This window comes from Rhamphochromis longiceps, linkage group LG23 (assembly GCF_057381845.1).
Source record: "Rhamphochromis longiceps isolate RC_006_pf linkage group LG23, R_longiceps_female_GT1.1, whole genome shotgun sequence".
NCBI lineage: Eukaryota > Metazoa > Chordata > Actinopteri > Cichliformes > Cichlidae > Rhamphochromis > Rhamphochromis longiceps.
Window position 1 is genome coordinate 24970011 of NC_140578.1, and position 255588 is coordinate 25225598.

The 255588-nt window shown below is 40.8% G+C and overlaps 10 protein-coding genes and 1 long non-coding RNA gene across 17 annotated transcripts; 4 read left to right on the forward strand and 7 right to left on the reverse strand.

The window, feature by feature from the left end:
- Window positions 1-44758: 44758 nt before the first annotated feature.
- On the forward strand, window positions 44759-51228 carry LOC146642036 (uncharacterized). The gene is made up of 8 exons (XM_085399156.1): window positions 44759-45093; window positions 45639-45699; window positions 46215-46310; window positions 46833-46958; window positions 47084-47238; window positions 47634-47668; window positions 48756-48790; window positions 50545-51228. Exons 1-8 carry the CDS (start codon window positions 44891-44893, stop codon window positions 50557-50559), a joined length of 726 nt encoding a protein of 241 aa, XP_085255282.1. The 5' UTR covers window positions 44759-44890; the 3' UTR covers window positions 50560-51228.
- A 1724-nt stretch (window positions 51229-52952) lies between these two features.
- Window positions 52953-92705, reverse strand: tmem198ab (transmembrane protein 198ab). Its single transcript, XM_085398245.1, has 5 exons — window positions 92283-92705; window positions 60462-60740; window positions 59779-60360; window positions 56439-56641; window positions 52953-55531 (listed from the first exon to the last, which is right to left on the reverse strand). Exons 2-5 carry the CDS (start codon window positions 60616-60618, stop codon window positions 55379-55381), a joined length of 1095 nt encoding a protein of 364 aa, XP_085254371.1. The 5' UTR covers window positions 60619-60740; window positions 92283-92705; the 3' UTR covers window positions 52953-55378.
- Window positions 92706-94808: 2103 nt separating this feature from the next.
- On the reverse strand, window positions 94809-113324 carry cyp27a2 (cytochrome P450 family 27 subfamily A member 2). The gene is made up of 9 exons (XM_085399050.1): window positions 112994-113324; window positions 112199-112389; window positions 111172-111371; window positions 110885-111082; window positions 110629-110792; window positions 103755-103921; window positions 97886-97967; window positions 97575-97811; window positions 94809-96017 (listed from the first exon to the last, which is right to left on the reverse strand). Exons 1-9 carry the CDS (start codon window positions 113243-113245, stop codon window positions 95901-95903), a joined length of 1608 nt encoding a protein of 535 aa, XP_085255176.1. The 5' UTR covers window positions 113246-113324; the 3' UTR covers window positions 94809-95900.
- Window positions 113325-115306: 1982 nt separating this feature from the next.
- On the reverse strand, window positions 115307-136691 carry map3k2 (mitogen-activated protein kinase kinase kinase 2). Its single transcript, XM_085398490.1, has 17 exons — window positions 136354-136691; window positions 133207-133279; window positions 132776-132894; window positions 132653-132693; window positions 132456-132555; window positions 130134-130247; window positions 129430-129526; window positions 129007-129137; window positions 128133-128212; window positions 127978-128042; window positions 126440-126532; window positions 126104-126343; window positions 125874-126022; window positions 123747-123878; window positions 123403-123532; window positions 123132-123309; window positions 115307-119976 (listed from the first exon to the last, which is right to left on the reverse strand). Exons 2-17 carry the CDS (start codon window positions 133259-133261, stop codon window positions 119757-119759), a joined length of 1944 nt encoding a protein of 647 aa, XP_085254616.1. The 5' UTR covers window positions 133262-133279; window positions 136354-136691; the 3' UTR covers window positions 115307-119756.
- A 3281-nt stretch (window positions 136692-139972) lies between these two features.
- On the forward strand, window positions 139973-155796 carry sumo1 (small ubiquitin like modifier 1). Its single transcript, XM_085397982.1, has 5 exons — window positions 139973-140080; window positions 140478-140552; window positions 149779-149856; window positions 150002-150073; window positions 152906-155796. Exons 1-5 carry the CDS (start codon window positions 140069-140071, stop codon window positions 152972-152974), a joined length of 306 nt encoding a protein of 101 aa, XP_085254108.1. The 5' UTR covers window positions 139973-140068; the 3' UTR covers window positions 152975-155796.
- A 1238-nt stretch (window positions 155797-157034) lies between these two features.
- Window positions 157035-158679, reverse strand: LOC146642041 (claudin-34-like). The gene has a single exon (XM_085399176.1). The coding sequence runs from the start codon at window positions 158281-158283 to the stop codon at window positions 157582-157584; it is 702 nt and encodes a 233-aa protein (XP_085255302.1). The 5' UTR covers window positions 158284-158679; the 3' UTR covers window positions 157035-157581.
- A 5071-nt stretch (window positions 158680-163750) lies between these two features.
- On the reverse strand, window positions 163751-200699 carry LOC146642042 (protein Shroom2-like). 4 transcript variants are annotated; one of them, XM_085397763.1, is made up of 10 exons: window positions 189080-189189; window positions 188765-188782; window positions 187074-187190; window positions 184705-187000; window positions 184343-184398; window positions 180768-181394; window positions 174488-174979; window positions 170039-170213; window positions 169669-169941; window positions 163751-168408 (listed from the first exon to the last, which is right to left on the reverse strand). In XM_085397763.1, the coding sequence occupies exons 1-10, from the start codon at window positions 189172-189174 to the stop codon at window positions 168136-168138; spliced, it is 4422 nt and encodes a 1473-aa protein (XP_085253889.1). In that variant the 5' UTR covers window positions 189175-189189; the 3' UTR covers window positions 163751-168135. The 4 variants fall into 4 exon arrangements, with proteins under 4 accessions (XP_085253889.1, XP_085253885.1, XP_085253887.1 ...); XM_085397759.1 differs by lacking the exon at window positions 189080-189189 and adding an exon at window positions 194372-194911 and having other exon boundaries at window positions 163754-168408; XM_085397761.1 differs by lacking the exons at window positions 188765-188782; window positions 189080-189189 and adding an exon at window positions 200484-200699 and having other exon boundaries at window positions 163756-168408.
- A 12978-nt stretch (window positions 200700-213677) lies between these two features.
- LOC146642043 (growth/differentiation factor 8-like) lies at window positions 213678-217052 on the reverse strand. The gene is made up of 3 exons (XM_085397483.1): window positions 216711-217052; window positions 215496-215863; window positions 213678-215231 (listed from the first exon to the last, which is right to left on the reverse strand). Exons 1-3 carry the CDS (start codon window positions 217048-217050, stop codon window positions 214851-214853), a joined length of 1089 nt encoding a protein of 362 aa, XP_085253609.1. The 5' UTR covers window positions 217051-217052; the 3' UTR covers window positions 213678-214850.
- A 1544-nt stretch (window positions 217053-218596) lies between these two features.
- Window positions 218597-220399, forward strand: LOC146642044 (uncharacterized). The gene is made up of 3 exons (XR_014909670.1): window positions 218597-218721; window positions 218919-218977; window positions 219084-220399. It is a non-coding gene; the product is annotated as an uncharacterized LOC146642044 (long non-coding RNA).
- A 2673-nt stretch (window positions 220400-223072) lies between these two features.
- LOC146642045 (uncharacterized) lies at window positions 223073-225570 on the reverse strand. Its single transcript, XM_085398517.1, has 4 exons — window positions 225478-225570; window positions 224993-225058; window positions 224408-224798; window positions 223073-223326 (listed from the first exon to the last, which is right to left on the reverse strand). Exons 3-4 carry the CDS (start codon window positions 224715-224717, stop codon window positions 223274-223276), a joined length of 363 nt encoding a protein of 120 aa, XP_085254643.1. The 5' UTR covers window positions 224718-224798; window positions 224993-225058; window positions 225478-225570; the 3' UTR covers window positions 223073-223273.
- An 11221-nt stretch (window positions 225571-236791) lies between these two features.
- LOC146642046 (signal transducer and activator of transcription 1-alpha/beta-like) lies at window positions 236792-254664 on the forward strand. 4 transcript variants are annotated; one of them, XM_085397251.1, is made up of 25 exons: window positions 236792-236906; window positions 240101-240231; window positions 240982-241126; window positions 241212-241307; window positions 242901-242987; window positions 243074-243152; window positions 243530-243621; window positions 243800-243951; window positions 244400-244558; window positions 244664-244756; window positions 245171-245230; window positions 245320-245340; window positions 245437-245527; window positions 245655-245696; window positions 246362-246451; window positions 246548-246646; window positions 246739-246874; window positions 247184-247239; window positions 250039-250136; window positions 250225-250364; window positions 250610-250798; window positions 250884-250959; window positions 251040-251136; window positions 253327-253377; window positions 254314-254664. In XM_085397251.1, the coding sequence occupies exons 2-25, from the start codon at window positions 240104-240106 to the stop codon at window positions 254344-254346; spliced, it is 2310 nt and encodes a 769-aa protein (XP_085253377.1). In that variant the 5' UTR covers window positions 236792-236906; window positions 240101-240103; the 3' UTR covers window positions 254347-254664. The 4 variants fall into 4 exon arrangements, with proteins under 4 accessions (XP_085253377.1, XP_085253379.1, XP_085253380.1 ...); XM_085397253.1 differs by having other exon boundaries at window positions 250042-250136; XM_085397252.1 differs by having other exon boundaries at window positions 236802-236906; window positions 240104-240231.
- Window positions 254665-255588: the final 924 nt, after the last annotated feature.

Here is a 255588-nt window from a genome sequence, read left to right on the forward strand (position 1 = left end):
CAAAATAAAGCTGTGGGAGAATTGGGGAGTGATGGGAGTGTCATCTGTAACTGCTGTTATGGTTGTAAATCTAACTTTGCTTGCATCTGAACTGCGTGAACACAGAGGTCATCCCACATATGGTCCACCCGTTAAAGGGGGACAGAGGGCCTCAGGACCAAGAAGAACTGGACCTTGCAAATGCTGGAGTGCATGTTATAAGTGATCTCTTTGAAGAAAAGAGATCAAAGGGGGAATTGTGATATTATTCTGTTATTATATGTTACCTTATATATGTAATCAAAGTAGTTGAATTAGAATACTGCTGTAGATCATATTATACCCTTTAATATAGAGTGTGTGAGCTGTATGTAGTTTAGTTCTCGTTATACTTTTGAGTTAAAAGAACATATTCACGTATTAGTTTATTAGACAAGTGTGCATCACTCTGTATCCTTGATCTGCTGGGAATGTGTTACACTGTTTTCTTGACATGCTTAATTGTTGAATCATGAAGAGAAGATTGTAAGCAGGAGACTCTGTGTCTAAGACAGGGGAGATAGACAGACCACATTCCATACCCCCACCTTACAGAAAGCAGAGAAACAACTGCCGAGGTCATAACTTAGGTGCTGTAACAGAGAAAGAATGTGATGTTTTGGCTTTTATGACTAGATGGGGGCCACTAGAGACTATAAAAAGCTGAGCAACCCATCACCATTTTGAGACTTGCTGTGACCCTCTTCAGGCAGCTCTCCCCATCATGATGGTCCTTATGCTCTTAAGTGTTGAATTGTATGGAAATAAATGATTGTTGATTGAGCATAAATACACCGAGTATTGTCCCTCCTTCAGCCCAAAGATTCAAAGAATTGGGAGATTTCAACAGCGGCGTGGCTGATGTGGAGTGAAGCCACGTTAATGACAACGTGCACAACCAATGGAGATGTGAGCAGGACAGACGAAACAATTGACAGAAAATGTGTGGACTTTATACCAGTTTTTAAATTGTGTTGATAGGACACAATTACAGCGGGAAGAAACGGTAAAAACAGCGTTTTATAAGGAAAGCGCTAAAAAGTACTCTCCGCCTGTGAGCAAAACCCCCCATCGTTTCCTATTGGTGGAAAAATCAAATCAAATCAAAATTTATTTATATAGCACATATTAAAAACAACAGTGTTGACCATAGTGCTTCACAGTCAATAAAAACATGAGACAGTTAAAACAAACAATAGAAGAGGACAACAAACAATAGGTAACAACGCAACAAGCTAAAACAGCCAACTAGACAGAATCAAAAGCCAAAGTAAAAAAATAAGTTTTAAGACGTAATTTAAAAGACTGGATAGACTCGGCAGTGCGAATATGAACGGGGAGGTTATTCCAGAGTCTGGGTGCCACGGATGCAAAGGCCCGGTCGCCTCTCGACTTCATTCGAGTCCTAGGTTGTGCTAGGAGCCTATGGTTGGATGATCTAAGTGCCCTGTTGGGATTGTATGAATGGAGTAAATCAGAAAGATAACTGGGCGCTAAATTATTCAAAATATTAAAAGTGAACAAAAGAATTTTAAAATCTATACGATATTTAACAGGGAGCCAATGTAATTTGGCTAAAATTGGAGTTATGTGTTCATGAATTCTCGTACCTGTTAAAAGACGCGCCGCTGCATTTTGAATTAACTGGAGCCGGCAAAGAGAGGAGTGTTGGAGGCCCGAGTAGAGGGAGTTACAGTAGTCCAATCTGGATGTAATAAATGCGTGGATAAGCTTTTCAAGATCTTTTAAAGGAAGGAACGGCTTTGCTTTGGAAATCTGACGCAACTGGTAAAAGCTGTTTTTTACCACAGTGGACACCTGTTTCTCGAGTTTAAAAGAGCCATCCAGGAACACTCCGAGGTTTCTTACAGTGGACGAAAGATGGCTAGCGAGAGGGCCTAGGGCGTCAGCTAACTGGTCTAGCGGAGTGTGACTACCAAAGACTATGATTTCGGTCTTATTCTCGTTCAATGTAAGAAAATTATGTGATAACCAAATTTTAACTTCATGCAAACAGTTGAACAGAGGTTGCAAAGAAGCAGTCACATCGGTAAATAAATCTGGATATCATCGGCATAACAGTGAAAGGAGATGTTGTGTTTTCTAAAAATTAATCCCAACGGCAACATGTACAAAGAGAAAAGAGCAGGACCGAGCACGGACCCTTGAGGCACACCACAATAAATAGGGGCAGAAGCCGAGGAGTGTTGCCCCATAGCAACAGAGAACGACCTCTCTGAGAGATAGGATTTAAACCAAGATAAAACCGTACCTTTGAGACCAACAACATGTTCCAATCTTGATAGAAGAATGTTGTGATTAACCGTGTCAAAAGCAGCAGACAAGTCAAGTAAAACTAAGACCACAGAATATCCAGAATCAACAGTTAAAAGAAGATCATTAAAAACTCTAAGTAAGGCTGTCTCTGTGCTGTGGCGAGGTTTAAAACCAGACTGAAACTTTTCATTAATACCATTTGCATCTAAAAAGGCCTGAAGTTGTTTTAGAACTACCTTTTCCAATATTTTGGAAATAAAAGGGAGTTTAGAGATCGGCCTGTAGTTAGTGAGAGCATTAGGGTCAAGATTTTTCTTTTTCATAATAGGTTGCACAACAGCATGCTTAAAGACAGACGGTACACAACCTGATGACAATGATGCATTCAGCAGAGATAAGATACAAGGACCAATAACATGTAAAGCTTCCTTAAAGAAACGAGAAGGAAGAATATCATGCGGGGAACCAGAGATTTTGAGATGATCAATTATATCTTTTAAAGCAGAATAAGACACTGGCTCAAACTGTTGAAAAATTTACTATGTGGACCAATAAAAAAATGATATGGCAACATTTAGTTGTTTAGGAAGGGGGAAGTTTTAGGAGTGACGGTGTTGTTTTGAGATGTGACGTTTAGCGCAAATCTTGTGTAGTTAGTGTGTAGTGTAGTCAAGGGTCATTATATACTGTATTTTGTAGACAGAGAGCTACAGGACTCTCCCAGACCACAGACTCATAATACAAGTCAGAGCTTTATATAAAAAAAAAAGAAAGGAAAGAAAGAAAGTTGTGTTTTCAAAATTGGAGTTCAAGTTATTTTTACTTCCAATAGTGTTCACATACTACACAGGTCATGAACAAGATTTTTTTTAAATTTTCATTGTAAGTGGGCTAAAGCAGTTAATTAAAAGTAGTCTAACATAAATGTAAATGCTGTAATTTGATTATTTTAATGAACCATGTAACTTGGATGGATTCGATGCTGGCATGACCACAGTGCACACGTCTACTGTTGCTCATAGTGGTCCAAGGGATCGCTCAGGGAGTTTGTGTGTTCACTAAGACACATGAAAAATTAGAGGGAACATTGGTTCCAACTGATCCACGGCAATCCAAGAATGTGACGTCAACAGACTGTATGCAGCCGATCAACGGCATCACGCAGTCAATCATGACAGTGTCTCATGAGTTCATGAAAATCAAAACCGCCATTTCTGAAACCTGGCAATGAGGGTTTTTCATGTTTTCCATGAGTCTGACAAAAACCCACAGACTAGCAGGTATATCGTCGCCTTGATATTCACCTTTGTTGTAGCGTTAGTGTCACATGCTAATTACATCACAGGACACTCAGCCCCATTACTATAATGATGGCCACGCAAGTACATTAGGTGTAAAAGAAAACTAGTTGAAGTGAGTCGTACCAACAGGTTAGGGACTGAAAGATTCAGACTGTGGTGGTGAGTTTAATTACCAGGTGAAGAGATGAGCTGTGCTGTCAACTGGTCACCACCTGGTAGCGATTTTGTTCAGAATGTGTGGGAGGACGCTAGAAAGTCACAACAGGCCCAACAATGAAAGCCAGGCTGCCTATTTACAGGTTAATCTACATTCTAACCTACATGTACAGCACTTTGTCCTTTTCATGATTTTTTTTCTTACATATTTGTCACACTTACATGTTTCGGATCATAACAAACAAGAACTAAAACATAGACAAAAATACCCACATAAATACAAAATGCAGTTTTTAAAAGATTTTTATTTATTATTGAGAAAAAGTTATCCAAACGTGGATCGATTCCTCCACATTAAAAGGATCCAATTGAGGGGGTTTGGACATGTCAAACTGGCAGACCAGGGGCACGTGGAAAAGATTATATTCCTCCCCTGACTTGGGAAAGCCTCATTACCCCCAAGAAGGTGGATTATAGCCAGAAGAGATGGATTTCGCACATAGTGAAGTTTGAACATTCTCATCATCATTGCGTGGGTTTTTTCTGGCTATTCCAGCTTCCTCTCACAGTCCAAAGAGTCCAAAGGGTGTGGTGCTTGCCCTTAATTGCACTCACCTGTCACCGGTTATATAAGGACTGCACTCACCTACAGCTCACTCTTTCTTCACTCCCACATTGGGCGGCAGCTGAGGTGAGTTTCTGTTTGAGTCTCCTGAGTTCATTATTTTGAGTTACTGAGTTACTCAAATCACACTTTATTTCCTTTCAGAGATAGCAGTCCATTTGTGTCTTTCCTTTGTTCATTATTCAATAAAACGCAAAACCTGCAAGTGATTACTGACTGTTCATTCTCATCCTGACCGGATGAGCCCATGATGGTAACAATCTCCAACCTCCTCTGAAACCTCCTCAAAAACAGTGGCCCCTTGAAGTGATTCAAGGCAGAAGAGATATAAGGCATATATCTCTTTTAATGTGAAAAAGTTTATTTAAATAAACCCTTGTAACCTATACAGGGACACAGTGTCTTATCTTTATTGGCCACAAAAAAAGAAAACTGCATTACCTATGCACCTAGAGGAGGGACAGATGATGCGCGCTGCCAATGATCCACAAATATGTTTTTCCATAGCCCACCTCTCGGGTCACGACAGGTTATAGAGATGGCACGAAGGCAGCAGAGCTCTGGAAATGTCTATAGCACAGTTATAGGTTCTGTGCAGGGGAAGTGACCTATCCTTAGTGAAAACTTCCTGAAGATCATGATATTCCTCTGGGACAGAAGAAAGATGCCTGGGTTGCGAGAGTGGAGGAGGTGGACTTTGTGAACCTGTAGTTCGTGCAGATTTCAGGAATTTAGCAAGACAGAACTGGCTCCAAATCCTGATCCCAGCACAGTTGATATGCAGATTGTGTTTCTCCAACCAGGGATAGTTGAGAATTAAAGGGGAGGGAAAAAAGAAGAAGGAAATGGTATCTCAGTGATTTTCGGAAGAGATTAAACGGACAGGTTTGGCTTGGTGAGTAATGTGGACAAAAACTAGACTGTTTAATGTGGTAGCTGGCATGGAAGGACCTAGAAGAATTAGCAGGAGAGTTAATTGCTTGGCTGAATCAATGTCGAAGAGATTTTGTTCAGCTCCCAAATCCATAAGCGCATACGTACTGTATTGTCGGTTGCAGAGGTAGATCACATAGGGAAGGCAAGAAGCTGGAAAATGGGCTCTCTTTTCATCGTTTCCCTTCCTGGAGGCAACGGGAAGGATCTCATGTATCCGATAATACTAAACGAGGACGTCAGGCTTGGATTGCAGCGGTCAGACGAGCGGATATCGAGTTCTCTGCCATCCCCAAATGAGAGCAATTGCCCACCTGAGAATTCATGTTCAGCGAGTAATAGGTAGTTTGCGTAACAAATTCAAAATGCTGCACACTACAATGCCAATCCGATTACTCATATCATGTGAGGGTGAAGACACAACACTGCTTGATAAGATTGTTAAGGTGTGCTGTGTTTTGGTGAATATGTGCCCCAGAGTGGTTGTCAAACCAGGGCCAAATGAAACTTGCTCTTGTTGAATATTCATAAAACTGCTGTGTTGCATGTACAGTTCATTGTAAATAATTGCACTTTCTGTAAAGTGGTTCCAATAAAACAGAAAAAAGTATGTTTATTTTTTTTATTCAAGATCTGTTCACATGTACTTAGCAAGTACATACACATGAAATGAAAACTATTTACATGGCAACGCACAGCTGGCATCAATCGTGAACCGTTCATCTAGAGCAAATTTTGGGGCAAGTGCTGAGGAGAAGTCAATGTTATGTGCAACCTCTGGCTGTATCTTGGTCATATGGTCAACGTACTCACAACGTGGAGGCTTAAAAACGGCCAAATCTTGTACCCAACTGTTTGTGAATCAGACGTGCGCCTCCAGGGATTTATAATTACGAAAATGATTTCCCCTATGTGCTGACTCCTGTAGGAGTGTTTAGCTTATTTTAGAGTTTAGAAATGTGCTAACATAGAATGTAGAACTATTGTAGAGACACTGCCCTTAATATAATAAAGGGCTCATTGTGTTGTGAACTTAGGAGTAGATTGTAGGAGACCTCTCCCCCACAGAGTGGAATTTCCCCAGAGGATGTTTGGGTGGGGGTCTCAACATTTGTAACTGGATAACTGTGATCTGGAAGGGAGATGGGTTTTATGACCTAGGGAGTCACCTACACCCACAGTGTTTTAACTGTCACGCACACACATCCACACGCACACTCACTCATGTGCACTCACACATACACACAGGTATGCATACACAGTCACACACGAGCACTCAACATAGACACGTGGAAACGCTCACATGTAGGCATTCATGTGCTCGTGCACATAGACACAGACACAGAGTTTGCAGCACACCGTGGGGGGGTTTATGATGGGGTCGCTTCTATAAAGGAGAGGGACTGTCACGGGTAATGGGGAAATACGGACTCAGTCGCGGAGCTCTGGATGTGAAGCAAACAGTGCGTTTATTTACAGTGCTCAAAAACAGTCTCAAAACACAAAGCGAAGTGCAAAAATTCAACGGTGATCATCTCCAAATTTCCAGTGGTGTGCAGGTGAGTCTCCCAAGTGATTATCCGAGTGTGTTTCTCCTCCGAGAGCTTAATCCAGCGGGCTCCTTCTCTCCAACCTTCTGCTCCGTATCACTTCCTCCTACAAACGAGTGACGACAACAACAGGTGAGAAGGGTAGCCGGCTAAAGCTATGTTACAAGTAACAAACACTCTTTACTACCGAGCTTCCAGTACAATCCAGCGTCAACTGCCATCCGGACACACAGTTAAATACCTCAGCCCACAACGAAGGATGATCAGTGACAGCTGGGTGGCAAATTAGTTGCAGGTGTGTCAGCCACTGGGTGGAGGAGGAGAGACAGAGAGAAGCACACACATACACACACAGGCAGGTCGCCCCGGGAAGGACCGTCCGACCATGACAGCACCCCCCCTCTACAGGGAGTGCAGAATTATTAGGCAAGTTGTATTTTTGAGGAATAAATTTATTATTGAACAACAACCATTTTTCTCAATGAACCCAAAAAACTCATTAATATCAAAGCTGAATGTTTTTGGAAGTAGTTTTTAGTTTGTTTTTAGTTTTAGCTATTTTAGGGGGATATCTGTGTGTGCAGGTGACTATTACTGTGCATAATTATTAGGCAACTTAACAAAAAACAAATATATACCCATTTCAATTATTTATTTTTACCAGTGACACCAGTATAACATCTCCACATTCACAAATACACATTTCTGACATGCAAAAACAAAACAAAAACAAATCAGCGACCAATATAGCCACCTTTCTTTGCAAGGACACTCAAAAGCCTGCCATCCATGGATTCTGTCAGTGTTTTGATCTGTTCACCATCAACATTGCGTGCAGCAGCAACCACAGCCTCCCAGACACTGTTCAGAGAGGTGTACTGTTTTCGCTCCTTGTAAATCTCACATTTGATGATGGACCACAGGGGTTCAGATCAGGTGAACAAGGAGGCCATGTCATTAGTTTTTCTTCTTTTATACCCTTTCTTGCCAGCCACGCTGTGGAGTACTTGGACGCGTGTGATGGAGCATTGTCCTGCATGAAAATCATGTTTTTCTTGAAGGATGCAGACTTCTTCCTGTACCACTGCTTGCAGAAGGTGTCTTCCAGAAACTGGCAGTAGGACTGGGAGTTGAGCTTGACTCCATCCTCAAACCGAAAAGGCCCCACAAGCTCATCTTTGATGATACCAGCCCAAACCAGTACTCCACCTCCACCTTGCTGGCGTCTGAGTCGGACTGGAGCTCTCTGCCCTTTACCAATCCAGCCACGGGCCCATCCATCTGGCCCATCAAGACTCACTCTCATTTCATCAGTCCATAAAACCTTAGAAAAACCAGTCTTGAGATATTTCTTGGCCCAGTCTTGACGTTTCAGCTTGTGTGTCTTGTTCAGTGGTGGTCGTCTTTCAGCCTTTCTTACCTTGGCCATGTCTCTGAGTATTGCACACCTTGTGCTTTTGGGCACTCCACTGATGTTGCATCTCTGAAATATGGCCAAACTGGTGGCAAGTGGCATCTTGGCGGCTGGACGCTTGACTTTTCTCAGTTCATGGGCAGTTATTTTGCGACCCTGTTGACTATTTTGAATGAAACAACGGGCTGGTCCGGACCGGCCTAATTTGAGAAACATGAAACACGTTGTGTACCTTCATGTTGCGCGGGAGGGCCAGTCGGACAGTCACTGGATTCAGGATGGCTTGCACAGAAAAGGGTCCAAGGAACCGGGGAGCCAGCTTCTTGGACTCAGTCCGCAGAGTGATGTTCCTAGAGGAAAGCCATACCTGCTGGCCCACCCAATAGGCCGGTGTAGGGACGCGGCGGCGGTCAGACAGTCTCTTGTTTTGAGCGCTCGTACGCAGTAGGGCCGCTCGAGTTGCCCGCCAGATCCGTCGACAGCGCCTCATGTGATGTTGCACGGAAGGCACGGCCACCTCTCCCTCCGTGATGGAGAGGAGTGGGGGTTGATACCCCAGGGATGCTTCGAAGGGAGAGACACCCGTAGCGGCCGACGTGCTAGAGTTATGGGCGTATTCGGCCCACGCCAACTGCTCACTCCATGACGACTGGTTGGAGGAAACTACGCAGCGCAGCATGGCCTCCAGCTCCTGGTTCGCTCGCTCAGTCTGCCCATTAGTCTGCGGGTGGAAACCAGAAGACAGGCTGACCTGGACCCCCAGCTCGGTACAAAACATCTTCCATACCCGAGAGGTGAACTGGGGCCCACGGTCAGAAACAATGTCCAGAGGAATGCCGTGAAGGCGGAAAACATGCTGAGTCAAGAGCGGGGCAGTCTCTAGAGCGGTGGGAAGTTTGGTAAGGGCAACAAAATGGGCAGCCTTAGAAAAACGGTCAACGATGGTGAGTATAACAGTTTTACCAGAGGACGGAGGGAGGCCAGTGATGAAGTCCAGAGCGACGTAAGACCACGGCCGGCTGGGGACAGGCAGTGGTCTGAGGAGTCCCGATGGAGGGGAGTTGGACGTCTTATTTCGGGCGCACACAGGACATGCGGCCACATACTCCCGGACGTCCTGAGAGAGAGAGGGCCACCAAAACATTCTTTGTAAAAAGGTGACAGTTCGGTTCCTGCCCGGATGGCAGGTAAACCGTGCGGTGTGTGCCCAGTGGATGACCTTACCCCTGACCGCTGAGGGAACGTACAATCTACCTGCTGGACCGGTGCCTGGTTCGGGTTCTTGTCGCTGAGAATCTCGGACCACCCTTTCTATCTCCCAGGTGAGGGTCCCCACAATGCATGAGGCTGGCAGAATGGGCCTCTCCTTCTCCTCAGGGTCCGTGTCTGGCGCGAACTGGCGTGACAAGGCGTCTGGTTTCGTATTCTGGGACCCGGGCCTGTAGGTAATGGTTAGGTTAAACTGTGCAAAAAACAATGCCCACCTGGCCTGTCGGGCGTTCAGGCGCTTAGCCGCTTGGAGGTAGGCGAGGTTCTTGTGGTCCGTCCACACGATAACAGGATGTTCGCTCCCCTCCAACCAGTGCCGCCACTCCTCCAGCGCCAACTTGATGGCAAGAAGCTCCCGGTCGCCCACGTCATAATTCCTTTCAGCCTGAGTGAGCCGACGGGAGAAACAGGCACACGGGTGTAATTTACCTGCCTTGCGCTGAGAGAGAACTGCCCCAACTCCCGAATCAGAAGCGTCCACTTCCACCACGAACGGCAGGGCGAGGTCAGCCTGGGCCAGGATGGGGGCCGAGGCAAACAGGCTCTTGAGACGGTCGAATGCTTGCTGAGCTGCTGGAGACCACAGGTACGGCTGTTTGGGCGATGTGAGTTGAGTAAGAGGCAATGCCACCTTACTGAAGTCCCGGATGAAATGTCTGTAGAAGTTGCTGAATCCCAGAAAACTTTGCAACTTCTTCCGGGTGCCGGGCACAGGCCACTCCAACACAGCTTTGACCTTAGCCGGGTCCGCTCGCAACCGGCCCTGTTCAATGACGAAACCCAGAAAAGAGACAGTTGAGGCATGAAACTCACATTTTTCCGCTTTACAAAACAGCCGATTCTCCAGCAGGCGGTGCAACACCAGTCTCACATGCTTAACATGCTCAGCTCTGGACCTGGAGAAAATCAGAATGTCGTCAAGGTAAACGAACACGAAGTGGTTCAAAAAATCTCGTAGGACGTCATTTACCAGGGCTTGGAAAATGGCAGGGGCGTTAGTGAGTCCGAACGGCATTACCAGGTACTCAAAGTGGCCCAGATGGGTGTTGAAGGCCGTCTTCCACTCGTCCCCCTCGCGGATGCGGACCAGGTGATAAGCATTGCGGAGATCAAGTTTGGTGAAATGGGTGGCTCTTTGAAGGAGTTCAAGAGCTGAGACGAGCAGAGGTAGAGGATATTTGTTTTTGATAGTGATCTTGTTCAGTCCCCGATAGTCAATGCAGGGGCGTAGGGACGCATCTTTCTTTTCAACAAAAAAGAAGCCTGCACCCAAGGGAGAGGTGGAGGGACGGATGATGCCTGCTGCCAGGGAGTCTGTAATGTAGCGCTCCATAGACTCGCGCTCATGTTTCGAGATACTGTAGAGTCGGCTAGTGGGCAAGGGGGCGCCTGGGAGCAAATCAATCCCGCAGTCGTACGGACGATGGGGGGACAGCGATTGGGCCCCGTCTTTGCTAAAGACTCGACCTAGATCATGATATTCGGCTGGCACGGTTGACAAGTCGAGGCGAGTGGGCGGCCCCGCAGGATCGTCTGACATGCAACCCGGCACAGCAGAGCGTAAACACTGCTCATGGCAATGGGTGCTCCACCCTACGATGCATCCCTTGGCCCAATCAATCTGTGGATGTGGATTGTGTCGCTGGAACCAGGGGAATCCCAAAACTAAGGGTGTGTCAGGTGCCTTGAAGAGAAACAGGAACATCTGTTCAGTGTGATTGCCGGAGAGAGTGAGTGTGATTTCTTGAGTGCAGTGAGTGACAGCGGCTAAAGGCCTGCCATTAAGCGCTGACACCTGGAGCGTTTCAGGGAGAGGAACAACAGGCAAACCCATCTTGTGGGCCAAAGCCTCATCCAAAAAACTTTGTTCAGCTCCCGAGTCTATTAGTGCATCACAAGAATGGGTGCGGGAAAGAAACCGTAATTTAGCGGGGCAGCTGAGGTGGAGGAATGTATTCACCGGCGCACCCGTCAGTATCCCCACCTTTACTGACGGGCTGAGTCTTTTAGCCATGAGGGACAGGAGTCCGCGAAATGCCCCTTCTTCCCGCACACAAAACACTCACCCACCAGTTGTCTTCTGCTCCGGGTGAATTTAGTCCGTCCCAGCTGCATGGGTTGCTCCTTGTCAGCAAGGCAAGGCAAGGCAAGTTTATTTGTATAGCACAATTCAACAACAAGGTGATTCAAAGTGCTTTACAGAGACATTAGAAACAAGAACAAATAAAAAGCATGATTTAAAATTGAATAAAACAAGCAAATAAACTAACTAACTAATTAACAAACAAACAAACAAACAAACAACAGTATATAAAATCAAAACAGATAAAATCAGAACAGTAGATAAAATCAGTAGTTAAATGTAAGTTTTGAAATTTAAGCTTAAAGTGTGGATTTGGTGCTTTATTCAAATGCAGCTGAGAACAGGTGAGTCTTCAACCTGGATTTAAATAAACTGAGTGTTTCAGCTGATCTGAGGCTTTCTGGGAGTTTGTTCCAGATATAAGGAGCATAAAAGCTGAATGCAGCTTCTCCGTGTCTGGTTCTGACTCTGGGAACTGATAAAAGACCGGATCCAGATGACCTGAGGGATCTGGAAGGTTCATACTGGGTCAGGAGGTCATTGATGTATTTTGGTCCTAAACCATTCAGAGCTTTATAGGCCAGCATCAGAACTTTAAAGTCTATCCTCTGACGGACAGGCAGCCAGTGTAAGGACCTCAGAGCTGGACTGATGTGGTCCACTTTTTTGGTCTTAGTGAGGACTCGAGCAGCAGAGTTCTGAATGAGCTGTAGTTGTCTGACTGATTTTTTAGGTAGACCTGTAAAGATGCTGTTACAGTAATCAAGCCTACTAAAGATGAATGCATGGACTAGTTTTTCCAGGTCCTGTTGAGACATCAGATCTTTTATCCTTGATATATTCTTGAGGTGATAGTAAGCTGACTTTGTTATTGTCTTAATGTGTTTTTCTAAGTTTAGGTCTGCATCCATCACTACACCCAAATTTCTCGCCTGGTTTGTGGTTTTTAGATGTATAGATTGAAGTTCTCTGGTGACCTGTAATCGTTTTTCTTTGGCGCCAAAGACTATTACCTCAGTTTTGTTTTTGTTTAGCTGGAGAAAATTGTGGCACAACCAGTCATTGATTTCCTCAATGCATTTACCAAGAGCCTGTACAGGGCCTCGGTCTCCTGGTGACATTGTGATATATATTTGTGTGTCATCTGCATAGCTGTGATAGTTTATTTTGTTGTTGTTTATAATCTGTGCCAGTGGGAGCATGTAGATGTTAAACAGAAGGGGTCCCAAGATGGAACCTTGGGGAACTCCACATGTGATACTTGTCTGCTCAGATGTGAAGTTACCTATTGATACAAAGTATTTCCTGTTTTCTACGTATGTTTTGAACCAGTTTAGTACAGTTCCTGAAAGACCTGTCCAGTTCTCCAGTCGTTTGAGTAATATGTTGTGGTCAACTGGATCTGCTGTTGATGTACCAATTGCTTGTCTAATTTTTTGGATTTTTTCAGTGAAGAATTTGGCAAAGTCATTGCAGGCCATGGTCGAATGAAGTTCAGCTGCCACTGACACAGGAGGGTTTGTTAGCCTGTCAACTGTAGAAAATAAGACCCGAGCATTATGGCTGTTTTTAGTGATGATGTCAGAGAAGTAGGACCTCCTTGCATTCCTCAGTTGTAAATTATAATTGTGAAGTTTCTCTTTATAAATGTCATAATGAACCTGGAGGTTTGTTTTTCTCCATCTGCGCTCAGCTTTCCTACACTCTCTTTTTTCATTTTTCACCAGTGTGGAGTTTCTCCATGGAGACTTTTTCCTTCCAGAGATAACCTTCACCTTAATGGGAGCAATAGTGTCCATTACATTTAACATGTTAGCATTGAAGCTATTGACGAGCTCATTGACTGACCCTCTGGGCAGGTCAGGTGAGTCCGTTCCCTCCTCTCTCCACTCGAGAGAGGGGAGTCCAGTCGGAACTCCTATGCCCCCTACTGACCGTCGCCCATCTCCAGTCCGCCTGCCAAACTCCCGCATATGGTCGTCTAGACTGATACACATGTTAACCAGGGCACTTAACGATTTAGGAAGCTCTTTAGTGGCCAACTCACGTTTGACATTCTCGTTTAAGCTGTTTAGGAATGCTCCTCGGAGCGCCTTTTCCTCCCAACCCGTCTCCTCGGCCAGGATCCAAAAGTCCACGGAGAAGTCTGCCAGGCTCCGCCGGCCCTGCTTTAAAGTAAACATGCGATGAGCAGCACTGTCAGGGTTAGAGCCTTTGTCAAACACACACCGAAATTTGCTCAAAAAATCACTATATGAGATGGAGGGTTGGGCGCTCAGGACTGCTTGAGCCCAGAGTAGTGCTCGTCCGGTCATGAGCTCCACCATGAGGGTGATCTTGGCGATATCAGAGGCATAAGCTCGAGTCTGCTGCCTAAAAATCAGAGAGCATTGAGTCAAAAATCCCCGGCTTTTGTCCAACTCTCCACTGAATTTTTCAGGTATAGGTAACGTGTGTTCTCGCTGAGGCGGAGATGGAGGAAGGGGACAGGCCACTGCTACATTTAGAAGCTCCACTGGTGGTTGTGGTGGTGTAGTGGGCTCTGGTGGTTGAACGGGTGCTCTAGGGGTAGCAAGCAACATACCTTTCAGTTCAGATACCACCTGTAATAGCGTGGACTGCTCCTCGGCCACATGCTGCAGCATCTTTTCATGCCGCTCCAACCGTTCAGCTTGAAGCGCGAGCTCGCGCTGGACGGGGGTTGAGTCCACTGAGTCCATTGCTGGCTGGATTGTTCTGTCACGGGTAATGGGGAAATACGGACTCAGTCGCGGAGCTCTGGATGTGAAGCAAACAGTGCGTTTATTTACAGTGCTCAAAAACAGTCTCAAAACACAAAGCGAAGTGCAAAAATTCAACGGTGATCATCTCCAAATTCCCAGTGGTGTGCAGGTGAGTCTCCCAAGTGATTATCCGAGTGTGTTTCTTCTCCGAGAGCTTAATCCAGCGGGCTCCTTCTCTCCAACCTTCTGCTCTGTATCACTTCCTCCTACAAACGAGTGACGACAACAACAGGTGAGAAGGGTAGCCGGCTAAAGCTATGTTACAAGTAACAAACACTCTTTACTACCGAGCTTCCAGTACAATCCAGCGTCAACTGCCATCTGGACACACAGTTAAATACCTCAGCCCACAACGAAGGATGATCAGTGACAGCTGGGTGGCAAATTAGGTGCAGGTGTGTCAGCCACTGGGTGGAGGAGGAGAGAGAGAGAAACACACACATACACACACAGGCAGGTCGCCCCGGGAAGGACCGTCCGACCATGACAGGGACACCGGCCTCGTCTTCCCTTCTAGAAGTGCATGCTTAAATGAAGATGAGTAAAAGATGAGTAAATGAAGATGAGTAAAGATGAATAAAGATTTTGTGAAAATGACTACTGAGTCCGGTGCCATCTCTGGATGCTCGAGGAATAAAAAGAACCGGGGTAAAACTGATTTCGCAACACTCCACAGGCAAGGTACGCAAAGATATCGGGATAGGACAACAGCGGTAGGCTGTCTGGGTTTCCACTCCACTGCCTTATTTCATACAGGTCCACATTACCGATGCACGCTATTTTTTCCAAGTACCGTCTCTTGGCTTCTGGGCGCAATCGGTCGCGATACAGCCCTTTGTCTTTTGCGCTGATTTTAAGCATGGTTCTGGCAGTCCCGCTTCCAACACAGTGTGTTTGTTTTGATTTTTTGCCTTCTGACATGGCGCCGCGATCCCACAGTGCACTGACGTCAACTCCAAAGCCCTATTACTTTTGAACATGGCATCCCCTGAACGCAACACAACATGGAGGCAGACGACTGCAAATGTTTCACCAACTAACAGCTTTCCCCTTAACACATGTACTCAGTACTGCTTGGCTAACACTAAAACAAACACTACAACACATTTTCTGAAGCCCAGGTTGCCACTGTCAGAGCATATACTTATAGTGCTATATAATGTAATAGCGTTAACTGATAAACTAATACTCATTACAACAAAATACCACAAAACAACTATGGGTGCAACGATACACAAAATTGACAGTTCGGTTCGATACTTTGGTGTCACGGTTCGATATTTTTTCGATACAAAAAAAAATGTTCATGCCTTTTTAATTTGTCATTTATTAAATTTTCACGGCACATTCCGCACCACATCTCTGTGCGTTCATCATTTGTTTGAAGCCAGCTCACCTCCTGCAACTACTTTTCCGAGAATACGTGCTTCTTTTGTGGTTCGGACTCCTGACATTTCTTTGGAGGTGGAGGAACATCACAGTAATTGCTTAAAGGAGCTTGCTTCTTCAACATCTTTAAGAATTCTAAACAAATGTCTGTCCTCCTCCTGAAAATCTTATGTACGCAAAGACGCATTGCAACTTCTTATCTTGTGCGCGTTTTTTATTTTGACAGCGAATGCGCACCTGCGGACCACTTATGTGCAGCCCCGGTTATTTAGCTCGTCATATTGCAGCCACAGAAATTCTTTTGTCCATGAAACCATAAAGCTGCACTTTCTTTTTGCCTTATAGTCTGATTTGTCATAACTTTTCCGTTTTGTGGTAAGCTTTTCTTTGGCTGTCACCCTTCACCCTTCACCCTGACCTGTCTTATTTGGCTCAGCAGAACTAAAATATAAATCCTGCTGCTTTTACACGCGCACTCACATAAGCTCAGCAATTCTCTGCGCGATCAACCTCTCACATGTTTAAGCTTGCTGCGGGAGAGTTCACTTGTCATGTTTGCGTAGTAAGCTAACGATTGATAAGACGATGTCAGAGGAATTGGTGCACAAATTATCATCACTCACAGATCAGTGCTGTCGCTCTCTATACACAGTTCGCGCGATTGCAAAGTGAAAGCAAAAAACAAGCGCAAATTCAAACGCGATTTCAATATGTCACATATTGACAGTGGCTCACCGATGCCAATGACATAATTACCCAGCTACATTTCCGAAAGAATGCAAAAGCATTGACATATATTTTTCCTTCCTACAATAGCCCGATGGGCAGGGCAGAGATAGATTTTGGTAGCCCGACTGGAAAAATCGCTAGCCCCGGGATGTCGGGCTAGCGATTTTGCGAGCCCTGTATCTGATTGAGGAATCACTCATCTTTGGAAAAGAGAGTTTATTACAGAGAAATGGCTCTTTCCGAAATAAAAGCTATACTATACACTTCTTCTGGGCTATATTCTCAGCAGCATAATAAACATATCAGGTCCCCATAAGGAGAATCATGTGCTAACGGCTCTCTAAATGACTTGTGTAAAGTTTGTAGCATGCGTGCTTGTTGTTTTTGTCTGCTTCCACTTGTCTTTGCACTAGGATGATGTCAGCATAAATGTGCAGTCATATTCGTTGTGTTCCCACTAGTGCTGTCAGCGTAAATCTCGATGAAATGACGTTAACGCCACAACACGGCAAATCTCCGTTAACGAGCTACCCCGGATCGCCCCGTTAATGGGGCTGGACGGCCAACACGTTAACGAGCTAACTGCGCTAACACACTAGTTCCCACCCATGTAATTGAGCATTGCGTGGCACATCCAACATACTGTTTTACTTTAGTCCCTGACGCGCTTACCTTCAGGGTCATACGTCACATGAAAACCAAAATAGTTCCAAACGCCAGATCTGAATGAGGGGCGGGTTCAATTTGCCATGTTGCAAGGAGAGCTTAACTTCTGTCTCGCTAGCTTGCCCTGCGCTCAGTGAATCTGCGTTCGACTACTCCGCCTAGGCTGCACTGTCGAGCGCAGATCCACTGAGCGCTCAACACAGACAGCATCGTCAGAAGGAAAGTTGATAAAATAAATTAAAAATTTTGTATTGTTCGATACATATGCGTACCGAACCGAAAGCACTGTATCGAACGGTTCAATATCGATACGAGTATCGTTGCACCCCTAAAAACAACATCATCACAATCATCTCAAAATATGGCCGAACAGTTGTTACTCAACTTACATGACATTCAGAACCAGTTCGGTAACATAAAAGTTTGTTTGTCAGCACCTGTGGATTAATAGAGAGGACACCAAAGTTAGCGTCTTGCTAAGGCCGGAGCTCATTTATTTCTAAGCTGCGCATGCGCAGAGCCTATAGCTAGAGTCTCTCTGGTAGTTCTACAGCAGTGCAAGAGCACCATCTACTAGCATAATAGAATAGAAGAATAGAATTCAACTTTATTGTCATTGCACATGCACAGGTACAGGGCAACGAAATGCAGTTTGCATCCATCCAGAAGTGCTTTAGTGATATAGATATATTACAATATATATTAGCAATAATATAGATATGTGAGTATATTACAGAAATGGGTCTATTATGGTATGTTATAATGTACACGGTATGAAGTATGTTGTGAATATTCTATAACTATAAGTATGTACAGGCTGTAGTGAGTACAAGCTATGTACAGGATATGAACAGGATATAAATATGAAAAACTATACAGAATATGAAATAAATAACTTTACAGAATCTGGGATATACAGCTATACAGAAATGGGAACTATGCAAGTTGTAAACAGTTGTAGGATTAAAGATTATCGAATGTACAGAATGATTATTTACACAGAGCTATACAGTAGTGCAGTTAAGATAAGTGAGGGTGTAGATAGTTTCTACAGAGGCTATATAAAGTGCTAGTGGTTGTGAGTGGTGGTTCAGTCCATGTTATTATTGTGTTTGAGGGTACAGTTGTCCATTGTGGGTGTGTGTATGTTCAGTCCATGAGTTTAACGTGGGTCAGATGTCAGGAGGCAGAGTTCAGGAGTTTGACAGCTGTGGGGAAGAAGCTGTTCCGGTACCTGGTGGTCTTAGTCCGGAGGCTCCTGTGGCGCCTCCCAGAGGGCAGGAGGGTGAAGAGTCCATGTGATGGGTGACTGGGGTCTTTGATGATTTTCCCAGCCCTTTTCAGACACCGCTTCCTGTAGATGTCTTTTATGGCAGGAAGTGGTGCTCCGGCGATGCGCTGGGCAGTTTTCACGACCCTCTGCAACGCCTTCCGGTCCGAGGCAGAGCAGTTCCCGTACCAGACTGTTATACAGTTGGTCAGGATGCTCTCGATGGTGCAGCGATAGAAGTTCACCAGGATGTCTGAGGACAGGTGGTTCTTCCTCAGAGTCCTCAAGAAGAAGAGGCGCTGGTGAGCCTTCTTGACCAGCTTGGAGCAGTTGGTCGTCCAGGTGAGATCCTCGGAGATGTGGACTCCCAGGAACTTGAAGCTGCTCACACGCTCCACAGCCATCCCCTTAATGTGGATGGGTGGATGTGGGTCAGCATTCCTCCTGTAGTCCACGATGAGCTCCTTGGTCTTCTCGGTGTTAAGCAGCAGGTTGTTTCTGTCGCACCACTCAGCCAGACGATCCACCTCCTCCCTGTAGGCGGCCTCATCGTTGTCACTGATGAGGCCAATCACCGTGGTGTCATCTGCAAACTTAATGATGGTGTTGGAACCATCAGCAGGTCTGCAGTCGTGGGTGAAGAGGGAGTAGAGGAAAGGGCTCATCACACAGCCTTGTGGTACACCGGTGTTCATTGTGATGGTAGATGAGCAGCGGTTATCCAGCCGGACATGTTGGGGGCGGTTGGTCAGGAAGTCCAGTAACCATTTGCAGGTGAGGGAACTGATACCCAGGTCTGTCAGTTTCCTGATGAGTTGTGAGGGGTGGATTGTATTGAATGCTGAACTGAAGTCTATAAACAGCATTCTGGCGTAGGTGTTGTTGTTGTCCAGGTGTGAGAGGACAGAGTGCATTGCGATGGAGACTGCATCCTCTGTGCTCCTGTTCCGGCGGTATGCGAATTGGTGGGGGTCCAGGGTGGGGGGGAGACAGGATTTGAAGTGTGCTAGGACCAGTCGCTCTAAGCACTTAGTGATGATGGGGGTGAGTGCTACTGGGCGGTAATCATTGAGGCAAGATGGGTTGGAGTTTTTGGGTATCGGGACGATGGAGGTGGATTTGAAGCAGGCCGGTACCACAGCGTGGGCCAAGGACAGATTGAATATGTCTGTGAGCACTCCTGCAAGCTCCCCAGAACACGCTCTGAGAACACGCCCGGGGATGCCATCAGGGCCTGCAGCCTTGTGGACATTGATCCTGCTCAGCACCGCTCCTACATCGGTGGGGGAGAGAGTCATAGGTTGGTGGTCTGGCGTCATGTCTGCTTTGGTTGTGGTTGTGGGGTTCCCTCGCTCAAAACGAGCATAAAAGTTGTTGAGCTCGTTGAGGAAGGAGACATCAGAGGATGCGGGGGAGGGTTTGGTGGTCCTGTAGTCTGTGATGGTCTGGAATGAGATATAACTTTGGTCTGGCAATGCATAACAATGTCAAAATAATTCACAATAATAAACAAAAAAATGAGGGGGTATTTGGTTTCCTTACAAAAATAAACATGTAGCCTTTTCCAACCTGCTACACTAGGAAGCGGCATGAGGGTCTGCAATAAAAACACTTACAAGCACAGAAACTTCTCTCACTCACTTAAGTGAGTCGAAACTCACAGCAGGAGGCAATAAAACCAAAAGTGAAATAAGCTTCGACCGAATGCTCTTCCTCTCAGCAAATTCACTGGGTAAGAGAGCTTATGTAGTCTGCTACAACCACGGGGTAGCAGATTATCTGGCAGAAAGTGGAAGTTTGTTAAAATGAAGTTTCTGAAGTGCCTTATCACTGTGCTATATTAACCAAAATGTCATATAGTATTGAGTGGACATGGCCCTGATAATAAAGGCATTAGACTACATGTCCTTTAGTAGTAGAATGATGGAGACCTTTACCCACGCTTGAGTGTACAAGTAGACAACAGGGAACCATCTTTTAGGGGAGATTTACTGAAATGCTGTTGTTTAGACTAGAATGGGACAGCCGTTTCAAGGTCCGCGGCAGCGTGTCACGCAGGACGCATCTCCCTCCTAGAAGTGTTTTGTGAGAGAATAAAAGTGTTAAATGATCTACTGAGCAGTGTGTTTTCTTCCATCAGATGCCTTTGAGGAATCAAAAGAATTCGGTGAAGTGTTGATATTTAACACTTTCAAGGAAGTAAACACGATATTTTTGACTTGAAATCTGTGTTAGGCTTGTTTGAAAATGAAAACTACCACTCCTCATGTCTGTTTTTCTTTTTCCAGTCATGTAAAATAACCCTGCAAGATAACTTTGTGGCATAACGCTCCAGACTAAATGACTGAACCTTTACAAATGACTGAACCTCTATTAGCAAGTGTTTCATAAACCAGACTGCTTGTGCAGCTTTCCAGCTGTCCATTTCACCTCTACACCACACCTCTCATCAGGTCTCGACATCCTACTGAAATAGGTAAGGCATGATCACATGATAGAGAGCACCTGTGTGGTTCAGCGTCCCCAAACACCACACCCTGAACACTTTAGATCAAGGAACCGGCTCTAATTTTCATTTGCACTGCTGGGTGAATGACAGTTGTATGCAACTTATTGGCATTGTCACAAGAAAAACAATGGTGTGCTTGGTTTCAATGTAACTTTATTCTTTCATGAGTTATTTACAGGTTTCTCTTTGTTCACAGAATGAATAATATGACAACAAAGTGGAAGTAAACATGATATCTTGTACTTTAATTCAGTGAAAGTCACTTTAGTTAGCACCCCTCCTCATTTTCTTTTTCCAGCCTTGTAAAAAACTTATAGTTTATCTTTTACAAAGATAAGGAGTGTTGCCAACAGAAACTACGTGCAGAAGCTACGTGCAGTTACTAGTTTTTCTTGGTTCGCGCTCATAAATTCCTCAAGTCTGTCTTGCCTTGTCGGTATGTTTGGGTTTTTCCCTGAGGGATGAGTTAATTACTTCTCCGTGTCTTTGGGATGGACAACAGGTCTTGACTGTCACTGGGTGTGACCCAAAAGTGAAATCCAGACTACCTATTTACTAGTTGATCTACATTCTAACCCACATGTACAGCACTGTGAAAAAGTATTTGTCCTTTTCCTGATTCCTTTTTCTTTGTCAGATCATAAAAAAAAATAGACAAAAATACCCAGGTAAATAAAAAATGCAGTTTTTTGATGATGATTTAATTCACTGATAAGAAAAAATTATCCAAAATTGAATCTGTTCCTCCACATTAAAATGATCCAATTGAGGGGTTTGGACATGTCAGATTGGCAGACCAGGGGTACGCTGAAAAGATTATATTCCTCCCCTGATTTGGGAAAGCCTTATTACCATTGAGGATGTGAGTGAAGTTGCCCCCCCCCCACCTTCTTGAAGTCCAACAAAAGTGGTATCAAATGTTTGTGCTACGTTTGTGCTGGTTTGTGCTGCTAAAATTTTTGTTTGTGCTGCTAAGATTGTTGTTTGTGCTGCTTCTTTTTTAAAGGTATTAATGAAAATGTAAAGGTCAAAAGGTCAACCAGAAATTTTCGTTTGTGCTGCTATCACTTGTTACACCCCGGCCTAGGCAACCGGGGTGCAACGTAGAAAAACAAAGATAAGAAAAATAAAACCACGAAGGCTCTCCACCAAAATCCCAAAACAAACATATCCCATAACGAAAGTATTTACAACAGACTATTTATTCAAAACAAAACACCAAACTATTTACAACACGGGGGAGATCGCGACCATGACACACTGAAACACAAGGCTTAAATACATAGAAGGGGCAATCAGGGAATGGACCACAGGAGGGAAACACAGCTGGGGCAAATTAGAACTGACGAGACAGGGAAACGTAAACTGAAAACACTAAGATAACACAGACTTTCAAAGTAAAACAGGAAACACATAACAGTCACGCCAAAAACAACACACCGACAACACCGAAACGTAACAGTTCCCCCCACCCAAAAATCAAACATGTAACCCCAAGTGAAATGTTTGATCCAGACAGATGAAGCCGATGAAGGCTGGAGCGGTCCCACTGACCCTCCAGCAGACGACGAAGGCTGGAGCAGTCCCACGGACCCTCCAGCGAAGGCGGATGAAGGCTGGAGCGGTCCCTCGGACGCTCCAGCGAAGGCGGATGAGCAGCCCACCAGCTGCACACACGGACACGCAGCCCACCAGCTGCAGAAGGCTGGAGCGGTCCCTCGGATCCTCCAGCGAAGGCGGATGAAGGCTGGAGCGGTCCCTCGGACGCTCCAGCGAAGGCGGATGAGCAGCCCACCAGCTGCACACACGGACACGCAGCCCACCAGCTGCAGAAGGCTGGAGCGGTCCCTCGGATCCTCCAGCGAAGGCGGATGAAGGCTGGAGCGGTCCCCGGACCCTCCAGCGAAGACAGAAGGCCGAAGCTGTCCCTCCTTCGGACCCTCCAGCGATCCCGGACGAGCCCCCATATGTTACACCCCGGCCTAGGCAACCGGGGTGCAACGTAGAAAAACAAAGATAAGAAAAATAAAACCACGAAGGCTCTCCACCAAAATCCCAAAACAAACATATCCCATAACGAAAGTATTTACAACAGACTATTTATTCAAAACAAAACACCAAACTATTTACAACACGGGGGAGATCGCGACCATGACACACTGAAACACAAGGCTTAAATACATAGAAGGGGCAATCAGGGAATGGACCACAGGAGGGAAACACAGCTGGGGCAAATTAGAACTGACGAGACAGGGAAACGTAAACTGAAAACACTAAGATAACACAGACTTTCAAAGTAAAACAGGAAACACATAACAGTCACGCCAAAAACAACACACCGACAACACCGAAACGTAACACACTTTAAAAATATTAATAAAATAACATCTTGATGCGCGCGCTTAATCATCCAGGTAAGTAAATCCCAAATGGTTGATTCTGTTCATCTGGACATTTTCACTGGGAGAAATGTTTCGTCACTCATCCAAGTGACTTCTCCAGTCTCAGCTGACTGCATGTTTCCCCAACCTTATAAACACATGTGAGTGAAGTTGGCCTCCCCACCTTCTTCAAATCAAACAAAATTGATGTCAAACATTTGTGCTGGTTTGTGCTGCAAAATATTTTGTTTGTGCAGGTTTCCCCAATCTTATAAACAGTACATGTACAGTGAGAGAAAGATGTTACATCTGTCTTCACTTGCATCCCAGTCACGGAAGCGTTGGAGGTAGTTCATAAGAGATTACAGGATCATCCCAACCTCAGCAACAGGACCACTCTCAGCACTGATCAGTTGTGTTTGCTTTTGGAACTGTGTCTTAATTCCACCTATTTTGCATAAGGGTCAGTACAGGCAGAAACCTAGGTGTGCCATGGGTTCCCCCAGGCCCCTGGTCAAAGTCACCAAACCAGTTCGTAAGCAGTACCTGCTTACGAACTGGTTTGTGTGGCCAGAAGGGTCGTCAGAGGCACCGCAAGACTGCTTTTCCACCACAGGCTGCCACACACGACAACACCACAGACTTTCAGGAATATACAGAAACTGTCATTGCCTACATCCCAAAACGCATCGATGATGTCACAGAGACCAGGACTATCACTGTCCGGGGCAATCAGAAACCATGGCTCACAGGTCCGGTTTAAAGGCTCCTAAGGTTGAGAAATGCAAGCCTTCAGAGCCGGGAATTAGGTGAGCCTAAGAACAGCAAGGGCAAACCTGTCACGTGGCATCAGCTACAGCTACAGCTACAGCAAAGCTTCAGCGACAGCAGAAATACTTGGAGGCAGTGGCAAGGAATACAAACCATCACAGAGTCAAAGGAGCTTGCAAGGAAAAGCGTCTGGACTTCTTTAAGTTACTTGAAGCCGTTGAAGACACCAACTCTCTGCCATCTATAATCCAGTTTTGAGATCCCTTCCCAGACGCCTTAACGCCCACTCACATCCTGGGCCATCTGATCTCAGGAATTCGCATGATAAGGTGGGGCCAGGTTTCACAATGAACTCACCCGAAACTCTGGCTGATTGGGACCCACACCCAGTTTCACACCTTGGCTCAGGCGATTAGAGGATCATCAGGGGGTCCTTTTGTCCCTCTGTGGGGGGATACTCCCACTAGGTTTATATCTGGGACTCTCCACCATTTGAACTTAGAACTGAAGAAGATTCTCGGATGAGAGGTGAAACGTCTTCAAGTAACTTAAAGAAGTCCAGACGCTTTTCTTTGCAAGCTCCTTTGACTACGATGACCTGGATGACTGAGAACCTTCACAGACAAACCATCACAGACTACAAGCCCACTCTGCAGACCGTGGTGACACAATCAACAGACAGTGTGTGGAGATCCCTTGCCAAAATCAATACACGCAAAGCTCCGGGTCCTGATAACATCCTTGGACGAGCACTGACGGACTATGCTGTGGAACTCACAAATGTCTTCACAGACATCTTTAACACATCACTAGGGTCAGGCCGTCGTTCCCACATGCCTCAAAGCCTCCACCATCATTACTGTACCCAAGAAGTCATCTGCCTCCTGCTTTAAGGACTACCGTCCTGTCAAACTCACCTCCATCATTATGAAGTGCTTTGAATGGTTAGTCATGCATCAAATCAAATTATCTCTTTCCCCCAACCTGGATCCATTTGAGTTTGCATACACGTCAAAACGCTCAACCGATGATGGAATTTCAACTGCCCCTCATTCAGCCCTCACACATCTGAACACTAGAGACTCATATGTCAGAGTGCTGTTCATAGACTTCAATTCAATTCAATTTTATTTATATAGCGCCAAATCACAACATAAGTCGCCTCAAGGCGCTTCATAGATACAGAGAAAAACCCAACAATCATATGAGCCCCTATGAGCAAGCACTTTGGCAACAGTGGGAAGGAAAAACTCCCTTTTAACAGGAAGAAACCTCCGGCAGAACCAGGCTCAGGGAGGGGCGGCCATCTGCTGCGACCGGTTGGGGTGAGAGAAGGAAGACAGGATAAAGACATGCTGTGGAAGAGAGACAGAGGTTAATAACAGATATGATTCAATGCAGAGAGGTCTGTTAATACATAGTGAGCGAGAAAGGTGACTGGAAAGGAAAAACTCAATGCATCATGGGAATCCCCCGGCAGCCTATGTCTATTGCAGCATAACTAAGGGAGGATTCAGGGTCACCTGGTCCAGCCCTAACTATATGCTTTAGCAAAAAGGAAAGTTTTAAGCCTAATCTTAAAAGTAGAGATAGTGTCTGTCTCCCGAATCCAAACTGGAAGCTGGTTCCACAGAAGAGGGGCCTGAAAACTGAAGGCTCTCCCTCCCATTCTACTTTCAAGTATTCTAGGAACAACAAGTAGGCCTGCAGAGCGAGAGCGAAGTGCTCTAATAGGGTGATATGGTACTACAAGGTCATTAAGATAAGATGGGGCCTGATTATTTAAGACCTTGTATGTGAGGAGCAGGATTTTGAATTCAATTCTGGATTTAACAGGAAGCTAATGAAGGGAAGCCAAAACAGGAGAAATATGCTCTCTCTTTCTAGTCCCTGTCAGTACTCTTGCTGCAGCATTTTGGATTAGCTGAAGGCTTTTCAGTGAGTTTTTTTGGACATCCTGATAATAATGAATTACAGTAGTCCAGCCTGGAAGTAATAAATGCATGAACTAGTTTTTCAGCGTCACTCTGAGACAGGATATTTCTAATTTTAGAGATGTTGCGCAAATGGAAGAACGCAGTTTTACATATTTGTTTAATATGTGCATTGAAGGACATGTCCTGGTCAAAAATGACTCCAAGGTTCCTCACAGCGTTACTGGAGGCCAAGGTAATGCCATCCAGAGTAATAATTTGGTTAGATACCATATTTCTAGGCTTTTCAGGGCCGAGTACAATAACCTCAGTTTTATCTGAATTAAGAAGCAGAAAGTTAGCGGCCATCCAGGTCTTTATGTCTTTAAGACATTCCTGCAGTTTAACTAATTGGTGTGTGTTATCTGGCTTCATGGACAGATAGAGCTGGGTGTCATCTGCATAGCAGTGAAAATGTATGCTATGTCTTCTAATGATACTGCCTAAGGGAAGCATGTATAATGTAAACAGAATTGGTCCTAGCACTGAACCCTGTGGAACTCCATAATTAACCTCAGTGTGTGAAGAGGACTCTCCATTTACATGCACAAACTGGAGTCTATTAGATAGATATGATACAAACCACTGCAGTGCAGTACCTGTAATACCTACAGCATGTTCTAATCGCTCTAATAGGATATTATGGTCGACAGTGTCGAATGCTGCACTAAGGTCTAGCAGGACAAGCACAGAGATGAGTCCACTGTCAGAGGCCATAAGAAGATCATTTGTAACCTTCACTAAAGCTGTTTCTGTGCTGTGATGAGCTCTGAAACCTGACTGAAACTCTTCAAATAAACCATTCCTCTGCAGATGATCTGTTAGCTGTTTGACAACTACTCTTTCAAGGATTTTTGATATGAAAGGAAGGTTGGAGATTGGCCTATAATTAGCTAAGACTGCTGGGTCTAGAGATGGCTTTTTGAGTAAAGGTTTAACTACAGCTAGCTTGAAGGCCTGTGGTACATAGCCGATTATTAGAGATAGGTTGATCATATTTAAGATCGAAGAATTAATTAATGGCAGGACTTCTTTGAGCAGTTTTGTAGGAATGGGGTCTAAAAGACACGTTGATGGTTTGGAGGAAGTAATTATTGAAGTTAACTCAGAAAGATCAATTACAGAAAAAGAGTCTAACTTAACATCAATGGTAAGAGTAGCTGTAGATAATATTACATCTGTGGGATGATTACTGGTAATTTTTTCTCTAATGATAAAAATTTTATTTGTGAAGAAGTTCATGAAGTCATTACTAGTTAACGTTAAAGGGATTGTTGGCTCAAAAGAGCTCTGACTTTTTGTCAGCCTGGCTACAGTGCTGAAGAGAAACCTGGGGTTGTTCTTATTTTCTTCAATCAGTGATGAATAGTAAGATGTTCTGGCTTTGCGGAGGGCTTTCTTATAAAGCAGCAAACTATTTCTCTAGGCTAAATGATGATCCTCTAAATTTGTGACACGCCATTTCCTCTCCAGATTACGAGTCATCTGCTTTAGGGTACATGTTTGAGAATTATACCACGGAGTCAGGTACTTCTGATTAGAGACCTTAGTTTTCACAGGAGCTACAGTATCCAGAGTCGTACGTAGTGAGGAGGTGAAATTATTAACAAGATAATCGACCTCTGTTGGGGTAGCGTTCAGATAGCTGCTCTGCTCTATGTTGGTACAGGGCATTGAAGATGATAACAGTGGGTGGATTATATTCTTAAACTTAGTTACAGCGCTTTCAGAAAGACATCTACTGTGATAGAGTCTGCTCTCCACTGCTGTGTAATCAATTATTGTAAATGTAAATGTTATCAGGAAATGATCAGACAGGAGAGGGTTTTCAGGAAACACTGTTAAATGTTCAGTTTCTATGCCATATGTTAAAACAAGATCTAGAGTGTGATTAAAGTGGTGGGTGGGTTCTTTTACATTTTGAGAGAAACCAATTGAGTCTAATAACAGACTAAATGCCATGTTTAGACTGTCATTTTTAGCATCTACATGGATGTTAAAATTACCCACAATAATTATTTTATCTGAGCTCAGAACTAAATTAGATATAAAGTCTGAGAAATCAGACAGAAACTCTGTGTAAGGCCCAGGTGGACGATAGATGATAACAAGTAAGACTGGTTTCTGAGTTTCACAGCTGGGGTGGACAATGTTAAGCATCAGGCTTTCAAATGAATTAAAAGTCTGTCTTGGTCTTTCATTAATTAATAGGCTGGTGTGAAAAATTGCTGCCACACCGCCCCCGGCCTGTGCTTCGAGATTTCTGGTAGTTAGAATGACTCGGGGGTGTTGATTCATTTAAACTAACATAATCATCCTGCTGCAACCAGGTTTCTGTAAGGCAGAGTAAATCAATTTGTTGATCAATTATTAAGTCATGTACTAACAGAGACTTGGAGGAGAGAGACCTAATATTTAATAATCCACATTTCACTGTTTTACTCTTTGGTTCAGATGTGGATACTGTATTGTTCTTTCTTTGTAATTGTTTATGTTTAAGTTGTTTGTTACGGTGGCCCCTAGAGACAAAGCATGTACAAACTCCAAGACACTTACAAATTCCAAATAGCACGCACAAACTCCAAAACACGTACAAAATCCAAAACACATGCAAACTCCAAAACACGTACAAACTCCAAAACACGTACAAAATCCAAAACACATGCAAAATCCAAAACACGTGCAAAATCCAAAACACGTGCAAAATACAAAACACGTACAAAATTCAAAACACGTGCAAACTCCAAAACACATGCAAAATCCAAAACACGTACAAAATCCAAAACACATGCAAACTCCAAAACACGTACAAAATCCAAAACACATGCAAAATCCAAAACACGTACAAACTCCAAAACACATACAAAATCCAAAACACATGCAAAATCCAAAACACGTACAAACTCCAAAACACATACAAAATCCAAAACACATGCAAAATCCAAAACACGTACAAAATCCAAAACACATGCAAACTCCAAAACACGTACAAAATACAAAACACATGCAAAATCCAAAACACGTACAAAATCCAAAACACATGCAAACTCCAAAACACATGCAAACTCCAAAACACATGCAAACTCCAAATCACAACGGAAGTGCTCCAGGACGCTAGGGGCAGTGTTGAGCTCGATTTGCAAAATAAACGGCAAATTTGTTGCAAACACATGGGCTCTAGTCTCCGTCGCGCTTCCCAGGTTGCCTAGCAACCATGATACTAACAGCTGGAAACGTGTCATACAACTTTGTTTGACAGAAATGAAGGAGAACATATTTTTTTCATTTGTTTGTTTGTTTCTACAAGAGCTTTGTGTGATTTGATAAGTATCTGAGGCTGAGACCACAGGACAGTAAAACATGATTGTTGGGCTTCATTTCTGTACTGAACAGTCATTTAAGATTAGCTAGTAAATAACAATTAGCTAATGTTGTTCATGAGACTAAAGTCATATCACTTTGGTAATGTAAATATAATATGGCCAATATTATGGTTATTATATTAGTCATTATTAGCTATTACAGCAGTGAACATGAACTCTGTGTCAAATACTGAGCTTCAGTACAGATTCAAGTTGCAGTTATTTACATGTCTTACCACCTTAAATCTTCACTCAAAGACAAGTATATAGGAATGACTGCCAAATTTATTTGCCACTGAAGCAGAAGGATGGCATCTGAATAAAACCTCTCTTGACATGCCTATGACATTAAAGCTTGGTTGGCTCTAAACTTTTTAAATTTGAATGAAAAAAAAAAACAGATTTGTTGGTGTTTGGACCCAGTGGCTCCTGTGAGTCCTCTTCTTTTCATTTGGAACCCCTGGAAGTTTATTTTAAACCTGTTGTTACTGCCTTTGGTTTTAAGTTGAACCAGTCCATATTTATCATTTAAGGCGACTGGCAAGAGTGAAATATTTTCTTCCTAGGCAGCACTTTGAAACCGTGATCCATGCTTTTATTTCTTCCCCTGTGGACTACTGTAACGCACTTTATGTGGGGGTCAGTCAGTTGTTACTCTGACATCTGCAGCTGGTTCAAAATGTATATTGACAGTGCATATATAGGTGTATCATATATAAGAGACAAATGTTGTTCCTTCAGTATGTTGGCATTACTAAATTTGGCTCAATGCTTACATACATGTGTAAAAAGAAAATGTACAAGCTGTGATAACTGTTTCTGATAGAATGAAGGGTAGACTGATATATTAAACATTCCTTTATTGGGTTAGAAAATCAGACCATGTCATAACTGCTTTAAGTCATACAGAATAGATATCAGATGGTTTGGATGCTAACAGATGAAGCACAGAGGTGGAGCCTTCTGGCAGGACTGTCTCTAATTGGTGACGGTAAGTGACGGAAGTGATGTTGTAGGTGACGTCAGACGCCGGAGATTTTGGCGGAGAAAAAGCAAATGGTAGCATAGAGTTTAACAAAGGTTTTCCAAGCTTCAGTATTACCAAATATACTAATCAATTGTCATATAACTAACAACATCTATTTTATCATCTCTAACACCCTGGAGGACAACGGGGAGAGTTTAGACGCTCTCCAAGATTACATCGACCGCTGTTTTCAAGATTTAGTAATGCATAAGGCCCAGAGTGCATCTTCCCCGGCCAAAATCGAGACGCCGTCATCGAAGAGAAGTCGCCAGGCAGACTCCCCCGGTACAACATCGCCTGCCGGCAAAGACATCGCAGAAATCCTGGAGTCCATCGACAAGCGATTGTCCAGTTTCGATGCGAGGCTGTCCCTGGTGGAGATCTTACACCGGGAATTTAAATCTCTGAGAGAATCCCTGGAATTCAGCCAGCGGCAGGTGGAAACGCTTGCCGCTGAAAATGCCACGCTACGGGAGTCGGTTAAATCTCTCACCGATAACGTGACCCAGCTAAACATTGAAAATAAAAAAATAAAAGAGTCCGTTATCGATTTACAAGCCCGTAGCATGAGAGATAATCTTGTGTTTTCTGGTATTCCAGAAACTGCCGGAGAGGACGCAGAGGCAACGGTGAAAAGCTTCATTAAAATCCACCTGAAGCTGCCGGAGGACACCGTAAAGAACATCGACTTCGATAGAGTACATCGCTTGGGGGGCGCGCGGTCGCGGACCGGGAGACCACGGCCTATTGTGGCCAAATTCAGCCAATTCAAACAAAAGGAACAGGTGAAGAGTCGCGGCAGAGAGCTGAAAGGAACGGACTTCAGCGTGAACGACCAGTTCCCCAAAGAGATCCTGGAACGACGCAAGGTCCTGTTCCCAGTTCGACGTAGCTTTATCCAGAAAGGCTCCCGTGCTGTCATCGCTGTGGACCGGCTCTACGTGGACGGACAGCTGTACCGCGACCCCGGCACCACACCGTGGTTATACTGACTGCACTCCAGATAAGAACCCGCTACACTCTTTTCTTATTCATTCACACTTTCTCCTTTAAAATGTGTTTAACCTAGTAATATCAGTAGGATGTCATAGCAGATATAACACCGTCACCCTCCGTCATTGCTTTAATTGGAATGTTTCCGTTTCGTCTCTTTTTTTTTGTTGTCGCTCACAGTTCATGTGGTTTCTTTCTTTCTCTTGTCTTTCACTGCTGTGGTCACCTACTTCCCCACTCACCTACAAACAACACCCTCTATTTCTACATATTTTCACAACACGATCACGCAAACACATCAGCTCAACGGCAGCACATTCACAACAGCCTCACAGCACGCACAGACTTGCAGGACACATAAGCAAGCCACGCTTGTTCATATTAGTGAATATTCACACACATAGTCAGACTTATGGAGTCTCTCACCACACTTCTTTTTCTCTTTCTATTTACAAACAAGGGATGTTTCCATATTCTCTCCACCTGTCTAAACGAAACACCCAGCATACATCATTAAACATACACGCACAATTAAGGGCATGCTGAGGTTTGTCACATGGAATGTAAATGGAGCTGGCACCAGAGGAAAGAGGTTAAAAATATTTAACCAGCTTAAAAAACTACAGGCAGATGTTGTTTTATTACAAGAAACTCACAAACCTGTCACAGGTTTAAATGAACTTAAAACACCTGAGTTTCCTAACGTGTTTGCAGCCGGTTATAATTCTAGACAACGGGGAGTAGCAATTTTAATACATAAAAATGTTAATTTTACAGTACTCGATACAGTTATAGATCCAGAGGGTAGATTTCTAATTATTAAACTATCAATATTGAACAAAAAACTATGTATTGTTAGTATATATGGTCCAAATGTTGATGAACCCTCATTCTTCCACGGTTTTTTTAGTGCACTCTCTGAACACCTTGATTGCACACTCATTCTTGGCGGTGACCTCAACCTTGGACTAAATGAAGAAATGGATAGGCTCAACACAACAGGAACTCAGCGTAATTGGCAGTCCACAAATATAATCAAACAGTATATGAACGACTTTGGTCTTTGCGATGCATGGCGCTCTCTTCACCCCACCAGTAAGGAATATACTTTTTTCTCGCATGTTCATCACTCTTACTCTCGTCTGGATTATTTTTTGGTCAGCAGCTCACTGCTGTGTGACATTTCAGACACTGAGATTCATCCTATAGCTGTCAGCGATCATGCTCCTGTATCTTTAACACTAATGCACAAGAATAATACTACGCCAAGTAAAAACTGGAGATTTAATATATCACTACTTAAAGATGAAGACTTTATTAAATACTTTAAAAAGGAATGGACTTCATATTTAGACTTTAATGACACTCCCGGAATATCTGCTTCTGTTCTATGGGAAGCAGGGAAAGCTGTGATGAGAGGTAAAATAATTTCTTTCTCATCACACAAAAAGAAAGAAGAAAACAAAAATATTCAGGAATTAGAAAAAAACATCAAATCACTAGAAGAAGCCTACGCGTCCCACCAAGATCAGGAAACATTGAACAAAATATGCAAAACAAAACTAGAATTAAATGAAACTATTAATAAAAAAACACAATTCCTTATACAAAGACTTCGCTTGCAGAATTTTGAACACAGTAACAAATCAGGTCGATTTCTAGCTAACCAGCTAAAAATAAATAAAGAAAAAACAACTATATGTGCTGCTAAAGATTTATCGGGGAACACAATATATGATCCTGGAAGAATAAACAACATTTTTAGGGATTTCTATGAAACTTTATACTCACCACAAATAAACCCATCTAAAAATGAAATTGATCTGTTTCTTGACAACGTAACTCTTCCAAAATTACTAGACAGTCAAGCAATGGAATTGGATTCGCCACTGACGCCAAGTGAACTCCAGGAAGCCCTGATAAGTATGCCCAATAATAAGGCTCCAGGTCCAGACGGCTTCCCTGCAGAATTCTACAAAGAATTCTGGACAATTTTGGCACCAGTATTCCACAGCATGTTGCAGGAAATCGAGGAAAAGGGCAGACTACCACCAAATATGAATTCTGCCAACATTAGTCTCCTGCTAAAACCAGGCAAAGACCCTTTATTTCCCTCAAGCTATCGTCCAATTTCTCTTTTAAATGTAGACCTTAAAATAATCTGCAAAGCTCTCTCAAAGAGATTAGAGAAAATGACCCCCCTCTTAATTCATCCTGACCAAACTGGTTTCATAAAAGGTCGGCACTCCTCAACAAACACTCGTAGATTACTTAATTTAATAGACTACTCATACGATAAAAACATCGAAGCCATAATATTATCTCTAGATGCAGAAAAAGCATTTGACAGAGTTAATTGGAAATTTTTATTCGCAACTTTACACAAATTTGGTTTTGGAAACTCTTTCATAAACTGGATAAGAATATTATACAATTCCCCAACGGCTCGTATCAGAACAAATGACCAGACATCCTCCAGCTTCTGTCTCCTGAGGGGCACCAGACAGGGATGCCCACTCTCCCCCTCACTTTTTGCAATTTTTATCGAACCTCTAGCAGCAGCATTTAGACAGGCTACAACAATTAAGGGCATAAAATGTAAGAACATAGAACATAAAATCAGTCTCTATGCGGATGATGTGTTGCTTTTTCTGCAAAACACACAAACCAACCTCTCTGAGGTAATTACTTTAATAAACTGGTTTTCAAGAGTTTCAGATTATTCAATTAACTGGCCAAAATCTACAGTTCTCCCCATTAACTGCTCCTTCCATAATTCTTCCTCTGCCCCACTGCAATCCGGAAACATTAAATATTTAGGTATTAATATCTCTCCTAAGCTTTCAGACTTAACTAAACTAAACCACATCCCACTTCTAAAGAAAGTAGAAGGCGATCTGACTAGATGGAAATCTTTACCCATATCACTCATGGGAAGGGTCGCCACTATAAAAATGATGATCTTGCCAAAAATAAATTACTTATTTTTGATGATCCCTAACAAACCATCACAAGATTGGTTCAGATCTCTGGATTCATATATTTCCAAATTCCTTTGGAAAGATAAACCCCCGCGTATTAGCTTAAAAACGCTACAAAGAACCAAGGATAGAGGAGGATTAGATCTGCCTAATTTTCACCAATACTTCTTAGCCAACAGGCTTCAGTTCATCTCAGAATGGTTAAAACATACCTTCTTAGTTGAGCCCTGGCTAGATGTTGAACAGGCACTATGCAAGGATCTAGAGATTTCAGACCTACCATTTATTAGCTCAAACATCAAAAGACATGAATGCTTTAAAAGTATCAACATCAGCTTTTCTCTAACAGCATGGTGGGAGTTTCTAAAAATAACGGAGTCTTCATTAATCCCATGCAAACGTACACCTATCTGGAATAACCCTGACATATTACAAAACAATAATATGATTAATTTCCCAGAATGGAGTTGTAAAGGAATTAAATACTTAGAACATATATTAGAGGGAACAGAATTTATTCCATTTGACAGACTAGTTGAACAATATGGGATCAACAAGACAAGGTTTTTAGAATATCAACAAATTAAATCCATAGTAAAAAAGAAATTTAACCTCAGTCAAGTTGAATTACAAACACCACTAAGTGCGGCACATTTTCTTACTCTTAAATCCCCCAAATTATTATCTAAAATATACAGAACACTTTCTAAATTAGATGAATCAATATCCCTTCCTACTGCAAAGTGGGAAGCAGATTTATCAGTCAACCTAGACCAAAACTTCTGGTCTCAGATTTGCTTAAAAACTTTTAAATTAATTAAAAATCCCAGTCTGCAATTAATACAATACAAAATACTTCATAGAGTGCACTATACAGGTCATCGGATGTTCAAGATGGGCTTTACATCTTCCAACAACTGCTCACACTGTCAAGGCAATACACCAGACAATTACATCCACGCTCTTTGGTTCTGTCCACCAGTGCAAAAGTTTTGGCGCGAGATATGTGAAGACTTATCAAAATGTCTGAAATGTAACATTCCAACCTCCCCCTTAGTGTGTTTGTTGGGCAGCTTAGATAATGTCACTTCAGAAAAGAATATAGCCCATATGATCTTCACTGCCCTATGCATAGCCAAGAAAACAGTCCTCATGAACTGGAAAAATAAAAATAATCTTAATTCTAACCAATATAGAAATTATCTATTAGATTACATTAGTCTTGACACAGCCTCTGCCACCACATCAGATCAATTGCTCTGGGCCCCTTTTATCAGCTCCATCACCTAGTGGGGGTGGGGGGTCATAGTTTGGTCCCGCCTTCACTGTTGTGATTGGTGAGGGGGTAGGGACAGGCTTAGGGCGTCGGGGGGTTCCCCGGAGGCATCTTCCTTGGGGGGCTCAACCCGGGGTAGCGGTCACGTCCGGTTGAGGGCTCTGTTGGCTCTCAGGTGACTGTTTCCTCGCGGCTGCGTGCAGCGGGGCTAGGGGAGGGTCTGTGCTGACGGACGTGGGTTACTGACCTGGCAACCTGGCTGCCCCTGGGTGGGTCCGGGATGGGCGTGAGGTTCTGGGGGTGCTCCGTCTCTGGGCGGGGGCCCGGGCCGGGCCTCGGGGGCTCGGGTCCTGGTTGGTGTGTTGCCGGGGTTGTGGGCGGGTGGGTGCATGGGGGCCCGGCCCTGGAGCAGGGTGCCGCCGGTGCATCGAGCCGCCTGGGGGGCTCTTCAACTGGTGGGGGGGATGGTCACATCTGGCAGGAGCTTTCTTCTCTCAGGAACTCTCTGCAGGAGGGGGAGATACAGGAGAGGTGGAGGAAGATCTCAGCCTGGGCGTTTACCGTCTTATGTAGTCTGGAAGATGTGTGGTTGGTGGGGTGGGTGCAGTTTTCTCTGTGGTGGGGTTGGGTGGACTGTCCAGGGCTCTGTGGAGCCGGGGGGCGCTACTGCACTGGGCCCCGGTCTGATGGGCCTGGGCCCCCCTTCCCTGGCGGGTCGCGGAGGGTGGGAGTGCCTACTGGGGTCAGCGGGGGAGCTGGCCCCAGGGAGGGGTCACTTGCCCCTCCCTTCCTTCCCTCCCCATCTCCAGCTGCCTCCCTCTTCCCGCTCCTCCACAACCACCCACACATGCAGGGCCTTGGAGTGGGGGTACGTCACCAGGGTGCAGAGGAGGCTACCCCCCCCCCTGTCCCCTTCTGGCTGCCTCTGCCTCAATTTTATCCCACATCTTAGACATTCACATTATTCACACTCTCATTACACATACATATAGGATCTTGGGGGTGGGCACAATCACGGAGTCCAAATCACCATCAGGGTGTATACCTCACCCCTGACGTCGTTGCCCACCTCTCAATTTTAAATACACTTAGTCATTGAGGGTTAGCAGGAGGGACTATGCGCTTACCTGCTGCTCCTTGGCAGGTAGCTCCATGCCCTCCTGGGTTTTAATTGCACCTTAGAACACATATGCATCAACACTACAATGAGCGGGTGGAGGGAGGTTTGGAGTCTTCTCCCACCCCCATTCTCTGCGGCCTGCTGGAGCGGGAGGGCTAGTAGGAGGAGTTGGCCGTCCGACTGCGGTCTGGGGTGTGGGGCCTCCCTGCTGCTGCGGAGTCGGGATGGTCTGCCTCTCCCCACCGCAGGGAAAAGGGTAACACCACCTGGGTCTGGGTGCAATTCCCCCCTCCAGGGGCAAGGGTACCTAGACCCGGATTGTAGAGTACGCTTGGGGAGTGTGATTGTGTGTACAGCGTCTCTTTATGTCTGTCTCCACGTTGGTTGAGTGTGGAGTGAGTGCATATGAGAGCATGAGGGTGGGAATGGATGTTTGTGTCTGTGTGTGCCTGTATGTCTGTGTCTATATGTCAGGTTGGGTATCAGACGCCACCTCTCTGGGGACACCTCAGGCCCTCCAAGGTTTGGAGGCCTATCTCCACCCACCACCACTTCCCCTGCCGGTGGCGGACTCCCTCAGGTGTCGGTGTGTTGGTGGTTCTTTGTGTCTGGGGGTGGGCGTCCGGGTACACACCGGCTCACTCCTTGGCGGCCGCTTGTCGGGGCCTGGGGCCTGGGGCTCGCTCGGGCCCCCTTTGGAGGTGGGGTGCCCCCGGCCTCTCGGCCTAGGGCTCGGTCACTCAGGCGCAGCTGAGGGCCGGCGGAGCTCACGGGCGCGTCACTGCAACCCCCCCTGGCTTCTGCTCCGCGGCTGCTGAGTGAGCCCTCATCTGGGACTCTCCTCAGCTCTTACTGGAACAGTGGCGCGGCTGCCCCTCTGTTGGTCTTCCATGGTCTTTTGTGTTCTGGGGGCCTCTGGATGTCTGGAGTTTTGATCTCCTCCATACCCGCTTCACACCCTGGAGGACGGGGCTAAGGCCCCCCCACACTCCCTAGCAGATCATTACATGGAGAAACCTTTGGAATGCAAGCATGCTGATCCACACAGGTATGCACACATGGGTATTCACAGACGCGGACTAAAGCTTTCTTGGCTGCTGCCTCAAAGCACACTGTGCGCTGTCTATCTTGCGTGCTGCACAATATTGTTTATTACTTAGTAAATACTGATATCTATGACTAGCTAGTTTATTGTGATGGTGCTTTGTTTTCTCTATTATTATGTTGCTCTTTGTTGTTTGCTGTCTCCTCTGTTTGTTTGTTTGTTTGTTTGTTTTTTTTTCTCCATACAGGTGACCCAGGAGTTTTTTTTTTTTTTTTTTTTGTCTCTCTTCCCCCCCCCTTCTCACCGTCTCTTCTCCACTTTGGTTTTCTTTCTTTCTCTCCCCCTCTCTCTCTCATTCATTCCCCCTGTCCTATTTATTTAAAAAAAAAAAAAAAAAAAATGACAAAGGATGAACTGAAGCTCTGCCATCACGTAATGTCGCATACTGCTGTTTCTGATGTCATTTAGGAAAAAAAAAAAAAAAAAAAAAAAAAAGAATAGATATCAGAGCCTTAAACAGGCTGAATTCTGCTAAATGGGTCAAACTGGGCAGAAAGTATACAAACACATAACATCCTTATAGAATATGATGTGACACTATAGATCAACTTACCTCAGAATATATAAAGCATATAAACAATTACAGCAATATGATGCAACAAACACAGCAGTCCTACTAATCCAAAATACTCAAAGCTTCATAGAACTGAAACAAACATTTATTTTTAGCTCCATTCTGCTGCTGATACATACTTTATTTTTCTGAACATTAAACTTGTTGGTTCCTTTCATAGTGTGTAACCTGAATGCCCTGGGTACTTTCTCCCACACTGGAAACACTGGAATGATCAAATTATTTGAACATTACCTAATAAGACTGATTCAGGACAGACAATTAGTTATGTTAAACTTTCTTAGCAGTCCTTCACAAACAGGGAACAGTCTGTCTATTCTCTCCATCTGTCAGCTGCTGCTGGCTCTTCCTCCTCCTCTTCCTCACATACTGCTGAGTTTGTCCTGGTGGATCATCAGGGGTGCAAAGCCTCACAGATGATGTGCAGCAGTGGGTCCCTCAGTCTGTCCTCACTCTGGACACTTGCAGGTGTCACACATAGAAATCAAATGTGTGATAAGCTGCAGGATTCAAACACAAGTGTAACTTATAAACACATGTTCATACTTTTATTCCACAATCAGAGAGAAAGAAAAAGAGAGAGCAGCCTTTGAATTGGGACAGTCTTCGTCGTGTCGCTGTGACGTAATCGGCCTTAAAATGCGGCCTTTAAGGCTGCAGACCCCAAATCCGGTCATTGGTACTTCCTGGCTTGTGTAGTTACTAGGTAACAAAAGCTCAACACTGCCCCTAGCGTCCTGGAGCACTTCCGTTGTGTTTTGGAATTTGCATGTGTTTTGGGGTATGCATGTGTTTTGGGTTTTGCAAGTGTTTTGTATTTTGTACGTGTTTTGTATTTTGCACGTGTTTTGTATTTTGTACGTGTTTTGGAGTTTTTGCGTGTTTTGTATTTTGTACGTGTTTTGTATTTTGCATGTGTTTTGTATTTTGTAAGTGTTTTGTATTTTGCACGTGTTTTGTATTTTGCACGTGTTTTGTATTTTGTACGTGTTTTGGATTTTGCATGTGTTTTATATTTTGTACGTGTTTTGGATTTTGCATGTGTTTTGTATTTTGTAAGTGTTTTGGAGCTTGCATGTGTTTTGGAGTTTGTAAGTGTTTTGTATTTTGTAAGTGTTTTGGAGCTTGCACATGTTTTGGAGTTTGCATGTGTTTTGGATTTTGTACATGTTTTGGAGTTTGTACGTGTTTTGGAGTTTGCATGTGTTTTGGAGTTTGTGCGTGCTATTTGGAATTTGTAAGTGTTTTGGAGTTTGTACGTGCTTTGTCTCTAGGGGCCACCGTAGTTTGTTGCTGGTTTTTAGTTTGTTTTTTGTCTGTTTGGGAGCTGACACAGTCTCTATGGAGATGGGTTTTTGGGGGGGTAGCAGGAGGAGAGAAGCTGCAGAGAGGCGTGTAAGACTGCAACTCTGCTTCCTGGTCCCAACTCTGGATAGTCATATTTTGGGGGTTTAATAAATTTGTCCATATTTCTAGAAATGAGAGCTGCTCCATCCAAAGTGGGATGGATGCCATCTCTCCTAACATGACCAGGTTTCCTCCAGAAGGTTTGCCAATTATCTATGAAGCCCACATCGTTTCTGGGACACCACTCAGACAGCCAGCAATTTAAGGAGAACATGTGGCTAAACATGTCACTCCTGGTCTGATTGGGGAGGGGACCAGAGAAAACTACAGAGTCCGACATTGTTTTGGCAAAGTTGCACACCAATTCAATATTGATTTTAGTGACCTCCGATTGGCGTAACCGGGTGTCATTACTGCCGACGTGAATTATGATCTTACTGAATTTACGTTTACCCTTAGCCAGCAGTTTTAAATTTCCTTCAATGTCGCCTGCTCTGGCCCCTGGAAGACAATTGACTATGGTTGCCAGTGTCTCTAGCTTCACATGTCTGAGAACAGAATCACCAATTACCAGAGTTTGACCCCCAGCGGGTGTGTCGCCGAGTGGGGAAAAACGGTTAGACACATGAACGGGTTGGTGGTGTACCTGGGGCTTCTGTTTAGGACTATGCTTCCTCCTCACCGTCACCCAGCCGCCCTCTTTCTCCAGCTGCTTGGGGTCTGCCGGGGAACAGCTAGCGGGGCCTACGCTATCTTCGGCTGCACCAGCTACAGGGGCCTGGCTAGCTATGGGTGAATGAAGGGTGCGAAGCCAAGTCTCCAATTCAGTAATCCTGGCCTCCAGAGCTGCAAATATGCTACATTTGTTACAGATATCATTAATGCTAAAGGAGGCCGAGGAGTAACTAAACATCTGACACAATGAGCAAGAAAGTGCAGGAGGGACAGGTGAAGTAGCCATGGTGCTAACGAGTCGGCTACGAGCTAAGCTAAGCTAGCGAAACAGTACAGAGACAGTGAGTGAATACTTTGGCTATAAATTAGGTAGTGAGTACACAGAAAGTGTGCTTCGGATGAAGCACGTGAAGATTATACTATGATTATACTGGATCTGCTGTGGATCAGCACATCGCTATGTAACTGGCTGCTAGATTTCTTGACAGGAAGACAGCAGACAGTACGGGTCAGCAGCAACACCTCCAGCCCAAGAACACTGAATACGGGGGCTCCTCAAGCATGTGTGTTCAGCCCCCTTCTCTTCACTCTGCTGACCCACGACTGCACACCATCACACAGCTCCAGTCACACACAACTGTGGTAGGTCACATCAGCAACAATGATGAGATCTACTACAGGGGTGAAGTTAACCATCTGGCAGAGTGGTACAGCAGCAACAACCTGTCCCTGAATGTGGAGAAGACCAACAGCGACTCCACTTCCTCTGCAAACTGAGAAGCACAACAGATTCAACCCCCATTATGAGCACCTTCTACAGAGGCACCATTGAGAGGATCCTCACCAGCTGCATCACTGTGTGGTATGACTCCTGCACTGTGTTCTGCAGGAAAAATGACAACGGGTAGTGAGAGCAGCCGAGAGCATTGTGGGGACCTCTCTTGCCTCCCTCCCCAGGAGATCTACTGCACCTGCCTCATCTGGAAGGTCCTCTCCATTACAGGTGACTCCACTCATCCCTCCAACAGCTTCTTCAGTTTGCTGCCATCAGGAAGGATACTGAAGAGCCTCCGGGCCAGAACACGCAGACTGAGAGACAGCTTCGTCCATCGGGTTGTCAGAATGCTGACCATCTCTGAATCGAGAAGGGGGGACCAAGGGTACATCTTTCACCATCTTACAATGCTGTGATTGTAGCCATTCCCCAACTCTCTGTGAATGGTACTCATGGCCATTGATCAGTAGGCTTTGATTAGTTGTCATTGATCAATGGTCATAAGAATTTGCATACTAACAATCATGGAACTAACCCCCCAGCACATTGTTCATTCAGTGGTGCTAGTTTCCTTCACTATGTACTGTTTATAAGGTTGGGGAAACATGCAGTCAGCTGAGACTGAAGAAGTCACTTGGATGAGTGACGAAACGTTTCTCCCACTGAAAATGTCCAGATGAACAGAATCAACCTTTTGGGATTTACTTGCCTGGATGATTAAGCACGCATCAAGACGTTATTGTATTAATATTATTAAAATGATAGCAGCACAAACAAAAATGTTTGCAGCACAAACGTAGCACAAATATTTGACATCAATTTTGTTTGATTCCATTAATGTGGGGGGGCTGGTTGACCTCTGATGACCTCTAGAAATTTTTAATAATATCTTTAAAATGATAGCGGTACAAACGAAAATTTTAGCAGCACAAACCAGCACAAACGTAGCACAAACGTTTGATACCACTTTTGTTGGATTTGAAGAAGGTGGGGGGGCCAACTTCACTCACATGAATAAGAACTGTTGACAGAAACTATGCTATGTGCACTTACTAGTTTTTCCAGTTGTCGGAAATCTCTGAACTGAGTGGCTGTTCAACTACCAAAAAAAAGCAAAAAGGAAACACTCCTCATTTTCATTTTCAAATTGCTCAACTACTGTTGCCTTGTCGGTATGTTCGGGTGTTTTACCTGAAGGATGAGTTAATTACTTCCCTGTGTCTTTGGGACAACAGGTCCTCACTGTCACTAGGTGTGATGCAGACTCATCCATGTTAGGAACTCAAACAAGCAAGTGCAGGGGTGGGGTGGGGTGGAGGGGCCTTGAGCACCTGCCCCTTTCCTGATGGGTGTCCTTAGTGCCCTTTTTGATGAGGCAATTTAAAAAAAATTGTGTGTGCATGTGGAGTCCTTCCTGTGCAACAATCTAAGGAGCTTGGAAAGAAACGCTTCAGGACTTCTTTAGGTTTCTTGAAGACGTTTCACCTCTTATCCGAGAAGATTCTTCAGTTCTAAGAGCAACTGGTGCAGAGTCCCAGATTTTAAGCCCTATGGGAGTGTCCCCAAGAGGGTCATGCGAGTGCTGTCACTGATCTTCGCATTTTATTATCTCATAACACTTATTTAATCAGATACCATCTGTCCTGTGGACGTGATAGTATGATGTGATTCCATATTAGATTCTTGATGAATGTGGGGAGTTGCTATTCTGCCTGGTTCTGTGTGTCCCTTTTTAACTTTGAGCACCCGCCCCTTCAAACATCTCTGCATGGCCCTGAACTCAAATAAATCAGACCGTGGACAAGACTATCAGGTAAAGAGAGAAGCTGAGCTGTCAGCTGGTCACCAACTAGAAGTGATTTGGTTCAGGATATGTGGGAGGATGCTGTACAGGCACAACAGGCCTAAAAGTCAGGCTGCCTATTTATTGGTTGATCTACATTCTAACCCACATTTGTTTTTTACATATTTGTCACATGTACATGTTTCAGATCATTAAAAAATAGACAAAGATAACTCAAGTAAATACAAAATGCAGTTTTTTTTCAATGATGATTTCATCAAGAGAAAAAGTTAGTATATTCATAGTCTATTCCTCCACATTGCAAGGATCCAATTGAAGTGGTTTAAGCAAGTCAAACTGCCAGACCAGGGGTACACTGGACAGATTACATTCCTGCCCTGACTTGGGAAAGCATCATTATCCCTGAGGTGGTGGATTATAGCCAGAAAAGATGGATATTGCACATAGTGGAGTTTGGATATTCTCATCATCTCTTTTGTGGGTCCAAACTTTGGGTGGTATGTGTGATTGTGAATTGTTGTCTGTCACTCTGTGGTAGCCCTGTGACAGACTGATGACCTGTCCAGGGTTTATCTCGCCTCTTGCCCTATGGTAGCTGAGATAGGCCCAAGGTGTGGGAGGAGTTCAGTGAGGCCATGGAACAAGACTGTTGTTAACCTGGAAGCGTGGGGATGACTTCAACTGAGGATACAACTATAAGGAATATTTCAAAGAGCTCGTCAATCCCTCTGGTATGGTTCCTGTAGACGAAGCAGAATGTGGAAACGAGAGGGCAAGTCATCCATTACTGGTAGCGAGGTAGTGAAACCTCAGTGTGAAGGTTTACTCTAAGCCATTGTTCAGCTTTGCTTCCAGATCCTTAACTCCTTAACTTAGGAGACACACCCTAACCCTAACCCTAACTTAGGATCCTTAACTTAGGAGATTTGCCAACTTGGTCCCACTCCCAAGTCACTGCTTACTGACTCTTGCATACCCTTCCTTCCCTCCCTTTAGCATAAATTTTATACATGCAGTTCACTTTTATTTTATTTTCAATGTGGAACCAACTACCCAAAATCACCAAAAATATATTTTTTGTGTTTTTATCAATTGACAATAAATGTTTGCATTGATGGACTTATATTTTGAAGCACATATCACGAAAGGCTACAATGCTTGTTGTTAGTTACAACTAATGGTGTACCTGTGTGAGTAGTGTCTCTGTGCACTTCTTGTGAACACGCTTATTGTTGTTTTGCCTTATTTGGTCCACAATTTGTCTTGTTTTCCTCCAGTATCCAACTATAATCCAAAAAAATAGTAGTTGCAAGAAAATTAACCCTCTTAGGTAGTTAAGAAAAAGAGCACAATAACTGGAGAATGGGGGAGTGTAACAGAGGGAGAAAAAGGAAGGGGTAGAAATAGGGTGAAAAGGGAAGTTGAAGAAAATACTAGAAGAGGAAGAGAGAATTGAAAGGTGATGTAAAAAGATGACACAAAGAAAAAATGTTAAAGAATTTAAAATGATAAGCTAAAGGAGGAAGAAAGAGAGAGGGAGGATCAGGAAGGACATTTCTCAGGGAGGAGGGGGTAAAAAGCGAAGGGGGAGGTACCTACAAATAGATCGACAAGCAGGTTCTGCTTCAGTTGCAGCTCTCACCAGGCTTTCTGCGAGCTCCAGCATTTCCTCCTAGAGTTCTTCAGCACACACTGCATCCTCTTACTGCCCAGGCTTTGCTTCCCACAAAGTCACTGAGTGCTCTTCTGCAAACATGGCGATGGAGAAGAAAGAGCTGCAGTTACTGAATAGCCTCTTTGCCACCTACATCAAGAAGGTCAATAATCAGGTGAATTATCAGGAGCACAATGAGTCCATCCATGGCATAGTTGAGGAGAAGATGAAGGAGCTGTTGAGCATGGCGCATGAAGAAGACAACGAGGAAATAATCAGGGAGCAGAAAACCTTAACATTGAGGTGGGAAGGGGCAAAAGGGGGCATTTGTGAGTCTTTATATTGATAATGTGATTATTATTATGTATACTGTTATTTTTTCACTGATAAATTCAAAACCTGTTTTGGATCCATAAACAGTCAACATCTTGCTGGAGATTAACTAGTATAGGCCTATTCTTACTTAACACTCACATGTAAAATAGTAAATGTAGAACTGTTTTTGACTTAAATAACTAAAACCGCAAATTATTTCCTGAGTTCTGTCTCGTGATATATCTCTCTCTCCTAACATGCCTTCCACCTCTCCTCTTCTTTTGTCTTTGGCCAAGAGCAGAATAGTTTCCACTGGCACTCTGTTGGCACACTGGAGGCCAGATCAGCAGTTCAATACAAAAATCACATTCTTGCTGTTTGATTTCACAAATATTTTGTGCCAGTGCCCTTCCTTATGCAACCCTTCCCATTTATCCAGAACCAGCACTAAGAGTACACTGGCTTGAATGAAACCAGTTGCTCATCAAAGGTTTTCTGTCTAAAACTCATCTGTGTATCTTACTGGCGTCCAGGTTGGAAGCTGAGAAAAAAAGAAGAGAAATTGCAGAAGACCAGTTAGATAGGATTATAAAGGTAATTTGTAATCTCCAATAATTTTATCTTTTTATTGTTATTAGCAGGGATGGACCCACTCAAACATTTTTTTTAAATATTAATTGGTTCATCTATAGTTTTCTGTTGTTTGATGGAATACTAAAACTGAAAAAGAAAAAAAATTGATAAATAATATAAAGCTGATCTTTGGTTCTGTTTAATCCTTTAATTACTTTGGTGTTGTATGGCAAACTATGGGTGATGTCTTTGTCAGCAAAAAGGCTGTAAACAGCCAAAAAACAGGACAAAGCTCAAAATTCATACCCTCTTTGTTTGTAATTTAATGCCACATTTTTCAAAGCCATCCTATGGACTTCATTTGTTTGGCCTGTAATTTGGTCCCTGGGTCATATTCTTGACACCACAGTTTTACAGGAATTGGAGTAGCAAAATGGAGAGTTGTTTAAAATATGTATGCTTTTTTTAAACTATTATAATGTTAGACTGCATGATGTAATGATATTTCATTAAAATAAATGCTTTTAATTTTGCAGGAGAAGGTTAAAGCTGAGCTGGACTGTGAGTTTCAGAAGAAACGCACTGGACTGCTGGAGCAGGAGATTCAGTTCTTGAAGGAGATCTATGAAGAGGTTCACTCCTCTTCTTCTTATTTTTTATGCTATATTCAGGATGATGTGTGTTTTTATACAATCTCTTCACAGATAAAAGACTGAAGTTCTCAGTTACAGCACTGTGCTGGTTCACTCCCATGGCTTACTAGGACAGAACAGAACATTAGCTATTATTAAGTGTATTAAACCCATCACATCTATGAATTGTAGGTAGATTTGTTCTAGCCTTCATCAAGAGCTGCCAAAGAGAACCATGAGAGGGTTTATTCTACTCTAAGGCTGGATATTAAGATGGCAAATTTATGTATTTTTGTAATTTAGCGCACTTAGAAATATCATTTTAAAGAACCTGACACAGTGATTAAAATTTGTTCTAAGTATGGTTTCAGTAATGGTTCTGATGCATTTAGTTGTTACCAGCTGTTAACAATGTTAACAGAGGTTAATCAATTAATGTGATGTGTACAGACAACAGCTCATATAGATAAATCCTAACTCTAAGCCTCTGTTTATCTTCACCTGTCTCCTCTTCTCCTGTAGAAGATCAATGAGCTGCAGAGTCAGAACCAGACTGAGACCGATAATAACAATTCAGACCTGATGGAAACACTGGAAAAGATCAGGGAGCGTGTTAAGAGGATCAGTCTTGAAAAACACCAGTCAAAGGTTGGAGATATGTTATCATTATTAACTGCTGTGGTAAAGATAAATTCTGCTACCCAAGAGCCTGAATTGAACTGTTTTTTATATAAATAAAAACATTAACCTTTGAACCTGGCATGATAAAACAGATGCAGAATATAGAGTCAGAGTTTGGGAGAATGAAAGAGAATATGACGAAACTGATGAACAACCTAAAAGGATATGAGCAAAGACTCAACAACAGCACGGACCTGGAGGCTGATATTGAACATTACGCAAAGTTGCTGGAAAAAATGAAAGAAAGGTGATGTTTTCAATTGTATTCAATAAGTTGACAGATTTTATTATCTGCTACATTGCTTCATCTTATAATTGTTGTTAAATTCAAGTGCTGTAATCATGGCTGGAGTACCTACCATTAAAGTTGTTGCTTTTAATCATTTACCTGGATGAAATCCAATCATTCTGGTTAAAGATTTTATATCTATGGATAGATAGAGCTGTGGCTACAATGTAGCTTGCCATCACCAGTGTGTGAATGTGTGTGTGAATGGGTGGATGACTGGATGTGTAAAGCGCTTTGGGGTCCTTAGGGACTAGAAAAGCGCTATACAAATACAGGCCATTTACCATTTTACCATCACATTATTATATTATTTATTAAATTATTTTTCAACGTTTTTCTTTTTGTCTTCACAGGATTAATACAGGGAAAAATGTGGATTCAGATGAAGGTAAGAACAAAGGTGTGAAGACTCTTTAACCAGCATACAAACCTCAATTTGTGTGAAATCACACTGTATTCACACTGAGTCAAATACACATAACTTACTGTTTAAATATAGATTTTTGTCCATCAAAAATCAAGTCCATCTGGAGATAAGCATAAACATACCAAAATAAAACATTAAGAAGGGCTGACTGAGCATACGATCAGATAATTGTGAAACTCTCAAACTCTGTACTGTCTGCTTAATAACAAGTATGATTCAGTGCAGAGAGGTCTATTAACGCATAGTGAGTGAGAAAGGTGACTGAAGAAGAATAGTCAATACATCATGGGAATCCGCCAATCATTAACATACATATCTAATTGCCATCACATCAGACGAAAATGTAGCTGTATAAACTTCAAGTATCTGCTTAATTTATCAAGACATCACATATTTGCAAAAGTGCTCCTCTGTGAAGAGGTAGTAGTTTATTTCATTGCAACCTGTAATACAAAAGGTTTGAAGTGTGAAATAAACTGCAATGGAGTTTGGTTGGGGGGGGGGTGGTTCTTTTAAAACAAAGAGGGGCTAGCTCGTTAACTCCAGCCAATAAGACCATTTCCCACACCCATAAACATAAACTACTCTACACTCTTTTTATACTGCTGGCACTTTACTCGCTTACAGTTATTTACTCACCTTTCAGTGACTTTAATTTTAAAACTGTGTATATACTGTATATTCAGTGTATTTATTATCTCACTCTTACTGCCTGTTTATGCCCTGTCCGTATCTTCAACGTCATGGTGCTCTGTTGTATGTTAGTTGGCCCTTGGGGATAAATAAAGACTTTCTGATTCTGAAAACAAAGTTTGGGAACTACTGATGTAACTGAAAATAACAAGAACATGAAGGAAGCTGTGGTGTTTATAGCAGTGATTGAAAGGACTGTTGCATTGTTGAGCAGAAATGACGTTCCATCTTGTATTCACCTCCACCCTCCATCCTGTATTCACCCTGTTTACAACTGGCTCACAAGTACTGTTTGCAGCTACCACTAGATGGTGCTAGGGTGCATGCAAAGTTAAACACTCCGATTCCATTGCAGACTCAAATCCGGACAGTGGTTCCAGTGACAATGGGGTAAAATACTATTAATTTTATCTATTCATGTTTTTATTTCTTTGTGAAGTTTCGTGCGTGTGTGTGTGTGTGTGTGTGTGTGTGTGTGTGTGTGTGTGTGTGTGTGTGTGTGTGTGTTGTTTATGTTTTGAAATTTTCTTTCTTAAGAATCCTGACAGGTCGTTTTGTTTTAGAAAATGTAGGAAAAGAAATTCATCATCAAACAAATGGTACAGTTCTTAGGTCTTCGTTTCAAAGTGAATTATAAGAAGAGGAAGAATTAAAGCAGCTTTTTTCATGGCTCAGTGACACCAGACTATGAAAAATAAGTAGTTGTCTGGTGATTATGTTGAAAAGTGCTTTTTGCATTCAGCTACTGATTGCAAGTAGTTATAGCAACCAGGCAACCTGTCTCCAAAAACCTGCAGCCAGCCTCTGACTGCACTCTCAGACAAGACTGCAACATGCTGATATCAGTCTGAATCAGTCCACACTGATGAACACAAAAGAGGACTCAACTCAGCTGGTTGTATACGGGTTATATTCCTACATAAAAGCAAGGCTGCAGAGCGAGCAACTTTGTCATTTTGCAGTTAAATCACTGTCCAACAGCAACTATTAACATTATTTTCTGTGTTTCTGTTTGAAATCTGTGATATTGTGAATTGACTCTAAATCTAAATAGTTAATGTGAACATCTGTGTTTGCAGACAAAAACAGATTGTAGGTAATTATTACCTTAACCTGGTCAAATTACAGACTGACTCAGTCTTACTGCCCTTTTATGTTAGTTGATCTAACCGACAGTGAGTGGTTGCACACCTGCTCCCCATCTTTAAAGCAACCAATTCAAAGCCCACAAGATTACAAGTTCATTGCACATGCTAACAATAATTTTGCTCTATAGCCACTGTTTTTATTTTATTTTATTGTGACTATAGTATCAAACAGAGTATGAACTGATGGGCAGCAAAAGTTCCCAAACAAGATAAAAAAGGATTATTTTGATCCGTGAATTAGGTAAAGCTAGTCTGTGGAGCTGGATTTGAAAATAAAAATTATGAGCAAATGGCAAAAATTGTGTATGCATGACCAGATACAGCCGATCGATCCTTCCACCCCATTGGCCCATATTTATCATCTGTGTGACAATTTTCAAGATTATCTCAACCTGTTCAAAATATTTTGATATTAATGATGATTCAGTTTTAGTCACTTCAGTGTTTCTCACAATTCACTCATTTTTTTAAAGGCTCAGAAATTGAAGTCTTTAAGTTTAAGCTTGGACCACTTTTTTTTTAGTGATTTTTGATGGCCCCCAGTGGCAAAATGAAACAGCAAATTTCTTTCAGAAGCAGCCCTTTTTTCTTATTTTTGAAAATGTTGCCAAAATAAGTGGCAGAATGCCCCCAGCCCTTTACCTGATTTCAGTCACCTTTAGAGGTAGATGGTAGTTTGACCTCTGACCTCAGTTGTCAGCCTTTAAAATTACAACTTCACTCGCCTCTGTGATGCCTTGTGATCCACACGTAGCGACCATTGGGAACACGCTACACCAGCAGCTTTAAAGTTTTGTTACAAGATAAAATTTCTATTTTTTTCTGGATAAATATAAAAACTACTTTAATCTTTCTGTCAGTGCTGTTGTAGTTTCTATGTGTTTAGGGCAGAGCCTTTACTCGCTTTCAGATAGCTAACAAGCATTCAGACAGAGAAGCCATCTGATAAAAATCTGATATAGTCGGTGTAATCTTTCTAATGTTTTTCTCCTACAGGACGAATCAGAGTAAATCCAGTCATCAATATAACAGCAGAAAATATGACAACTGGCAGGAGAGAAGAAGAATAATTTAAAAAACAAAACAAAACACTAATCTGTCTTTTCTTGGTGGTATAATTGTAAAGCTGTGCTTCTAAACTTATTTGATCATTGAGTGGTGGGATTTTTTCAGTAGGCCAACCATGCACTAACATGAACTTGTGTTAACTTTTAATTGATTGATAGAAGAACATTTTATGGGATAGGACAGTTTGGGTCACTCTGTCAGTGAAGAAGTCGATGAGAGTGACAGTGATGACCCCAAAATTTGATCTGAGCAGCAGTTAGGGGGTCAGGGGTCAGTTAAGGGTCAGACATATGTGCTGTGTGTGGAAAAGCAATAGCTGTTTATTGTTAATGTGAATGATAGCGTATATGTGCGTGTGTGTGTCAAGAGCTCGGAGAGGACTTCATGATAACCTCATGTAAAGTATCAGCATGCAAAGGTCCTTCGAGAATCAAATGACAGAAATGTAGCATCCACTTCTGATTCAATGTCAGACATACAGAGACATACAATCTCACACGCAGACTCACCTATGTATGTATGAGCACACACATTTGTTTGGTTGTTGGATTAAAAGCTTATATGAAGATTAAATTGGTGTTTTTTCCAATTAAAATAAAATGTTTCAAATAATTTGTTCGCCTAAATCTCCATGAGCATTCACACTGGAAAATGTTGTATTCCCTGACTGGTTGACAAGTGGTTGCTGATAGTTGCTGGCTGGAATTGGGCTAAACTGGTCATGAAGAAAATGCTACACCAACAATTCCATGTAATTGCTTTGATTACTAGCAGACTGCTGCGGTCAGCTCTCGTTTGCATGGATCATTGTGACTTGTCTGCAGACACTCGCTCTGTAGTTTTCACTCTGTAGTGAAACCTGAAGTGTTTGCAGACAGGTTACAGTCTTCCACACAAACGCCTGGCAACCTGCTAGCAATCCAAGCAATCAGGAGGACTTCAGTGCAATCAGAAGTGCTGGTCTGTTACCATTTTATACTACTAACTAACTGCCAGGAACTTGCCCCAACAAATTACCAAATGGTCTTGGAATACCAGTTGGAATTTTCCTAGCAAGTGGTCACTGACCAGGTGACTGGCTTTAGCAACTGATTTCACAGCAACTGGCACAAGATGAAATTGGTCACAAAATTACTATGCACCAAAAACATTCCTAGCACTGCTTTGATGGCTAGCAGATTTCTACAGCTGCCCAGAATTTGTGTGGAAGTCACCCACTTGTACCCAAATACTTACCTGCTTACCAAGTAGCAGTGAAACTTGCCGCAACCATACACAAAATACATATTTTTCCATGGCAAACGGCGAGTTTCTCGTACAAAAAGAAAAAGACCCTCAGAGATTGGGTGAAATTCTCTTAAATAAACATTAACAAAAGGAAAGATCAGACATGTTTCTGCTAAAAGCAAACTATGGCACAAAATTCTGCCCATAGCAAACCACCAGCTCTGAAACCAAAGGAAAGTTCACGACCCTGATCACAGATGTACTGAGTGTGCCCGTTCAGGCTGCTCAACAGTCTGTAAAGGAGCATCCACACAGTGAGCAATTCACTCATATCTTAGGCTCCAGTTGCCTAGGTAACCCTTTAACGTATTTGCCACCCAGTCATATGTCGATCAACTGTATCTATTTTTCTTATTGGTGAGTCAGGACCTGGTTATTTTGTGTCACCAGCAGTTATTCCAACCAAGGTAGCTGTTATAGTCCCTAGTTGACAAGTTGACAAACCACTTCCTTCTGGATGCCCCCTAAGTGTTCAGATGTACGTACATTAATACAGTTGTATAGCGGCCAAAAGACATTCCTGAGGCACCAATTATAGGCCACCTTTACACATGTTAATATGACAAAAACAGAGGAGGATTGCATGATGGAGGTTGATGACAAAGACAATAGTTTGATCCACAACCTCTGATTACAGGAAGCTCCTTACAACAGATGTTCGCCCTCTTGGTCAGCGTAGAGAAACAGATCTTTCTCCTCAATTTAAATTTAAAAGGTCGAACACACCATTTTCCATAAGCATTTACCACAGTAATAGTGCAAATAGTATAGTATATAAAGGATGAGCTAAATTGTATGTGTATGCGTATCGGCACTAAAATGTACAGATGAGGAGGAGGAGAAGAATAAAAGGTGTCTGGAGATGAAGTTAAAGATCAGAAGAGCGATATGAGAGATGTTAAGGAAAAGGGCAGAAAGAAAGAAATGAGGGAGCCAACAATAGACTATGTTTCATGCCTACATGGCATTGCTTTAAAAGACCAATCATTTTACATTTTATTGTACACAGGCCCATTGGAACACATGCTTTAATGATCATAGTCATAATTCAGTTTAATAAAAGCATGGAGTTACTGGCCTACAGTGATGATTGCACTCTCCTTACAGAAAATAATTAAATAAAACAAATAAATACATCCCACTCGAAAGAAACCACTAAATGTGACTTTTAAGAAAAGAAAGTGTTTAAATATAACAATCAAATGGTAAAAAAAAGGGGAAAAAAATCCCACTTCCACCCAAAAAAGGTAGTAAGTGTTGTGTTTTTTTTATGTACAAATTTCACATCGATGTACATGAAAGGGTGCAGGGTGTTCAGTGCCACACAGGATTGGGTGGACGGAGGGGTGAGATCATGCATGTCAGGTGAGAAATAGAAACACCCCCCCTCCGCACTCACGTGTCTGCTTTTCCTTTAAAAAGGCGGCAACAATAACAAAGTATTCACATTTTCACTGGTGACAAAAATGTTATGTTTTCCCAAATAAAGAAGGTCAATCCACATGATGGAAAGAGTTGCTCTAAATACAAGTTTCTATGGCCATTAGTCCATTTTGTCACTCAGACCTGTGAGCTTTGTTTACACTAGCACCTCAGCTGGGTCTGTCTACGGTGCAAACAGGCACATTTCTGAGATTTCGTTTGACAGATACCTAAACCATCACTGAGAAAACCTTTTAATTTATTATACTGGAAAATAACCAATACCTGAAACACAATCTCTCAATCAGCTCAGGTTAAATTAGGTTAAATAAAAAAAAACAAACAAACAGCTATAATAACCCTGAAATATTATGTAAATGTTAAAGGAACATTAGAAAACAAAAAACCCTCAAATTTACTTATTAAATCTTTATCTGCTCTCTTTTCAAAAGTTGGTTACAGGGCAGATAAACTGTTATTTGAATCAAAAAGTCAATGCTAGCAAGCTAGGCTAATTTCCTTCCATAGTAAAGCAGGCTAACTAGTTTTTACTTAAAAAGTTGACATTAGTTAGCCTATCATGCTAACATCAATGATAATTCCCGCCATGTTTTTATTAGTGTCGTTATTTGTAATCGAGCTTTTACTTTCTTAACACTATTGTATCAGTAAATAATGACTACAGCTATGTGAGAACTGGAATAAACAAATTCTTTTTAAATTATTCATATTTAAGAAACTAAAAATGTAACATTGGCATTAATTTCTGCCACTCTTCAGTTATGTTACCTCCATTATCATACAGCTATTAAATGAAAATAAATGATTATTTTATCTGATAACATTAGTTTTCTTGATCCTGTTTCAATTATGGTAAATGAGTTGTCTAACAAATGAAATTTCATTTATGTTCACTTTTATGGCATAACAAACAAAAAAATTCAGCTATTCTGTCATTGACCATCCTCTGCCAAGTTCTACACAAAGGTAAATGGTAGAGTGAAAAAGAAATCTGTTTTACACGTGAAACTGATCTCTTAGAGAATAAGTTCAGGACACAAAATGAGCAAGATTTATATTTTCCAGCACTGAGAATCCGCAAAATCAGATCTTCTGAGGTGCCAGTGTAAATAAAACCACATTTATCCACACATCTGTGAAAACAACAAGCTCACCTCTAAAAAGTCTTTTAACCCTGCTTTTTGTAGCTCCCTGGCTACCACCCCTCACTGAATTTTTTTTTTTCCACTTTTAATGCAAGAAGAAGCCACTGGTGGGATATCTGCCAGTAACCGCTCTCCTGATGCTAAACTTTACAGTCCAAGGAGGGGCAAGGCACCCGTTTAAACAGATTCCCTGGCCTTCAGAGCAGTTGGCCGCTTGAAGTAGTGTGTCGTCCAGCACCAAGGGTGGCAAAGGGTTTTCCCCTCTTTAAATGTGACAGTTACGAAATCTTTCCTCATTTCAAAGAGGATGTATGTAGTCCGGATGGCACAGAGAGCAAATAGAGTATCTCAGTTTGCTGTGAAGGGTCATTACCTCCCCTTAAAGACAATGTTGACTGGACCTTTAATTCGACTTCCACTTGCTTCTGTAACATCAGTGGTAGAAACTATTAACAACGAATCTTCATTATTTTTGTTAGAACCTGAGGAGGGTTTGCACTGAAGCTCCAATCCCTGGTTTGAGTTGAGATGGTGGCAGACAGGTTGGGGATGAGTCCAGCAGGTTGTTTTGGGCTTCCACATCAATCTTTAAAATTGTAGCTGCGGTTTTTGTGATGTTAAGTACATGCATGCATTTGTGCGTTTGGACGATGAAAAGAGGTCAGCTAACCTCGGCACCACACTGGTGGCTCCAGCAAGAGGTTTATAATCCAAAATTTATTTAGGGAAACAGTCAAATGTGTTTGCATTTCAGGTAAATCCAGCCCTACATATTTTTTCCATCCTCTTAGGTGTGTAATGGTTTGTTCTAGCACAGGTGTGATTATAGAGACGTACATCTCTCTGGGTAAGTGGTATGTTCAGGCATCTGGGAGGTTCTGGAGTGGTTAGACCCGTAGCGAAGGTCCTGCTGCTCCAGTGAGTGGCGTTGTGGATCCACAGTCATAGCCCATCTCCACTACGGCATGGGAGCCCCCGACTAGCCGGCCTGGAAAGGGCTGTGCCTGTACCTGCCGATCTCTAAAACTCTGGATGTAGCTCTAGAAAGAACAAAAAGTTTATAAAGTTAGTCTGGTTCCTTCTTTTTATTGCCAGTCTTAGCAAATGGCAGGATAACTTCAAAATCACTACTTGCCCAATTGGTTGTCTCTAAGCTATTGAAATGTGTTGGAAATTTGATCATCTGGTTAAAACAATGTTTGACTGTGGTCACATAACCTACTGTTACCTATTTATTCTACACAATGCCTGGTTTCAGGGTCCTTGGCTGAAAAACAATCAAAATCATCTCCCTGCTTCACTATTGGTATGAGTTGTTTGCACTGATGGTGCTGTGCATTATGGCCAAAAATCTTCACTTTAGTCTGTCTAACGGACATAATACAGAAATCTTTTGGTTTGTTCAGATACTGGATCAGATTATTATTATCATGATATGTAAAGCCTCAGAATTCAAAGAGACTTTCTTTTCAGCAAAGGGTGAGCCGAGTGGAAATTCTAGTTTGCTAGCTTGCTATATTGGTTCACTAGGTAATACATGACACTTGTGTATATTTTAAAACAGAATAAATTTTAGCCATCAGTAAATCATGTAATGGACCAACAAAAAAAATATATACAACTGATGTTTACGTTTTTCAGTGACAGCTCACAAGGGGACAGTTCGCCAGCTAGCTATAAAGTAACTTAATTAAATGGTAGATATCTGACAATGGTACTTGATCAGTCTTGTTTTTAGGATATTGATAAGCATTTAGTATATATGAATTAGGACAGTCTTGTCTACATCTTATTATTGTATAATGACCTTGAGTATAGTTATATAAGGTTTCACACTGATTTCTATTTTTTTCTAGAATTCAGTGACAGACTATTTCCTTTAAATAACTGTGCTATTTGTTTCAAGGCCAAAAATTTTCATTCAACAGTATGATTACTGGTCCTCACAGGAGAGAGGACGTCGGTATCGTAGCGGCGGATAGGGTTGGGTTTGCGGCGGTAGGCGGGCTCCGTGTGCAGTTGTTTGGATTGGTGTTGATGGTGTGAAGAGGAGCCATGTTGCTGCTTCTTCTTCTTCTTGTTGCGGTAGCGGTCATCCCGCTGGCGAATGCGCATCACCTGCATCCTCCGCTGCTGGCGGCTGATGATTACTGAGGAGAACAAAGGGAGGCTAATAAGGAAAGATGATTTTTTGTTTTTCAAAGCTAAAAACAGAGGCAATGTTGATATCTATCTATATTCTATATACTTTTCTATGTGAAAATTAGGTTCATCTTATTAAAAACTTAGGGGACCTTTACGGGTGCTCTTGAGGAACTCAGATCAGATCAGATTTGAGTTTTGAAGAGATTCTCACTTAGATGTACAACAACTTAAAAATATTCAACCCTCAAATAATTTTTTTTAAATTAATGCATTTTGTCAGAAGTGAATATAACATATACTTCTGCTGAAAACTGCTGAAGTCTAGTCAGGACATTACAAGCTGATACAGGAGTTCCATTAAAGAGCAACAAAAATCAGGCTTTTATTGTATTTGTAAATGCTGCATTTAGAACCAAATCACTGCAGAAAAGCTCCAGAGCTGCTCTAATATTTTGTGTGTAACCAGCGGATATCCAGGTTAAGACTTCCTGTTGTGTTCACCTGTCTTGGTTTATCAATTTTAAAAAGCTAAGAAAAAGTGTAACCATCCTCAGATCATTGATGTTTAAATTTCAGCATGCGTTTTCCTTTTTCCCTCTTAATAAGAGAGTTTTTACAAGCAAACAAGCAAAGCCTGCTTAAACTTGATTGGTCAGTAATACTTGGCCAGGGTTAAAGTAAAATTTGACAGGTGGGGAAATCCCAAACTCTGGCATAGCTGTCATGGACCTCGAAATAACTTATTGTTGGTTTAGCTAATTAAATTCTATATTTTACATGTCCCAAACACATTTAGTTTAGACTTCAGATGTAATAAATGAACATTAAATCATTTGTTTTGGTGTGAGATAATTCTCACATTTTAGAGTTAGCTTTATCTAATGTACAGGGTGGGCCATTTATATGAATACACCGTAATAACATGGGAATGGTTGGTGATATTAAAGTCCTGTTTGTAGCACATTAGTATATGTGAGGGGGCAAACTCCTCAAGATGGGTGGTAGGGCTGGGCCATATCATACCGTTCACCGTAATACCGGTATAATGTTGGGCAACGACAAGAAAATGAAATATGGCGATAGAATATGGGTAAAACGCGCATGCACAGTGCCTTTGTTTTCATACACACATGGCGGAAAAAGCATGGCAGCGAATGAGAAGAGCGAAAGTGGATCGTTGAATGAAACGGATGAACCAGAACTGGTTTGTAAAAATGCTGCAACTTCAGTGGTGTGGAACTGGTTTAGCTTTCATCCGTCAGATACACAACAAAGCACTATTTTTGTTAGAGCATGCTAGCAGGCCGTCGTTATTACCGTGTTGTTTGGAAAAAAATACGGCACACTTAAAATCAATCCTTTGATTTTTCTGAAAATCGACAGTGCCCCTTATAATCCTGTGTGTATATATATATATATATTAGGGGTGCAACGATATTCGTATCGATATTGAACCGTTCGATACAGTACTTTCGGTTCGGTACGCATATGTATCGAACAATACAACATTTGCAATTTATTTTATCAACTTTCCTTCTGACGATGCTGTCTGTGTTGAGCGCTCAGTGAATCTGCGTTCGACTACTCCGCCTAGGCTGCACTGTCGAGCGCAGATCCACTGAGCGCTCAACACAGACAGCATCGTCAGAAGGAAGAGCGCAGGGCACCGCCCCCACCCTCATTCAGATCTGGCGTTTGGAATTATTTTGGTTTTCATGTGACGTATGACCCTGAAGGTAAGCGAGTCATGGACTAAAGTAAAACAGTATGTTGGATGTGCCGTGCAATGCTCAATTACATGGGTGGGAACTAGTGTGTTAGCGCAGTTAGCTCGTTAACGTGTTGGCCGTCTAGCCCCATGCACGGGGCGATCGGCGGTAGCTCGTTAACGGAGATTTGCTGTGTTGTGGCGTTAAGGTCATTTCAACGAGATTAACCTGAAAGCACTAGTGGGAACACAACGAATATGACTGCACATTTACGCCGACATCATCCTAGTGCAAAGACAAAAACAACAAGCATGCTACTAACTTTAGCCGAGTCATTTAGACAGCTGTTAGCACATGATTCTCCTTATGCTGCTGAGAATATAGCCCAGAAGAAGCGGATAGTATAGCTTTTATTTTGGAAAGAGCCATTTCTCTGTAATAAACTCTCTTTTCCAAAGATGAGTGATTCCTCAATCAGATACAGGGCTTGCAATATCGCTAGCCCGACGTCCCGGAGCTAGCGATTTTTTCAGTCGGGCTACCAAAATCTATCTCTTCCCTGCCCGTCGGGCTATTGTAGGAAGGAAAAATATATGTCAATGCTTTTGCATTCTTTCAGAAATGTAGCTGGGTAATTATGTCATTGGCATCGGTGAGCCACTGTCAATATGTGACATATTGAAATCGCGTTTGAATTTGCGCTTGTTTTTTTGCTTTCACTTTGCAATCATGCGAACTGTGTATAGAGAGCGACAGCACTGATCTGTGAGTGATGATAATTTGTGCACCAATTCCTCTGACATCGTCTTATTAATCGTTAGCTTACTATGCAAACATGACAAGTGAAATCTCCCGCAGCAAGCTTAAACATATGAGAGGTTGATCGCGCAGAGAATCGCTGAGCTTATGTGAGTGCGTGTGTAAAAGCATTTCAGTTAGGGTTAAATTTAAAAACTGTACTTTTGAGTTAAAATATATATTTATAATTTTAATAAATGACAAATTAAAAAGGCATGAACATTTTTTTTGTATCGAAAAAATATCGAACCGTGACACCAAAGTATCAAACCGAACCGAACCGTGAATTTTGTGTATCGTTGCACCCCTAATATATATATATATATATATATAAAATGTATAATATACATTGCAAACCCACAACAAAAGATACATTATTGTATTTATTGCCACCATAATCTATAAGATTATATCATAATTTAAAGGTAAGATTTATATTTTGCTTTATAAATCTATATGTGCTAAATAATTAGTATATAAATCTTTTAAATAAATATACTGGAATGAACCCCCTGCTCTCCTTTAGACTCATTCCTACAGGTATGTCTTCTAGGAAGAAAAATGGTGAACTGCTACAGTCAGCAGCAAACCAGAGCCAAGCACCACAAATATACACTGGAACCAGCTTTCCTCACCCTTGGTATGGGAGTATCCTTCAGCGGTCACCTTCCACTGGACCACGACACCCAGCAGGGTGAGGGCAGGCCACACTCCGAGGACCACCCATGTCATCCAGCACACAGGCTTTCCAGACTCTGCTTTAATCCGTTCATACATGTACAGCACAAGGGCAAAGAGCTCCACGAAGTAGTCCAAAGCCACCGTGATGACGGCTGCCCCGAACACCGCTGTAGACAGCGTTGTAAACAGACGTTGCCACTGCAGGGTGAGCACAGCAAACAGCATGCCCAGGCCAAGCAGCACGCCCAGGGGCACCCAGACAGAGCGCGGCGGGCTGTCAGAAAGCTCCTCCATGCCGATCAGGGTAGCCACGGCCACCAGCAGGCCAAGCAGCAGGCCCACCATGAAGAGGCCCACGCTCCGAACCAGCATGGTGACCAGGCCGCAGAGCGTCCCGATGCCCAGGCCAATGCCCACTGAGGCCTCCACGCTCAGCTGGGTGTCCAGCACGCGCTCCTTGTAGCAGAGCATAAAGATAACGACGGAGCCGAACATCAGGCCCGTAAGGAACATAACCGCCTTGAAGCAGCGATATCCTGAAAAAAAAAGAGCCAGAAACACATGACCTCAACAACAGGTCTTAAATAGAACAAAGAACAACTGCTGCTGCTGCATTAACATCACCTGTTCAACTCACCAAAGAAACAGTAAATGATGCCAAAGAGACAACACATCGAGCAGACAACGGAGGGAACCACTTTGTAATGCCCACGAGCGGCCTCGCAGCCATCCATCCGATCAGGGCCCAGCTCCAGGTCAGGCTGTGCCAGCATCGTCTCCAGTGTGGTTGTCATCGTGAACAGGTAGTAGAGAAAAGGAAGGGGAAGGAGGACAAATTGAGGAGGAGAAAAGGTGATCAGGAGGGAGGTGAGGGGCAAGCGAGGTTATGGAGCACTGTCCAGGTCCATGGTTTTACCTGCGGATAGAGAAGGACAAAAGGGATAAGGCAACAATATAAGAGTTGAAGTTAAGCACTGTAGAGCCCACCAAATGGAGGTCTGCACTAGCTGTGAAACCACCCTTAAAGGTTTTAAAACTGATATGATGCATAAATGCATTATTGAAAACAGTAATACAAACCCAAGAGGGTATGAAGATGCACAATATGCTGTGAAACTTAGCCAACACGTTTTTTTTAATGGTTGTTTTCCAGCGAGTCAGTCTCAAATAGTCCTATTTTTAACAGCGTGATTTCCCAGTCTGACATATAAGTTCCATTTCTAATAGGTGTTCAAAACCCACATTGTTCACCCGAATGTCTACAACTCTGTGCTCTGTGTTGATGGCCGCTAATTCTGCATGACCCAAATCTTTCATCTGTTGGTTTACGCGTTTTGTTACCTGGAATTTTGAGTATCCTTACTTGACTTCAATCCATTTGATGTTTGTTCGGTTTCCTTTTACGACAGCCTTTTACAATCTGCTGTAGCAGGCTGCCAACTTAACTGAACAAGCTATATTTATTTATTCATGCAGCACTCTTCAGAGGCACCACAGTCTCTAAGACAGACAAAAATGTAAGCAAAGAACAGGACAGGAGATCCCTTCAGTTGAGCAAGTAACGCTGTGAGCTTGTGTTTGACAAATTTGTCATTAACCTACTTCTCTTGCAATTTCTAGTAGCTGTTTAAAGAAACTGGTTCACTGGCATGGCAAGAATTAAAAAAAAAAGCAAAAAGCTGTGTGATATAAACACTCACCAGCTTCTTCACCGGGCAGACCTATTTAAATAGCTAATCAGCTTCCAGCTCAGATCATCTCAAACTCAAATGGCCTCCACAGTCACTAGATCTCAGTCCAAGACAGGATTTTAGGATGTGGGGGAGAGGGAGATTATCATCTTGAATGAGCACCAACTATATGATGCCATCATTTCAACATGGAGCAAAATCTCTGAGCAATGGTTCCAGCACCTTGTTGAATCCATCCGATGAAGAATTAGAGAATCTCTGAAGATAAAAGGGAGTCCAAACCCAGAACTACTGATGTTTTCTGCCCAAACTACTTGAATTGACTGAGCTGATACAATATACATGTGCTGCAAGCAGGCTGGATCTAAGCATTCTTATCCATTCAAGCGACCTCAGCTCTGCCTGTACAACCTCTATAAGCATCCTCATACATTATCGGTTTATATTTGTTTATCTGTAACAATGCAGTGATTCATTGCGTTTCATTAAGTGATCAATCTTCCCAAAGGCTTCACCAGCCACTGCTTTGTTTACTTTCCTCGTCTGCATTCCAGTGCAGGCCTCTGTTTGAAGCTCAGGTAAATAAATTCGCCTTGCCTTTGTCCTTCTTCGCGCCCGTCCTCGTTTGTTCTTTATTGTTTTCCTCTGCGTCTGACTGTGCACACCTGTCAGCAACCACCAGCCTCGACTTCCTTCTAAATCACTCTCACCTCGTCTTTCACCTCATTTCCTGCTGCCTCCATTATTCAAATCTCTGTCTGTCCTTGCCTGCTCCCTCCACGTCCCGTCTAACCTTTCATTCATGTGTTTTAGTCAATATAACTCTCACGCTAATAAAATGCTTCATAGTAGTGTTGCTAATCTAAAAGCATGCACCTATGCACAAGTCACAAACTATTTAATTCACAATACATATACAGCTGCTGTAAAAGGATGTACACATCCGTTAAACAAATCCCCTCCTCTTTCACCTCCTTCCCACGCCTCCTCTCTCCTCCGGCTGTTTTCGTCCTCTCCATCTCAGGGCAAGTTCAGTCCGGTTGTGGAAGGTTTCTGGGTCAGAGGTGCTTATGTAACTCCTGTCTGGGGAACTTTACTCTCCTATTCATGAGCTCTCCTCTCCTTTTCCTCTTGCCTGCTTTGTTTCCCTTCTCGCCTTCAGTACCTCTAGCTCCCGTCCGCTCCCTCTCGATCACCTGGTTTGGGTGCCACTCCTTTTCCCAGCCTTCCCCCACTTGCGTCATTCACTTTCCTCCCTCAGGATTTGATTAATTACCTCCCTGAGGTTATGAAGGGGTTGATAAAAAAATAAAAATTAAAAAAACATAACTGGAAGTGAAAACTGCTTTGGCATGGAGCCAAGTACTAAAACATTATTATCTCTGGCTCCTGTTGCTCTGCATTTGACCTTTGATCTCTCTCCTCGAACGGCAAAGTAATTTTGTAAAGTGTCAGAACTTTTCTGCATAACGTGGAAGCACTTTCACATTTAAGGAAATTAACTCTTGTCCTAAAAGTTTTTGCTGCAGTGCTTGGATTAGAATAAAGTTAACAAGTACAAAAAGTACAACGTATTTACAATGCAAGATGGGGAAATTACCATGAAACTGAACAAGTTACTTCAAAGTACTCACATTATAATTTATGTTCCCATTCTTGTAAAATACAAGAAGTTGTGCAATACCTAAATTTAATTACACAGGTTGTTGATCAATGGTCATGACAATTTGCATATTAATGATCAAGGAACTGACCTCACAGCCCATTGTTCATTCAGTGGGCAAGGTTTAGTTATTGTGCAAATGTACTGTTTCTGAGGTCGGAGAAACCTGCAGTCAGCTGAGACTGAAGAAGTCACTTGGATGAGTGATGAAACGTTTCTCCCACTGAAAACGTTACGTCCAAATGAACAGAATCAACTTTTGGGGTTAATTACACAGTACTTTAATATATTTACAGTATAATTATTTCTTCGTTTCTTGTCAAATAAAACTGGATTTGTTATCATCATAATTTAGTGCGAGTCACCTACACAATATTTGTATGTAAATACAATTACATTGTGATTTTAAAATAAAGTTGAATTCTATTGAATTACAAGAAAATTATACCCTTAGCCTAATTATATAGTGTCACCTACAATTATTAATTATATACTACAGTATACCCCCGTGAAGTCGCGGTTCAAAGTTCACTGCCTCAGTCTCTTGTGGATTGTTCTTGTTTGTAGAAACGCTCGCAAATTTGCAGAAACCGCAAATATCCTCCATAAATTTTTTATGGCAATATCTATTTTTCCATGCATTTTAATGCTAAATTATTGAGAATTAATTTACTAAATAAATAATACATTTAAATCAAGTAAATTCGGTTAAATGTTCTGTTCTGTCAAAAACACAGCTTGGAAAAAATGCCTTTGAGAGGCGGTAGGTTTCAAAGTAGCCTATCCTATTGCATCAGATGCAGTCCACCATTCCCACATCATAAAAGTTTACCGCGTGTAGCTATCTTGAGTGTTTCGCTTTATGTTTTCATGTTTTTTATATGCATTTAAAGCCCTGAGATGCCACATATTTAGGGTTTAAACTATAACAATAGTTCACTCTGGGATTTTTTTACTCTTTGCTTTATTAAGATGTTTTATGTTTGAGATTTGGTTCTTCTAATGTTGTTGAGTTTAAGGTTTCCCCAGTTATGTCTGCATTTGCTTTCCCTCTGTGTGTCTTGCTCCCCCTCCCTCTGTGTCTTGTCTTAGCCGTGTGTTAGTTGTTTCCATGTTTTCCTCCTTGTGTCTCATCCTTGGCTCCCCTGTCTGTCATGTGCATCCATGTGTGTTCTCACCAGCCCGTGACGTCTCTCGTCCTCTCTGTGTCGCTTGCTATCACCCCAGTTTCTCCCCAGGTCCCAGTGTCAAGCCCATGTGTCTTAGTCTGCGTCTGAGTGTGTTTCCTGTTTTATTTTGACAGTCTCTCATCTCATCGGTTCAGTGTGTTCAGTTTCGCTTCACCTGTAATATCAATTCTATTTTCCCCATATTCACAATTGCATGTGTTCAGTATCTTAGTTTTCCCAGTTTAATTCTAGGCTACGTCCATACGTACCCGGGTATTTTTGAAAATGCAGGTTTTTCTATGCGTTTGCGCTTTTCGTCCACACGTAAACGGCGTTTTCGATCACTGAAAAATGAGATTTTTAAAAACTCCTGCCAGGGTGAATATTTTCAAAAACTCAGTTTTTGCGTTTACGCGTGGACGAGGTAAACGGAGAAAACGCAGTGTCAAAGGTGTGCGCATTTTTTGACGTCACACTGTGCGCCACGTTACTGTTTCGGTGAAATGAATTTCTACAATGGCGAACTTAGACAAAATACTGTTAATTTTACTCTCTGCAGTGTTTAAATGCTTACATATACACACACAGTTACTGTCCCTCCACACATGCGACTCAGTTCTGCTTCTATGCGCCATCTTTGTTTACGCTTTCCCACCCAGACTTATTGACTTCTGATTGGCCAACATTTCTACACAGATAGTAATATAGCGCCACCTGCTGCTTTGGCATGTTCCTAGCAGCGTTTTCCTTCGTTTTTGGCTTTTATGTGTGGACGGGATTTTTTTTTCTAAACGAAAACGGAAAATCTTCGTTTTCAAAAATACCCGTGTACGTGTGGACGTAGCCCTAGTCAGTTTCCTCTGAGTTGCCTTCTGTTTTTCATTCTTCTTCGGCCTCAAATAAACTGCAAATTTTTCTTTAAGAATCCGGTTTGACTTCCTGCTTCTGCTTTGGTGTTCTCACTATTCCGAACTCCACTCCAATTTATAGGAACACATACATAAAAACCAACAACCAGAACTCCTCCTAGTCCATCACATTGCAGTGCTTTAAGTGATTCTGCCTTCAAACGCTGAGCAGGTAAACATGCTGTCCTACTCACTTTCCCGCAGGGAAGGTGTTTAAAAAAAAAAAAATGATAAAAGAAAAGGAATGGAAAGGCTGGACAAACACAGTCCACAACGCTCTCTCACCGAGCAGCTCACAGCAAAAAGCTGTAAATTAGGAGGCAGAAAAGGACAAAAAGCAAATTAGAAGAAGTAAAAAAAAACATGAGAACTGTTCCCACCTGACCACCTTATAGTCACCTGATTTTTTTATGCACAATAACTTTAGTAGGGGAGACCGGGGATAGTTGTAACGTGGATCAGTTGTAACACTTCCAATTTCTCCAATCAGGGCTAAGTTTAAAATGATGTGACTCATCCTGTGCATGCCCAATTCAGTTCTGCTATCAAATGTGAAAAATCAGCACATTTTGTCAAAAACAGACAATTTAACACCAAAAAAAGTCATTTGTATGCCAAAAAGTAAGTTTTTCTACTTTATTTCAATTTCTAATAGCGTTATTTGCTTTGCAGTTAAACTCATCAAACTTAAATTATGTTATTTGTATGTCTATGGGGATATATTCTGTGTAGGTCTTTAATGCTAATGTTTTAGCCGTTGGCTGTAATGTTAGCTAGTTCATGGCTATAGGAGTCTGGGTCAGTTGTAACAGCAACAGTCTGGGTTAGTTGTAACAATAATGCAGATGTTACAACTTACCACACTATTACTTTAACTTATATTAAACAAGTTGGGGCAACGACATCAGCAGAGAGAGGTTCACTGGTCACATTTGTATATGCGGTTAATGCCATTGGCAACACAATTCCTCCACTGTTTGTGTTCCCACACATACATTATGCAGACCTCTGTGTCAGAGATGGACCAGTAGGAAGTACTGGTAGTGGAAATAAATCAGGATGGGTGCAAGAAACAGATTTCCTCATCTTTCTGAAGCACTTTGCAAACCACACCAAGGTAAGCCATGATAAAAAGTAATGGAATTGCGATGCTGGTGAACAACTACATTTTTTCAGCTTCATTGTTATGTTCAAAATTGGTGCAAGAGTTGTAGGTTATAATGCCCACTGAGCCAATGAGGCCAAACTCAAGGAAGACCAACCAAAATTAATGAAATATTCAGTTGCAGAAAATTCCAGAATTTGTCTTTTTTGGGGGGGTTGGAATATGCTCAAAAGCTAGATTTCTGCATTCTGTCACACACACACAAAGCTACATAAATGGATGTAAGTGCATTCATGTGTTGAATAAACAAAGATTACATGTTAATATTTTGTCAGTACCCTTATTTCATTGTGTTACATTTCACCCCAGGATATGTTACAACTAACCCAGACTATGGGGTTAATTGTAACATTTCACTCTTTGTGTTTGAGGCCATACCATGCAATGGGTAATTGTGCTGCAGAGAAAATAGCTGCACTATTTAATAGCAGAGACATGTAAATACTTTGCATTACATTTTGAATCCACTACCTTAAAAGAGCTTCAATTTACAGACAGAAATGTCAAAAATGTTACAACTATCCCCGGTCTCCCCTACATTTAATGAAGCCATGCAAACTTTAACCTTCATACTATCAATATATTCAGACTTACTTCTTTCCTATCATTCTCAAGTCCTTATACCTTCATACGAAATTATCAGGGCAACCGCATCATCAATTTTACATCCAGTCCAAGCATCAAAACCTAAAGCCAAAATCTCATAAACTCTCAGAGCTCTTCATGTGGGAGAGGAGGCCATATCTGCCCCCCAGGCTGACCGTCTTTTCTCTCTCATTACTCACTAATATGAAAATATCGTATCAATTTTCAAAGCACAGTCTAAGGCCAGCAAACTGAGTAGCACTGCCTCATGACAGCATTAAACCCTTAATTTTATAGCAGGCATAATAATGACAGTATGTTTTCAGGTTAATGAATGATAGATGGCTAAATAAACAAGTTCAGCCTTGCTAAAAGCGAATGCTGTTTTATTTTTGTTTTTTTGGGGGGGATTCCAGATGGGCATTTGCATTTTAATAGAACCGTAATGAAGCAGTTGCAAGGAAGAAGATGATGAATAAATGTGCAGTACAGTCCCACAAAAAAAAGGGGGGGAAAAAAGGATTTCAGGCACTCATACACGCTCACGCACACACACTCCCTATGATTTTATTTTATCCCCTATTCATCCAAGCATGTCATATTAATAATAATCTTTTGGCAGAGCATTAGGGGGTCATTGCCCAGTGACCCTGCAGCCTGTGTGTGTGTGTGTGTGTGTGTGTGTGTGTGTGTGTGTGTGTGTGTGTGTGTGTGTGTGTGTGTGTGTGTGTGTGTGTGTGGAAACAGATAAAGAAAATGTTTCTTTTTTTTTTTAATGTGCATCATTAAATGTGATCCTCCTCTAGGAAATGGAAGAAACAAAAGGCACAACAGACCACAGACAGAGGAATTCTTCTGCTTTTGCGGGATTCAACAAAAACAACAACAACCACACCGTTCTCCTCCTCCCACCCTGCTTCCTGTGTGTCGCTATGACAACGGTGGGATGCTGACAGACAGCCGACACGGGTCCTGGTCCGAAGCCTGACCAATAGAAGAGCAGCTTAAACTGCCATAGCAACAGCAAGAGAGCCAATCAATGGCCTAGTCTATTCCCCCGAATGTGTTGCTACACATTAGTGTGTGTGTGTGTCTCCTTGTTGTGAGGATATAAATCCATTCATGCAACTACTATGAGGATTGGACTTCTGTGCTCATAATGTAAATAATTAATAGCTCTCTTAATGAGATCTGAGTATAATCTGAGTATTCGGGATATAAGTGTGCATCAGTGTAACATCCTCTGAATTATAAATAATTATAAATACAATACTCCAGGATGAGCAGCCTCAGTGAACCCAAATGGATTTTTTTGTGTTTTGTCTGTGAAAAATACACAGACAGGTGAAATTGTAGGATTAAAAATGGATGCATCTCGCCAATCTTCAGATATTAGTTTACTTGGGCCCTTGGTGGACAACACAGCCTCAGTTGCCTCAGTTAAAGTCAGAGTTCATGATTCGGGTGCCAAAAAAAATAATGTAAAATAATAATAATAATAATAATTTATCAACAGTAAGAAGGAGACTGGGCAAAAGTGTCCTCCATGGGAGAGTTCAACGCTGTTGTTTCTGTCTTGGATGCAGGTTGCCCTCGTGCTCCTTTCCTTTCATGCAATGAAAGTAAAGGTGAGCCATCTCAGTAGGACATTACATTACCGTGTTACCAAAAAATGTAATGTGATTACACTAATATGTTACTCTGGAACACGTCACATCTAACACTGGTGCTAGGTGAAGAGTGAAGTGCTTTATAAACTCCAATGTATTTACCTTGGCCTAAAGTAGGAGAGGGTAGGAACAGCAGACTAACCTTAAACTTCATCGTGTAGTTTTGGTTAGTTGCATGAGTTACCCGGCATAACAAACATATTTTTAGATAATAAATGTGACTTACATGTAGTCAAAATCAAAACCTGAAAGAAAACTGCCGTTTCTTAAGATTAAAAAAAAATGAAAATTGTGAAATTTAGAGAGATCTAACAGTTACTGGGAGTAACAAATGTGCAAACGTTGGCGCTCGTATCCACTTTTAGAAAGACTGTTTCAGTTATCTGCTGCACTAAATATGCGCATAGGTGATGCCTACAGTCTCATAGTTCGTGATGTTTTCAAACCTAGATTTTTCTGGGTATGTGATGTGAGTGTGCATGTTTTTTTTTTGTTTTGTTTTTTAAACATAAGTAAAAATAATTATATAACACCCTCCACACTGCACCGGTCCCCGTGCTTCTCCATTGTTTTTTAAATGCGGCTCAAGTAGGGCTGATGTTATTCTCTCGCTCTCTGAAGCCTGATGTGAATTCACTGTTCACTGTTCAGTGAATTCACACTGAACATATGGCCTGCTCAGGCCCTACTCGTCTGCATTTAATGAAAAACTTCTGTAACCTTTTGTTGCGCAGCGAGCGGGTCGATCCATTAGCCGTGTTAGGAGGACAAAAAGAAACACGTAAAAGTCCCCAAACAGAGAAATCAATCCCTGCTTTAAACAAGCTGGGGTTTTTTTTTTTTTTTAAAAAAACAACCAAACAAAAAAAATAACAAAGCTGTTTGTTAATCAGTGAGTTAGAGGCTCGATTCGTTCCCTACGCTGACATCATCAGTCTGAACTCGAAGCCTCCTCATGAATAAAGAAACCATGGCTATTAATAAACAGCCTGGCTGAGAAATGCTTGCTGCAAGCACTTATGCTACAGCTCAGCTTCTTTTCTTTCTACATTTAAAAGAAAGGAAAAAAAAAAGATTCTGGGTCATTACCTGCCGCTTTTCCTGCAAGAATAATGTGACCAAACTGATGTTTTTCAGTGTTTTAGACACGGCACACTGACCGTTTCACAGCAGGCTTATGCAAAAGCCATCAGGTGAAATTCTATAAAGCGCGAGACATCGTTTTGGTCTTGGTGGAGGATGAATGCTTCTGGGTGCGCATACAGTCAGGTCTCAAGTATTTGGACGATGACACGTGTTTATAGTTTTACTTCTGATCACCACCACAGAGGATTTTAAACCAGACGATCAAGAACGATTGCTGGGACAGTTTCACTGCACTGAGAGCTCCTTAAATGAAAATAACTAAAAGGTAGCCATGATCTGCAAATATCTGAGCTTTGTTTGAGAGAATTATATTAATAACTACAAGTTTCTTCCCAGCACTTGGTACTGAGACTGAAACTCAAAAACTGGTTGTTTGTTGGTAACGCGCCTCCAAACTGTTTGCTGTAGAAAATAGGCCTGTACTACAAAGCAGGACTTTGGCTTATCCAGGTAAGTACAAGGTTAACTCTGGGCTTTCTGTACTACAAAGGTGCATCACTTCTCACTGCTGTACAAAGCCATGGTAATCTAACCTGCTCCTGAGCAGATCATGCTTGAGATTAGAGATCAGCAGGTATAAAATCACCACCTACTGACCAATCAGCTCTCTGGAAAATAATGGCACCATTCCTGAAAGGTCCCTCAGACTCCTGTGTTTGGATACTAGGAGGGTTTAAAGTTTTCGTCTTTCCTGGTCTCTCTGTTGCACCATCCTTTTTCCCTGCTGCTACTCCTTTGCTCATCTTTCTAACTGCTAGCTTAATTTCCTTCATGCTATTAACTTAAGAAGGGACGTTCTGTGTACTGTAGCCAATTGAGCTGCTAGCCTAGTCTCTTTCACATTTCTGGTGCTTTGTCTATTTTGTTTAAGTTTGTTTAGAATGAAGGTTAGCAACTTCAAACTCAGGTGTGGCATCCTCTTTATATGTTGCAGTTATCAAGATTATCTATTGCCTGTTTAGGTAACTTCCTTGACCTCACCAATCCTTTAATATCCCAGCTGGAGAAGAAGAGTCAGATGAAGAGTCAAAGCTTTATTACCAATGCGCATTGAGAGATCTCATTACATGCAGCTACAGCAAGCATCAGGTGGCTCTATGTCAGCCTATGTTTGAAGGACATTGCAGCTGAGAATAAAGAATCAAAACTAAAACTGTCTTTTAAACATTAATTTAATTACATACTGAATTATAGACCATCAGACTCTCTCTAGTCTTAATGATGGAACTGTGATCTTGATCGTCTGTCAACTCACGCAGATGGCAATTATTCCGGATTTCTTTCCTGACTACAAATCGGGTAAACTTTATTAACATAGCAACTCTTTCAGTCCTACTGAAAAAGCTCACACTTTTAATAATGCATTACTCTACAGTCCTTTTCCTCTCACACACAGGGCAGTGTTGCTTTCAGTCTATATAGCATGTTCAACATTTTTATATATTTTTCTCACATTATAATTTCACCTTCTTTTTCAGTTTAAAAAAAAGGGGGGGGGGGGGGGGGGGTTGGTGAGGATCCTAAATGCAGGACGCAAAGGCAGAGTTCAAAAGCAACCACTAAAAGTTCACACATGAATACAAATCAGAGGAAAAACAGAGTCCAATATATCAAGAAACAAAATCCAGGCAGCACAGGAAAAATGGCTATGATGTAACAAGGAGCAACAAGAGACCGAGGAAATGCATATACAGCGAGACACGCAAGGCAATCAGGGGGAAGTGGAAACACCTGGGGAACCAGACACAGCTGAAGAAATCAAAGACACAGGAAGTAAAGCTCAAAGCAAGGACTCAAAAAAATAAGACAGAGAGACTCCTAACACAGAGGCCTCGACATAACCGCAAGATACGAGAAGACACCAGGGAGGCTAGGCCAAACCAAAGAATCAAATATTAATAACCAATTTACCATCCAGAATACCACGTAACAAGATCACCAGCTGAGGATCTTAAAGAGTAACAAGGAAACTCAAAGTAAAATTCAGAAAACTTCAAACATAACAAGACCCACAGACAGTAAAAGCGGCACGCCGAGATTAGATGCTACCGCACCAACGGGAGAAACGTCGCGCGCCTGGTCGGACCTGTTGTTATTGATGCCTGCTCTGTTCTGTGAGGGGATGTCCTGCAACAGAGCCTTCACAAATATAAACGTCTGCAGATGGAAATAAAAATGCTCTTGATTGGAACATTTAAGCAGGAGATGTTATTTATGACGCCAAAACCTCAACCTCAGATCCAGTTAGCAGGCTGCACGCTATTGTGACACTGACTAAAGTTAAACTAGCCTAACCTGGATTCACTGACCTAAGTTCAGCTGTTTACAGATTTTTCTTTTCTTTTCTTTTTAAAGGGAGTCTGTTGTCAGAAGATTAAAGAGGAGGAGACGGGATTCATGCTGTACTCATGCATCTTAATGAACTCTGAGACAGAAAAGTCTGCAGGGATGAACCTTAAGAAGAAATAAAGCTTTTTAGCTTTTAGCCGATTGATTCATTAGAACCATTTGGTTGTAAGTGGGGGGAAAAAAAACATCCAGTACTTTGTCTGACATTGAAGGATTTCAAAGAATCTAACACACTTGACATTGATTTTATGTGATTTTATGTCTTCCTCGCCTCATTTTCCTGTCGGTTTTCTCTCACTACCTCAGTACACAGAGGGTTGTGTAGGTTTCATAACTCTGACTCATAAAATCTGCTCATGTTGTGCTGATTTAAAAATACTTCTGTTGTTTTCCCACCTCTGACTATCTGTGCCCGCTTCATTGTTACTGGTTCATACCTGGATGTCAGCAGCGCGTTCACGTACGTGTGTTTGTTTGCACTCATTGACACACTCGGCTTTGTTAATCCCCTCGGGCGAGGTCTCCAAGCCTGTCAGAAGGCTGGGCTTCACCCAATACGAAACCAGAAACCCAGATGACCTCAGCAGTGCCTGCTTAGCCATATGTTTACAGCGTGCAGCTATAGTGGCCTTACTGCATTAATCCAGTGTTTTAAAGAGCTGGACTGCTGGAGTGAGAGATCACTATGCTTTCAGTGACAGTGAGATACAGATAAGTCCTGATAATGAGGCTTTTTCTTTTAAATCTCACATTATTAGCTGCGGTTTTCAGCTGGATGAACTAAGTATTTATTTGTTTATTTTAAACAGAAACTCACTTCATCACTTGATCCAGACTAGAAAGACTTAAGGGCCTAAAGTTTAATATATTAATGTTATCATTAAAAATTAGATGTTTTATTTTTTACTGAGGCTTCACACGTGACGTCATGCTAACAAATTATTTTGGTTGCCTGTAGTTTTCATGTTTGTCTGCAAATACTCACTAACTACTAGCCAAGTGGTGGCAAAACTCATTATAGTGCAATGAAAACTGAAAATGGAGATGGTTCACCTCCAAAATAAAAGTTGTGCCCCCGCACTGCGAGTTTCAAAAGGTGCAACTTTTATTCTGAAGGTGAACCGTCTCAATTTCCAGTTTGTTTTTCACAGTTTCACTACAGCTCAGAAAGTAGCTGGGCAGTATTTACAGTTAAGTCCACCACTTCTAGTCAAACTACAGCTACAAAATTATGCTAGCAACCAATGGAGTCGCCCTACAACTGCCATCAAGGCCCTAGAGTCTGGTCTGTAACCATCACTTCATCACCATGACCTCGCCTGATTCTATAGTGTCACATTAATTCAGTTCAATTCAGTTAAGTTCTACTTAAATAGCACCAAATCATAGCAACAGTCGCCTCAATAATACAGAGAAAACCGAAACTATAAGACAACCCTCTTATGGGGCAAGCACTTGGCAAGAGTGGGAAAGAAAAACTCAGTTTAAAAAGGAAGAAACCTCCTGTACAACCTGGCTCAGGGTAGGGAGGTCATCTGCTACGACTGGTTGGAGGGCAGAGAGACAGGAGGAAAAGACACGCTGTGGAAGGCAGTCAGAGATGATTAATAGCTAATGATTAACCGCAGATTGGTGTATAAACACTAAGTTAACATCATGTTTTCATCATCACCCTCTATGCACTTCCCGTGATTTTCTGCTAGAGGTCAGCATGTGGCTCAAACTATGTTTTGTTTTGTTTTTTTAATCCATTTACTAATATGGTTTGACTATGATCCATAATTAGCAGCTGGAGAACATGAGATTGAACTGAGCTTATCGTTGCTTCCCTCGTGATCAGAGTCAGGGCTTTTCAGAGCAGACAGTTTAGTGCCCAGGGGGAGAGGGTCTGATATTTTCAACTTTAAAGTTTCTTAAAGAGATTTTCACTCGATATCCGAGAGTGTTCTGGCTCGCCGTGGGAGAATAATGCAGAGTATTCAAGTTCTTCTAGGGACTAAATAAGTCCTTGAAATCTTGGAGAATCCAGATGGGGATGTTTTGGAAGTCATCTTTGTCCACAAGTATTTTTCCTGTGTGAAGTTGTAAAGACTAATCTCACTTCCCTGGTTTCGTTTCAGTTGGAAATTACAACTAAAAGCAGCTCAAAGTGGTCTGTGCAACAAGACTAAAACGTCTAAAACAAAGATTTCATGTGTTTTTAACAACGTGCTTTAGTAGGAGAGGACGTTTAGAGGGTGTAAATGTCTACGAGCTCAAACAGCCGAGGTCAAACATCTAGCTTCTGTGATTTGTTTCTCAAACTTATGTCTAGAAATAGAAAGTTTCAAATGAATGTTACAAATTTTCCACTAATTTGGTGCAAAGTGGCATCAGCAGAAGAAAATGGCCTCGACATGCAAACCTTAAATGACTCCACTACATACAAATCGAATGCTTTCTTACCGCTTTATGACACAGTAAAAATCAAAGAAAAGGAACTTTTTTGTCATGTTTTCCTTCGCATTTAAGATTTTCCAATTTTCCTCCACTACTCAGATTGATCTTTAACTCCACGGGTTCATGATGACATGAGATCCTTTATTCTTTTAAATATTTTAACCTTAAATATCTGGATATGAGGGAGAGAAAATTGGAATATTTTGGTGATTAGGGTCACAATAAAGGGAAATATTTACAGAGAATATCCTGGAAGATTTTGAATAACAGCAGTGTTATGTACCCATGAGACTACTGTACCTACTGGACTTGAAAATTTTCATTGTAATTCACACTCAGGTGCTCTAATGTGGCTCCAGACAAGCTAAAGAAGCTAAAAATCATTGATTCTCTGGGATAACTCTAGTGAGATGTCGCTTACAGCACGAAGACTTTCCACTGTGAACATACGGCTGCGTTAAAGTGCGACAGCAATTTTCGCACTTGAGGAACTTTACACACAAACTGCGAAAAATGACAAAATAAAAAATCTGAGTTGTTGCTGTGTCACCCAACAGCTTCCACCAACACAAAAATGACAACACACAACGTGACCGCCTGTGTCACGGTCGTGACTGACGCCAAAGCTTCAGCAATGGTGAGAAATATCACAACAACTGTTCATAGATCTGCTGCACCGGCTGGGCTTAAAATACCACGATCCAACTTCCTGTTAGCAGGAAGTGAACACACTAATGTCCAAGACAAAAGATGTTAATGTTAAAGAGAAAAGATGGTTTCTATAGCCACCATTAACCATCGACATCATAGTTTCAATAAAAGTGTGCCAGCTGTGACGTAAAGGGATGGACACAGGTGTTAATGCTCTGGATGTTTGATCCATTTCCAGATTATTCAGTGAAGAAACCTTCAAAAAGGTAAATTTTGAAGTGTCATATCACCATGTGCGGTCAGTATCTGCTCAAAATAAGTTATAGCTTATGAAATGTCTCATTTTTACCTACATTTTAACACCAGGATCCTCATCAACCCATGGTTCCTTCTGGATCAAAAAACAATTGTCTATTACAGTCAGAATGTAGCTTACGGCTGTAAAAATGGAGAAACAACATTGGTATTTCACATGTTCTATTCAACAGTTGGGACCCAAGATTTTCGACCCACCACTCTCTACCTCAATGCCTTCAACTCTGAAAATATTTATAATATCAAGTGAAGTCATGTCCTCAACTTTTTGTTTCAGTGGGTGTTTGTGTTTGTTGGTGAAGAAGGCTCCGAGAAGAGTGAGGAACCATGTGCAGAAACAGACTGAACAAGTGGAATTGCATAACACTGAATAACTAATAAAATATAATGTTTAAAGACAGTTTAAAACCCTCTAAAAGTCCACAAAATAGTTTACAGAAGTTGAAGAAATTACTTTAAAGACGTCCATGTGTTGTGTGGGTGAGATATCAACTCATGTTGAACTAGATATAAGCTGTACCTTCATGCAGTATCAATTGCTACCACAAGATGGTGCAGTAAAGTTTTTCTAACCCATATTAACCCGGGCACTACAAATAATAATAATAATAATAATAATAATAATAACAATAATAATAATAAAGAAAACACTGAACCTGGAGGTGAACATTTAAATTTATAGAGGGAAATTACAAAAAGTATAGAAAACTATAAATATTGTTTGAAAAACATGGATTTTTATGGTAGCAATTTATTATGAATGCAACATCAAAATGTGATTGTTTTTGTCACATTTCAGACTTGAAAAGATTTATCACCTCTAGTTATTAATCAACAATTGACTTGGATAAGAGATTTTACAGGTCTTGGATGTGGTGATTTGTTTAAGGTCTGAAAGGAAAACACTAAAATGGGAGAGTGAAAACAAAAAGAAAGGAGAAAGAGTATAAAAGGGGGGGAAGAAAAAAAAAACACAGCCGTTGCCTTCCCACCATGCTGTGTTACATAAGAGCTTCATAATGTATTACTCACTGCACTCCAACTCGTTTTAAGATCTCTTTGCATTGGTAACCATTCCTATGATTCAAAACAAGAAAACACACACACACACACACACACACACGTACATACACATGTACATACATATATATATGTATGTACGTGTGTGTGTGTGTGTGTGTGTGTGTGTCTTTTCTCCTTCATATTGCTTACCCTGTTTCCTGTTTCTTTTTTAGTCTATTTATATATTCATTCATAAATTTTGTTAGTTTTTTAATATTTAAAATATGGAAGACCAAAACAGAAACTCAGACATAAAGAAATAAAGGACTCCATAGAAATTTTATATATCATGAAATACACCAAAACTGATATTAAAAATGTATATATTATAGGCATGAATCTGTTTCTAGTATTTTCTATTTATATTTCTCCTGTATTAATTTTCCTTTTTATTTAGTTTTCAATTTATTTAGTTTAGTTAGTTACTCAGTGGTGGACCAAAACACCCAACATTTTACACTCTCAGCCTTTTGTAATAAGCACATCATCACATGACAACAGAAATTAAAGCACTGTTCATATTCAATACATCCCAAGTTTAACAACATCACTGACCTGAGGAAAATTGTCCCATCTCACGCTCTCTAGAAAACTTCTCTTCCCTCTTCGTCTGAATGCCGGTGGTTTATTGAGAAAATGAGCCTATGAAGCAGACAGACCTCTCTCTGTCTCTCGGTGTTATTCATCAGCCATCCAAGGTAACAGGCTGATGGGTGAGCTGCCAAGAACAGGCCTGTTCATGATGAGCTCAGAACGAGCTGCCAGCTTCCCGCCGCTCACAGCGGAGGACCGAGTGTGTCACCGGTTTACATGTCAGCTTCCGGGAGAGACAGAAGAGACGGAAAAGAGAGGGCGCCACTGTCAATCGTCCCACTGATAACCTAGCACTGCAGCTGCCACATGTTAATCAATACCGGCTGGGGTTTGCTGTGGAAATGTGACCGTGCGCAGAGGAGGATGTGGCCAGTGGCAGCAGAATCATGGGGATCACAGACATACACATGGGTGACAGGCAGGTCAGATTATTAGGACCAAACAGTGCCAAGAGCAGCAGGGTGGCAAAACTCTACTTTCCAAGGGATGCCAGTCATTCCTGAGAAAAAAGCTGGAATACTAAAAATTTAAAAAAAAAAAAAAAAAAACGAGAAAAATCTAAATTAAGTTTTAATCTGGGCTATCCCAAAATAGACAACATGGACAGGACTTATAACAACATTTTACTGTAACTCTCATAACTGTAAATACTGCTCATGGGAACCAATCTTACTTTTTGAGCATTCAATTTAAGATTGAAATGTTCTCAGGATGTAGTCTAACTCCATCTTCTACTCCAAAAGATCAAACCTAAAGAAGACAGGCCTAGATTAATTTCACCATGATAATAGTTCACCATAAGCTAACTGGCAAACTCTATTTACCAGTTACTCAACCTCTTTAAGCTTTTACTTGAGCCAGCATTCATGCCAGCATTTCAATGAGAGAATAGAAGCTAGCAAGCTAGGATAAACATCTTTTTTTAAAAAGATATGTTAGATAGCTTACACCAAGAATGAATGCGCTAGTTAGCCTAGCAAGCTAACATTAGAGCCGATTACCACCACTTTTAATTTTTGTTTCACCCGTTGTCATAAAGTCACTTTAACCCAGTTGAATAGATCAAGTGTCAGGTTCACAATATATCAATGTGTGCTCGACATACACTTATCCAATTTAAGATAGTTCATCGGGGGCATTGGTCCAGGGATAGACTGGCACACAAATCAAATCAAATCACTTTTATTGTCACATCACATGTGCAGGTACATTGGTACAGCACATGTGAGTGAAATTCTTGTGTGCGAGCTTCACAAGCAACAGAGTTGTGCAAAATACAATAATGTAAACAAGCAAAATACAAGAATGGCTACATCTGAAACTAATAAATATATGTACAATATATAATAGTATATGCATATATAATAGTATACATATACCCAGGGGTGGACCCAGCCTGTATAAGGTGTGGGGGTGCTCCTGGTACATTGTTTCATATGTACTGGTCCTGCCCTTCTCTGTACACCTTTTGGAAATCTCTTTACCATACCATGTCTGAAGTCCTGCGAACATTAAACTTTTCATTACTGCTGGCCAGGCGAGCTATACTGCTGAAGTGGAAAGACTCTCTTCCCCCCCCTCCTCCCTCACACACACAATGGCTAAAAGATATAATGTCTTGTATGGATTTAGAAAAAATTAGATATACAGTTCGTGGGTCTAAAAATACATTTTATAAACTGTGGACCCCCTTTCTGGACTTCTTTGAAAGGCCCAAAACTACTGTTTCTGAGTAGTCCATGGAACCCCCTCTTGTTTTTTTCTTTTCTTTTATGAGTCTGTTTGTTGTTTTTTGCTTTTGTTTTTTGTTTATTTCTGTTTGTTTTTTGGTTTGTTTTTTGGTTTAGTTGGGCATCAGCCTGCCAATTATTTGTTGTTTTAAGGTTTAGGGTGGGAACAAGATTGAAATTTTGGAATATTCTGAAGCATTTTGTGTTATTGTATACATTGTATTAGAACCTTTGTCTAATAAAAAGACCTTTGAAAGAAAATGAATAGATCAAGTGTTTGAGATCAGGTTGTGAAATACAAAAACAAAAAATTGTCTTTTGGTAAAAAAAGGAGGAAAAAGGGAAGAAGAAAGCTATTACTCTCTCAGACTTAAAGACATGCAGGTAATGGTGTTAGGTTAATGGGTCATTCTGAATTGCCCATAGGTGTGAATCTGAGTGTGAACGGTTGTTGTTTCTATGTGTTAGCCCTACGACAGACTGGCAACCTGGTATGGTAGCTAGGATAGGCTCCAGCCCCCCTGAAAAGAATAAGCAGAGGAGAATGGATAGATTTAAAAAACAAAACAAAAAACTACTTGATAATCAAGGTTTTAGACAACTAAATATACTTTGAACTACTAGATACAAATTGGCATTTTCCTTCTGATCTTCACTTTGAACTGTTTTTACATCCAGAGTGCCACCTTTAAAGTGGCATTGTATCGTTATCTCAGCAGGTTAAAATCAAAATTCAAAAATGCCCATCTAATGTCTGCTGTGCTCTGAATGATACTGAGACAGGACATAAAGCTCACTTAAACTTCACTGGTGGAGGTGACTCACATTCCACATGACAACATTACGTGACTCGGTCAGATGAATATTATTTTCAGATTGCACATCGGCTCTCGCCCACAAACACCGGCACGACTCTGCGAGGATGAGGCACGACCGACGGCGCCAAGAGGCCGAGGCGTTCTCACACCTCCTCAGACACACACTGAGCGGGTTACATAAGGCTGAGACTGAATGGGCTGATCCACTTATAAAAAGCACGTGTCGCTCCTGTCATTTCCTCTGATTGGGCAAAATGGGGAGAATCTGCTGATAAGGGATCAGTAAAGAAGGAGGAGTTTTTTCCTAACACACTGCTGAGAGTCATTTTAGTCATAGATAGACAGACAAATAGATGTTGTTCATAAATAAAATGAAAAAAAAAACAATAATAATAATAATGAGAAGGATTAAGAATGGTCCAAATTACCATCTTTAATTCAGGTTCAACATGTTGCGCCTTCAGTGATGCTTGTCTGCATACCTCGTTGTAACAAGTGTTTATTTGCATTAGCAGTTCCTTCCTAGCAGGTCAAAACAGTCCGGTCATTCTCCATTAACATTAACAAGATGTTTTCTCCCAGCGCACTGCTGCTCACTGGATATATTCTAATTTTTTGGACCAGTCTCTATAAACCCCAGAGATGGATGGAAAATCCCAGTGTAAAAGAACCACGGCAGACCTAACAACATGTACAGGCTTTTCAGCATATTGTTTTCAACACTGTTCTCTGTTGCCGTACACACACAGGCGGCTGCAAAAAAATGTGTATATGTTTATCTCAAGATGACTAAACCTCTTTTTTTTTTTTTCAAATTAAAGATTAAAAATCTTGTCAAACACCAGATTAATGTCAGTTGTTAGACTGGTCCCACGGTGAGTGATCAATTAGTCTGAAAATTGTTTTCAGCTGCAGTTGATGAGAAATAACAAGTTCAAGTGAGGTGAGGAATATGAAAAACTTGTTTTTAACATCTTTAAACTTTTAAAGCGATTTACACTGAACTAAAGCCTGTCACTAATTTAATCCTGTAAAATAATCTAAAGCAAGTTCAGTTTTACATCGAAAAACTCAAATTACTGGAGAAACTGGCAGCATAAAACCTAAAGACATTTGGGATTAAGACGCCTCTCAGGTACTCTCAGATCTACAGCAGCACGTGTTGAAGAAATACCCCCGTTATCTTTCTTATGCAAGTGCCACCCTCCCACAACAAAGGCTTCCTCTCTTTTTCACACTGTCCTAATCCTGCTGCACAGCATGTCTGAACACCCCCCTCCCCAGCTGATCCAGTTGCCTCACTGTTTCGCATCCAACAGTGCACTGAGGGAGACGACCAGAAACACCACTGATCTGTTCCCAAGGAGGAGAAACTAAACATAGAGGCACAGCCACACTGGGGATACTAGTATTAGCAGATCAACAGAGAAAGAAGAAAAAGCGCTGGAACAAATAACTTTTGTTATGAGGGTGTAACGTCAACAAATCTGTGAAGTATAACACAAAACTTACAATAGAGGAAGGCTGACAGTAGTTGTGAACATGGCTGTATGTTCCATGAGTGGAAAGTAAACCTGTGAGGGAGCTGTTCTTCAACTCGAGTTGTCATTATTGAATTTTAAGTTGTTGGCTGCATGAACACAACTTTGAGATAACCTTTGGTCAATTAAAAGTTTCTCATTTCAATTTGATTTAGCTGGATGGAAACTTTGCTGTTATCTTAGAAAATATTTATGATAATATTTATTCGGTTCTTAAATATGTCCTGTATGTTCATATACTTAAAATGTTGGTATTCAGTTTAATCAATACCTCATGTAAAACAATAAAGAAAAATACTATAAATGATCACGGTAATCACATGGACATTTCCTTTAAAAATAAGCAAAAAATAAAAAATATTCAAATAAAAAAAGTTTATTATCCTACGTAAACGAAATGCTCACGTATTACTCCTCACATCTGGTGTGAGCGTTAAGCTGTCACTGACGGCTGTGACTGGACACAAACACTCGTCTGATATAATTACAGTGAAATCAAATTTGACATTTGTAAGAGTGCCATCTGTTGGCCAGAAAGTGGCATTGCAGATAAGCTAGCTGTTAGCCAGCTAGCTGTTACGCTGGGTATCAAGCAATTCTCCACATTAGACAAAAAATTTAACTTCAGATTACCCAGAAAAAAAGACAGTTTCATCTCATGAAGCCTGCTTGATCAAACTGTGAATTAACCTTCAGGGTAAAACTACAGTCAACAGGACATTTCTTGGAAGGATAGTTGTGTGTTTAGGATCAATCCTGACACACACACGCGCACATTCACAATATAGCATAAGCATAGCATTTGTCATGACATGTCAAGGTTATGCAAAGATTCTTTAAACCTTAGGAAAATCAACTAATCTACTATGAAAACCATAAATTACCTACAAGGATCCAACACTGTTCTGATAATCGCTTTGTATGTACAATGATTGTAGCTCTGACTTTGGATGCCCATGTAAAATCTTTGGTTCACTCCTGTTTTTATCATTTGAGAAACATTGCTAAGCTGAGTCCCATTGTATCGCGCTCCGAATTAGAAATTGTCATTCATGCATTTGTTTCATCTCGTCTGGACTACTGTAATTCTTTGTTTACTTGTTTATGTAAAGCCTCTTTGGATCGTCTGCAAGTTGTTCAGAACGCCGCTGCAAAGCTTCTGACCAAGTCCTCCAAGTTTTCCCATGTCACACCCCTGCTGATTCAGCTGCACTGGCTCCCCGTTAAATTCAGAATCCAGTTTAAGGTTTTGACCTTGACTTTCAGGGCTCTGCATGGACAAGCACCAACATATATAAGTGAACTTTTGCATCCATACATTCCCAGCAGGTCCCTGAGGTCATGTGACCAGGGCTTGCTTGCTGTCCAGCACACGAGGCTGAAAACAAAAGGCGACAAAGCTTTTGGGACTGTGGCCCCCAGATTGTGGAACTCTCTCCCTTTGAGCCTGAGATCTGTGGACTCAGTGGTCGCTTTTAAAAAACAGCTAAAAACCCATCTTTTTAAACTTGCTTTTAGTTGATTTTTATTTTTAGGTTTTAGCTTCTGTGAAGCACTTTGTGATTTTTATCTTGAAAGGTGCTATATAAATAAAGTTTTACTTACTTACTTACTTACTCGAGTCAGTGTCTCCAACAACTTTAATTAGACATAGAATAACTTTCTGTAGTATATAGAACTTCATCCTAAATATTAATCTCTGTGAAATTAAGGGGAAAAGACACGCTGCTGTTCCAGTTGAAGAATGGCCGCGCTGCCTCCTCCCATATGTGGAAGTCTCCTGAGTAAACATCTCAAATAAGAACTTGGCGTACTTGCTATTTAGCAACAGCCACGTTCTTGTTCACGTGCAGAAATAGTCCATGCTCTTCTTTGCTCACCCGAGCTTCAATAACACTGGGATCGTGGCACAGATCAATAGGAGGGTTGATTGCGTTTTGCAGGGTTTGAAACGAGATGGACCGTGGCCATCAGCTATGATCAACGCAATTATTCCAGCTCCACTGCTTCACATAGTGGGATGAATCAGAACTGTGTTGTTCATTTTTCCAGTTAAAGCTGTGTTTTCCCAACCTGCTGATGCTGTAAGGAGAACTAGAGCGCCATTAACAAGCTTGCATAATTTCGGAAACCTGATGGACCGATACTGAAACACAGTCAGTTCGTCACAAGTATTGATCTCTAAGAGCCAAGGTTGTTTAGATGATGGAGCGCGTTCCAGCAGCTGAACAATCCTGACTGGAGGGACGAGACAGATTTGAAAATGCTGTTTCGGTCATCGATAACAAGGTCGACATCGGCTTGGAGTCTCACATATGTAGGATTGATGATTGTGTTTGACTTTGGCTACACAGAGTAAAGGATTATGGGTATCTGTCCTCTACATAGGATCAAGGCACTACCATACTGGAAACCTTAACTGCCTTACAAAAACTAGAGGACTATGTTGCATTAATTATTTGTTATTCGAATGGGTTTAAACAATCACCTAGACTGAAGGGCAGCAGTGAATTATTATTATTCCATATTCTGAACAATTAAAGTTAAATCAAGTTAATTTTTACAAATTAATTTTAATTAAATAATTGTTTGATTAATGAAAGACTCCTCCTCCAGATGTCATCCAACCCAGTGGGAAGTTTTTTTTTTTAATTCTTTGTGAATGTTAGGACTATCAAGATCATCTTCTTCATCCTCATCTAGCTTCCACATGCACTGTGCTTTCTGTGGACTTCAAACTTACAGAGAGCAAACATCCTTTTTCAAAGTTACCCGAATGCCATGTGGAGGATATTCGCTGGTGATCAGAGCTGGTACTCCGGCTACAAATTAGCAGTTTAATCAGTTGAGGAGTCCAAAGGCAAAGCGTCAAGTGAGGACGCTCTGGGTTGCACAGCTTGAAAACGTTCCTGAGCAGAAGAGAGTCAACGTGGACTCCTGCTTTAACCTTCTGAAACATCCAATGAAGAATTGTTGTGCCAAATGAAAACACAGTTCAAGTTCAAAACCAGCTGGACTATCACTCCCTATGACATCCCACTTTGTAAAAATGAAAGTCGAGTTGAAGGATGACTGTTTTACCTTTGCCTTTAATCCACATAAACATCAGTGTAAATGTGCTTTGCTTGGTTTACCCAACAGTCAAAAATAATTATTACAAAAAATATTCACATTAACAGCAACAAGACAGAGGTTTCATGTTGCTGTTTGCTAGTTTTGCTTGATTATGATTTAGATTACAGCTGACTGACTTGGGCACGAATCTCAGGTTTGAGTGCAAGCAGGGGGCTTTTCTCTACATATTTCTTGTCTTTAACCTTAAACAATAAGGCAGTAAAAACAAATAGTACTTTCTTTCTTTTTTTTAAATGTTCAGTTGAATTAATTCCCAGTTGAGAGTTGCTTGTTTTAAGCTCAAAGGAGCAGGAACGAGCTGTAGCCTTTACTCAGACTGCCCAGCCGCACCGGTCAGCTCCAACAACAAGCCGCAGCCTTCTGAACAAACATCTGGCTCTCAGCACCCCGCAGGTCTCAGCTCTCTGTTTGAGTCTGTACACTAATTAGTTTGACTTGGTGCGCTTATCATCTCTGCTGGACCCTGAAACACTGCACAGGAAGCTCTGACACAAACACCACAATTCCCACAGCTCCTTGGACGTCTGCTCCTCGAGCAGGTACAAAAAGCAGCAAATAGAACAGGAGAGCTCAACATGATGAACCTGTTTGTGAAGAGAACCCAATGACCTCCAAACAACACCAAACTAAGACTACAGTGGACCTTAAAGAGATGAACATGGCCTAAAACCCTGAAGTTACTATGAAGAGAGTCAAAATGTGTAAATTTTCCTAGTTTTTTGTTTTGTTTTTTAAAGATAAAACTGTAGGATTAAAGTGCATCCTATAACGAATAATAACCCTTTCCTGTAGGGACTGTTTTCCAGGTCTGCACAAAAGATGCTTAACTTGCATCTCCTCAACTAGTAGGCACATAGATGTCTCTATAAAGTCTCACGCTCACAGAGAGATGACGAGATTTAAATTACTCATATCTAAGCTGTGCTGCAAATAATTGCAGAAAAACAGCAGGAAGTACTTGAGCACTTGTAGATTTTTTTTCTCTTAATACAGATTTGTAGTATGGTGGCCCTGAGGTCCAAAACACACCAACAACAAGCACTGACTTGACTTTGAATGAAGTTCTGAACCTGATAAAGAAAAGACACGCATAGAGATATCACTCAGATCAACCACAGACAAAGGCAGCTGTAGACGGCAGTTAAAAGTTCTTCCAAAAGCGCACCTACAGAAACCTCGAGAGATTGACTTGTTCTGGTCTTCTCCTTTAGTCGTCCTGACCCGAGGTGAACTACACACAGAGTGAATTTACATTTTAGGGAAGGGAGAAAACATGTCAGTGTAGGACAAAGGGGTGCAACTAAGAAAAGGTCATTGTTTGATCCTGGTGATGTTGCTTCTTTGATCAAACTCGACTGTGTATCACTATGCACATAATGCTTCTTTCACTGCTTGTGCTGCCACTTCTAAAGCATTTTTGTTCTTTCAAAGTACCAATGTTTTCTTAATGTCCTTGTGTTTATCAGTTTAGGTTTTCTTCCAGGACCTGCATCGCTGCTTGTGACTCGATGCTCCAGACAAGAACAAACTCAGCTACATCAGACAGACAGGAGGGGAGGGTGGGGGCCAGGAGGACGTGAGCAGCACCATGCCGGAGACGTTGACCCACTAGTGAATCTGTAGTGACGTGTTGTGGCATTTTCATTCCCCTGGCGGGCTGCAGAGCTCGAGTCGTGCCGCCTGACTGCACCGATAAGACGGCGGCCTGACACACAGTGAATACACAAAGAGCCGGCTCGAGGTCTGCAGGGTTTTTATCAGGCAGCTGCTCTGAGTGGCTCGCATCCTCACACTGTTTCATAACTCAAGTCTGGAAAACTCAAAACATATCAGGAGTTATTTTCATCACAAAATGCTGCCTTTTACTTTCTGTTAACCTGCTTCAGTTAGAAAAAACCTTCACTGCCCAGAATGGCTTTCAAAGGACCCTAAAGGTTTCACGAGCCAATTGTAAGTGAAGGTGAACTGAGCTTTTCAGTCAGGTATGATGATGAAGGATGAGCTCCACTCATTAAAACCCAACTTGACTTGGAGCCTGCAATGCATTCTGGGTCATTCTTTGCTCCTGTGGGTGCAGAAAAGGCTCATTTTGCTCTCCTCTGGTGGATTTATCTCTGTACCAATGCTGAGAGCAATTTCCAAATGGCTTCTCGTGAAAGAAAGCAGGTCTGTCTGAGGGGCTAATGCTACCTTTAAAACGAGCAAGCAAAACTTGATTGATATGGTAGATTTAATTTTTCTTTAATGGCAAAGACAAAACATAAAAAGAAGACAACAGCTAAGGTTAAATCCATAAAATAAACAGAAATTCAATATGATAATAATAGAACCCAACAACAGACCAGTAACCTGAAATTGATAAAGCAGCTAGAAATGAGGTAACATGATTACTGGGACCAGGAAGTAGACTGCTGAAAGGCTACTGTTTTTATTTTTAAACACTAATAATATTGCAGCAAATGAAAAATTGTTGGTAGACACAGGCCGCAGACAGCATGTCACAGAGGTACTAAGGTACCAAACCCTTCAAGGTCTTAAATCAACTCCCAAGCTAACCACAAACCAATGCAATGACTTCAGTAACTAAACCTTTTGATATTTCTGTGAGCAGATGACTAGATATAAAAAGCATGGGCAACTTTTCCAACTTCCTCCTGGGATTAATGGCTATGTAAATTCTCAGTCATCCAGATAGTCTTAAGAGCTTGAAAAAGAAAAGTGACTGGAAGATGTTTCATTTCTCAAGTGGCTTCTACAATTCTTAAACCAAGAGGTGGAAAGTTTCATGTTTTTAAACTCTAGTGAAGACTGACCGTCAGGGGGACAATCAGATGTCAACCACCAACAATGGAGGGTTGAGTAAAAAAAAGTACTTGCCCCATTGGTAAATCATGAACAAACTGTCAGCTGAGGGACTGACAAGGTGAATCACGTTAAAAGCTTTCAAAAAGCAACACAACAAAAAAATTCTTGATGATCCCAAAGACTTTTGGGGAAATATTCTGTGGCCTGATGAGACAAAAATGGAACTTTATGGAAGGTTTGAGTCCCGTTACATCTCACATAGAAAAAACACAGTACTTCATAAAAAGAACATCACACCATGGTGGTGGCAGTGTGACGGCCTGGGGCTGCTTTGCTGCTTTAGGATGACTTGCTGTAACTGATGGAACCATGAATTCTGCTTTCTACAAGAGCCTGATATCCACTTACGAGGATATTATGCTGCCACTGGATCTCATTTTTCTCAGAAACAGAAATCAGGTTTAAAAGAAAATCATGTAATTCTTTGTTTTTACATTCATCAGGTCCCAATCAGCCCAAATAGCAAAGAGAAATGAAAAATGCATGCCGTGAAAGAGTTCTTAGGAGGTTAAAGCAATTCTACAAAGAAGAATGTCCCAAAATTCAGAGATGTGAAAGACTCATCGCCAGTTATCACAAATACTTGATTGCAGTTCTTGGTGCGAAGCCTTTCATCTCCACTGCTGCAATAAATGGTTAAAGTTTGATACATGAAAAGGCAGAATTATCCAGAGTTTCAGCTTGATGTGTGGGGAGGACAGCTGGGTGTCTCCAGCTTCTGCAGCTTCTTACACAGCTACACGAGCCTAAAATAGAAACACATTAAAAGCCTTCAACGCTCACCCACTGCCTCCAGTAACGAGTGCAGCTACAGACTAGGTGCCTTCTTGATTAATGTTTGTTTAATATTTTAGACTTAAAGTGTTCATTAAGTGCTGAAAATTATCTAGCAGCCAGCTTGAGCTGATTGTTTTTAGCTGCAGCAATTAGTTAGGCAACTATTATGTTGCTTGAATAACCACTTCGTTTTTCCCCCAAACAAAACTGGCAAACATGTGCTTGTTACAGATTCTCTAAGGTGAGAACTTGCTGCTTTACTTTATCATATTCTGACAATATGAATATTTTAAACACATCCTTTAAAGATAACACCTTTGTTGTAGGCAATATATGTGTTATGAAGTAAGTTATGGAATAAAAATAGATGTAGCAGCTATGTTTGCCTTGCAATTGTCAAATTGTTAGTACACAAGTACACCCTGGGAAGCCCTATTTTCTGATTCATCATCATCATCATCATCATCATCATCATCATCATCATCATCACCTTTATTTATAAAGCATTTTAAAACAACCACAGCTGACACAAAGTGCTGTACATTGGAACTGTAAAATAAAATTACCTGAGATATAAATAAAAACCAAATAAAAGAAGAGTGAAATCATTAATTAACTACTTCATTAAAAGAGAAACTAAGTCTCACTGAGGTCATTCTAATAGTGACCAAAATCTACAAAAATAACTACATGTTTTGTTTTTTCAGTGAGACTTGAGAATAGTGATGGGGCCATAAACACACCAGAAAGCCATCTGCTGAGCTCATAGAGAACCAGTTTCTCCATAGACTTCTATTAAACCAGAGGAGTCGCCCCCTGCTGGCCATTAAAAAGAACACACATCGACATTAGGTTCATTTTTATGACCTGGAAGCTACATCCATCTTTTCTACAGTCTATGGTTTCACCTATGTGTACGAGGTTTGTCAGCTTCATGTAACATGCCAAGATGTACAAAAAAAAAAAAAAAAAAAAGCTTCTTGGAGCCATACCCTAAACCCAACAGGAAGTCCGCCATTTTAACATCAGTATGAAATGTTTGACACAGCTAGCCATTTCCAGGTTTTATGCAGTGGTGTACTCCACCAAGACAATTAGTCAAATCTGCTTCACCCTTGGTTAGTTCAATCTAAAGATGTTTGCAGTGCTAATTTATAAAGCATTTGGATTTTCGTGCAACATCTTGGCGAATTTCGATGTTTCGCCACAGCACAAGAAGCAGCTAAACTCATAAATTGTTCAATCTTCCCCAAACTTTGTGGTGTTTGAAGCTTGTGGCAGAAAACATCTATAACCTAATATTAAGTCACGGTCATTGTACAAAAGGCCAGCCAGTTCGCAGAACTCACGAACGGAGCCACATCTGCTGAGTAAGATATCATTTGTTGATACTGCCTTATTTGGTTGAATGATCCACTATCCAGTATTGTTTGTATTGTTGTATTACACATTTAATACACTCTGTTCACATAATTATAGAAGACTTTTATGTTCTTTCCACCAGAAACCACACCATCACTCACCACACGGCATATAGCATTTTACAGCCTGTTAAATCCCCTCACTCACATTATGGATGTGTGCTTCGGATTCTTGTTAATTAAATGAGTGAACAACAGATACCTGAGTGGCAGTGGATTTTGTGGATACGCCATCTGTTCTTATCGGACAACCCTGTTGAGATTGTGGATTCATAGAGTCAGCACCTTATCATCTACATCATTCATAGTCAGGAGGTCAAGTCCATCCCTCTTAAAGTGACCTCCTCCATTACAGTCATAGCACACAGTGTGCCACAGTCATAGCAGCAACAGGAAGTCTAAATTACTGTGTGATTAAAAAAAATGTTTAAAAATCATACGTAAGTGATATTTGTAAGGTTTGTTCTGAAGGTTCGTTCTGAAAAATATTGACTTCAGAGATCAATCAGTTGTTTGTGTCACACTTCTCTGCAACCCATGCTTTGCACTGCAGTACTGACGTGTAGCCTGGATTTAATTTCCGATTGTCTACACCTGACCAGGTGTGTATAAATTATAAAACTTTCCCCTCAGAACTTGGATGTCAGAGCTCAGAGTGACAACACAGCCACGTTTCCATTGGCAGTCGCCAGAAAAACAGGCTTTGTTTTGCTCTCTAGCGAGGTAGGGCCACTCAATGATCAACAGCAATACCTGAGCCCTGTACTAAAAAACGGAACTTTATCTTATCCAGGTATCTTTAAGGTTGGCTCTGAGTTTACTGTACTCCTAAGGTCTTTCACTTCCAACGAAAGATTTATTGAACCTCTGCAGGGAGAACAGTTTTTCAGTGTCTTTGTGTTTCTCTGATGGGGATCAGTAATAAATATAATTCTTAAATGCAACTTTATTCCTTTTTTGTGTTGGCAGAAAATAATTTTGCACAGTTTTATGGGTACATGTCTTAAGTTCTTTATTAATTTTTATTTGGCAACCATTTGATAATGTCTCAAAAAAATATTATGTTAATAAAAGCACTCCTAAAGTAGGTGATGCTCATAGGTATAATTTTCTGTGGAATAAAAGTCAAATGCTCTGCAAAACGCCCCTTTTAGATTGGTCAGATGCTGGAAACACCGCGTATTTCATGTGAATAATCAGCATAAATGCTGCGTTAACTTAGCAAGTTTATAACTAGCTTTGTGTGACCATTTATCCTGATTGCAAGCATTTGGGTAAGTGAAACCAGATACGTGAAAGATACACTACGCTGAACCCTTTATAGTATATAGTATTTGTTTTTTGGGGGGAGGGGCTTATATCTACAAAAATGTTCATGTGCACAGTCTGGTCTGTATACAGCTTAGTTAGCAAAACACAAATACTCAAAAACGGTGGTTCAGATTACAGGTTCTACGGTTTACAACACTCTGCTGCCATCTTGAATCACAAAGTCTGACTTTACGGAGGTCGTCACAGCTGAAAACTCCAACTGAGAACTTTGGATTTACTGCTTCCCACTGCAGACATAGGCATGCCTGAGGTTGGATTGGGAGAGACAAGACTTCTTTCTCTCTTGACTGCAGTTGTGAACTCTGTTAAATTTAACTTGGATTACTTAGTGCTACTTTCAACTTCTTCTGTAGGTATTTCTTCATATCTAATTTGACAGATTTTTGACAGATTTTTATGCTGGACGCCCTTCCTGATCCAACTCTAAGGGATTTATGTATCCTCCTGTTCTCAAATCAATGGACCTCTACACTATGGAACCACAACTGATAAAACCCATTGTCCTAAAAAAAAATGACAGAAAATTAATCACTCTATATGACAAATTGATCACCTAAATCTTTTTTTAAAGCTGAATTTCAACCTTTCTCTGCTTCCAGCCTCTCAAACACAATGATACTTGGGTTTCTCTTAATGCCATGATTGTACACCAAAGATCTGGACTAAAAATAGTATTTAGGAGGATTTCCAGGATAGTGTGATGCAGTTTTTCCAACATTTCCCAACATTTTACGGACTAGATGATTACTCTTCTAATTGCAAACGTAATTCTGGGATGGTGTTAAACCTTTAAATAACTGTTATTGGCAAAGATCTACGTTAAACACCTGAGAGGTGGAACCAAAACATGCTGCTAGTTAGCTTTATATATCAATGAATCCACTCACGTTTCAGTACCAAAGAATCTGAATGCCAATTTTAGCTCCAATTTCCCAAATTTAACCCCAGCTTATGAGTGAAACTAGCGACTGCTTTAACTATGATGTTTATTTTCTAAAATTAATCATCCTAGTCCTAAAATTCTAAATCAGGAGGTTAAACCAGGCTTAAAACCAATCCGGAGTTTGTTTCAGATCACTTCAGGGACCTCTGGGAATGCTCAAACTCAGACAGACATGCTCTCAGCCCTCTCTAAAAATACTCCATCCATCCATTATCCATCCATCCATCTGCTATAATGAGAAGCAACTGACTCCAACCAAAGATCGACCCCGATGCGGCCATCCGGGTCAGACATCACCGGAGCTCAGCATCCATCACAGGAAGCCAGCTGGCCTCAGTTAAATCCCAAAGAGTCTGCATTTTAGTGCGTAAAAACACGTCCTCTCCAGCTAAAAGCATCAGTTAAAATAAAGATGCGCTCCTTCCTGATGTTTGACAGCAAGTGTTTGAGACAAATAAAGCGCGCCGTGCGCGTTAATCTGCCACTCACCATCATCCCCGACAGGTTGACGCGCCTCGTCCGCATCACAGCCAAAGGAGCCTCCCGAGCCCGAAACACCGACCATTTCCACCGTTTTGACCCCGGACGGCGTGCTCAGTGTTCCCCGGCAGCCTGCAGGGCGGTGGATCCCCGGCCGCTCGGACTAGTCATCCATCGGGGAGAAAGTCTTACAGCAAACGATTAGTAAAATAACCGTTACATGCCGGATATAAAGCAGAGCTGTGTGTGAGCAAACAAAAAGAGCTGCTGGATGATCCGGGTTGTGGGCTGGTTGGATGGCCGGCTGGATGGATAGTTGGAGGATACTGAGCCCCTCGCATTAAGCGGGTAGAGGATGGCCTCTGCAAAAAATAAAAAATAAAAAATAAATGACGAGGGCTCACTTGTCAGAGCCTGCACGGCTTTACTGATTATGAAGGAGGGACATTTAAATTCTAGCAGCGGCTCCTAGAGGCTGAGCTCTTAAATGCAACCACAGGATGAAGCTTCCTTTTATACTGTTTATTTAATATTAATTCAGTATTGCTCTGATATCGAAGGCTACAGGCACTACCTGCTGGTAAAGGCCTTGGAGCACACTCCCCGAGTATTTCAAATGGAATTACAAGTCATGGGGTCCCTTAAATAGAGGGATCTTCTAAATACCAGTTAAACAGAACCAGAAGGAACTTTTAGCATTTGACAACAAGAGTGAAGAAGTCACAGAAGTATAGCAGCAGCGTTTAAAGGCCGAGAGGTCATATTTACACCTGTCACTAATTATAGGAGTATTTTACTGACTGATTTCTGCCTCCAGTCTTATGTACCTGCTGAGATTTCTCCTCCCACATTTAATCAGAAATAAACCCCAATGACCTTCAGTAACACTTGGTCTGTCATCGGTTGGCCAGAACATTGACCACATGATCATACACCCCCCCCATTTGTGTCTTTGTAGCTTTATCTAAACTACACAGAAAAATCTCCCCCACATGTCATAAAACTCAGATCATCTCAAACTGGAATGTTGCCATCACATTTTTCAAGGAAAAAGGTGGTCCAACCTGGTACTAGCAAGGTGTACCTAATAAAGGGGCCAAAGAGTGTAGGTAATTGTTCAATATGTTATGAAAGTTTCTCTCTTATTGCATGTCAGATTCAGTTACTTGTGATATTTGATTGTGCGTACTGTCACTCGTAAAAAAGAAAAAAAAAAAAGATAAAATTGCTCTGGAAAAACTCATCTCAAATCTCACTTATCTGTCCTTAGAAAAGAGACTTTGTCCTCCTGTCTCCTTAAATAAAAATCAGACTGTTGTGTGTAATCTCTTTAATATCACATCAGTGCATCGTTCAAACTGGGAAACCTCACAGGACTCACGCAACACTGTGTAGATGTCCCTGATTTTCCTCGTGCATGTACAGTCATGCTTTCTCTTTGTATTCTTTAACAATGGCTTAAAGAGCCAAAACTGATGTTTGGATAGAGACATCTTGTTTTGTTTTGAGTTTATAAACACACTCTCAAATACCAGCGGCATAAACAAAAACATACCTGAATTTAAAAAACAAACAAACACACACAACACAGTGGAGCACTATTACTCATGGATCGGCCTCCCCAGAGCTCGGACCTCAGCATTACTGAAGCAGTGTGGGATCATGTGGACAGAGAACAGAACAAAAGGCAGAAACATCCAAAGAAGAGCTTTGAATGTCCTTCAAGAAGCCTGGAAAACTATTCCTGAAGACGACTTAAAGACATGACAAGAAAGCTGCCTAAGAGAGTTCAGACTGTGGTGAAGAATAAAGGTGGTCACAACAAATATTGACTTTCAAGCTTGTTAGAGTTGTGCAAAACACTGTTTTTTACCTTATGTATCTTATTTTCATGCATGCTTCATGTTTCAGTAGCTGCACCTATTTCTCATTTTAATAGGAAGATATAAAGAACTGAGGGGTGACTTAAGACTTTTGCACAATACTGTACACTTACCTACATCTGTTAAGCTACCTGTTAACACAAATATCCACTAAGTCAAGCCAAAGTCTTGTGATGTCAGAGGTTAAAGGGGAATGGCCAGACTGCAGTGAATGTGAATTAAAAAGTCAAAAATAAAGAAAATACTTGATTTATTTAGAAAAAAACACAAACATTTCATCTTTACTGGGATCACAATCACCACGTCTACATGTGATATTGTAATTGTTCAAAAATTCCTTTTCCTTCAGTAAATTCACACACTCTCTCCAACTTTATTCCTCTGTGTGGTTGATGCTGAGCTTACAGCAAAACAAACAGCGATCGGTGTAAAATATTTTATTAACCTCAACTTTAAATATGTATACAGCCTGCCGTTCCTCCTTATTGTCACAAGGGGGCAGTGTGCACTACCCATCTGCATAAGTATTTTCACACTTCCAACATCTGAGCTTTGAGCCCCACCTGCTCCAGCTTTACATGCACCAAAGAGATTAATAAAAACAGGTATGCAAAGCAAAGTGCTTGGAGTTAGACTGGCATTTTCTCACACACACACACACACACACACACACACACACACACACACACACACACACACACACACACACACACACACACACACACAGAGTGATATTAGGACTCATAGTTATACAATTACAGTGATTATATAATGCAGAAGGCAAGATTTGGGCATTAGGTTCAATTTTGTGTGAACATCTAAACTCTGCAGAGAAGTCCTTTTTCTCTCTTTCTGGCTTCTCTGAAAGAGGAAGAAAAATATGAAATTACTTCCTGCACAAATATGTTTATGAAAGATAAAACAGCTCTTTTGTGTGTAAATACATGCACAAATAAAATCTTTAAAAACTTTAAAGGGAGAATTTCACTTCACTGGTTCATCATCAAAGACTTCAGAGATTCACTTTAGCCAAAGTCAATGTCAAACTCAAAGTCAGTGTAAAAGTTAATGAAAGTAAATAAAGTCATGTGTTTAAACGGCTTTAACAGCCAGTGTACTCTCAGATCTGACAGTGCAAAGAAGTTATACTTGAGTAGTAACTAAAAACTAATAACATCTGTTTTGCAAATTCTGTTATGGGTTAATAAATTGAGGAGCCACATGCACAAACCTAAAGGAGGTTTAAAAAACAAAAAACATGCCTTTACTTGCTGAAAAATCCAGAACTATACCAGAGGGCTAAAACTAAACAGAATGACAACAACTATGAAATAATAAAGGAAGACCATAACAGACGTTAGCTAAGGAAATATAAAGAAATACATATAAAGATAAATTATGAGCTTATTTCTTTAAAATGATAAATGTGCCCATTAAATGTGTTCCTAAAGAGAAATCCCTGCATGTGTCAACCTGGCTTGAGGATTTACTCACTACCATCATTGCTGAAATTTGTTAAATGCAGCTGCTGACAGGAATCTGCACCATTAAGGCTCAGATGCGTAACTGCACCACACCCAGACTGGCAAACACCAGAAATGGCCTTAAATTTTTATCTAATTACTCATTTGTACCTCTGTGCAGTTTTAGCCTGTTGCTCAAACTAAAGTTACACTGAGAAAGAAACTTCTGGGAGCACTTTTATTGTGAATGTACGAGCTGCTTGCCATCACTGGCACCATCTTCAGACTCTGGGGAGGAAGCGCAGATTGATGGGCTTAGCGGGAATGAGCAGCGTCCGAGTTTTGGCCTCCACTGTCGGTGCACCATCTTCAGGCTGGATCTCGTAATGCTGCATCAGCTGCAGAGCAATAGCAGGACTGTGTTAAAAAAATTTACCCATAAATCGGCTGCTTCCGATTGTAGCTAAATGTTTGATTACCTAAGTTATTTACTCTGTTGATTTGCAGAACATAACATATATGCTAAAAGTGCATTAAACTGCACTTCTCCTTTCTTTATAAATTCACTTTGTAAACAATTGAACCTATTGGGTTAAAACTGTTTTTAACATGAAAACAGAACAACGCTGACCACAGCCACCAAGACTGATGTTTGCATTAAAACGCTAATTAGGCAACCTGGCTTTTGAAAATGTCAAAACACACAAACCACAGGGAGACTCATCTCTGAAAGCAGCCCAAACATTCTTCAGCATATCTGTTTTCATATGCTCATATCTATGACATGACTTGAATACAGATATAACAGGTCATAGTTGTAGAAATTCCAACAAGCTGAGACAGATTATTTAAGATTAGGCAATCTGTCGATGAAAAGAATAATGCCCTAAAGCGCAACAAGGTTGCATCAGTGTGTAGAAAGGAAGGAAGAACTCCCTTTTAAAAGGAAGAAACATCCAGCAGAACCCAGCTCAGGGAGGGGCAGCCATCTGCCGTGACCGTCCGCCGTTTAAATATGAACGAAAAGGTTAAAAATATAAAATCTGTGGCGCTCTAAAGGCGCTGACCTTTAACAGCAGCCTGAAATGCCACTTTAAGCCAGCCGGCTTTTTCAGAAGTATTCAACAGCCTGTACACGTCCTTAGTGATAAAGATGAGACAGAGGAAGTGATACATGTCTCAGTGCATTCAAGTGCTGGAGCGCCAAAAGAAGGAGCTTTTCTATTTTGTTTGGCATTTTTGCAGAAATTCCTTCTTTCTTCTGTTTATTTCCCTCTAAGGACTCGCTAATCATTTTATTACTGTTTTTATTTCCAGTTTATCAGTTTCTTGCTGCTCAGCCAGCATCTGTAGACTGCAGGAAGATAAAGTACTGCAGCTGTCTTCACTTGGAGAGAACATCTAGTGTCATTTTCAGCATTTAGTCCTGGGTTTAAAAATATTTATAAATATTTCAGTTCAATTCAATTCAGATGCTTTATATTGTAAGTTAAAACCTACAATAATGAGTGAGTATAGGGGTGGGATTTAATAAGTTTTCTTCGTCCCACTCCTTTTTCAGGCAAGTTTTGTTTTTTGTTTTGTGTATTTTATGTTCAATATAGGTATTTGTTGTGCCTGAAAATGAATAAATAAATGAAATGAAATAAATGAAATAATACAAAAAAAACCCAGAGAAAAAGCCAACAATCTTTCAAAATTACCTAATACTATCAACAGAAAGTGAAGAAACTACAACAGTGTTCTGGGTTAAAGGGATGTTAACTCAAGTCAAACTAGCTGGGCTGTACTTTCATGCAATGCCAGTTTCTACCACATGGTGCTTTCTATAAGCAGGCGAGGGAGGCTGGAAAAGGGCAATCCTCACAAGGAACGCAGCTGCCCCCCCGTGTGCACAGATTGTGCAGAGGGTACAAAAGGTACCCTTAAAAAAGCACTAGCTCTGCATCACTCACCCTGGACAGAGCAAAGTGCATCTCCATCTCTGCCACCCTCTTCCCCACACAGGCTCGCACCCCGACGCCGAACGGGATGAAGCTGTAAGGGTTATGCTGGTAGAAGCCGGGCCTGGCTCTGTCACTGCGGCTATTCGGCGTGTCACTGCGAAACCACCGCTCTGGGAGGAAGTGCTCAGCATTTGTGAACTCGGACTCATCGTGGCAGGCTTCATAATGGCACAGATGGAACTGAGTCTGGAAAAAGACGGCTTATTTTAGAGAGATGCTTAAAGACATACGAGTGTATGTGTGTAACCGTGTCTTCCTACCTTCTTCGGGAACCAGTAGTTATCCAGAATCACCTCGTTCTCCGAAACAAAGCGTCCGTTTCCAGGAACCACTGGATACAGGCTGGTTGAGGAAGAAAGAAACAAATCAGCCTCCAATAAGACATGAGAGATGTTTCCAGCTTTGTAATCGATCGCAGCTGACATGTTGGTTTTTGCGTAAACTGCATCAGAAGACAGAGAAAATACGTGAGGCCAAAAAGGGCAGATGTTTACTGAAAGACGGCTGATTCAGCTCACTTCCAACTAGGTGTTTTCATTCTTGCTCTACTATAGGAGCTTTGCATGACTTTGATTCTTCTGATTGGCTGCCCCTCATGGTTGGGGGTTCTGCTTCTTCTTCTGCTCTTTATTGTTAAATAGAGACAGTCTTAGAAACCATTAACTATTTCAGAATTCACAAAAACCTGGAAGAAACATTCAACTGAGGAAGTTCTTTAGACCATCACGGTGTATTCAGAGCAGTGACAGCATCCCTTTAAAAAAAGAATTCCCCCAGAACCAAACAATCAGTGTTTCTTATGTACAAGAGCTCTAAAAAATGAGACTTGGCAGTTAAATTCTAACATATGTGGTAATTTAAGTGTACTCCACAGACCCTGGACAGACCCTGGACAGACCCTCGGTACACTTTGCTCTGCTATGGAGCGTCATCAAAGTCTAATCAGACTCAAACTCTTTATTTCAGTAAATGAATTAATTAGGAAGTCACTTCCTTGAAATGATCTCTTCTTATTGCTTTCTTTTAACTGAAATAACTTTTTTTATAAAGCACCTTCTAAAGTGCTTTGACCGACAAAAAAAATATAAAATAAATTCAAACAGAAGGCAAGAGAGAAATAAGGAGGAACCAAATGCAAGGAGAGTGGAAAAAATACTGTGTAGACCAGTCTGAATGCATTTACCCTGACCTGAGAGTACAACTGTTTAATGCTAGGGCCAAATTTATTAGTGTTCCAAGGACATAAATATGAAGAACCCACATGAATAACAAATTACAAACAACTCTGACACCAACTGACGATCAGTTCAGGATGTACCCCAGCTCTCACCCCGTGCCAACTTGAATGGGCTCCAACATGCCTGCAACCCTAAAATGGATACGTGTAAGAGGACAGATGGATCAATTATAAGCATCTCAGAGAAAAGCATGGACACAGGAGTCATATGATCCATTTTGTTTGTAACAGTTAGAAGTGTAGGAGCTGTAAATAGAAAGTGTGGAAGTGGAAAACTATTCTCATAATCACATGCAGTCCAGCATTACTGCTTCCACTGGGACCTGTTTCCACAGAAGAGGGGCCTGAAAGCTGAAGGCTCTGCCTCCCATTCTACTTTTAAATGCTCTATAAACCACAAGTGAATATTAAAATATTAATAGTAACAACAACAATATTGATACCTTTTGCTTGTGACCATAGGTGAGAGTGAAAATGGAGATATACTCAGCTCTTTCTGCTGCACTCTATTATTGAATTTTCTACAGTCGTCAGACTTTTTTCTTCCTCTTACAACGTTGTCACTGCTTTCTCCATACATGGCACAATACGTGGAGGTACATGGTTCATTATATAGCCTTTTATCAGGTACCAGAATGTATGATCATTTTACTCTTTTACTCACTTATAAAATTTTAAATAATACGGCACCTAGCTGTTTAATAGGACTTCTCCATTTGTATAACCCCCCCCCCAAAAAAAGCACTAAGATCTTCTAACCAGATGCTCTCAATGCAGCCCAGGTCTAGGCTTAAAACCAGAGGCGCTCGTGCCTTTGCCATCGCAGCACCTAGAGTATGGAACAATCTCCCTATTACCATTCACACTTCCGAGTCTATTCAGTCTTTTAAATCTTGCTTAAAGACTCACCTTTTTACTTTGGCTTTGACTTAAGTTAGTTGACTAAATTTTGGCTGGTTTCTATAGGTTGTTTTGTGTTGCTGTTGGTAAATTATTTTCTTCGCTCCTAATTTGTGAAGCACTTTGATCGACATTGTTGTTTTTAAACATGCTATATAAATAAATTTTGATAAATGCGGGTGGAGTAATCTGCAGATGATATGCAAATTGCATGGAGGTTGCACAATATGGAACGCCAGGACTGCCATAATGAATTAACTACACCATTAAATAATTAATTAAATGTGTCGTAAATATTTATTTTATTAATTATTTTCAATTGCAATTAATTATTGCCACATTTAATTATTTAATAGTGTATTTAATTAATTCATTACGGCAGTCCTAGCATTCCATAGCACAAGGCTGATTCTAAATGATTCTGACTTGATTGACTGATAACATAAGCACAGTTTTAAGAAGAAAATAGGCCAGTACACGTTTCATAAATCTGACGATAATTTAGTGTAGGAACTAATTTTTTCCACAGGGTGAGAACAGACGAGACCAAAGTAGAGACATTTGGCCAAAATGCACAAAACCTAACACAGCATATCAGCACAAAACACCTCACACGAGCTGTCAGCACGATGGTGGAGGGGTGATGATTTAGGTTTGTTTTACAGTAAATGAGTCAACCATGAAGTCCTCTGTATACCAAAATATTCTAGAGTCAAACCTGAGGAAATCTGTCTGACACTTCAAGCTTGGCTGAAACTGGGTCACGCAACAGGACAATTATCCCAAGCACAGCAGTGGTCCTGTCAAACTCCAGACCCGAATCTGACTGATGCTGTTGACCTTAAGAGAACTGTGCATAAGCAAATGACCTCAAATCTCAATGAACTAAAGAAGACTGGGCCTCCACAACGATGTGAGAGACTGATAAAGTCATAAAGAAAACCATTAATGCAAGTTATTGCTCCTAAAAGCTACTGAATGATGGCAGGTACTTCGCTTTCCACATGGCTGCACAGAGTCCTGTGAAAACATTGTGTATGCATGGAGGTATTGTGTTACAGATGGGAGAACTGGATGGGTCAGAGCAGACTACTGGAACAGTTTGTCCTTTACAGATAAAACCAGCTTTAATTTACCGATGGTTCTCACTGAGCCTGTCCTTCATAACACTACCAATCTGGCTGGAACAGCTTAACTATAAACACAGAAAATAAAGAAAACACCACCACCACCACACAACTGCTTTTAAACTAGAAGGGCAGTCAGACTGAGCTCCACCGAGGCCAAAAAAAACTGTATGCAACTAAGTACACAGGTAGCTTTCCGGGCAGATTTGGACTCGTTTTTTTCTGAACGCTCGAGCCACGGCTGCTTCTCCACAGAGCAGTTCATCAAGTGTGGAACATGAAGTTGTTGGGGATGGGTCACAAGAGGTCATTCGCAATAAATCAATTAGTACAAGACCTTCAAAGTGCAAAAACACTGAAATATGTAACTTTAACCTTGTGAACCTTTACCCCTCCTAGTGATACAGGCTGAATCAAATCACCGCCCCTGTGGGATAAAACCTGTTGGGATGGGTGCAAAATGCAAATAATCCCGAAGGATTTTTTGACTCTGGCATTGTCACTGTCATGATTGATTTAAATTTTTAAAAAAGGAAAGAAATAATGACACAGGTATGTGGCTTAAGAATTGCTTACTTAGTATTATTCTTCATTTTCTGACCCATGTTTGACCCTGAACTCACTGTTAGTTAGAAAGAACTTAATCCACTGATTGAGAATTAAGTTCAACTTAAGGACAAAGTTAATCAGTGAAAACTCAAAAGAAAAGCTTCATTTTCCTGTTGTGTCATGATCAGAGTCGCCAGTAAATGTTTGAGGTCACAGTTTGACCAAATCGTGTTGAAAATGCACCCTTACTCCACCACAGATTACTATTACTGCCACAGAGGATGTGAGGATTTCTCAGGAACTAGAGCACACATTTTCTTGTAATATGCTACCAGAGGTGGACTTGGTCCAAGTTAGAAGTGACTGGAGAAACTGGATCCGTCACCAGGGGTTTGTGGCAGAAGTCTTGCAAGGCAGAACAGAATTAAATGTGCTGTGTCGTGGCTCAAGAGTTAGGAGTTCGCCTTGTAATCGGAAGGTTGCCGATTCGAGCCCTGGCTTGGACAGTCTCGGTTGTTGTGTCCTTGGGCAAGACACTTCACCCGTTGCCTACTGGTGGTGGTCAGAGGGCCCGGTGGCACCAGTGTCCGGCAGCCTCGCCTCTGTCAGTGCGCCCCAGGGTGGCTGTGGCTACACTGTAGCTGCCATCACCAGTGTGTGAATGTGTGTGTGAATGGGTGGATGACTGGACGTGTAAAGCGCTTTGGGGTCCTTAGGGACTAGAAAAGCACTATACAAATACAGGCCATCTTTAAAAGTACATACCAAAATGTATTTATTTATTTTTTAAGGATGGTATTGCCTTTAATTGCTCAAGAAAATGCCACCAGTATTCTGAGTTTGGCATGGAGGGAGTTTTCAGCCTTGGCAGAGGTGTATTTTGCTCTTATTCTTACTGTGATGTGATTTGCTGACTGAGGGTTTTTGAGAGGTGTCTGTCACAGAGACGACAGAGACGCGGGAACACAGCAAACGCCATCAGTAATCCTCGAGATTGTTACGTTTTTTTCCTTCATAAAAACACACCTCTCTGAAATTTAGTCATCTAAGGTGTGTGGCAGTGTGAGAACAACACAGCAATTTTTGAGTTTCAAAGGTGATGACACACACTGAGCAAACCATTTTGTACACAAGCAGCCACTTGAATATTTGCAAATACCACACAGGTTTCCATTCTGCACCCACAGAAGCAGGAAACCGTCCAAAACAACATATTCAGCATGAGAACTTCCTGTGTGTGCTTCATTTAATCAGATTTTCAAAGAAAGCCAGCATGCATATGTAGCTGAAGGTTTTCACAGACTTGAACTTTTACCTCTAAATATCCTGACGCTTTTAAACTGTGGAATTGAGGCATAGGGCTGCAAAAGCACGATTTTATTAAGACTAAAACTTGATTTAACCACATGTTGCTTTTAATGCAGCTCTGACTTGTCTAAGTAAGTGATCTTAAAACAGTTTGACATTGCTGGGTTGGGCCGTTCTCATAAAATACTCTATCAAAGTCCTGAGCCAACCCTCATTTCTCTATAATTTGCTTCCAAAGGGCTTTTAAAGTGCTGGAAAGCATCGGATTAAGAACAGCTTTATTTTCAAGCATGTGAATGATCCCAAACACACTGCCAATGCAGTAAAATCATACCTGGATAGAAAAACAAACAGTGGAACACCATCAGTCATGGATCGGCCTCCCCAGAGCTCGGACGTCAACATTATTAAAGCAGTGTGGGATCATGTTGACAGAGAACAGAACAAAAGGCAGAAACATCCAAAGAAGAGCTTTGAATGTCCTTCAAGAAGCCTGCAGAACTATTCCTTCTATCATGTCCAAACTCAACTCTGCTGTCTAGCAGAAGGTTTCAGAGCACTTTATCATTCTGTTGGCAACCTTCATGAAGTTGCCAGTTCAGTCTTCCAGCAGGATTTAGCACCTGTGTGTGAAAACCTACATGAGGAGCTTTGGCACTCACTGGAATTTCTCATCCGAGAAGTAAACGAGAGGCATCCAAAAAAATCCCAGCTTTCACAAAATCTTGTTACTGCTTGTCTCAAACTCAAACTGTTCCCTGTCACGAATGACTTCACATCACTAACTTGTGTAGTTTGGATGAGTGGACAGCAAAGTTTTGAAAAGATTCAGTGCAAAACACCAACTTGATGATTTCCAGCATGCAGATGCAAAATACATCACGTGTTTGTAGATCATTTATGAATTACAGACTTGTTTTTAAAACCATCAGGTCTTCGGTTAAAATGCTTACGGTTAAGAAAAACTTGACTCCTTTGAGAGACAGACGCAAATAGCTGTCAGCTCACCGTAATGTCTCCTTTATGACGGCCTTCAGGAAGGGCATCCTGCTCAGGTCATCCATGGTTGGCTCCCGCTTGTCTGGGCAAACCGAATTCACCTCGCTGTAAAGTCGATCCTGAGCCCTGCTGTCTCTCGCTAAGTGATACAAAGCCCACGACAAGGTGTTGGACGTCTGGAGTCAGGTGGGAGAAAAATGGAAGAGGTTGAGTAGATACGTAGGTAAAAATTAGAGGTAAAAACATCACAAAAAACTTAAAACGATTATTACCGTGCAAGTTATTGATGTACATCAATGCTTACAACACAAAAAACACTATAGTGTCTCTTTGTGATGTTTACTCAGCATTTGCAGGGATCAATTTTCTTTCCCATCCTGCTAAAATAATTCCTTTTGACTCTGTGTGCACCTCCTTCACACTCCTGAGCTCAGCAGCTGGGTGGCACAAACTATCTGAACTGAACTAAAAAGAAAACTCCAGTCTAAACACACAGCATGAGGTTAGCTTCTAATACCCGAAAGTGTAAACAGGGAGGCATTATGAGAAACTACTGCACTATAAGACCTGAAATCTGTGAATGTTTGTGTAGGTTCTCAGTTCACAGTAGTCTTAAGGGCCTGAAATATACACAGGAGAAACCAAAAAACCAAACCACATACCCACGGCACAACACAGCACGAGACTTGGCCATACATCTGCACTTACAGGAGAAAGGATATTCCGGTCTTCAAATCCCTTCTCAGGCGATTTAAACGCCACTCATGCCTTAACCCGTGTAACCTAATAGCTCACATAATGACGGGATAGGGCAATTTTCACAGAGGATCCACACCTTGACCCCTGTGATGGTAATGTCCCATGTCATGGACCACACCTTGGCTCATGTGACCCAAAGTAACTCTCTTGACTTGAAGGCTCAACTCTCAGTACCACCTACATTAAATTACTCTCCATAAGATTTTATTACCCTCTTAGGTGAGGGGTGAAACATTTGTGTTCTGAGAAAGGACACGCAGAGGCTTTTCTGCTATTGGCAGGTTTTCTTATGGCCTGATCTCTTTAGAAATGTTACTAAAACAATGAATAAGCTCACTATAAATGTAATATTCTAACATCCTTGTATTGAGACTCTCCCCTCTATGCACTGCTTTGCATTAGCTTCAGTTCAATAAACATCTGCTCTGTTACATTCAAATAATAGTATACTTTAAATATTTCTGGCTTGCCTTTGTTACATTCACATACATGCTGGGTCAGACTACATCTCTCTCAAATTCAACTCAGTATGACATAAGATTAATGGGATTCAACACGACACTCCCCAATAATCATTGTCTGGCACATTCATACACCCTAAAGGCACGTCCTTGCAACACACACTCACACACCCCAATAAACAGGCTCCCTCCCTTATCATTGTTGTTACCATTGTAGACACTATACTGAAGCCAACTCAAACTCAACTCAAAGGACTTTTTGGCCTCTATTGGTGCACTCCTGAATAAGTCTGAAGTTGGAATTGCCAAATTCCCAGTAATCATTTGAATCAGCAGTCTGCTCAACTCCGATTTCCCACTCACAAAGTTGGACCACCCAAGAAACTGCATTCTAAAAAGTACTCATGTTTTGGGGGGCTCTTTAGCCTTTACTTCACTAGAACGGTGAAGATAAGAAAGAAGTGCAAACAGAGAAAGGCACACAGTAAAAACCAGAAAAACAATTATTTCTAGTCTTCTGGAATTTTCTTTCCCATCTGTGAGCACACACAATCAATGTTTCAGGAACAGACACATCTTATCTGAAAACCCAAAGTCACTATCTCCTCACCACATTTTCATCTCGTTCACCATCCCTTTTATCTTAAAAAGAAGATGGCTTGATTGAAAGCTATCTTCTTCACTTGATTTAAAAATAGAAAAGACTATTTTAAAGGATGAATCATGAAATTTGCTGTATGTGAAAAGGAAACTTCTTAAAATAATGGACCCTATCTTCCTTCCTTTTAAGTTAACCTTAAGCCTGTTACTTTTCCTCTATCACGAGCACAGCGTACAAATACTGACTAAACATTGTGAGCTTTATCTTTGCCCACCTTGGATAACCAAGATGTCCAGATTACGCAAACTTCCAACTTGTAGCTTGTGGCAAAGGATGGGGACAAGCCTGAACCTCACCAGGGAATGCCGCCAAACGGGCTCTGTGACAGCTTGCTGTACGTGCCGTACCAGATGTGATCCCTACTGGGCTTGTGTTTGTGTTGAATACCAGAGGTTTTGATTCCCTCAGGCAAAACTGAAACAATTTTGCTGTAAGTAATGTGTGTTCGCTTCTCACATAAAAACATTGCTGGGTAAAACAATAACAAATCACTGCTGCTGGTTTTCTCACCATTAAATCTAACTGACTGATTGCAGTCAGTCCAGGCCGCCGGTTTCTGTCGACCCGTGTCAAGAGGACACAGAGATGGAAATCTAGTGTTTTTGCTATTGTGAATCAAAGCTTACATGGTTGTGGTGAAGGTGGAGGTTGAGTGAGAGGCTGAAAAGCTTGAGTCAGACTGAAGTCAAGACAAACAAGTCCACACCTTGAATTTTGTGTGCTAAATGAGCTATGGCAGTCTTTTAGGTTCTCTACATGAGCAACACAGAGCTTATCTGTAACTTCTTTGTTGTTCGTTGCACATAAGATGCCAACATGTTTGGAAAAGGTTTGTTTATTTTGCAATGTAACGTAATATGGATGAATAGCTATCCCTGGGGCAGGGATAGCTCAGTAGGTAAAGTGTTCGCCCCATGATCGGAAGGTCGGCGGTTCGAATCCACTTAACGGCTACCCTGAGGTACCCCTGAGCAAGGTACCGTCCCTACACACTGCTCCCCGGGCGCCTGCTTAGTGGGCTGCCCACTGCTTCACTGAGTGAATGGGTCAAATGCAGAGAAAAACAAGTAATTTCCCCATGGGGATCAATAAAGTATCCATTATTATTATTATTATTATTATTAATAACCGCTTTCCTCACTCAACTGCCTAGAGACAGTTTAACAATGAGTCCACACAGGAAAATAAAATAAAGGTTCAGCTAGCAGATTCAGTGTCGAATAAGGCACCAATAATTGTGTTGCTGAGGTTTGTAGGTCACATGTCGCAGACCCTGTTTCTTAAAGAGTTTGCACACTGGCAACAAACACCTCTTAGAGCTAATGACGTTAAAAGTGGTCAGTAACATGATCTTTTAAAAAAGGAGAATCAGAGGGGCCGAGTCATTTTAGAAGTAAAGGTAGGAAGAGGATTATCACTCTAAGAAACCTTCCACAGCATAAGAGTGTTAAAAAAGGATGGAATTTATCATCTAAGTCCATAATCTTATTAAAAAATGAATAAAATCCAGACACATTTGTTTATTAATAATAATAATAACTTAAGGTTTGTACTGGACAAGATGAGCTTTGAATATCTTTGCCATCATTGCCTGTCAAGGAGTAAAATTCCAGTCTTCTAGAATACAGCCTTGGGGGGGGGGGGGGGGGGGGGGAGGGGGGGGGTCGCAATTAGGAGATCTATTTCATTACTTTGAGCTTGAGTAAATTAGATAACATCCTTGTTTAAATTTCAGACAGCTGACAAGTGACTATGGAGTGTGATAGGTTTGGTACTGATAAAGTTTAGGGTCATCAGCATAGGAACAGAAACAGAGACCACGGTGACAAATGATCTAGCCAAAGGGGATCATGTAAATGAAGAGAAATGGTCCAAGCACAGAACCTTGAGGCACACCTTGGTTAACCAGGGCAGCGGCAGAGCAAGGGCCTTCCATTGTGTTTGGTGAGCCAGTATGAACCTTCCAGATCCCTCAGGTCATCTGGATCCGGTTTTTTCTCAGTTCCCAGAGTCAGAACCAGACACGGAGAAGCTGCATTCAGCTTTTATGCTCCTTATATCTGGAACAAACTCCCAGAAAGCCTCAGATCAGCTGAAACACTCAGTTTATTTAAATCCAGGTTGAAGACTCACCTATTCTCAGCTGCATTTGAATAAAGCACCAAATCCACACTTTAAGCTTAAATTTCAAAACTTACATTTAACTACTGATTTTATCTACTGTTCTGATTTTATCTGTTTTGATTTTATATACTGTTTTGTTTGTTTGTTTGTTAATTAGTTAGTTTGTTTGTTTGCTTGTTTTAATCAATTTTAAATCATGCTTTTTATTTGTTTTTGTTTCTAATGTCTCTGTAAAGCACTTTGAATCACCTTGTTGTTGAATTGTGCTATACAAATAAACTTGCCTTGCCTTGCCTAGTAGCAGAGGTCAGGGGCACCTGAAGGATGAGGTAGATCAAGGGGGTGAAGTAGCCAGTCCAGCAGTCTGGAATGGCTTTGCTGATGACAAATGAGGGAAGAGTAATAATAAGTCTTGGCCTGAGAGAGAGAGAGTTTCTTTACAGGACCTCACATGATGTCTATAAGGCTATAGATCCTCTAAAATCAGCAGGAGGTGGTCTTTAGGGCACGGACGTCCATAGTGAACAATAGGCCACAGCAGGTAAAAGAGACTGTTTTGAGCGGGTCAAGGGAGTTGAGGCTGCTGGATATGCTGTTATAAAGTTGGACTACTCAGCTCAACTAGACCACTCAGTTTTTAGGGTTTTCCATTAGATAGTAGTACTTGGTACCAGGTGCTTTTTTAGGACTTCCAAGTCAGTTGAGTTGAGCCAGAAATGTGACATCAAAAGACTGCATGCCACTGATTGGTGGGGGAGTGAAGTCACTGGATGAGTCATGAGAATAAATCCTTCACAAGAAGCAAATTCACCATATTTAAACCCGGCAACAGGGAAATGGCTGCAAACACACAAGTCCACTGTTTCTGTCAATAATTGTATTTCAGATAAGTGGTGCTTTATTGTTGAGTTACCGGGCATTCAACAGCATGCACTGCTGATGTTGGGACAGGTCTAGAGGGAGTGGTGCTGTCAGTACAAGCCAGTGGTCTTGGATTGCTCAGAGCACTACCAGAGGGATACTCTGTGAAAAAATTACGTATTTGCAATCAACGAATCTGGTTAAAAAGTAAAACGCATTTCATGGATGAGAGCCAATAAACCAAACTGCATTTTCATGACTGTCAAACTGATATTTAGAACTTTTATGCTTTTTGGAGTCTTTTTTCATTTACAGAGTGCAAAATCTTGGGAGGATAATATTTAAATGAATCACATAAATGTTTTTGGCACAATTTGCTGCAAACTGTACTAAGTCTAAGCCTGAAAAACATGTCCCATGTGTCTGTGTCTGTGATGACTGTCATTAAGAGTGTTTATTTTAGAACTGGAAGGTGAGACATTATGAGATTGGGTGTGCAAGAGCAGATGGCTTAAAACTGAGCACGGTGTCGAAACTTTGCTTCCATCCTCTGACTCTTCAGAGTCCTCACCCTGCATGTTTAGAGAACGTCCCACACATTCTGGCCTTTACTTATACTGGTGTCTTGATTAAGCTTACCCAAGGTCCATACCAAGCATTGGAGGGAAAAGGGGGGCCAGTATGGGGTTATTTTTGTGCCACTATTCTGAGCGCATGTAAAAAAAAATTGCAGGTGCAAGTATTGTATTTTGAGGAGAAATTTATTTTGAGCAAAGAAAAGCTAAATTTGAGTGAACAAAATTCATTGCTGTGTGCAAAAAATGTATTTCAGTGTTTGCTATTATCCACACACACACACACACACACACACACACACACTAGCAGCCCTTCTCGCTCAGTTTTTGCACTTGCGCTCGCAATGTGTTGCTCGCGCTCTCAACATTTCTGCCCGTGCGCGTTCAACTCTTTCTGTACACAGTTATATTTGTGCCACAAAACCGGCCAATCACAGACTTGGATGCAAAAAAATCTGATTGGCTGTTCTGGTCTCCAATCAGCTCGAAATGACGAAATGCAATATCCCAGAATCCATTTCGTCCAAAACTCAAACGAGGCAGTGGCGGAGGAACACAGAGTGGCGGAGTTTGAAATATTTCTCTTTCTGGGTCACAAAATAAACTTTTAAGATATTTTCATGCGAGAATGTAGCTGTGTAAACTTCTAATATCTGCTCGATTCATCAAGACATCACATATTTGCAAAAGTGCTCTAACGTTTTCAGAGGTGTGTGTGTGTGTGTGTGTGTGTGTGTGTGTGTGTGTGTGTGTGTGTGTGTGTGTGTGTGTGTGTGTGTGTGTGGATAATAGCAAACACTGAAATACATTTTTTGCACGCAGCAATGAATTTTGTTCACTCAAATTTAGCTTTTCTTCGCTCAAAATAAATTTCTTCTTAAAATGCGACACTTGCACCTGCAATTTTTTTTTTTGCATGCGTTCAGAATAGTGGCACAAAAATAACGCCATAGGGCCAGCACAAGTCATGTAAGATAGTCATTTCAGGCAACCAAGTTCATTTTTATAGCAAGCTCATGATCTCTACTCAGAGATTAGTCCACAGTGTAAACTAAATCTCTGGCTTCTCTGGATGAATGAGCTCCACCTGTCTCACTGCTGTCTGCCAGCACCACCACACAGCCCTCATCAATTTCTAACAGAGAAGATCACTCAATCAAAATATATTGATTCTCCATTCGATACCTCTCAAACAAGTTTAATCACGTGCTTACACTGTATTAATTTATGTTAGCAGACACACACTCCCCAATTCTGCTCATTTTTTGACCCACTAATCTTAAAAGATGTCAGTAACTGCTGGTTTACAGAATAAAAAGGAAAAATAAAAGGCATTTTGGAGCAGCTCAAACTGTGACAGTTAACCAAAATTTTCTTTCTACCAATAGTGAACAAATGGATGAAGAACAGACGCATGATGCTACAGCATTTTGTTTCCTCACCGTGTCGACTCCTCCCAGAATCAGCTCTGTAACGCTTATGTAGACTTCCGCTTTGGTCAGTTTGCCAGAAGACAGCAGGTAGGTCAGGTACATGGCCTCTATAGGCTCACCCCTGCTCACCTGAGCTTCAACTTCAGCCATTCTTCTGTCGATGAGCATCTGAGCTGCCGTGCAAACACATAAAAGATACAAATGAACTTAAAGCAAACCCAAAACAGCAGAAATCTTCCCTTTTGTGTTTTTTTCTGTTACATACCTACTTCATAGAGGTCATCCCAGGCCTGAACAAAGCGTTTCCAGAAGGGGAGGATGTTGCGGGTCCATCGTGGGAAGAGAAGCACCATGTCAGCAAATGTCATCATGTCGTTAAGAGCCTTGATGAAGCGAAGAGTCTCATGGGGAATCTCCTCCTGCAGGCACCCCAGTCTGGTCTCAAACAGGATGGAGGATATACCTGTAAATAAAATATGAATAAATACATAAATAAAAGAGTTGCAAACCCTAACCTACACCCCCTTTAGGATTAGTTGCTGTCCCTCTCACCTTCAAAGCCAAACTTGTAGAGCTCAGCTGCCACGTCCAAAACTGTGGCTTGGTCCTGACTGCGAGCTCGTAAGAGCTCAATGCGTTGCAGCAGATCTCCAGTCACCTGCTGGATGGTGGAGGCATAAACCGATACCTCCTGTAGCTTCAGCATCTTGGGGTTCAGGGCACTGCGGATGCGATACCACTCTGGTCCTGTTCTGTAAAATTAAAAGGGAAAAAACTTAAAAGGACAAGTAACAAAACTCTGCGGAACTCCAGTAGCAGGTTTTGCCAAAATCAAAGGACAATTTATAATTTTTGGCTTTATAAACTCTATGTTATAGTCAGTATCAATCAGCAGAGACGAGAAAGGATAATAACAACAACCAGAAGAAGAACAGGATGCTACCCCCACGACACAGAAAAAAAGTCGATGGATGAAGTTTATTAGAGAATTATGGCTGTTAAAAAAAACTTTTGGCCAGTTTCTGTTTCAGTTTCAGCACTCCTTTACTACTCCGCAGAAGATATTTGTACATTTTCTCTTGCTAAATGTTCTTATATACGTACCTGTACTATGAAAGACCCCTGAGGAACGCCAGTATTCTTTTATGAAATCAGATTTTTTTTTTTAGCTTAAAGAGATTCTTCACAAGCACCCAATGGATGCCTCCACAATCCACCAGGTTGTTACATGGGCTTAACTTTACCAATTTTCTTTTCCAAAAATTTAAGAATTACTTATAGCTTATAAGATAAGATAAGCCTTTATTAGTCCCACACATGGGACAGCAGAAAGTGGACAGTGCAAAATTACAGCAGCAAAACTGGAACAGGATAAGGTAATAATAATAAGATACTATATATAATAGAATGAAATACTATATACAAATACTATGTTGTCAGAGAAAAATGTATATTTGAAATTATCATTTGATTATTATAAGTCAGAGGATCTCCTCTGGGTTCCTTTCTGGGTCCCTGGCTGTTTGTAAGGAATTTCGGACACATGAATGAAAGTTTTTTTGACATCATCTACACTCACTCTACGTGGAGTCCGTAGGCCTGGCCCCTCAGCTCCCTGTACTCCTTCCAGTGGGGCATCTCAACTCGGACTGGGTAGCGGCCTTCCTGCTGGATCACCTGACCAATGAGGTCAGGAGTCGCCACATTGACGATGTCAAAAGGGCCAAACTTGGAGCGCCAGATGGGCCCATACTGACGCTTCTGTAAGCCCTACAAAATTGAATTATTTAAAAGTCTATTTTACAATAACAAAGACAATGAGGACATGAATATCTGTTTAATTACAATCACTAATTTCATTACTTTTTAGATTTTGGTTTTTATTCACACTACTTTTAAATAGATTGATCTAAATAATAATTAATATGATTAACACTTTGAAAAGCTTTTTTAGGAGTTTGGGAAGCTGTTTTCAGATTATACTGTATAATTACTATTCTATAGCTAAAAACTTAATACCAAACCTGTTTAATTTTAGGTCATACATCTAAACTAATTAAAATGTTTAAATGAAACCACTTAAAAGTCATTCTCTCTGTCCCACATTTAGTTCACATTTCATTCTGGCTGGACTTCATACAAAATCGAGCCAATAGAAATAAAAGTGAACAAAAAAGCCAAAATGTTTGTTCAAAAGTTTGAAAGAAAGTAACATCCCTGAATGCGTTTTCTCGAAACACTAGCAGCAGCCGTGGAAACAGTTTTTGTTGTCGGCTGAAGGTCATCTCATACTTGTTCTACTCTTTAGCGCAAATGTACAAACAGTTAAAAAGTTGCTGTTGTTGTTTTAAGCCACTAAATTCTCTTCCAGTACCTGCAGTAAGTGCATCTTTTCCGCGTATCCTTTGACCAACAACCAGTACATACTGGTGGACCGGCTGGGCCCCGGTAAGTCATCAATGCTCTTCAGCCTAACCGCCTCAGTTGCTGTCTGCACGTTCAGGTTTCTTCTGCCCGGGATGGAAGCGAAGGGTGCGGGTCTGAGCACCGGAGCGACCCGAAGCGCTGTCCCGGAGCAGAGCGCTGGGAGGCAGCGGTACCAGGTTGCAGCAGCCCGGAAGCCCATAGTGAAAGCGCTGTGTGAAAGAGTCGATTGTGTGTGTGCAACAGAGCATGTGCGTATTTATATGCTTGGAGCGTAGTTTGATTACAAACCTTTCATTGTACAGATCCACCCCTTCAGGCAATGCAGGTCAGGTTTCATGAACCATGGCTGTGACGCCTGTGGGGTTCACATGTCACAACGTTTTTCATCAACACAACTTATCAGAGCCTCTGGCATTAAAGAAATAACACATACCCAAGAAAATGATGAACTTGTAATTACGTATCATCACTGTAATACTTGCAAATAAAAGGCGCAAAAGTAAAGCTGTACCTGTGGTGTAACATTGACATCTAGTGGGCCCTACAGAGGTTGCACATCAATACATGCCATTGCCAGAAAACAAACCAACATACTGGTCTAAAGAGCTTGGAAAGAAAAGCGTCTGGACTTCTTTAAGTTACTTCAAGACGTTTCACCTCTCATCCGAGAAGCTTCTTCAATTCTAAGGTCAAATGGTGGAGTGGAGTATCCCAAAGACAAAAACTCCTAAACACAAATTTAGCAACGTAGTATATACTGTACAGTGTAGCGAGGAATGCTCAGACCTCTACATTGGAGAGACCAAACAGCCACTTCATAAACACATGGCACAACACAGAAGAGCCACCTCGATGGGACAAGACTCAACGGTCCATCTGCATTAAAAGGACAAAGGTCACTCTTTTGAGGATGCCAATGTTCACATTTTGGACAGAGAAGACAGATGGTTTGAAAGAGGAGTGAAAGAAGCCATCTATGTCCACTGTGAGTGACCATCTTTGAACAGAGGCGGGGGTTTACGACACCAACTGTCTGCCATCTATAATCCAGTTTTGAGATCCCTTCCCAGACGCCTTAACGCCCACTCACATCCTGGGCCATCTGATCTCAGGAAATCACATAAGGTGGGGCCAGGTTTCACAATAAGCTCCCCCGAAACCTTGGCTGATTGTGACCTACATCTGTTTTCACACCTTGGCTCATGTGATTAGGTCGGGGATTATTAGGTGGTCCATTGTCCCTCTTTGGGGGGGGAACTCCCACTGGGTTTAAATCTGGGACTCTCTGCCATTTGACCTTAGAACTGAAGAAGCGTCTCAGATGAGAGGTGAAACGTCTTCAAGCAACTTAAAGAAATCCAGACGCTTTTTTCCCCCCCCCAAGCTCCTTAGACTACAATGACCTGGAGGACTGAGAACCTTCACAGACATAAACCAACATGATAAATATTATCTATTTTTTAATCAGTCTTACACCATTAAAGTGATTCTAAAACAATACTACTTGAAAACTCATGACGGGCAGGGATAGCTCAGTAGGTAAAGTGGTCGCCCCATGATCGGAAGGTCGGCGGTTCGAATCCACTTAACGGCTACCCTGAGGTACCCCTGAGCAAGGTACCGTCCCTACATACTGCTCCCCGGGCGCCTGCTTAGTGGGCTGCCCACTGCTTCACTGAGTGAATGGGTCAAATGCAGAGAAAAACAAGTAATTTCCCCATGGGGATCAATAAAGTATCCATTATTATTATTATTATTATGTGCAGTGTGTCCTTAATTGGAAGAAACAAATCCAAACACACTGCCAAAGCAATAAAATCATACCTGGATAGAAAAAACACAGTGGAGCACTATCAGTCATGGATTGGCCTCCCAACAGCCCGGACCTCTACATTACTGAAGCAGTGTGGGATCATGTTGACAAAGAACAGAACAAAAGGCAGAAACATCCAAAGAAGAGCTTTGAATGTCCTTCAAGAAGCCTGGAGAACTATTCCTGAAGACGACTTGAAGAAATGACAAGAAAGCTGCCTATGAGAGTTCAGACTTGCTGAAGAATAAAAGCGGTCACACCAAATGTTGACTTTCAAGCTCGCTAGAATTGTACTTTCGATGCTGTATTTACATGTATGTTGCCACATTTCAGTAAGTAACTTTTCCTATTTTACGTTTTCCTAACATATAAAGGAATTAAGGATGACTCGAGAGTTTTGCGCAGTGCCAACTAACAAAAAACTCCAGCAAAGCCCCGATGTGAAATAAATATCTTTTATTGGTGTCATCGTCATAATTGTTGTAATTATGAACACCGAGCTGTTGCAATACTCCAGAAATTTTGCCAAAAAACAGCAACCATTCAACGGCACCGCTGCGTCTCTCAGGACCCAACTATGCATACAATCTCCCATTTAGAAGAAAAAAAAAAAAGGAAAAATAAAAAATATATTAAAAAATTATGCGTACCACTGATATACAGATCTGATACAAACAGGCATATTGGTCACAAACCAATTAGAATTATAAACATGGCTTCTTTTACAATACACAGACCAAACATGTGGGATACAAGTTTCTTTTAAAAAAAAAAAAAAAAAAAAAAAAAGAACAAAAAAAAAAAAGTAGTACAATTTCATTTTTATACATTTGTACATGATTTTCTTTTTTTTTTTTTTTTTTTTTTAAACGCTCTCACCCCCTACAGTCAGAATGCTCAAGGCATTTCAGGTGCAGTGTCCAATGAGCAACATCTGCAGTAAATGCACATTAACACACACACTCACACGTTTATTCATTCACTCATTCATTCAGGAGTGGCAGCAGTGGCTTTAAACGAGAACTACAGGTGTATCTTGGCGCTCCACAGGTGACAAATACTGGTACCGAAGAGTTAATCCACTGTGGTGAACGAGGCCAAGAATGAGACGTTACATTCATGTCAAGGTTAACTGAACCACCATCATAAATCTCTCGCACTCATACACAAAGTGATTTAAAAAAAAATGAAAAGAAAGAAAAACAGTCTTTAAAAATGTGCAAAGAAAAAGTCGCTGAGCCGAGCTGCACGAGCGCAAGGAACCGTTAAGGGGGAGTGGGAGGGCATCAGTGAAGAACCAATAGTGCATAATGGTAGTGCGTATCTATGACGACCAGTGTTGGCGATCTCCATCAGTACCAGACGGCTTGCCGTGAGCCACCTGAAGAGCCAAAGGAACGTACCACTGAGAAGATGCATAATGTGAGTGTAAAACTGAGTTTCCACAGAGCAAGAAAGGCGTAAAAGTGTCTTCAGAGGAAGTCGGGGCAACAGAGGTCAAAGAAACTGTTCCCTGTCTTTTTTTACAAAGGTGCAGTCAGAAAAATCAGACTCTGTAGTAATACCCAAACGAGACATTAGAAGTGCATAATTATTTGTATTTTTTTTTTTTTAAACTACTCTGATAAAAATCAATCTTCTGCAGGGGTTCAGGGTCGGGCCTAAGAAGCTGATCTGAGTCTTTGAAGCTTCAGCAAGAATTATTTGTAATTATTTAGAGCTTTTCTTTAGCTACGGTGTTTAAAAGAGCCATCATACTGCATAAATGAGAAGGCCAAGTAAACAATGTGATATTAGTTAACTTCACCAATCAGATTTAAAGAAATGCGAGTGGCCACACACAGGCAGCTGTAAGCTAAACATCTCAACTGCTGTTTGTGCTGTTGGAGCATTTTTAATGTGGTTATTTAATAAATAAAACAATCTGAGCTACAGCTCGTCTGAGAAGTTTACAGTTCATTCTAATTAGCATTCTGCAACAACAAGTCACGAACGCAGCTTGCTAACATGTTGCCACCCGTAATCGTGCTACACGATACCACGTCACAGAGACTATTTAACGTCCCAATTTATGAACAGCTATTAATATTGGGTGTAATCAAAACAAGTGGAAAACCATTTAACAGTTTTTGGATTTGCATATATAACAGAAAATATGAACTTCACAATCAAATATTTGGACAACGAAGCTTCAAAGGCCTCCAAGTGCTACAAACAATGTTTGGATCATTTAATTCATTAACAAGTGCCAGAAACACACAAGTGTGACTCTCTAAGCTAAAATCTAAGTTTATTTACCATCACAGACCCAATAATCTATCCACCACAAAAAGCTTGTCCTGGTAATGGCTCATTCAGCAGCAAAGACGATGAGGAGAGGTGCTGTAGATGTGTGTAGGAGAGCCAAAGGTGGGGATCTGAGCAGGAGTTTAATTTTAGAGAGTCACCATTACTTTCCTCTGCTGGTCAAATGTTGCTGATTGCACCAGAAACACTTCCTCCCTTGCTCTGCAGAAACCGGCTCTGATGATAATATAAGTTTTGCATATCGTCTCTTTGAACCTAGAAACATTTCAATCTTAGCAGCACAACAGTAACTCCCACCAGGACTCTGATTCACGTTATTGTTTAAACATTTAGAAGCTTTCTACATGGGCTGTTTGATAATCCACCTGCTGCAAACAGCCAAAATTTAAGGCATAATTTGAGCCCTAAATAACCATTTGATTGGCTGCTGGCAGAGCTGCTCAGAAACCTCACCATTACTAACCAAAAAGTGAATTAGTAGAAGTAGAAGAAGAAGTAGAAGAAGTAGAAGTAGAAGTAGAAGAAGAAGAAGAAGAAGTAGTGATCAGCACAAGCTGAGGTGTCACCTGCTATCTGGCGTGTGCATAGTAAATGCTTCCAAATCAGATGAGCGTTTGTGTATAAAGTGACGAGTCCGCTTTGATGCATTTGATTCGGTGGTGACAGTGACTGCAGTACCAAGCAATAAACACGAGAATGAAGCTCTGCGAGTCTGTCTGAAAACGGTGATGAACGTACCAACTCCAGCAGCGGAGCTCCAGGAGAGGCGGCGTGTACCCTTCAGTTAAATGATGAGCAGCTAAAAACGTTTAGTTTGAAATGAAACGGACAACAGAGCAAGATCTTCAAGTTTCCCCCCACTGCTTCTCCGATCTGATGGCAGAGACTCACTGTGAACACATGAAAGCACCAAATTAGCAGCTTCTGTCTCATCCAAATACTCAGGCTGGCTTCATCTGAACATTTAAAAGGTGCAAATTTAGATGTTAGATGAGAGTTAAACTGCTCTCCATGGAAGTTCATGCTGAGGAAGAAGAGACCAGAAATGTAAAAACTTCTACGATCCATCCACAACACGAGGTTAGTCCTGAATATACTGCACGGTTTGAAACCCTTGCCATGAGATAGTTGGAAGCTTAAAACAAGCTGGAAAAGCCAGCTGCATTTTTGGGGGGCTTTAAGACAAAGCACTGCAGCACAGCACAAACATGGTTGAGTCATCATTAAACTAGTTCTTTCCCTCTCTCTGACACGGACGTGTTAACCAGAAAAGATGAACTGCTGGTGAAGCTACACGACCGCGGCTCCCTGCGAGGACCTGACCTGTCCATGGGATGGTGTAAGCTCTGTCAGCAAAACAAACCCTGTCCGGCCACCTTTCGCTTACCAACAGCTTCAGTTTCATTTATCGACTTGCTCTCCTTAAACTAGACATCCAAATCACCTTCCAGAATTAGCTATGGTGGTCTGAAGAGGATACGAGTGTGTTTTAGTTGACTTTTTAAATGTTTTAAATCAACAATTCTGCACGCTGCACCTTTCAAGTCTGGTCATGAGAGTGCTCCCTATTGCTTTCTGTGGCTGAACAGACCGAGTTTCTAAAAGCCAATGTTTACCAGCAGTAAATTCATGAATCTGCCATGCTAAGAGACATCCAATCAGATCAGAGAATCAGAGGAGGAAAGAGAGCACAGGTACCGATGTGGCGCTTCACTTCTACACCAGCATGACGACTTTTCTAAACAGAGGGTATTTGGTTTCCAGCCGGCGGTGCTGGTACAGCAGGCGAACGAACAAACCGAAATGATCAGCACAGCGAGTCCCCGTCGCAGAAAGGCAGAAACGGCTGAACTGGGATCAGCTGGTGTGAAGGCAGTTTATCCAGGAGGCAAAAATCAAAACAAACAAACAAAAAAAAAAAAAAAAACTGAGAACAAAAAGCTGAGACTCATTCTCAAACATAAAAAGGCACAGAGACGGGGACGACGAATCAGAACGTTTCATCTGCACTTTGTTCAGAAAACGGAGCGGACTTCGGCGAGGGATGAGGGCAGGTGGGTGGAAAATTCTCGGGGGAGTGTTCTCTGGATCTGGGATTCAGGTTTGTCTATAGCAGCGCGCCCGTCACTCTGGGTTTTGGCAGGAGACTACATTCTGGGGTCGGGTCAGCGAGACATTGGAGGAGGATGAGAAGGAGGCAGGGCAGGGTTTACTCCAGAGTCAGGCATCAGCTCCTGTTAGGGCAACAACACCGACGCCATCCCGCTTCAAAACGCTCAGAGCGAGAAACCGTACAAACATTTAAAAAAAACAAAACAGTTTTTTTTAGAGAGGAGGAAGTGCTCAACCTCCTCCGCGTTGGAGACGTTAAGGTGCAACTTGCGGAGAAAAATAAAATAAGAATTTGTGTCCTTTATGGCAGTCTCATACAAACAGAGACAGGAGGAGCGCCCCCACCTTCTCCCAGCCAGTCTTTACTGGTCCAACGTGGTCTCAGCGTAAAGGTGGAGGGGGCGGGATCAGATAAGGCCGTATTTGGCAGTTCGGCAGGCAGGCAGGGGTTCAAGATTCGAGGAGGGGGCGGGAGGGGTTAATGTACAAAGATGTGCCTGAGCAGCTCTTCTGCAGACGGCCGCTGCTTGGTCTCCACGAAGATCCGTTTGAGGAACTCCCGGCAGTGGTCCGACACGTGGGCGGGCAGGACGGGGTTAGTGGGCTGCGTGGCGATCTTAAAGATGGCCGCCATGGCCTCGAACTCTGCCCACGGAGGTCGCTGAGTCAGCATCTCCACAACGGTGCAGCCGACACTCCTGAAGACGACAAAACAAACATTAAGCCCATAAAAGAAAGGAAGGTCAATTTATTAGCTTTATTTGGTTTTCACTAGATCCAACATGGCCTCACAGCACAGGAAATGCTCTCAGCTACAGCTTCCACCTTTCTGTGGCACAATAACATCAAAAGGCAACCCAGTCTTTACTTTCCTACCCGTTTCATTCGACAGTTAAAGTCATGATTTTATAAAAAGCCATCCAACAACATCGTCTTTAATCTTTGAAGCCACGTGTGGCCAAAGCTTCCTGTTAGTGGCTACAATGAAGCGTCTTCAGAGGTTTGCGCTGGTTACATACGTGACCAACATGGTCTTGTTTGCAGATTCTCTAACAAACAGAACATTTCACACAGAATAGAAGGAGCTCTAGATAACCAACACTGAACTCCCTAAATTATTAAATCGTATTAAGAGGGGTAAGCATGTGTGAACTTCATCCTACTCCTTTAGGAGCATCTAAACTAATGGTATAGAGAGATATTCGTGACAACTTTTTCTCTTCACAATGCGTTCTGTTATTTTATTTAAATTTACCCATTGGACTGATTGATGGTTGATTTCAGTCTTAAAAAACAAAATAAAAGACACCACCATTGTTCATGTTTTATCATTTAAACTCAATGGAAAGACCCACTTCAGACTCATTGTGTGTTACCACCATAAAAACTACCAAAAGACCCTCAATGTCTTTTCTTTTTTGCCAGTCATATCTGTTAGACCTGTGGATGTTCAGTGTTATTTTGTAACATGAAGAAAAAAAAAAAAAAAAACTGAGGTGATTTGTTGAGGACATCCCCAACTTTTCTGTTAGGAAGTGCTGCTATTTTTGACAGTGTTAGCTACTATTAGCCTCTGTTAGCTGGTGTTAGTGATACTTTCAGGTCATACTTGAAGTGCATCTAACATTGCTGGACTGAGTCTTTAGCAAACAAACTCTTGTACAAAGTGAGCATGTAATCAGAATGTTTGAGTCCAGCATTACTCAGCATAACTAACAGCTGTTGCTGTTTAGCTGGCTTGTGGCCAGTTGTCCCGAGATAGGAGGGTCACATGTCTAATCTGCTGACAATATTAAAGTGTCTCCTGATCTGAGCCCCGACTGCAGATCAGGAGATGAGGCTTAAGATGAAGCGGAGGACATTTTATTAAGATGTCATCTCTCATTATCCCTTTCCTTCACATTTTCCTTTCTTTGGTGACGGCGACCAACGAGTTCTCTTCTCCTCCACCTTTGGTGCACGGTGCATGTGGCCGGTCTCACAAACCAGTATCATTCCCATGAACTTTTAAAGGTTTATTTTTAAGTTCATGAAAACCTTTTAATTTCTCTGAAGACGTAATTAAACACTGATGTACATATATGAGCAGAATATTCCTTTATATTAAATAACCTCACAAGGTTACATTTTTACAACCTTGGGTGTCCACATTGCCCGCCCAACCGGCCGCCCACGTACTTGGCGGGTAACGACAATACCTCAATCAAGAATGCATACCAGAAGCAACTCAATAGAAAGAAGAAGAAGAAGAAAAAAAAAAAAAAAAAAAAAAAAAAAAAAAAATCACAGATTTTCCTTAGTTAAATGAGGCTTTTGAGGTTAAATGCACACATAAGCAGGATTGGTCTAAAGACTTAAAGGAAAAGAGTTAGTGTTACCTGACTTTTCCTGATATTTCTGACCCTTTAACCCTCTGGAGTCCAGGGTATAATTGGCCGTTTTTGACTACTTTTGATTTTACCTCTATATTTCACCTTTTTAAAAAAAACTGTTTATCTTGCCTTGTTTGGTATCATTATTTTCAGCACAACCTCAAATATCTGAAATTTGAGTTATTTTTTCATTTTGGTATACTATATTAGCACAGTTGATCTAAATCCAGACCAAAAAAAAAAAAAAAAATTCAAAATCCGAGTAGAAAAACGTTCCATTTTTTACTGTAAAACCCACAAACAATGAAATGCAAATAGAAATTGTACATTTCTAAAAATTATGCACAAGTTTTGCAAACAACAAAGTTATATGGTACTGTTTACCTAAAAATGCAGCCAAGGCCTCAGGCATTTTTTATATAACCATTTAAATCTATTTACAGAACAATCAGGTGTGCTGCATCAAATAAGAAGGTACACAAATTATTTGTGCCAGTCCAAAAAAAATAGTTTGTGTCCAGTATAAGACAGAGGAGAACACCACAGGCCTAAACCCTGCAGGTCTGACAGCAGGAGGTGCATCAGTCCTGTTTTCCATGTGGGAACAGCGTTTACACTGGAATCTGAATTTGGTGGCTTTTTTGGAGCAACTGTGAAATTCAGCAGTATAACTGACACACAAAACAAAACAATGACTACAGTACACACTAACTACAGCCTCCAAACACGCTAAACGTCTCTAATGTCTCACATATGAAAACTCGCTCTCTCTTTCTTTCGCTTACCTGCTTTCTCTCGCCAGTGTTGCTCCTAAAACGTCCCCCTCTCCCTAAACAACCAAGTGCCACATCATTTTTTGATTGGCTGACATGGTAAACTTTAACACCAATAGGAAAGGGGTGTTTTTCTTTTTTCTTTTTTCACTCGCAAGCGGAGAGTGTTTGCTAGCGCTGTCCATAGAAAGCGCCGTTTTTACCGTTCTTCCCGTTCTTCCCGCTCTAGACACCACGGTTTTAGTCAGAAAAATACATCGCGTGTATTTTCTAATCATAACTCTGGTTTTACGTGGCCCATCGACACAATTCAAAAACTGGTATGTAGTTTGAAGTCCTCACTTTCGACCCAAGTTGAAACTGAGACTCTGAGTCGCTGCATCTTGTAGCTGTGTTGTGATTTTGACGCGCCGGTGCGTCCGACGACCCCAGAGGGTTAATAAATAAAAGTGCGTTTTATATTTGGCCAAAACATCTTTGGTTGGTGTCCTGGTTTTTGGGACTAAAACCCCTAAACTGGAAGCAACACTAATGGATGTTTGTGTTGATGAAGGAAGCTGTTGGGATGTGGAAGTTCACTGCTGCATCACTTTCTAAAGTCAGTTTGTAAAAATTCATCTACATTGGTACCACTTAAATTACTTTTTACATCACTTTCATGCTGCATCCTCTGAATAATGTAGTAAAGACTTTTGAGGTTGGTCTTACCAGATGTCTGCCTTCCTGCCGTAACCCTCTCCGCTGATCACCTCTGGGCTCATCCAGTACGGGGTACCGGTCACCGACTTCATGCCTGTTCCTGACAGACAGATGGTCTGCAGCCGCCTGCTGGCCCCGAAGTCTCCCAGCTTCACGTTACCCACCGAGTCTCTGAGGATGTTTGCACCTGAAAGACGATTGCACAGTTTCATGCTCTACTTTTCAAAGACGACGTTTGGTCCCAAGTATTTCCCCAGCAGGAGCGAAAACATCAGCTCACCTTTGATGTCCCTGTGGACGATCATGTTGCTATGCAGATAAGAAACCCCCTCCAGGATCTGCCTGGTGTAGCGGCGCGTCACATTTTCCGTGAGCGCCCCGTACGACTTCAGCTGGTCTTTAATGGATCCCTGAGGGTCACCAGAAAGGAAGGAATCATCAGAAATATCCCTGCTGTTCCTCACATTAAAATTTAGCGTCTCTTAAGAGAAACAGCTGTCATTTCCACTCGAACAAAAGGAACTTTGTTTGCAAGTGTTGATGGATTTCCACTCGAATAGAGCATGAGATTTTTAGCTTCACACACACATAACTGGAAACAGTGAACAGTTTGTGTGCACTCACTCCAGGCATGTACTCCATAAAGATGGAGAGCGTTCGCTCCATCGTGTCTCGCAGACAGCCATAATATTGGACGATCCGCTCATGGCACAAGTTCTTCAGGAGCTGGATTTCACATTCCAGTGCGCTCACCTCCTGCAGCAGAAACAGAAGGGCACATATTCAAGCAGAACATATTTAAACCGATTTCACCTCTACATACAACAAATTAGAGGCTCTAACAGCAGATACACGAGAGGACTGGAAAGATCTTTCTCAAGTGGGAGCGAAGTGTCTCTAGTTTGAATTTACTGAGTTGTATCCTTATTTACAGCCCTGTTTTTCAAATTAACATTGTATGATTTTCCTTTTTTCCCCCTCCCTGGCTTTTTTATAAATCAACAAGGCATTTTAAAAATAAAACTAGAAAAATTTGCATTTCCTGCGAAAATGCTGTGTGGATGCCTTAACGCTGAAGATGTATGCTGAAAAAAGCTGAAAAAGGTGAGAGAGAAAAAAACAAAAACAAAAAAACATTGCCCTGAGCAGGATCGAACCTGGCCCTTCTGGTCTCAAGGCAGCTACTCATCTCACTGCGCCAAAGTAATTCTCACAAAATAAAAGAGGTGGAGAGACGGACAATTTTGCTGAAATGACCAGAAACAGCTGAGAATTGTGCTGATAAGAGGTGAAAAGGCTGAAAACTTTGCAGAAAAGAGGTGAATCAGCAGAATTTCTGCAGAAAAGAGGTGAATCAGCAGAATTTCTGCAGAAAAGAGGTGAATCAGCAGAATTTCTGCAGAAAAGAGGTGAATCAGCAGAATTTCTGCAGAAAAGAGATGAATCAGCAGAATTTCTGCTGAAAAGAGATGAATCAGCAGAATTTCTGCTGAAAAGAGTTCAATCAGCAGAATTTCTGCTGAAAAGAGTTTTTTCTGAAAAAGCTGGTATTTGTGCTGAAAAGGGGTGAAAAAGCTTAAATTTGTGTTGAAAAGAGTTAAAAAAGTTTAACTGTTGACTGAAAGAAATGTTGCCATAAGCGGGATTTGAACCCGGGCCTCCCAGTCCGGCACAAAAGTTAGGCGCACTCAAATTTTTCAACCACAGCACTTTCTTCTTCTTTTTTTCGGGGGGGGGGGGGGGGGGGGGGGTAAGTCCATACAGACAATATTCATTTCTAAATTATTAACTAACAAACTTGTGCTTAAAGTGCTTTGTCAATATTGTAGAAAATGTTAAACTTAATCATCATCTCGGCCTCCTCTGACGACCTGTTTGCTGCTGAAAGGCAGCGGGGAGAGGGGTCACTTGGGCAGTGCATTTATTGCAGCATATAATGTGTTTCCTGGATACACTGTGCTTTTTCAGCATTCAAAGATTGATGGCACCGTGTCAGAGCACTGGCTATGGATTTCAGACTGATCAGGCCTTAACTTTTCATCTTTTCTTATTACCCACAGCTACATCCACTTCTCACAGGCCTAGGCTGCTCACTAGGGCTGGGTATCATCACTGATTTCCATAATCCATTCGATTCTGGTTCTCAAAGTCCTGATTCGATTCAATTTAGCCTCAGACAGTCAGAAATATTATAATTCTAATCATTTATCAGTACTGATACACATGAGACTTCATCAGAATTGTGAACATCACAGCAGATGCCTTTGTGTGAAAGTAACTGAGAATAAAACACAGAAAAACATGAAGGAGATTTTCCTGGTCTGGCTTTTTATAGCAGATAACCTTAAAAATATTCTACAATGTTCTGCATATAAAGTTTAAATTTCTTCAGTATTGAACAGAAAAAAATAGGCTTTCTTGTCCGAGGTCATTTAAGTGAAAAAAGAAAAAGACAGTTAGACTCTTTTTTTTTTTTTGTTACCCGAACAGTTCGACCAAATTTTTTTTTTTTTTTTTTTTTTTTTTTTAAAGTCGCACCACTGACAAATTTGGTCGCATTTGCGACCAAATTGGTCGCACTCTAGAGCCCTGATAAGCTTCATAAAACAATGACATAGCATCTAGATCTACACTTCCACCCAAAGCAATGATTCAGGGAATTATTTAAGGTCTTTTTTTTTTTCCTTTTTGCCTTGTCTTTCCATTTTCCTACCACTATATTTAATATATTCTATGCTGCTGTGTACGTACCTTGCTCGTCTCGGGACTCTCTGGATCAAACTGAACTTGTTTAACTGCCAGTTCCCGTCCAGTATCGGCATCATAACACAGGAAGACCCGCCCGAAAGCTCCCTGACCTAGAAGCTTCCCCAGCCGCCAGTTGGTTGGCGCTCGCGGGGCTGTGCACAAAGACACATCAGGTTTGCTAAAAACGCAGAAAAACAAACATCTGGAGGACGTGTCGTGTTGCGAGGACTCACAGCGGCTGGGTGGACTGACGTCCATGACGGAGAGCGTCGGAGCCACGGCTGGATTGGGGTTTGGCTCGATGTCACTCCCCCTCCGCGGCCTCCTGGCGGGGCCGGGGACCTCCTCCAGGTCAGGCGTGAAGACGCTGCTGCCACTGCTGGTGCTGGGCGACTGCTCGGTTGAGCTGAAGCTGATTGGAGAGCGGAAACCGTGAACTTGCGTCCGCCGAGCCCGAGGGAAAGTCTTCCTCCCTGTTCAGAGGATGAAGGAGAGCGATCATTTTTAAATCCCTGTTTAAAGTCAATTTGCTTTCAGCATCAGTAGGAATAAATAAATGAATTACCCACCATCACTGTAATCCTGAAGGCCAAAAGGAATGCCGTACCGGCGAGGATACGTCCCTCCTTTCCCTGACTTCTCAAACACCGGAATATCGTACTCTGCAGAGGAAGGAGGATACAAAAGATGAAATTTACAGGCCATGGCCTCAAAACAGCTTTCAAAGATGGCAACCTCGACATGAGAATGTTTTGGGCCTTTTAACTGTAATCTGTAAATCGTGAGTGCTCGCTTTCCTTGAAAAATCCCATTTTTACCATTTCTTCCTGCCCTCAACGTGACAAGCAAAGCATGGTGTAGGTTAGTGATCATAAGTCTAGTTCTACTTGGTCCAGCAATACGATTTAATACCTGATATATAGTTTAAAGTCTTAACTTTCAACACAAGTAGAAACAGAGATTCAGCAAGGCTGCGTCTTGCAGTTACATCATCTTAAAATCAGTCGTGTGATTTGGACATGCTAGTACATCAACTATAGAGGGTTAAAGGTTTGGCTCTTAGTCTGGTTTAAGTTTTAGCCTGTTAAACTCTTCACTGCCTGGTAGATCAGATTGTTGTTGTTTTTATTTTTTAAACCCTTAAACAGTCTAACACCCGTGAACTAGGGCTGGGCTATATCATACCGTTCACGGTAATACCGGTGTAATTTTGGGCAACAATAGGAAAATGAAATATCGTGATAGAATATGGGTAAAACGCACATGCGCAGTGCCTTTGTTTACATACGCACATGGCGGCGACGCAGAATGAGAAGTGCGAAAGTGGATCGTTAAATGAAACTGATGAACCAGAATTGGTTTGTAAAAATGCTGCAACTTCAGTGGTGTGGAACTGGTTTAGCTTTCGTCCGTCAGATACACAACAAAGCACTATTTTAGGTAGCGCATGCTAGCGGGCCATCGTTATTACCGTGTTGTTTGGAAAATACGGCACACTTAAAATCAATCCTTTGATTTTTCTGAAAATCGACAGTGCCCCTTATAATCCCGTGTGCCTTATATATATGAACTCTGGTTGTGTTTACTGACCTCGAAACGATTTTATGGCGTACACGGCGCTCGAAAATCTGTCAAATGTTTCAGTACAACTTTGCTAAGCTACAAAACCGCACGATGGATTGTCGGAGCATTACGGCTATCGTAGGCAGGCGCCTCACGGAGTGATACCTACTGTGCTTCAACATAATATTACCGCGTTGTGTGTATAAGCTCTTTTTAAGTTTTGTGGATATTATACATGGTTATGCTGAAGATATGTCGGCCAATTTCCACTGGAAATGCCTTTTGGTTAAACTGTCAGCAAGGAATTTGCAATTGTACTGTTACATTTGTTATATAACTTTAATGCACATAAAAAACAGCTAGCTGCTTGTTTAAGTGAAAATACATTGATGGGGTTTTATAAAGTTGTGGAGTTGTAAAGTATTTTGTCTAGTGTCAATTATATCGTCAGTTATATCGTTATCGCAAATTTTCAAATGTATATCGTGATAAATATTTTTGGTCATATTGCCCTGCTCTACCGTGAACTAAGATGTGCTCTCACCTGGAAAGTCCTGGTGGTTGTCTGGGTAGCTCTGAGCCCTGGGCATCCTGGACTTTGGGTAATCACTGCACAACACAAAGACAACAGCAACAAATCAGAGGGATTTCTTCCACGGCAGTTTTTTGTGGTTTCCTGTTTTATTCTGTGACGCACACCTGTCCAGTGGGCTGTCTAGGGAGGGACAACTTCCAGAAGCCGAGTTCTCCGGACTGCTCATGGACAATGGATCCAACATCTGAAGTAAAACAAGAGAAATGAGAGAGAGACAAACTCACATCCTCTCAAAACCAATCAAATTGTATCTCATTAGCCAACAGGTGAATTTAATTTGACATAAAATGATGCTAAGAGCAACTTCAGAAAACTCAATAATAAATACATTACATTTAAGCTTTTTACAACCTCCAAAACAGAAAAATAAATCCTTCCCTCATCTCTCCAGACCTGCAGTAGTCACAAGTTATGCCACTTACACTGAATCACGTGACACTTTAACGAAGGCTGTTTGTGACGTAACACAAACTGCCCATGCCTGCGAAGGAGCCTGCTGACCTCCACTATTCACGTCTGTACGACCTCACCTACAAGTGTGCAAAACACGTCTATGTACCCAGACACTCAATGTGCTATGAAAAGAACCCAGATACGCATCCACCATCTTCCCTGCTGTGTGCGCCCAGGTCCGTTTGGGAGTATATCAGGGACTTAACCCGTCCTCCACAGTGGCAGGTACACCACAGAACTCAGTAGTCACAGCAGGGAGAAGAGGAAGAAAAGATCAACTTTAATAAAATACTAAAAGGCCAGAAGGTTTTGCTTTAATGGCTACTGTAAAGTCCAGCATGGCAACTTTAAAAAGAACTCTTTAAATATCGGCTTTATGATAAAGAAGCTGGTGAAAATTAATTTTACATTTAAAATGTCCTAGAGTTTACACTTAAATACTAGATTTGCGCTCCGCTTTGTTACATCAGAGCAGCTCCTTTTCAAGTAGCAAACACTAAAGTGGACTCTCCTGAGCATCAGCACCTGGTCCATGCTCTCAGGGATGAACTCCCCCTCGCTGTTGATGCTGGTGAAGGAGCCGTTCCTCGCCACCTGCTGCAGAGCGTCGGGAATGTATCCTGGAGGAGGAGAGCTGCGGTCCGTTGAGTGGGAACCTGACAGGACGGCGGTTATAGAGAGTGAGAAAATTGTCCTGTGTGCGCCACAGTCACAGCTAAACCATGTGATGCTTATTTTCGCACAAAAGAGTCCGAGTTTCATGCATTCATGTATTTTTCTTAACACTGGAACCACTGAGACAGTCAATTTAAAATTTCCACACACACACACACACACACACACACACACACACACGCTCCTGACCCTTACCCACTACCAGGCTGTGGTGGGCACTAGTGCCCGTCCCTGCAAGCTTTGAGTCTGCATCACTGTTTAGCAAACATTTACCTATCAACGCCAGCATGCTCTTCTTGTCTGTGACCCGGAACCCCGTGTTGTCCAGTTCCTCGTGGGACGGCAGAAGGTCCATGTTGGATGACGAGTTCTGCAGACACAAAACAAACTAAACATTAAAAAGAAACTCTGGACAAGTTTAACATCTCCTTTGTTTTCCAGCTAACCCTTCTATGTTAACACTGCTATAACATAAAGATTGCACATGTCTCACTCTGTATATTTTATTTTATATATTTTATTTATTGTTTACTCTATTTAATTTGTAAAATATGTGTACACACACACACACACACACACAAATATTTAGTATACACATCCAGAAATGCATATACTATTATATATTGTACATATATTTATTAGTTTCAGATGTAGCCATTCTTGTATTTTGCTTGTTTACATTATTGTATTTTGTACAACTCTGTTGCTTGTGAAGCTCGCACACAAGAATTTCACTCACATGTGCTGTACCAATGTACCTGCACATGTGATGTGACAATAAAAGTGATTTGATTTGATGATTAAAAATACCAACGCTGGTATAAAAAACACCCCAATCAGCCTTTTACAGCTGAGAGGTAAAAACTGTCGAGGGGTTACAGCACAGAAAAAGCAGCAGGTGTGTCGGCCGCCACACAACGTACATACTGTGCACAAGTATCAGAAACTACCATTAAAGTCATTGCAGTATGGCCCACCTCAGAGGAGACCTGCAGCACAAGGAGAATCTTCAGACTCTTCATGTGAACACTGCGATCCAGCAGCTCTACAGCTTTGTCCAGGTCGTCCTGAGTGGTCAATGGAATCACCAACTGCAAGGGGGGGGGGGGGAGAAAAAAAAAAGAGAAAAAAAATTTGAAATACAGTGACTTGAATAACCTTTTAAAAATTGGGTGATTCTTTTTGATCATTTGTGGAAGTGCACACAACAACAAAAACATAATCCACACACAGGTGCTTCATTGATCCAATCAGCTGTTCACAGCACTTCCTACACTCCAGTGTCTGTCATGCTGTACATTCACGGGGTTTCATGGATTCCACTAGATGCAACAGGAAGTGACATCATTTTCTCAGGAACACAGCTCCACTGGTGCTATTAGAAAGTGATGTTTCACTTTGTGCCTTTCTGTATAAGTTCCTGAGACACGTAAAACTGTGACTGCACCATTTCAAACACTTCATGATTTTCAATTCAATTGTGGTTCATCATTTATCTATTATGTATAGGAAGAAAAAGCTAAAGCATGCAAACCTGTAGAGCTAAGCCCTGGTGGGCCTGTTCTACGGTAGATAAAACAGAGTTACAGGTTGCTGTCATGCACAGCTCTGCAGCTAACACTGCGTACACAGTGTCATGTTAGTTTGCAGAGTGTGTCCAACCTTGTGGAGCAGCTGCAGCAGGTTAACATCCACACGCCTGTGCAGGATGTGGTCACACGCTCACACCTTCACTTCTGGTTTTTTTTTTCCTAATGCAGCTTTCGTACAATCGTTCATTTTCTACATCAAAGGCTGGCAGGATGGCACTGGTAGCACAACTGTGGTCTGCTTTCTTGAAACAGGCCGCAGACCACGATCCCACTCGCCCCTGCCAACAGTCATCTTAGAGCCAACAGGTAGCTGGTGGTGTACATTACTAAAATATTCATTTAACCTACTAGTACTTCTGTTGCAGACTAGCGAGGCAGCAACTAAACATCTAGCTGATGAATCACAATGATGCAGATCCACCACCAGACCCAGAGGTGGATTTTTGCGTCAAAATGACCAAAGAAAACAGCAGAAAAAAGTTGTGTCAGTCTGCAAAGAGTGAGACACACTGCCGCTGAAACACACTGGGTGTTCTTAAAAACTGCACAGAGGGAAGAACAACATCAGAGGGGCACCGAGGGCAGTTGAAAGGACAGGTTTAGGATGACAGGAGGGGGATCATAGCACAGCTAGATTCTCCACATGAAAGGGATCTAGTCTGTGTGGTTTGTGAAACTGACCGAATCTGATGTGACGTGCTTTACATCGAAACAGGAGACGCTGCAGAGATTTTGTCTCTTGGCTCAGAACACCTCAGCCCCCCCACCCATGCATCCATGACTGTGTGTGAATGTTAGATAGGAAGCACTTCAGCATAGGGCTGCTCAATTAATCGAATTTTAATCACGATTACGATCTGGGCTTTCAGCGATCATTAAAAATGACTGAGCCCATTATTAGCCCCTCCCTCGTGCTTTACTCTCGCGCTGCTCCGTGTGGCAAATCGAGCGCACCTCGCTGCATTTCGAACGCATGTCACAACAATTGAGAGCAGCGGTCTCCAACCTTTTTTGCGCCACGGACCGGTTTATGCCCGACAATATCTTCAACTCTCGCGGCCCGGTACCAAACGACTCACGGACCGGTACCGGTCCGAGGCCTGGGGGTTGGGGACCATTGATTAAGAGGACCCGAGGGAAGCTCGGAAAGCTAAGCAGAAGTTATTTGGAGAGGAGAGTGACTGCCGTTGGTTGAAAAGTGAGGTAAAAAAAACTTCAGTGGTGTGGAAACATTATGGGTTCGCGGAGTCAGACGTGGATCAAGTAGACATAGTGCGTAAACTTTGCTACAGTGTCGTAGCTGCACCACAGAGCAACACTGCAACGTTCACTAAACATAGATGTTTACATTTTTCATTTATTTTTTATATTGCAAACATTTGCACTGTTATCAGTATTTGCACACTATTTTATATTATTTTTTGACAATTTTTAAAGTCATTATTCAATACATTGTTATTGTTAAATAAATATCGTCAAATAATCAAGATCTCAATTTCAGTGAAAATAATCGTGATTAGCATTTTTGCCATAATCGAGCAGCCCTACTTCAGCATAGAAAAAAGTCCCTGTATGAGTGTGTGTGTGAATGGATGACTGAGGCATGTTGTAAAGTGCTTTCTACTCAGGTAGAGTAGAAAGGTGCTATATAAGAACCAGTCCATTTACTACAGGAAGCAGAGGAAAATTACATTTCAAGTTTCGTACCTCGTTGTTTGTGTAGTGGAGGCCCATCGTCTGACCAAAAGCCACTTTAGCTTTGGACCTCAGATCCTCCAGCTTGATAGGTCGAGGGAACTGCAGAATCCTGCAAAGAAGAAGACAGGTGAGAGGTCAGAGACGGGCACTGCTGCTGGTCTGCACTGACAGCACCGGAGGGAGAAACACAGCAGTGGAAACCTCACCTCTTCTCCCCTTTGAACTCAAACTTCACTCTCACATCGTTCTGTTGGAGACAGAGCACAGAGTTAAAGACAGCCAGAGCAAAGATGAGCCAGACTGAGCCTTCGTGCTTTCACTTGGGTTACCTGGTTCTTGGGCGACGAGGCTTTGGGTTTGCACAGGTCTGACAGGAACGCGGCAGGACGGCTGGAGCGGTGCAGTTCGGCCAAGTCCTGCATGATGGAGTTCAGCGCCTCCTGCTCATCTGTGAGACAGCATGACTTCTGCTTATTCAACAGGTTTTATCATTGAAAAACTCAACTTGCTAAAGACTCCTCTAACAACCTGTCTTGCGGTATGAACATATGAACACAAAAAATGAAGTTGCCTTGCTGCATTTATCTCTTCAGATAAGCCGCTTCCACTTAGCCGCACAACACAAGGGACTTATTGTCAGGCAAAGATGTCAAAGAGCCATTGTTCGGGGAGGAAAAAAAATTCCTCAAATTATAGGTCTGTCAAAAGATGAAGCTGACTCGCTGCCAAGCAGTAACACCATCTCACAGCATGTACGTACCCATCTTAATGGCACGGCGATTGACCCAGGAGGCCAGGAAAGAGGATTCTCCCATCAAAGGGATTCCTTTCTCCTGAAACACAAAAACATCATCATAAATCCTTACATGCAATTAAAAGGGATCATTAAACATAATGTGCGAATAAAAACAATCTGTTAAACTGAAATTGTCTCATATATACACATTTACATTTAATTTGTGATGTATACTGTACATTTTTCTTCTATTGTTTTTGTGCAGTATTATTGTTATAACATTGTGCTGCATCTATTCATTTTTGTTCTGGCCATTCTGCTGTTGTAATAATGCAAATTTGTAGTAACTCGTCTTTATTTATTTTTTTTATGTCAAAACGAGCATCTGGAGGCTTTATACATATTTTAAGAGTGTTATGTCTACATGATAGTTCTATTGTTGTATTTCCCGAAGCACCAATCCAGCATTTGGATCAGATATAAGTTATCTATGCTGTTCTATGTCTACTATGTTACGTATTAGCAGCAGTTGCTCCAACATAGCCTGGAGGACACCAGCAGCAATGAGGGTCAGGGGTTTGGGCCTGAGCACTGCTACACCAGCAGCTTTTCTCTGTACGTTTGCAGACATTTTTGACTTAACTGTGAGCTTCCCCGTCAGCTTCTCACTCTCGGTATGTGTAAGGTGTAAAACTTGTTAGGAAGCATTTATTGCATTTTTATGGTAACATAATGTGGCGTCATCAATATTTCTTCACTTCACACCCCACACGACGTGCATGTGTGAGTCAGGAGCACTCACAGAGAGCTGAAAGGAGAATAGTGCCAATAAACTAGGTGAGGAATTCAGACACATTAGATTCATTTTACTTGTGCTGGACAATAAGTTTATATTCTTGGATGTATTCATCACGTTTCTTAAAATAAGTAAAATAATGTTTGAGTCAAGCATGATGTTTTGATCATCATCCAAAAAAAAAAAAAAAAAAAAAAAAAAAAAAAAAAAGAAGATTCACAGTATCTTCCTTCCAGTGAGGAGCACATACGATTAAATTAACACTGAAACCCAAACCCGGTACTTGGTATCACTATACAGTGCTGTGCAAAAGTCTTGAGTCACCCCTTGTTTCTTTACATTTTGCTTCCAAGAAGCCACACTGTCATTTTTAAAAGTGGCCTTGAGTAAAGAACCGATTTGTTAATAGGAGCCTGTCACAAATCATTTGTTTTTGTATTTCAGCCGGTGGTGTCGGAGATTAAAATCAATGAATAATGAACTCAGAAAAGTACCATGTAATCCACCATGCAATACCATCTGGAAGACATCTAATTACCAACGCCTTATTTTTTTCAGCATGACAATAATCCCAAACACACTGCCAATGCAATTAAAAACAATTATTCTTTTTGTGCTGATTACTCTGCACACTACAGACTTAAACCATAAGAATATCGAGCTCAACTGTGAGGTTGCTGAAGTAAAACTCCCACAAGTATTCTGAATATCAGCCATAATGTAAACACCTTAAGCAGGCTTACTAAATACTATTTACATATAACCCTGGTTTAACAAAAACCCGTTTTACTTATGACACTGCTTACAAGAACTACTCTACCCACAATCCTGAACCGAAACAGCAATGCCTCCAATCGGTGGAGGTCGCTGTTACTGTTGAAATTCTGTAAATGTAGGAACATCAGCACAAAACAAGAGAGCAATGATTGCAGCGAGGCAACACTACAACAATGCAAAGGATTACATTGAAGGAGGCTGGAAGTCATTCACTGTGAAATCTAGGATTTGCAGTGCATTATGGGGATGAGCAGTTCCTGTACACAGCCTCGTACCTTTGCCTTCTTCTTCTTTTTTTTTTTTATCCAAATCAAATCTTTTTAATAGCCATGATTCACCTCGTAGCTGGTTGGTTTGGTCTGAGGATTAAAACTCTTTATATAAGGATTTTTTGAAACATCAATGGAGAGAATGAACAAGGAACTCACTTCTGGAATGGGAGCCCTTAAATTGCTGCGTTCCCTAGCAAAGATAAATAGTATATTTGTGATTTGATAACATAAAAAACAGAAAACAGCTGCAACAAAATCTTTAATACAAGTGTAGTGGAGTAAATGCTGACCCTACTTTAAATGTGAAGAAAAGGGCTCTTAAACTACCCCCACTGATGGATATTTTATTGCCATTTTAATGTGACAATGTTTGTTAATGTGGGTCTATTCAGATGAGTCAGTTTCCAGACCATACCTTTCTACTGATCACTGATTATGTTTAACTGGGCTCCGGATGCCCACACTATAGGAGGTCAAGCATTCAGCTTTTTAATTTGTCACTAAGCTGTATATTATACTATTGCATTGTCATGTATAGTGAAATATGCAATGACTGTAGCTATGAGTGTCCAATAAAGGGGCTTTAAAGGTTGCAGCACAAGCTTTTGTGTGGAATCAAAGTAGTTTATTGCTCAGCTATCAATTAATACTATTGAACATAACCTCCAGAATGTAATCTGTACAAACATAATTAGCCTTCATGTTATTGTTGTTGCAAAAGAGTGGAAATTTAAGTCAAGATGGCCTCTGCTGACGAGGAGTTGATTGGAAATTGTTGATGATAGTCTGTGATCATCACTGATTGATGAGAGAGCTGCAGCATTGGTGCTAGCCTTAGCTTAGCGTTTATTCTTCTCTCTTTTATCCTTACATACATCATCCTCCTCATGAACATCATCTTCTGTACCGACTCTTGCTCAGTGCTCACAACAAAGTTGATATCAACAGCAAAATTATGGCCTCCTTTGGTAGATAATTAGCTCGCTTTAGATTCTCCTGCTAGCGTTAGCCGAGTAGCAACATAGCAACTGTTGCTAGCACATTTTTAGCAATTACAGCCGTTTTTATGAATAATTATAAGACACTATTGACACTTACGCCCAAAATACTATTTGTTATCTAAACAGAGAGCCGATATGTGAAGCTAAGCTAGACGTGTGCAACTAGCTGTCAGGCCAGGGAAGTTGTCAAGCTGAGCTAATGCTAACAGCCAGCCGCACAGCTAAACAGCGTTCACCTGCGCTGCATGACTATAAGAAAAACAAACAGCCCTTAAAGGAATAAATAAACCCTTCAAATGGATCAAATACTTCTTTAGTACCGTACCTGGGCGCTAATTAGATGTGTAGTCACTTCCTCATCCACAGGGCCGGTGACAGGAGCCCCGGGCCCCGCGGAGAGCCGCTGGAGGAAGCAGAAGTTTGGCAGTCCGCTCCCAACTTCACTCGAGTGCTGCCGGACCACGACGACGACGAGGCCTGACGGCTGTCAAAGGGACCAGCTGAAGCTTTTCGACCACAAGACGACAAAACGGCGGCTCATCCAACTAAGTAGCTCCTTGTCTGTGCAGTGGTTAAAAGGCTAACTTCATCAGAGGCGCTCTTTTAGCTGTACTTTACACCCTGGTTAACGGTAGCTCCGCTCGCTGCTGACCCCACGACGCCATCAAGCTATCACGTATTAAAAATAATTTAACCGGAAGTAGACACAGAAAATAAAAGAAGATACATTCAAGTAACTATTATGTGTTTTATTTTGATAACCAGTGCCAGGATATTATATTTCATTTACGGAAACTTGAAAGGTGTTGACCCCAACCTTGTCGGAAGAGTCCAATAAAAACACGACCTGTCACATCAGAGAAACTTATGAGTTTCCTGTCAAAGAATAAATACATTTGATTGGTGTTTAATCACTTTATTGTAGTTTTTTTAATAGTTTTATAGATTTTTATTATAATTTAATATAATTGTTCTACATATTTAGAGATTTAAGAGTGTCTTTTGATTAAATTAATTATTATTAATTATGCAAGCACAAAATTATAGCTACACTCTCTCAGGGGGTGCATAAAATTAAAATATGCATATATATGTATATACATACACACAGTCATGCCTACAAATGCATAAAAAATATATCAACATATGTAGTTTTGAGGGAAGTAAATAATGAGACTCGACATAAAAATTTTGCACATTAGAATTGAACTTGAATGAATTGAGTTATTTACAGCTGGTATATATCTATATACACTTTGTAAGGTAATGGTGGTATTTACTGCTATTATTACAATTAACACCTGAGGCTGACGTGTTGATGAAACTGGACTAAACTGAAAAAGAGTCAATTTAAAGTGATTTCCTTAATATTTTAATTCTGTTTAAGTTAGTTTTGCGAATGCATAATATGATTTGTATTATTTTTTGTTTCTTTCCTATATAGCCCCATGTTGTTTAATTTTTTGAAATACAATTTAACAAAATGTTTAATGTATTATAAAAGTATTTTGTTATATATCCACATCACCAGCATTTAAAAGGCCAATAACTTGATGTCACTATTGGACTGATCAATATGTATTATATTGATCTGTATTTTTAATTAAAAATGTGTATTTTTAATTTTAATTAAAGGCCAAACTCTTTAATCAACTTGTCTGGGCGCTTAAAAATAATGTGACATATATGGGGACAGTTTAGACCAAGCACAAATGGAAATTCTGATATCACTCAGGTGAGACAAAACTGATTTTAAAAACTCAAGCTCCAAATAAGCCAATGTTTATCTAGTTTATATTCTTATTAGCCAGACAAAATTAATTTGTTAATTTAAAAATAAAGTCACTATGTCACAATTTAGAATGAAATGAATCAGTGGTTACTGTTGGGTCGACATTATTATATATTTAACAGCTTTAAAATGATCCTGAAATAACACACAGCGAGTCATTGTGTGTGTGTGTGTGTGTGTGTGTGTGTGTGTGTGTGTGTGTGTGTGTGTGTGTGTGTGTGTGTGTGTGTGTCACATCCTGACATTACCAAAATGTAAAAAACAAAAACAGCCCTATGTTTTCTGCAATGTGCCTACAACTAGTATGATATGGAAAAGACCCTTTACAATACATTTCTCCATCTAACAGTTTCTAAATTATATTTTAGTGTCAGTTTTGTTCATGTTGTCTAAGTTTATTATTGCATTTAGACCCAGTGTTATCTAGATTGTGGTTTATGGTTTTGGTCTTTGGATTGTTACACCCAAAGTCAAATACAGAGACTGCAAGCATTCATTCAATAAAAATATAAACATTGTTCTTTAAAAAACATAAAACATCTGTATGCTGTGCTGCGTATTCACCATGTTATTAGCCAGTTTAAAAAAAAAAAGGTTTTCTGTGCTATAACAGTACACTGGAAAGGGGTCCATAAAATACACTACCAATAAAGGAATGTTCCATTTAAATGTTTTATAAATATTTTTCCATACTTTTTAAATAAATATTGGGTTTAATTGTTTACTGTGCCCATAAACTTGCATTTACTATCCAGCAAAGATTTATATCACACCCTAATGGTCAAACATTAGATTATGCATATATTATATCGTAAAATGGTCTGCCTTGGTGACCAGTCGGGGCAGATGGCCGACCCTCCCTCATTCTGCGTGTGTTGGAAGTTCATTTCCTATTAAAAGGGAGTTCTTCTTCCTCACTGTCACCGAGTGCTTGCTCATAGGGGGCTGTCTGATATTGGGGGTTTCACTCAGTGTTGTAACAATTTGTAGATTTAGAATAATCAAAAGATTTTTGAAACAACACTTTTGGCTGTGCCCAAGCGTGTGCCACAGCCGATAGATGTGCAAAAGTTGTTGCCATGGCACAGAGTTCACACCAGATGTCTTTACTGACACAACCCTCCCATTTTTCCAGGCTTGGGACCAGCACATATCCTGAGTACACTGACTGGAGACTGAGTTTGTGTTTCCACCCTCTCAAATTTTTTAACCACTACACCACGGAGCCACTTGTTGTAAAAATAACCTGTTATGGGGAAATTCACATTTATGAAGTTACATACATTTATATAGTTCTTCGTGTGATATGTTATAATACAGCTGTCCAATATGTGGACCTTTGCTGTTTTTATCTTGGTCAGCCTTCTTGGACAGACAAACCGTAGCCTGGCCTCATAACAACAGGCCACAGTTTCAGGGTCACAAATCTGCGCTACATGTGGCTTTTTTTTTTTTTTTTTACCCATCTCCAATGGCTTCCTCTTCCTTTAAAAACACTATATAAATGTGATCAGTGGATATTTATTTTTGGAACTTTATTCAGCACTAGTGTAAGGAACCCTTCATATTCTATGACTGTAAAAATGTGCAGCCTGTTTGCTGAATTCTCAAGCCTTGGGTCTTCTCAGCTAACAATTCTAACTAAGTATGTGGACAAATTTGGTTTCTTTCACTTCCAACAAGGTTAATCTACATCTGTACTTTAGTCAAAATTACATCAAAACTGGCAATTAAAAAAAAAAAAAAAATTCTGTTGTAAAAGTAGCTTATGTCAAAAATTTCTGTATTTGTAAAATCACAAGTAGGGCTCAAAGCGGTCGGCAGAGCATATTACTGGTTATTTTGTACCAAAATTATTCAGTTTATTTGGTAATAAAGAAGATAGGAATACATTTTAATCATTTACACCTATTAGTAACATGGATACAGGGTAATTTATATGTAATAGGCTTTATTATAGGGCTCAAGTGTGTTTTTGTTGTTGTTTTGTTTTTGGGTTTGTTTGTTTTTTACAAACAAAATAGGGTAAAATTTGCTCTTTTGAGAGTAAAGCTTATCGACCCCAACTATATTTTTCAAAATTAAACGATCATGTCTGTGCTTCACTTTGGAGAGACTCTTATTTTTGAAAGAAGCAACCCCATGCGTCAATTCCGGCTGTCGAATAACATCAACCAGGAGCTGCGCCTGTGAGCTAACGCTTCATCTATTGTCAGTGTATTTTCCTGGGCACACACAGAGAAAAAGCATGTCAGATACGGTAAGAAATGCGCTCCTAAGGCTCTGTGTTGTTTTGTCACCAGCAGAAAACGGGGAAAGGCTGCTTGGTCTTTATTTATGCCCGCTGGCTCGTATCGATTTATCTAATATGCTAGCTCTTAGCTCGTGTAGCTTCGGGCCTGAATTCACAGCTTTTTTAGCAGCTAGCGGCTAGCGGCTAGCTCTGGTTTCTTATTTAAAGTTCTGCTGTGGAGCAACGGTTGTTGGCAGTAATACGAAACAGAAACTGTTACAAAACAGAGTGACATGGTTTTCCAAAGCAGTGACACTCGGGTGTCGAGTCGCGCTGGAATTAAATAAATATTTATATATATGAGTGTGTGTGTGTCGTGCTTGGAGGTGTTTTGTTTATTTACGGTTTGTTTGTTTATTTTTAGGAGACAAAACCATCCAGCCAAGACGGAGGGGATAAAAAAGACGGAGAGTACATCAAATTAAAAGTGATTGGTCAGGTGTGTATATGTTAGATGATATTAATGATGCTTTCTTACATATTTTTAGCGTTATTTTGTTACATTTTATTTTTGTACCAGTGTCATTGTAGAGTTAGCTCCAGGGAAGAGTTAGAGACTGTTAGAGTAAAGGCTGTCACTTTACACTGTCTTATCAGACATAACCAGTTTGTTTTGTTATGAAAAACATTGACCAAACATTTGCATATTTGCATTTGTAGGATTCTTGGGGTGTATATTTATACTTTAATAGTAAATAAAGTGTACATAAACTGAAACTACAGATCCACAACCATAAATCTACTCAGTGGCTCTTTTAACAAAAATATAATATTTGGCTTTATCTTGATTGATGCTGCAATATCTCAAAGGTGGTGGTCCTTTAAGTTGGTTCCTTTACTACGAAGCAAGTTTGACACGCATGACTTTCTGTTTTATTCACTTACACTTAGAGCCTGACTGATTTATCAGCAAATTGAGGTTATCGGCTATTATTGGCTATTTATTATCTTTTGGCATTGGCGTGTTTAACGAGTGACTCACATTAATATTAGTGTTTATTCTGAATAGTAAACCGCTTCCACCTAACGTTAGGTAGTTAATCTGTGGTTTTGACCATATCAGTAATTAATTATGTATATAGTCAAACAGTTTAACATTGAGCACGTATAGAAGAGCTTTTTTTATATGAACTAGGGCTGCCACGATTAGTCGACTAGTCACGATTACGTCGACTATCAAAATCGTTGACGACTAATTTAATAGTCGACGCGTCGTTTGAAGCTTTGTAAGATCCCGAATAGGGCTGCCACGATTTGTCGACTAGTCACGATTACGTCGACTATCAAAATCGTCGACGACTGATTTAATAGTCGACGTGTCGTTTGAAGCTTTGTAAGATCGCAAAAGACGCAGGAATAATAGCAGGATTTAAGAGTGTAATAACGGACTGAAACAGAAGATGGCAGCACAGCATGTACAAGGATGCCAGCTGCCGTTAAACCCCGAAGAAGAAGAAGCAGCTGTGTCCCAGAATTCATAGCGCGGCCCAGCTTAGTTTCCAACAATGGCGGTAGCTAGTTAGTTTTAATATTACTCTTATTATTCTTTCTGGGTCACAAAATAAACGTTTAACATATTTTCAGGCGAGAATATAGCTGTGTAAACCTCAAATATCTGCTCAGTTTATCAGGACACCACATATTTTCAAAAGCGCTCCGACGTTTTCGGAGACGTCTGTTACCCACTAGCGCGATAGCTAGCCGGGGGCTAGGTCACTAGCGCCGTGAGAACACCGGACTCCCGGCAAATTGTTTTCAAACCCACCGCCGTCTTTCGCGACTCAGGTTAAATATATATGAGTCACTTAGATAAATTAAAAATGTTATTGTTTGGCTTTTTTTTAGTATTTTATTTGTTCCTGAGTAAATCGGTTTGGCTGAGATTAAAGTTATAGTTTTTACACAGCTGAATAAACGTCAAGCAGACAGCTGATTATCAGAAGTGTGAGATGCTGGAGAATATACTCCGGTGTCCTGTTATATTTTAGATAGCAAGGAGTTTATTAAACTTTACCGAAACAATCTGCAAATTTCATTAAAATTGAATAAACTATCATCTTGTCTTTATTTTTAGTTAGCACCTTAAAAGCTTAAAGCTGTAAGCTAATGATAGTTATATAAGAGCAGATGCTGCTGGTGCAATAAGCTGTAGTTTTACGTCCAGTGGATGATGATCTGATTAGTCGACTAATCGCATAAATAATCGGTGACTAGTCGACTATCAAAATAATCGTTTGTGGCAGCCCTAATCCCGAAAGACGCAAGAATAAGTAGTAGAATTTAAAAGTGTAATAAGGGACTGAAACAGAAGATGACAGCACTGCATGCACAAGGATGCCAGCTGCCGTTAAACCCCGAAGAAGAAGAAGCAGTGTCCGGTATCGTAGCTGTGTCCAAATTCAGGAACCGCATCCTCCTGAGGCTGCATTTCTAGGCCGATTACGTTACAGCGACACAAATTCGAAGACTCCGACATATGCGGCCGATAAATGCGCCCTGCTTTTCCTCAGATTTGAAGGATGGGTCGCTTCGTGGCCCAGCCTATCCCAGAATTCATAGCGCGGCCCTGCTCAGTTTCCAAAAATGGCTAGTTAGTTTTAATCTTACTCTTATTATTCTTTCTGGGTCACAAAATAAACGTTTAACATATTTTCAGGCGAGAATGTAGCTGTGTAAACTTCAAATATCTGCTCAGTTTATCAAGACACCACATATTTTTAAAAGCACTCCAACGTTTTCGGAGACGTCTGTTACCCACTAGCTCGATAGCTAGCTGGGGTTCAAGGCTCACTAGAGCCGTGAGAACACCGGACTCTCGGCAAATCGTTTTCAAACCCACCGCCGTCTTTCGCTACTCCGGTTAAACATATATAAGTGACTTAGATAACTTAAAAATGTTATTGTTTGGCTTTTTTAGTATTTTATTTGTTCCTGAGTGAATCGGTTTGGCTCAGATTAAAGTTATTGTTTTCACACAGCTGAATAAGCGTCAAGCAGAAAACTGATTATCGGAAGTGTGAGATGCTTGAGAATTTACTCCGGTGTCCTGTTATATTTTAGATAGCAAGGAGCAGACGGCTGAGTTTATTAAACTTCACCTAAACAATCTGCAAATTTCATTAAAATGTAATAAACTATCATCTTGTCTTTATTTTTAGTTAGCACATACCTTAAACACTTAAAGCTGTAAGCTAATGATAGTTATATAAGAGCAGATGCTGCTGGTGCAATAAGCTGTATGTTTTACGTCCAGTGGATGCAGAATCTGAGTAGTCGACTAATCGCAAAAATAATCGGTGACTAGTCAACTATCAAAATAATCTTTTGTGGCAGCCCTAATATGAACAAATATTTCCTGGGTCATTATTTTAATTTGCTGTGGGACAAGACAGCAGGGTGATATTCACAGGTGGGCAGGCTTGAGCAGGTGAAGTACTGGAGCCTAGAACAGGAGGTTTGCCCAAGTTATTAAAATAGCCGTTGACCAACTAACTAATCAAAGAAAAATTTGTAGATTAGTCATCTACCAAAATAGTCCTTTAGTTGCAGCCCTACGATATACAATTGTATGTCACAAACGTCAGGGAAATCTGTTTATGTGTTGTGTTTCTGAAGGGGAAAACAGACTTTGAGTTGATAAAACCAGAGCTGTGATAAATAATTGAAGCTATGCTTTTTCTTAGATAGTCAGCGCTTGCACACAGAAAGTGCTTGAGATGAGAACAAAACAAAACGTGACTTTCCTGAAAAAGTTATATGGTAACACATGGCATTTGGTTGCTGAGGAAGTTGTGGGAGTGATGGTGCTGAAAAAGAAAACGGCAAGTTGAGAGATTTGAGACATTTAGCGTGTGTGTAGTGAACCGTTAGTGTGTAGTGTCGTCGTTTTTGTTTGTTTTGCTTTGTGTGGCATTAACAAAACAAAAAAGACCACTGAATGTCACAGATGCTGGCCACAAAGCCACCAAAGACGGTCTGCCATGCACCTTCAGATATGACCCCTCACAGTAACCCCTCCCCTGCTCCATATATGCATGAGGCAAACTTCTGAAATTGACCATATATGTAGGACAGTCCAGTATGTCTGGAATGGTGAGTGTGCGCTGCTTTGTTTGGCTGCTGTATTGCTGTGCAGTATATTTTTAAGATCCTATTCAGTTTGGGTTTTTTTTTTTTTACTGTGAATGTTTATATAGACAGATTTTTCCTCTATTCTTACATGTAAATATCCTTCTTTTTTAAATGCTTTATACCTTACAGTCTCATGGTGAGTAAATGCCCCTAAATTTCATTCTGATGTGTGCAAACTGGTCTATGTTCTGAATGACAAGAAAGTAGCTATTCTGTTCTGTGAAGCCTTCATAAAAGGTTACAGCCGTGCAAACTGTGCGTCGCTTTAATTCTGAAATTTAAAGGAATTCAGTCGGAGACGCAGAGAATCTGTAGATGTCTTTGTTAGGTCGTAATGCTGCTAAATCTGCTCTACACTGGTGGATTTGCAGTTAATGGCATGGATTAGAAAACTGAGCGGTTATATTGGGAGGTTGCTGCTCACCAAGTTCTGTTCAATCAGTACAGATAATTTAACTTTGGCCTGGCAACAAAGCAGAGATTTCCTCCTTTATTATGTTACTGGAGACAGTCAGATGTGAACATACTCAGTAGTCTTGAGTATCAGAGCTCTAATGTGTAGCTAATAAGCTGACTTAAAGCACACTGGGTGGGAAAATGGATATATTTATTCATAAAGTAACTCATGAACTCACTAATTAAAGAAAAGATCTCAGTGATAAAGTCTCTGATTGGAGTGGACGGTGCTCAGTTGATCCATTTTGTGAGGAGGAAGCGTGAAATGACACAATGAACAGTCCCTTTCATGTTAACATGCGAGGAGGGTGAAGCAGAAAGCCTGAGTTAATGGAGAAAGATGATAAGTGCCTTGACACCCATTATCTCTGGAAGAGCTTTTAGGCTTTGTCAAGCCGGCTAACACAAAGAAAGCTTGGATATGTATCCTCGTAATTTCACTTCATTGGATTCGCATCTCTGCTGTCAACCGTGATGTTTTCTGGGTGGAAAGAGCCGCACGTATAGGTGCGTTTAACTCACCCTGAGGAAGGTCATCCTCTTCTCTTTCACAGTGGATTTTAATAACCACACAGTTTCCTACAGCAGCTAATCATCTGTTTGTTTTAGCTCAGATTTTTTCCAGGCTTGATAAATCCCATGAATCCTCCTCACAAAAATGTTTAGCCACTCAGTGAGCACATCATTTTCCACATTTGTATTTTTTGCTTTGAAATTAGTTTCAATTGGTTTCCATAGTGTGTTTTATTTTTTGCTGCTTAGTTTTGTCTGACAATGTTCAGTTATTTTAGTTATTTTTTTAAGTTTCACTACTAGCTCTAACAACTATAAAGTAGGAATGATTGGCACTTAATGGATTACAACATAAACAACCACAGTGAGTCATCTTTCCTTCTCAGTCCTTTGACCCTAATGGCTAAAGACATTTCCTCTATATTTTTACACTCTGTCTCTGTTTGTAAAAGTGTGGTTTTTTTTTTAGCTTTCAGCATATTGAAAACTTTGTGTTCAGGCTGCTGAGATCTGATCAGTCTATTTAAGGGCTAGGCTTGATGCTGTACACCATAATGACAGTAACTGTGAAATCGAACATCTTAAATAATGATGGAATTATTCTTTTTCTATAGTTTTAAACTTCCTCCACCTTGCCTTTAATGTATTATGAGTATAATGTATTTGCCAAAATGAGACAAAATGCACAATAAGACAAAGTGGGGTTTTTTTCCCAACAGTGTCTTTATTTATTTTCGAACATAACACCTGTACACAACCACTAAAACATAACAAAACAAGTAGCTAAACCAGGGCTCGCAAAATCGCTAGCCCGACGTCCCGGGGCTAGCGATTTTTCCAGTCGGGCTACCAAAATCTAACTCAGCCCTGCTCGTTGGGCTATCATAGGAAGGAAAATAAATGTCTATGCTTTTGCATTCTTTCGCCAATGTAGCTGAGTAATTATGTCATTGGCATCGATGAGCCACTGTCAATATGTGACATATTGAAATTGCGTCTGAATTTGCGCTTGTTTTTTGCTTTCAATTTCATTTTGCAATCGCGCGAACGGTGTGTAGAGAGCAGCAGCACTGATTGGTGAGTGGCGATTAATTGTGCACCAATTCCTCTGACATCGTCTTATCACTCATTAGCTTACTATTCAAACATGACAAGTGAAATCTCCCGCAGCAAGCTTAAACATGTGAGAGGTTGAGTGCACAAAGAATCGCTGATCGTTATGTAAGTACGTGTGTAAAAGCAGCAGGATTTACGCTTTTATTTTAGTTCTGCTCAGCCAAATAAGACAGGTCAGGGTGAAGAAGGGGCAGCCAAAGAAAAGCCTACCGCAAAACGGAAAAGTTATGACAAATCAGACTGAGGCAAAAAGAAAGCGCAGCTTTTTTGGTTTCATGGACAAAAGAATTTCTGTGGCTGGAATATGACAAGCTAAATAACATGATGTTCTGCCAGGTGTGTTGTGAGTTTCATTTGATTTCTGAGTCGACAAGCGCCTTTGTTACTGGGACCAGTAATTTTAAGAAAGACCTCATCAGAACCCATGAGAAATGCAAGAAATGCATTATTTCCCAGTCTGCAGTATCTTTCCCAGAACAAACAGCAATTGTAAAAAAACATACTAAAAATAAACCAAGCACAACAAGAACTCCTGAAAAAGCTGTTTAGAACAGCGTGCTATGTTGCAAAGAGTGAACTACCACTGGCAAAATTTAGCAGTCTTTGCAAACTTCAAAAAGCAAATGGCCTAGATCTTGGTTCCACTTGTCTCTTACCCGTGACTTCAGTGGAAATTTCAAATTCAGGATCTGACACAGACTGATTCATGTTCTACACAGTTCTTACAAGTTCATAGAAATTTCTGTTCAATGAGAACCAAGTATTTGAGTTGATGGTTGTAATTTTTATACAGTTGTTGTGATTTGTATTTTAACAATTTTTTTGATTAATTTTTGTTTCCGTTTCAATATTATACATTAAAGTATAATATTGTAACGGAAACAAAACATAAAAAAATTGCTGTCTTTTTTTTTTCGAGCTACTTAAATTTATTTTGGGCTACCAAAAACTGAAGAATGCCTGCCCGAAGGGCTACCAGAGATTTTGAAATTTTGCGAGCCTTGTAAACTTACATACACAACTTACATATACTGCAATGGTACATATAACACCATGAAAGGGAAAAAAAAGGTGGGGGGGATAACTGTGTGGGACTCCCACCATACATTACTCACACTCGCAGGTATACGTTACACGTAAATTACAAAGTAGTCGTTCAATGCCAAGCAGTAAACATAATCCCAAATGGACTGCAGAGGGCCACTTATGAGTCATCCCCAAAGGCTCCCACCAAACGGGAAAGTCTTTATTTGCAAGAAAGTTTTTTTTGAAGATGCTGTCAAAGCTTCGTTGTTTACCCCTGATTGCGTAGGTGATCTTTTCTAAGGGCAGAGTTGATGTTAATTCTGAAATCCATTTACCCATCCTTGGTCTATCCACCTCTTTCCAAGCAATTGCAGGCATTCTCTTGGCCATCAGCAGCCTTATGTCTAAAAATAGCTGATGCTTCCTTGTTATGTTACAATTAGCTGGGTAAATACCCAGCAGAAAAAGTTTTGGTTCTAAATGTATTTTTATTTCTAATATTTCTTCAGTGCATTGTTTTACTTCTTCACAGAATTTTTCAAATTTCAGGACACTGCCACAAACATGGGAAAATCGTTCACTTTTCCTTGTCACATTTTATGCAAACATCTGGGATGGTACTGTAGAAAGCGTAAAGTATGCTTTAACCAGTTGTACTGCAAGAAATTTAAATGAGTGTTCACTGTTTGTGATTGTGCCTTGGCACAAGTCCTCTCACACTCTTCAATAGAGATGTTCTCCTGTAGGTCCTCTCTCCAGGACTCAAGCTTCTTTACTGACGTTTCTGGCGAGTTCATTATACACTTTAGAAGTCAAGCCCCTTCACCATCATTTCTTCGAGTGTTGATACGCCTGGAATGGACAAGGACTGGTTTGCTGTGTTCTAATAAAATCAGTTGTGAATATCTAAAGAACTGGCTGTGGGCTAAGTCATGCTCGGCAACAATTTCATCAAAGGACACAATAGACAAAGTTAAAGATAAATATTACTGTCACTGTCATGACCCAGGTCCTACGCCACACCAAAAACGGAAAGGACAATAGCGGGTGATTAATATGCGTGTTTAATTAAACCAGTTTCCAGACAAACGAATACAAGCTGATGCTTGTAAGAATAGTATGACTGCAAGGGGCTTAGAAGCTAGAAGCTAACTACACGAGTGGTTCAGGGAAACTCGGATAGTTTTTATTCCTATCTCTCCACAGACTCTGTTTGGCAGCGTTGGCACATCACCTTTCAAGTGAGCGAGTGCTGTACATTTCTATGTGATGTTGTGATATTTTTAGTCATAAAAATGTTTCCTGCCACAAATAGTTCAAATATGCCTCCCCTACTGCTGCCCAATGGATGGAAAAATGTATGTAAGTCTGTGTTTTTAAAACTTTGACTTGAGGCGTTGACTTGTGATTTCTGATGTTTCAGTATTCTAAATAGGTTGGGTGTCTTTGCACAAAATTAAAATAAGTCAAATATGTTACGAACCAGATTTTTCTTCAGATTGAATTTGTTCCTTCCTGTTAAAAGGGAGTTTTTCCTTCCCACTGTCGCCAAGTGCTTGTTGATTGTTGAGGTTTTTCTCTGTATTATTGTAGGGTGTTTACCTTACAATATAAAATGCCTTGAGACGACTGTTGTTGTGATTTGGTGCTACATAAATATGAATTGTAACAGAAACATCTGCTTTTAGGATTATTTGGGTAATTTTGGAATATCTGTCTTAGATAAAAGACACGACATCTTTCCAAACTGTTGCAACGTGACTCTCTGAGCTTCTGTACTGATATAATGAGGTTATCAGTGGTAAAAACTAACACGACTGCACAATTGTGGCTTCAACCCGGCTGTGGTGGAAACAGCACAACATCAAGAGGTGTGTGCCTGGCCCAAAGGAGCCCGGGGAGATGTTCCAGTCATGTCCTACCAGGAGGAGGCCCAAACCCAGGAGTCGCTGAAACGATTCTATCTCTCGACTGACCTGGTAACACCTCGGTGTTCCCTCTGATAAACTGGAGAAGGTGGCTGGGGAGAGGGACGGCTGTGGAATATTTTAAACTGTTTCAGACTCTCAAAACATTTTGATTTCTGAAATAACTGAAAAAAGAGATGAAAAATTTAACCCCGTATTAATTAGAAGTGGGAAATATTAATAAAGTCTCTTATCTTTGACACACCAGTGAACCAAGTCCTCTAAAACCTTTGAGACATTGTAGCAGAATTCATGCTAGGAAACGCTTTTACAATGAACAACACAAAGAAGTGTATGACACGGAGTCAAGCTATTAAGTGTTACAGTCCGCCTGCGCTGTGGAATCTGACTTGACACAATATAAAGTGAAGGTTATTGTCAGGCAAGCGGCGGTTCATAAACACAATAAAGTTCCTGGGATTGTGTTTCTTATCACTGCCTTGCTTGCCTCCACAGGACAGCAGTGAAATCCACTTTAAGGTGAAAATGACAACACATCTAAAGAAGCTGAAGGAGTCATACAGCCAGAGACAGGTAAATCAGTCACTCCCAGTTACTCAGTGACACAAGTTTGACTGCAGGCCACACACAGAGAGGGCTGAGAGCTCAGGAGTAAGTCACTTTAAAAAAAGAAACAAACATAAAAACCAACCTCTGTATGTTTGTGTTTTCCCTCCAGGGCGTCCCAGCGAGCACGCTAAGGTTTCTGTTTGAAGGACAGAGAATCGCAGACAACCAGACTCCCAAAGAGGTAACCTTTCATCTTCAGGCTTTACTGTCCTCTTAAGCTCTTCCCCACATTTATCCAGAGTCCCTCCTTTCTTTTTCTTTCTTTCTTTTTTTTACTAGTCAGTCTTGAGTGGCCATAAGAGAAACTGCAGTTTTTATCAATATGTGTTGCACTGATTATCTCGTCCTTATTTCCTTTTTGTTATTTCGTGCTTTTGTTTTGTATTGGGTCAAGAAGGGCATCCAACATAACGTTCTGCCAAATCAAACAAGCGGGGGTACCCAGTGTGATGACACCTTCTGGAAAGGGAGTAGTAACTATTTATAAAGTGCTGTTAATCTCAAACGACCAAGATATTTCAGCAAATAAAATACAGTTTGTCGCTGTGAGTGCATGGCCCTCATATCATCCTCATGAAGTCTGTTTCTGATTGTTGGTCAGAAACAAGGCTGGACTGGGTCAAAAAATCGGCCCGGGCATTTTGACTAGAGACCGGCCCACCAGGATAAAGATTGAAAATGTGACGTCATTCAGGGGTAAAACCGCAAAGGATTCTGGGAACTTGTGGCAAGAGGTACTAGCGCACGCAGGCTTTCAATTGAACTCAGTTACACAGCGATAAAAAGAAACACAAAAAATGGCAAGAAGCTGTTGTATTATTAACTGCAATAGCCGGTCGCATGACAGCCACGGGAAGCCAACGGGTAAAGAGATCGTTTTTTTTTGTTTTGTTTTTTTTGTTTGTTTTTTTATCGGATTACGTCGTTGAAGAGAATTTTTTTTTTTAAGCCATGTTTCCGAAGTAAGAGCCGACGGATGGTCTGGATATACCAAATATAACGTCTCAGAACACTCCAGCTCACAGGTTAGTCTGCTCCAAGCATTTCCACAAAGGTCAGAGTTTTGTAGTAGTTAATACGTCATTTTTCTTAACATAATTGGTGATATAGGTTACAAGCAAGTCTGGCGCTGAACAGAAATTGTCGCTCCTTTATTTATTGTGCATAAATAGTGAATTGTCCTGACACAATATTGTGTTTCGCTTCTGTTATTATGGTACATTGACAAAAACATATACTTTTATTCACAGGATAAAACAGGTTTTTTGTATCACTAATTGCCCAGTACGATTACAGCATACAGTATTATTGTCACTGCTACATTTCTGTAATGCTACCAGAAATTATTTCCACTAATTAATTACCGTTGAGCTCAAAGGTTATATTAATAAACGGTTAACGAATGTGTATTTATGACAACGATTTGTGAGACTGGTAAACTTACCTTTGTTCGTACGATGGTCTTTCGTTCTACACGGTGCGTTTCAAGGTCCTGTACCCATCCGTCGGTAAACTGTACCTGGGCTTGTTGCAGTGACCTGAAGTTACTGAACTTCATGAGTGTATGCACTCACTCCAAGAACCGTATAATTATAAATCTGAGCGTGGTGAAAGTTGGGCAGCACACTAACGTCTTTTGTCCACTCTGTGTGCTCGTAAGGGTCTGACCCTTTCACTCCTTTGATTTTTTCCTCGTATCTTTTCTTTGTCTTTCTTAGTCGAGTCTGTCTTTGTACGGACCGGCATTGTTCTCCTTTTGTTTTGTACATTCCTTTTTTGTGCGGCAAAGAAAAAACAAGAAGGTATTGGAACCGGAGAATGAACGTTTTGCGTTGCTGCAAATGCTTGCATTTGATGCGGTACTTGGATTGTTTTGCCACGAGTTCCCGGCATGCAATGCGCAAAAATCACGTGATTGCTAAACAAGGGGGAGGCCCGATGGCCAGTCCAGCTATGGTCAGAAACATGCTCACTAACAGCTCGCTGGAGGTTGTCTTGCTGCTGGACCTTTGCTTGTGTGACAGCCCATCCCCTGATTATCTCCTCCACTCTTGAAAATGTGCTGTAAGGCATAACAAGCTGTTTTGTCTTGTCCTGGAAGAGCTGGATTACCTGATCATTCTGAATGGTCTGCAGGGCTCCAGCACTGCAGCAGTGACAAGGACACTAACACAAAGCTAAACTAGAGAGAAATCAGTCTGCTAAACAGTTCAATTAAATTAAAGCGGCTGAAATGGATTCTGGGTGGTTTCTGCTTCCTAACTGGACACACTGATATCCCTGAAGTTTAACTGACTTTGTGTTACACTGTGGAAAGTGTTTAAATTTGCAACCCTGTGAACGCTCCAGTTTTTTCCAGGTTCCTCTCATATCTTAAATCCATCTCATTATTTCCTATTTTTGTTTTTATTTGTTTTTTCCCTTGGAAACTTGTATAAAACTTGTTTGCATGGCCCTTAAACTTTATTATGAATACTTTAAGCACCTGTATGAATGATTTTTTTTTTTATGTTAGTCAAACATTCTGATGTATTAATGCAGCTATGCATTTATCCACTGCACTAACAGATTACATCAAGTAGAATAACATCAGGCATTAGCTCTGATAACCATGTTTGTAGGGTTGATGGACGTGTTGACAGATGAGGTCAGTTTGTTTGCAAATGACACTGTGACCTGTAGTGAGAGTAGGGAGCAGGTGGAAGAGAGCCCAGACAGGTGGAGGTGTGCTCTGGAAAGATGAGGGATTAAAATCAGTACAAGCAAGATAGAATATGTGTGTGTGAATTAGAGAAAGGGCCAAGTGGAAAAGTGAAGGTAGATGAGTTTAAATACCTGGGGTCTATCATCTAAATCAAAGGAGTGGGTGGGGCGAGTCTCAGGGAGAGGGTTCATGGACGTAGTGACGAAGGGGTTGGGGTTGGATGTGAGGCAGGATTTGGTGAGCTGCAAATAACAGGAAGTGAATTACTGTTGTACTAAAACGTGTCTCTGTGCTGTGTGTTAATGCCAGCTGGGAATGGAGGACGAGGACGTCATCGAGGTGTATCAAGAACAGACTGGCGGACTTTGGAACAATTAAACCTCCCACATTTCTAAAGCCTTTTATTTCTTCCTCCTCTTTTACTTATTTTGTATTTTATTTTGTATGTATGTACGTATTTTTGTTCAGTTTCAAACCATCTGGATCAAAACGGACTCAATTAGGGCTTCCATGTGTGTGTGGGCAGGCAGGCGAACAGGCCGAGGACATGGACCACCGGTTCTCTGAAGTGCAGGGATGAATTCAGCCCACATTTACCAAGAAAAACGTTCTTTTTCCTGCCTGTTTTTAATCATCCATGTAGTTATTTCAGAAGAAATAAATGATCCTATAATAAGCAGCTGCAGTAAAAGGATTAGTTCACCCAGAATAAAAAGGTTTGCTCTGTTTCAGTTCAACCCTCGAGTTTCAGGTTTCCTTGTTAATCTCTATTTTCAGTACCCGCTGTTTTTTGTTCTGGGCCGATGACTGTATGGGATTTGATAGTTTGAAAGTTTGAGTTGATCTTCTTCTTTTGAATGTGCCCCACCTCTTTACCAAGATAGATTAAATATAACTCCTCCTGACAATAAAAGGTTGGAGCAAGCTGTCAAGTTTAGCAGGTCGGTTTGTTTCTGATCGTGCTAAAAATGCCCAATTTGAGGTCTTCTGCTATTTGCCTTCTATAACCCTGTAAACATGGATCTTTGGAGTAAAAAATTTGCCTATATATTTTATATTTGTACACTACACAGTACATACACAAGCAGTTTATTTGGGTTATATTGGAAAGGAAACTAAATATTAGGGTTGTAGCCACCATGGGATCACCTGTTTTTTGGAGTTTCAACATTTCATCTGCTGTTATGTTTTTCTTTTTGAGCCAGAAGTGGCCGTATTTGGTCGATGGGGTGGAGTACCATATCCTCAGTTTGGTTAGGAAGCTGAAACAGATATGCTGTATTAACACCTGGCATTAACATGCGACCCACATCTGGTTGCTGTCACTCACAACAGCTCAAGTTATGATTGAACTATAATCATGATCATTTAATACAGTATCTCATCTATTTGTTTAACTTTTAAGACAAATCTTACCGGTATCTATTTTTTTGTTAAAACAGTCAAATTCAAAAAATGCAGAATTTGGTTTTCATCAGCAGGGGCAGCGTTTTATTTCTTTTTAGTCCTATCACCATTTCCTCAGGGGCTTTCTCTGTTAAGAAAAATGTTTTCTTAATAATTTGTCTGACTAAACAAAGGCCACACTGACTCACTGCACCCATATTGTGGTAGAAACTGGTATAACGTCAAAGTACAGCTCAGCCCTAGTTCAGCCTGAGTTGACATCTCATAAACACAACACGTAGGACTTGTTTCTTTACATTCTGAGGGAGCTTGTGGGTAATTTTAAACACAATAATTTCACTTAACCACCTTTAAAGGGAAATTATGAGGCTTATGAAGCAGGCCACATGTTTTGGGGATCTTTCACTGTATGGAAAACAGACATGATGTTCAGCATCTGTTGGATGATTCTGTACGTGTGAAGCACCTGAGAAACCCACAAAAACCCTATTTTGGAGAAACAGGTGGTTGCTTAAAAAGAATTTCTTTTACATTCTTTTGATCCTGGTCGTCATGTTTATTAGAAGCCATAATTCTGGATTAATTTGACAGCTGTACAGACCTCCCATTTGTGGCGCTATACTTTCGTAGCACCCCTTGTATTAAAATGATTTATATTTTATGTCCAGTACATACAAATTAATGAGGCTGGGACAGCCATCTTTTCGTCAGCTTGCTTGAGCTGCGGTAGAGCCATTAAATATTTGTCCTTTTCGATTGTAGCTGAGATTAAAAGTGAGCTCACCTGTCGATGCCCGGTGTAAGCGTGGTGATAGTCAGGGATTTCTGGATGAACTCTTCCTTTTAAGCTTTCATTTTCATGTTTGGGGAGAAAAGAAACAGGTTAGACGTTTCATTCCACCTGTTTTGTGTGACATTCAGGGCTCATAAACAGCTGGATTAGTGGACAGTCCATCATAAGAAGTGGACAACATAAGAGTTTATGTTGATCATCCTCCGTGTGCCATGTTTCTTAAACTGCACCATATTGTAAGATGATAATAACCAACCTGAAATGAAACTACTTCAGATTTGAACCCATTTTTAAAGGACTTGCTCTTTACGTGTATATGTTGTATTCAGTATTAGTGTGTGTGAATGATATGCCATGTATATCTCCAGTGTCTTTATTTTAATATGTTTGAGGGTTTCATTCCGTAATTATGTATGAAAATATAAACCTGTTATAGACACGTTTCAATCGCTGACAGTCACAGAGATTTTTGAAGTCCTCTGGCAGTTTTGTGCAAAGAAAGGTCTTCTGCTGTGGTGTTGGCGCGTGTTTTTAAAGCTTTGCTTTCCTGGTTTTGGAGTGAAACTCTTAATCTGTGTACTGTATGAAGTTCCTCCAGAAGGTAAACGCAGCCCCAGAGCTCTGGCTCACATTTAAATCAGGTTAAAGCAGCACCTCAGAGTTCATAGCAGGAAAAACAACGTTAAATAAAGTAATGATCAGTGGCTGTCATTTCCCAGAGGTGTGTGCATAAAAAAAAAAAAAAAAAAAAAAAAAAAAAATAGGTAGATAAGATTTTCTCAACCTGGCCGGCTGTTTGAAATTTGTCCTTTTTGTGCATTGGTGATATATCTGCTCCACCCAAACTCCACCCAGACGTACAGGGCTGTTATTTGAGCCATAACGCCGATCTCGGTGAGGTGAAGGGACTGTCCGCCACTCGAGGAACATTGATACAGATGGTTTGAAATTCTGGAGATGAGCTTTTGGCTTTTTTTGAATAAAATATTTAAAAACAAAACTTAGGTGTGTTGCATGTTTTTGTGTGTGTGTGTGCGTGCGTGCCTGCTTTATGCACTTGTTGTAGTCCAATAATTTAAAGTGGTCCTGTTATGCTTTTCGTATAATATTTGTCCTGTTCCAGATGTTCATACTGAGCAGTGGATCACTGAACTCACTACATCCTTTAAGAGCCAGACACAAATTGAGCGAGCCCATTAGGAAACCCATTATGTCACAAATAGGCTGTGTGACTGGGTGCTTGATTTTATGGCAACAGTTCTTAATAACAAATAGGTGAATCTCAATACTTTTGTCCAGAAAACACATTTGTTTTCATCAGTTTGTGCAGCTACACTATCAAATTAAATGTAAAACTTACCACAATTAATAAGTAATTTTGCATTTTTCTTAATTTTATATTTCATTGTAATAATGAGGTTAAAATTTAATATTTTTATTTATACGCTTGAATTTTATTTTTATACTTTTACATTTTATAATTAAAAGATATAGTTTTTAGTTTAGAATTTTTGGTTGTATGAATATCTTTTTTAAAATAATTGAGTTTTGTAAACTTGGATTTTTTTTTTTTTTAATTTTCTTTTATATTTATAATTTACACTTTTAAAATAGTTTGCATTTTGCATCATGCTTACATGATATTTGTATTTATTGTAATTTAGCATTTTGTTTTTAGACTTTTTAATTTTAGGAATTTTTAAATTTTATTTTCTGCTTTAAATTTTTATAATTGCCATTTTCTTTATATCTTTAGTAAAAATATCTAAAATAGTATGCCATATTTTTTTTATATTCTTGCATTTCATTTTTTTTTATAGTTTTCTATTTTAGTTTTTTACTTATTTATTATTTATAAAAAAAAATATTGCATTTTATCATGTACTTTATCATTTCCCAATTTTTTAAAAACATTTTATATTGTTTATTGTTGTAATTTACCATGTACTGTACCAATGTTCTTTGTTTTAAGAATAAAATTAGGAACAAAAGCTTACATGACGAAAGCATGAAGGGAAGTAGAAAAGGTCAGATACTGACTGAGCAGAAGGAAACCAGTAAAAATCATTTGTATTTACAGTCAAGAATAAAATATTAAGAGGGTTAAATAGCAAACAGTTTTAGACCTTTGAAGAGCAGTGGTGGGAATTTTCCCGTTTGAGACAAAACAACCACATTCATCCACAGCACAGCTTACAGATGGGACACTTAGTGCCTTTCTTGTGACTCATGTTTGTGTTTAATTTATTGAGCTGTTTTCAGAAATCTGCAGATTAAAGGTATCGCTGTACACACAGACCCCCGTCACAGTATTCTCACTTTCACATTTACTTCAGTCGAGGTGCAATAAAACATTGAAAATGTGACGTAATCTGAAAAGGAAGTGTAATAAAATAATTTCAGCACACAATAATTTATTCAGTACACTGTGTAACATTTACATTCAGCTATTTAGCAGATGAGCGTTATTAACGCATCAATGCAGTTTTTAAAGTAGCTTAACAGCTTTTGTCTATAAGGGGGATTTTTTGGCTCCAATTTTAAACCATAAGTTAAAGAGTTGTCTGTTTTGTAAGAAACATGTTATCTTCATTTTCCTGCTTCTCAGGCATATGAAGGTGAGGGTGTTATGGGTGTTTGCTGTCAGCAGATGAGTCATCCTCCTTGAGATTATAAAACTAGATGAGTCACTGTAAACATTTGAGGAGTTAAAAGGAAGAAACGAGTGTAAAGTCTGTGCAAAAACCTTTTTTTTTTTTTGTCCATTTTATCACACACAAACTCCTCACAAGTGTTCCTGAAACTCAAATGTGGGGTTATCTTCCCCCCGGGTGTCATTTTCCTGGTGCACCTGCTCTCTCAAAGGCCTCTTTGGTAATCGGTATGTGCAGAAAATAATCCCAGAGACAATCATCAGGACCGATCCTGCCATCCCGACACCAATGCCGCCTCCCACGTGCTGAGATTCAGGTGCTGGGGGGAGTTTAAACTCGGGCGGGAACTCGATGGTCTGATTGGTCACCACAGCGCTCAGATTCCAGAGGAGAGGCACGAGCGATATCGCAGCAGCGAGGAGGCACAGCACTCCCGTGAGGATGAAGCCGCGGCGGACCGTAGAGTTCTTACCTATCCCAAAGTAGACGATCCTCATGGAGTAAACACCACTAGCGTTCCCACAAACCCCCACCAGCAGAGACAGGAGCATGAGGACCTGACCTGCAGCAATCTCAGGTGGCGTGAAGGAATCGGTGAGCATGATGTACCTGCAGTACATAACCTTGAAGCCCTCGCTCACCACGGTGTGGCTGGCGAAGCAGACCCTCCAGAGTCCGATCCATGCCACACCGGAGGTGATCACCGCCCTGTCCGATACCTGCCACACCCTCCACTGGATCAGTCCAAGAGCCACGCCGGTGAGCATCCATCCCAAACAGGCCAGCCCGAGAGCACCAAACTGGGCGTGGCCTGTGTGAGCCAGGTAGGTCATAGCAGTGGATTTCCTGATCCTACTGAAGGTGTCAACAGGAGACCGAACACAGGTGGAAGGTGGGCGATGTCACCTCTGTCATGTTTTACTCTTCGGTGCTCCAGCACAGTCTTGCTGTTGTTCTGTTCTCGTCTCACAAGTTGTCAGTTTTTTCCCTCCTTCGTCTCCTGGGTTACCTCCTAAACAAGCACCTGCAGCTCCCTCTGAGAGGAAAGAAACACAGACACAGCTGTTAGTGAGCAGCAACAAAGCACCATCAACAAAGACTACAGGGCAGCATTTCAATTGGACTGTCTTCCTCTTCACCATCTCAGTGCAGACATACTTCCTATAAATACCATATGTACTTCCTTTTTAAGTAGCCTGTAGGTATTTTTATTTAGTATCTCTGTGAAAATTCTTCAAAGTTCTTAATATATTAGACTGTTAGTTTTGTATCCTTCACTTTTATTTTAAGAAAGATTTCCTGAAGTGTTAAATTGCCTGGACATATGTTGTTAGAAAAATGGGAAATGGACACAGAGATTTACCGAAACGTGCCCATGAATGCTTGTAAATACAGTATATAAGTTAAAAACAGAGTTTGTACAATTCTAACAAGCTTAAAAGTCATTATTTGGTGTGACCACCTTTATTCTTCAGCACAGTCTGTCTCTCTTAGGCAGCTTTCTTGCTATTTCTTTAAGTCGTCTTCAGGAATAGTTCTCCAGGCTTCTTGAAGGACATTCAAAGCTCTTCTTTGGATGTTTCTGCCTTTTGTTCTGTTCTCTGTCAACATGATGCCACACTGCTTCAATAATGTTGAGGTCCGGACTCTGGGGAGGCCGATCCATGACTGATGGTGCTCCACTCTGTTTTTTGTCTATCCAGGTATGATTTTACTGCATTAGCAGTGTGTTTGCGATCATTGTCGCGTCATGAACAAGATCTCCAACACCACTGAAATGCAGCTCAAACCATGAAAGAGCCTCCACCATTTTTTGTAGATGCCATTGTAATTTTAATTTGGCATAGCTCAGCCTTTTCTGTTTCTCTTCTCTTTCTAAGAATGGCTTCTTGACAGCCATTGATCCACTAGGACTGTTTCCTGTTTCTAAAGACGTCACTTTCAGATACTGTCCATCTGCTGTAGATACATAAAATCATAGCTGTTCTTTTGGTAACTTTAGTTAATTTATAAACTACAGACACCGATAAGTACCTTTGAATTTCACTGGGCCCCATTTAAGCCCACTGTTAACGTATGCAAATATGCAGTCTTATGAGCATACATGGTGAGAAACAGCTTTACAGTGTCCAGGTGCTGTTTTATGATTATTCACAGAGTTGTTTGACTTCCATAAATGAATTTGACAATGAAGCTAAACACACAGTTAAATGTACATAATGACCTATGTCATCTCTGTCTGGTTTCTGACACCAACTAAACTGCTATAATTTCTTTGTTTAGCTTCCACTTTTTAAAGGAATTAACTGTGTTTCTGTTTCTCCTCTAACAACTAAACGAGTTTTAGATAATGCTTAAAGGCTTTAAATACAACACCACAGACATTATGTGTATCTCGCTTTTTGTAATATTAAACTAAAACTAAAGGAACTTTCTACATGCTGGAAAAGAAAGAAAACACACACCATTTTCTCTCAGTATTGATGAAATGAACATTCAGCCCTGCAGATTACCCTCACTCATGTTACCGACACTTGTTCCTCATATCTATTATACACAGCATGTGATGAAAGCAAGTTTTGAAGACATCAGGTCATTGAAATCCATTAAAAAACTGCAGCGTTTAAAGAGAAACTCTTGGTTTTGTTACGTACCTGAGTGGTGCTTTCGTGGAACACCTCCCAAGTCACCTTCAGAGAAAGAAAACCAGACTAAAACTGCCAAACAGGAAGGCTTTTTTCATTCACAGGTACCCTGCAGCACTTCCTCATCGTGCACCGGTAACCTGGATACAGCTTCTGGTCATGATTGCGAAGCTGTAAATGATTGACAGAATAAAAGTTTAGATGTAGCCGCTGTTACTGGTCAAGTCGTTTTAGTCTTTATGTCCTTTCAGATCACTTCACAGCTCTTTGTTGGGGCTTTTTTGTTATTTTTGAAATGTCCTGTCTTATTTAGGATGACTTGCAGATTTATACATACAGGGAAATTCATAAAGGTTTGTGCTGAAGTGTTTCAGTTCAGCTGTTTAAATGAGAACAATTCAGAGTAAAAATGTTTGCTAAATGAGTCTTTTAGAAGTTTAAATATGCAGCAAAGGTCTTGAGTCACAACAGTGAGTGTCTACAGCCATCTGTAAAACAAGGTGGAGGCTCTGTCATGGTTTGAGCTGCATTTCAGTCAGTGGTGTTGGAGATCTTTTCCAAAACGGATGAATTATGACTCAGAAAAGTCCCATTAGAATTTGACCCACCATGAAAAACCATCTGGACAGAATCTGATTGGTCACAGCTTCATTTTCCAGCATGACAATGTGTCACAGTTCTTGTCATTTGCCTAGTGTTTTTAAATTATAGACTTTAATATTTTCTGTTGATTCCAAGTTTATGTTGTTATTTGCTTTATGTTTTGGGGTTATTTTTTTGTTTTTGTTTTGTTTTTTGCTTCCTGCTTATAGTTGTGATTATATTTTCATGTAGTTTCCATTCTCTTGTGTCACTTTCTTTGTATTAAGTTCATTTGTATCTGCATTTCCCCGTTTTACTCTCTCTTCTCACTTCCTGCTTTGTAAGATAAGATAAGATAAGATACCTTTATTAGTCCCACGAGTGGGAAATTTCTTTATTTTGATAGTTACTTCATGTTAGCTTCAGTTTGAACTTATTCTTTGTCAGCACGTTTGGTTTTCCTCCCCATGATATTCTTAGCTATTTTTGTATCTGGTTCCCACTCTTGTGGTTTTTCTTGACTCCTTGGATTTTGCCACTTTTTCATACATGTTTTTCTTTTGGACTGTTTCCTCGGTTGTTTATCAAAGGTATGCTTAAAGTTTTTCATTTGACCTACCAGTAATTTCAGTCTGCATTTAGGTGTCCTCTACTCACACACATCAAGAGACTTGGATTGGCCTCCCCAGAGCCCGGACCTCAACATCATTGAAGCAGTGTGGGATCATGTTGACAGAGAACAGAACAAAAAGCAGAAACATCCAAAGAAGAGCTTTGAAGCTCAGACTTTGCTGAAAAATAAAGGTCAGCATACCAAATATTGACTTTCAAGCTCAGTAGAATTGTACAAACGTTTTTTTTTTACCCATATACTGTATTTACATGTATGTTTGCACATTTCAATAAATCCTGCACTTATTTCCCATTTTCCTTGCAACATATAAAGAAATGAGGGATGGTTCAAGAATTTTGCGCATTACTGTATCTCCTAAGCATAACACTTGAACATTATTATTCTCTTCTCTTCCCTTTAAATATATTTTAATGACACGGAAACGTGATGAAGACGATGATTTTTTCTGTTTACTGGAGGGGAGGTTTAATCCAGAGCCTTTCTCTTTCTTATCTCTTTCCCAATAAGAAGAGAGAGATCAGAGCAACAGCAGGGAGGACTTACAGTAAAGTCGAATCTCTGGGCTTGGCTATAGCAGTGACTCATTCACAGCAACATTACTGACCTTGAACCATCCCCTGGCTGTGCTGTCTTACACTCAGGCTGACTTCCCATGATGCACTGAGATATTTTCCTCCACTCCTTTACTGCAGGTCGTTAACTCTAGCCGACTCTCTCCTGAGTGCTTTGTTTTTTGTTGGTGATCTCTCAGATGGCCGTCCCTCCCTGTGACTGCTTCTGTTCTGTTAAAAAGGAGTTCTTACTCCCTGCTGTCACCAGGTGCTGCTGATTATTGAGGTTTCTTTCTCATATGTACCTTACAATATGAAGCTTGTGCAATGTGCTATAAATAAAAGTGAACTAAGGTGAAGGGTTCTGGGAAGGAGAAAAAAGCTCTGATCCCTTAGAGACAATAAAAGACAGGAGTGGCTGTGAAACGTCACGGTGCAAAGTTATAAAAATGGATAATATATAATATTTGAAACACTGAGTAAACAACAGATAAAGACACCTTCTTTTTTTGCCTGGTTATGGTTTCTGAATGACAAACTTCTCTTCACCTCTGCTTTACCTCAGCCCAACCAAAACAAACAGAAACAACATGTGACTGTTTCAAAGGTCAAAACCAAATATCTTTGTTATTTAAATATTATCGGTGCCTTACTAATCTTTTTATTCACAGGTAATCTGACACAGCTATCAGATGCTGCTTTAAAACCTGTAACAGGAGCCCAAAATGCTGCTTTAAGTGAGTCACTTGTTTTTTTCCTGTACGCAGGAGTGTGCAGACATCATTACTCATGCACACAGCCGATGATAAAACATGCCTTTCCTCTAGTGCCACCAAACAAGTTCAGTTTAAGGTATGTTTAAGTACAAGGTGTAATTGTCAATTGATTGCTACAGTAATAGTTAAATCCAGTTATTTTAATTTACATTTTTCCCTATTTTCATGCCCATCGATCTTCTAAGTGCTTACATTTAATGATTATGTTCATATTTGTGCACATATGTGATGAGCGTTCAGATCTTTACATAGGAAAGGCTGAACAACCATTCTTAACATGCTGTGCTGTGAAAAAGTTTCCCATTCCTCATTTCTGATTTCCTCCTGTTTTTTGTGCATATTTGTCACAATTACATGTTTCAGATCATCAGACAAATGTAATATTAAACAAAGGTACCCCGAGTAAACACAAAATGCAGCTGTCAAATGATGTTTTCATTTCTTAAGGGAAAAAAATGTATTTAAATCTGGCCCTGTGGGAAAATCTTGAATTTAATGGTGATTAACCAAAACTGAGTTCAGTCTCACTAAACACACTCAGGCCTGATTACTGTCAAACCTGCTTAAGTTAGAAATCACTTAAACAGAACCTGTCTGACCCACCGACCACAATTTAAAGAAACAAAGTCAGTGGCATCTATCACTCTGGAACAGGTTACAAAACCATTTCTAAGGTTTTGGGTCTCCAGTGAAACACAGTGAGAAACATTATCCACACATGGAGAAGACTTGGAACAGTGGTGAATCTTCCCAGCAGTGACCGACCTTCCAAAATTACTTAAGGAGGTCACATAAGAACCAGAACAACATTGAAAGAACTGCAGGCCTCACTTGTGTCACACATTCAACAATAAGACAGAGACTGGACAAAAATGGGGGAGAGTTCAAGGAGAAAACCACTGCTGACTAAAAAGATCACAAAGGCTCGTCTCACATTTACCAAAAACATCTTGATGATTCTGGAACAATTGAGTTCTGTTACATCTGACATAAAACCAACAGCGTTTCAAACAAAGATCATCACAGCAACAGTCAAACATGGTGGTGGTAGTGTGATGGGGCTGCTTTGCTGCTTCAGGACGACTTGCTGTAACTGATGGAATAATGAATTCTGCTCTGAAGGAGGATGTCTGACCATCAGTTCAAGACATGAAGGTTTTTGGAGTGACCGAGTCAAACTCTGGACTTAAATCAGATTAAGATGCTTTGGTATGGTGTTAAAAAGGCCGTTCAGATGGAAAACCCTCCGATGTGAGTGAAGAGGACAGGGCCAAAATTCCTCTGCAGTGATGTCAAAGGTTTATTGACAGGGATCACAAACACTGGATTGCAGTTCTTGCTGCCAATGTGGCACAACCAGTTATTAGGTTTATGACACACTTACTTTTCCCACACAAGTAGGTTAGGCTTTTTTCCCCTTATTAATAAATGAAATGATCATTTAAAAACTGCATTTTTCATTTATTCTGGTTATCTTTGTCTGATATTAAAATTTGAGAGAGGCATTAAGGAGGCCATCTGCAAATAGCAAACATGAAGTGTGGGCTGTACATGAGGCTACCGCAGGCACATCTTCACATGCTTACTTCTTACATCGGCCTCCACAGAAACACCAGCAGTGTCTCAGTCCTTTTACTCGGGAGAGCAGAAAATCAGTCACTATTTACGCACTGCTGTATCGAAAACAAGCAGGAGGAACATTAGCACTGTGTCATGAGAAGATAGTCCAGTTTTTATCAAATTCACCCTTTATTCTGGCATAAATAAAATAGCTTCACTCTAAAATGAGATGTGCATCACATGTAAAAATAACATCTGGACAGCAACAGTTTGTAATAGAAGAATATTTTCCTCAACAGATCGTAACTCTTTTTACCATTTTGGATTCAAACATGTTCTTTCTAGTCTTATTAGACAACAAAAAACTATGTCATGAAAATTTTTTTAATTAAACAACTTGCCTTCTTTCTTTTTTTAAGAAATGATTTTCACTGGGTAATCCAAGTTGAAATGTTTGCTGAGCAGTTATGTGTTTCTTTACATACATTTCCAGACAAAGCTTTACAATAAATTACTACGAAATATTACCTTAAAAACATAAAACATACGTGACCCAGTCACTTTCAGCAAGTTAAATAAAAAGAACATTAGAGGGGACTGGAAACACTGCAGGGTGAGCAAAGTAACAGCGTAATTCGGTTTTATGAGCTTTGGTTTTACGAGGTGCAAAAGAAACGCAGCTTTCATACGGGGAATGAGGAAAATATCATAATTCACGTGTGGTAGCGGTTCTATGTATTAAACTTCACAAGGGTCTAGATAAAGGCTCAGTTTCATAGCTTAGAAAGGCTTCACACAGCGAGCAGCACTATCAGCATTTAACACTCAGTGTAGAAATATGTATGTATTAAAACTCACCCTTACTGTGATATTACTTGATAAATATATTGACCTTGGCTAATAGGTGTTTAAATAGTGTGATAAAATCATAGAGTTGGTTCACTTTGTGCTGGTTTGCTTTACTCCACAAAACAGACAGGGGGCGCAGCTCTTCCACAAAAAGCTGTACTTTGAGTTCCTTGCATAGACTGTATATAAAAGTTGGAACAGGAAGCCGTCACTGCAGTACCTTAAACTTGCATTTTTTTTTAAATAAAGGCCACCAGGGGGCGATACCTTTAGTTTAAAAAGACTTCCAGTTGTATAGGGGGCTAATAGTAAAGAGATCTTTGTGACCAAAGTAAACACTTACTTAATTATTCAGTTACTGTTTTCAAGTCTTTTTGAATGAAACGTGACACACATGGCAACCAATCAGATCAATCACCAAAGACCTATTCACATGAAGCCGCAAAGTTTTCTGTGCAGCTTGATAAAAATATTCCACGATATCAGTATTTCACTCTGGGTCACAAAGCCTGTCTATTAAGAGGACAGTCTACTGACACCAATGACAATCAGAAGAAGACATGCTTGCGGTCACCATTTTGTGGGCCACTGGGGCTCCTATTTTAATATAAAGAAGTGTGGGCTTAATATAAAGACAGAAAAAAAGGGAGGGCTGGGGAAAAACTGAAATCATACAAATTCATGTTAAATTCTGCAACCATGTCTCTGTAACTTGGGCCCAGTTATTGATTGCACTCCTCTTCCTCTCTGTAGTCACATGAGTTTAGTGTGAGCATACCATTGGCTAACAACTTGTCAATCATGAGTCATTAGCCAATGGGTGTACAGTGTCTTTGATTTCTCTGTCAAGTCCAACCCTCTGTCAACACGTCTGCTTTTGAAGCACAAAGACTATGGGCTCAAAATGTGGTCATAAATATTTTGTACTTGTAAATCAGGATTTGTATGTGTAAAAAGAATTTGCGTGTGTAAAAAAGATTTGTGTGTGTAAAAAAGATTTGTGTGTGGACTTAGCCAAAAAAAACCTGCAAGTTACAACTACGAATTTTGACCCTATTTTTCTTCCTTTCATCTGATTGGTGAATGTCATGTCAATCACAAATGTAACAATCCAATCAGAGAACAGATGGGTTTGGCTGTCGGAGGGGCGCTTTTTTGAACTGCAGGTCTTTGAAGGGAATAAATGCCCTTTAACATGCCAACCCAGCGTTTTCCTTCATCACCACGAAGGAAAACAGTCTGTGGTCGTCCGAGTTTGGTGATTTTTGTGTCACAGGTCTACGTGTTTAATACAGGGACTTCCACAGCCTTTTCAACAGCGCTGCGGACGCAGGGGGGGCAGTGTTTTGGAAATGACAGTCTTCATTACAAAGCTTTCTTCGTTATGAATTAGCATATATGTTTTTATTGAACATTTGAAGAACTAGCAAAAAAACCCCACAAACTCTTGTAGTTCACATAAAGTCAGAGATAAAAACAACAAGGAGCAGGTGCATCTAGTACAGGTAGAACTGCTGCAAAAACCCACAGAGCCCAGCAGCCAGCAACAAATTCTGGATCCTTTGCTTTTAGTTAGCAATTAGCATTAGCAGCACATCCTGTGTCTGATGTGAAAGGACTTTTATGCTGCGCACTGTGACTCACAGCAATGGTCCCGGGTCAGCCCTGACGTTGTGTTAAACTAATCCTAAAGTAATAATGTTATTTCTAACCACTGATATACCACAACTTTATCCTTTCAACAGCTGCTGAAAGTAAGGGGACCTAGCTGCTATCAGATATTTATATAGAGATTACCCTTCAAGGACTTGCAGTTCAAAAAAGCGCCCCTCCGACAGCCAAACCCATCTGTTCTCTGATTGGATTGTTTAATTTGTGATTGACATGACATTGACCAATCAGCTTAAAGGAAGAAAACTAGGGTCAAAATTCGTAGTTGTAACTTGCAGGGGTTTTTTGGGCTAAGTCCACGCACAAATCTTTTTTACGCATACAAATCTTTTTTACACATACAAATCTTTTTTACGCATACAAATCTTTTTTACGCATACAAATCTTTTTTACACATACAAATCTTTTTTACACATACAAATCTTTTTTACACATACAAATCTTTTTTACAAGTACAAAACCGATTTACAAGTACAAAATATTTATGACCACATTTTGAGCCCATAAAAGACACCAAAAAATCTCAAGCTAAGGCTTCATAAGCGAAATTCGCTAACCAAATGGTGACGTTGTGGTCCCCCATCTTTTATATACAGTCTATGGTTTCTGGTTTCATCTGTATTTGTCAGCCTCTGCTTGGGTAACGAGTAATGTTCTGACACTCTGAGCCCATTTTGCCAAAAGGGGAGTTCTGATACAGCACCTGCACGCAATAATGGTTTTATCTATTACTGACTTTAATTAAGTCTGTTAAGCAGCAAAATAATGTGAGAAATAGACCAAAGCAGAGAGGTATCTTGCCGCCCTGTATGTCCAAGACAAACATGCCTGGCATGATTCCACTAATCAAATGACAACACATTTGTGTTCTTGTCGAATCCTTCTGAGTAAAAACTGACCATCAAAAACACCCCACAGTTTTAAAGTGGACCTGTTATATGTGCTCTATGTTTATGTTCATACTACGTATGGCCATCCCTGTGGCCCAAAAGATCCAAACACTCGGTTTTGGACAGTTTTTTTCTAGTCTTTGCTTTAAATTATGTCGTGGAGAAGTCCCACCCACTGTTTACGAGGGGCAACCAGTCAGACATATAGAAGGTAAAACAGCTGTTGTCGTGCTGCACCAGGGCCCAGAAAAAAGGAACAATTTTAACCTGTGAGTCATGTGAAGCTACTCTATTAGAGTCCAAGAATCACAATTTGAGCTGGAAATGAGCAGTGGTGGTCCACTCTAAGCTGTTTAAGGTGTAACTGACTAATCCTGGTGTCTGATTTGGTTTCTGAGGCTCCTCAGTTTGGTTTTAACAAACAACAGCAACTCCACCAGCATCAAATCTAGGCTGAGGTCATAAACTCACACGCAATTCAAAGATGTTCATATAAAACTGCTACATGGTTCATCCTCTTGTCTGATTCAGAGCAGTGGCCTCTGCTCTAGTGGCAGACTGTCCATCAGGCACTTCAGCTGCTCCTCGCCCAGCTTGATCTTATCTTCCAGCTTGCGTTGCTCGATGATGAGCGCAGACTTCATCTTCACGAAGTGCCTGTAGTCGTCCAGGCTCTCCATGTCCAGGTGGGCCTCCATGATGCTGGACACCAGTCGTTCCCGACGGTCCAGGTTCTCCTTCAGCTCCTTGGCGTCTTCGTGCTGCCGCATCAGCAGCTTTCGCTTCTCAGTCAGGGTTTGCTGATGGAGGACAGATATGAGTTATTAATCTAGAACATCATCTATGGATCATGTAACCACATTAAACCTGCTTAGTGCAGCAAAAACAGTAAAACAGAAAACTTCTTAGGAAGCAGTTACGTATTCACACAATCCAGCATTCATTAAGCTAGATTATTCTTCATTTAGAGTCCTAGAGGTAAATTGGTGGAGACAAACACAGTTAAAGCCAGCTCCTGAGGGAACTATGTGCCATATCTGCTGCACTGTAGATTCATTACCTGAATTTAATTCCAGTTATGATTTAAGCTGCCAACAACAATAATGTCATATGATTATTCTTTTGCATTTGTTTTTTACTGCAGAGAGCTCATTTCATAACAGCAGAGAGGTACAGTACTGTGCAATTTCTTTACATTTGTTAGAAAAATAGGAAATATATGCAGTGATTTATTGAAACATGCAAACATACATGTAAATACAGCAGATAAGGCAAAAACAGAGTCTTTGTGCAATACTAAGAGCTTGAAAGTCAATATTTGGTGTGACCACCTTTATTCTTCAGCACAGTCTACTTTCTTGTCATTTCTTTAAGTAGTCTTAAGTAATCTTCAGGAATAGTTCTCCAGGCTTCTTGAAGGATTCAAAGCTTAGGATGTTTCTGCCTTTTGTTCTGTTTTTTTGTTTGTTTTTGTTTTAGTTTTTTTTTTTTTTACGTCAGGTCAGGTACAAGGACTAAAGTAAAGGACTAAGTAAAAATGAATGAAGCCAATATCCAGAATGACCTTCAGAAAGCCTGCTAAACCCTTCAGAGAAAGTCTGGATCCATGGAAACAAAATGTAAAGAAATGTGGGTTGGCTCAAGACTTTTGCACAGTACTGTGAACTAAAATGTTCATACATTATTAAGGTACACATAGATACATTATTAAACTACACGTTTGGCATCCATGGACAAATACAGTGTTTTGTATGTTAAGTGAATTCAATTAGCATTTTTTATGAACATAAACAGAAGGTAAAGATTGTTTTACTGTACTGTTGTTATTGCAGCTGCTGTTCTGTCACTGGGCTTCAGGAGGGATGATTAAATAGATTAGCTCAAAGCTTTTCATCTTTTTCAGACGTGTTCATATTTGTAAACTACAAACAATAAATGTGCTGTGAAATACACATAAACAAAACTATAAAATTAAGAGCTAAACAAAGTCCTAAAACTTAGTGTAAACTTCCATAAAGCTGAGGGAAGCAGTCGATTTGGTGGACAGTGTCTGGGGTTACCTTCTCTTCTGGTGGTGCTTCATCCTCCAGGCTGTTGAGGGCGTTCTCCACCCGGGCAAGCCGGCCCGACAGTGACAGCAGCAGGCTCACCACCTTGTCCAGGTCTCCCACGAACATGCGGAACTTGTCGAGCTGGTTGGGCTGACAGACGCGCTGCACGATGGCCTCCACCTCACGGCCCAGAGCCTCATTGTCCTCCACATCCTCCTGCAGGCTCTGCCTTGCCTCCCGGAGCACCTCCAGCTTTTTCGCAAGGCTGGAGATCAGCTCTTGCTGAAGTTGATGAAGTAGACACATAAAAACAATCCATTTACTACTTTAGGATGGCAGAATGGCATGCATAATAAAACATAAAGTGGGCATATTTTACCTTTTTATTGACCAGATCAACATCCAGCTCATCCTCTGAGTCTTGCCCCTCCAGCTGCTCCTGCATGTCCTTCATCTTGATGAGGAGCTCAGCTTTAGGAGCGGACGTGTTATAGTAGGAGGAGCTGGGGACTAGTGAGGCGGCTGCTGACACAGACACTTCCTCCTCCTCCCTTCTGAAATGCACAAGGACAAACACAAACACTCTGACACAACTTTTACTGACACTGCACGTCTGCACCCAAAATCTTCGAAGTCCTCAACTGGAACTCTTCTGGTCATGACACCAAAATATAAAAACATTCGGTATGTTCAAGCGATCATCAGTTCAAACAATTGAACTTAAGAAAAGTTATTTAGATATGTCACAACTTTGTAAAAGTGTGGATAAAGACACAAGCTGTCATCCTCAGATGAGAGGAAATCGGTTAGGATATTCAGGAACAACCCAGAAACCACCAAGGCTCAATCCTACCATGAACTGGAAACTGATGAAACACCAGCATTACTGTCCACAATACAGCCAGTTTTACATCGTCATGGATTGAGATTCAAGATTCAAGAGGGTGCTGACCAGGAAATCTGACAAATTAACACCTTTAAGCTCGAATGAAATCTTCCCAACCCAAATGTCTTCTAGAGAAATGTTTTGTAGTCAAACAAGACAAAGTTTGAGCTGTTTGTCCACAAATACAAAAGGTATGTTTGGAGGAATAAAGCTGAGGCTTTCAAACCTAAGAGCACTGTACCAGCTGTCAAGCATGGTGGTGGTAGCATCATGCTCTGGTGCTGTGTTGGTGCTGTGTTGGTGCCAGTGGTGCGTTGCACAGAGTGGATGGAATAATGAAGGAGGAGGAGGACTACCTCCACATTCTTCGACTTTATCTCAGATCAACAGCTAGATGGTTGAAACTTGGACACAGTTGTTTCAACAGGACAATGATCCCAAACACATCAAAACTGGTTTTGGATGGATAAAGTAGGCTAACATTAAGCTACTGGAACAGCCTTCACAAAGCCCCGACCCCAAACCAATTTCTGGACTACATTTAAAAGCTTGATCTGTGCTGGAAATAAACCAATTTAAATTAACTCTACAAATTCTGACAAGAAGAGTGATCGAATATCAGCCAGAATTATACTAGAACCTTACTGATGGCTACCTAAAGCATTTGATCCAGGGACAACTTGTTAAGGGATATTTTACCAAAAATGATTGGAAGTGTAGGTTTATGTTTGAGCTTTAATGTATTTTTTGTTGAGTTGTTGTTTTTAAAGTCATTAAAGATATATGCTGTACAATGATTCCATCCCTGAAAGGAACAGTTCAAAGAAATCCTTTAAAGCACCAAATTACCATGACATTCACACCCATGATGAGTGGATAGAAACTCCTGACCATAACTGCATTTTATTAGTATAGGAAAGGCCTTTTGCCACAAATAGCTTTAAAAAGTAGCCAGCAACAGTCTAGACAAATATGTTTTTGTTTACTAAATGTGATTTTGTACAACATCCTTCAATAATGTTGGCTGACTCTGTTATTTGTTTTAAGTGAATGCTAAAAACTCATTTTTATAGGTTAGTGTTTTCTTAATCTGTTCTCCTTCATTTGTTGTTATAGTTTGAAACATGCATGTACAGTGGGGCAAAAAAGTATTTAGTCAGCCACCGATTGTGCAAGTTCCCCCACTTAAAATGATGACAGAGGTCAGTAATTTACACCAGAGGTACACTTCAACTGTGAGAGACAGAATGTGAAAAAAAAATCCATGAATCCACATGGTAGGATTTGTAAAGAATTTATTCGTAAATCAGGGTGGAAAATAAGTATTTGGTCAATAACAAAAATACAACTCAATACTTTGTAACATAACCTTTGTTGGCAATAACAGAGGTCAAACGTTTACTATAGGTCTTTACCAGGTTTGCACACACAGTAGCTGGTATTTTGGCCCATTCCTCCATGCAGATCTTCTCGAGAGCAGTGATGTTTTGGGGCTGTCGCCGAGCAACACGGACTTTCAACTCCCGCCACAGATTTTCTATAGGGGTTGAGGTCTGGAGACTGGCTAGGCCACTCCAGGACTTTCAAATGCTTCTTACGGAGCCACTCCTTTGTTGCCCGGGCGGTGTGTTTTGGATCATTGTCATGTTGGAAGACCCAGCCTCGTTTCATCTTCAAAGTTCTCACTGATGGAAGGAGGTTTTGGCTCAAAATCTCACGATACATGGCCCCATTCATTCTGTCCTTAACACGGATCAGTCGTCCTGTCCCCTTGGCAGAAAAACAGCCCCATAGCATGATGTTTCCACCCCCATGCTTCACAGTAGGTATGGTGCTCTTGGGATGCAACTCAGTATTCTTCTTCCTCCAAACACGACGAGTTGAGTTTATACCAAAAAGTTCTACTTTGGTTTCATCTGACCACATGACATTCTCCCAATCCTCTGCTGTATCATCCATGTGCTCTCTGGCAAACTTCAGACGGGCCTGGACATGCACTGGCTTCAGCAGCGGAACACGTCTGGCACTGCGGGATTTGATTCCCTGCCGTTGTAGTGTGTTACTGATGGTGACCTTTGTTACTTTGGTCCCAGCTCTCTGCAGGTCATTCACCAGGTCCCCCCGTGTGGTTCTGGGATCTTTGCTCACCATTCTCATGATCATTTTGACCCCACGGGATGAGATCTTGCGTGGAGCCCCAGATCGAGGGAGATTATCAGTGGTCTTGTATGTCTTCCATTTTCTGATGATTGCTCCCACAGTTGATTTTTTCACACCAAGCTGCTTGCCTATTGTAGATTCACTCTTCCCAGTCTGGTGCAGGTCTACAATACTTTTCCTGGTGTCCTTCGAAAGCTCTTTGGTCTTGGCCATGGCGGAGTTTGGAGTCTGACTGTTTGAGGCTGTGGACAGGTGTCTTTTATACAGATGATGAGTTCAAACAGGTGCCATTCATACAGGTAACGAGTGGGGGACAGAAAAGCTTCTTACAGAAGACGTTACAGGTCTGTGAGAGCCAGAGATTTTCCTTGTTTGAGGTGACCAAATACTTATTTTCCACCCAGATTTACGAATAAATTCTTTACAAATCCTACCATGTGGATTCATGGATTTTTTTTTCACATTCTGTCTCTCACAGTTGAAGTGTACCTCTGGTGCAAATTACTGACCTCTGTCATCATTTTAAGTGGGGGAACTTGCACAATCGGTGGCTGACTAAATACTTTTTTGCCCCACTGTATAGGGCTGTTCGATATAACGATATATATCGGATGACGATATAAAAACGTCTATCGTTTCATTTTATGCTATCGTTTGTTTCGTGGTGTCGCAAAATAAGCTGTTTACGGCAATATTTTTTCGTTTTGATGGTTTGATTCGTTTGATTAGTGGCTATGTTAATTTCTTAAACTTCTCTCTTTTTCTTATATTTAATATAACCACACTACTGACGGACAAGCGCCTGTCTTTATGCTTTGTGGTTACAGCATCGCGTGTCCGCTTGTTTATGTTCCACATAAACCTTTCACAATAAAGCCCAAGATCCTGTTTAGACTTTTCAAAATAAACTGAATCACTTGAAAGAGTATGCAGAGTATTTACGGATGAGAAGCAAAAAAGAGCCGCCAGGTGTTAAAAAATAAACCTTAGACTCAAACGTTAGAACAGACTTTTCCCCGCAGCACGCCGTGTAATAAATACTCACAAAGAAAACAGCGGCCGTTACAACTTGTGTCTAAAAATGTATAGTTTCATGCATCGGTTAAAACACTCGACTGCAGGTACACGACGCGCAGCTGGAAACACTTCACGAAAGTCGAGCTGCCCGAGATTCACAGAATTTACAGAAAATGTTACATTTTTGTGATTTATATCGTTATCGGGATGATAGAATTCTTATATCGGGGTATGAGATTTTGGCCATATCGCACAGCCCTATGCATGTATGTATGCATGTGTCTGTATGTTTTAACATGTACACTTATCTACAATGTCCAGCTTTTATTTTAACTGTGAAGCTCTTTGTAACTCTGTTTTGAAGAGTGCTGTAATAATAAAGTTATTATTATTATGATTTCGAGGAAAGTGGAGAAATCGAAATTGCAACACTTGTCCAACAGAGGGCAGGCTAGTCTGGCAAATGGAAAATCAGCCTTGCAGTGGCCGCTTCATTCTCCAGCAGTTCACTTTTATACCTGGACTCTACTAGGGTAGCTTTGCATGATTACAGTTAGGAATAATTGTAATTTATCTCAAAGTTGGACTCAGATTATCCTCTGTCTGAAACACACTGTTTAATCTCCTCAATAAGCTTGTTGAAACAGCTGTTATCTTGTGTGTAAAATCAGCCTTTCTAGATCCACTTACTGTTACTCCAATCACAAAATGCACATTTTGAATAGAAAGGTTTCATTTTAAATGTTTCCTGCTGCAGTGTCCCACCTGTCTGTGCTCCTGGGGGACGATGTGAGCAGTCTGGATCCAGTTGAGGCCTTCCTGCGCTGCTGGGCCCCCTCCAGGATCTCCTCCTCTGGTGGGAAGAGCCCCTCCATCAGGTCCATGGTGGTCTTCCTGCCACTCTGGTCCAGTATGTCCACCAGAGACTTGTCTTTACCCATAATGTCCCTCACCAGCTCCTCTCTCTTGGCGTCCTCCTCTGAATGTTGGGGCCCAGGTGAACTGGTCTCGGGGGCTGACTCCTGTGCCGCCTGGCGGTTGTAGGTGCTGAACCGAGATGAGGACAAGCGCTCCGCGGCGCCCAGGGAAGGGATGCGTGGTGGCAGCTCGGACAGGCTGCAGGACCCGCTGTTCTGAGGCAGGTAGGCTCGACCCTCGCGTCCTGTGCTGGTCTCAGCGTGAATGATCCTCACAGGGACTTTCCTCACCTGACCGCTAACGTCCATCACTGCGGGGCGCTTTGATTCGCTATCTGACCTGAAAAAGAATCACAATAGGATCAACGCTGGAAAATGTACGTCTCCTCATCCTTTTTTAAATTTTTAGTTTGATAATGTTTTAAGCACTAAATCACCCACATCATTCACCCACCAGTCTTAATATTAACATTAGTATACCTGTAATCATTAAAATTGACTGTCACGACCTTTATTTAGAGATTCTTGTGTGACACAGTGTGGTATGTAGTTTTCTTTATCGTTCCTGTCACTTTTACTTCATCCCTTTGCTCTGTTCCTCCTCTTGAACCTGTGCCCAAGTGGCCAGTAACCAAATTTACATGCACAGATCAGGTCAGTCTGGAGGGGCCTTAAAACTGCATGTTTTCTAACAGCCAGCAGGTGGCGACTCCTCTGGTTGCAAAAAGTACTCTGGTTGTATCGCAGTCTGTGTGCCTCTGATGTCACCAAACACTTTACTGGAGACTTTTTGGGCTCAGTTCCTGGTTTCAGGTAATATAGACACAGAGTTTATTTTGTAAACCATTATTACTGTTGTGATAAAATAGAGCATGCTCAGTCGTTAGCTGGTGACAGTCAAACGGTCAAGCGCTGAGCTCAAGGCCTGTACAGACAAAAGGGTTTGGGTGGCTACTTCCATCTTTCACATACAGTCCTTGTATCTGTTTCCCCTGTGTGCCCCCCCCCCCCCCACCCCCAATTACTGGATCCTTTATTACGCTTCTTTATATTTAGCTTTCCAGGCATTTTACTACCAAATTCGAAATTGTTTACTGACTCTACCTTTTTGTTTGGTTTCCTCTCTGGCACCTTTAAATTAGTTTGACTTTTATTCTCAAAGACTAAAAAGAAATCTGATGTTACAAATCTTCCATGTGAGAAGACATGGCTCCAGGGTAGACTGAAACAATATTTCAGGCCAGAAATTTGATTCCATCCCAGGCCTCAGAGACTGATTTCCTGGTGGCCTGGTGGTGGTTTTGGTCTGCAGTGAATGCTCGACTATAGCAAACACGAGCGAGCTGACAGACCTCTGAGAAACCATACATCGAGTATGATTGTCAAACAGTGGTGAAGGAGACCAAACGAAATCTCCTGTGGAAAGAAGCACAGCAGCCATCTACGAGCAGGACTGGGATGAGGAAGAAAAAGGTGGTGCCTGGTGTTTCTTCTTTTTCCACCTCCTTTGATCAGCTTAAATGTGTCTGATCTGCGAGATTACTTTTAAGTATTTCAAAATAAAGTTCACAGAGGCGGAGATACAAACTTAAAACACCAGGTGAGGCGAACAAACCAAAAGACAGAGCCCGTAAACAAAACAGAAAGTCATACACGAGGTGGTCAACCATCAAGAAACTAACACAACAACAACACACACAGAAGTTCAAGTCTGAAGGTACAGCACTGTGCAAACCTCAATATTTGGTGTGACCACCTTTATTCTTCAGCACAGTCTGAACTCATTTCTTTAAGTTGTCTTCAGGAATAGTTCTCCAGGCTTCCTGAAGGTTCCAGGCCTTTGCTTGATTTTTTCCTGTTTCTTACAGACACGACTTTCAGATACTGTTCATCTGCTGTAGATAGTTTTTAGGCCTGACGCTTCTTAATTTTGTCCTCCATTTGTCCAGTTTCCTCATTTTGTTCAAGGACTCACTGCACATCATGCTGAGACATGCCAATTTTGTGCTAATATTTCTTTGGGAATCAAATAAAATACTATTTTAAATCTGTCAAACTGTCTTATGTTTAAAATTTTTCATAAATTGAATAAAGAAATTATTTTTAGGTCCGCTTTAAATAGCTTGACCAATATAACTCTGAAAATGGTCAGGTACAAGAACCAGACTGAAAATGAGTGAAAAAAACAGCCATTTACTTTCAGAAAGCCTTGAGAACTATTACTCAAAACCACTTTAAAAAAATAACAGGAAAGTCTGGCTGTTTGGAAGCAAAATATAAAGAAATGAGGGGGCGCAGTGCTTTATAACAAGAAAGTGTGAGTCTGTTTATGAGTCTGTTGTGGTCAGTGCCGTCCTCTATGCTGCTGCATGTTGTGGCAGCAGGTTGAGGGTCGCAGATGCAAGGCCAGTAATGTTGTGGGGATGGAGCTCGGTTCCCTTAAGATGGTGTTGGAGAGGCGGATGTTGTCCAAGATAAGGACAATACCTCTCAACCCCTCCATGACATGCTGGCCAGTCACATGCTCACGCTCAGTACAAGACTGAGATTACCCATAATTCACCACTGAACGACACAGGATCTCTTTAATATTCTGGATATTTATAACTGAGCTATTTGTATATATATTAGAGCTATTTCTTATATTTTGTAAACTTTGTAATATATTTATTTATTTAATTTAGTTCAGTCTGTTAATGTTGTTGTCTTGGAGCAACTGTAGCCACATAATTTTCTTTAAGGATTAATAAAGTATTCTGATTCAGATTGATCGCCTGCAAAGCTAAAAACAAATTACAAAGACAATCTGGAAATATCTATTCAGACGAAGACCAGCTGTAAAAGCAAAATGGCAAAAGGTTTGATCTGCTGAATAATACGCATAATAATTGTTTTTTTCCCACTATTTTCGTTTCAAATATTTTTATTGAGAGCAAGTATCATGATTGTAGTTTTTACAAATTGACATAACATAGCTTATGCTCCTTTTTTTCTCTAAACTAATAAGGCAAATAATTAAACAACACCAACAACAACAAAAAAAAAAAAAAAAAAAAAAAAAAAAAAAAAAAACCCGCAGTCACCCATAAGGGGTCCCAATACCCCGGCTGTCGGCAAAAGGGAAGAGAAACAAGTAAACAAAATTTTATGTTTTCCCAAGGTATATAAGTAAAGGGTGCCAGATTAATTCAAAATCTTTTACATTGTCATTCATACTATATCTTATTTTTTCAAGGTGAAGAGTGTTTATAAGTTCAGTAAGCCACATTTTTAATACAGGAGTTTCATTGCCTTTCCAAAGCTGCAGGATCAATTTCTTTGCAATAATCAAAGCATATGCCATAAACCTTTTTTGAGAGTGTTGTAAATTTTGTGTTTCGTTGGAAATCCCAAAGATGATTACTGTCGGATTTGGTTCAATCTTACTTTTAAAAATATTAGACATATAAGTAAAAATATCATACCAAAAACCCTGAAGCCTTGGACATAGTGCAAAACAATGTAACAGATTTCCATAGTGTATCTTGCATTTTTCACAGAGGGGGGAACACTCTGGATACATTTTGTGAAGTTTTTCCCTTGAATAGTGTAGTCTGTGTATAATTTTGTACTGAATTAAACAGTGACGGGAATTAATAAAAGGCGTATTTATGTTGTGTAAGGCCTCCTGCCAGAAATCTTCTGATAGGAGAGTCCCAAAATCTTTTTCCCACTCCTCTTTGATTGAAGTAGTTGAAGGTATACTCATCTCCTGTATTGAATTATAAAATAATGAAATTCTCTGTTCAAACCCCCTTCCATCACTAAGACATCTGTCCAAAGGATCGGACGATATGTTTTCAAATTGTGGCAGGTATGTACGGATATAGTCTCTTAGTTGAAGATATCTAAAAAAATGACTGTGAGGCAATCCAAATCTATCTTTTAAATGTTGGAATGACATAAAAGTATCATTTAGGTATAAATCCTTTAATTTACAAATTCCCAATTCCTGCCATATATTGAAAGCTCCGTCTACACATGATGGAAGGAAAGAGGGGTTAGCTGTAATGGGTGTACACATTGATAGTTTTTTCAATTTGAAGTGCTTAATTATTTGTCTCCAAATTTGTACGGTATTATAAATCACTGGATTCGAATTGTAATATGAGTTTGTCAAAAGAATAGGAGAGAGTAGTATTCCACCAACACAGTAAGGAAGGCAATCCTCCCGCTCCATCTGTAAGCCGTTAGGGAGTATTGCTGTGTCATCCAATAGAAGGGAAATTATTCTTAAATTTGATGCCCAGTAGTAGTACATAAAGTTAGGTAGTGTAAGTCCACCAAGGGATCTATGTTTGCATAGGTGGTCTTTTTTTATTCTATGTGTTTTATAATTCCATATAAATGGCATAATGATGGCGTCCATCTTTTTAAAAAAAGATTTGGGCAAGAAAATTGGGATGTTTTGAACCAGATACAAATACTGCGGGAGAAATACCATTCTTATTGAATTCACTCTCCCTATTAAAGAAATAGGAAGTGTCCTCCAGTACTGAATGTTATTTTTAAGTTTCTCCAGTAAGGGAAGAAAATTCTCTTTCATTAGGGAGCTGTGTTTTTTTGGTATTGTAATGCCCAAGTAAGTGATTTTTTCATAGGTTATTTTAAATGGGAGAGATGTAAGCCATTGTTTATTCTCTAATTTAATGGGCAGTATTTCGCTTTTTCCCCAGTTAATCTTGTAGCCTGCGAAAGTACTGAATTTATCAATCACGGAGAGAATTGCTGGGAGGGATATTAATGGTTTTGTTATGTATAATAATATGTCGTCAGCATAGAGCGATATAGAATTAGAAGTGTATGTTGTATCATAACCGTGTATATCCATATGGGTTCGAATTGTCTGTGCTAAGGGTTCCAAAGCCAGGGCAAATAATAATGGACTAAGAGCGCATCCTTGTCTTGTACCTCTGCTGAGTTTAAACTGAGTTGATAATGTCTGATTTGTAAGAATTCTGGCTGTGGGATTATTATAAAGTAGTTTTATCCAAGAGATGAAATCTTGTCCCAGTTGAAATTTTTCTAGGACTGCAAAGAGGTAGGACCACTCCACATGATCGAATGCCTTTTCGGCATCCAAGCTAAGTATAAGTAGGTCCTGTTGTACCTTGGGGGAATAGATTATATTAAATAGACGTCGAAGATTATTAAAAGAACTCCTGTTTGGAATGAAACCTGTTTGGTCTGGATGCACCAATTTATCTATTACTGTATTAAGTCTACTCGCTAGTATTTTAGCCAGAATTTTTTGATCAGAATTTAATAGAGAAATAGGTCTATATGATCCCACTTCCTCCAGTGCTTTGCCTTTTTTTGGAAGTACTATAATAGTTGCTTCATTCAATGTTGGAGGTAGGGTGCTCATTTTGTATGCATGGTTATATAATTTAAATAGATATGGACTTAATTTGTTTTTCCCACTATTTTCAGGTTCCTGTTTCAAAAGTGCATCCTCAGTCCTACAATTATTATGGGACATGTAGTTCAATAATTACAGCTCTCAGAGCAGTTTCTGGTATTAATCCTAAGACTGGTCTTTAACAGCATCATTTAAAGAGAACAAATGATGTGGGGGATACAGCCCTTAAACCATTATGAGGGTAATAAACAAAGGTACAGGTAACTACATCATGACACAATTTGCAACAACATGATGACATTTGTCATTACAAGGTAAATTTTCTAGATAAGATGGATGACAACAAATAATATTAAACTTCAACTGATTAAAAGAAGCTGAAACATGAGGGAGAGATTTATATAAAGCGAGTTTCTAACTGGAGGAAGAATCGCTCAGCTGAACTTGAGTGGAAATCAAAGGTCAGAGCTTTCATGTGGCATTGAGAAAATTACAGCCTCCGGTCTGATTCTGTGAGCACTTTTTTGCATCCGCAGCTGCTGGCAGAGCGGCTACGTCACCGCTTCGGTCGTTATTTATCTTTTGTTTGTGCGCTGTTGTCGTGTTTTCAATCTCACGTTCCCTCCTGGACTTGTTTACCTAAAGCTGCTCCTCAAAGCCTCTTCCTCTGGGAACAGGGAAGGAGGAACTTTACGTAACAAGGAGGCAGAGAGGTTAAGCTGCTTACCTGAGCAGTGAGTCATTCTGCACAGACGCGGCGGGCGGTCTGTCGGTCAGCCTCAGTGGCGCAAAATGTGGCGAGGGGGACCGTGCTCCATCGGGCACGGGAAGAGGCAGAGGGGCCGTGCAGGAGGTGGAGGAGGAGAGAGGGGATGAGGAAGGAGAAGGTGAAGCCGGCTGTTCCTTCACTTCATGTCCTTGAGCTGCTTTGCTCTCGTCTGCACAGGACATCTCTCTGAGGCGAGGGGAGCTGGCCGAGGCGGGGCCAGCAGAGGAGACCTGATCAGCAGCGGCAGTGGAGGTGGCAGCATGGTGCTGGGTGTCAGAGGCAGCGCTGGACAGAGGCTGGACTCCAGCCGGGTCTGCCTGGGCGCCAGCGAGGAATTCCTGGGAGGAGGATGTGGTTTCTAGGCCTAAATGGGGCCTGGGTGGCGGCAGGAGGCACTGGGTTTGTGGCGGCTGGGCTGGGTGCTTGGAACCAGGGCTGGGGCTGAGGCTGCGAGGGCCGGAGGACAGTGTGGTGTGGGCGGGAATGGCAGCGGGATTTGTCCTTTGGTCAGGGAACCCTGGGGAGGGGCCCTCGACCAGCTGTGGGCTGTTGTCAGGCTCATAACTCCGACTCTCCGACTTCACTCTAGGGGTCAAAATAAAGACAAACCTCATCATAAGCACCTGAGGAATATCAAACATCACATGGCTTAAAAATACATCAATTCATTTCATCTCCAACACGATGATTCAGACATTTTCAGTTCACATCTCTCAGGAATGTTAAAATATGTGCTGCCTCCTTTTGGTCAGTTCTGGGAAGAAACTGGGCATCAATATGAGGTTTATCATCAGGATGATTGAACCACATGTCTGAGCAAAAAAACAACTCTGCAACAATATTAAAAAAAAATAGAGTTAATACAGTTTATTCTCCTATTTTTAGTTGGACAGATAGATAAATGCCTAAAACAGCTCATTTTCTAAATTAATAATCATGAAGGTCTCCCCCCTGTCTTGTTATGAGCAGACACCTCTCCCACATGGTGATATGAGCCTTGAAAGTTTAACCAAAACACACCTTCTGAAGTTTTCTCCACTGAATTATGAGAAAACAAGTAAAAAAGGGGAACAAACGCTTCACAGACATTAAACTGCTGCAGTTGTGCTGATGAAACTATATATGGAGCTATGGAAAAAACAGATTTTATCTTTAGATTGTGACACTTGGAGTGGGTGTAAAATTGCCTTCACAATTTCATATGGATTTCTCCTGTACTTATGAAAGTATGCAGGAAAACATCATGTCAATTTTGTATGTAAAGGGCTGATCACTGGGAAAGTATTCACAATATTTCTTAATTAAATAGTCTAAAGTTCTCAGCTGGTTAAACAATTCATCAGATCTTATATGGAGCAACTTGTGCAAAATTCATCCCTCTTGGGTGAGGTGTTTCTGGCATATCTGACTGGGACGAGACCCTGGGGCAGGTTTACATCAGGTTACATGGATACAAAGTTCAGAAGAACCTGTTCACCTGGTGCATTTGAGTAATATTACTGATGACTTTGAGGTTCACAGGTGTGGTTTGAGTGAGTCTATTACAGTTCACGACACCCGAACCACGAGTGTGAAAACCAAACACAGAGCTTGGATTACAAGGGAGCTAGTCCACAGTTAGGGGCAGGGAATAATTACAATAACCACTGAAATGTTTCCAGGGCTCCAGCACCAAATCTTAAAGCTTTTATAGGACTCGGACCCTCCAAAACCTGTTCTTCCCATCTTTCACGTATCAAAAACCAGCATCCTGCAGCTCATCACTGAGCTTAAAAAGAGCTCTGATGCATATGCTGTTAGATTGCAGTGCATGCTTTTTATATTTGCAGATATATTTTCAGGGATTGACAGTTTTAAGGAACATTATTCACATAACAGGCTAAAATATCTAAACATGTTTAGAAGAATATGGTATTATTAGATATCTAACACGTTAATTTTAAAAATGTAGGATGTTTTGTTGCTTTTTCCATTTAATATACACAGTTCGATGGGATAAATAAAAGAGTAAATGTGGAAAAATCCAATACAACAAAAGAAAAAAGTGCATATTGTAACACTAGAAAGAAAGAATTTGAGCATCACTTTGGCTTACACCTCTGAGTCAATATTACGCTGAAAGATGAGTTTGAATTTCCCTTTTTTCTTAAAGGTGTTTATATCCCACCTTGCATACCAGGCAGCACATCAACAAAAGGAGTGAATGCGGAGGATTACTGATCATGTATGCAGCAGATAAGTGTTCTTTGTCAGCAGCAGCTTACGGATAAACTGATACCCTCTCCACCCACTGTAAATCCACAGTAGCTTCAGACACGTTTTGTAAATAAGGGTGTAGTTGACGACTGGAGTCTGAGGAGAATCTATTCACCCAAACCTGAGCTTCAATAGCAAAAGATAAAGTTAAAAAAAAAGGTTCTAGTTTGACTGAAAGTGATCACTTCAGCTCAGGAAGCCTGAGAGGAGAAACTGAGAGCAGTTCTTTCTGCACTGAAATGTCACAGACTGGATAAATTCCACATTTATATGAAACTAAACAGATATTTCTTCCTGTCAAATGTCCCACTGCAAAGTAATGAGTATTCCTCTAAACACATTATAGGAGTTGGTGAACATAGAAGAAATGTTTAGAAAAGTCTGCAGCCACCCCTTATTCATTTGCATTTGGATTTAAATAAGCCAGGCTTTTTGTAAATTTTAAAAGTGGTCTTCTTGTGGTCTGAAGGTCAGTCAAAGTTTTTCTTTGGACATTGGCTTTCAAGAAGCCATTCTCAAAGAAACGAAACAGGGAGAAAAAGCTGAGGTATGCACAATTGCTCAAGAACTGCACTGAAAATCAGTCGGAACAGGTCTAATGGAGTGATGAATCCAAATTGGACATGTTTTGGTCCAAATGTCGTCAGTGTGACACAACAGTGTCTACTCACTATTGTTGGAGAACTTGGCAAAATTGATGAATTATGAACACAGAAAAGTATCATCAGATTTTGATCCACCATGCAATACCATCTGGAAAACATCTGATTAACAACAGCTTTATTTTCAAGCATGTGAATGATCCCAAACACACTGCTAATGCAGTAAAAGCATACGTGGATAGAAAAACACACAGTGGAGCACCATCAGTCATGGATCGGCCTCCCTAGAGCCCAGACCTCAGCATTACTGAAGCAGTGTGGGATCATGTTGACAGAGAACAGAACAAAAGGCAGAAACATCCAAAGAAGAGCTTTGAATGTCCTTCAAGAAGCCTGGAGAACTATTCCTGAAGACGACTTAAAGACATGAAAATAATATTTTGTTTTGGCTTAATATACTGCAGTTCACACATGCTTCACTAAATTGCTGTACATAGCTTCCATTTTTCTAGCAAAATATAAAGAAATGAGAGGTGTCTCAAGACCTGCACAGTACTCTAACTGTAGACGCAGTGAATGATTCGTGAATCAAAACCCAGTGCTGTTTTTTGTATATTAGTGGTACATTAGTATATTAATCTGTAAATTAGTAGTCCAATCAAAAGTTAATCTTACCTGGTAGCTAAACTGCCCTTTTGGGCCTGAGTGTCTCTCCAAGAAGAAGGAATTTTCTGCAATAAGAAGGTGAAGTTTAGTGTGCCATTCATTGAAAACATCAGCATCAGTTTGCTCATTTAAATACTTAGTACACTTTAGGGTATTTGTTGTGCATATTTTTACTTCTCAAGAGTAGTGTCATAAAGGCTTCTTATAACTGTGACTCCATTTTTCCCTTATCTTAAATAGGACTTTTTAGTTGCCCAAACCTAACCAACAACCAAATATGCTTTACAACTTAAGGTTATCTTCCAACCTACTTTTATACTTTTTTGTTGTTTGGTGGTCTAGAATATAAAAACCATCCTAATCTTGTTCACCTGTGTATAGAAGTCTGCAGAAGGCGAAGATCTGGATCTCTCATGGATGCAGATGGCCTTCTCTTCTGCACCTGCATCTAAGATATTCTCCGCTGAGTGATACCGCCCTTGCGTCTTGCCTTCCGATGACTTCTTCTGCTTGTTCCATGTGGCCTGATACTCAGCAAATGTTCCGAGCCTCTGCTGCTCTAGTAAGACTTCGTTATGTCCAGGGTTGAGGTGGTTGGGGTCTGTGGATGGAGGAGGCTCAACAGACCCTATAGAAGGTGCTCTCTCTTGGGGTTTGCCCGACTCATCCAGGTCTGTGTTCGAGTTTGCACTCTGACTTGACTTCAGTACAGGCCTGGAAAAGGCTGGTTTCGCCTCAAAGAACTTCCTCCGCTCACCAAATGAGCCTGCTTGGGATTCTCCTTCCACTCCCACTTTGTCTATTTTGTCAGGCTCTGAAAACGAGTGCGTCCTCTTTGCCAGTTGACATCGCTTACGTCCTCTAGTGCGCCCATTTGAGGTTTTAAGCACAGAGGCCTCTGGTCCCTGGGGTTCTAGGTCTCGTCTCTGGAAGGAAGTGGCCTGGAGGACCCTGGCCTGCGCCTCTTTCAGGTGGTCCTTGTAAGTATTTGAATAGGAAGCAGCAGAAGATGCAGAAGCTTCCATAGATCTCCATTCCTCTGCATCCTCATCCTCTGCATCACAAGTCAGAGTTGCAGCACTGCGGCTCTTTTGCAGCTGGGCTCGCTTCTGCTGGATCTCTTTCCGAAGGGTGGTGGCATAACGGTCACTGCGGCGATTTGCTTTTCCACTGCTAGCAGCCATGGTGTCACTGGTGTCCTGGGTGGACAAGACAGTTGTGGTTGTTGCTGCCAGAGTCTTGTTTTCCAGAGTCAGGGAGTGGAGGAGTGGAGTTTTCAGGGCGGTTATTCGTTGGTCTTCTTGAGGGACCCATGGGTCTTGATGTCTTGGAAGATTAGCCTTGTGATCTTTGACTTGATGTACTGGAAACTGTATTTTCATGTCATTAGTGTGACCTTCACCTCTCTTTGCAGTATCCTCTGGACTACGTCTTTGAACAGAAATTTCAGAGGTCTGGTGGTTGTAGTGAAGTCCATTCCCAAAGTGGGAATGGGTATGGCATTCCTTATTTTCAATATAAGGTATTTGGGACTGAGGCAGTGAGTACTTTGCCTTAGTGTTAGTCTTCAGAGAACTTGGGTACCCTGTTTCATTGCTGTTCACCCAGTGGTGTTTCTCTGTTTCTGTCATCCGGCTTTCAGTTTTGCCCTGCCTAGCCTTGTACTGCGCAGTCTTACTTGCAAGACCGTAGTATCTCTTATGCCCTCCACTCTCCAGGTTTGGGTTTGTAGCAGTGCTTACCATGGATGCTGCAGAGTGCGGCATCTGCCTGCGGCTGAAAGCATTTGTGGGCAGATCCTGGAGGCTGCGGTAGTAGCTTCCTACACTTTGAGTCTTGGTGGGAGGAGCCTTTCCAGTCTGCAGGAAGTAGAAGGGACTTTCATCACTGAACTGCCTCTGGTGGGCAGGTGGTTGGGTGTAATGAAACTGTCTGACATCACTGCTGGACAAAGAGAAGTGTTTGTTGGGGTTGAGCTGGTTGTGGTTGTAATCAGCCGGCATGTTTGGATGGAGGAAGTCTTTGGCAGGTATTGGGTTGAAGCTACGTCTGGTTTCTGAGGATTTCTCCTGATGGGATCTGATGCCATTGTGGTGGTTACTTTCTGGCAGTTTTTCAAATGATGTGACGTGGCTTTTTGCTGGACCTTCAGAGTATGGAAACACCTTTGTAGCTGCAAAACTGTCACTACGCAGGGGAGGAGGTGGCGGAGGAGGAGACTGAGACTTTTTCCTGTCTGGTACCTGCCACACTGGGCCTACGTTGGGTCTCCCTGCAATGGAAACACGAGATGCTGGCTGCTCCTTCCAGCCTCCGTTCCCCAGTGTTGGCTGCAGATATCTGGGCCGCTCATTCTGCTGAGGTCCTTCATTGTGAACACCCTTGAAGAAAATGCTTTCAGTGCTTGTTCCCTTTCTACCAGATGCATTAAGGTCATGAACAGGGGGGCTGGAGCCACTTGAGAAGCAGCTAAACCCAGAGTCCCTCTTGCCTGGTCCCAGTCCACAGATTGGCTCAGCACTGCTGGTGTATTTATTTGGGGAAAGACGACCTGCTGGGTAGGGATGTGAGGGACGCTCAAGTTTCTCCATGTTTTTCACTGAACTGATCTGACTGGTTTGCTGATGCTGAATGTTCTGATCTCCTTGAGTGGACGACTCTTTGGGCCTGGAGGGGATGATAAGAAAAAAATATTGTGATCTGTCTACTAAAGACAAGGTAAACCACCAAAAAAGCTCACCTTGCTTCATGCTTTGGCTGCCAGACTGGGGCTTGGGTAGCCTCTCTCTCAGGAGGCTCCTCCTCTGTCAGCTTCGAGGCATACCAGGAATGAGGACGTGAGCCTGGGTCATTCTTCCTGCAAAGCAGAAGCACAGCAAACAATTTCTCAATACTCTTTCTCAAATTCTTTCATAGAAGACAAGAGTTCACTGAGTTCTACAGGTTAACATTTCTTCATGGGCTTTGCAGGCCACCATCATCCAAATCCTTCCCCCTGATACCACTGTGTATTCAATCGTTTCAGGACAATAGAGTATTTTAAACAGTGTAAATAGTCTTATTACTCCAATCCACAGAAATGCAAGGAAAAACAAACAAAACAACCCATGATCATTAGATAAAATTTATGGCACCATTACACAAATATTTACAAAGAACTGGTAAGAATTATATAGCTACACTGTCCAAAAACACTAAAATTAATAACTGTAGTTGTAGCAGACTTGTGACCTGGCAGCGTTTGCTCTGCACCCACGTTTTAATCATTTTTTTGAATGAGTTCCTCTTTCAGTGACACTTTTTGACAGCTAAAATCGTCAGCAGAATCTAATCTCACAGCACCATATATGATTTAGCGGTCGGATGCCTGATAGCGAGTAGTGGGATGTTATTCAATGATGGCTGGCAACCAGTTTTGTTGGTTGTAGTTGCACTCTCTGGAAGTACTAGCATTTTACATCTTAACAGGCGATAGCAAAACCAGGGGAAAATATATATTTCTAGAGAAAATATACTTACATATTGTTTAATATTTGCTATAACTTAACACTGAAGTGACCAAGCTATTGTGTTGACTATAATGACTGAGTGGGGTCTTAATATTTTAATAGCTCTGTTGTCTTTCTCATATCTCTATGAGAGATATTCAAAAATGTAATGTTATTAACTATACTTTTAAATGAAAACTGGCAGCTTGCACATCTGGAAAGCCACCAGCAGTGCTAAAAGGTATCTACAAGTTTTAGAGCAACATATGCCTGACGTCTTTTTCAGGGAAGGCCTTGCATATCAAGGACAGAAGTCCAGAAGTAGGTCTCCTCAATTCCCAGATGTTTGTAGACTTGTTAAAAAAAGAGAGGATGCTACACAGTGGTAAACATGACCCCGTCCTATGTTTGTTGAAACGTGTCGCTGCCATCAGATTCAGTACGAGCTAATATTTTTCTTAAAATACATTTTCTACAATAAAATAAAAAAAACCTGCTATGTTTCATTTCTATTGTCCATACTAATTAATAGGAAAAGCTATGAAAAGTAGAAGCAGATTGACAAACACATGATAGGAAACATTTTCATAGTTAACAATATCACAACAACACCTAGAATGACAGGGCACTCAGTGACTTGAAGTTTAATGAATATTTGAATAATTAAAAATCATGATCATTCCTAATATTCAGATATGCTGTTTGTTTAAACTGCAAAGAGCAACTTTTGCAGATGAATTTTTTTTTTATTTTTTAGTAACACATTTGTGATCTCGAATAACAACTAATTATTTGTTGGGGGGGGGGGGGGGGGGTGCTCACTGTGTGCCTCAGGCCTGCAAACCCTATTTTAAACATCATCAGTACCTTGATAGGTAAGACTCCACAAAGGTAAATCGACAGCTTCACAGTGTAATTTTGCTCACATCAAACATGCACGTACCCCTTGAAGCGGTTCTTCCTGGAGAGCATGTTGAAAAAGGATCATAGACATTAATTTTTCCACAACATATCAAACCACAAGAAAACCATGCAAGCAAGTCATGTTAATGCGCTGTACGTGTAAAATCTGGTAATTCCCACATCACAGAACTGATGACAGACACAAATGTGCAAGTAAACTAAAGATACTTGGACAGCTAGCACCATACACATTAAACTACTACAAAAGAACACAAAGCACAATGATCTGACGCCATGTAGGTCCACCAAGAAACTACCAGTAAACACAGCCAGACACAAGCTAACTGGATGGTACCTCATAGAGCTTCGCAAAATCTTGGTGAGAAAGCTCCTCGCCACATGCACCTCAGTTTCTGATGGCATTGTACTTGGTGACACAACATCTACCATTTTAACCCTGATGGGCAGTGGGCGAAGAAGAGAAGCAGGAAGAAGAAAAGGTGGAGGAAAAGTCAAGCGTTAGAATAAAAGATGTCAATCAAATGTAGTTTTTTACTTATTAATTTCCAGATGCTCTGGTTTTTCCCCACAGGGACACGTACACCTCCTTTCCTTTTTCAGTCTACACGTGACCTTGATTTACAAAATAAGCCTCACTTTTCCCCCCAGAATGATCTGATATTAGCAGTTGAGCTCATGAAGTCATCTGGAAAGTGTTTACTGAGGTGACAGAGTGAGGCTGCTGAGGACGGTTTTCCCATAAACCTCTAAATGGTTCTGGATAGTTATGCTTAAATCTATTTCCTGTTTTATTTGGTAATCATTGGTTCTCATGGATTCCTTTTATTTCTTCACTGTGACTACCCTGCTCTCATCAGTTTCTAGCCGGCTAATAACTAAGCTCAGCATATAAGGATAATATTAGTTATACAGCAGCTTTTAACCAGAATGTCAGTGACTCTGATCCGGCACACGATTCTTCATAATTCACAGGTTATGTGCAACTTCCACCAACATCTGAACAATACTCTAGGACAGCGGTCCCCAACCCCCGGCCACAGACCAGTACCGGTCCGTGAGTCGTTTGGTACCGGGCTGCGAGAGTTGAGGCTCGGGTGTGAAATTTATGTTTTTCAGGGATTTTATTGTTAACTCTGTTTCCCTGGGTGTTTTCCCGTGTTGTAGTTGTGTGTCTTATTTTGAAAGAAATATTTACGCGTTACCATAGCGACCAGAGAGAGCATTAAGGGGCAGAGAGGAGGATGTTACTCTCAATGTTGTTGGCAGATTTCAGGAGGACGCTGCTAATAAAGTTACACAATTACACAGTGAATTCATGTTTATTATTATTATATTTACAAAATACCATAGTTTTTGTCTTGGTCGTATCATTTTATTTTGTTGTATTTATCCACGACACCTTAAAGGCCAGTCCGTGAAAATATTGTCTGACATTAAACCGGTCCGTGGCGCAGTAGAGGTTGGGGACCGCTGCTCTAGGACACAGGTGTCAAATATGATGCCTGGAGGCCAGAATTGGCCTGGCAGAGACTCCAATCTTCTACAACTTTGGAAAATGTGAAGGACAGCATAAACGGTATTTTCATAACTTTTACAGAGTGAAACCTGACTTGCAGTCATTCATGCTACACCTGGTGAAAAAAGTTTTTTCTGCTATCTGCTTTAGATATTTGTTTTGTTTTTTTAAATTGGTTCATACCAATTTACACAAAATACACAAAAGGATTAAGAAAATTTGGGGGGTTTTGGGCACTTTTATATTTTACTTGTCTAGCTCGCAGTTGGCCCCTGCTGGTCCTTAAAAATAATGCAAGTTTAAAGCTACAGTTGTCGTTTAATTGCAGTCTTTGTGAGAAACAAGTTGGACCGTGATGTGTGACATTTAACTGAGCCGTCTTGTCATTGTTTTCAAGTGTAAGCTGTTAACTTGTGAGGAACATTTAATCCAGAATGATGTCTAAAGGTCAAGCGAGCAGGTTTACTGGCTCCTGGACTTGATCCGTCTCTTACTGTGAAGGACTTTCAAATTAAAAGACGGATCTGTCAGAGACATATGGTCCCGATGGAGCTTAGCAGCTTAGAAAAATTAGATCTGAGTTGGACACCCCCAAACCTCTCTTTGATACCACTCCTTGATATCAAACTAGCTTTCTTTTTCATCTTAGCTGGTGCTTTAAAACACACACTGCTGTTTATTAGTCCAGGAACGAAATATCTGGACCAGATGAGACTTTTACCTGCCCTGAGCCAAACATTAATCCTGCCAGGCCGCGATGGCGACGCCACATTCTTTCAGCAAAGGAATGCAGGGAGGTATTTTCCCTCGCTTCAAGCGGGACAGCGATACTGGCCGCCTTCCATGATTCGCTGTGATGGAACAAATTTTCAAGCATTATCTAAATATTTATACTTATTATTTTCTCAGAAGTTTAGTAAGTCAAACTTTTTCAGATAATAATGAGATTTTTTTTTCAAATTGTATTTTTTTTTTTTTAAATTGTATGTATTTATAAGCATCCAAAGGTTTGATTGATTCAATAAATGTTTTGGTTTTTGGTCTTTGGTGCCCTTTGCTGTGTTGTTTTGTGATCTGGAGGTTCAAAACTCTTTCCTACTACAAATCTGGTAAACTTTATTTATTGTACAGTTTGGTAAAAATGGAGCGTTTGGAGTTTATAAGCAGCTTTCTTAATTTGGGATCTGAGGAGTGCACTATGAAGCCAAATTAATGGGATAGCGAGGTATTTTGTTGCCTGGCTATATTAACATTATAACTTGTTTTAAGTCTTGCTCTCTGTCTTAACTTCACTGGTATCTAATCAACATTCGACACTTTCCCTGTTTGCTTCACATCATTTCCTGAAGATCAGCATCAAACATTTTGGGTCTGGCAACACTAAGTGCGATATTCTCTGCACAAGGTTTCATACTTTCAACCTGAGCTGAGCCTGTAGTGCAGTAAAGTAGAGCCATGGAGCACCGTGATGGGAATGCAGAAAGTCTGCTTTTACACTGTAACAGAACATACATTAGAAAACAGAGGATCAAAACAAATACAGCTGAGATATGAGTGACTAGTGTTGGGCCTGGGTGAATTTATTTTAACATTAGCCTCCCATATTTCTTTACGTTTTTCCACATCTGCACAATCATTTGCTGTTTCTACAGAGTCGATATCTGTATTTAATCACCAACACTGCCTCCCCTCCATGCGACACAAAAAGTGAGAGCTCCAAACAAGCTGCAGCACAAAGAAAATGCAAATGTCCCCTCTTTCTAAAGCGCTGAGGGTCTATTGTCAGGGGGGCGCAGCTGTGCTGTCACAGATATTGCTTCCAGGAAATACGAGCCGCACCGCGTTCATTCAGGAAGAACTGAACCTGAACCTGAAACTGAAACGTGGCTGACCCACATGGCTGTGAGAGCGATACAGTCAGCTTCCAGTTGGGCCTATTGCTGAAGCAGAACAGAAGCAGCAGGCTCCCAGTCACTTGCAGTGGATGGCTGATATTAAGCATTTTTGTAAAAGGGGCTCAGGAGGAACAGCAGGTGTTCTACTGCTCGGGAGGTTGGTGGGACGATCCCTGGCTGCTCCAGTCTGCATGCTAAAGTGTTCTTGGGCAAGATACTGGACTTGAAGTTGCTTCCCATGCATTCATGTTCATCAGAGGGCAAATGCTAAAAAAAAATGCTTGCCTTAAATGAGGCATGTTGTGTAAAGTAAAGCTGTAAAGCTCCAAGAGGACAATTAGAATGGAAAAGTAAATACAGTAAGAACCAGCCCGATTACCAAACGATTAATAATAAAATGATTTGGCTCTCCGACCCAGCTACAGTCCAGATGTACCCTGGGATGCAAGCAAGCATTATTGCTTGAACCACGTGAAAAGTAACAAATGATCTTTAGAAGCTACTCGTCTTGATTTCTTAGTGAATATTTGACTACTGTAAATAAAATCTGGATCTGAAAAAAACAGCGAGAGCTTTGTTGGACCGTGTGAAACAGATGGAGGTTACAGTCAAAGGAAGAACTGATAATATTCCCACCTGATTGGTTACTGAGTTAAAGCCAATCCGTGCCAATCATGGAGCAGAATCTTCTAATGTAAATCTTTGGTAAAAAAATAAATAAATAAGAAAATGCAGAGTTTGCGTAGTGTTTGAGTATTGAGGCTACACTATCTGCAAAAGTTAGCAGAAACAGAACAGCTGATGCTTTAAGATAAGATTTTTACAGGGTGCAATAAAGGTGCTACAACAGTTACACAAACAAAGAGTTCAGTCCCTTAGTAACCAGCTGTGACGCTCTGATACTGTCACTTCTATTGCAAATAATAGAGTCCCGACGATAACCACGAGTCCACATTATGACCACATGTTAATCATTAGAGACCGTGCCGTGCATATGTCTCGAACCAGCCTTCATTTCTTTATATTTGCTAGGAAAAGCAAGATCCATGAATGCTAGTGTTCCACTGTGTGTTTTTCTATCCGAGCATTGACGCGTGTCTGTGATCATTGTCGTGTTGATTCATAGGTCAGAGTTAAGTGGCTTTACAAACAAAAAATATTCCTATGAAAATGGTCAGGTGTGAGGACTGGACTGAAAATGAGTGAAAAAGCAGCCAATGTCCCAAGAAACACTCCTCAAGGGAACTTTAAAAAAAAGAAGAAAGTCTGGCTCCTTGGAAGCAAAATATAAAGAAAAGATGAGTGGCTCAAGACTTTTGCACAGCACTGTGTAATAGATCGTTAGGAATGAAGTGGGATAGTTCTGAATGAAAGCTTTCCTGTAATAACATGTTGTTAATTAATTAAAAATGACTGAAACAGATTCAGCAATTTATTTCTGATCTCTTCAATTATTAATAACGTGTATCTGCTGTTAACTCTGAACTTTACCATTACCTTTATCCTAGTATGGAGCACGCTTCAGCTGATCTCAGTGCCAGTACTTGTCATCTTCTTTATATTCAGTTGGTATATCTCATAGTTTTAAGTTGCTTCAGTGTGAAAACCATTTCTGCTGCCCCTGCCAGCTGCTTTGCAACCCACTATGGTCATAATTTATACCCTTTCTCTGATTGCTCAAAATTGTCCCCACCACTAATTCAGTGCTAATTCTACTACTCTGCTTACACTTGTAACCCGTATTTGAATCCTCTCTCCAGCACCTTTCAGAGCCGAGCGGCATTTCATCGAGTTTCAGTAATAATCTCTGCATCATCACATGATGTTCAGAGGAAGCAGAGGGTTGGTTGCTTAGTTGGAGCCAGGGGAGGACACCGTGTGACGACATCAGGAAGCAAGCGCAGGTATCTCTGTCACTGTTTCCAAAAGTCTGTGTACCCTGGAGGGATTTTATTTGCGTTTTTTTTTTTTTTTGCAGGCGGTCAGCTTTCAATGACCTAAAAGAGAGCTTGCATCTGAAAGAAATGCTCAAACTTACAATAAAATCCCCAAGTATCTGTCGAAAAAGGCTTAGAAGGTCAAAAACGTATAAATATCTAAGACACACCTGCTCTAGACAGCAGCAAGTCTTCAGATCTATCTGACACCGTGCAGAAATCAGGACTATTATTTTAACTAAACAATGATATTAATGAAGGACTAAACATTAACTTACCAGCTACATGAAACAAGTTGTTTCATGTGTACGTGTAAGCTGATAGTTTTGGTTCACAGTGCACACTTTCCCTCCATTTCTCCACACCCGCTTCTTTTTAAAAAACACTTGAGGACAAAAAAAGACGCACTTAAACATGAGTACTCCCACCAGCCTGATGGAGACGAGCACCCAGAGGAATCTGACAACCCCATGACTCAAGAGCTACTGCCTCCTCCTCCTCCTCCTCCTTCTCCTGCTGCTCCCAGTCTGAACACACACACACAAACACACTCCTCCTCAGGGGAGGAGATTTCCTTGAGGAAGTGGGGGATTTGAGAAAATGGAGGGGAGGAGGAGTTATTGTCCTGTCCAGCGTCCTTGCTGTAATCTAGTGTTTGGTCTGGGAGTTGCTGCCTCTGCAGAGAGCCACTGAGGCTGCTGGGAAAGTAAATGAAGACAGAGCAAGCACGATCATGGGAATGTGGGATTAAGCCATTCATGTCATAAAATGTGACACTACCTGGATGATGTGCTTTGAAAACATGCCACTAAATTTTAGCTGAGAGTAAAAACTTCAGAGGGCCAAAATCCGCAGTTCCTCTAGTGGCCACTTGAGGCCGTCTTTAAAAAGGACTCAATCCCTGTAGTATCTGAAGCTAAAATGCCCAACTGGACAGGAGCCAGTGATCATTCAAAAATGTACACTTCTGGCTCAGAAAAATCAAACACGGTGGTCAAAAAGTCTAGAAATCAGTGGCTCATGTCAACCTCTCAAAAACATTCTTGGTTTTAACCTCTAAAACTAACACATTTTTCTATGAAAGGTTTTTCTCACACAACCCTTGTTTTTTCCCACTGCTGACATCTCCTTCTGTGTCCTTCCCAGGAACTGCTGCACAGACAGGAATGTTTGGCCCAGGTCCACGTCTGTTTTCAGAGATACCAGCAAATGTCAGACTGAGGGGGCAGAGGCTGAGTGACTGCCTCACCCTGAGATAACTCCTCCAAAGAGGGGGAGGAGACGGTGACAGCTCTGCAGCAGTTTAAAAACTGTGTGTGAAGGCATGTTACTGTTCAAATCCCCCACCTTATCACGTTCACTTAAATATGCGGCTGCTCTAAAAATGAGACAAATAAGCTTCTTTACTGTGTTGTAAACATTCACACAAGTCAACAGTTTTGATACGCCAACTTTAAAACACCACAGGAACCACACAAAGGTCTGAGGCTGCTTCGCTATAGCCATACAGTGAGTACATGCTTTTATTCCAAGAGCCAATCTTTCCTCCAATTCTTGCTGTTTTAGGCCAACAAGGCAAAACAGTAAAGATGGGTTTCAGGTTTTTATGGGAGCTTTTGATGAATGCACCATTAATTTAATTTGCTAGGTTGACCAATACTGATGTATGTGTCCAGTTAGTTTAACTTTAAACAATTTCACAGCTAATTCAGACCCAGACGATCTACTATTGTCCAACTTGTGATTTAAAAAGTCAGAAAAGCAGAGCCACGTCTGATCTTTATATTTGATTCACAACATGTGTTATACTGCATTGCATGTAAAACTGGCAAAAGCACATGTGAGCCTTCAATTATAGCAGTGTTTGAACCCACAAATACCAGACATGCATGGATGTTGTTTGGAGGTAAATCCGAGGTGCACATTAGGAAGATCAGCCAGGCTGTTTTGGCAAATCCTAAAACCACAGTTGGAGATAACAGGTATCATGAAGGTGGTTATCAACTTTTTCTGTTAAGCCACACTTTCTACGTCAGGCTCTGTGCACGCTCACATAACAACGGGGATTTCACGTGTCATGTGACTCTTCTTCTGCATAAATGATCCCTATGAGCACCACCTACTCCAATCAGAGACATTATTATGTAAAATGGTGATAAAACTCTATAAAGAACGTAAAAATACAACACTGTTGCAAAGGTAAGATTAATGCTCCAGAAAATCATGAGTCTTGGGATTTAGTGCACAGAGTGGTAAAATAAACATTTAAATTCCACTTAATTATTTTATGGGCGAGTGTGCTCTCAGTACTGTTGTTAATTAATTAGTTATAATAAAATTCACCTTGCTCAGAGATTTTATGAAAGGGGAAACTTAGAGATTAAAATCTTTTTTGTAGTAGGATGGAAACACGTTTACTTTTGCTGTAAAGATGGACGTCTCAACTATGGGGACTCTAGCGGCCACTTGAGTCTTGAATCAAGCCCCAAGTGGCCACTAGAGGAACTGCAGTTTCTTCTATTTTCGAAACGTCAGTTTCTGCTTTTTAGCACTGTTTCATAATAATCTTGTCCTCAGGGAATAAAAAGACAGAAGATTTTTTTCACATGTTTTTCCCTGATGCATCATACCCAGAAGTGTCAGTATTTGCACAGGGAACCTTCTGCATAGCTTCTTTAAAAAGCTCAACTTTGTAACTGAGACAGCTCAGTACCCAATTTATTTTTGTTTTCCCAACAAGACGAGCAAACTTTTCTATTTGTAATTAATTAGCTGACCCACAGCAGGATACTGACATATGCAAGAAATGTTTGATTATTTATCACTCATATGACATCACCACTCCCTGTGTCACTCCATTCCTCCCTCACCCTTTCACATGCTGCTGATTCACCATCTTGCTGACACTGGAACCCAAACAAGCGGCCGTCTGCGGGGCTGATCTCGCCCCCGTTGAGCTGTGAACGCTGCCTACACAAAAGAAAGTGCCAGCGTCATCACAGCTGGGCTTATCGATGTGTCACTGCCCGCCATGGGAAACAAAGAAATAGCTTTTTAAAAAAAAGAACAACAAAGAGGAGAGAAGAGGAATCGAATGCAGTGCCGAGAAACGTGCAAAAACTTTGTTCAAATACGTGATCACCAAACATCTGGAACATCTTCAATTTTGACTAATTCAGAGTCACAGTCTCAAGTATCTTTACAAAAACCCCAGCAACCTAATTTTAGTCTTAACCTGATCAAATTTAGGCATTAGTAAGTATGAAATCACCTCCTGCTGATCTATCAAATCTCCAGAAAACAGCAGATCAGATAAACTCTTTACTCTTTACAATGAGCTTTAACAATAAATATACAATTTAATTCTACTACTATATGTCCATGCTACAGCTTTTTTTAAATTTGTTTTCAGGCTGTTGGCAAACTGATATACTTAAAGCAGTGACAAAATGTGATTCAGTATAATAATTAGCCAGTTTTTTGATGGGTCCTGTGCAATGTTGAGGTTCTGCTGTTACTTCTGTTAGGTGATTGCCAGGCTGTGGCACATTATCTAAGTTTTGTGGGTCTAAATGAGATCTTTTTGTTATGCCGTAAAGTCAAAATGTGGCTACAAATGTAGCAGTTTTGTGGGTGGTTGCTAAGCAACATCATAGAAACTACATAGATGAGAACCTTCAGGGGTTTTAAGATGTACATGTCTGATTGGTCAACCCTTTTTTTGGTGTAGAAGAATGGAGCTTTGTGGATGGAGCTGAACGTCTTAATGGAACTACTGCCAGACTCTACTGCGCCTTCATGACAGAGGTGTGATACTGAGAAGCATCACACACTTTTCTAACACCGTGGTTCTACCTTCCTTTGTAAAATCAGCCTCTCTGCTCCTAGCAGACCTGAACTTAACACTTTCATGTGAACACAATCATTGAGCTGATAATAATCTTCATGTGACCGCTGAGCCTGATTATCAATGTTAGGATAAGGGAAACCAGATAAAGGCAAGATAGTCTGAATATGTTGAACAGGATCCAGTTATCAGTTATCCTAAGGGACACAGAATGCTGCTATCAGGCTTTTAAACACGTAGCACAACCACACCACACCAGTCCTTGGAGCCTTCGCTTCCTATCTGTTAGTTTGAGCTTGAGCCCGGCTGCTGCTTGAGACCTTCTGGCTTGACTTTGGACCAATCCCAAAGGCTCTTCCATCCATCCATCCATCCATCCATCCATCCATCCATTCGCTTCCGCTTATCCTTTTCAGGGTCGCGGGGGGCGCTAGAGCCTATCCCAGCTGTCATAGGGCGAAAGGCGGGGTACACCCTGGACAGGTCGCCAGTCTGTCGCAGGGCTAACACACAGGGACAGACAACCATTCGCACTCACATTCACTCGCACATTCACACCTAGTGGCAATTTGGATTATCCAATCAACCTATCCCCACAAGTTGCATGTCTTTGGACGGTGGGAGGAAGCCGGAGTACCCGGAGAGAACCCACGCAAACACGGGGAGAACATGCAAACTCCACACAGAAAGACCCCGGCCTGATGGTGGAATTTAACTCAGGACCTTCTTGCTGTGAGGCACCAGTGCTAACCACCGTGCCACCGTGCTGCCCAAAGGCTCTTCTAGTCACTAAAGGTGATTGAGCCTTTGTTGTCTGGGCCCTACAACTGTTGGGAAATCTCTTCATTCACAGGCTAAGAATTTGCTAGTGTTCCTCGTACACAATTAAAGACTGGAGAAGACAGTGCCTTTCAGTGTGTGGAACCCGGGCTAGCACTACCATTAGCTACTACTATTTAGCTGACTTTCTGCACTCCTGTTTTGTTTAAACAGGGTTTCTATTGGGCATTTAAAACTAATAATCATAATAATAATAATAATGCCAGGTCTCTCTTGGAAATGAGATTTTTAATCTCAATGAGATTTTTTACCTGGATAAATAATAATAATAATAATAATAATAATAATAATAATTCTTATTATTCTTATTATTCTTATTCTTATTATTATTATTATTATTAGTAGTAGTAGTAGTAGTAGTAGTAGTAGTAGTAGAAGTAGTAGTAGTATCATTATCATCATAATTTATTTATTTATTTATTTACTTTTAACGATCTGTTTATTTTATTGTGTCTTACTGTCTCTGTACATTAGCTACTATGGCACTCTCATTTGTTTTACTCTTTTTTTGTGTGTACTGCGCTTTGTGGCTGTCTGTGAAACACACTTAATAAATAATCTTTACTTAACATAGTAATTATTATTATTTTGGTTGATTTTATATACTTGCTACTATACTTGTGTCTGAATCTGAAATTGCTCTTAATTCCATTTTACTATTTTAAGTTTTCATGTTTGTTGCCTTTATTATTGCTCAGCACTTTGTTGCTCAGCACTTTGTTGCTTTGTTTTAAAGTCTGATGTGAATACAGATGAAAAAGCGAAGCAAAAGAGTCCAGGAGGCTGAAATGACAACAGCAAACTGCAGACAACAAAGTCCACAAAGATGTTTGTATTATGTTTGTATCCAGGACACTGCTGTGATCCTGTGCTCACTAACACTACTTCAGTCTCAAGAAACACAAAGCAATAATTCTGATTAATATAACTTTATACAATTTAATATATAACATTAAAAGGATATTTATTAAAAAATGAATCATTAAGGAACATGTGCTTGTTATAAACTGACCAATCAAGTAAATTTCATCTGACCAGTTTCCATTAAATGTAACATTTCACACTATATGTAATGAAATTACTAAAAGTCAGCACTTTACACTAAAACAATATTTATGCCTAAAGTGAGGAAAATGTTCTGAAACCTGAAGCTTTCCCCAGGAAATTAACATATAGATTCAGAGGGAATTGAAGTTGTTTTCAGAAGCTTTCATTCAACTCCAGCTGTTAAGCAGCAAACCAGTCTCCTAAAAATTATGTTTATGTACTATTTATTTCCAACAGCATCTAAGAAACAATCCCTGAAGACGCGCTTGATTTCATTCTCTTTTTATGGGTGTCTTTTTTTAGCACTTTGTATCATTGCAGCTTTTAAAATCTAAGAACTGTGTAACAGGCTCTCAAATCTGTGAACATTTTAAGCTAACGATAAGCCTTTAAAACACCACATCAGTCTCACTTTGAATTATATAAATGTCAGGAGATGGGGTTTTTGGAAAGTCCCTGTAAAATCAAAAATGTCCTTTTCCCTCTAAAATCCTGCCAACAAACGTGAACGCAGGCTCGAAAAAAACAGCTTACTTATCTTTGTGGTAACACAGAGCAACAGGTTTAAGACTCCACACACATTACTTGCCTCTTAAATCCACACCGAGCATATCCGCTAAATCGGAGAATCAGTTACCCACACAGATATGGTTTACCTGCATTAATGCCATCCACCTTCTTTCCACCTCAGTGTGAATCCGCAGGAAATGAAGGAAAACAGAAAAAATTCCCCTCAAGCTATTTGTTAGGCTTTGGTAAAATGTGCCTCAGCTTCTCAACCTTTATATATCATCTAGGCAGAGAAAAGCTGCCGTTATCTCAAAGTTATTCACCGCTTTCTGATTTAATCCCACTTGAGAGGAAACCAACTGATTGAATCAGAGGAGATGATGAAGTAAAAAAGACAGAATAAAAAAGACAGAAACAGAGAGAGAGGAAAAGAGGAAGTACCTGGGAGTGGAAATCTTCTCTTTATTCTAAAAACCACACATGTCCAGAGAGTGGAAACATGCACACACATAGGAGTCTGAGTAGCCAAAGCCCCTGAAAACAATGGGCTCTGCTGATACGGCCTATCCCACTAAGCAGTGTCAACTCACCTAGGCAACATGGACTATACCACTCCTCCTGCAAACAGGGGAGGACGCCTGCACTGAAGGAGCTCCCACGGCAATTCAGCGGTGTCTCAGAGAGCTTTAAAGGTCGTCTTGTTGTTCTGAGCCCGTCGTTTGCTCTCTAAACCCACTCAGATTAAAGGTCTTCCCAGCAGCAGCTTGTTGAAACACCACCAGTCCACCTTTCCCTCCTGTTGACTCAACCCACTCTGCAAAGCTGGGTCCACGCTGTGGCTTTGCAGGGAGTAATTGGATTCAAGCTCTAAGACTCTGTTGCCATTTGCAAGCAAGAAGACGAGCATGTTCTTCTGACAGGACAGGACATGGTGACACATGTAATCAAGAAGGTTATCTGTACGGGTGCATAGCGCTGTGAGAATGAATTTGTATTCCTGATTTCTTATAGTTTTTTTTTTTTTCATATTTATACACCTACATGTTTTAAGTCATGAAACAAATGTTAATATTTGGCAAATTAGTTCATTTATTAGGAAAAAAAATCCTAAAAAATGTACCTGGGCCTGTGTAAAAAAGAAATTGCCCCCTATAGCTAATAACATGCAAATGTGACAAATATGGAAAAACTAAGAAATCAAGAAGGTGCAAATACTTTTACTCAAAACTGTACAAAGCTCTTCTTATGAGTCCTCATTTTTATATCTACAGGCATATCACATCTTTATTACAGTTTAGATGCTCATCAAAAAATTAAGCAGCAACCACCAGGGTGAAAACCTGCAGTTCCTCTGATGTCCACTAGAGGCTGTCCCCAAAGTGAACCAGTCCCTATAGACTCCCATGTTAAAAAGTCCAACTTTACAGCAGAAATAAACATGTTTACAACCTGGTACAACAAGCATTCCTCGTCTTTATGGATATTTTCCACCTTCATACAAACTGTACATCATGTAGATCATTTTTAAAAAAACAAATTTGGGGGGATTTTGTTGAGGCTTTAAGTTGGCATGACTGGTTTGATTGACAGCTGTGACAAGCAGTCGTCACTAATAAGACTTGCTGAGCTGGACCTCTGGACTTTGTCTGTGCTGATATATTTATGCTGATATGATCATTTATTATATTATTATTCTGCTTTGCTTCACTCTTCCTCTTGTGGCAGAGCCTCTCACAACACTTTTCAACCTCACACTGGATATGAATGAAATTCCCTCAGTATGGAAATCAGCTTTTGTTGCTCCTCTATTAAAAGGGGTCGACTCAGCAGTGTTAACTAATTACAGACCAATATCTAATCTATCTGTGCTGGACAACGTTCTTGAAGCTCTTGTGTGTGAGCAGTTAAAGGAGTTTTTACACACCAATGCCATTTTATCTGAATATCAATCAGGCTTTAGGAAAAATCACATTACTATCACAGCTGCAATGAGAGTGGTAAATTATATTACTATTGTACTTGATAAGAAACAACACTGTGCATCAGTTTTTATTGATTTGTCAAAAGCATTTGACACTGTTGATCGTTGTATTTAGAGTCTTCCAGTCGGGACTCTCTGACAGAGCAGTGGCATGGTTCTCAAACTACCTCAATAATAGGTATCAGTGCATAAAATCTGATGGTCTATGTTCTGACTTTGTTACAGTGCACAACGGAGTGCCACAGGACTCTGTATTAGGTCCTCTTCTATTTATCTTCGTCTGCATGGTTACTTGTTGCTTTCTGTTCCATTTGCCCGAACTGAATTTGGTAAAAGAGCTTTTGTTCATTTAGCACCCTCGGCTTGGAACAAATTGCAGAACGAATGGAAAATGACTGAATTCATTTCATTATGTGCTTTTAAATCTAAACTACGAATCCTTGAGGACAAGTCCATAACATGCAACTGTTTCAATTAGATGTTGCCTGTGTTTAATTGGGTAATTTCTGTAACTGTGAGACACTTGCTGCTGCCTATCTTGGCCAGGTGTCCCTTGAAGAGGTTTTTAATCTCAATGGGATCTTCCTGGTTAAATAAAGGTTAATAATAATAATTAACATTTTTCTTTATTGTTAGGTCGAGTTTTTGATTTATAATTTCAGCATCTTGAGCATGAGTTCTTGTTATGTTTGAGTTTGTGTTATTGTTTGGAAGCCTGTTACGCTGATTCACTCTTTTAGTGTTGCTTTTGGATCATTGGATTTTTCATTCAGACAATTTTCATTTCTGACATGTCTGCATTTTACTGTTAGCAACATTTACAGACTTTTCAAAAGTTAGAAATCTGATGAGCTGCTGACCTGCAGGTTAAACTGGTCTCTTACCATCTCCCAGTTGAGCTGGCTTGACAGAAGTTTGGAGGGAGGGGTGTTTGGTGGTCCTCTCGGTGTAATTTACAAGTGGTTATCTGTGCTCTGGAATAACAGCACTGGCCGGAGCCCTGCTGCCTCCACAATACCAGCTTTTGTTTAAGCCTCGGGAGCAAACAAACAGCGAGAGGCACACGTAAGAGACTGTCAGGCTGCAGCCGACCTTCCTCTCCATCCCACAAGCTCGTGTTTGTAGAAGAAACACTGCAGGGCTTTAGCATTTTCAGGGGACAACTTGTGCTTCTGAACCACATATTACTTGTGTCTGCATTTTCTTTCTGATATATACCGTCAGACTCCGGCACTGTGGTTTTGACCTCTGACCTCCTGCTGAACTCCTGCTGACCGGCTGGCTGATGCTCAGCCCCAACAAGCTACACATGAGCCAAGAAAGCAGTCAAACATAGCAAAAACTGGTATAAAACCCCCCAAACCCTAAGAAAGTTCCTCTTTTGTTCCATAAAAAAATATAAAATATATATATATATATAAAAATATAAAGAAGTAGCTGCCATTTTTGCTGTAACGGTACCTTCGGACCACCAAGGTCAGGGTCTTGTGGGAGCTCTTCACCAGGCATATGGCCTCCTGCCGAGAGCCACTAAGGGGAACTGAGTTCACACTCACAATCTCATCGCCGGCCTGAAGACGGACCGCCGCAGCCACGCTGCCATCCTCCACCTGGGCAACACGAGGGTAACACACATGGAAGTTACTGCATAACAGGCCACTCTGTGACTCAAACTTGTGTGTGTTTTTAGGGCTCCACAGAATCACAATATCACTAAATGCATCACTTGGTAAGCAAGAAAATCTCTTTTAGTTTTCACCATTATTACATTTGGCAAAGGTTGCAGTCACTTGGGTGAAACTAGTCACAACTAAATATACCTCTTTGGTTGCTGGTAGGTCGCTTCAGTCAGCTGTAGCTTCCATGGAAGACGCTGACTCAGTGGTAGTAAAATTGTGAAATGTATAAACCAGACTGGAAACTGTTTGCCTTCAAAATAAAAGTTGCACCTTTTGTCATGTATTGGTTGCAACAGACTACCTTTACTCTGAAAGTGAACAATCTCTGTTTTTGGTCTGTGTTAAACTTATTCAATTTTCAAACTATGTAAACGCTGGGTGGCAGTGGCAACCTGCTAGCAACCAAACCAAACAACTCTCTATGTTACCAATTTCACTTGGCAACAGTCAGCAACCACTCAACAATCACTCAGCCAATACATGTTGGCTCAGTGGCCAATACACTGACCAGTCTCTACACCTCAGCGCTGAAATTTTCAACATGTTATCTTCAGTATGTTAAGGTTAAAAGAAAATCCTGCAGGAATACACCAATCAGAGCATCAACACAAAACCTGACACACAAAGCTGTCTAAACAGAGAGTGTGACAAACTGAGCTCAAACTTTGTCTAAAAAGAACATCTGTGTATCTGACGACTGCTCCACCTTCACTTTCTCCATTACAACGAACAACGTCCATCTTTTACACACATCTATGGTTTGGTTGAACATTGCTGCACCTTTGGCACCATCCCCTGGATAAAGTTTACCATTATAGTACAGACTTATTATTATACATTCATACATTCTTATATAGTTCTATATTGTGTATTGTGTATTTTGTTGTACAGTTATTTTATTTTCAACTTTAATTTATATATTTTATCTTATTCTTCCCAGTTAAATTTACCCTTCATTCTAATTTGTGTTGTACAGTTATTTCATTTTTAACCTTAATTTATATTTTATTCCTTCCTAGTTAAATTTACCCTTTTTAATTTTTCATATTTATTTCCTATCTTATTCATAGCCTTTCCTTTTTTTGTTTTCTTTAGGTCACGAGCAGTTGTCCAAGCATTTCACTACATATCGTACTGTGTATGACTGTACGTGACAAATAAAATTTGAATTTGAATTTGATTTTATTTCATAGGCAACAATAGAAAGACATGCATGATTAAACCACCTGATAGAACCAGCAAAAAAAATCCCAGAAACACGAGGCATCACACCAACTTATATTTTCCTATTTTCTTTTATCTTTCAGGTGGATGGTTCACTCAGTAAACTGTTTCATTATCCAGGAGAACCTGTGTTGGCTGCAACCCGAGTCCTCTGATTAATATTAAAACCCTGAGCCACCTGTAATCTGAGGTACCCTGAGATGTACCTCTTCATGCAGCAGCAGATGGAAAAGGCTGCTGCTGCCCCACTGATCAGCAGGCAGACAAAAGCTTCAATGCTCTCAGGAATATGACCCTAAATTTCCAATTAATTTGAAGTTAAGTTACTCTGCAACCGCTGAGGGCACATTTCAACCTCAGGTGTAACATCTCACACTGCTTTCAGCGGCTCTAATTAAAGTCCAATGATTCAGGCACAGACAGGGTTTAAATTCTGCACCAGACATCTAACTGAAATGAAACAGATCGAGGGGATCCCTGTTCATCAGTCCATCCTTCCCATTCCAAATCTCAAATATTACCCGTTACAGTGCAAGGAAACTGCAAATGTGCTCTGACACAAGAGTTTGACATATTCTCCAATGCGTTGAATATCTACAGCCAACATACAAAAGTATTTCTTAAAAATTAAGGGCCAGAGTTACTAAGTGTGGCAGACAAGAGGTTTAAAAAACTAATTTTGACTCCAAATATACCAGAAATCATTTAGAAGATGTACTGAAGAATGTAAGCATTATTGACCATCAGAAAACACTCTTACTGCGTCACATGCATGTGTTTTCTGCATGCCCTGTGAGGCTTGCAGGTGTTTATTACTGTAAATACTGCAAACTATGAAATACTGAAGAGAAAATGGATGTTTCTGCTGAATAGGTTACTAATTATTTAAACAGAATAACAAAAAAAAAATCTTTAAAACCAACAAGTTAGCATTTAGTCAAGTTTAACAGATGTACAAATTATGCATTCGAAACTGTTATTTCGATTCTTTTCTTAATCAAATCATATTTTAAATGCAGCTACAATGGGTGACGCTAAATGTCCACACACTCCTTGATAACACATCACTCCACTCAAGAGGGTAAATGCAACATACAGCTTAGCCATTCATTTCCTATTTGGGCACTGCACATTCATAAAATAAGAATAATTAGTTTTACTAGCTAGTATATTGGGAATGTATTGTTCAAACCACACATTTGAACATCTGGTTAAACATTTCAGACATTAATTAAAAAAACTTCAGATGTGTCTGACTCCCATCAACAGCTGTATTTTAAAAACTATAGTAATATGATATGTAACCGATCTACTACCAGTTGTGATGTTGCAGAGCTCTGTGTGTATGCACTGCTGAGAAAGGATATGGAGATGTGCTTGGAGGCAGAAACATAGTTAAAAACCTGAAACACTTAAACCCAGTGTAACAATTATCTGTAGTGCCAGTCCTCCCAAATCTTTCTGGTAACACCATCGACGTTTGTTGTTCCATTTGAATAAACACTCCTAGCAATAACTATTGTAATCACGCACAAAAAAAGACATTTTACTGCATTTATTACAGTGCAATTTGCAATAAATTAACTTTATGTTGTGTTTTTATTATTCATTTAAATACTCTCCTCCCTAAAAATGTATCTGACAAACACATACACGATCAGTCCATGCCTTTCTGGCTCAAAATGGACACTACTTAGTTTAAATAAATCCTGATGGCAGTTCTTTAACACCAAGAGACAGGCAACTGAATCTGCCCTTCACAGGTAAATAAGGTTAATGAGTAAAAAAAATGATTACATGTTCTTTTAAATCACTGTACAAAAAGCACAAAGTTCTGCGTGTTACCTTTGTGATGATCAGGGGTTCTCTGTGTTCAGTGCCTCCCCTCAGTGTGAAGCCCCACGGAGCTCTGCCTTGGAGCAGCACCTCCACCAGCTCTGTGTCCTCCTCTTCCTCTACGTTCTTCTCCTTTACTGTCCCTCTCCATTTGTCCACCTCTCTCCACCACTTCATCTCCCCTGCTGAGAGCTTCAGGTCATCTCTGTAGTCCACAGCATGCATGACGCCTCTGGTTCAGTGAGCTCCATCAATACCAGCTCACTCTAAGGAAAGACGGAGCATTTAATGACAGGGGCACCACCAAGGGGGGCCGAGGGGGCACGGGCCACCCCCACAAAGTTTGTTGGCCCCCTCTGGGCAAGAATGTCCTATGTTGGTAATAATTTTGATAAAGGTGAGGATAAGTGAGAGGAAGACACCGTACAATGAGTTGAAACCTTAACTTGTTATTTATTTTTGCATAAACAATTTTTGTCATTCGTATTGTGTCACTTTATATGTCCCTCACAATTTCCCGTCACCGCTCCCCTGTATTTTATTGGCCCCCATATGGCCACCCCAATGAAAATGTTCTGGAGGTGCTCCTGTTTACAGAGCCAAACGGCAATAATTAAATAGCTGTTAGCTGTCTGCTAGGCTACATCTAGCCACTGAATAGGATCGCTGGACTCTGTTTGTGTCTTTGTTGCATTTTAATGAAGTTATTTGACAAATAATATGGATTTTATTTGTGAAGTTTGAGAATGTCTGAAACTGATTAGCAGGTAAATGGGTCTATGTGTTATAGCTGTACAGTTTATCGGCGCAATTTGCTAACCAAGCTAGCATTAGCTGATAACTTAGCACATCACCCACTTGTTGACATTTGGTGACTTTTGGCTCCAACATGGCAGTAAGTAAACATTAACATTATAATTACCATCTTTTACATACAGTCTATAGTTTTATGATAAAGTCATAAAATTGTCATTGCTAATGATTTACACTGAAAACCTTTTAAAGAGAGTGAATGTGATGTATTACTGGGGGGGGGGGGTTAATACCATTAAAGCATCTAGTTGTTTTCTTTTTTAAAAAGGCTGTTTTCATCCAGCAGTTTCCAAACAGTTTGAAAACCCCGCTCAGTGATGGTTTTTAAACCTTTAACACTAAAGTGTCTTAGAAATGTTTACCCAGAGCCTAAATCAGTGATAAAACAAAAACAACACATAACCAAAGCTTGTTGTGGCCAGGTTGCCACACCCCAACCTTAAATTGACAGGCAGCATCTTCAGTGTTACAAATGCTAACATACATGTCAGATAAACTGCCCCAATCAGCCTTATGTTTTTTATGTTTTTAAATATGTTTTAGATATACAAAATATTGCATATTTTACCACTGTATAGATGTGAAAACACCACTAACCATATTACGGCAGATAAAAATCAATTATGACTGTATGAGAAATTAAAATGAGCTAAAGTTGAAGAGAGTTGAAAATTTAACCCTTATTTTATGATTTATATAATTTCGACACCTTTGACTTACTGTAAACGAACCTTCTCTCCACAGCCTCCAGCAGGTGATGGTGTCGCTCTTTCTCCAGTCTTTTCTTTTAACCTGAAGAAACTCGAACCGCTGTTCAGAAAACTTCAACCCTCCTCAGAGACTCGCAATCATCTCTCCCTCGGTCTTCTTACACCTGTCTTATGATGTCACTACGCCCCCTAGCGGCGGCGTCTCACCGTTTGATGCCTTCACTTGCTGCTGTAAACTTAATTCTCCAATGAACCTTTCATTTACTGACATTTACTGGCGTTTACTGACCCGTCTGACTGAACATAAATGCACCACAAATATTTGATTTTCTTTATTTTTTTTCTTTTTACTTTAAATCTGCAAGTTTCCTTTTCTGTTCTTAAACCTTAGTCATGAAGTAAATATTTAAGTGATTACTCTCTTATTAGCTCCATCCTTCCTTTCGATCAGCCAGGTGCAACAGCTCATTGAGAGTTTTAACTGCAGACTATTTTGCATATTTAGGTTTGTGACAACTTGTTTTAAAAAGATGATTCCATAATTTTATACTTATGATTTTGGGAAAAAAAATATCTGTGATTAATAACAATACTCTACATTATTCAAGATACTCTATTTTATTATACTCTTTCAAGGTTGTATTCCATTTTGGATATAATTTACAATAAAGGTGACAAATTAACCCATATTTACAGACCAAGTGTGGCAGAAAGAAAAGCTCAGCGTGTCTCTCTTCATCAGCAAGACTACGCAAAAACTAGCAGGTAGAGTTTCACACATTTCTGGTCCTCAAATGCAGCAACACAGCCTGATGTTTAGACCTCAAAGTAGGAAACTCAGAGCTGTACGTTAGCACGCTTTTTGCAGGGGGAAAAAAAACATCTTTGTTTGTTAAGTGCACCTGCCACCTGCCTATGCAATTTTAACAAGAGACTAAATAAGTAAATGGCCTGTATTTATATAGCGCCTTACTAGTCCCTAAGGACCCCAAAGCGCTTTACATATCCAGTCATCCACCCATTCACACACACATTCACACACTAAATAAGTGTGATGAGTTTACTTCAGTTCACTGCACAGTCACCCACGTGGATATGTGTCACCCGTGGATGCTCTGCTCCAACAGCGGGACAAAGACGTTTGGGTCAGAAACCCCCGTGAAGCACAACAACAGTCAGGACATCTGCACGCGGCTTCAAATTGAGCTGAAACCTCCCTGCTAAGTCACGCTTTCTGTTCTCATGCTTGAATTATGGCTGACGGCGCCAAACTTTCCTGATTATTTACACACTATTGGACCAGTCAGTGACTTTCTCCAGATTTGTCCTCCATGGAAGGAGGCTGAAAGTTATTCTGCTTATATAAACTGTTTAAATGCATGTTAAGACTAAACATGGGCAAAGTAAAAAACAAAACAAAACACGAGGTCAGGGGATGTACAAGTCCTCGCTCTGAGCCAAAATCCAGGATTCAGACTGCTTGAAAGGCTCCTGAGTTTTTTCTACACTGGCTCTGTGTGATGTCATAGAGGGGGGGGGAGATATCCCTAATATGGTCAGCTCAGGCACAATAAACTCAGGGGTAGGAGTCAAAACTGCTTGTTTCAGACAGAGGATGAGCCGAGGAGCCAATAATGAAAGGACATAGAGCTGGCAATAAGCACAACTGATTTTCCACCACTGTCATTCACATCATAAATTCCACCTCTTACTGTTCATCTGCAAAACTGAAAAAAGTATTACAACCAAACTTTCATCAAGCAGTTTTCAGATCAAAGCTCTAAAAAAACAACAATGCTCACCGTCTGATTGGCAGCTAAAAACAGAGAAATCTCCCCGAGGAGGTGGCGGAGACTAAAAATAGGTGCCATAACAACCCAGTTTTGCTTTAGATGTTTACAGTATTTTTTTAAACTTACAGTATATATCTGACACAAGAACAGGAGAACAGAGTCTTCAGAAAGTTGCTGAACAGCATAAATGCATGTAAATGTTTCTTGTGTGCCAATTCTGAAAGTGATGGAGTCACAAAGACAAGGTGCTTCACAGCAGAGGAAACCACTCAGTCAGATCTTCCATTTGGCGAGAGGTCGTTCAGAAAATTGTATTTGATTTTATCAAATGCTCCATATGACCAGTCATATTCAGAAGCATGACTGCGATCTTTATGGTAATGTATAGGCAGCTTGTTAATTTTTGAATCAAAATGTTTGTAAGAGCATGCTATACAACAACCTGTGGTATTTTCTTGTTGAATAAAAGCATCCCAGTAAAGCATTTCACATGTCAGGTCCTTGATGAGATTGAGTTTGACAAACTGCAGGTGTTCTGTTATAGGTTTAGTTTTCAGATTTTACATAATAAGGTGTTTTGAGACCGCAATCGTTACAAACTGTCACACAATAAAGCTGATTCATTTTTTATGGATCCTTTTGTGGATCTTCCTGAACTTAACACGCCTTTAAATTTCTTATTTTTCCTGACCAACAGTGTTGGTTCACATCACTGCAACGATGTAGTGGTATACAGCACTGTGCAAAAGTGCAAAAATACTCATTTCTTTCTGTTTTACGTCCAATTAGACAGATTTTGTTGTAATTCCTTTAAGTGGTCTTGAGCAACAGTTCTCCAGACTTTCTGAAGGTCTTTCTAAATGTTTCTTTTGATACTGGCTCCTTTTTCACTCATTTTCAGTTCAATCCTTCTACCTGGACATTTTGAGAGGATATTTTATTTCTTTTTTGTCTTTTTTTGGGGGGGGGGGGGGGGGGGACTTTGTCCTGTCAATCATTCAAGCATAAAAAGGCACCTAACTTAAGGATGAACAGACAACAAAGAATTGATTTAAACTGTATCTTTTGCTAGTTTAGGAATCACCTTGTTGGTATGAAAATGTCATTTATTTCTGTCAACCTGTGTTATTGTTAGCATTTTTCATAGATTCAAATAAAGAAATTGGTAAAAAAAAAAAAACCCCAAAAACAATTATGTGTTTTTCTGACAGGCTGCTTATAATAAACTACTGTTAGCAGAAAACTTAACATATCTCAGGATGGTGTGCAGCGTATCTCTAAAAAGTTGAGGAAACTGGACAAGGGGAGGACAAAAGCAGAAGTATCAAGCCTAGCAATGTATATTCATGTCCCTAAGTAAAAGGAACATAATCCAGCAAAGACCTGACACAGATCCCAAACAGATCCTAGATTTCCTAGATCCTAGTATAACAACGAAAGGCAGAAAGAAGAGCTTTGAATGTTGTTCAGGAAGCATGAAGAACTATTCCTGCAGACTACTTTCCTATTCCTGAAGAAATTATATATTTCCCTTTTTCCTAATACCATATAAGGAAATTAGGAGTATCACAAGACTTTTGCACAGTACTGCACTTTAATATGTGTCAGTACGCTGGGACTTCTCAAAGCTAATTCTGTTGATAACAAATAAATACTGAAGTCACAAAGCTCAACGAAGAGAACACGGCAAACAAATTATGTACCAAAATGTGACAGTACTTTATGAGGCAGTGGTTACATTCAACTTTTAGACTCAGAATAAAGAGACTAAATTCATTTATGACAACTCTTCACTTCAAATTACCCCACAATAGCTTTTTCTCCTGCCTCCAGTTAACACGTGACAAAGTCTCTGCACACAATCCACCACGACAAAAATACAACAGCAAAATAAAATTCCAACACTGAATAACACCTGCAACAACGTCCTCAAAAAAAAAGAAAAAGAAAAGGGAAAAAAAGAGCAACTCTTTTCCTCTAAAATGAGTGCTGGAACAGGGAGAGGGACAAAGTGCCAGATCAGAGTCATTCAGTTCATGTTTTTCAAAATAAAGGCGCACATGGAAGATGCCCTGCAGGGTTTGCTTTGGTCAAGGCTCATATCAGGACACGATTTCATAAAATAGGACAGGAAGCAGCAGGGGTCCATCTACTCAGTCTGAAAGTCATTTTTTGTGTGAAAGTTGAGTTAGGATGGCAGAAAATTCCAGACATTTGCACATATGATTATCTGATATTACTGTATTTAGACCCCCATAGTGAGTCCACCAAAGTACAAAGTGCTGATTAAGTTAAAAATGCATTTTTATATGCATACAGAACATTTAACAAACACTGGAGATACGAAAGTAACATTAACAATAATACAGATTTCTGATCGTGCACAATACTGTAACTGAAAAGCAACAGCTGGATAAGCCATGTTTTTCTTCAAAGGTGGCCTATTCTGCTTTTTCTTATTTCCTGCTATATTTATCCCATTTCAATGGTGAATGTTCATATAAAACATGGCCAAGTTTGAATTAATGCAGTTAGTATGTAAGTAATCGAAGAGCCAAACTCTGTGGCTTCAGACAGTTAAACTACTTACAAATCCAAGCTCTGCAAAGCACTCTGTAAATAGCAATTAAACATGATGAAATTAGTTTTAACCTACAAAACTAATTTCAGCAAAGATGCCTTCATCAGGGAGTTACACAGGGGTCCTTCATCTGCTCAACCATCTTTTAAATAAAACTTTTATGGTCCAAGGTTTGACTTTGAGTTTGTGATTGCTGTTAAATTTCAGCTTCACATTTACCATGAAAATGAATCAGGATCTTTAATTTGGGACAGATTCATTAAAAAATGACTAATTTTGATCATCTTCAAATTGCATAATAAACTAATGGCCCAACGTTTGGACATATGAAATGACTGCTGTGAAATTTCATCTTTATATGGCAATTACTTACCTTTAGATATTTACTTTTTTTTTTTCATTCAAATTCCCTGTTGAATCCAGCAAATATGACACGTTGTACCCTAAAAACAAAAAAATATCAGCAGCTAGTCCAGATCAAAGTTTGAATACATCAAAAATTCTGGAGCTTCCAGATGGTATTCAAATTTTTAAAAACAAGATTTTTTTTTCCATTTTTGTGACTAACATTTTAATGTTAAAGAATATTTTACATTTTACTTTTCATTATTGTAAAATATAACTATATATCATTCAAAAAGTGTCACTAGTTTTCTTTTGCAATGTAAAGTTTTTTAATAGCGTGCATTCAAATATGGGACATTTTTTTCATTTTAGCCAGCCGATACTCAGACGTTTTTTAATAACTCTGTCCCAATTTACCTGAATTGTTCTGATGGTAAGAAATACCAGCGAATATTTTAGGCTTTTATTGTTAATATTTTGAGATATTCATGTTCAAACATTGCCTCACACTTGAATGTGCGAAAAGGCCTGAAAGTGGGTAAACACACCAATAAAAAAAGATATATTAAAAAAAGATATATGTGTGTAAGACTGCATCTTCTGTTATTTTCTGAAAAAGTGAATATATTAACAGTGATTATCTCAAAAGCCTTAAAGATTATACTAAAAGCAAAAGCTTATATTCAATAAGTCTTGTATAACAATATAGTCAATGACTATTTGTAAAGGTTGTGTAAAAACTGTTATGGTTTAAAATTCACTATTTGATTAGCACTCCTCATGGAGCAGTTTAAAAAAAGCTCTATAAAGCTAACAGCAGACACACACACACACACACAGTTAGAGAACATAGTGCAGCATTTAGCAGCTAAAAATACAGACATTTTCCCAGAGGAGACCAAAAACTGTGCTAAAAGAGTTACTTGTAATACTATACTTTTACTAACTTTTACCTTTTGAATCCTGCCTAAATGCGTTTTATATATATATGAGATATTAGATATATTTAGCATTTAATATATTTAGATTTTTCTCTAAATGCTCTTTTTGCACATTTGAAATTGTCTTTCTGTTGAAATACATTTTTTTTTAAAATTTGGTTGCATTGCTTCATTTTACATTCGGACATAAAATGAATGAGCTTCTTACTCTGTATCTACTGAGTGTGTTAAATGCTTAAAATGCTTAAATGCTGTGTTAAATTGTTTTTACAGGTTTATAGCACAGCAGTTACATATATAAAAAGTAAGCAATCATTATATGAATAAATTTGTGCGACTTTTGAGTATTTCTGGGCTCGCTGTTGGTTTGTTTTTGATGTGTGTTTGCATCCTGTTTGGTCAATTTTTGTTTGGATTAGAACACAAAGACCAAAACTGAATAACTGAAATGACTTATTTCATTGTTTTGGATGTTTTTTAGCATCTTTGGAACCTGTTTATTGGCTGCTTTTCTTAAACTACTAAATCAAACTGAAAAAAAAAAGTGCAATATTTGAAATCTTTGCATCATTTCTGTTAGACGTTTCACCCTCACGGATGCGTGATATCCTCAAGAGCAGCTACAGTGGTCAACCACCATGGAGTGGATCTTTCCATAGATGATCTGCTCCTTGCGGTTGAAATAGAGCATGTTAATGGGTGACATCTTGGTGGGTGTGCAGCAGGGCCCAGCTGTACCCCGTGGGTTAGCCTTGTTCACCAGGTGTGCATGTGGGTACTGCTGCAGGTGCAGGAACTCACACTCCCCTGAGCAGTAGTTTGCTCGGTAGCGTTTGGGCGCGATAATCCAGTCCCACCCAAACTCCTCAAAGTCAACGGTGAGTGGGTATCTACAGCAGCGTGTCTCCACAGACTCTTCATCACAGTTGAGGCCCGAGTCACGACGGGATCTCTTGAGGTTGTCGAGGATCTTGACCTCGATGAAGGGTTGCTAGGAAGGAGTTGTAAATGGAAAATTAAACAGTAATGCATAAGACAGCCTGGAAGGTTTATAGTTTATAGTGCCTAAACCTGACCACATAGTTTTTGGTGCCTCACTTTATTAAGTAATAATTTTGTTTCATTATAAAAATTATCATAGGTACTGAGCTTACTTGAAATTTAGCCAATAATTAACCATTGCTTAAGTGTAATGCATAAAAATAACGGCTACTGCAAACCAATACTTATAGAGTCATAGAGGAAATAGACTCACCAGTCCTTCCTCTCCAGGCTCTGCTGAAGTAACGGCCAGATCTTCTCCTTTGGAGTCGTAGGCGTTGATTTCTATGCCATAGTTGGTTTCTGGTTGACGCAGCCAAGCCTGCAGCAGAGACTTGATGTCGATGCTCTGCCAGGAGCCAGCACCAGCGTCAGTGTCAATTTTCAGGGAGCGAACCCGGACGCGGGTGCTGTTTCCCTCCTTGCCAGGTTTGAGGCGGGAGACCTGCAGGAAGACGGTGGTAACCACGTCAGCAGGCCGCAGGTGAACCCACAGCTGAGCGCTCAGGATGTTTTTGGGCTGAATCTTTGGACTGAGGCTGAACAGACAACAGGACAATTCGTCCTGGGCGATTGGATTGTCTGGAAGAAGTGAGTCATATAAAAACAAACAAAAAAAAAAAAAATGTTATGCTGTTGCATTAGAAACATTTTCACATAAACTTTTGGTTGTCATGCATGCAGACATTCATGAAAGGATATTATTATAATTATTAAAAAATATTTATTAAAACTGGAAATTCTGTTTTTGCTGTGCCACTACAGTATTTTTAGTGGCCCCCCATGTGGCCACCCCTATGAAAAAATTCTGGAGGTGCCCCTGATCATTTGAACGATGTTATTCCAGTTAATGCTGTCAGTCAATTGTCTGTTTTGTCTCCTTTTTGGAAAACTAAATGAACAGATTTGGAGAAATTCTGTAGCTAGAATTTAATGGTGATTTAAGATATGAGTGGTATTAGTATGATAACTCCTTAAATGTTTCATTTGTCCTTCAATAATGGTATTTTGCGTCACCATAACTTCTAAATTCATCAACTAGTTAATCTAAGATTAAAATTCTCCAGATTAAAACGACAGAAATCTGGTGCTAACCACCCCAATTGAGCATGTGAAGGCTGGGAGGCTCCCTCAAACGCTCAACACCAGTAATACCAAATACAAATCCTCGTTAAAGATAATTGTTGGTCACCTGCCATTAAGATTTTATGGCTAATATAAATATAAACATCATATCATATAAACATTTACGGCCTTAAAGTCGTAGCTCAGGTCTGTTTGGTCGTTTGCGCCTCAGCAGTATCCTATTTTACTGCGCCTCTTTACGCACAGGATTTACGCACAAAAAAGTGCAAAACTATTTATTTATTTATTCATGTATTTATTTGTTTATTTTAGGTATAAACCCCTCAGTGGTTTGTTTAGTTACGCGTTGTTGCCATTGTGATGATGGTCTCCGTGGTTGCGTGGTCTTCGTCCTCCACCCGCGGATCATACTGGTCCAGCAGCTGTGTCAGAGGAGGCGCTTTGGGGATCAGCTGGCGGATCATATCGCGGCTGATGTTGGGCGCCTGCTCCAGCCGCAGGATGCTGAGGATTTGCGACTTGATGCTGTGGAGCCTCATCTGCTTGCTGTGCTCCCGGAAGTCGCAGGCTGAACACTGCTCTCCGCTCTCCCCCAGCAACTTGGAGGTCTGGTTCATCTCCATGGCAAAACCCGAAGAGGAAAAGAAGATAACAGAAACGCTCAGGCAGAGCGAGAGGAGCATGCTGGAGAGAAGAAGTGAGCGCAGTGACGCCGTCTGATGTGAGCCTGTCCCCCCAGGACTTTATGATTGGCTGCTTTTTTTTTTTTTTTTTTTTTTTTTTTTTTTTTTTTTTTTTAGAAGTGACATTTAAAGAGGTAGGACAACTTTTCAGATGTGAAATAATCAAATACGTTTGATTGAAGTGTGTTTATAACAAGGTTTAAAAATGCAAAGCGGGACAAATGAAGCAATGCCACACTACAGTGTGACATAGCCTAAACACAGAGATATAAACATCTCTAAACGTTTCAGTCATGCACACAGCTAAGTCAGCTAGCTGGATCTCTTAGAATAAGCTTTTTCTTTCTTTTCTTTTGGTAACATCAACACAGAGGGAGTTTTAAAAAGTGAATTGACAGGTGCGCATTGCATTTTCCTCTCCAAGACCTATTGTTTGTATTTTATTTTGTTTTGCCACCAGATGGCGCCGCTGACTCTGTGTCTACATTCTGAGCTGCACAAACTCCCACTCTGCAGGACTCTGAAGGCACCATCACCTGCTCATGATCCATATTTACATTTTACTCGAAGTTGTTGCTTCCTGTTTGCTGAGGCTTAAAAATCACTCTCAGCTGTAAGTGTTAACTGGAAAGCTAAATCTACAGTTTAGTTTGCGCTTGTTGTTTATTAGATGACACATACGGAATGATATAACACTATGTTGTTGTTTTTATTTTAAAGAGAATCTATCCTGCTCATTTCTAGCTACACGTTTCTATTCTTGGACTCTCCTAAAGTAGCTTTGCATGAATCACAGTTCAAAATAATCCTTCTTTTTCTTGCATTGGGCCCCAGTGTTGCCCCTCAGTTCATCCTCTGTGTCAAATCAGCTTTGTAGCTCCTCTCCCTTTAAGCCTGCAGGGTCTGCCCCATTAGTTTTTCTTTGTGTTTTTGGCCTGCAGCTGACTTTCTTCTGATTGGCTGCCCCTCACAAACAGAAGGTTTCACACAGAGCCAGAGCCGGTGCACTCACATCCTAATCCTGTTTTGTCAGGTAACTCCTGCATCTGCATCGAAGCCAAGTGTCCTGTAACGTCATTGCCATTGATGCACTGGCAGTGGCAGCATCAGCCACCCAGAAAATAACAGTCCCTTTAAGGTGTTAAAAAGTCATGATTTAGGATGAAACACACCAATTCACCAAAGTAACGAGCTGGCAGTGACAGATCCAAATCTAAATGCTCAGTTTCATGCTGTTTTTTCTACTCTCTGGCCTGTATGATGTCATAGTTATTCCTAATATGGTCATCTCAGGCACAGAAGCTCCATCTGCTGCTCACACACTCTGCTAAGAAAGTTGGTTTAAAGGGCGAGGAGCTGAAACAGCTTGTTTCAGACAGAGGATGGCCCGAGGAGCTGAACCAAGGCCCAGTGTAAGATAAAGAAGGATTATTCTGAATTCATTCACCAGCTGACTCATGCAAAGCTACTATGAGTCCAAAAATAAAAGCATGGCACTGGTAATGAGCAGAATAGGTGCACTTTAAGGGCTTTCAGGGGGTAAACAGTTTGTTTTGGGTGGTGTCCAGCGATTCGCTCCTCCCACAAACCAGCAGCAGGTGGAAACTGGTTCAGCAGCCTGGTTATCAGCAGCTCTGGAGGTTGGAGAGGAACTGCAGCACAGGACAGAGGGTAACTTGAAAAAAATAATTAAATTTTCACATTTTGTAATATCACTGTGTGTTGTAGAAGGCTCTCATTTTGATTTGCCACCCATGTGTGTATTTATAATGCCTTAAAATGCCTTATTTAGTCCAAAGTCTGACAGAAACTTTATATGTGACTGTGTATGAAATTTCTCACCTTTTAAAAAGGCTTGTTTTCTCCAGTGTTTCGTAGAGCCCGGTGTCTCTGGTGTTGCTGTTGTCGGATAAAGAGAGGTCGGAAGGTGATGATATCTTTCTACAGAAAGGATAAACAGCTCTTGTTGGGTCAAACATCTCCTGGAAGTGTTTAAAACCAACATGTCTTTGTTCTGCTGACTGTTTCTGCAGACATGAAGGTCACCAGTAGAAACTCGTGCTGCTGAAGATTCAACAGCTCCATCAGCGTCTCTGTGAAATGGGATGTAACAGGTCAAGATGCTGGTTTGGAGCCCGTTCTGACAAACCGGATGAGGCCGTCACCGATGAGGCTGAGGGGTTTCTGAAGCATGCAAGCGACTCTGAAGGTATTGCAGGCTCAGCTGACGTCAGCTTCCAGGATCCCCCTCCAGCCAGTAGAGCTCTGCTGGACTTTGCTCAGAGGATGTCGGAGGACATTGTCGCTCAGGCTCTGCATCTCTGCTGGGAGGCAGCGATCCGATACGACGAGCTCCCTTTCATTGACAGTGACGCCGATTATGTTAATGAACCAAAACATTTCTTTACTTGAAATCTGCCTGGACATCCACCCAGGCTGCATGAAACAGGTGAAGTTCAGATATTAGTTTCTGTCCACAGCAAAAATCTGAGGTGTGGATTATTTTAAGACATTACAACATGTGTCCACAAAACTTTGTACTGCAAAACAAAAACACCACTTCTGAAACCTTTAAAGTTATAGTTTAAAGAGTATAAAGGACAATTAGATTATGACCACTAAAATCTAGTTCCAGGTACATTTTACTTCATGCATTCTCATTAGAGCCATCCCGGGTTTAAAAGAAAAAATATGCACGAACAAGGCAGAGCGTCATTCAGGCTTTCATCATAAAAGGCAAAAGAAAAGAAATAAATGCATTTATCAACACATTACCTGTGTCTGAATGTAAATGCACTTTGGTGGTGATAAAAGGTAAACAGACTTAAAAATATATATATAAAGTGAATGTGACATAATTAATGTTGTTTCTCAGTACAATAAAGACATATTATTCATTGCTCAACTCATCTTGAGTAACGGATCTGGAAATTTTTTTATGCTGTTTATTTGGTCATAAATTTTCTGTTTTCCTTTTTTTTCTTTTAAATTTTGTAGAATTCAATTTGTGGGATAACAGCAGAACTATTTTTTCTTTCTTTCATTTTTAATTACACCTTATTTTACCTTATTTCAACATCAGGTGAACTAAATGTTTGTACTTTGACACTAAACTCACCTCGAGACATCTTTATCCTGGCTCCTGTCATATCTCTTACATGTGTTTTGACAACAAACAGCAGCTTCAATGTCAAGACTCAGAAACACGGTGGCACAGGGGAAACCAGGAACCAAAAGCAGGTCATGTGAAATCAAAGGATTCAACAGGAAATAAATACAGGATTTTAAAATTGAACTAACAATAGGCATGATTTCAGGCTCTGCGGTGCACGAATACACTGAAAACTTAAATTTACTAACACCACTTAAGTAATTTATAAAACCGCCTGTTATAAAAACAGGAAACACAATTGTTTTTTTAAAAATCTCTCAAATTATATTGTTTAAAACTTAAAACTTGTTAAACCAAATTCACATTTTAATACTATTATATTTTTCTGTTCGGGAATGCATTTAAATAACTGTAATTTGACATCTTAATAATTAATAATTAAAAAGAAAAACATTTTGTAAAACACTTTAAATATTCACAGATAACAACAACAATAATAGTGTTAAAAATATCATTTCCATTAAAGAGCCTCCAAGAACATTAAAATATTATTTCTTTTTAATTTAGTAAACCTACATTGAGAGGCAAATATCATAATATTGCAGAAACAGCACATAACCATCAGAATATAATAAGAGTGAAGTAGAACAGCACATTTTATTCATTCATTATAAATGACTTTATAATTTACTGCTCTAATGTATAATAAAACACTTTAATGTTTGGTTTTCTAAAATGTCAAATGAAAATCTTCAAATATTTGTTAAAAGCTTTAAAGTAGGTGTAGCACAGTGCTGTAATGTGTGCTAATGTTTGCCTTCAGTATATAATTGAATAGCACCAGAAGGAACATGACACAGAAACTAAAACTAAAAAAAGTACATCAAAATCCTACCTCGGTACAAGAAATCTACTAAGATTTGTAAACAAAACCGTAAATCACTGAATACACATTTTTATTCTTGAATAATTTCATGCTAGCAAGAAAAAAAAAAACACTGAAAAAGTTGTGACAGGAGCGTATTTACCACCGTGTTATCAACCAGCTTGCTACTGTCAAATATGCCTGTATTTAGAGAAACCCTTTTATCGATTCTCCTGAATCTCATATCCAGTGCTGTGCACAAGTCCTGAGCAACCCTCCAGTTCTTTATATTTTGCTTTAAAACTTTAGAAATGAGCAGTAGTTGAGCAGACTGGATTTGAATTATCTGGACCCTGTAAATAAAGGCTGAGGTCACAGTGTGCTGGGACAGCTCCAGAGGCTGGGCTGGTATTAATGATGACTTCGAGGCCAGGATCAGGAGTGTGTTGTTAGCTGTAATGTATAAAAGAGCTATCAGAGCTACATGTGCAGTCTGTATCTGCATGTTAGCGAGCACACCGTCAGTAAAGCATCAAAGTTTTAAAAGTTGAGAAATCCGCCTCTTTCTTGTTTTCTTTCATAAGAACTGAAATTGTTGACCTTTGACCTACAAATATGAGCGTTCACCAGCTCGACCTTCTTAGAGTTTCTGTGGACATGAAAGCCCAGTGAGAGCTGAGCACACGTTGACTTCATGTTTCATATCAGCAGCCTGGGCTGTGAACATACACAGAGAGAAACACGTCTGCACTTAGAGCGTGGATTTAAAGGAGGATGTTTTAAATATTTCAGTATTTAATATGTTTAATGTTTGAGTTGTACAAATAAGAGTACAAATAGTTACACTCTCATTTCCACACGTGATTATCTCTGTTTACTTTGTCACGCTCTGCCACCTCACCTGCGTCAGTTTGGTGGGCGGAGCCAAACCAAATCCACACGGCAACCTTAACTGACCCTGCAGCTCCACCCAGAGGTGGAGTGACAGACCTGATCGTTTGTGCCTGAGAGACCTCATCCAGGGAAATATGAACTCTGGAGCACATTCATGAAAAGATGCTTTTTTAAAATTTTTGAGTTTGCTTCACAGGTTTTTCTTTGTTGTTCTTTACTTACCCCAGAGTATCAACTGGGTCTTGTCATTTTCTTCCATGTGGCTTTTAAAGCTTTTTAGTTTTTTATTTTATTTAAATTTTATTTTGTTTTGGATTAAGGTCACTAGAGCTCATTGATTGACTATTGTACATTTTATTCAATAAAAAAAAAAAAATCCAGCAACTTTTTAAAAAAATTGTAGTAGTTATTCGTTATTCTATTTATGACTTGTTTTATATTTTATTGTAGTCTATACAGCATAATTTTTATTCTATTTTTTTACTTAATGTAAATGTATTAATTTATTATACTAAATTATTTTATTTCTAACTTTATTTTAATATATTATTATTATTATTATTATTATTATTATTATTATTATTATTATTATTATTATTATTATCATCATCATCATCATCATCATCATCATCATTATTATTATTGTATTGATTTTTTTTTTAATTTTCTCTCAGTGTAAATTAATATTTTGCTTGTTTGTTTAATTTCATTTTTATATTTTTTTTCTTTTAGTTTTTTTTTAGTTTTTGTTTTATAATATTGCATTTTATTAAGCTATTAAGGTAATGTTTTTAAACATTTTTTTTTTTGACTGATTTACTGTTTTGACTTGAATTTGCAAACTTTTGCAGACCTTTGGCATATATGAAGTAATCCAGGTTAATTTTATCGTAGATATAAGTATATTCCAAAGAAGCATGAACTGCTGTCTGGCTGCACAGTTAGAGAAGCAACATACATGTCTGTAAACCTGAAAAGATCCACCATGGATTCATGAAAATACTGAGCACGGCTCTCTCTTGTTTTTCCCTTTTTGTACAAAGTTGTTCAGTAAACTTTACTATTATAAGAAAGTTGCAAAGATCCTGGCTAGAATGTTGCACTTTAAAAAAAATGTTGAGAAGCCATTAAAAAAGCAAACATGAGAGCCATTTCAGTTTGATCATTTTTATTTCACCCAAATGTGAAGATCGCCTAAACTATTGCCTAAACTATGGAGCCGTCCACTCAGCTTGTTTGGCTGGATTTCAAAGGCTGCAGGATTAAGAAAAAACAAAACGTCTTCAGTGAAAAAATAAAATGCTGAAACTACTGTAGCAGTGAGCTCAGTGTCAGGACAGAGCAACGTGCTTTCACTTAACGCTCTTCAAAAGGAGGGGCCTCTGCTGGTGGCTGGCTCTGCTGCCTGAGAGACACAAAAAAAGACAGCAGAGATTAAGTGATTTGAGCAAGACGACAAGTTTTAACAGGATTCACCAGAAGCTTCTCAAACATCTCTATTTCCCATTAAAATGAATTAACTAGCTGGTGAGCATGTGAGTGAGCTTTCTTTGTCAGACTTTTTCAATGGAAGGAGACATCATTTTTAAAAAGTGCCAACATCTCTCGTTAAGGTTTTTTTCACACTAAAGCTTCAGATCATCCTTTTCATCCTGTGTCATGAAGCTTAAGATCAAAGTTTTAAGAGCATGTTTTGCAGTTATTTGTTGAAGGTTTAGCTCCCAAAAAACGTGTTAGCCCAGGTTTTATTGTCAGGGCCAAATGGTGCTAAATGCTGATTGGCTCACAGAAATATGACATTATCTTCATACTGAGCAGCGCCAGACAATCATAAAAGGGACGTGGCATCGAAAGGAATCCTGAATGGAAATATGTTGGGGGAAGATTGTGGTAGAAGTGTAACTTTTGGGGAGAAAAAAGGTTTTAAGACTTGGTTAAATTAACGTTAGTTTAGATAATCCTTTAAAATAAATTTCAGAATTGCTTCTAGAAGGTATTTTGCCCTGTGCACCCTAAACTGAATGAAATAAACAAGCAGGAAACACTTGGACTTAAAAATTTAATCCAATGCTAAAGCACCAAAGCTTCAGTTCCTCTAATGGCTACTTGAGGCTGGCTTCAAACATGAGTCAATCCCCATACACTCCCATGTTAAAATGTCCAACTTTACAGCAGAAATAAACATGTTTACAGTGTCTACGGATAGTTTCACGCTTCATAATAATTTAGCTCATACATTTGGATTTTGCTGAGGTTTAAAATTAGGAGCAAAGCTGCTTTAAAAGACAGATGTTGAGGCGATTGTAGGTGGACCAGGTTTTGACTGTTGGTGGCTTTTTATGTAATTATCTGTCAAATAAAACGACTTTACAAAACGACTTTTCAGCAAGAGGAATTATGATAATTTACTGTATGTCATTCAGCAGTAGTACGACTAATTCATCCACAAATCACTGGTTCAGGTTCCTGTTGTACTTGTGTCTCACCTGGATTCACTGCATTATTTTGGAGGCCCATGGCCATACCCACGCCCGCGACCACGACCGTGACCATGACCACGGCCAGGGCTTCCGCTCCCATGACGATGCCTTTGTTTGTGCCCATGTTCACGGTCCCTCTGGCGATCGGGGCTGCGTCTCCTCTGACTGCCATCATGATCATTGCCGTGGCGATCACCTCCACGGTTGTCATCTTTACGGTAGTCACCTCCACGGGGCTCATCTCTATGGTGATCATCTCCATGGCGATCATCCCCTCCATGGCGACCATCTCCACCGTGGCGCCCCTCTTTTCCATGGTCTCCTTTAGGCTTCTGGCCCCCGTGAGACCCCTGGTCGCCCGCCTGTGGGCCCAGGTTGTATCCTGAGGGGTGGTTGTCTGTGCGAACATCAGAAAATAAGTTTTAAAAATTAAAAATTCAACTATGTCAACATAGTTTGTTTTTTTGCACAAAACAAGCCAGCAGATTTGATCTTTTTAAACGTTTACTGCATTCACCTGGAAAGGTGAGGCTTTTAATTTGTGCCCAACTGCACAGGATCAGGAAATGGGAGATAAGCTGCGTGTCTTACCTGTATTGCTGCTGAACATGCTTGTCAGTGTCAGGGTTTGTGACGGATGACCCACTTATTATGGTGCTGAATGAAAGAAAGCAGGGCGGGGGCCCGTTCACTTCTCAGTTAAACCAGTTTGGCTGAATAGCTGTGTAATTATGGGTTTTGCAGCATGTTATTTCTGAACAGTGTCGATCTTTGTAGTAACCAAAGAGAGATTTTGTTGTTTCAATCATATGATCGTTCATGTTGTATTTATTTTAAGTTTAGCAGTCAAAGAAAAAGTATAAACCTGAGGATGAATTATGACAAACGGCTGCATTTAGCTCACTGCTGTGTTCAAAACTACTTCCAGCAGGTGCTGAATGTTAGTCTAATTAAAACTAAGTCTCTTGCTCCTTCTGCAAGACAAGTTTAGCTTGGATCTCTAGCTCTGCAAAACTTCCAGTACTTTCCCTTAAATATCAAACTCATAACTAAAGAAGATAAATGAGTGTACTTACTTGATGTGAAGGGCAGACACCAACTGTACTTTCTGTGAGTGTCCAACAGATGCTCTGAGGTTTATGGGCACGGGCTGGTTTGGCTGCATTTCTTTTTTTTCTTGCGTCAGTAAGGCAACAGGTAAAGAGAGAGGCGTTGTCTTTCATTTCACAAATTTCAGTTATCCTGCTTAACAAAGTTTATATCTTAGTTCAATCATAATGCTTTCCCTAGCTACTTACCCTAACCATCAAAAATGAAGGCCTAACCCTAACCCTCGACACCAAAACATTTTGACCCTCAAAATGCCTTCAAATTCATGGGGGCATTTTGTCCCCGTTAGTCAGTGTTTCTCAACCTTTTGGAGCCACGGCACATATTTCACATTAGAAAAGTCACACGGCACACCACCAAACAAAAGTGTCACATAAAGCATATTGATAATTTTCCCTGCACTCGAGGCATAGTGGAATTGGCTCAGTTTGACCCCAGTACACTGCATTCCAAATTATTATGCAAATGATATTTTCCTCTGATTGTCCTAAACAGTTGATGCAAGTGACAGTCAGCATAATTTTCAAGTCATCAACCATTATAGTTGATGATATTCGAATGTTACTGAACAACCCTGCCAATGAAAACAGTATTTTATTTTCAAAAAAAATTTATTTTTCAAAAATAAAAAACTTAAAATGCACTGTTCCAAATTATTACACACAGAGTTCCAAAATATATTATAGGTTGTAATGAACTGAAAATGGTCATTTGTTGAATTTGCAGCATTAGGTGATCATATTTACTGAAATCAAAAGCTATTTCAATGAAAAACATATTAACATAGGAGCCCTTATTTGATAGCAGTTTCACAATTCTTGCATCCATGGAACTTGTGAGTTTTTGGAGAGTTTCTGCTTGAATATCTGCAGGATGTCACAATAGCCTCACAGAGCTGCTTTTTGGATGTGGATACCTCCCAATCTCATAGATCTTTTGCTCGAGGATGCTCCAAAGATTCTTAATAGGATTTAGGTCAGGGGAGGATGGTGGCCACACCATGAGTTTCTATAATTTTATGCTGATAGCAGCCAATGATGCAGAGGTATTTCTTCAGCCTGAGATGGTGCATTGTCATGCACGAAGATGATTTTGTTGTGGAAAGCACAGTTCTTATTTTTGTACCATGGAAGAAAGTGGCCACATAGTTTGCAGAGGTCATTTTCACACCTTCAGGGACCTTAAAGGGGCCGATCAGCTCTCTCCCCGTGATTCCGGCCGAAAACATCACCACCTTCTTGCTGACCTCACAGCCTTGTTGGGACATGGTGGTCATCCACCAACCATCTACCACTCCATCCATATGGACCATCCAGGGTTGCACGCCACTCATCAGTTAACAAGACTGTAGTTCATGTAGTTCTGGGCCTACTGTCAGCTTGTCTGCTTGTGAGCATTGGTTAAGGGTGGCTGAACAGAAGGTTTATGCATGACTGCAAGTCTCTGGAGGATTCTATACCTTGACGTTTGCGGGCCACAGAGGCATCAGCAGCTTCAAATATCTGTTTGCCGCTTTGTAATGACCCTTTTAGCAGTTGCTCTCTTAATCCGATATATTTATCTGACAGCTACCACCAGATTTTCTACCTGCTCATCTCCACTCGTCTAACTTCTGCGACTCTCTAATGCTATTCTTCACTGAAAAAATTCATAAGATACACCAAGACCTGGTTCCCGATGGTTCATTGTAGCCCCTCCTCTGTAATCCCACCTCCATTACATTGCCTCTCTGCCTTCCAACTTCCCTCTGTCACTGATATCGCTGATCTCATCTGCCTGTCTACCCTCTCTTCTTCCTCTCATATCTGAAATTATCCACTCTTCATTCACCACTTAAACTGTTCCTACTTCCTTCAAAGTTGCTGCAATTACCCCAATTCTGAAAAACAAAGAGGTCTAGATCTCAATAACCTTAATAACTTTCATCCTATCTCCAATATACCATTTCTCTCAAAAATTCTTGAAAAAAATAGTTGCTTCAGAAGTTCACTTACACCTAACCAATAATAACCTCTATCGGCCTCTCTCATACTCCACTAGCTTGGTTCAAATCATACCTGTCTGACCACACTCAGTTCATTCAACTAACATCCTTCACTTCTCAGCCTTTGTCTTCTGGGGTGCCCCAGGGATCTGTTCTTGGGTCCCTCCTTTTCATCATTTACCTCTTTCCACTAGGACACATTTTCCGTAAATATAATATTCAGTGCACTGCTATGCCGACGACACCCAGCTTTACCTGTCCACCAAACCCGACTCCTCCCTCTCTTACCCTCTGTTTAGCCAAACTTAATTCATGGTGTTACGCCCCAGTCTAGGGGTACAGGAACATAACATAAGGGTTAGAAAGGAAGTGACCCTGTCCTGGCCCCCAAACTATGCCCAGAAGCCAATCTTTGAAGTGAACGGTGGTTTGTGTCTACACTGAAAAACTCAACTTCGGGGTGAACAAAGGCCAAAATAACAAAAAAAACAAGCTAAGTCAGGAAAGGAGGTGCTATCTAAAACCCTATGTGAAACAAAAACCAAACAAAAGACATGCTACACCTAACTCCCTAACTGAAATAAACAGGAGAAAACAGTACAAGAAAATAATAAGGCAGCTCAGCCCTTCTGTTTCAGTGTCTATTTACAATGTACTATTTACAAGTGAAGACTAATTTACACATTATATACAAAGCTCAGTAAATCTCAGGAATGACACACGAATAACACAAGGTTTGGAAGCCAGGTTCAGGTCTGCTACTGCTGTCAGTCGCTGCCGCCAACAACTGCTGGTGAGGGATCTTTTAAAAACAGCCACATGATGAGGGGACCAATCAGCTGCCGCCAGCTCTGCAATCAGGAAGGACCTGTAGATTCTTAAAGACAAGACAGAAACAAACTCTAGACGGCCAGGGCCGTAACAATGGTTTTCCTCCAACTTTCTTAAACTCAACAGCAACAAATCAGAACTTCTTCTGGTTGGCTCTAAATCATCACTATCCAGAACTACCTGGTTTTCTGTTATTATCAATAAACTGCCGGTTTCTATCTCTCCCTCTGTGAAATGTTTGGGTGTCATTCTTGACTGTACACTATCCTTCAAATTCACACATTAATAATGTCACTCACTCAGCGTATTTCCATCTCCGTAACATCAATTGCCTCCACCCCTTCCTCACTCCTCATGCCATTCTCGTTCATAGCCTCGACTACTGTAATTAACTCTTATTTGGCCTTACACAAAAATCCGTCAATAAGCTTCATCATGTCCAGAACTCAGCCACCGGTATTAACACTAAGACTCCCTCTGCCCACTACATCACCCCTATTCTGAAGCAGCTTCATTGGCTCCCGGTCAAATCTCACATTCATTTTAAAATACTCCTCCATACATTTAAGGCTATTCATTCTCTCTCCCCACCATACTTTTCTGACTTGGTTCAGATCACCATCCCCTCCCGGTACCTCAGATCATCCTCTTCCCTTTCTCTTGTTCCTTCCTCTCCTCTTGTTTCTATGGGGGGCAGGGCTTTTAGTTGCTCTGCCCCTCGACTTTGGAACTCCTTAGCCCCTGACCTCAGAAACATCACTTCATTCCCTCTTTTTAAGTCCAAACTCAAAACCCACCTGTTTAAAATTGCCTACTCCGTATAACTTATCCATGATCTTAAACTTTCTATCTGCTACTCTTATTATTGTGGATAATTTTAATGTTTTTATGCCTGTTTTATTTGCTATACAGTGTCCTTGGGTGTTCTGAAAGTTGCTTTTAAATAAAATGTAAAATGTATTATTATAATGTGGACTGGCAAACTAATTATTACAGGTGTCCGAGATTGATTTCAGTGATCCAAAGAGCCCTGAGACACAATGCCATCCATGAGTTTAATTGAAAAACAACATATTTAATCTTTATGACACTTAAATATTATTTACATACTAATTTGGAATGTGCTGTATACCATTTTGGCTTTCTTGTGACCGCTACTCATGCTAGGGCATTCATCTGGGTCGGAATTTTCTCCAGGATCTGGAGACTGACTACTTTTTCTTTTCAAATATTTATCTATTGCTATTACGCAGTTGTTGCATGGCTATATGTAATTTCTTCTTCGTCTTCTGTTTTACTGGCATTTGGCAACCCATTTAATTGGAGCAAGATGTTGTACTGCCCTCCAGTGGAAGAGAATTTAATTGTTCTTCCCGTTACTCACGTTTGCTTGGAGTACTAATCGGGTGAAACCAGATAATCTTCCACAGCACACCTATGCATCACAGTGGTTAGGAAACACTGCCATAAGTGTCTGTTGGTCCCCAGAAGTATAGTAGCATGCCAATTTTCTGTCCTCACAAAGTTGTCTAAACATGTACACACACGCACAAACGCACTTGCCCAAGACATGTGCAACACTACAGAGCAATTTTGCACATCTAAATAAGCCTTGTATATTTGTACAGTTGTATAGTTGGTATTTTTACATTTATAGTTAGCTATTTATTAGTTTTCATTTTTATTTATTCTAAATGCTGCTACCGGGGAGGTGGTTTTCATTGAACCTCTGATTTATCTGCTGTGACATGGTTTGTGATGGTTTCACATTCCCATAGCCCATCATCCACCAGTTGGTGGTGTGCGATACTGCAAACTTTTGGTATCAATCGGATACCAAGTGAATACAGGTTTTAAGATACCAATACCGATAGTTTTAACCTATAAAGGGAAAGCAGTGTGGAGACGTGGTTTGTAAATGTGCCTGTCTCTAAGCCACTCTGGGTCAGTTATTGTTGTTTGTCTTATAGGCTAGAAATCTGCATGTTTGAGGATTATTATTATTTTGTGTATATCAAGTAATAATTACTGTATGTGTTTAAAACAGTTTAGTGGGCTACATACTGAACTCATAGCATATTAACAAAGTATTGGTCCTATCCCGCTAGTATCAATCTGATTACAATAACAGCGTTGGTATCGATAGTGTTCCCATGAGGTGATGTTCTGTTAAATGCAGCCAGGTAAAGGAACAGTTTTTCTTCAGCTGATGGTGCTCTACATGTTGATCACTTATCTGGAACAATTGCCTTTTTTCCACTAGCTCTTTTCCACTCAAGTCGACTCAACTCAGTTGTGTTTTCCATTTATTCAATTCAATTGAATTTTATTTATATAGCACTAAATCCGAACAGCAGTTGTCTCAAGGTGCTTTTAAATTATATTGTAAAGATTATATTGTATAGAGAATAATCACCAACAATTAGATTTAGCTCTATGAGCAAGCACTTGATGAGAGTGAGAATGAAGACAGGACAAAAGAGAAAAATTACAATAGTTTACCACTTCAGTGTGGCTGGGTTATAGCAACATGACCCGAAAGTCCCGTGATGTCAGTTGTGTGCGACGTAAACGCAACACAACAAAAGAGGACACTGAGGTGATGGCATACCTTCTCCTAAATCAATGGTTAATGGCCAAAATATTGGTTTGTGTGTTGGCTCATTGGCTGGTTTCAAAAATGGGAGTTGCTCTCATGACTCTTCCAGTGATGTCACTTCCTGGCCAATCAGTGTATTGCAGTCTGTTGACATCATGTTTTTGGCTTGACTAGGCTCGCTTGGAACTCCTAAAAAAGTATTTAAGTACTAAAGAAGTACCCAGTACGAGGCGCTAACACCTAATGGAAAACCCTAAAAACTGAGTTGAGCTGAACTAAGCCAACCCGGCTACAACCTACCATAGAGATGAAGAAGTGGACCATCACCTCCAGAGAGCAGCAGTTTGATGTTCAGTGTTCACTGCATCTGCTGATTTTCAGACCTTGAAGCTGTTTGTGAGTTCCCCTTTGACAGATCAGATCAGAAACAGAACACAAGTAGCAGTTTGAGAAATTATGAAATCAGAATTTTTTTTCTTTAAGCAGAAGGTTACTGAAGAAGAGGAAGTAAGATGTGGAAATTAACAGACATGTCACTATTAGACCAGCAATGTTAAACTCATTTTACATTGTTGGCCACATACAGCCTACTTTAATCTTAAGTGTGCCAGATCTCTGAAACACCCTTTTCTATCAATATAAAGAAATTTAATTACACATTTATTTCCCGAGATATCTTATTATAAGAAAACAAAGGGCTATTTCAACATTAAGTTTCATTTTTTCCCAAAGAAATGCTTCTGTAGTAAATGCATGAAAACTTCCAACTCTTAAAAAAACAGGAACTCCCAGCTTTACCCACATCCTCAAAAGATCCCTGGAGCTGTGTGAAGTTCCCTCCTGCTTCAAACACTCCACCATCATCCCCAAGAAACCCACCATTCCAGGATTGAATGATTATAGACCTGACGCCATACTTGCCAACCTTGAGACCTCAGAATTAGGGAGACATTTAATAAAGGGGGGGTATACACATATACAAAACAAAAAAACTTGAATTTTACAGTGTTTATTTATTTAAAATTATGTATTTAAAGTAAGTTAAATGTCACCATTATTACTGTCCCCGAGCCGGGGCTGTCCAAATTCAGAGGCTGCATCCACCTGAGGACCCGGCCTTCGTGCTATAAGTGGGCCGGGTCCTCCGAAAGCCGGGTAGGCCGGAAGTGAGCGACTGTGATGGTCTAGCCTTCAGAATTACATCACGAGCTCTCTCAGTGGAGTGAAACTCTGCCATCTGCTCCTTGCTATCTAAATATAACCAGACACTGGTGTAAATTCTCGACCATCTCACACTTCTGTTTAATCAGTTTTCTGTTTGATGTTTATTCAGCTGTGTGAAAACCCCCGGAGGAACCCTCCCAAGGGATTAATAAAGTTTTATTTAATCTAATCGTATCTAATAACTTTAATCTCAGCCAAACCAATTTACTCAGGAACAAATAAAACACTAAAAAAAAAAAGAAGTAAAAAAACAATAACATTTTTAGGTTATCTAAGTGACTCATATATCATGTTTAACCTGAGTGGCGAAAGACCGCGGGGGTTTGAAAATGATGTACCGGGAGTTCGCTGTTCTTGCCGGCTCAGATATTTGAAGTTTACACACCTACATTCTCACCTGAAAATATGCTAAAAGTTTAGTTTGCAACCCAGAAAGAGTAATAAGAGTAATATTAAACCTAAGTAGCTGCCGCCATTGTTGGAAACTGGAAATGGCTGGAATGAATTCTGGGATATGGTTTTTCATTTTTGTTGTCCAGGTGGAAAATCAGGAGAAATTTGGGAGAATGGAGATTTTCGGGAGGGGTACTGAAATTCGGGATTCAAATCAGGAGGGTTGGCATGTATGCCTGTCGCCTTGACGTCTGTGGTCATGAAATCCCTTGAACACCTGGTGTTAGCCCATGTGAAGGACATTACAGGCCACCAGTTGGACCCTTTGCAGTTTGTCTACTGGTCAAACTGGTTGGTGGATGATGCACTGCTTTCAGCAACTTCATGATAGCCTCTAGAACAGGGTGGGGAGCTCCAGGCCTCAAGGTCCGGTGGGCCAGCCTGCAGGTTTTAGATATCACCCTGGGTCAACACACCTGAATCAAATGATTAGTTCATTACCGGGCCTCCAGAGAACTTCAAGACATATTGAGGAGGTAATTTAGCCATTTAAATCAGCTGTGTTGGATCAAGGACATGTCTAAGGACCTGGCCCTTGAGGTCTGGAGTTCCACACCCCTATTTTAGAAGGTTCCTAGCAGGATAATGAGAAACAGGTGATTGATTTATCGAAATCTGTCATTTCTTCAGGAATAGTTCTTCAGGCTTCTTGAAGGACATTCAAAGCTCTTCTTTGAATGTTTCTGCCTTCTGTTCTGTTCTCTGTCAACATGATAAGATACAATAAGATAAGATAAGACTTTATTGATCCCACAACGGGGAAATTTTTGCGTCACCTCAGCTCAGGTACAGATATCAGAAGGAAATACAAAAATACAAATAAGTACAATCAATGAAAAAAAGTAAGATAATACACTATATACAATGGTAGCATACACAGTATGTGATTATGGATATAGTTGGAAATATGGAAGACATAAACTATATAGCTTAACATAACTATTGTACCACTACTATTCCTATCCGGTTGTTCAGTGATGACGCGACGAATCCTACTTCCGGGTCTAAAGTAGTCTGCGTTTAATATGGCTTTTGTGTTGTTAACATGTTTAATGTTATGTATTTTCTTCTATTTGATCTCAAAAAGCTCCTAAAACAGTCAGTGATCACTGTTGACCCTTGACCTATTGTGGATGGATTATCTCAGTTGTTCTCCTGGCTGAAGTTTGGTCCTTTTACAGCATCCTGCCATGCGATTACATTTGTTCCTGACCACCGAGAACACTCACGTTAACTTTTATCGAGTGGAAAAAAAGTTAGCTTGTTTATATTATGCTAACATAGCTGTGTCGCTAGCGGTCACGTAGCACATCATTATATACCAGCTAGCCCAACTTCAGTAACCCTACAAACGTCACTGCTGTTTAGTTTTCTGTCTTCATTTATGTTGGAAGTGATAGCAGAGCTGTACGTTTTAATTTGTTTCCAAAACCCCGCAGTCAGGACATGCTATATTGTATTTAGATAGAAGCTAGCGAGCTAACTCCCTGCTAACTTCTAACTCCGTTAAATGTCATAAATTCCGTTTTCATGGATGCCTGGATGTTAAACTCAATTGTTACACCTGGTAGAGCAGAACGCTGATCATTTTATTAAAGATGAAAGACTTTAGACAGTTTTTCAACTCTCAGTAATGCCATAGTGATCGTTTGATATATGGACCTGCAGCGGAGTTTAGGCCCAGACACGGCTAGTGACGTCAGACTGAACAATCGGATTTATAGACATGTACACACACACATGTACACACTAAATATACATATGTATACATATACAGACATATATACCTGCACATGTCCATACACATGGAAGGTCTATTATGCATGAAGTGGTGACCGTGGATGTTCACAGTGTCCAGTGACTTATGACATCGTGATTGAGGAGTTATAGAGTCCAACTGCTGTTGGGATGAATGATCTGCGAAAGCGCTCCTTCCTGCAGCGAGGGTGTTTCAGTCTCTGACTAAAGGAGCTGCTCAGCCCACTCACATACTCATGCAGTGGGTGATGTGGGTTGTTCATGATGGATGTCAGCTTTACTAACATCCTCCTCTCGCCAACCACCTCCACAGACTCCAGGGGACATCCCAGCATGGAGCTAGACCAGTTTGTCAATCCTGCTCCTGTTCCTGTCCGTGCATCCACTCCCCCAGCAGGCCACTGCATAGAAAAAGGCAGATGCTACCACAGTGTCATAGAATGTCCTTAACAGAGTCCTGCAGACTCTGAAGGACCTCAGTCTCCTCAGCAGGTGGAGTCAACTCTGGCCCTTCTTATACAGGACGTCTGTATTTGTAGTCCAGTCCAGTTTATTGTTGAGGTGAACACCCAGGTACTTATAAGAGTCCACTATCTCAATATCTTTCCCTTGGATGTTCACCGGTGTTGTAGGGGTTGACTTCCTCCTGAAGTCTATGATCATCTCCTTTGTCTTGCCAGCGTTGATTTGGAGTACGTTGGTCTCACACCAGCCAACAAAGTCACTGATGACCCCCCTGTATTCCTGATCATTCCCGTCTGATATGCATCCAATGATGGTTGTATCATCTGAGAACTTCTGTAGATGGCAATCGTCCGAATTATAACAGAAGTCTGAAGTGTAAAGGCTGAACAGGAAAGGTGAGAGAACCGTGCCCTGTGGTGCCCCCGTGCTGCAGATTACCACCTCGGACACACAGTCGTGGAGCCTCACATACTGTGGTCTGTTGGTAAGGTAGTCGATGGTCCATGCAGTCAGCTGTCTGCCTACTCTGGCTCCCTCCAGCTTCCCTCTCAGTAGTGCGGGTTGGATGGTGTTGAAAGCACTGATCCCACACTGCTTCAATAATGTTGAGGTCCGGGCTCCGGGGAGGCCAATCCATGACCGATAGTGTTCCACTCTGTGTTTTTTGTCTATCCAGGTATGTTTCTACTGCATTGGCAGTGTGTTTTGGATCATTGTCATGAAGAAAAATTAAACTGTTTCCAATCAGATGATTTCCAGATGGTATTGCATGCTGGATCAAAATGTGATGGTACTTTTCTATGTTGATAATTCATCAGTTTTGACAAAGATCTTCAATATCGTTGACTGAAATGCAGCCCAAACAATGTCGGAGCCTCCACCATGTTTTACAGATGACTGTAAACACTCACTGTACCTCTTTTCTGCCTACCGGTCTGCATATTAATGATGATTAGAACCATAAACATTCAGATCTGGATTCATCACTCCATCAGACTGATTTCCACTTCCTTTCAGTTCAGGCCTTTTCTTCCTGTTCCCCTTCCTGTTTAAGAATGGCTTCCTGACAGCCACCTTCCACTGAGACCATTTCTGATGAGGCTTCAGTGAACATTAGATGGATCAGCTGAAGGTCCAGATGCATCTACCACTTCCTTTTTTCCTCTGAAAGACTTAAGTGAAGTGGAAATGTAGCTAATGCCCAAAGAAAAACTTTGAGAGGTCCTTGGAAAGCCTGGGGAAATACTGCTCAAAACCACTTAGAAAATTACAGGAAATTCTGACTTCTTGGAAGAAATGTGGGCTGGGGCAAGACTTTTGTTCTCCATTGAAGTTTTCAACTTTGTAAAATATAAGAACTACAAAGAATAAATATTAGTGAAATATTTACGTTTTAAAACCGGTGATTAGCACCTTTTTGTTGTCGGTACAAGATTATAACTTTTGATATTTAGACTACAATAAGATTTTTTTTTAAAGTTTAGTTTTTTTGTTATGTTTTTTAAATACGTCTTTTATTTTCAGTTATTACTTTCTTGTTCCAGAATTTTTTTCACATGTCAACGATCAAACATAATTTTTAAGTTAAGTTTCAGTTTCAGAGTTGTAGGCGTCCTTGCAGCTTTCGCTTTCTCTGAAAACACGTGGTCACTCTTGGCTCTTCTCTGTACTGACTTTCTCCCTCCGAAAAGCCTGCGTCATGTTGCTTTAAACTCAATTAAAAATACATTTTATGTACAGTGTCGTTCTCTTTGACTTTGTACAATGACAAAATACATCTTGACTCTTGATGTTATACTTACAGGGGCAGCTTTAAACAAAAAAACTCCTGTGTATTTTTTTTCAGGCATGCTTGGTAGCTGTCAACAACAGCCGTTTTTCCCTCTTTGTGATTGGCTGTCTCGTGGAAAAGGGCGGGGGCTTGTCGTAAATGGTGTGCGGTGATTGGCTGATAGTGTTCCGTAAAGTAAGCTGCGCCACTGGAGTAGAAAAAAGGTAGGAGAGCTGTTAGGGACTCAAGCGTTTTCGGAAACACAACTTACTTCCCGTGGAAGCTTGTTCACGTTACCTTTACATTAAAGGTAAGTTACATGACTTACATGTTCAAAAGGTGACGTTGTTTTATATTAATCGCATCTGTGACCCTTTTACACAGCAAGCCGTGCTAGGAGAGCACTTAAACTTGCTAATCGGTAATGCTAAAAAAAAACGACTCCTGCAAACACTTGATGGCAGTTTACGGGATATAAGCGTTCCTCTGTGTATGTGTTAATATTTGTGTATCTGTCCGTAGCCGTTATTTAAATCAACTCTTAACTTTTTACACGCTTACGTCCATACCTCCAACCATTAGGGGTCCGAAACGTAAATAATTACCTGTCAACCCCGTGTAAAAGTCGGGATCTTAGTCGATGTGTAACACCAGATAAATTATTGTATATGCCGATCTCTCAGGTGAGGCACCAACATATAGATAATCTATTGAGTCTTGTATTGTTAGACGTTAAAATAAGGGGCTCTGCTTGAATCTTAAAAAAGACACATTACCGATTAGAGTTTGGCTGAGGAGAGCTGGAAAGGACCACAGGGCTGCCTTAAGTGACTTGGGGAGCCAGAAAGATTAAAAATTAAAGCTGTGAAATGGATTTATTGGCTATGATCGTCTCATGAATGTGGAATTAGGTCATATATATATAGATACACATACGTTTAAATACTCTTAATGATATATTTTTTAACTGATGCTGGAGGCAGAGTCGCATTTGTGGGGAAATTGAAACCTAAGCTGACCTTAGACGCCTCCTACATTCAGGTTTAGCCACTTGGAACAAGATAAATACAGATAAGATTGCGTTTGATTTAAAAAAAACAAAACAACAAAATGTTAATTTGTCTCTTCTTTAGCTGTCAAACAATCCTGTTTTACAATATGGGAATTAATCTGTGCAGCTAATTACAGTTTGAGCTTCAGTGTCTATGAAATCCAGCTACTTTTAACAGAAATCAGTGTTGGATGTTCCTTTACATCATCACACACATCTTTCTTTGTTTTTACTTTCTGATCTTAAGTCAGAGCACAACTGAGCCAGGAAGGAGGCGGGTGGCAGCCCGCGACAATCCTCGAGTCAGCACTTATCATTTCACAATTTCTCACACTGTAAACAAGCAGCTGGTTTTCTGTAGTGAGAAAAATGTTTTGGAGCTTCCTGACCTTTGTCTTCTGTCCACAGTGATGCAAGGAGAGTCAGAAATAAAAAAATATTTTCAATTAGATCTTCAAATTATTGAATTATCCTCATATATTTATGGATTTAAGATGAGTTCTTAGAAAACCAAGCTCAGAACAAATGACTAAAAAATGTTTCCTTTATTTATTCAGGATTATTATACACTTCTACACTGTATATAAACTTTAACTAAGTATCCACGTCTAGCGAATTCTCAAAAAGCGTAAATTCCCTTTAAAGGGTTTTTTAAAAAGTCTCAGATTTCTGCCACTTTTATCTCACAGCCTCATGATAATAGATTCTGTATGTTTTTATTAACTGTTGTGTGTCTACAGCGGAAGACTGCAGACAGAAATGTGACATACATGTCGATAAATTTACACACATGATCTGCTTTTGTGGGCGTTTAATAACCCAGCTAGGGTTTTCTTCAGTCTTTGATGACACACCAGTGAAAAAGTATATAAAATCAGACTTTTTCTGCTTATTTCCAGCTCCATATTTTCACTCCTGGACTCTGCTAGAGTAGCTTTGCATGATTCCCAGATTAGAATAATAATAATAATAATATTATATGGCGGCGATCGTGGCTCAAGAGTTGGGAGTTCGCCTTGTAATCGGAAGGTTGCCGGTTCGAGCCCCGGCTCCGACAGTCTCGGTCGTTGTGTCCTTGGGCAAGACACTTCACCCGTTACCTACTGGTGGTGGTCAGAGGGCCCGGTGGCGCCAGTGTCCGGCAGCCTCACCTCTGTCAGTGCGCCCCAGGGTGGCTACAATGTAGCTTGCCATCACCAGCGTGTGAATGTGTGTGTGAATGGGTGGATGACAGGTTGTGTAAAGTGCTTTGGGGTTCTTAGGGACTAGAAAAGCGCTATACAAATACAGGCCATTTACCATTTTTATTTATCTCATACTTGGTCTCCAGTTCATTCTCTGTCTAAGCTGTTTTAGCTCCTTCACTTTTAAGCTGACTTTAAGCAGCTCTGATTGGCTGCCCCTCACTATCAAGACTTTTGTTGCACATGTTAGAAATATGTGCCCTCCATGACATCATAAAGATCAAAGAGTAGGAAAAGGAATTTTTGAAACTGAGTATTTAGAGCAGTCTGAGGCTAGAGCGATTACTCGCACATACACTGTCCTCATTATTTGAGGCTCTGGTGCATGAACATCCACCACGAAACAGGATATGTATGACAGAAAAAATGCTTTAACATTTCTTATCTGTGAAACTAAAATGGTGAATAATCTTGCCTGATGCTCGGTAGAAAAGCCTGTATATATGTAGCCACCTTTTGTGCTTTTTAGGAAAATGATGAAGCTGAGCAATTTGGCCATCACCTACCTGTTGTTTTGAAACTGAGTGGCACTGATTACCTCTTATTTCTGACACTAACACAGATAAAAAGCAATAAAATTAAGTTCATGTTTAATTAGCAAGATGTGAAAATACAGATTTTAGTGAAAAAACGCACCAAGAGAGTTTATTTTATTGGCATCGCTGAGCAGGGGAAGTATGGGCTCAAAATGTGGTCATAAATATTTTGTACTTGTAAAAAAGATTTGTATGTGTAAAAAAAAAAAAAAAATTGTGCATGCGTAAAAAAGATTTGTGTGTGTAAAAAAGATTTGTGTGTGGACTTAGCTCAAAAAAACCCCTGCAAGTTACAAGTATGAATTTTGACCCTATTTTTCTTCCTTTAAGCTGATTGGTCAACGTCATGTCAATCACAAATTCTGATTGGATTGTTACATTTGTGATTGACATGACATTCACCAATCAGATGAAAGGAAGAAAAATAGGGTCAAAATTCGTAGTTGTAACTTGCAGGTTTTTTTTGGCTAAGTCCACACACAAATCTTTTTTACACACACAAATCTTTTTTACAAGTACAAAATATTTATGACCACATTTTGAGCCCATAGGGAAGAGGCTATCTCACTGCTGGTCATTAGTAAGAATGCAGCTTTTAGACTCTCCCGTCTTTTGCGTAGACTGTGCCACATCGTGCAAAAAATGTCCTGACAGAGCTGCTTTCATTCACCAGAAGATGGCGCAGTGGGGCCAGCTTCAGATGCTGGACAGCAAGTACCTGGAGCAGGTGGATCAGCTGTACGATGACTCGTTCCCCATGGACATCCGTCAGTACCTGAGCAAGTGGATCGAAAGCATCGACTGGTAAGAAGTCCGAATAAAGGGCAGCGTCTTTTTTTTTTTTTTTTTTGGCAAACGTTTCTCATCGACTCGTTTGAACCATTAAAAAGTTGTTTTTATTGTAATACCTGTACTGATTTACCTGAATTTTTTTTATCTGGCATATCCCCTCCATACAATAAAAAGAGGAATAACTAACACTAAAACAAGAAAATCAAAGGTTGCAAAGTAAATCAAAGCAAAGGTTAAACTGGATGTCCTGATGGAAAAGAAAACTGTAGGTGCATTTGTATCGACATCGTAGACCAAACAGAAGCGAGCTCACACTTGTGGACGTGGATCTGGATCTATGGTCCTGCACTGGAAAACAACAGGGTCACCAAGGATATGGAAAGCTTCATGACATTGTATCCACAATGCAGGGATATCTTTGCGCATATTGAGAGTTTTGGTTCAGCTGCAAAAATTTAATTACATGTGGGGGAAAAAGTCCTCACAGCCCATAAAATCCTGGTTGTAAAAGTGCAGAAATACCTGTCCTTCATCATCATTTCAGCATCTGTTCATTAACTGTTCCATTGCTAGATTTTTATCAGACCAAAGCAAAAGTGTTTGAGCTAATGAGACTGATAATCATGGACTTCTCAATATTTGGATAAAGGTTTTGTTGAAGCACAGCATTTGCTGAAAACCAATTTGTAACCCTTTCAAGGTTAACCCCAAACTGAGCGTCTTCTGTTCATGCTACTCAAAGACTTACTGTGGTCTCCTCAGGGACACGGTGGCCATGCAGGACTCTCTGGCCACGGTTCGTTTCCACGACCTTCTCGCTCAGCTGGACGACCAACACAGCCGCTTCGCTCTGGAGAACAACTTCCTGCTGCAGCACAACATTCGCAAGATCAAGAGGAACTTGCAGGTCCGACCCTGGATTCGAAATACTTCTGTGTGAGGCAGGTTAAATTCCTTTATGTAACTAAAAGTACGAGCGGTTCTCTCTCCAGGATCGCTTCCAGGAAGATCCCGTCCACATGGCCATGATCATCTCCAGAAACCTGAAGGAGGAGCTGAAGATACTGGAGATTGCAAAGAGCACAGAGGTAAAAGCTGCAGCTCGGTTTCGTTGTTAGAACATAACTATGACAGCAGAATAACACCCGACAGATCTAAATCCTTCCGTTAATCAGACTCTGGCTTTAAATACACATTTACTTTTAGGCTCACACATCTGGGGTTTAAATTATAGACGAGTGTTCAGGATTCAAACAGCTTATAGGTGGATTACAGCCAGCTTCTGGTGCAGGTAGACCATCGTAAATCCTACCAGATGCAACTTAAAGCAAGAGAAAAGATGCTTTCAAGACAAAAATAGCTGAACAAATGATAAGAATTGTATTACTTTTCCAACTTAATGGCTGCTTGAATGCTCCAAAATCATGCTGATGCATGGTGCGTACACGTCTGCATGCTCTATGAATCAAAGCCCAATATGCACACAGGGACTGAGTTCTCATTCTTCAAAATGAAAAACCAACAGAAACAACCTCAGAATCAGCTTTTTTCTTATGTACTATAACTTTAGTGCATTAAATAAAGCTGTAAAAACCATTTCACCTTCATGCTGTTTATATTCTTTTACTCTCACAGAGTAAAAAAATAAATCATCCTTTTTTTGTTTTTTTTCCCAGTAATTTTTCATCTGCATGTTATCTTTCCACTCAAACACAGAAATTTCTATTTCACAGCCACAAGCTGTAATCAGAAGATTAAAGCAACCTTCTACTAGATCTAAAAGATAGAAAGAATTGGAAAGGATCTACTTCATTACACCCCTTATACCTATTTTTTTTCATGTATAAAACTGCAACGCTTGTGGGATAAATTACTTTTAATTTAAAAGGAAATACCATCTGTCCATCCATCTATCTTCTTCCGCTTATCCGGAGCCAGGTCACGGGGGCAGCAGCCCAAGCAGAGATGCCCAGGCCTCCCTCTCCCAAGCCATCCCCACCAACCTCCTCCACTTATCTGGAGGAACACCAAGGCATGCCAGCTGTGTCCTGGGTCTGCCCTGGGGCCTCTCCCGGTGGGACATGCCTGGAAAAGGAAATACTTGCCTGTGATATCCTCATTGATCCCAGAGTGATGTTTTTGGCCCTGATGAGAAACTGGCTAAAATTTGCTCCTCTGCAGACAGATCAGTGGACAAAACTATGACCCAAGTGAAACGTCTACAAGTCAGAACACTTGTCAAATACCTGAAAAGTCTGAACACCTTAAAACTACAGCAAGTGTTCCTTCTTTATTTAGCATGTTTTGCGATTCTGTTTTCTTCCCTCTTCTTTGTTTTTACTTTTAAATGCCTTATCTAGAAATCTGATTAAACATGAGGGTAGCAGCACGGGTTTCTGTTCATCTACACCACATACATTAAGACTGATGCAGTTTTGCTATCAAAACTACGATATACTCTGTGATAATGATGCTTAATGTTAGCTAAGGAGAGCGGATTTTGTCTTAAGATTGAGACACTTGGAGTGGGTGTAATCTTGATCTGATTTCGTTGTTTAGCAGAACTTTAACCTCTATGTCTAAATTAATACCTGAATTCAGTTTCACTTTTCAAGGTACCGAAGAGTCTAAACCTGTTTCTGTTTCAGAGACGTTAAAATGTGTGACCTCTGTTTCGGTAGGATGAGACCGATGGGGCAGTGTCGGCCATGGTGGTGGAGAAACAGAAGCTGGACAACAAAGTGAAAGAGATGAAGCACATAGTCCAGGTAAAACTATTACGCAGCGTGTAGGTCCCAGCTCGAGGTTGGCCCGGCTCTGCTGGAAAATCTCTAACGGGCTCTTTGACTATCAGGTGGTGGATCAGAACATTAAGAACGTAGAAGACCTGCAGGACGAGTATGACTTCAAAGTCAACACACTGAAGAACAGAGGTGAGGAAATCGTCCAGGCTCAGCTGTAGAGCCAAACCCCAAAATGTGATTGCAGTGATTTGGATGGCTGAGGAAGTACTTTTGGTAATACAGTGAAGATCAACATGTCAAGGGGCAATTTGAGTTATGGAGGCAGAGAAATAATTTCAGAGAGCTGACGGAGTTTTGAGGTTTTGAGCTAAAGCGCACTTGTTGCCAAATGCGGTGATCTGATCTTAAAAAATTGGAACAAAGTAGCTCGTGTTGGTAAAATTACAGAGTGAAAGGCCTTTTCCAAACTGACATATATTAAATGCTCTTAAAAGTTCATTTAAAATTCAATCTATGTTGCTTCCAAGTTTTAATTGTGTGCATTTTTTTTCCTTCTTCCTCCACAGAGAATGAAATGAACGGCATGACGGTGAAGGACCTGGAGAAGGAGAAGATGACAGTCGGGAGGATGTGCTTTGAGCTGAAAGCCAAGCGTCAGGTGACGAGAAACACGACTAACATATAATCCCTTTGAGGTCACTGGGCTGTAACAATAAAGTCATTTTGATCTTATAAACTTTTTCTTTCTGAGGAGTTTTAAACGCCATAACAGGACATTTGATGTGACTGATGCGATGGACTCTTGGGTGTGGGTTTTTTTGTTTTGATTTTTTTAGGATGCTGTGCTCGGGCTGAACGAGCTGCTGAACGTCACTCAGGCCCTGCTGGCAGAGTTGATCTCCGAGGAGCTGCCCGACTGGAAGCAGCGTCAGAAGATCGCCTGCATCGGTGGCCCGCCCAACGCCTGCGTGGACCAGCTGCAGAACTGGTGAGCCGCCCTCTCCATCCCATCGCTTCCTCTTTAATCGCCTCTTTCTTCACTTCCTCTTCTGCTTAGCCATCAATCTTAGTGTCTTTTTCATTCTTCCACCTATATTTAATATTTCCCTCACCTTCCTCATCGTAATTTTTCCATCAGTTTTTTTTCATCAGTTCATTTTGATTAAACACCTGCGAGGATGTGAACCTGTTTGAGAAGAAAGGTTAAAGGGGTTTAATAAGATGTTAAAATAGTTTGATAAAAGACGTAACATGGTAGATAAACAGATGAAAGTGGTCACTAAACGATATGGAAAAATCCTAAATGGAGGAGATAAATGACTGAAAGTAAATGGAGAACCAAAAGTAATCCAGGGTCCAGTTCATGAACAGTTCTTCGGTCGACTGGGTGCTTCATCTGGTGTGTTATCTGATCTTCTGTCCTCGCCCTCCTGCAGGTTCACGGCAGTAGCGGAGAGTCTGCAGCAGGTCCGTCAGCACCTGAAGAAGCTGCAGGAGCTGGAGCAGAAGTTCACTTATGAGAACGACCCCATCACAGTGAAGAAGGCTTACTTGGAAGGCCGAGCTCTGGAGCTCCTCAAAAACCTGCTGTCCAAGTATGAAACCCTTCACTCTTTATTGTTATCATTATTATTATTATCATTATTATTGCTGAGTGTTGTTATTATTGGCTGTTAACCTGGATTCTGATCTGTGTGAAGCTCTCTAGTTGTAGAGAGGCAGCCTTGCATGCCCACCCACCCACAGAGACCACTGGTGTTGAAAACAGGCGTCCAGTTTACGGTGAAACTTCGGTAAGAAGTTAAATGTGAAGTGTTTACGTGTCTTTCTGCCCTGACCACTAAATCATTTTTACATTTATATAAGTTATATAATAATTCATATAATTTCTCATTTATATAATTTCTAAAAAAATAAATAAAACAGAACCAGTTTATTACCACTCTTGGTCCTGTCATGCTTGGTATTGATCCAATACTGATACCAACATTGGTATCCATACTATCTATACATCCCTGAGCCTGGCTCTGCTGGAGGGTTCTTCCTGTTAAGAGAGAGTTCTTCATCCCACAAAATAAATAAAATAAGAATTTTTCCTTCTTTGTTTTGTACCCAAATGAAATGAAAACGCAGAAATTGCGTCAGGTGATGTTTATCTGTTGGTGAGCGTCAGCTTCCTGTTTCAGTCTCGTTTCCTTTCGGTTCAGGTTTCTGGTGAAACTGCAAGAGTTTAACTACCAGCTCAAAGTCAAGGCCCTGTTTGATAAGTAAGCAAATTCTCACCTTTGCTTTTGCCGCTTTGAATCATCATGCTGCATGTTTCCAAATATGTAACACTTTTTTTTTTTCTCCTCAGGGATGTTACAGAGAAGAAAGGGTACGTCTGAAATGTATTCATACACATTGAAATATATAACGTGTTATTCAGTAACGCAGCTGATTAATAGCTTTCCATTGATCATCTTTGAATCAGGTTCAGGAGGTTTAACATTTTGGGGACAAACACCAAAGTCATGAACATGGAGGAGTCCAACGGCAGTCTGGCAGCAGAGTTCAGACATTTGGTAAAATCAGTGTCTTAGTATTAAACCCACAGTATTCCCTTCCACTGGTTATATATTGTTTTTATTATTTAGGGAGATTTCTTAGACACCCTAATAGTGATGCCTTTCCAACTTAATCTCCATACAGCAACTCAAAGAACAGAAAGGACCTGGAAACAGAACAAATGACGTAAGAGCCTTTAAAACTTTATTCCATATAATACACAAACCTGCTCTGTGTGTTTGAGACTGCAGGTCACATACTGGCTGTTTTACAGTCATCATAGAGGCCTTCAATATGCAACAGACTCGTCTACCTGGATGTTTTTTCTTCCTCTTCTTTAGCTGTAGGAGCGCGCCCTCCTTCTCTGCGCTTATTCTCTTGTGTGGTGGAATATAACCATTAAATTAGTAATTCTGTCCAGGCCGAGTGTCACATGAAAATCACCGTTTCAGCTTCCCACGGCATGTTAGTGCGAAAGCTTCAAAATAAAAGTTCTTTAGAAAAAACTGAAGGGATTTTATAGAACTAACAGTGGCCTAAAAAATCATTTTATATGTAATGCACACTAGAAAAAGAAAAGAATTCATTGTCCCGCATTACAGCTTACATAGCTATATGAGGAACCTTGTTCTACTTTATATGTAACCTCTGTAAATGTGACGTAAGGACAGATATGGACACATAGTTTGTTTTGTTGGAGAAAGATTGTAAACTACATTTGATGTGGTTTTACGTGTAGATTGGTGATGTGGAGTGAAGTTTATTTACAGGAACGTTGCATGCTTCCTGCAGAGGCTTGGGGAAGGGTGTTGTGTGTTTTGGGTAAGCTGAGTGTGTCTCTGGGTGTTCAGGGTCCTCTGATCGTCACCGAGGAGCTCCACTCGCTCAGCTTTGAGTCGGAGCTGCAGCTCAACCAGTCCGGACTCGACATCAAACTTGAGGTGAGACCCGCCCTTTGTTCATGCTCAGAATTAAACTGGAGTTGATAGAGGAGATTAAACCCTGCTGCTTCCTCCTGTCGTTTTATTTATTTCTAGGCCATTTCTCTGCCCGTGGTCGTCATCTCCAACGTCTGCCAGCTACCCAGCGGCTGGGCCTCCATCCTCTGGTACAACATGCTGACCACGGAGCCCAAAGTGAGAACACGCTTTGATTTCAGTCCGCTCCTAGCACCTCCACGTACCCTCGCTTTTGTCTCTTACCAATCTCCAACTGTCATATTTTCCAGAACCTGAAGTTCTTCCTCTCCCCTCCTGCGGCGAAGTGGTCTCAGCTCTCCGAGGTGCTCAGCTGGCAGTTCTCCTCCGTCACCAAGCGAGGCCTGAACCAGGAGCAGCTCAACATGCTCGCTGATAAACTGCTCGGTGAGACGCACAAAAATAACATGTGGTAATGTTTTAAGAAAATTCAAGGCCACTAAATATCTTTTAAAGTCTCTGTTTTATTCATAACAGGCTTAAACCTTAACTATAACTAAAGATCTTAACCCTCAATCTGTCGTTTCTTTACTACTGATGAAATATAAGACGATCTGAGGCTCAGAAAGCTGCAGACCAAAACGAATGGCTCAAAGTCAACAAATGGCCGACTGTCACTGCTGTGCTAATAAACTTCTACCTGCAGCACACATGAATAACCTGCAGATGTTTGTACCTGGTTGTTTTTCTGTGAAGGAACCAAAGCTCAGAGGAACCCGGAGGGACTCATCCCCTGGACCAAGTTCTGCAAGGTGAGCCATAGTCTGATAAGCCTCATTTATCCAGCTGATAATGATTTCATTTATATTCAAAACCAGGAGACTCAGAGGGCAACGTAACAATCACAAAGGTTAAAACTTAAAAAAAAAATGCAATTATGGAGGTGTTGATGTAAATAGTTACAAATAAAAACAAAGTCCGTAAAGACTGTTTGATACACTGTACTGCCAAAAGTACTCACTCGCCTGCCTTCACACACACACATCAACTTGAGTGACGTCCCATTCTTAATCCATAAGGTTTGATATGATGTTGGCCCTTTGCAGCTATAACAGCTTCAGCTCTTCTGGGAAGGCTTTCCATAGGTTTAGGAGTGTTTTGAGGAATTTTTTACCATTCTTCCAGAAGCACATTTGTGAGGTCAAACTGTTGATTTGAGGACAGGACTCTGTGCAGGCCAGTCAAGTTCTTCCACACCAAGCTCACTCATCGATGTCTTCATTGACTTTACTCTGTGCACTGGTGAACAGTCATGTTGTACCAGGAAGGGACCATCCGCAAACTGTTCAAAGCTGAGAACATGATATTGTCCAACATGTCTTGATATGCTGAACCCTCTATGTTCCTTTCACTGGAACTAAGGGCCTGAGCCCAACTCCTGAAAAACAACCCACATCATAATAACCGCTCCAACAAACTTTACACTTTGCACAATGCAGTCAGACAAGTACCGTCTAGACCAGGGGTCAGCAACCTTTAACACCCAAAGAGCCATTTGGACCCGGTTTCCACGCAAAGGAAAACACTGCGAGCCACAAATACTTTTTGACATCTAAAATGAAGATAACACTGTATGTATTGTTTTTTACCTTTATGCTTTGTGTGAACAACTAAGGTGTGTTGCTTATGAAATCCATGAAGTGCTACAGAGAAAATTACATTTTATTTATGTAATGAACACATTTTGAACTCTTAAAGAAATATAACAAAAGGAAAACGATCCATGTAGCAAAGAAAAACTGTTGTGTGCCACCCTTATATCGCCTTTGGGCTTTTGGAGCGTAGCAGAGCCTTGACCTGAATTTTAAAAAATAATTGGAAAAAAGCACTACGCTACTATGCAACGGGGCGATTGTGGCTCAAGAGTTGCCGGTTCGAGCCCCGGCTCCGACAATCTCGGTCGTGGTGTCCTTGGGCAAGACACTTCACCCGTTGCCTACTGGTGGTGGTCAGAGGGCGCCAGTGTCCGGCAGCCTCGCCTCTGTCAGTGCGCTGTGGCTACAATGTAGCTGCCATCACCAGTGTGTGAATGGGTGGATGACTGAATGTAGTGTAAAGCACTTTGGGGTCCTTAGGGACTAGTAAAGCACTATATAAATGCAGGCTATTTACTAAAAAATGAAAAATAAATATTTGCATAAATATTTATTTATTTACTTATATTTATTTTACCTGGTAAATGTGTGTGGCGGGGCGTGGTCTGCAGTGCCGCTGCATGTGAGGAGGCGGACGCACCTGAGCGGCACCCGCAATCACGCCTCGCCGCCTTAACGTCTGTGCTCTCTATGCTGTTGTGTTGGTGTGTGTCGGGCTGTGAGCTGAAAAGCTACAGCCGGCTGTATACGTACAGCAGCTGTGTGTGAAAAGTGGTCAATAAAGAGATGCTGAAAAGCATGTTCATGGAAATATCGTCAGGTCTGCCGTGGTATGTTTACAATGGAACTTCTGCTGCTGAACCTCTGCGCACAGTGAAGTGACTTTCATCTTTGCGCGGGACTGTAAGCGGTCATCTGTGAGGCGTGAGCGGTGTTTGTTTTTAACATAGTTCACGGTGGAGCTGCTGACATAATGTGGATCTGAAGATCCATAATTAGCCTACCAGGGGTTGAAAGTCTCGGGAAATGCACGGCGTTTCGGCGGGTATACCGGCTTCCGCGAGTGTGACGCTATTTTGAGCGACGAAAAATAATAAAATATAATTTTATTTTTATATTTCAAAATCACAATAATCTTCCAATTTAGAACTACAAGTTTAAAAAGAACTAACACAAAAAATACACTTCAGCTAAATACTTGTCATTTATTTTCCCAAACCACGCGGAGCCGCAGTATAAGGACTGCGTCTACACCAGGTTGCCGACCCCTGGTCTAGACTGAAAACTGTGATTCTTCGCTCCAGAGAACACGTTTCCACTGCTCTAGAGTCCAGTGGTGGAGTGCTTTACACCACTGCATCTGACGCTTTACATTGGCAGTCTTTGGTGATTGACTTTGGAGAAAGTCTGCATCCCACAGCTGACTGGAATATTTAGTAGTAAGGAAATTTCATGCCTGGACTTGTTGCACAGGTGGCATCCTGTCACGATACCATGCTGGATTCATTCAGTCATTCATTCACTGAGCTCCTCAGAGCGACCCAAATGTTTGTAGAAACAGTCTGCATGCACAGGTGGTGGATTTTATCCAGTCGTGGCCATGGAAATGACTGGAACACCCGAATTTTAAGATTTGGATGGCTGAGTGAATACTTTTGGCAACATAGTGTATTTATATCAGTGTCTTCATCTATATCCATCTAACAAGTGGGTATCTTTGTCATCAGCTTCTTTTCTATTGGCCCTAAGTTTACTCCCAAATAAAGCTTTTAAAGATTGTTTTAATGTTGAGTATAACTGACACTTGAGCCACGTTCCCATGGCTGCAGCCTCCTCAGGCAGCTTGCTCCAAAGCCTTGACTCTGGAGCAGCTGCCTCGTGATCTGAGCCAACAAATATTCGCCTGTAATCACTTTTATTCATCGTGCACTGAACCAGACTTTGTGATTCGTCCAGCAGCAGAGCGCAAACGAGAAGGCGTTCCCTTTCTGGTTGTGGATTGAAGGTATCCTGGACCTGATCAAAAGACACCTGCTGTCCCTCTGGAACGATGGGTGAGTGGCGCTCTAGTGAAGCTGCGAGAGTCCGTGGGGGGAGAATTTAAGCGGTAAACATGAGTTTGTTTGTTTTCTCCTCCTGCAGCTGCATCATGGGATTCATCAGTAAGGAGAGGGAGAAGGCTCTGCTGACTGACAAGTGTCCGGGCACCTTCCTGCTCAGGTTCAGCGAGAGCAGCCGAGAGGGAGCCATCACCTTCACCTGGATCGAACACGACGTCCACGGTAATAAAGTCACTTCATTTGACCTTCATTTACACTTTCAACAACACAAAACTTGAAATTTTGAAGGTTTTCATGATTAAACGTCTCTAAAGATGTGGCTGACGAGACATTTTTATTTTGGGAGATTTCTCTACGACTTCAAATCAAACCACATGAACCAATAGCCTTGATGTCCTGTGCAAGAAGTAAGTTTGAAGGAGGTTTAGTCCTCAGATTTAATCTCTTTGGTCTCTTTTTCCACGCAGACAAGCCGGTCTTCCACTCCGTGGAGCCGTACACGAAGAAGGAGCTTTCCGCCGTCTCGCTCCCCGACATCATCCGCACCTACAAGGTAATGGCAGCGGAAAACATCCCAGAGAACCCGCTTCGCTTCCTCTACCCCAACATACCCAAAGACAAGGCCTTTGGGAAGTACTACCCCAAACCATCAGAGGGTAAGAGCTGCTGTTACGTTTGGTTTTCGCCCATAAATACTCTGATACTCTGCAGACCTTCATCCAAGCTTCATTTACCTTCCAGCTGCTGAACCGATGGAGTTTGAGGACACGGACAAGACTGGCTACATGAAGACGGAGCTCATTTCGGTTTCAGAAGTGTAAGCAGAGAGAAACAAACGCATCACGACTAAAGAGAAAGACTTAACGTGTAATCATGGTTTGTGTCCGTGTGGTTCAGACATCCGTCCAGGCTACAGGACAACATGATGCCGATGTCTCCGGACGACTACAAGGCTCTGGAGCAGTACGTGAGCCCCAGAGACATTGACGCTGTGGTGAGTCAGCACTGTTTAAACTATAAATTTGGTATTAGCCGAGCAGTAGTAAAACTTCAAAAAAGTACAACGCAAACCAGAAATGAAGGCTGTTCACCTTCAAAGTAAAAGTTGCAATCTTTGTAACCTAGGGTGCTTGGGAAATAAAAGCGTCTGGACTTCTTTAAGTTTCCTTTAACCTCCTAGGACCCGAACTCTTCCAAAGCATGCATTTTTAATTTCTTTTTGATATTTGGGCATATTGGGGCCCGATGAATGTAAAAACAAAGAATTACCAGATTTTTTTTTTTTTTTACCTTTTGTTTTTAAGAAAAATAAGAGCCACATATGAGGATATTCGTTTAAAATTTTGACAGAACAGTAGCAGTATAATGTCCTCGTAGGTGTATATCAGGCCCTTGTAGAGCAAAATTGAGTATTTTGGTCTAAATAACCCAAAATGTGATGTCCACATATGTGGACACCAGGTCCTAGGAGGTTAAGATGTTTCACCTCCTATCCAAGAAGCTTCTTCAGTTCTAATTGATCCTCTATCGAATCACAAAGTCCAAGGTGTGAAAACGGTGTGGGTCACAATCAGCCAAGGTGTCGGGTGTACGCCTTGTGAAGCCCAGCCCCACCCTATCATGTGATTTACTGAGGTCAGATGGCCCAGGGTGTGAGTGGGCGTTAAGGTGTCTGGGAAGGGATCTCAAAACTGGCGTATAGATGGCAGACAGTTGGCGTTGTAAACCATCGCCTCTGTTCAAAGACAGTCGTTCACAGTGGACATAGATGGCGTCTTTCACTCTCTTTTTCAAACCATCTGTCCTCTCTGTCCAAAATGTGAACATTGGCATCCTTAAAAGAGCGACCTTTGTCCTTTAGATGCAGATGAACAGCTGAGTCTTGTCCCGTGGAGGAAGTTCTTCTATGTTGTGCCATGCGTTTATGAAGTGGCTTTAAGTCCAGATGCTTTTCTTTCCAAGCTCTTTAGACTATGATGACCTGGATGACTAAGAACCTTCACAGACACTCTTTGTCACCCTTTGCCAGAGCTTTTATTTTGAAGGCAAACGATCTTGAGCAGTTGGGCAATGTCTGTAGACAAGTCCAACTGCTCACAAGGAGGTCTTTGCCAATCGGATGGGCAATACGCATTTTTCCCTAGCAACAAGTGGTTGTCAGGGACCAAATTGTCAGTACGTTTAACTGAGGCTTTAGCAATTATTTTCCCACCAACTATCACAATTCATTTCTCTCTCACAACTGGTCTGTAAGCGTGTGTGAGTGGAACTTTATTTGCTCGATCCTACATCATCACAATGACAAAATGGCGGACAAGTTAATATCACATGCTTATTGGTCATGTGTCCTCAAATCCTCAGTTTTACCCATCATCACTTGAAGTTGCTGGTTGTCATTGACTCTCTTGTCACCACCTTGCTGCTCTCTGTGTGGATGGCCCTTTCAGCACCACCTTGTGGCAGTATGCAGATTGCAGCGGGCAAGCAGGAGCCCGAGGATTTGGACTGATTCTGGTTTATCTTCACTTTCATTGTTTCCGTGTGTGTGTGTGTGTGTGTGTGTGTGTGTGTGTGTGTGTGTGTGTGTGTGTGTGTGTGTGTGTGTGTGTGTGTGTGTGTGTGTGTGTACTTACTTTTTGGTGAACGAGGTCGCCACAAAACCGAGAGGTCCTGTCAGCAAGACCATCAAGTTTGGTGCAACCAGGAGGGTGAACCTGAAGATCAAACCTCCTAAAACATGTTACTGTTGTCTTCTGTCTATGCAAAGATGCAAATTAATGGAAATTTGCTCTGCATGCTCTGAATGGGGACAATTGTCCAAAACCCATCAGCAGTGATTCCCCTCACTTGGCCATCAGTTAGAAATGATGAAGGAGCTTATTGATGGCGTCTGAAAGCAGCTGGCGCTGAATCCTTACACTCTGATGTCATTTAGAGATGAAAAGAGAGACATTTTGAGTAATCTTTGTCTCTTTTTTTAAAAACATGGCAGTATAAATGACCTTCTGCCCCTGGAGAAACAGTTTTTGTTTTGTTTTTCCTCTTGGCACTGCATGATGTCATTGAAAAGGGACTTCCTTTTATGGACACCAGTTTCTAGTGTTGGGACAGGCTCCAGCCCCCCTTTACTGCATCAGCTGTTCCTGTTGTCTATCCCTCTACAATGTTTCTGTCTGTCTTCTAGGTCTGCTTTCAGGCCAACAATCTGCTGGATCTCGAAGACTTTGACCATCAGGTAGATGCAGCTTCAGCGTTGCGCTGCTGTGTGTTAAAGTTTAGTCGGTGTAGCTTTGACACACCTGCTGCATGTTGCCATACTAATGTTTAAACTCCCTCAAGTGTTTAGTACATCATCCTCACTTGTGTGGGCCGCCCAGGTAGATTAAGTTTATTTCCTTTTTTTTTCTTCTTCTTTAAAAGAAAATCCATCTGACAGGACAACACGGTCCATGATTTGGACAGCCCTCCTCGTTCTTATTTTCAAAGTTTAGGGTCCAGCATGATTTTGGAAGGGTTTCTAAAGATTTTAACATTTATTTGGCAGTTTAGCAGTCAAGACTTGATCGGAAGGCGAGAGGGTGCAAGGAAAGATGAAGCAAAGGATTGCTGGTCGACCAAACCAAAGCTTTCAGCTATAAGGCATGCATGCCTGCTAACCAGTAAACTAAACTGCACCACTGGTTTTTAGACTGGCTTCTGACATGCCAATTTCTGATATGACTTTGAACTGGTTTCTGACCCTTTTTTGACATGAGTTTTGACTGTTTTCATTTTTATTTGAGTCGGTAGCTGCGCTTGGTCTCAGTATTGTATTTTTTCACGTAATCCAGTCTGCCTCTGTGATGTTGAGCTCTGTACTGTGTGATTTAGACCACTGGCTACAGGACACATTGTTCTTCATGTAGCTGAGAATATTTCCCAGATGTATTTTGGCCTAAATTGTCTCAATTTTGTTGAAATGAGAACATTGATAATAAAAGCATGAAGCTCTTCTTCCTTGCTAACCCTGTTACCCTGTAACTGCCAGCACGTTTTGTGTTTTTCTGTTTTCTCTGTAATATTGTAGGTTCTTTACCTTACAATATAAAGCGCCTTGAGGGAACTGTTGTTGTGATTTGGAATTATATTAAAAATAAAAAAATTAAATCAAATTTTACTTATTTCTTTTCAGATGAGTGCAGCAGACTTTCGAGATGGAAACTGAAGGGAAGTCATATTCCTTTGACCTTCATTCTTCTCCTTGTACTGTACTTTTCACCAGAGGTCATCAGGTTATGTACTCGACTCTTAGATTCCTGTATGATTTTGACAGCACGGTCACCTTTCAGAAACAGGAGAAAATTTTCTCCTTTTTATTTGTACATAGTGTTTCTTTTTGATTAACTGTGAACTTTAAAGCCCTCAGTATCCTCTGCTGTAAAACTGTAGCATTTAAAACGTTTCTGCTTGCTTCATGAGAAATGATCATCATAAATGACTGTTTGGATTCATTTTATCAGTATAATAAATGCTTGTATTAAAATGAGTCAGTCATGCTTTGTTTTTAAGGTATAAAAACCTACTCTTTCACTCACCCCCTCCCTGATCCTGTTGTGAGGTTTCTTCCTGTTTAAAGGGAGTTCTTCTTCCCCACCATCGCATCATTTGATGGTTAGGGTTCTTTCAGTAATACTGTCTGATCTTTACCTTTATAATAAAAAGCATTAAAACAACAGTTGCTATAAAATTATATAAAAAGTATAAAATTAAGTTAACCTCCTAGCACCTAGCGTCCACATGTGGACATCACATTCTGGGTTTTTGCTCTACAGGGGCCTGATATCCACTTACGAGGACGTTATGCTGCCACTGTTCTATCAAAATTTAAAACAAATGTCCTCTTATGTGGATCTCATTTTTGTCAGAAACAAAAATCAGGTTAAAAAAATAAATAAAAAATTCTGCTAATTGTTTGTTTTTTACATTCTTCAGGTCCCAATCAGCCCAAAGAGCAAAGAGAAATCAAAAAGGCATGCCATGAAAGAGTTCGGGTCTTCGGAGGTTAAACTGAACTAACACACTGTTAAGGTTACAGGTTTCACACTGATATTTTTCTGCTGCTTCTAAACTGGGCCAAGTAACATCAGTATAACGATTGATACATGTACTGTCAACAGAGCAACTGATTTTACAAAGATGAGAGTTTAAACAATGCAGACCAAAAACACAGATGCTGCAGTGTGAGAGGAAAAGCATTGTGAGGTAACATACTATTCAAAGGATGTTCTTCAAAAGTTTTGGCCAGTAAGGCTGGAAAAGATCTAATACATTAATAAAGTTTAGACTTTGTGAAGGCAGGAAGTGAGTTGAGACTCACAGCTCTATCACTGAGATGCAGGAGAATCTGAATTATTTCAATAAATTCATTTAAAAAAAAAAAAAAGGATGGTTTTCAATTTTTAGTCTT

What these genes read in the sequence shown, in the direction of transcription:
- LOC146642036 (XM_085399156.1), top strand. Translation starts at nt 44,891, where the DNA reads ATGGCGATGGAGAAGAAAGAGCTGCAGTTACTGAATAGCCTCTTTGCC. An exon ending in AGTTAGATAGGATTATAAAG is followed by an intron (nt 45,700 to 46,214) that starts GTAATTTGTAAT and finishes TTAATTTTGCAG; the next exon opens with GAGAAGGTTAAAGCTGAGCT. An exon ending in CTGGAAAAAATGAAAGAAAG is followed by an intron (nt 47,239 to 47,633) that starts GTGATGTTTTCA and finishes TTGTCTTCACAG; the next exon opens with GATTAATACAGGGAAAAATG.
- LOC146642043 (XM_085397483.1), bottom strand. Translation starts at nt 217,050, where the DNA reads ATGCTCCTCTCGCTCTGCCTGAGCGTTTCTGTTATCTTCTTTTCCTCT. An exon ending in CATCACAATGGCAACAACGC is followed by an intron (nt 215,864 to 216,710) that starts GTAACTAAACAA and finishes CACTTCTTCCAG; the next exon opens with ACAATCCAATCGCCCAGGAC. An exon ending in AGCCTGGAGAGGAAGGACTG is followed by an intron (nt 215,232 to 215,495) that starts GTGAGTCTATTT and finishes ACTCCTTCCTAG; the next exon opens with CAACCCTTCATCGAGGTCAA.
- LOC146642045 (XM_085398517.1), bottom strand. Translation starts at nt 224,717, where the DNA reads ATGGAAAAGAGGGGCGCCACGGTGGAGATGGTCGCCATGGAGGGGATG. An exon ending in AAATAATGCAGTGAATCCAG is followed by an intron (nt 223,327 to 224,407) that starts GTGAGACACAAG and finishes TGTGTCTCTCAG; the next exon opens with GCAGCAGAGCCAGCCACCAG.
- LOC146642046 (XM_085397251.1), top strand. Translation starts at nt 240,104, where the DNA reads ATGGCGCAGTGGGGCCAGCTTCAGATGCTGGACAGCAAGTACCTGGAG. An exon ending in CAACACACTGAAGAACAGAG is followed by an intron (nt 243,153 to 243,529) that starts GTGAGGAAATCG and finishes CTTCCTCCACAG; the next exon opens with AGAATGAAATGAACGGCATG. An exon ending in TGCTGACCACGGAGCCCAAA is followed by an intron (nt 246,647 to 246,738) that starts GTGAGAACACGC and finishes CATATTTTCCAG; the next exon opens with AACCTGAAGTTCTTCCTCTC.
- sumo1 (XM_085397982.1), top strand. An exon ending in AATTAAAAGTGATTGGTCAG is followed by an intron (nt 140,553 to 149,778) that starts GTGTGTATATGT and finishes TTGCCTCCACAG; the next exon opens with GACAGCAGTGAAATCCACTT. An exon ending in AGTCATACAGCCAGAGACAG is followed by an intron (nt 149,857 to 150,001) that starts GTAAATCAGTCA and finishes TTTTCCCTCCAG; the next exon opens with GGCGTCCCAGCGAGCACGCT.
- cyp27a2 (XM_085399050.1), bottom strand. Translation starts at nt 113,245, where the DNA reads ATGGGCTTCCGGGCTGCTGCAACCTGGTACCGCTGCCTCCCAGCGCTC. An exon ending in GCCTACGGACTCCACGTAGA is followed by an intron (nt 111,372 to 112,198) that starts GTGAGTGTAGAT and finishes TTAATTTTACAG; the next exon opens with AACAGGACCAGAGTGGTATC. An exon ending in GTCATAAAGGAGACATTACG is followed by an intron (nt 97,968 to 103,754) that starts GTGAGCTGACAG and finishes TTCCTCAACCAG; the next exon opens with CCTGTATCCAGTGGTTCCTG.
- LOC146642042 (XM_085397763.1), bottom strand. Translation starts at nt 189,174, where the DNA reads ATGGTAGATGTTGTGTCACCAAGTACAATGCCATCAGAAACTGAGGTG. An exon ending in CTGCAGACTTCTATACACAG is followed by an intron (nt 184,399 to 184,704) that starts GTGAACAAGATT and finishes TTCTTATTGCAG; the next exon opens with AAAATTCCTTCTTCTTGGAG. An exon ending in AAGCACCACCAGAAGAGAAG is followed by an intron (nt 168,409 to 169,668) that starts GTAACCCCAGAC and finishes GTCCTCCATCAG; the next exon opens with CAAACCCTGACTGAGAAGCG.
- LOC146642041 (XM_085399176.1), bottom strand. Translation starts at nt 158,283, where the DNA reads ATGACCTACCTGGCTCACACAGGCCACGCCCAGTTTGGTGCTCTCGGG.
- map3k2 (XM_085398490.1), bottom strand. Translation starts at nt 133,261, where the DNA reads ATGGGAGAATCCTCTTTCCTGGCCTCCTGGGTCAATCGCCGTGCCATT. An exon ending in GAGTTCAAAGGGGAGAAGAG is followed by an intron (nt 132,556 to 132,652) that starts GTGAGGTTTCCA and finishes TCTTCTTTGCAG; the next exon opens with GATTCTGCAGTTCCCTCGAC. An exon ending in CGTCCACAGGGACATCAAAG is followed by an intron (nt 123,310 to 123,402) that starts GTGAGCTGATGT and finishes ATCGTCTTTCAG; the next exon opens with GTGCAAACATCCTCAGAGAC.
- tmem198ab (XM_085398245.1), bottom strand. Translation starts at nt 60,618, where the DNA reads ATGACAACCACACTGGAGACGATGCTGGCACAGCCTGACCTGGAGCTG. An exon ending in AGGATACTCCCATACCAAGG is followed by an intron (nt 56,642 to 59,778) that starts GTGAGGAAAGCT and finishes TGTTCTCCTCAG; the next exon opens with TAATCATCAGCCGCCAGCAG. An exon ending in ATACCGACGTCCTCTCTCCT is followed by an intron (nt 55,532 to 56,438) that starts GTGAGGACCAGT and finishes TGTTCTTTCTAG; the next exon opens with AGCTACATCCAGAGTTTTAG.